This window comes from Astatotilapia calliptera, chromosome 6 (genome assembly GCF_964374335.1).
Source record: "Astatotilapia calliptera chromosome 6, fAstCal68.1, whole genome shotgun sequence".
In the NCBI taxonomy this organism is placed as follows: domain Eukaryota; kingdom Metazoa; phylum Chordata; class Actinopteri; order Cichliformes; family Cichlidae; genus Astatotilapia; species Astatotilapia calliptera.
This window is the reverse complement of record NC_137427.1, coordinates 5743393-6003410: the sequence shown is the minus strand read 5'-3', so window position 1 is coordinate 6003410 and position 260018 is coordinate 5743393. Positions and strand designations below refer to the sequence as shown.

The 260018-nt window shown below is 40.1% G+C and overlaps 16 protein-coding genes across 34 annotated transcripts; 7 read left to right on the top strand and 9 right to left on the bottom strand.

Annotated features, from left to right (window-relative positions):
- Positions 1-28939: 28939 nt before the first annotated feature.
- crybb1l2 (crystallin, beta B1, like 2) lies at positions 28940-33346 on the bottom strand. Its single transcript, XM_026169894.2, has 6 exons — positions 33159-33346; positions 32284-32384; positions 31771-31889; positions 31160-31292; positions 30907-31049; positions 28940-29708 (listed from the first exon to the last, which is right to left on the bottom strand). The coding sequence occupies exons 1-6, from the start codon at positions 33331-33333 to the stop codon at positions 29537-29539; spliced, it is 843 nt and encodes a 280-aa protein (XP_026025679.2). The 5' UTR covers positions 33334-33346; the 3' UTR covers positions 28940-29536.
- A 4883-nt stretch (positions 33347-38229) lies between these two features.
- cryba1l2 (crystallin, beta A1, like 2) lies at positions 38230-46865 on the top strand. The gene is made up of 6 exons (XM_026169895.2): positions 38230-38370; positions 38601-38677; positions 38769-38887; positions 43508-43649; positions 43871-44013; positions 46228-46865. The coding sequence occupies exons 2-6, from the start codon at positions 38603-38605 to the stop codon at positions 46373-46375; spliced, it is 627 nt and encodes a 208-aa protein (XP_026025680.1). The 5' UTR covers positions 38230-38370; positions 38601-38602; the 3' UTR covers positions 46376-46865.
- Positions 46866-49921: 3056 nt separating this feature from the next.
- Positions 49922-62334, bottom strand: unc93b1 (unc-93 homolog B1, TLR signaling regulator). The gene is made up of 13 exons (XM_026169892.2): positions 62143-62334; positions 59648-59764; positions 59351-59492; positions 59098-59251; positions 58853-59014; positions 57268-57397; positions 57077-57173; positions 55369-55493; positions 53943-54125; positions 53501-53774; positions 53299-53420; positions 53088-53210; positions 49922-50419 (listed from the first exon to the last, which is right to left on the bottom strand). The coding sequence occupies exons 2-13, from the start codon at positions 59762-59764 to the stop codon at positions 50174-50176; spliced, it is 1875 nt and encodes a 624-aa protein (XP_026025677.2). The 5' UTR covers positions 62143-62334; the 3' UTR covers positions 49922-50173.
- Positions 62335-63784: 1450 nt separating this feature from the next.
- On the bottom strand, positions 63785-67496 carry timm10 (translocase of inner mitochondrial membrane 10 homolog (yeast)). The gene is made up of 2 exons (XM_026169228.2): positions 67258-67496; positions 63785-64895 (listed from the first exon to the last, which is right to left on the bottom strand). The coding sequence occupies exons 1-2, from the start codon at positions 67326-67328 to the stop codon at positions 64700-64702; spliced, it is 267 nt and encodes an 88-aa protein (XP_026025013.1). The 5' UTR covers positions 67329-67496; the 3' UTR covers positions 63785-64699.
- A 942-nt stretch (positions 67497-68438) lies between these two features.
- On the bottom strand, positions 68439-85000 carry LOC113023654 (uncharacterized). Of its 3 annotated transcripts, none has more exons than XM_026169890.2 (8): positions 84264-85000; positions 83838-84011; positions 80794-80912; positions 79764-80695; positions 79489-79581; positions 73612-74077; positions 70682-72460; positions 68439-69185 (listed from the first exon to the last, which is right to left on the bottom strand). In XM_026169890.2, the coding sequence occupies exons 3-8, from the start codon at positions 80894-80896 to the stop codon at positions 68869-68871; spliced, it is 3690 nt and encodes a 1229-aa protein (XP_026025675.2). In that variant the 5' UTR covers positions 80897-80912; positions 83838-84011; positions 84264-85000; the 3' UTR covers positions 68439-68868. The 3 variants fall into 3 exon arrangements, with proteins under 3 accessions (XP_026025675.2, XP_080158807.1, XP_080158808.1); XM_080302682.1 differs by lacking the exon at positions 83838-84011 and adding an exon at positions 69267-69344 and having other exon boundaries at positions 69044-69185; XM_080302681.1 differs by lacking the exon at positions 83838-84011.
- A 147-nt stretch (positions 85001-85147) lies between these two features.
- ctnnd1 (catenin (cadherin-associated protein), delta 1) lies at positions 85148-116983 on the bottom strand. 12 transcript variants are annotated; one of them, XM_080302684.1, is made up of 23 exons: positions 116846-116983; positions 107913-108060; positions 104689-104763; positions 104472-104597; positions 103959-104248; positions 103759-103849; positions 103287-103477; positions 102957-103209; positions 102146-102217; positions 100019-100169; positions 98198-98399; positions 95006-95123; positions 94708-94864; positions 93920-93937; positions 93535-93600; positions 92002-92129; positions 90322-90472; positions 89985-90180; positions 89666-89850; positions 88864-88911; positions 88473-88555; positions 87614-87710; positions 85148-87201 (listed from the first exon to the last, which is right to left on the bottom strand). In XM_080302684.1, exons 2-22 carry the CDS (start codon positions 108051-108053, stop codon positions 87651-87653), a joined length of 2802 nt encoding a protein of 933 aa, XP_080158810.1. In that variant the 5' UTR covers positions 108054-108060; positions 116846-116983; the 3' UTR covers positions 85148-87201; positions 87614-87650. The 12 variants fall into 12 exon arrangements, with proteins under 12 accessions (XP_080158810.1, XP_026025667.1, XP_080158809.1 ...); XM_026169882.2 differs by having other exon boundaries at positions 87656-87710; XM_080302683.1 differs by lacking the exon at positions 116846-116983 and adding an exon at positions 116596-116836 and having other exon boundaries at positions 87656-87710.
- A 3535-nt stretch (positions 116984-120518) lies between these two features.
- card14 (caspase recruitment domain family, member 14) lies at positions 120519-135241 on the bottom strand. 4 transcript variants are annotated; one of them, XM_026169880.2, is made up of 20 exons: positions 134054-134847; positions 133653-133790; positions 133242-133567; positions 131224-131379; positions 131005-131124; positions 130586-130711; positions 128274-128423; positions 128067-128186; positions 127005-127105; positions 126492-126547; positions 126013-126073; positions 125349-125565; positions 125150-125276; positions 123462-123702; positions 123287-123350; positions 122994-123180; positions 122737-122901; positions 122183-122301; positions 121794-121909; positions 120519-121163 (listed from the first exon to the last, which is right to left on the bottom strand). In XM_026169880.2, the coding sequence occupies exons 1-20, from the start codon at positions 134265-134267 to the stop codon at positions 120956-120958; spliced, it is 3012 nt and encodes a 1003-aa protein (XP_026025665.2). In that variant the 5' UTR covers positions 134268-134847; the 3' UTR covers positions 120519-120955. The 4 variants fall into 4 exon arrangements, 3 of the variants coding, with proteins under 3 accessions (XP_026025665.2, XP_026025666.2, XP_026025664.2); XM_026169881.2 differs by having other exon boundaries at positions 123060-123180; positions 134054-134831; XM_026169879.2 differs by having other exon boundaries at positions 123060-123180; positions 125150-125565; positions 134054-134841.
- A 6008-nt stretch (positions 135242-141249) lies between these two features.
- ccdc40 (coiled-coil domain 40 molecular ruler complex subunit) lies at positions 141250-157915 on the bottom strand. Its single transcript, XM_026169878.2, has 19 exons — positions 157860-157915; positions 156145-156284; positions 155654-155747; positions 155422-155537; positions 155161-155244; positions 154198-154417; positions 153416-153573; positions 153182-153304; positions 151082-151203; positions 150573-150816; positions 150289-150471; positions 149445-149690; positions 147101-147314; positions 146829-146998; positions 146648-146739; positions 146080-146194; positions 143373-143561; positions 143132-143290; positions 141250-142735 (listed from the first exon to the last, which is right to left on the bottom strand). The coding sequence occupies exons 2-19, from the start codon at positions 156271-156273 to the stop codon at positions 142496-142498; spliced, it is 2898 nt and encodes a 965-aa protein (XP_026025663.1). The 5' UTR covers positions 156274-156284; positions 157860-157915; the 3' UTR covers positions 141250-142495.
- A 1394-nt stretch (positions 157916-159309) lies between these two features.
- On the bottom strand, positions 159310-192678 carry LOC113023650 (testis-expressed protein 2-like). Of its 3 annotated transcripts, none has more exons than XM_026169875.2 (13): positions 192459-192678; positions 191907-191998; positions 173124-174648; positions 172381-172581; positions 171879-172203; positions 171535-171773; positions 171027-171191; positions 170076-170175; positions 164231-164357; positions 162761-162874; positions 162248-162457; positions 161822-161942; positions 159310-161102 (listed from the first exon to the last, which is right to left on the bottom strand). In XM_026169875.2, exons 3-13 carry the CDS (start codon positions 174633-174635, stop codon positions 160953-160955), a joined length of 3264 nt encoding a protein of 1087 aa, XP_026025660.2. In that variant the 5' UTR covers positions 174636-174648; positions 191907-191998; positions 192459-192678; the 3' UTR covers positions 159310-160952. The 3 variants fall into 3 exon arrangements, with proteins under 3 accessions (XP_026025660.2, XP_026025662.2, XP_080158806.1); XM_026169877.2 differs by having other exon boundaries at positions 162761-162868; XM_080302680.1 differs by lacking the exons at positions 191907-191998; positions 192459-192678 and adding an exon at positions 186955-187275.
- A 577-nt stretch (positions 192679-193255) lies between these two features.
- Positions 193256-194853, bottom strand: LOC113023203 (myeloid-associated differentiation marker-like). Its single transcript, XM_026169227.2, has one exon. The coding sequence runs from the start codon at positions 194347-194349 to the stop codon at positions 193474-193476; it is 876 nt and encodes a 291-aa protein (XP_026025012.1). The 5' UTR covers positions 194350-194853; the 3' UTR covers positions 193256-193473.
- Positions 194854-204886: 10033 nt separating this feature from the next.
- On the top strand, positions 204887-210204 carry LOC113023202 (perforin-1-like). The gene is made up of 2 exons (XM_080302678.1): positions 204887-206642; positions 207723-210204. Exons 1-2 carry the CDS (start codon positions 206107-206109, stop codon positions 208888-208890), a joined length of 1704 nt encoding a protein of 567 aa, XP_080158804.1. The 5' UTR covers positions 204887-206106; the 3' UTR covers positions 208891-210204.
- A 2983-nt stretch (positions 210205-213187) lies between these two features.
- On the top strand, positions 213188-220257 carry LOC113023201 (perforin-1-like). Its single transcript, XM_026169225.2, has 2 exons — positions 213188-214262; positions 218896-220257. Exons 1-2 carry the CDS (start codon positions 213727-213729, stop codon positions 220064-220066), a joined length of 1707 nt encoding a protein of 568 aa, XP_026025010.2. The 5' UTR covers positions 213188-213726; the 3' UTR covers positions 220067-220257.
- Positions 220258-220447: 190 nt separating this feature from the next.
- On the top strand, positions 220448-224799 carry LOC113023200 (perforin-1-like). Its single transcript, XM_026169224.2, has 3 exons — positions 220448-220544; positions 220743-221278; positions 223412-224799. Exons 1-3 carry the CDS (start codon positions 220461-220463, stop codon positions 224580-224582), a joined length of 1791 nt encoding a protein of 596 aa, XP_026025009.2. The 5' UTR covers positions 220448-220460; the 3' UTR covers positions 224583-224799.
- An 8092-nt stretch (positions 224800-232891) lies between these two features.
- Positions 232892-235990, top strand: LOC113023199 (perforin-1-like). The gene is made up of 2 exons (XM_026169223.2): positions 232892-233876; positions 234617-235990. The coding sequence occupies exons 1-2, from the start codon at positions 233341-233343 to the stop codon at positions 235791-235793; spliced, it is 1713 nt and encodes a 570-aa protein (XP_026025008.2). The 5' UTR covers positions 232892-233340; the 3' UTR covers positions 235794-235990.
- Positions 235991-247420: 11430 nt separating this feature from the next.
- Positions 247421-250298, top strand: LOC113023198 (perforin-1-like). Its single transcript, XM_026169222.2, has 3 exons — positions 247421-247531; positions 247666-248201; positions 248416-250298. The coding sequence occupies exons 1-3, from the start codon at positions 247523-247525 to the stop codon at positions 249611-249613; spliced, it is 1743 nt and encodes a 580-aa protein (XP_026025007.1). The 5' UTR covers positions 247421-247522; the 3' UTR covers positions 249614-250298.
- Positions 250299-252777: 2479 nt separating this feature from the next.
- LOC113023197 (perforin-1-like) lies at positions 252778-255152 on the top strand. Its single transcript, XM_026169220.2, has 3 exons — positions 252778-252919; positions 253043-253578; positions 253782-255152. Exons 2-3 carry the CDS (start codon positions 253043-253045, stop codon positions 254959-254961), a joined length of 1716 nt encoding a protein of 571 aa, XP_026025005.1. The 5' UTR covers positions 252778-252919; the 3' UTR covers positions 254962-255152.
- The last annotated feature ends 4866 nt before the right edge of the window (positions 255153-260018 follow it).

The window sequence follows — 260018 nt, the reverse complement described above, 5'->3', positions numbered from 1 at the left end:
AAAATAAATGTTCATTTTGCATGTAGTTCTATAAAAAAAAGCACCTTGGGAAGCTCGATAAACAAGAGACGCAATTTGTTATGCTGAGTTTACAAAAACCTGCAGCCACTCCTCAGATAGCAACATAATCATTCATTTGGAGTCTCTCACCACCTGGCAAATATAAGTCCAATTTACACTATTGTTTGGCTCCGTTTTTAATTTTTACCAACTCCCAAAGAAAATGACTCTTTAGCTGCTCCACCAGCTGTCCTCCAGCTTGTTCCTAAATGAGCAGGGAGTGTATAGTTGGGTTTTGATGGAGATGATGCTCATTGCCAGCTCCATATTTATTCTTGGATTCTAGTCCAAGAATAAAATATGTAAGAGTAGCGCTGCTTGCTTCACAAGTTTAATTAAATTGTATTTAACTTATTTTTGGCATCCATGAAGCTCCTCCAGTATTTTCATTGACTGAAAAAAGGTGTTTTCAATGTTTAACCTTCAATTACACCCTCGCTTTAACCCAACTTTGTTCTGGCTGGCTCATCCTCACAAAAATAGTTTGAACAGCAGGTGTGTGGGGTGAGTGTCTTATGGCTAAAGAAGTATACCCCCTCATATAGAAAACACAGACATAGTACAGAAAACACAAAACTGCCTGAGCATTTGTCTCACAGGGATTACTTATACATACAGTGGCATCATTACTTAAAACTATGGCCATATTTAATATAAATTTCAACCCTTCTAAGAATATATCATTACCAGTGCTGGGTGTAACGAGTTCCAAAGTAATGCATTATTGTAATCTCATAACATTTTTCAGTAAATGTACTGTACTAAATTCAGTAATCGCATTACAGTTACAATTATGTTGCTGTTTGTGTTACAAGACCCACTGTGAATTACAGGCAGATAGAAAAGAAAAAACTTTTTTCCCCACACACGTGTGCTATAATATTGGTGCGGTCTGCAGCTTTTGGAATATGAACACTGGCTTTACTTTTATTGCATGAAAGGGCAACAGTGCAGTAGTAAAGTGCAAACTGTGTCCAGCACAGAAACATTTGCATCATAGTCAAAAGCAGCATCAGCTCTTTGCAAGCATCTGCACAGACAGCATGCTAACACAAAGCTAGCCAAGAACTGATAGCCAGGATAAAGCTAATTGTATACTGATCCCAGCCCAGCAGCCAGAGTCTGATCTTCAACAGGTAACAAAGGCACTTACGAGCAGCACTGTGGCCTCCTTTTTTCCATTTCATTCACTTTGCTTTATGCTGTTTGTTGTTGTTTTTGTTGTTGTTGTTGTTGGGGGGGTCAAACATAAGCACTAAAAGAAGCGTGTATGTGTATGACCTGTGGACTGTAGTGTGAGGTTTAAATAGTTTCTGATAATTGTGTGACAATCCATTTCATGTCTTGTTATGAAGTAACACAAATGTAATGTAACAAGAAGTGTAACAGATAACTTTTTCCAGCTAAATTAATGACTCCAACCCTGTGTATGACAAAAAGGCAAAGAATAATAGGTCCCCTTTAAATGCTTTTCACTGAAAACAGCTGCCTACTGTAGCCAAAAAATGCCACTATAAGATGAAAATAGTGAAGTTGTGCAGCATACAGTCCACCTATGATATATGGTTACCAAATAACAATGTGTTACAATTTCCAAGAATTTAAAACAGTAATTGATAATCCCATCGATGTCTGGCCTTTTAAAATGCCAAACATAAGGTTGAACCCATAGTACAATATAAAAAGATGGATGTAGCCACCTTGATGCTGGCTGATGATATTCTGTTGCGTTAAGCTGAGTATTTTGGCCATCTCCATCTTTATGTTTTGAAACTGGGTGGGAAAACTATTCATGTTCATATGGTAGCAAACCTCTCTTAGGTAAACCCTGCATTTATGTTTCTTCTGAGTAGTAATTGGCACTAATATTATACAAAATGAACATTATGTAAGATATGTTTATTCCTGTGGTTCTTTCTGGAACCAGAAGAGTTGCTGCCTGCTGGGTACAAGAAAGAAAAATAAAGATCTATCAATTTTCTTAAAACACGGGATCGTCACAGGAGTAAGACAGAGAGGCAGCTAACAATTCAGACTCACATCCACAGCCAGATTAAAATCAATGATTGATCTAAAAAGTCCTAAGACTCTTAGAGGAAACAGGAACCCACTTGGTGTAGGGTGACAGCTCTAACTACAGCTTCAACTGCCACCCTTATATATAATATACAGTACACATAAAAAACACTTCTGTTTAAAGAAAGCCAGCTCACACAGAGCGTCTGGGTCTTGGAAGGAATCCCTGCAGAAAATCTATGGCACAGCTTGCATGTGGTGACCCATAAACACTCCACTCTCCTTTTTTCTTTTAAAGCGTGCTTAATCTTCAGGGAGCAGGTGAATGTTAATATGGTTGATTAGGATTTTGCACAAAGAACAGATAGTAATCAGCTGAGGCAGATTTTCTGTGTCCAGTAAAAAGCTATTTTGTTTCACTTTTGTCTGATCTGTATCAGTGTTTAATTTGCTTCACTGTCCCCTCTTGCCTCCATCTGTCCCTGACGTCTGTTTGATTGAATTCACTGAAGCTTTGCTGGCATCATTATAGTCCTGCCGATGGTAGAACTTCTGAGAGTCACAGTTTTATTCTGTTCTCACATTTCTCCCACTTGCCTGACGTCATTGTTTCTTCCAGATATTACCTGTGATTATTTCACCTGTGTTTTTGTGTCTGCCTACGTCTGCACATACATTTTCTTATTAACACTTCTCTCCAGGTGTTAAATCTTCTGGTCTTGTGAAAATGTTTTCACTCCTACTTCAGGATGTTGTGTCTGTTTCAGTTACATTGAAATAAGGCAGCCTTTAATAACTGCTCTCCTGTAATAGTAGTGCCAAATCAAATCTGCGTGGATCAAATCTGTAGTAATGACATTAGGAGGAAAGTAAATTGTAATGTTTTCAAACAGTAGCTTTATAAATTAATATGAGACTGCATTAATGGATGCACTCAAGAATGTAGGAATGTAACCTCTAACAAGGCTGTGAATCTGAGAAAATCTACCAAGGGTTGGATCAGACCAGTTCCAAAAAAATCTTTCACCAGCAAACAGGAAATGGGAAACTCAGACAAGCCACAGCAGCATGACAGGATAAACCAACAGACAATTAACCTCAATCCATATGTGAGGAGCAAGTAGGCTGACGTCAGTGATGTGACGCACAGAGACCAATGTGAATCTCTCAAATCCCAGCAGCTACCCATTGGAGGTCAAAATGAAAAAAATAAGTCAACGAGATGAGTATCAGAATAATGGATTCTTAGCAGAAGTTATTCAGACTACAGTGAAATATTCAGAAGATGAAATCTTTCCACATTTGATGTGTGAACCAGATTCTGACTAATCAGGAAATTTTCTTGTTACTGAGCATCAGGAAATATTAATTACCCCCATTTTCCATCATCTATTTTACACCAGCAATTTCAAATGATAATGTGGCTGAAAAGTAATCCTTTTCGTCAGTGTGTGCCCCCATTCGACGGGTAATGGTGAAGAGGTTGATGAAAAACAAGCAGTGTGAGAGAGGGCGGCAGAACGTTCGGTTCAACAGTGAGAGAAGGAAGGAACAAAATTTTCAGTCCTGTAAAACGACAGAAAATAACGACAGGACCCCCCACTGCCGTACCAATCCTGATGTTGGAGCTGATAGAAGGGCTGAAAGGCAAGGGGAGAGATTAACATGAGATGAAAGAACGTGGAAGATAAATCACTGAATAAGAGTAGTGACGTTAAAACTGAGAAGGGGGTGATTTTGACATCGTGGGAAAATATAAGTGACAAATAAAAGAGAGACTCAGGAAATAGCCACTACCACCAAGAGGAGCCAAGACAGTGTGTGAGAATAGAGCTCCTCCTTATTGAACTTGTGCATAAGCTGCACTGCAAATATTCCTCCGGAAATGCATTATGGTCATGTGGCATGTGCTGGAAGCACTCAGGGTGCTTCTAGTGAACTTTTAACATTAATCTTTAAAGCAAAGGTCATAATAGTACATGAAACTTTGTTACTATACTTAAGTAGAATTTTCAGGTGTCTGTACTTTACTTAAGTAGTTATTTTTCTGACACAGTTTACATCTGTACTTTCTACTCCTTGCATTTTCAAAATGGGCTCGTTACTTTTGGTTTGACACCTAAACAGCAATCCTGTTTGCGTGTCAATCCCATAAAAAGAGATGAAAGAGGAAAAACTGTGTGCACACTGTGTGGCAATGGGGGTGTAAAAGTGGGCACAACTTTATTATCTGGCACAACATCGGAACAACTGCAGGTGTCCATAAGTTGCAGTTTGTCACACAGTGTGTTGCTATAACTAAAGGTCCAGCTGCTGTATTTCACAGAAAGAGATAATTTCACTCGGAGATGGAGAAAGATAAGAAACACAGGACAGGAGGGGAAGAAGAGAGGTTAGATTTAAAGGTAAGGACTGCTCAGGGCTGTTTCATAAACTGTCTGTACATGTGAGATTATGTTTTCTCATATTATGAAACCTGCTGCAAAACAAACTGAGGTAGACTGAGTTATTTAAAGGTTGCATGAAAAATCCTCTGCAGGTTAGTTTACTGTACTGTGATGGATTTAAAGTAAAGAACAGTCTGTGACTGGTGCACAGTGGCCATGGTTTCATGGTCAAAGTAAGGTACAGAAAGGGTAGCAGAGATGATTTTGAATTTAAGCTGATGATCACTGAATTTCACCTTCATACAAACTTTATACCATCAAGAAAAAAGACAGCATAAACAGTATAGAGGATTGAAATCAGCCAGCCCAACTCATGAAACATCTGGTTGAATTCAGGTGTGTACGTCCACAAAGAGCAGCAGGTCAGATGATCACAGCATGTACACTAAGACAATCTACCAGAGTGCTCAATAGAAGTTGAGCCATTACAACTCATTTAGGGTTCCTCACCTGCCGAGTCCCACTTTTAAGTCACCCTCTACAGTGTAGGTTACAGAAAATAGAGCTATTTTTTTAATTTTCCTTCTTTTTCTCCGCTCATGTTCTATTTAACTGATTCAAGCTCAGGGCATTTATTAGAATTCAAATTTAGACTGAAGTTTGTATTTCTATCTATTCATATTATTTTATTATTAATATTATACAGCACACGGTTCAGTTAGCTTTGCATAAAAATAGATGGTAGAAATTTTAAGTACATTTCAGAGCCTATAACTTTTCACTTTTATTTGAGTAAAGAAGTTGGAATATTGGAGTAAATAGTAAATAAGTAAATAAATATTTTTTAACACTAGTATCTGTACTTCCACTCCTGCTAGTTACCATCATATTCATAATTTCATTGGAAAAAGAGAAAGCTCTTTGTACAAACAGCTAACACTGCATTTAAAGGGATAATAATCAACATTTGGCAGCAGCACTCCAGTCCTCACACTGATGATGTGGGGTTCACACATCCTCCAACACTGACCAACAGGAGCTGATGTCTGTAGGATTATTAGCCGCTAAATTTAGTAAGCTAATCAGAATCAGAATCAGAATCAGAATACTTTATTGATCCCTGGGGGAAATTATTTTTTGTTACAGTGCTCCATTATAAACCAACATTAAGACAAGACAGACAATATGCTAACTAAGAATAGTACAATATATACATATATATACATACATACATACATAAGTCACTTATAAATAAATATTTGGAAAAGAAACATGTGTAGTTGTAGCAGCAAACAGTGTGTTAAGTGGATGCGTTGTACAGGGAGATGGCCACAGGCAGGAATGATTTCCTGTGTCGTTCAGTGGTGCTTTTCGGTAATCTCAGTCTCTCACTGAACGAGCTCCTGTGACTGACCAACATGTCATGGAGTGGGTGGGAGGTGTTATCCAACATTGTCTTTATCTTGGACAGCATCCGCCTCTCCGACACCACCTTGAGGGAGTCCAGCTCCATCCCCACAACATTGCTGGCCTTACGGATCAGTTTATTAAGTCTGTTGGCATCTGCGACCCTCAGCCTGCTCCCCCAGCATGCAACAGCATAGAGGATCGCACTGGCCACCACAGACTCATAGAAAATCCTCAGCATTTTCTGACAGATGTTGAAGGACCTCAGTCGCCTCAAAAAATAGAGACGACTCTGGCCCTTCCTGTAAAGTGCTGTGGTGTTTTTAGCCCAGTCCAGTTTATTGTCAATGTGTACTCCAAGGTATTTATAGTCCTCCACAATGTCAACACTGACCCCCTGGATTGAAACAGGGGTCAAGTGTTTCCTGGTCTTCCTGAAGTCCACGATCAGTTCCTTGGTCTTTGCCACGTTGAGCTGCAGATGATTCTGCTCACACCACGTGACAAAGGAGTCGACCACAGCCCGGTACTCTGTCTAACAAACAGTGTGTGGCTCCCTATAACTCCTCTGCTTAGCAGTCTGTCCATGAACACACACACACACACATCAACACATTTTAAATCCAGCCCCAGTTCCAGAAAAGTTGGGCTGAATGCAATGATTTGCAGATCTCATAACCCCATATTTTTATATCTTATAAACACGAAATAAGAAAAGGTTTAAATGCTTAACCTGAGACCCGTGTTGGTCAAGTTACTTAAAAAAAGTAATCAGTAAGAAATTACTGATTACCTCCCCAAAAAAGTAATCCCGTTACTTTACTGATTACTTATTTTCAACAGTAATTAATTACTTAGTTACTTAGTTACTTAGTTACTTTTTAAAAACACAATTTACAACCTGAACAGGTGATAAAGCGATAGATCTTTCAGCCCAATTCTACTTTTTCTGCATAATCCATCATACAAAATGTAATCAAACAGAAAAGTCTCTTTTTAAAACTTGTTTTATTAGTTTTAATCTTTTAACTTTATGCATCAAGCAAAAATGCAACATTCTCTGACTGGAAGAAATTTGTTTAACATTTAAACCTATTTTCTGCACATTCCAGCACATAAAATAAAATATTTTTGTCTGTTTACACTCACTCTTTCAAATAGATGCAAGTGAAACACAGCAGAAAATAAATAAAGTCAAAGACTCAGCGGTCCTGTTGTTCTATTTTCACCTGTAAAGCAGGACTGCGGTAGGCGGAGGTTTACCCTGGTGCAGGTGTGCCGCAGCGGTCAGTTGAAGAATCCGCGAGTTTCTCTGTGAATTTCCCATTACGTCGTTGCGCACTCGGTGCTTGTTTAGGGTTTTTTTTTTCGCTGTAAAAATACGTTTTCTTCCCACGCAGTGAACAGTGGACGCTAATGTTTTTGTCACTTTTTATGGAATCAAACTCAAAGTAAGGTCAGTACTTCCACGTTTTAAACGCTGCACGCTCATACTCTCTCCCGCACTCGATATATGATTCATTGTTGATCTGCACACAGCTGTTGCCACGAATGTTGCACTCGCTTACATCACTGTCATGAGACACTCTCTCAAGAAAATCACGGTTTTAGTAACACAGTAACGCAGCGTGCTTATGTGAAAGTAACAGTAATCTAATTACCGCTTTTGCAATAGTAATCCCTTACTTTACTCATTACTCGAAAAAAGTAATCTGATTACAGTAACGCGTTGCTGCCCATCTCTTCCTGAGACAACAATATGATGATAGCAACACTTCATGGAAAAGTTGGGCTGCGGCCATAGAGAGGAGTATCAGCCATCACACTCTTCCACTACAAAGCCACACTGTTTTAATTGATGCATTGTGCACTTTAGTAATGTCTTGCTGAAATCTGCAAGGCCTTTTCCGAGAAAAATGTAATCTAGATGGGATCATATTTTCCTGAAACCTGTAACATTGATGGCGCATTTCCAGATATGCAAGCTGCCAGTTTATTAGGCACTAATGAGGCACCCTCATCCCATCAGACATGCAGCCTTTTGAACTGAGTATTAATAACAAGTCCCCCTCCTCTTCAATCTAGAGCAGGGGTGGGCAACTCCAGGCCTCGAGGGCCGGTGTCCTGCAGGTTTTAGATCTGTCCTTGATCCAACACAGCTGATTCAAATGTCTAAATGACCTCCTCAACATGTCTTGCAGTTCTCCAGAGGCCTGGTAATGAATTAATTATTGGATTCAGGTGTGCTGACCCAGAGTGATATCTAAAACCTGCAGGATACCGGGCCTCAAGGCCTGGAATTGCCCACCCCTGGTCTAGAGGATGTAGTATAGGAATTTCAGAATTTCTAATTCATTGGTATTTCTGGATCATGTTTATATGTCTTATTTACATACAGCTTATTCTTTGCATGAGAGATTTTAAACTTTGTGTATGGCATGGTGAACTGCGTTCAGAGACAGTGATTTCTGGGAGTGTTCCTGAGCCCATGCAATGATTTCCATTACAGATTCCATTACAGTGCCCTTCTAAAAATCACAAGCTGATTTTTGTGCTGATTTTTGGCCTTGTCCCTTGTGCACAGAGATTTCTTCAGATTTTCTGAATCTTTTGGTGATATTATGTACTGTAAATGAGGATGTATAATTCTTTACTATTTTACATTCATTATTACATACCTTATTCTGAAATAGTTCCACAATTAGTGGAAATATTTTCTTGCAGATTGGTGAACCTTGGCATATCTTTCCTTCGGATAAACTGCATCTCTAATCTTTTTATACTCAGTCATTTTACTAACCTGTTGCCAGTAAAGTTGTGAATAAAATATGGCTTTGTGAGATTTATATATATATGTCAGATGTCAGATGTCTATTCATATTAATGTACAGAATTCACCTGCTTGCTGCTACTACTGCATATATAAGTTTTTACTATTTCTTTTCCGTATGGGATTGTTCGAGTGCAGTGGAGCCTCCAAACACTAACTGGCACTGCAACTGTTGAACAACTTTAACTATCCAATAGCCCAGCTTCTGTCTCTTACAGCACTGTCATCTGAACTTGTTCATTACTTAGACTGATCGTAGTTTAGTTTGCCCTTGTGTTTAGAAGTGCTTGTGGGTGTGAATGAGTGAATGAGGCATGTTGTATACAGCGCTTTGAGTACTCCGGGAGAGTAGAAAAGCGCTATCAATCAGAATCAGTCCATTTATCATTTTACCACCAACATAAACATTGATATTCATCTGGCAGCATAATGTAAAGGCTGGATAAAATGACAGTCTCCACATCACCTGTTGGTTCAAACCAACATGTCAGTATTCTTATGAAGTACAATCCAGAAGTTCTACAGTTCTCCCTAATAAAAATCCAATATCATACCCAAACAGAATTTGCCTTCAACATTGCCACGTTGTGTACCGATGTAATACATCTGTCTTTTTGCTCACTACTTACACGTGTGTCAACATGGGCTTGAAACTTGACAGATCAAACTGGTGCAATATAACCCAAAACAACTTTTAAAGTGTTAGAGTGTAAAGTTTTCAGGCCTGAAGGCAGTGCATCAGGTCAGAACTGCAAACAGAAAGTTGTCCCTAATGATCAGACTGAGTTTCACTGTAACATCCTGGGGCATCTGATGAAGAACATTCAGAACAAACAGTCTGAACTCTGGTGCATGCCATTATGCCACTGTAGATCAGAGAAGCCAAATGCAAATTGTTCCAGACGGGACTTTGAGGGAGCGATGTAAAACAAGCAGCAGTTGGAAGCAGTTCTGCACTGTACGAGGTAAGAACCTTAAAGGGGATTTCAGATAAATTTAATTACGTTTTTTTTTTTTTAATCCAGAACTTTGACTGTACCTCTTAGATAAGGCAAAGAGGGAGCTGTCAGATTGTGTCAAATGGTTTGCATTAACTGCAGATTTCTTTGGTAATATCCACCACTAATGCACAAAACGGGAAAGTAATTTGCATTAACAACATGTATAGATCCAAAGGTTCTATGCATTTTTCCAGCATTGCACACTAGTAAAGGAAGTCGGGGGATGGGAGGGATGTTTTTATTGGGGTTTGTCATGGTTGGCTGTGTGGCAGGCGGGCAAGCAGGAGTGGTGGATCCAAAATGCAGGACTCAGACACAGAAGTTCAACTTAAAGCGCAGCTTTAATGCTGGAAAACCTCTTACTACTAAACTCACCAAAAGACAAACAAAACGGCTGGAACTGGAAACACAACGGCTGGAAACACACACACACAGCTTGTTGAGGGTACGACGCAACACTGACTCAGAGAAACACAGGGACTAAATACACTGGGAAGTAACGAGGAGAATGAGACACAGAAGGAGAGCACAGCTGGGGGAAATTAGAACTGACGAGACAAGCAAAGCAGGACACATTCACATAAGACACGGACCTTCAAAGTAAAACAGGAAGGATCACACAGAGACGCGAACTTGACACAGTGGAGACAGCAACTAAGAAACACAGAGACATAAACCATAAGGCAGAGGACTCTAAGAACCGAGAGACACAGAGGGGAAATCAAACATGCAGACACAGACTTACACAGAACAGAGGGGACATAGAGAAACATGAAGGGCAAGGGATCGAAACTAGAAACTCACACCAAGTACAATAATACAAAAATCACAAAGAACTAAAACGCTGGGTCAGGAGACCCAGGACCCTGACAGTACCCTCCCCCCAAGGGCTGGCTCCCGACAGCCCAACACAAGAAAACGAAAAAAAACCCAAAAACCGCCCAAAACAGAAAACAACCCAACCAGGGCGGGCGGCGGGGGCCCAGGAAGGAGGGCACGAAACAAAAACGCCAAAGCACAAGAAAGCCCCAAAACAAAACACGAGCCCAGAAAAAAGAACAATGCAGGGGGCTGGCCAGGGGGCCGACAGCACAGGAGTCCAAACAGGTCAGGGGGCCAGCCGTGCGGAAGCCAACGGCGGCGACGAAGGAGACGACTGAGCAGTGCAGGGGGCCGACTGCGCGGAAGGCAGCGGCGGCGACGAATGAGACGACGGAGCAGTTCAGGGGGCCGGCCGCGCGGAAGGCAGCGGCGGCGCCCCAGTGTCAAGCGTACTGGCTGAGGCCCGGTGGGCACAGGACCAGGCGGGGCAGGACCAGACGACGGCGGGGCCGGACCAGGCGAAGCACAGGCAGAAGCTGGACCAGGCGTGGATGAAGACACGGAGGCTGGGCCTGGCGAGGCCGAAGGCTCTGATGGAGCCGGGCCTGGGGAGGCCGAAGGCTCTGATGGAGCCGGACCAGGCGACGACGAGGTGGCCGCAGGTGGCCGCAGGTGGCGGCTGGACAGGCTCCTCGGGCCCTCCAGCTGACGCGGCGTGAGGCTGAACGGGCCCCTCGGACCCTCCAGCCGACGAGGCATGAGGCTGGTGTGGTTCTCCGGAACCACCAGCTGACGAGGAGGGCTGCTGGACGGGCTCCTCGGGCCCCCCAGCTGAAACAGGAGACAAAGGCCGGAGCGGTCCGTCGGACCCTCCAGCGGAGACACGAGACGAAGGCTGGACGGGCCCCTTGGACCCTCCAGCAGAAGCCATCACAAAGCCAGCAGGCATGGAGTCCACTGGCAGACATGAAGGAAATGGGTGCTGTGCTGAGCACTGGCCCTGCTCAGACAGCACTGACACGGGGCACTTCCCAGGTGGCTGCTTAAACTCCAGGGGTCCAGCATCAGCTGAGGACTGGGACCTAGCCTCTGGGGAAGCCCTGGAGCGGCAAACAGTGCCAATGGCGGCTGAACCATGCCTGCGCTACGGGCGGCACTGGAGCTACTGGGGCCTGCGCTACGGGCGGCACTGGAGCTACTGGGGCCTGCGCTACGGGCGGCACTGGAGCTAACTGGGCTGAGAGTGGCTGCGGGGGAGCTAACTGGGCTGAGAGTGGCTGCGGGGGAGCTAACTGGGCTGAGAGTGGCTGCGGGGGAGCTAACTGGGCTGAGAGTGGCTGCTGAGCAGGCGACACTGGGAGCTGAGCTGCTGGAGACACAGGTGACACTGGTGTACTGGGGTGAAGGCAACGAGGATGCAGTCCCTCTCTTAAGGGAGGATGGAATGATTTAGTGATAAAGCTTGATGGGAACAGATGCTGATGCTGAGAATACCAGGCAGCGAGGGCTTCCAGGAGGGTAGCTGACTCTACCTTGCCTGGACCGCCCATCCCAAACAGTTCGAAGCAAATCCTGGCTCTCAGAGCTGTTATTAATTGTTTTAATCCGTTAATGTCCAAAAGACCAGCTGTGCAGAGGGTGGAAGACAAAAAGTTGTCAAAAAAGACCACCTGAAGGAGTCTCTTGGGGGTGTCCTCAGCGTGGATTACCTCCCGGCAGTAATTCCACAACTGCGCGAGATACTGAGACCATGAGTCCGCAGGATCCATTTGATGGTTGCGTCGTTCTGTCATGGTTGGCTGTGTGGCAGGCGGGCAAGCAGGAGTGGTGGATCCAAAATGCAGGACTCAGACACAGAAGTTCAACTTAAAGTGCAGCTTTAATGCTGGAAAACCTCTTACTACTAAACTCACCAAAAGACAAACAAAAACGCTGGTGGACTAAAACACTGAAGCACAAAACGGCTGGAAACACAAAAATCACAAAGAACTAAAACGCTGGGTCAGGAGACCCAGGACCCTGACAGGGTTGATTTAAAAACCTGCAACCATGACAAAAAAATCCTGATTCATTACGTGAACAAAGCTAAGAACCAAACAATGAAAAAAAGAAGTCTAGCGAGACTAAACCTCTGCCTGTGTTTATCAATTACAGCATCAAGTTGATAATTTATTAATCACTGTTTTTTAAGTTAGTAGTTCTAAATATTTCTGGATAGAGCCACACAAAGCCAGTTTTGTAAAAATATGGCACGTTATGCATGTTTGAAATATAAAATATTGTAACCATAACTGTTCAGCTTAACCTAGAAGATCATAAAATAACTTCGATTTAAATCTTATTTAATCATTAACCTTTAACCCTAAACCTAAGTGACTAGCAACTTTACTTTGAGTGTGACTCAAACTAAACAAAAACTATACAAGTTTCTTCTTTTATATTTAGAGAGCAGACACCACACACGACGTAAGTCCTCCCATCACTCGGGACCCACATGCTTTCATTCAGATCTTTAATAACCTCAAGCAGACAGGATTCAAGCCCTGTTTAAGCCTGTTTCTGTGCCACCACAGTTGCAGATAATGGCCTTCAGAACAAATATATGAACAATTGATGGATGGGGTGGGTTTTTTTAGTTCTATCCTGCAGGCTGGTGCTTCTAAGGCCAGTCCTCCCTCTCTTCCTTCTCTCGCCTCCTCTCCCCTCCATATCCCTAACCCTAGTCATCAGCCCCCTCACCTCTCTTTTTGCATCCGTCTGTTCCCCTTTCATCTGTTATTTTTAACACTCAGCCATGCCTCATGCGTGACGCAGATGGGCGCGTAATGCGGACACAGTAAACTGAAGAAGGAAAAGGCCTTCGCTGGAGGCATAGAGACTGAGAGAGAGAGACAGAGAGAGTGAGGGAGAGAGAGAGAGAGAGACAAGGGAGGGAGAAAGGTGGGAGAAAGACTGAGCTAAAGACCACTGGAGGCAGATAGGTGGTGAGATATATTAGAGAGAGAGGCAGAAACGCTGTCAAGAATCATTTTACGCATATCGCACAGCTAAACAGGTAGATTTCCCAGAACATGTCAGACATGAGTGAAATACCGCGTCAACAAACTAGAAAACATAATCAACGCTGCATTATTCCCACTTCTTCCCTCTCCTTCACTACCAGATCTTCCTGAAAGCTTAACACACCCACTTGTTTGTCTGAGCAAAAAGAAGAGGAGTTACATATCAATCTTGCATCACTCAACAGTCAGCCTGAGACTTTTCATAGAGGCACTGAATGAGCATCAGCACCACATGACGCACACCAACTGTCAGGCTTGAGTATCTATGCGCTTGCACGTGTCCGCTTATGCGTGTGAGAAGTAGTGCAAATATGTGAATGGTTCATTTGAGTGGCTGCATACAGATCTAGACATCTAGAAAGTAGCTCCACAGAATCATACAGCAGACCAAAGAAAGTTTTACTTCTCCATATGCTCTGCCACCTCACCTCTCCACCCTCCAGTTTATAATAATGAGGTAACATTACTCATAATTGGACAATGAGGCTAAAATCATCAGTAGACTCCTACTCGACATACGTGTTCAAGCTGTTTCCACACTTATACATCACAACTTCTGCACGTAACAATGGCTGCATCCAGACTGTGATTACTAAGGCTGTATGTAGGACTTAATTATTAAAATAGTAAAATTAGTACAGATGACGCATTCTGTTGCAAACAAAATTTTGTATTATAGCAGCTAACAATGCAAAGAATCCTCCAAATGATTATTTTATTTTATCTGCCTGCAAATCTGAAGGGAAAAGCAGTAAACAGTTACTGTGCAGTGAGTGGGAAGCAAAGGTAATTATTTCATACTTAAGTACAGAGGATCAAATGAGACAGAAATTTGCTTGAAAAAGTTGGAGAATACATAACTCCATCCACTTTTTTCTCCTTATTTAGTTTAGGGTCACAAAGGACCAGCGGCCAATCCATGCCATCACAGGGCCAGTGGCGGGGTACGCTCTGGACAGGCTGCCAGTCAAATGCAAGGCTAACACAGAGAGGCAGGCAACATTCACAGTCATGTTCAAGCACAAGCCAGGGGAGAACATGCAAACTCCACACAAAATCGCCCCAGCAGGCCACTATTTCTGAAGCCACAATCTTCCTGCTTTGAGCCAACAGTGCTAATCACTGCCCTGTGTTCAGAATATACAAATATAAAATAAACAAATGCATAAAATTATAAATACAAAATACAAAAGATAAATATATATTATGTGGATATAAAACACACAGGATGCTGAAAATACAGAGAAAGCTGATGATCAGACATGTGTCGGTTCAGGTGGGGGTGCCAGTGGGGGGTTGTCAGTCAGACTTCACTTATCTAATTTCAGGTATTCCTCTCAGGATTCTTCACACATTGGAGGGTCAGGGCAGCCTGAGAGGTGGAATCTGGGACCAAATCCAAAAGCACTCGCTGCTGCTCCTGTAACTTATTATTGCAGAGAGCATCCCTAAGAAGCATGCAATCATTTTTATCCAGTTAGAGCTTTGCTCGTGGCTTCATCATAGTTTAGTAAGGAAAATAAGCCCCTGCAGTCGCGTTTGGTTTTGAAATTGTTAATGAACATTGTGTTTGTTTGTTTTTGTTTTTGTTTTGTTTTATTTTATGTTTTTATTTTTATTTTGCACATTAGAACAAAGTAAATCCCCAAATGTTGATTCTGTTCACCTAGACATAGCATTTTGTCATGACAGTTTGCATATTAATGATCAAGGAACTGACTTCACAGCCCGTTGTTTATTCAGTGTGCTAGTTTCAGTCATTGTGCAAATGTACTGTTTATAAGGCTGGGAAAACCTGCAGTCAGCTGAGACTGAGGAAGTCACTTGGATGAGTGATGAAATGTTTCTCCCACTGAAAACATCACGTCCAGATGAACAGAATCAACTTTTTGGGAGGTTCAGCGTTCTCGGGGAAAGACACGACAAACTGTTGTGGGTTTCTTTCTTCCTCTAATGTGTCTTACTGTTTTTTATTCATTTCTTATTGCATTTATTTATTTATTACCTCAAGTTAATTTAGCATCCTCATAGGCCTCCAAAGTGAAGAAACTACTGTACATTCTCACTTGTGTAAATGAAACTTAATTACTCTTTCAATCTCAGTCTGATCTTGACTACAGTTGAAATCTAATAATAACTATCCTTTCACCAACTCTTGAGACCTTGTGTGAACAAATTCATTCTTTTGACTTCAGCAGGTGCAGTTGTAAATTCCATTGTTTGTCACCTCCAGTTACAGGTACGCTAGAGTCAGAAAATAGATTTAGTCATGTTAATCCACCGCTCAGTTCTTGTGTTCCTGTAAATTGTGACAATTGTCTTGCAGCATGTTTCAGTGGCCTGGATATTAAATTGCCAGCTGTAGAATGTGTCTGAAGTCCTTGAAGAGGAAACTCTCTATGGTTGTTGTTGCTTTGTGAATGTAGCATGTAGCATGACATCACTCACAGCACTGTAGCAATCCTGGAGAGAAGGTCACTGGAAGAAATGGTATCAGTCATAGATAATCCAGACTACACACTGCACCGTTTACTGAACATGTAGAAGAAAACTTTCACACACTTTCTCAGTTCCACTGGCACAAGGACAATATGGGAAATGTTTATTGTTTAAATTGCCTACTTATTTTTTCTTGTGATGATTTTATTAAATATGTTTCTCTATTTAATTGTGTTCCTATCTTTTGGGTAATTTTTGCCTTATTGAGCCACTTGGTCTTTTCATCCACCCATTTTCTCCAGTGTATCCAAATCAGAATTATAGTGCAAACGTCAGGTACGCTGCAGACAGGTCAACAATCCTTCACAAGACTAAAGATACAGAGATGCAACTTATTGTCATTTTAGAATCACTAGTTAACCTAGATAGGATGCACTATATTTTATTTTAACAAGATATATTCTAATTTATTTAAGTAACTTTGTTCTAGGCTATTGTAGCACTTGATTTCACATCTCATCTTTTCTAATCTTATATGGTAGCACTTCTGGGTCTGGGCTATTTTTATATTGTTAGAGAAGACTATCAAAGAAAAACTATATTTATCCCTGTAGTGAAGAATATTTTGAACCCTTGGCTTGTGTCTAAGCCCTACCTTGCAGGTCACACCCAAATTAGTTTTTTCCAGGAAATGTCTCATTTGTCAATGAGATTATTGCTGAGCAGCAGTGGAAGCTGTCTTTTAAATAGCTGTTTTTGACACACTGCTCTGCTTTGCTAGCTTTATCAGTTAAATCTGATTTCCACAGGGCATAGAGGGTGTCTCTATGCCCTGTGGGGCATACGGTAATCAGACCCAGTGGGTCAAAGTGTTCGTTTGTGTTAGATGATGTGAGACAAGGTTGCTTGCACTCAGAGGAAGATTTCAATTTTGATATATGTAACATAAAGAACAAACATGAATAATTGGTTCAGCTGTTATTTAGGATGCTTTTGTTGCTCCTAATTTAGGATGGATTTTAATATGCAGGCATCCATTCATGTGGATGCCTTCATGCGGCTCATCTTTTTGAGCCACATGAGACACATGTTGCAGCCCGTGTATCATGACTTCGTAATTTTCCACACTGGAAACAGCTTTGGCAGCAAAACATTAACCTGCACTTATGATAACAGCAAGTCCTTGATTTCTGGATAAAACAAAGGCTTTAGAAACTAATCTATCCTACAGAGCTGATTTTTAAAACTAGAGTCAGTTCAAAGACACAGATAAAGTTGACCTGTTCATGTTTGTGAGGACTGGCCATGCAATGGAGGCTTGAATAAAAGCCCTTAAAGTAGTTCACCAATACAGTCTTTTTTCTGATTTAGATATTACAGAAGTGGATTATCAACCCTACTGTGGCCTAACCCTGCTATAGATGAGGTGCTGAATCACTTTTAACCCCTATCCTGCGCACAGTCAGGGAAAATGAGTTACTAACCTAGTGTCCAGTTGAGGTATTGAATACCTAAACAGCGCTGGTTTGTTTGTGCCATTCCCCATGCTAATGTTGTGGTTCAGTTGCTGCAGGGATACTCAACCAGAAGTCTGATTATGAGCCCATTTCCAGTTCAGAAGCTGTGTAAAATGTAAATTTAAAAGAAAATGCATTGATTTTCAGATCCCATAAACCCATATTTATCCACGGTAAAACACAGAAAACATGTCAAATGTTAAAATGAAGAAAATGGACATTTTTGGGTACATACATCACAAATAATCTGTAAATGTCTTGGAAGACAGGGATGACAGGAAAGTTGTCTCATTCGTGTCTGATATATGATGCTCACCTGTCATATGTTTTGAGTTGATGAAAGTTCCAGTTCATCATGCGACTCTTATAATAATGTAATAGATGCCTTATGCAGTTTAACATATTTGCAGATGCAGTTCATTGCAGATATTTGCTTCTGAGAAAGTCTGCCTCTCTGAGATGCTCATTTTTATACCCAGTCATGTTACTGAACTGTTGCCACCCACTCAAGCGAAATTATTACTACCAATTATTAAAAAATTCCTTTAGCTGTTTACTTTTAGTACCACTTATTTTTCACTTTCCTGATGCCAGTTCCAAACTCAAAGGTCCAGGTGTGCCTTTGACTTTTGTGAGAACCATACATTGTTACTCCAGTTTACAACTACAGAGAAGATTACAAACATTTACTATATCAGGACTTTGCACATTTTATTTATTATGTATTTATTATTTTTATTCATTAACAAAAAATCCTTAAGGAATGTTTCACAAGGCTTCCAGTTTGTTTGCACAGTTACAAGGCTGAGGCAGTAATTAAAGCATAACTCATGAAAACCCCTAACTGATGCTGTGGAGGTTAACAGCTCTCAGCCCGAGTGTTTCCTCTGCTGAGAGACGTTGCTGAATGCTAACCTGGTGCCAAGCAAACTAAAGATGCAATTGGACACCAATCCTCCCTTTGGAGAGAAACTTGGCAAAACACTGATCCAAACCAAAAGCAGCACCAGAGTTTTTTTGGATTGTGTGAAATTGTCTAATAAAGCAAATGAGGAAAGGTTAGCAGAGTGGGAACACATTCAGGTGTAAAGCTAAGTCAAAACACTGCAAATAGGAAAGGTGGCATGTCAGGTGTCAGGTTTGAAAGTTACTGGCATATTGCATATACATTTGCTAACATTTTATGCAGAAGAAATTACCCAAAGCAACCAGAAAGCTCTGCTATTCTGAGATCTGTTGCCCTATGAGGTTTGAACAATGTAGATTGCTCAGCTCCTTGCATTCCTTTTAGCATGAGTCATCCTATTCACACCACAGTCCCATTCAGGTTTAAGCAGATGAGAAGTTATACATGTAGTTATTCTCCATGAGACCAAAGGAACGACTCTTACAGGGCGAGATGTTCCACCTCCTGAGGTCATGGGCATGAATTTGTTTATATAAGGTCTTGAGAGTAGGTGTATTTATTTATACTTTATACTATCTTTTGGTTGCACGGATTCATTTTGTAGCTTATGTTATTATATGCACTTTAAGGTCGATACCTACGTGACCCTATTCTTATAGAAGAAATGTGATGAGGAACATTCTTGGCTATCAAAGTGTGAGCACCAGTGTTGGGACTAATGCGTTATTAAGTAACGCGTTAGTCGCAACACTGGTGAGCACACATCTTATATTCTACATCAGCTTCTAATGATTTATTCCTTCTTCTTAATTCTTTTTCTTCTTCGTGTTTTGGCTGCTCCCCTTTTAGAGGGTTGCAGCAGTGGATCATCAGCCTCCATCTCACCCTATGCCTAGCATCCTCTTCCGTCACACCAAACCTTTTGCGTGTCTTTAGCTCATAATGAATTTGCCAATGCTTACTGATGCGAGTGATAAGATAAGATAAGATAACCTTTATTAGTACCACACGTGGGAAATTTGTGAAGGACTACCTGTGCAAGCAGCCAGCCAGGCAGTCAACATTAAATCCCAATACGGAGTAAAAGTGGAGCTTTACAAACGGATTGTGGGAAAGATTTGCTGAACATGAGTGTATCTGTGTGTGCATGTTAATCCTTTGCTCTCTTTCACTCTTCCCATTATTTAGCAGCATTGTACCTCAAGGAGTCATTAAGCTCTCATAAGCCTTCCCATAATCCGCTGCTGAGACAGTCCCAATTCACAGAGTGACATCAGAAGCAGGGCTAGAAATAAGAGTAGCCTCATGTGTGTGTGTGTGTGTGTGTGTGTGTGTGTGTGTGTGTGTGTGTGTGTGTGTGTGTGTGTGTGTGTGTGTGTGTAAGACAGAGAGAGGAAGCGAAAGTGTGAGAGTGTGTTAGAGTGTGTGCGTGCATGTTTGTGTGTGTGAGGTCCAGCTTGCGCTCTGGTCTACTCACACGTGAAGGCCCACATGTGTGTGTTAACTTGTGTGTCTGTGCATGTGAGTGCGTGCGTGTCAGTCTGACGTCAATACTCCTCCGATCCATATTTAACTGCATAGTGAGGAATGCTCACAGCACCTTGTAGGTGTCTTTTCTCAGTGTATTTATAGAATGAACTAAACTGGGTGCCAGTGTGACAGGTGAAGTGTGCCTTTCCCTCCATTTTGAATGCTTGAGGACGGCTGAGCTAAAACAAGAGTGTTTATTTCTGGAATGGGTCTGCAAGGAAATGTGTTCTGGTAAAAATGGGTATGACTCTTTTTTACATAGAAGTTTGAGTGAATGTTAAAAATATGAGGAAAGTGCATCATCACTTATTAAAATAACTCTATGAAGCCATTTAGCCACTGCAAGAAAAAACTCATCCATCAGATGAGGATTCACACTTGTCTCCAGTCTTTCATGTTCCCAGGAAAAACAATTTTTCTCAACATTAAACCAAAACGACTCAAAGAGAGCTTATTTATTGAGCTCATTGGATGTGTCTTTACGTGGAGATATATTCACTTTCAGTCAGCTGGAAAACTTCTTCCCATTGCTTTTGCTATTTTTGTTGCTTTTTCCACCTACATGTTAGTGTGGTGATGACTTTGTGCTACATTCATTCATTCTGAGAATTCTCCATTGATTGCACAATATGCATTCATATAATAACATATGATATAATAATTCCTGATGGCCGCTTCAGGAGAGAACTTTATAAAAACAAATGTAATAATGGTAAATGTATATTTTAGAATAACTAGTTCCAAAAATGACTATAAACATAAATTTTTCTCAATGTTTCTTTTAACAAGCAAACCTGCATTTGCAGCATTAGTAAATGTCCAACCTAACCTGCTCCACAGAATGTTAGGTTCAAGATGACATGTACAGAATCACTGCTTACTAATGGATTAGTTCTCAGGGGGAAACCATGTTAGAAGATCCCTCAAACCTTAGTGTGTGGTTAGTAATAAGGTCTACAGTTTTGATAGACTAAAGGTTTAGAAGATATAAGTACTTGCAATCAACTGGTAAACGTGAATGTGCTCATAGCCAACACCGTGGATTGACTAATCAAATAGATGACCACTTTCACTTGACAGCTTAATCCATTTGTGGGGCTAAGGGATGAGTGAAGACAGATAAGGAAAAGACATCCTGATGTCTCTTTGTTATTCATGCCCCAGAGGTCCTTATTTGTAATTGCTTTTTAATCTGCATTATATTAAATTCAGGGAAAGTAAAGCAGCTTTAGGTGCTACTAATGGAGTAACAAAGCAATTAGTTTTTTAATCAGGCACTTAAGGCAAAAAGGAAAGCATCAACTACCAGGTGGGCAGGGCTTGGCAGAGTCGACCATGTCAGTGAGTAGTATTTTCACATAAAGGTATCTGTCCCTAACGTAAGGAAAGGTCATTTGGAAGAACTGAACATATTTTATTGTCATACAGAATATGATCAATCATCTATTTGGTGATCAGACTCTAATGAACCAACATAGCAGGAGTCCCAGCAGTTATAGAAATTAGGACAGGACCCTTTGGAGTCTTGCTAATGGTGGTGAAGATGAAAATGGAGGCTTGAATCAGGCTTTGAATGACCAGGGTGAGGCAGAGCTGGGGAGAAGGCAGGTTGCACTAATAAGAGTCTGAAAGGCAGAATGATAGAAGAGCACTATTTATTTGGAATCACCCAGTGGTGAGCTAAAATATTTTATAATCGATTAAACTTGTTAAGTCATGTTGTTTCCCAGGGAGTAAAAACTGGGGACTTTACTGGAGCAATTTTCCTTCTCTGTTGCAATGTTTGTCTTTGTATTTTGATTTGTGAGCTTTATTTCTCTAGAGCATGCACATGCTATAGCATTGTTTACAATTAGTATGTTGTCAGGTGGTTGCTAGGCAACACAATGACTTCTTAACATCATGCCTAAAGCAGTTTTGTGTTGTGTTGTGTTGACTACACATGGATCAGTTTTGCCCATTGGTAGGTTTTCTTTTAGTTAATATGTTGAAATATCATATCTGATACATATAATAACCTTACACATATCAGATTATGAAAGGAGAATCTTGTGGCTGCCATAAAATCTGGTTTATAAAAGTTAGAAAGCTTTTTTTAAAAATGTGTTTGATAATATTGACACATAAAATTCAGTCCATCTTTCTAAAAAGAAAGATTTGGGCTATGAATTTCTTCACCCATAGTTCCTGTACAGTCCAGATTGTCCACTCATTAAACTTATTCAGCTTTTCAAACTTTTTTTTAATGCATTGGCTGCATTTTAAAAAAAAATTTATACTTTATGCCTTTGTATTAAGGATAAAAAGAGGGTATAAGATAAAAAATTATCTCAAAAGCATTAATTCTGGATAGCAAGGATCAATTTCTTTGAAGCTTTATATGAACTTAGTTATTGTTTTTGTATATTTCATTTCTAAAGTTGGTTTAAAAGTTAGTTGTCCTTGATTAATGTGATTAATGTGTTAAGAATTGCATATTTAAATGTATTTCAAATAAACTGGTACACTGAAGCATGTTGTTGTACAGACTTAACGATTGTGGCTCAAGAGTTTGCAGTTCGTCTTATAACCGGAAGGTTGCCGGTTCGAGCCCTGGCTCAGACAGTCTCGGTCATTGTGTCCTTGGGCAAGACACTTCACCTACCGCCTACTGGTGATGGCCAGAGGGGCCGATGGCGCGATATGGCAGCCTCGCTTCTGTCAGTCTGCGCTACAACTGTAGCTTGCCATCACCAGTGTGTGAATGTGAGAGTGAATGAATAGTGGAATTGTAAAGCACTTTGGGTGAAAAGCACTATATAAATGCAAACCATTCTTATTTTTAACATTTCCCGTTTCTTAATAATAAAGATTATGTTTTAAGGCAGATGCCAGGAAGCCGAAGTGCTGCAGAGTTATTTTGATCTCTCACAGAAAGCTTTGCACATTGAAAATGATGTCAAAATATGTATTTACAGCCACTCTGCAGTTCCGAGAAAAAGAAGTGGAAAAAATGACAACCTTGGTGGGCCTATGTATGAAAAAGGAAAAACTTTGAGTGTTATTTAAAAAAAGAAAACATGATGTTATTGTTAGTGTCTTCGCTAAGATGTGACTTTCAGTATTTTAGAAAACATTTTAATTGAGAACTGATGTGTAGCTGTGAGTCAAATCCCTGAAAAAAAATCCAAAACATTAAAAACTCTGGTTTTACAAATTAATATATTCAATTAAGGCCACTAAGGCCAGGGTATGAGTCTACCCACTAACAGTTGTTTTTTTAGTTAGCAGTTGCAGCCGTTTTACATTTTAATTATTGCAAATATTGCAAATATTCTTCTAGTAAATTCATTAATAATACTGAAAATGTCTGAAATATGGAGAGCATTTAAGGACTCATTCTTTAAAATATAAACAATCTCAGTCATCTTTCAGAAAACGACTTACTGTGTCGTTAGTTTTAGTTTCACTGTCTTTGATATTGTGACCTTGTTTCGTCTCTTTATGTTTTGAATCTAGCAAGAATGAATAACAGCAGCTCCCACTTCAGAAGGCTTTGTTGTTGCAACTAGGATGAAAAACTCAGAAATGAGTAAATTCTTCCAACTCTGACCCAGAATCAGTCAGTGATGACATTTGAAATGCAAAAATGTATGAATTATTAACGAGCGTCTGCAACCCACAACCCTTTAAAATTTAACCTCAGGGATTCTAATTTAAGTTCAGGGACTGAACGTGTCTTAATACTTCATTCAGAGTTACTCTAAATCCCTCTCCAATAAACACACACTGTTTATGTATATGATATTTTAATCAGTGCTCCAGATCATTTCAGCAAAAATGATTACCTAAAGTGATTAGTCAGTAAACAAAAAACATTTCATGGCCAAATAAGTACAAATAAAAATGCAAATATGAAAAAAGGATATAATTATTAAACATACAAGATTAATAAAGCTGAAAGTGTGACGAAATAAGCTAAATGGTTTGTAATGACAAACATAAATTAGGGTGCTTTTAAAAGAGGTTCTAACAGATGAAGCATAAAGAAAAGGAAGCAGTTTTTCCAAGCTCAGTCCACACTTGCAGTGATTGCCAGTCAGTACATTGAGTCTGATATGGCCTGGAGCACCAGCCTAGCACAGAGGTGATGTAAAAAGGCATCTTTGCCACGAGACCTTTGAAGATGAACAGAAACATATCCCTCTGACGACTTTCAGGCACATAAACGAGAAAGATCGACTTGCAGAACTGGGGGAACCTATATAGATGACAGCCGGAAGGAGCGTGTTTGGAGGCATAGTCCCGCTCCTGAAATTCCGAAACATAATCTCCACTTGTTAACTGCAGGAATTCAGAGATGCACATAATCAACTTTAAAAACTTTTCAATGATAGAACACGAGACAAGTCTGATGATGATCAAACTTTGATCAAATGATCAAAATTTAAACTACAAATTAGTTAAACTTTGCTCAGATTAGTTTGTACTGTGTGTCTCAAAGATAAACCTACTGAAACTTTCGTCTTGCACATCTGCCTTGTCATCCAGTCTTCATGGCCAGGCTGATATTTGGGAGGCACCAAAAATCAAAGCAGCCCTGTCCCACACTTTAAGCTTTACTGCCATCCACATACATGAGAACAAATGCACTCACCTGCCAGCTGTTACGAGGAAGAAACAACGTGTGTAAACCTGCTTTTAATCCTGTTTAACATAATAATCTATGGGGACTGATTCACTTTTCAAGTGGTCTTTAGAGGAACTCCAGCCTTTGGCACTTCTGCTCTGCCTTTATTTTTGAACCCCGGAGGTTGCCAGTTGGCTTAGCTCAGACATATTTCGACAGTGATTTCGTGGGCCTGCTAAAGAGGGCATTCCTGTCCACTCTTTGACTGCATCCTATCATTGTTGGTTCAGCCCTCACTTTTGAAATGAAAGCCATGTTATGAATGATATGAAACAGCAAACACTGACTCATTGTGCAGCGCTGCAAAGCATATGCAGCCCTGCACAACAACTGATATAGTCACCTGGGAATGAAACACTGAACCTGACTTGGGCGCTTAACCTAAAATTCACATTTGCAGTTTTAAAGAAAGCAGACACATAAGCATTTGCACAACAAAAAATCCTTGTATATGTTTAATAATAGACAAATCAAACATACAAGACACGACGCCCCAGCCAGACGATTGTCTGACACTTAATCAACCATAAGTGAAAACTGAAGGCCTCAAAGAGTAGGATTGCAGGTGCATCACGCTGGATTTCATCAGAATGTGCAGGTGTTTGAACTTTAAGGACTTCTTGCATGTTTTATGATCATACAACTAGACAGCATTATTTTGACTGCAAAGAAAGGTGAATGGAAACTGTCTCTCTTTTCAACAAGGTAGTGCTGAAGGAGAGAAAAAGAACCCCAATACTATAAATAAGCTTCAAATTACTTCAAAATTCCATTGTGCTATATTAGCTATTGTCCTTTTAGATTGTGTCATTAGTGTCAATAATCAAATTTTGGTGTCTAATAGAAAGTAGAACAATGATCAATGGGCTGGATGTGGTGAAAACTAATGGAGGGAGATATTTCTGTACGATATCTATCATTTCTGGGTTAATAGTGATTGAATAATAGCCTAACGCTGTATACTGAAAGCTGCCTTATTATATTTGCATGATTTCAAACACTCAGCAATACAAAAGCCCTCTTCTATAAAATTGATGTCATTGATGATTCCCTTGATAAACCGCAAAGCATCGATATCGTGTGCAGATTACATCATGAATGATGGAGTTTGGTATCATGAATATTTCATAAGCTTGAGGGGAAGAAGAAAGCATTGCATAATTTATCACATATGGAAAAGGATGTGCTAAAATGCAGTCATATCTGTCTTTGGTGCTGACGTTGGCACAGCTGGCCATTAATGATCTCTTTGGTGAGAAAGACCTAAAGTGCTGCTGTAAACAGAGTGCTGCGGTGGCACAGATTTTGATTTTCTTTTATAGAATAACAAATTGGTCCAAATTGCTTTCCATCAGTACAAATTAAATCTGCATCTTTGGAGCAGGCATTATGCCGGGTGAATACACAGTGGGTGGACTGGGGATAGAAACTGTAAATTGCCTCTAGATGTTCTCTAAAGTAACAGATTTATTGGGATGCTGTATTCTTTGAGTTACTTGGAGTTTATGGAATCAAGAAAAGTTGATTTTCTGAGAAAGGCAGACTCTTTGGTGTGGTGTTTAATAACAGAGCCATCAGCCACAGCATTAAAGTCTCACCCAGTTTTGTGAATGTCTCCCCCGTGATGCCAAAATAGCTCTGATCCATGGGAAGATGGACACAGGGCATTCGTTTCCTCCTGTGGTTTGCAGTGGTCGGGTGCTGGCAGTGTATCGTTTAAGTCTCATGTGCTGTAATGTCACCTGTTTTTCTAGTTTTCTAGTTCAGGATTTTAAAAAGGTGAGTCTGTGGGGAATTTTAACGAATAGCTTTTAAATGGTAAATGGCCTGTATTTATATAGCGCTTTACTAGTCCCTAAGGACCCCAAAGTCATCCACCCATTCACGCACACATTCATACACTGGTGATGGCAAGCTACATTGTAGCCACAGCCACCCTGGGGCGCACTGACAGAGGTGAGGCTGCCAGACACTGGCGCCACCGGGCCCTCTGACCACCACCAGTAGGCAACGGGTGAAGTGTCTTGCCCAAGGACACAACGACCGAGACTGTCCAAGCCGGGGCTCGAACCGGCAACCTTCCGATTACAAGGCGACCTCCCAACTCTTGAGCCACGACCGCCCCATTTAACATTTATTAAGTCCAAGATACTAAATATGTTTAACATTCTAGTTTGCAAGTCACACAAGTGAGCTGTTGAACTTTACAGCGTGCATGAACATTGTTTTAAATAAGTTAGAAGAGGATTTTTTTAATGTTCGGTCCTCTCTCAATGATGTTATGAATACGCAAATGTATCTGTTTTAAATATATTTGCGAATGTTTCTTACGTCATGGAGAGAGCAGCACAGGTTCAACTATCCACGTTACACTTCAGAAAGTTGGTAACTGGGGCAGGATCGACTTCCAATCCCTTGAATGACTCCTGCTCGCATATACTTGTCTTATTATAGGGGAGCTCCGAAAAACTTTCTACTTCCAGCAAATTAATCTGAAAACAGCTTTCATCTGTCAAACTGTGCAGATGCACCACTCTGCACAGTGAAAGCTAAAAATCAAAAAGAAGCACAGAACCGTGTTTCTGATCCGCAACCAAGTTTTTTAGCTCTTAAAATATGAAGGGATTCTTTAATATTGATACGTTGATAACCCTCTCTTGCCAACTCAGATCTAAAGTTTATTTTCCTGTTTTGTTATTTTCCCTCTCAGCTGCATGATCAAACACTTCTGGAGATCTGAGATCAGGTTGTATGTGATGTACAAATGCAGCAACCACCATTTTTTGAAGTTTGTCTTACAACTAGTTATCTAGTTGTCTTTTATGTGGATTGTGTACACCTGATCTCATTTCCTCCCAGTTGTCTAATCCCCATTAGCCCGCAGTGTGTGAGTATATAAAGCAGTCTAATTAAATAGCTTGATTTTTGTTAAATCCTGCATCCCTCCCGATTCCAAACTTGGCTCTTTTTCCTTTAGCCATGTGACAAAAATATACCTCAGGTTTCAAATGACAACAAATTAAACTCCGTCAATTGCCAACATTTCATACTGGCATCACAAAGGTTTCTGAAACAAAGTGGTAATGAAGCTAAAATCTCTGTACATCTGATTCCAATAACCTCTGTAAAGGTTATTCAAAGATTTAGGTGTGCTGGACCAGCAGTTATGTCAAATATAGATGGAAGAACTGAATCACTCAAGAGTCCATCTGGCCATGCTGGATGATGTGTAGAAAGTGAAGAAAGAGAATGACAATTTATTTAGACTTAGTGTGCTGAAAATCACGGTGGACTGTTTTTCCTCTTCTTTCCTTATACGATGGAGCAGATTTCCTTAAAATGATAATATCCCGGGTTCACATCTCTGACTTTGATCACAGAACTTCCACCAACTTGTTCTTCAAACTTTTTGTTTACAAAGGACAACAAGTCAGAACCAACTTTTCTTAAAGAAATAGATGAGCTGCTTTCAGGCACAGAAGAACCGAGAGGCTGCACCAGTGCACATGTGAACAGAATAGTGATTATTTTGAACTGTGAGTGATATAGAGCTACTCTAGCAGAGTCAAAGAGTAAAAACATGTTGATGGACATGACGGATCCATTTTAAGATGAGTCAGATTGTTCTGAAGAAATCTCAGGCAGTATATTTAAATGTGCAGTCAATTAAATGTGGACGTTTTCATAATAGGCTGTATTATGATATTATTAGGCTCATGGACTAAAATTAGTTAGACTCCCTGGACTAACTATTTCTGAAAACCAGCTTTAATTGGCATGCGTACATCCCTTGGGCCACTCGAGGCTAAGAGAAACGAGTCACAATAGCAACAGTAAAGCTGTGTTTAAACCAAATAAAATTAACTTGGTGTGCTTATTACACGCTGAGTTCCCTTGTTATACACACGAGTGGCAAATGCAAATGCACAGGACTTATTTTGGAAACACTCTAATGTATTACAAGTTAGCTGATACTTATTGAGTCTCCCTGTTGTTCTTTTGTGGCTCTTTAGCCATTGAATCCAGCACAGTGTTCATCAGCTATGATAAATAGTTCCATGATAGCCATGAGAGTGCTTTAAGGCTCCACAGAGTTGTAGACAATGACTGACTCAGCTGATTCTGCTGTGGGGTGTTGCTCCCTCTGTAGACGGCGAAAAAATATTGATTGTAGCAGCTTTAATTTGAGGATCTGTTTTTACTAAATATAACAGGGTCTCATGCTGGGTTCAGTTTTTTTGTGCATTTGCTAAATATATATAAAAGTCTGTTGAATAAAATGTCATTCCAAGTAAAGCAGGTAGTGAGATGATTTATTGGGGTTTAAGGCTGGTGTGGTAGCAGGATCTGAGCAAAGAGCAGTCACCGCCATTTGTCTCTGTGGTTGTTTTCTTCTGTCTCAGTGCCCCGTTCACACAAACAAACAGAAATCTACGCTGGTACCCCTTCAGTCAGGCTCTGACAGGTCGAGCGAGCGCTGACGTTGGTGAGATGTGGAATAATATATGTGAGGGGAGAGAGGGAGGGAGGGGAGGAGAGAGAGGAGAGTGGGGAGCCAGAGGCTGACAGATGGAGACAGCGAGAGAGGAAGAACAAAAATGGAGAGAGCATTTATTATGAGAAGCAGTCTCTGTGGTTATCGTAATTATCTCCTCCTAAACTTTGAATAACTTTTCATTGGCCGCTAAATCACAACTATAAATAACAACCTAATGTACTCCCCCCATCCTGCACTCAAACCGTCAAGAGATTTAAGGACAGGGGAAACATTATTACACCCTCTCCCTCCTCCTCTCCTTCTTTGCTCTTCCTCCTCCACCTCCATCTCTGTGCCCGCCTTCGGTCTCCGCCTCTCCTCCAGTCCCTCTCTTCCTCGCCCTCGGTGGGTTTCACTTGGAGGACATGGTGTAGCAGCCGTGTGGGTGCCACTGCATGTCACGAATGCGCCTAATGGACTGCATCTGGGGGCAGCGGGCACCAAACTCATTGAAATGCCTGTAATCACCCTTCTCCAGCAGAAACTGGCTGCCACGGTAGCCGGGGAACTGGTAACCCACCCAACTGAGGAGAGAAAAAGGGAGAAGAGAGGCAAGGATAGGGAATAATAGAGAGGGATTACAAGGTTGGACAGCAACTGTTCAGCAGAGAAAATGTGAGGCAGCAAAAAAGCATGAGGTGAAACAGAAACAGCAGACAAGTGAGAAACATGATGAAAGATGCTAGAAGGACACATGCTAATAATTTAGAGAGAGTAAACATCGAACAAATGATGTCATCGATCTGTTTATCATGCTTCTAGGTGTTAAAGCACAGACTCGTCTGCCTTCCAGCTGCCTGTTTGGAGACTGCGGGTAGCAGTCCAAATAAAGTAATCACAGCAGATAAAACAACAGTGTACGCTGGCTGCCACGCCTCTGGGAGCGCAGACAGAGACATGGAGCTGCTGACGTTCGTGACACCCTCATGTAGCTGCTGATGAAAAAGCCTCTATTCCTGAGCACATTACCAGACAGAGTGCTGTTTCTGTCAGTTTAAGAATGACGCCACCGATGTAGAAATGGTAAAAGGAGCTGGACTTTTTTTGACGCAGCTGTTGCAAAAGCAGAGTGTGGTGTTTGTGGTCAGTGCTGCTGAAAAATGCATGATTTATCAACCAGAAGGCTGGAAAAGGTAGCAGAGTTACAGCTTCACAGTCAGCCTTAAAGAAAAAGCAGGTCTTCTAGATTTCTGTTTCACAAGGCTGATAGCACTCATATTTGGGGCTTGAAACAGTTCAAGTCTTGGTCTTTCACACTTGCAAAAAACACCCCCAGACTGTTAAGGTTCGCCAATTAAGATGTTATACATTGTTTATTGAATTCTAAAAGAATAGGAAGTGTAAAAACTTCATGAAAGCTGAGTTTTATGGGGTGCTTTGCTAGCTTGTTACCTCGTTGACAGCAAGCTTGTTGAAGCTGTTGCACCCAAATCAGGCCCACAACTACAAACTCTTGTTTTATACCAATGTTTCATGGTTTTGTTGGAATCACATAGCATATAGCAAGTTAATTTGTGAGCTTTGCATGTGCTGTTAAGCTGACTATTACTTTCAAAAAAGATCCAGGTTAGCTTAAGCCCTGTTTCCAGTCTTTATGCAAAGTTAAGCTAGCTGGATGTTGGCTTTAGCCTCATATTTAGCACACTACAGAGTGGTATTATTCTACTCATTTAACTCTTTGGAAAAATGCAATAAGATGTTGTAATTTCACAAACTACTCACGTTCCACAGCTGACCATGATGCTGCCCACCCTGTCAGTGAAACCATAGGAAAACAGGCTGGGAACGTCATCATCCATGATTTCCATCTTGCGGCCCTTGAATTCTCCAACCTCATACAGGCATATCTTGTGCTTCTCGGGATCCTGCGAGGTGGCGGGCATGAGGAAGGAGGAAAAGAGAATAAGGATGTAAAGAAGGCAAATAAAAGTAGAGCAAACTTCCACCAGTTGAGTGGCTGGAACATAGGACTCACCATGCGGACAGGCCTGAAGGACAGCAGGTAGTCATTCTTCTGGCAGTTGCTCCAAGAGTCCCAGCGGGGGTACTCGCCCTTCTCCAAGATGAACATTTCTCCACAGAAGTTCATCTGCTCAAAACCCACGAAGCTGAGGACGGGGAAAAGGAGAGGAAGGAGAGTGATCATTGAACGTCCCTCAAGAAGAGTCAGCTCACTGATTAGACTCAAATGAATGAGCTGACTCCTCTTGAGGAGTGTGCAGCTTGTAAAAATCTTATAGGATCTTGGCCTCTGCTGCTTTGATTTTTAAATGTGTCCCTTGTTGCACTACTCCTTATCTCCTTGCTTATATTTTCTTTTATTAACTGACATACTTCCATCACTTGTGCTTTGTGTGCTTTATTATGTTAGCAGCCAAAGTTCTCTGCATTGCTGTACTCTCTGCAAAATCACTCGGGATAAAAGCATCAGCATAATGCCAAATGCAAAGTGGGGAAATGTCACATAATGGTGGAGTGTAGCTGTTAAATCACCTGCTCTTCTCTTAGAGGAGTGTGGGTGCTGCTGGGTACCACACTAGTACATGTGGGTGTATACGTCTCATAGCACGCAATCGGAATACTTACGGCCCACAGTCGACACGCAGGGAGCGCACCTTGTCCATGCCCAAGTCACACACGTTCATGCACTCGGCGTTGATCTCAATACAGCGGCCCTGGAAATTCTCCTGGTCGTAAACCCACATCTGAACGATTGCAGTGGGGAGCAAAGAAAATAGGAGTGGAGGTCACTGAGGTAGGTTCAGATTCAAGGGAAGATATATGAAGCAGGAAGTGTGACACGGGGAGATAAAGATGAAGTGCCAATGTTTTTATGACAGCTACCTCCACAGTGATTTAACACACTGGGGGTTTTTTCTGTCAGTTATAGTTGTCAGCCACCCCCTCAAAGAGCTATAAGAACCAGCAGGTCGCGCTAACAGACGTCCGCTCACAAGGTAAACTGTTACAGTGGTGTGAGGCCAGCTGCTTCCCACTGTGTGAAAAATACTGTATGCTGTATTTGTGATGTTTAATCATCTGTTTTACGTGTGTGTGTGTGTGTGTGTGTGTGTGTGTGTGTGTGTGTGTATACTGTACCTTGTAAGATGTTAAGCCCATCTCAGACGTCTTGGTCTGAGCTGCTTTCCCATCAGTCTGGGAAGCAGACTTGGATTTCTCTCCTCCAGCAGACATGACGACTGGGATAAAAAAAGAAGCTGTTATAGCTCTAGTTTGACTTTTACTGTCACACTAAGAGGTTGTAAAAAAATCTTTACTTAAGAATAGGGTCTAATGATTTGTTATTCAGTAAACAAGACCTTTAGCTTTCACATGTTCATCTGATCCTGATTGAAGTTGAATTAGGAATGACCAAAAATAGCAAAAATGAGGGTCGTTCTTTACAGACTCTTTTCTTTATACATTCGTTATTTTTACCTTCCTGTTAGAAAAAATGAATGCCCTCAGCTCAGAAGGTTCAAAGATTCATACATCCTGAGTCATTTCTGTACAGTTTCTAAGCATGCTGCATTTACAAAGCTGGCACATGTGTGTTAAAGTAATCGGCATTAAAAGAACCAATCAGAAAATGTCCCAAAAACCTTTACACAACTAAGATCTACTTCAGAACAAAAGCTAAAAAAAACACTCATCAAAAGCAGATTTTAGTAGGTTGAAGCTTTTCTTGGCTCTGAATCTGAAATGTTGCACTTTCAATGCTGCATTTGTGAAACCAGCTTGATTCCCAGATCCCCATTGGAATTTAAAATGTAAACATTAGTTTCTAAACTCCAGTGCTTTTTTCTGAATATGCCCAAGTGCATTTACTGACAGCTGCTGGCTGCGTACAAAAGAAAAATCACATTTTTGCCAACATTTGACTTCAGTTATAATTAGCTTCCTAGCTTGTCCTCTGGGTTAGTGAAAAGTTTCTGTCTTTCTGTTCTGTTCTGTATGTTTGTCCACTGTCTTACCTGTGGCTGTGTGTGCGTAAAGGAGTAGACTCAGGCCTGAGACTGGTGGTCTGTGTGAGAGTGCGCGGGGCCCCTCGTCGCTTTTATATGCTGGCGCCCAGAGAGAGGGGATTATAGACACAGAAACAAACTCGCTGAGCTCACAGCCCCCACAGAATAGAAATACCCCCATCATCAAAGAGAGAGAGACGGGCAGAAAGAGAGACAGAGCATATGGTTGAAATAATATGAGGAAGAAAATATGACAAACTCAGATATATCAACATATGGTCGACCTCAGATGACTTAACCGCATCTGGAGTTATAATCAGGATCGACTTTTGTTTTAGCCAAATGCTAAAACAAGCAAATTTTTAGAATTGTGAATTTCAAATGAAATCAAATACATTTTTGTGTAAATTTTTTTTTCTTGTCGTCAGTGATCTGCTACATTTTGATAGGTTAACAAAAGACAAAGTAACCTTATAAAAGCTTGCTCATTGTATGAACTCGTGCACTGAGTGAAAGAAATGACAGTCCAGCTGGAGTAATGTGAGATAATGCACTTTTCTACGCCCTTACAGTTTCAGTGTAATGACAGCCAAGCTGACCAGGTTCACATTAATGAGCCTATTGCAAAATCATTCCCTCCTGTTCCCTTCAGTGCTATAAAAAAAGAGGCGCTGGGAAAAACAATAACAGGAAAAACAATAAGCTGTGAGAAGCAATAACGGTCCAGTGCCTGCACCTCAGGGTGAGCAAAGAGGTTCAAGGTTTGCATGGACAATAATCTGATTCTGTCTCTGTTCATCTCAGTAGGAGAAGGCTTTTATATCAAAGCTTTGCCTTTTTTCCCTGTATGGGTCAGTAAAATATTACAGTGAGTGTTAGCTGGAAAATGTAAAAAGTGTTTGAGATGTTTATTTCAAAGCACTCACAAGAGAACAAGCAAAACAGTCGTAGTTGTAGCATTCGAGGTCGCGTGTTGTGCTTCATCAAGGCTTCAGATGACGACAGGAGGGAAATATGAGGTGCAGCTGAGTGCTACATGAGATTGTGAGCATTCAGGTAAAACCATTCATGTCTTCAATTCAATGTTCAGACTTATTAATTTTGAAACTTGAATTTGCTCAAATCATTATGCTCAATTAAGCATCATTGAAAGGTCAGTAGAGGAAGTGATGCAGGAGTGACTCAGACCCAGTGAAGTGGCTGAGGACTGCAGAGAGTCTCTTGAAGGAGAAAAACAAGGGAAGCAGGAAACAGCACAATAATACACATGAAAATGGATTTAGCAAAGCCGTGGAGGGTCAGCACTTTTACCTCTTTGCTGTTAGCTGGTTCTGGGTTTAAACTGATTGGGGTATTGCTTGTAGGTGTCTTCCCACACTCCAAAGACATGTCGGAGACAGATGGACAGAAAACAATTTCTATAAGCAAAAGTGAAAATAAATGATAGGTCTGGGTGGCGCAGTGGTTAGCAATGTCACCTGAACCAGCCGGAGTCTTTCTGTGTGACGTTTGCATGTTCTCGCTGCACCTTTATAGGTTCTCTCTGGGTGCTACAGGTTCCTCCTAGAGTCTAAAGACATGCATGTTACATTAACTGGCGATTATATTTCACTATAGGTGTGACTGTGAGTGTTATCTGTGTCTCTGAGTTGCTCCTGTGATGGACTGGTGACCTGTCTTTACCTCGCCTTCCCACAGCTGGGAACACATTTAATCTAACCACCTGTTATGCGTCTGTTCCTTAAGCTAAAGATGCAGATTCATTTGTTTTGTTTCTGTTCTGGTTAGAGAAAGCTTTAATGTTTTCTGAACAAAGTTGTACACTCTGTTGTATGATATTTCCTTTTTTAACTTCCTGCATAAAATACCCTTCATAACCTAGATCAAGATTCTTCAAGAATCTTTATTTTATTATATTTAAACCCATAAGATGGTTCATGTAATCCAATAGTCCAATGCATTGTTTTTGTAAATAGATAAACTATTTCCAGCTGTTCTGAAATTATTTGAAAATTTTGTTCTGATGACCAGTTTTTCTTTTAGCATAATAAACTTATTTTAGATAACACAGTGTGCTGTTGGAACACAGAAGTGATGGCTGCTGAAAATATACCTGTGTATGTTTCATTAAATTTAAGTTACAAGCTATGATTATTGATTCCATTAATTATTATTTACAAACCTTCTGAATAGTGACATATTATAATAGATGAAAGCAAACTGACTTCTTTCAAAAACAGAGCCATGTCCAACTGGCTGTAAACATGTAAGCAGTTGTGTATATAATAAAATTCCCGTTACATTTTAAAGCAGGAAATTAATGCATTTTTCAGCATAAATCTCTTTGTAACAACCTAACACAACTTCAAATACTATGCAGAATTATGGAAGAGGCAGTCTTTATACAATATAAAGTCAGATCATATATGCAAGGCATGTGTACTAACATGTTTTAGTAGATCTGGCATCGAATAATGAAATAGCCAACAAAACTGTGACATTTTCCATGTGCTTTGATAAAAGATCCTCTTCAAAGAGCCCATTGATTGATATGTGGAGCACAGTGGATGCATCTCCACAAATGTGAAATACTCTGAATAATGGCTGAATACTGGTTTGATTGGTTTTTCTTACTTGGGGAAAAATATGCTAGATTAGCTTTGCCTTTAATGACATTGTATGCTTTACTTTTCATACATAGGCTTGTTTTTATATCCCGTGTTTAACAAAGACAGCCCATTTTGCTAAATGACTCAAATCCAGTTTCATCCCCTTCACCGGGAGCTTTTACAACAATTTCTACAATGACTGAAAAACCATCTACTGAACCCTCTATGTGTCTATTTTTCATCATATAATTTGTGAAGCTGACATTTACAGCACAGCACTAAAAAACTTCTCATATGTGTATCAGTGAAATGAAAGGTTAGTTAATTATAGTTGTGAGTCAACTTAGTTTGTATAGTTATTTCTATAATTTCACTATTGCCAAATATACCTCATAGGTCTTTACAGTGTGTACAGCAGACAACACCATCGGTCCTTGTTGCCTAAAACATGAAACCTAAACATATTTGTGTTTCAGATGGGTATATATATATATATATATATATATATATATATATATATATATATATATATATATATATATATATATATATATATTAGAAGAGAAAAGACGGTGGAGGCAATGCTATGCCGTGGCCACATATGGCTGCTAGTTGAAGTGGGCCGCTGGTGTTTATTGACGTTGACAGAAGTAGTAGGATGAATTCTGAAGTGTACAGGGGTGATCAGACAGTGCAAATTGATATTGAAAAGTGCAAGATTGTCACTTGATCTCAGCCCAATAAAACGTGCTTTTCAGTCACTGAAGACAAAACTGAAGGGCAGAGAAGCCCACAACACAGCAGCAACTGAGGGCAGCTGTGGCCTGGCAGAGCATCTCACTGGAGGACACGCAAAATTTTGTGATCTAGATGGGTTTTAAATGTCAGGTAGTCGCTGACTGCCTGACATTTAATTAAAAAGAATAATTACATTTAAAATATTTTTGTCCAATTAGTTTTGAGCCTCTGAAAATACGACTATTAAATATTTAATGTGATACTTTTGTAAAACCCCTTCTGCTAACAGTAACAACTATCAGATTTCATGGGTTTTTTCCCCCAAAGATCTGCTTAATGCTTTCTCCCTCCGACACCCAAATGAAACCTCTGTCCAGCCTCATTCATGTCTTTCATGTAAAACAGCAGATCGAAGCACTTTGTCCAAGACAAGTTTCTTCTGGACAAATCCACACAGTGTGAGTACATTTTTTTAGAGCACAGCAGGATAAAAGCTGGGAGTCGTGACTTAGCCACTTAGCCACTGCCTTTTCATGTGTGTGTTTTGTGTGTGTTTGCCTGTGTGATGTTAAACATGTTAAGGAGAATTTGAGGCTCTGTTGATGAAATGTCAAGCAGCAAGGGGCTGACCGAAGGAGGTTTAAAACAACTGAAGGGTCAAAATGATCTGTCAAAGGCTCGCAGTGATGTCAAAACCACTTTCCTTGTATTTTTTCACAACTTTTACGCTTTCTTTTATAGAATCTATATAACATGCATTATTAATTAACAGTTATCAATAACGTATTGAATTTAATTATTCGGTCCCAATTTCCTCCACTTTTGGAAGCCACCATTTAAACAGACTCCCCGGATGACTCTCCAAATCCTCCTCATTCTCTGCCTATAGCCCCGGCCATTGTTGCTCTATACGATGGCACTGCTGACCTATACGAATAGACTAAAAACAGCCACGCATTCATCGCCCGCATCTCTGTGACTGCGCTCTATATGATCTGCTGAGTCGACAGGCCCCATAGGGTTACAAAGAGAGAGAGAGAGAAAGAGAGAGGGAGGTAAGGGGGTGGGCGTGTGGGGGACATGGAACGCGAGCAATGAGCCCGTGCGTAAATTCGCAGTTGCGCGTGCACAAACCGTTTTTACGCACGACGCCAGGAGCGATCATTTTCTCACCTGCGGCAATTTTCCCACACTTACCGGATGTTTTCCTCAAGCTACCTTCAAAATAAATGTTGAGGGGGCTCCACATATTAGGCGTCGATATGATTAATATACAAAATACACTCAATATTTGCGAAGTGATTATTTTATTTATCTTCTGTAAGCAAAATTTACTAATCTCAGAACTTAAAGCTTATGACTTCAGAATGCTTGCTGCTGATGCTGTGAAAGTGATTCAGTAAGTTGTAAATTTGTTTGAATCAGAATAAACAAGCAGGAATAAAAACAACACTAACTTGAGGACTTAAAAATGTAATTGAATATGTCGGCAAGTTAGCTTCTCTGTGACAAGCTGATAGAAGATAATATAAATATATATATATATATATATATATATATATATATATATATATATATATATATATATATATATATATATATATATATATATATATATATATATATATTCTAAGAGTATAAAGAGCTAGTGTTGTACTTTAATTTTGAAGAATTTAGCCGGAAGACATCGGTCATGTTCCTGTCCTGCTTCAAACACTCACCGCTTTCACGTCATTGGAAAAGAAGGGCGCACGCGCACACTAACGAGCATGAGCATCCCGCGTGAACGCCAGTATAAAAAAGAACCTCCAGGTTCAGACCAAAGTCTATGCAAACGGCATTTAGATTGTGAGGAGTGTCAGCTGCGCATCCAGGTAAGATGACCCGGAAATTTCCTGCTTCAAAACTTTCCCACGGGGTGGTTTAATTGATTAAACGGGCCTGATTGGTCCTATTGCAGATATGAGAAGGTGGAGGTTAAATTTATACAGAAAGAAATCTCAAACAGAAACTGTTGCTGTGATTTTAAAAACTACTCCAGACATGCTGCATTTTAATGCCTGTACATATTCTCATTCATGCTCTTTATCTCTCTTTACTCTAGAAATGAATAGAGTCGTTAGAGCCCACATGACCTCACCTATGATGTTCCCTAGAATGGACACTGCTCCTTTCTTTAAGGTGAATTCACACACTTTTTATTTGCACTCATAAATGTAAAGTGTAAACATGCCCAGCTTCACCCATTCTCCGTGTCTCCCCCCGTGCGCAGGTGACTGTGTTTGAGCAGGAGCATTTCCAGGGCAAGTGTCTGGAGTTCACTTCTGAGTGCTGCAACATCCACAACTGTGGTATGGACAACATCCGCTCCATCCGAGTGGAGAGTGGAGCGTGAGTCACACAGCCTGTACGCCTGCAAGTCTCTGTGGACAGCTGACTGTGTGTGTGTGTGTGTGTGTGTGTGTGTGTGTGTGAGTGTGTGTTTATGTAATTGTGTCTCTGTGATACAAGGGTAGAGAATGAGGCACCCACTACCAAACATGCCACCACGAAGGCCACTGCATCCTACATGTAGGGTTCACACACCAAGGCAGTAATGGGGGGTGAAAAGGAGTATTTTATTTTAAAGACATTCAAATTGCTTTCACCATTTCTGGCTTTAAAGGCTGTTATACATTCCTCATCATTTATTCTTTAAGGCCACATGAGTGGTTTTATTTTTATAGCTTGCTGTGCACCTTTTTTTAATTGCTTGTATGTGAAGGTCAGTGTCAGGATCTCTCAGATAAAGATGATGCTTTTAGAAAGAACTATCTGTTTAGAGTAGCTTTAAAAAATGATATCCATTATGTACTACCAGTGCTGTTATAATAACCTTTCGTGAAGCTTTACTGGACTGGAAACACTTTGTGCTACTCAGATATTTCAATTTCTTAATGAGTTTAGATATTTTAGAGCAGGGATGTCAAACATAAGCCCTGGGGGCCCTAATCAACCCAGCAAGGACGAGTCCACTGGACAGCTTTGTGAAGGACTGTGCAGATTTTAAACTTTTTACTGTATTTTCATAGGTTTTACAGCTTCTTCTATTCATAAAGACCTCCTCTGTTGTCCTTCGTACTACAAAGTAGTGAATTAACAGGCAATAAACTATTATCTACTGTAAAACTTCATTAAAAGTGTGAATTAATAAAAACTTTATGTTTTATAAATATGGGGCAGTCTAGTTAATGAGCTACCAGAACTTTTACAGTAATTTTACACATTGATTATGGAAGAACTGAGACGTACTGTTGGAATTGCAATTTTATTTCTTTAATTCTACATTAGTTCATCTCAGGGATTAAATATTTAGTTCAGTGTCCTTCACTAGTCCGGCCCACTTCAGATCAAAGTGTATGTAAAACAAGTTTGACATCCCTGTTGTAGAGTTTGGAGTTATCCGTGGTGAGAAGTAAGTTGAGTACCTGCTTTGAAGTACTTGAGCAGAGTATTTCTATTTATGTGAGTTTATATTTCTACTCCTTTTGGTATCAAAATATCGTGCTAATTTTCAGCAACAAATAGATGAACGTGCTGACTACCCAACCATCATAAACCATTAAATAACCAAGTACAGCAGTTGTAAAGGAATCGTCTATTTAAGAGACAAAAATCTGAATTACATTTTAAAATTATCCTCTTGCCTGTGATGCTCCGTGTGTATGTACATGATTTTGCTTTTGATTATAATGAAATGAGTTGCTTGCTTTGTCCAAAGCTCCAGAAAATGCACTGGACTGTTCTCCGGACAGGAGCAATGGGCCCTTCCAGAAATCATGACCCAAACACAAACAAAACAAAAGCCACAAGCAATTTTGTTCTGAAAGATTTTATGTAGGACATATTTCTTTCATTCACCAGCCAAGAGTGGGTGCAGCTAGCTAACATTAACACAGCTGAAGGGGGACACCCTCCTTTCACACTGTCAGGTTAGAGACTCTTTCTTCTGCGCTGTGAGGTTAGCGGTGGAAGTGGACAGACAAGAAAACTGTTCACAACAAGGTTTGTGGATATTTTGGGCTTTTTTTTAAGACTTCATTTGATTTTTGGGTGAACTGTTCACTTATAATTGTGATTAATAACTTTTTCCCCCTCCATCTGGAGAAAAGAGTGATGTATTTCAAATCTTTCAAATTCCTTGTAGCTGTTTTTCGTCTTACCTAGCTCTCACTTTCTGACTTTTTAGTTCACTAGCTAACTGCTAACAGGTGTTTTTAAAGCCTTTATTGCAAAAGAAAATCTTGATAGTTAAGCACAAATGTACATTTGCAACATGTTGTTGAATACTGGGCTAAACTTTGCTGTAAAGTTCTGAAAAACTGAGCAGAGCCACACATTCAATCAGTAGCTCCTGCTGTTTTATCATTAAAAGGACTGCTCCACTTTTCATTTTCCACTTTAAAGGACACTTTACAGGTTTAAATAGTTTTACACTGTCATGATACATTTATCTTAGGTTTAAACTCAGCCAGCCCAGGAGTAATCAGTAGCCCTCACCATCCTGACTCGTGGATTCAAATATTATGTTCTTGGTTGAGCATGAACGTGTGTGACATTTCCGTCATTTGCAGATTTGTTTGTGTTTATGTAAAACATAACAAGAAGCTCATTTTGATCATATATTCTTAAGGACTTTAATGTGACCCACATATTTGTTCCTAAAATGTATAGAAATGTGTCAGTTTTATCAGTGTCAGAAATGTGTCAGAAAGTTTTATCAGACTCACAACTTGAACTGTGAGGCTCAAGTTGTGATTCCTAAAGGAAAATGTAGTCCCTTCCTCTGTAAATAATGCAGCTGTCTGCTGGTGATGTCTCACAGGATCAGAAAGTCTTTGGACTTCTCTTAATTTAGGAGCAGAGCACTAGATGTAACGCTCTGGGACATTTATGCATGTATTTATTCTTAACGCTGAGTGTAAGAGCAAACTTGTGTCTGACGCACTTAGGACCAAATCGTTGCTGCTTGTATCTTCATACGTAACCGCCCAGGCCTTAGTCATGGTGTGTAAAGCCTGCCAGAGTAGTGATTCTCCAAACACATGCTGCTTTCGCCAGTTCTATCTTATCAGTGGAAAAACACACTGAAAAGTAAAAGATGGTGAGCTCTGCTTTTCACTAACAGCGCAGTGTCAGCTATTTGTACTCCCTTCCTCTGTGCAAATGTGTTACTATTTTGTGGGAACAAAAGTGGGGACTTAAAACTATATACCAGTTTTTAAATTGCGTTGATAGGCCACGTAAAACCAGAGTCATGATAAAAAAAAATATACGCAATGTTTTTTCCTGAATACTATCACTATGTTTACTGCAGGAAGAAACACTAAAACTGCGTTTTCTAAGGAAAGCACCCAGAAGCACTCTCTGCTTGCGAACAAAAACAAAGAAACCCTTTCCTATTGATGGAAAATTTACCATGTCGACCAATCAGAAAATGATTCTATTAATTCAAGTCACATGCACAATAGTCCCCGTTGGTCACTTTTATCAAAAGGCACAGACTATTGAAAAATGGGCAATGTGACAGCGCCTCAAAAAACTCTCTCAGTTGGCCTGGGGAGGGTCAAGTAAAGTTCACTTAAGTGTTTCTATCAAAAATACTCCTCAAAAATTTTTTGGCAGTTTTATTGTGTGGACACAACTCAGATTTTGGTTGCAATTTTTATCTAAGACTAATTTAATTACAAATAGATACTTTTTAAAAACATTGTGTTGCAGTGGTGCAGTAAGCACAGAAAAGAACTTTATCTGCCTGAGCTGGAGGCGGCAGAGCTGAAGATGCTTAGATTTTTGTTGGGAGTGACCAGGAGGGACAGGATCTGAAATGAATATAACCGAGGATGTAGAGAGCCAAGGCTGAGGCCATGTTGGCATGTGCAGAGGAGGGCTAGAGGATATACTGGACAAAGGATGTTAAAAATGGAACTGCCAGGCAGGAGAAACGAGGAAGACCACAGAGAAAGTTTGTAGATGTATTGAAGGAGGACATATGGGGTCGGTGTAACAGAAGAGGATGCTAGGTTCAGGGGGAGACGGAGGCAGATGATCCGCTGTCCCTAGCATCCTCTAAAAGGAATAGCTGAAAGAAGAAGATTGTAGAGTAGTGATCCAAATTTTTAGACTATTTAAAATGAACTACAGGAGAGTAAAAATACCATCAAACATTGTAGCTTGATTACTTCCCCTTTTATCTGTGTTGATATACATTCTTTCAGATACATTTACACAACATTATCTGAACACTGGGGGGGAAAGTTGAGCTGAAACTTCTTTTAGTTTGTTGATACATTTTTTATGAAGTATTGATTTGGGTACAAAATCCCATTTCAGAGCAGGTAGGAAAAAACATTGACAGCTGTTTGGTCAATAAAAAAAACAGAAGTTGCAGTGCATTGTTCTCTCCATTGTCTTTAAAAAATGTATGTTAGTCAGACTCAAGACAGGCAGTCTTTTATTCACAACTTTTTCTTTCTCAGACATCATTTGGTGGGGAAAAAACACTTTCAGGATTGTTTTTCACTTTTTGGTCCTTTGTCTTGTAGGAATAGGATGACATGTGGGACTGCACAACAATTTTATCCCTGGTGTTTTTGAAGTTCAAACATATCAAACATTCAGATCTCTCTGAATTAGTACGTATTAACGCATTCTTGCTCCACATTAAGTCTTGTTAATGGCTGATAACTCATTGTGGGAAAGTTACATAAGATGATGGCTGACCTGTTGGTTGTAAATATGAGTTCGAGAATTCTGTTTTTAATTTTGCGTGTGTGCAAAAAAACAGAAAAAAAAATCCAAAATAGGACACTCACAGCTTACGACATGATGCATCAGCACTCGTGAGGCTGACGAGCAGGCCCTCTCATCCTGTCTGATGTCACTTGTCTGATTTATGTTCAGACTAATTTCAAACTGTGCTGATTACCATTTTTGCTCTGATATTTTTACCTCTGCCACTCTTTTTTCCAGCTGGGTGGGTTTTGAGCACCATGATTTCCAAGGCCAGCAGTTCATCCTGGAGAGGGGCGAGTACCCCAACTGGGAAGCCTACAGCGGCTCTCTGTCCTACCACACTGAACGCTTCATGTCATTCCGCCCCATCTACTGTGCTGTGAGTAGCAGCAGAGGGAGGAAAGGGTTGGGGGATACAAAAATGAAAGGGTATAAAATAAGCGGGAGTGAGAGAGATGATGATAGTGAGTGACAGAAGGTGCAGTGAGCCACACAGCGGGTGACTGAGACAGCTCAAAAATAGAAATCAGACAGCTCACAGCTAAATCTGTGCTCCCTCTGCGCTAACATTAGTCTGTTTCTTTTTCTCTATTTCCAAAGTCTCACCACAGCAGCCGTATGATGATCTTTGAGAGGGAAAACTTCATGGGGCGTTGCACCGAGCTGTGTGACGACTACCCCTCCCTGGAGGCCATGGGCTGGTTCATGCCCGAGGTGGGCTCCATGCATGTGCAGTGTGGCGCGTAAGTTAGACACGTTCCTCCTTAATTCTTCAAGTTTAAGTAAAAGCCAACATGAGTGGCTTCAAAGATGCTTGCTCTCCAAGTGCTTGCACATTGGGGATCATTGGGCATCTCTTCATAATGTTTCCATTACAATATAAAATACTTTGGGGAGTAAATAAAACTGATTTGAAAGCAGCTGCATAGATAGAGGAGAACAAAATCCATTAAGAACTGAGACTAAAGACACACCCTGATTTACATGCTCAAGTCACTTTCACACTCCTGAAACGTCTAGAGTCGTTCTTTCTTACATGACTTTTCTTGTGTGGTATTTTCTCTCAACTCGAAAGGCTCAATTTGTTTTGATGAGGAAGTTTTGAGGTATGCAGGAGGTAGGTCACATGATCCACCATGTCACCAGATTATCTGCTAAACTCTCAAATGGGCCTGACTGTACATTATATCTTTAATTTGTGCCTCCTCGTCTCGTCTCCACCTTCTGACTGTGACCTAGAAATGATCTGAGATGTCAGTACTGAAAATTGTGTCAGTTACTAAAATGCACCGGAGAGGAGAGAGAGGAGGCTGCAGGTCTTACAAAGACCAAGTGTTTTTACCTCGGATTTTTTTTAAAAAGAATATTTTGTTTTAATAGGTTGTTTCAGTGATTTAAGGTGGTCAGCTATGTGACCAAAGCTTCTGTCCTTCAACTTTTCTGTGTAATTTAAAAAACAAAGTTTTCTTTTGATAGAGTAGATCACAGTTACATCTGAGATCATGAACTACAGCACTATTCCAATTGTAGCTAATAAATTCATGATCGTGTTGTGTCACATCATGTTGAATTGACATTACTTTAAAATAAGCCCCAATTGCAAATATGTCTTAAATGCATGTGTGAAAAAGGGCTTCACTGTCAACATTCCGAGCAAGACTTTATTCCCTTCCAGGAGACATATTTTTATTTTAAAATACACGCTTAGTGCTCTACATTTCACACATGAGCTTCAACAAAAGGTTGAGAGAATAAAACTGAGGCTCTGTTCCAAGTTATCTTTTTGAAACGTGGATCGCAGAGCAGGAGATGCTTTGCGTCAGCAGTGCTGTCAGTGATGTTTAGGTGAAGATGCTCGCCGATGCACACTCTGTGCAGTGTATTAGGGAGTTAACAGTGCAACAACTCAGAAGAGAGGAGACTGTAGAGTAAATATATAATCCAAGCTTAGATCGTACAGTAGCCGGAAGTCAGTCAACAAAGCAACAAACGGGCAAAAACAAAGAAGAAAAAGTGAGAAATACTAGCTGCAGAACGCTGCAAAGTCTGAGTGCGCAGAAGTAAGTAATTAGCTGATGAGAAGCAGGTTCGACTAGGTAAACACAGATGATGCTAATGTGGGCGGGGCAGATCATTACAAATGTGGAGGAAGTAAAACTTTCTGAACACAAAAATATCCCTAACCGCGACGGGCAGGTGATAAACTCTCTAGCATCTGGTCTGATTGTGTCAAACATTTGCGCTGTCACGTGTATGTATGGCATGTGACGTATAGAAAGGTTCAGAGAGCTACTTTTGTGTTTTTTAGCAGCTTTAAAAGGATGACACAGTTATTTTTAACACAGTTAACAGAGACGGTCGTGTGAATCAGGCAACTGCTTTGGCCAACTGGGAAATATCTCAGCCTGTAGCGTGACATTCAGTCTTTTCTAGATGTCCATGTTTCCCCTGGGGTGAAGTGCAATATCTTTTTATTATCCTCTTCAGCCTGGCCTCTGCTCTTTTCTTTATGACTGAATGTCTGCAAAATAAAAAAACATTTTAATGAGCATGCTAAAATATGAAGGGTCTACACGGTCTGCTTATCAGGGTAGCGGCTCGTGTGCCGATGTGACAACCTCTCACATTTCTGGTGTGTCCTGTCATATCAACTGCCGGACTTTGGTGTTATTTATTATGAGTGTCACAGCCTCAAAGAGCAGCTAACATGACATATTTTTGTTTACACATTTCCACTGAATTCGTCATGACACATTTGTTATTTACGACGATTTTTCACCAAAACAAGCCCTCAAATAAAATTGGCATACGGTTATGTGCCTGTCACAGATTTGTTGACTAATCACTAAAATCATATAGTTGTGCAGTAATATCAAAGATATGTTTGCATTCATTTAGTCATCCACATAGTGACTGTTCTTAATGAATCTCCTCCTCCTGCCTCTGCGTTTCCACAGCTTTGTGTGCTATGAGTACCCCGGCTACAGAGGCCAGCAGTACATCATGGAGTGTGAGAGGCACAGCGGAGATTACCAGCACTGGAGGAACTGGGGCTCTCACTGTCAGACTCCAAAGATCCAGTCCATCAGACGCATCAGGCACTGAGAGGCGGCAGATCAGGACAGCAGCAGCAGAACAACCTGGGCTCTGGCTAACACCTGTGTGTTCAAATTTAGGGGCCCAAATCATTAACCTACAGTTCTGTGACACAAACCATTAGTGATGTAGCAGCTACCTCTTTATTCCAGCACGTGTATTTGTTGCTCTCAAAAATGAAGTGTGTTGTTTTCCATCCATCCGTTTACACAATACAGGCTCACGGGACGGTTGGAGCCTATCCCAGCTTACATGCGACAAGAGGCTGGGTACACAGAAAGACAAACATTCAGCTAACTTCACAAATATGTCTTTGGATCACGGTACAAACCAGAGAACCTGAAGAAAACCTCATAGGCACAGGAAAAACATGCACACTCCATGCAGAAGGGACCCAGCCGGGCGGTGGATTCAACCCCTGGACTACCTGCTCCACTGCTACCACTATGCCAGCTACGGTTTTCTTTTGGTACATGTAAAATAAAGATCAGAGTGAGAATGTGTGATGTTATTCCTGTGTTGTGTGTGAATGCAAGACAGTGTTCGGTGTCGAATCAGCTGATCTCCAAAGTGAGCGAGGTGACAGGACAGTAACAAAAGTCAGTGAATAATAATGACTTGATCACATACTAGACTGTGCAAAACTATTAAGGTGTCAGTCGTACCTGAGCTGAAGAATCAGCTCTACGTGTGTGCACGCCTACAAAGTGTACCAAGTGTACCTCGTGGCGCAGTAGCTCATCCAGATCAAGGGCCACTAAAATTCACAGGTTATTGTAACGTGTGAAGTACAGAAAGAAAGTGGTACGATTTCTTATTTGTTTTCACTCATGCACAAACAAAAAAAAAATCCAATCCACTGAGAAGTCAAAGAGGTCCACAAACAGCCATATTTGTCATATTACTGTTGTTACAATAGAAGCGCCAGAAAGGCCCCAACCACACCTCCCTCATGTGGGAGTCAGCTAATGGAACCAGTCCCTCCATGATCACAAACACTAAGCTCAATATCATCACAAAATAACAGGATAAAAGTGTTACACGGCATGTGTGGCAGTGAGATTTCAAGCTATTGCATCATTTTGTATTTTTAATATTTTTTATTATTTTATATTTGGAGTTCAATATGAAGAATCGTATGTTATGGCCCAGGTTCATGAACACTCCTAACCTAACTCAAGACATAATTTTGCCATAAATAAACCTAATTACAAGATTTGTGTATAGATGGTACAGAGGCACATACAAACACTTATATGAACATTATAATCCAGACAAATACTCTAGGATGAGTAGTGATACTAGTGCCCAGTCAACAAATAAACTTAAGATGACAATTGTGTTTAGGTTTGATTCAATTCTGCCCAATACTGTAGGAGGAGCAGTGATTTTGTGAACTGTGAACAGACTGACAAGTGATAAATACCTCGTGTGGCACTGAAGTAGCCTATTATTTATAAAAAAAAATATGCTGTGTGACAATAATTGCAAGCCAATTTACTTCAGTCTTGCTGTTCCTTGTACTGGTTACACTCTGGTTGCATTTTCAGGTTTCCATGGCAATGACTAGCTGTCACCACTACCTTAATATAAAGTCAGTGACTTTGACAACACACCACCCACTTGTCAGACGTAAACATCACAGTCAACAATAGTTTGATTCAGCACATCTTTTTACTTAAAACTGCATGTTTATACTGGAGAAAAGCACAAAATACATTCTCAGGGTCAGAAATTAAAAACTGAACAACATCAGCACGGCGATAATGCAGCTAAGCCCTCTAAAACACTTGCAATACCATATAAAGTTGAATTAAATGTTATACATCCACCGTAGGATGTTGATTACATTCCTTCCTCCTACAGTTGGTTAAAATAGAAATCTGTACATAAAAACAGAGTAAAACAAAAGACATTTAAGTAAAAGAGGCACAGTAAGAAGAAGTTTTGGTATATATACACAGCAAAGGCTGCACAGTGATGTGCAGAATTCCCTCACGTTTACAAGGCAAATAGCTGACTTGATGCAGGTGAAATTTATGATGGTGAAGTTACAGCAAGTGTTTCTGCATGCCATGACGGCAAACCAGCCATAGATTGAATAACAGTTTAACTTAGACGTAAGTTTCCAGTCCAGAGGAACCGCAGTGCCTTAAACTCGTATTCTTTCTTATGGCCAGCAGAGGGTGACTCCTCTGGCTCCAAAGTATTGTCCAATATATTAACATTTGAAAGAAATTGACTGTAATGCTCACTCCATTTGTGACCACAGCAAACACTTTCAAGCATGATGATCCGTTTTTAAAAATACTTAAACTAAAATAGACTGAGTAAGCTTTAGGGTATGGAGACATTGTGTCAAGTCCCTACTTTACGACCAGTGTTTCTTTGTCAGATCTACCTCTTGCTTGTTACATCACGATTTCTTTTTTTCTTTTTTTTTTCAGAAAACATAAAAACATGATAATGCCTATGATTATAATATTGAGTTCAGGGCTCTAAAGGGGACTCCACTAACAAAGGATGTCTTCAAGGCACTCACATCCATCTTTTAAATAGCCTACACTTTAACATCTTTGGGAGTTTAGCCGTCATTAGAAATAATCATTCAGCACAGAAAAGCAGTTACTGCATGAGCAAAGAGGTTTCTATGTTAGACCCTTTGATACTATATTGAAATGATACTGTATGTATATGCAGGTTCAAAAAGCATATTTGGCCCTTTACTGTTTTGACATGTACAAAACACTAAGTTATGTATGAGTGTTTCTTCATCTAATGTCCCTTTGAGAATGGAATTAGTGGGTTTGCATTTGTAGCACTTTATTTTAGAGTGCATGAACCTCATCTGGACTTAGCATCGTCTTCGGCTAATCGGCAACTTCTAGCAATTATTAGCAGAGCAGAGTTCACAGACACAATGCTAATGTACTCTCAGCTTTAACATGCACTGTGCAACTAGTGTCTGGAATGCCCACCGTATCACCTGCTACAAACCAAGATGGAGCAAGTAATGTTGCAGGGCTACATGCTAATGTTAGCATATAGCTCGTGTGGCTGTAGTCCTTTCAGTTTGTTTGTTTCTGAATATTATTTTAGATTTCTAAAATCTATACCTTACTGGGATTAGTCAGAAAAGACTGAACTACGCACATGCTGAATGCTGCACTTCATCAAACATATATTCAAGCTCATCTTCTGCATCTCACAGCAGACAGCTTCTGACAATGCCTTGTGTGATTCCAGATTCTCTGACTAATGTGCAAACACTATTAAATGAAATACTGAAATTATAAGGAATTAAAACAACAAATATGGGGCTTTTTTATGTTGCTTACAAGAGGCAGGCTTGTTTTTCTATCAAAACACGCTTCACCTTGTGATTAAACTCAGAAAATCAATTCCTTCATTTTGTCGCTTGCTTTCAACTCTTTCTATGCAGATTTTTTTTCAATAATAAACAACAAATTCTGATGAAGAAGAAGCACAAAAGCAAGTGAAATGCTCTCTGCACTTATCATTTGGTTAGCCAGTCTACATAGAAAGAAAAAGGACTCAATTTTTTGGTTTTATCCAGAATATGCTGATGTGTTATAACAATATAGCCGTTAAAGCTGGTGTACTTTTCTTATTGATGATTGTAATTTCACTTAAGCAGTTACCTATAGCTTTCCTTCAAAGTTAGAAAACTATAAACTATCGGGCTTTTTCTTAATTTTTATATTTTCCACTGAAAAACAAAAATTTACAGAAATATTAATGAATAAAAGAGCGTCCAGTGCTATTTTAACTCTTCCTCTCCTCTTCTCATATCTCTCCGTCCCTCTCGTTCACACGGGCGTCGTCCTGTCCACGGCCCTCGGCTCCTCTTCTCCTGGCTCTGGGTGAGTTAGCTCCCTGATACCAACCCTCTTGGTCCCTTTCCTCCCCGTCCAAATTTTGCACTACATCACAGTCGTCTTCCTCCCTCTCATCTTCTCTGTCGTCCTCCTCGCTCCTCTCCGAGTCGGACTCATCGGAGTTGTCCTCTTCCAGGTAGCGGTAACCTTTGACCTGAGGACAAAAAGAATTAGTTGAATTAGTTGCTCTGATGTCAAAACCCGTTTCTAGCTTAGTATGCAGTAGCATTTTTCACAATAAAATGCACTGATCCTTGGATTACCTTCTTCCAGAAGAAGGACAAATCAGTTTTTAGCAATTCTAATCTAACCACATAACAAAACGCTATATTCTACTTATATAAAACGCTTATGTAAGCAGACAATCTCTCAACAGCCTGTTCTATCTACTTCTTTTGGTCTGCCATCACTCAGAAACCTCAAAATAAAACTTCCATTTACTTTAATGTAAAACAAATAAGATCCTTCAAAGCTTGATTGAAGCGCCTTTTTATATTTTTGCGTGAAAGGCTAAAATCTAAAATCAACAGAGAAGGAGTCAGCAAAATAAATCAGACTGAATCCACAAAAATGCCATCTCAAGGATTTTCTGTGTGCAAATACTTGTTTCTGATAGGTCACTGTTATACACAGCAAAATCCATGCATAGAATATAATACAAATATAACAACAACCATGTGTATTCAGTGACTTCGCACATGTTTAAATAGTGGCACGGACTTGATAGACATGTAATATTATTTTCAGACATTGTCCTAAAGGACACCTTCATGGGTAATACTGCTCATACATTTGCAGATAACTGTAAACTATGTTTGAAAAACTAATTTGCCTTTGGTGTGAGTTTTTTTTCTACAAAAGATAATGAAGGAAAAAAAGGGAAAAATAATGAGCTTATATCTACTCATTCCTCTTCAAAGAAAAAGTTTTTACAGACTGCATGGGGGAGTTTTTGGCATGCCCCAAAGTAATTTCAGCCAGAGCATAAGAAAAATAATCAGCTGCCTCTTAATTAGGGTTTCATTTTTGTCAGATGATCAGAAATACAGGAATATGCATGGATGTCTGTCAACTACGGTAACATGCACTAATTGCCTGTATTGTCTGCTTACAAACACAGCCACCTCCCAAAGGCCCACAGAGACCTTTATGATATGTTCAGTTCCATATCACAGAAAGACTCTGATTGTTGTTGAAATCTAAAGAAATGATGACAGCTCGTGCAGAAAATGCGTCACTTCTCAGTTTGTGGTGTAGTTGATAAACAACACTGTATTTAATCTTCTTTAAACAGACTATTTTTTGCCTGCTGCCTTATTGCAAAACCAAAAATTCAGATCAATCAGAATATTTTTATTCTGATTTATGTATAATATCTAAGTATATCTTAAATCTAAACTAATATATCTTAAAGCCACTATAATATGTCCACAGAAAAGTCGACATACTCGACTCCACTCACGTTGATGAGATGACGAAGGAACATGAGAAGTTGGAGTCAGGTAGCAAAATGAGATCCTCGCTGCGTAGCTTCAGTTTACAGTCAATTAGATGTGAATTAAACATGAAGTTGGTCACAGCTGCATAATAAATTGCTACAGCTGTATTTTATTACGTGAGGTTTAACAGTGCTCAGAACGTTTCATATTTAGGGACACTTTTAATTAAATTGATAACATGGCACAATGTGACAAGATTTTGAATTATCTTTTAACCACACACACAGAATCTATGACAAGCAGAGAGTCTGGTGAAATTAAATGACTGAAACAACATATGAATACAAGGTTTTAAAGAGTGCCCCTGTGGCCATGGTTTGCATATTCCAGCTGCGTGCCGGTGCCTGTTTTATAAATTGACAGTGAAAACACTTCACGTGTGCATCTTCAATTATAGCCTCTGCCCTTCAGGTGGATTTTAGGAATTGAGGCATCCTCCAGCGTGATGTACTGAGACTGATTTCAAGGGGACAAGGAGGCGGATGGAGGACAGAGGAGATGAAATTAGAGAAATGAGAAAAGCATGCCACACCTGAGTGCAGCAGCTGATCAGCATTCTGCTCATTAATGAAACTGCACTTCAATCCAGCACTACTAAACCACTCCTTACTGGCCACTGTGATCTGTGTTTTCGGGATGAGCTCAGTAAAATTCAAAACGTGACCTAGGGTAACCTAGGGTAACTTCTCTGTCTTGTTATGTTTGAGTAATTTTGCCTGTAAGAATGTGGAAGCTTGGTAGGGATTCTCTGCCATGTTCTAAACTGTTTTCCTGTGTTTGTGAGTAGCAGCAGAGCCTAATTAGTTTATAGTCTTCAATGTTTTTATGTTTTTAACACAGAGCTCCGATTTCTTTTTTTCTTTTGGAGCAGAGGTCCAGGGGTCAAACCTTGGAGACCCTGAAGTCTAGCTTCCTCCTTATTTTATTCCCCTTTTTCCTTCTTTAATTATATAACTTGTTGACGTATAATGATTTATAGCAGAGGAGAGGCCTGTCCATTAGTTCTGACTTAAAGTTTTCTAGTGCCCACTATTCATGTTACACCTTGTGTCACCTTATACTTCAGGTAAAGACTATAACACACTGTGTGCGCAAAGAAACCTCTCAAGGTTCCCACTGAGTTTATCATGTCCCCAGCGCCCTGCATGCTCTAATCAGGTTTTTTTTTTTTCGGAGAGAAAACATGTCGGACAAACTCTCCTGCTGTGTGGAACGTGACAAAACAACTTTGATTTTCCTGAAAACATGCAGAGATCATGTTTGAAAAGGGCTCATTACAAAGACCAGATTCATGTATTGATCCTCGATGGACTGACTAGTTACCTTGTGTCGTGGCCGAGGGATGCGAGGCAGTCTGAATGGCACTCTCTTGGCCAGGCGACGCTCCATCACCCAATAGCAACAGCAAGCCAGCAACAAAGTGACTAGTAGTATGGAAAGTTTTGCCTTAAAGGAAAGTGAAGAAAAAAATAGGTTAGACTAGGAACAAAAAAATGGAGGGAAAAACTAACGACATAAACACCGAGTCACATACCCTCATAGGAAGACCATACCAAAGGTATACTATAAAGATGGCGATTGCCTGCCACCAGTGATAGATGGTGTAGACAAAGTCCAGGCGTTCCTTTTCTTCAGCGTACAGCATTCCAAGTAGGGCTGGAACACACAGAGGAACTCATGTTGTCACGTGTCATAGCTGAAGACATGCAAACACAGAGACCATGGATGATACTCACTGCTGACGCCTGTCTTGTTCAGGGCGGTGCCGAGTCCCCATAGCGCAGAGATCACTAGTAGAGGGCCCTCATACTTGAGGCATTTCGGCTCTGGAGAAAATGCCATGAGAACCACCACAAGTACTCCATGCACAAAAGCACCACTGATGAGACACACCCAGCGTGGAAGCCGTAAGAGGGAAAGGCTAAGGGAGGAAAAGATGGAGGCGGAGAGGCCGTAGACGACGATGAGAAGCCACAGTTTATTTAGACCCAAAGCACATACACCGTAAGACTGTTGAGAAAGAAGGGGGGGAGACACATTCTTTCAACATTTTATGACCTGATTCACAACTCTGCTTTCTCTCATGACATCCTTAAATCCTACATCTTTACATCTGTATTTCCGTTTCTCTTTAACAAACTTAAACTACTGTACAGACAATCTGCATGAGTTTAGTACCAGGGTGAATCCAGAGATGGCAAACAGTGTCTCGAATCCACTGTAGATGAAGAAGGGGCAGAGCAGCCGCAGGCGGTAGTCCCTCAGGTGTTTGAAAGGCAGCTGAAAGATGTTTCCCCAGCCTATACTGCGAAGGTCGATCTCTTCTGTTGGGCGGTAGGCGGCCCCACACAGCCCGAGGAACTGTGAGTAGCAGCACACAGAGATCACTTTATTCAGAATCATTTTCAATGGAGCTTGTGCTTCAGTTTGTTTTTGTCCCATGGTGAGGTTTTAAAAAATGTCTAAGAATAGAACAAACACAACAGATGCCTGAGAGCAACATTAGCTCTTAAACTAGCAGCTGGTACCCAGTTGGTACAGACTAAAGCCAGTGAAAAAGTGTTTTAGCATCTATTAGCTTGTTTTAGTTTACAGTCTCATCACTTTCATCGTTTCCAGCAATTCCTCGAACAAATTGTAAGCCAAATGGATGCTAGCTTCCCAGCAAGAATCCCAATTCACTGACTTTAAATACCAGAGGTCTGAGGTGTTTTCCAGTGCTTTGTTCATATCTTGCAAGTAGCCACAAGAACGGTTATAAAACGTCTGATTGGATCACCCTACATGGTATAATGTGAGCCTAACAATAATAGAATACTGTAAAACAACTAATATAGAACTTTCAAGCACAAAAATTACAGCTAATGAATGTCGTAATCAACTCTGTTACAAGACCACCACAGACCTTATCTTTGGGGATGCCTGGAGTTGCGGCGCTCTGCTGCTTCTCTGTTTACGCTTTATAGTTTGCAGCTTTAGCTTTACAGTAGCTCTCCTGTGATTTCTTTTATAACATCAATCTGAACGTCTTGTTTATTGAATATTTATAGCTTCTTGTGGGTTACACATGCTAACTGTGAGAGAGGTTCTCAGCTGCACACAACATGCCATATTTTAGACATCAATACAGGTTTGAAAAAGGCTTAATTGTTTTCCTTTCTTTATAAAGATTTGATATTATCTAAGGATTAATTTCTCTTCTCTGTAAATCCAAACATTCTTAAGAAAACTTTTATCACATGTAATTCCATCTGAAATGGTTTCCTCAGAGCATTTTTACATTTATCTTTTAATGAGAAAGTGATGTACACAGGGATTTATAAGAATAAGATTACCGTTTCAGCTCGGTGTTAATTCCATCAGAGCATTTTTGGGTACCCAATTCAATTTTCTCTCAGTAATTTGCTCTTTGTTTTGGTTTTATATGCTTGTCTAGTGACTACTTAATGCTGATGTTTTATTGTTGTTTTGCAAGAACGTCACAACAGGAAACAGCGACACAGATTATACAAAGCCTGTCTAGATAATTAGAAAACAAACACCTAAACAAACTGAATGACCTCGAGTCTACGTGTTTATGTGCCTGTGTAGGAAGAGAACTTACAATGATCATCGAGAGGAAGGCGAAGCCCATGAGCACGCTCTCCACTTGGATGAGCAGCATGGAGCTTGGCAGTTTTTTCAGCACGGTGTTGTTGAAGCCGGGGATCAATCCGGTGACTTTAGCACCTGGTTTAGGGACAGGAAAGAAATTAGAAAATAACTGATGTCAGCCAAACAGCCTGTGTTAATCCTACAGACTGTTAAAGTGTCTGTCTGTACATTTAAGCAACAAACTGTACTTTACAGATTTTTATTGCAGCCGTACTTTATAAAATTACAAAAATGCTTTAAAAGTCTCTGAGTGGATGAAAGGCAGATAGGAATGCTGATTTAATAAAACCTAACAGAGCTGCAGACTGAAGAAAACAAAGTTCTTTATGCAGTTGTGATGTAAATCGAAGAGGTCAGCTACAGTCATGTGATCCTCTACCTCAGGTCTGTTTCCTCCTACTGTTAAAATGTGTGTTTTTTAGCCAGTAAACCTACTTCCACTTAATGAAAACATCTGAATGGGGAAACTGTGACACAGCCTGTCAGTTGGTGATGTTTCTCTTTAAGTTTCATTTTGAATAATACCAATGTTACCAACTATTTTTATTTTTTACCACCTGTTTAGTTTTGCACTGCTGATTTTAAAAAAGCAGCTGTGATCATGGTGCTTAACTAGTACTGAAAGTACTGTGCAAAAATCTTAGAGGCATGCAGCAATTTATTGAACCTGCAAAAACAGCTTGAACAGTTCTAGCCTGTAGGCTTTTTGAAGGACATTCAAAGCTCTACTGTTTCTGCCTTTTGTTCATTTCTCTGTCAACATGATCCCCACTGCTTTAATAATGTTGAGGTTCAGGCTCTGGGGAGACCAACCCATGATGTGTTTTTCTATCCAGTTTTTTTTCTGCACTGGCAGTGCAGGGATCATTGACATGTGGAATAATTAGGTTGAATCATTACATCACTAGCAGTCTTTGTAGATAAGATTGAGTACTGAACATCAGATTTCAAATTTGCGCTGAAAGTTGAAAATACAAATTGACATTTTATTGCTTTTTGAAATTCACAAATCCAGCAGACACAGAACAATGTGTGGATATTTCAACCTGTTTCCAGCACCTGGTGAGATAACGAGCCTCCAGGTTTAGCTGTGGTTTGGTCTCTGAGAGAAGTGTGTGGCTCTTTTACAAGCCTCTTGCTAATTTTACTTTTAGTACTTGGATTAAACCAGGTAACAAAGTGGCTGTGTCAGCTTTTTCTTTTCTTTCTTTTTTTAATAATTACGTTCTGCCTAGTCAATATTAACACTCGGGCAACAAAGTGTTTGTCTATGATTACTCTGAATCCTCCAAACACTCCACAAGGCACTAGGGGAACTAATAAAGAGTAAGACGGGAAGACTGATGGACTTCCTTGTGTGTTTTTACAAAATAAAAAGCAGGGATGGGAGTTAAAATCTCTAAAATATAATTTATTATAAATAGAAAAAGTTACATGAATTAACTGGTTTTAAATGACAGCCTCACAATTAACAGGATAGATTGTTTTCTTTTTTTGGAATGATGATGGATTTAGTTGAAAAGTTGATAAACATTCCTATTTCCCATACTCTTCCTCTTAATATTAACATGGAAGTAAATTTAACTTTTATTGTCCCGAGCTTATTATGGTGTATCTGTACAAGTCGCTACTGGAAGTGAGGAGGCAAGTTTCTTTACCGCAGTGTTTCACTTGGGCGAGGACGTGGGAGTTATCATGGAGGTAAACGCTGTTGAGGACGAAGGCCATGGGGAACTCGGCGAAGACAAAACTCAGCTGATGCAGAAGAAAAGAAAAAGGTTTGCCCATTTGTCCAGCAAACAGTATGATATTAATAACATCATTAATGAGGGAAAGCTGAAAGACTCACATTGAAAATGATGTTAAAGACCGACTGGAAGACGATGATATAGCTGTGGCACGCTCCCTTTGGGAGCTTCTTCTGCTCCTGCACGTGCTCCTCCTTATAGTTGACGCATTCATAGTACTGCTGTGCCATCCTGCGCATATGTGAGAGTGTTTATGGTGTTAGAAAACAAATTTAGAGGCATTTATTTTGTACTTATCTTCAATTAATCACACGAGCCCCTTGTCTCTGTGTATGAAGTGTTTAAATTGATCAAAACCACATAGGCTGTCTCTGTTTCACACTAACAACTACGCTTTGCCCTATAAATGCTCTATATTCAGGAGGTGTAAAGAACCCGAGAACAAGCTTTACATTCACATTTCCTCTTTTAGGATTTAGCGACTTCATAAAAGGCAAAAACACATCAGAGCATTAAAAAAAAGTATTCTGCCAGCAGCATTTATAATAAAAAGAAAGATCAATACAAACTGAACAGGCGGTGACAGAAAAAAAGATCTCAGCTTGTAGTCAGCGCAGCACGGCTCAAAGGAAATACAACAAAGAGCCCGGTAAATTGTTCTTTCAGTCTGCCGTTGATTAAACTGATACAAGGTTTTGTTACATCTGTTGATGAAAAGACATTTTAAATAATGCTCACTCGATGATGCTTTCTGAGAGCTTTGTTGTGCCGGAGGGACACGTGAAGTAGGGACAGGTATTCAGTGTCTTCATAAAGCAGCAGCTCTTATCATCCACATGAAACATGTAAACATTAGACCTTACATCTAGCAGAAATATGGAGCATTGCTCGATTAGCTACTAGGAAAATTGTGCCAGGCTCTAAAACTCCAGGAGTCCCATTTTTGCTTGAAGAGCTACAATAGCAAAATGTTCTTTACAGAGCTCTACTACTGCCTACACTTGAGATCTTCTTCTGTCACTCTGTTAAATCCTGTAGCTACTCATGATAAACACTTAGTTTCAAGTAATGATGTCTGCATATAAACAAACAATTCCTGTGAGCCAAAAGTGTTTAGGGCTTCAGACTGCTCTAAACACTTTTACTGTAGTCTTGGCTGTTTGATGTCACTGTGGCACATGGATCTGGCTGTGACCACAGAGGCCTCCATTTGCTGTTCAAACCTTCTGCTCATGAGCAACTCAGACAAAAGCTGGGATAGAGACTAGAGAGAGGAGCTGAAACGGCGTGTTTCTCACAGAGGATGAACTGAAGAGCCGCACTAAAGCCTTTTTATAAGGTATTGTTTGTTTGTTTTTTCAAGATTTCAACCGTCCTCTCTCATCTAAAAGTCTGCTGACAAAGCCCACTACACCACTGTATTGTGCCTCCCATGGAGACTTTCTTGCTCTTTCTGCTAGTTTGTTTTACCTGATCGGCCCGTGATTGGCTCGCTTTTAAAAGAATGAATGAGGCAAGAGGAACAGCCGCTTTCTACTTCCTTCACTGGAATAGAATATCCTGAAAGGTTACTATAGTTTTAGGGGATTTTTTGTTTGTTTGTTTTTTATTTCTATAAATCTTAAGACGCAGCAAGGGTTAAGGAAGCACTTCCACCCACCCAAACTTCTACTTCTTCTTTCTCACCGTGTGATATAATTTCCCAAGGAGGCCCACAGGGGCACAATGGCCACACCGATGGCCACAGCCGATGGAACGAGGGTGTAGTAACGCTCCCAATAATTTGTAGAGACGAAGAGAGCGTAGATCCCCGAAGCCAGGAACATCATCCACTTGGTACCTAGAAACCTGGATGTGAGACAGGGTGTTTAAAGGAAGAGCAGGAACATTTATATAAAGACATGTTTTAAAACTTGGGTTTATGTTGCTACCTGATGAGGAGAGGCGTGTACAGGAGGCCTATGATCGGTGTGACATTAATCCCCATCAGCATCTTCTGGTCGATGTCCTGCAGGCCGAGGTTGCTGTACTTTACCTCACGGTAGGTCGTATCATAGTGGAGGATCAACTGCATCTGCAGGAGGCCTGTTGCACACATGTACAGGTACAGTAAATGTTCACGAATATTCAAGCTACCCTGTCTGTGTTTGCCAGTTTCAGTACCCCATCTTCAGGGAAACTCACCCATGTACACACTGTACACAATCATGGCTCCAATACTGGCTGCAACAACATTCTTGATGATTCCCAGCCTCTTCCTTCGATAGTATTTCTTCTCCTCCTCCTCCTCGTTGTAATCAGCCTGTGGGCCCAAAAACTCCTCCATCTAAAGAAAGAAGGACAAAAAGTTATGCAACACTTAAGCAGAGGCAGAGACGTGTTTATCAAATTAAAATCGGATTGTTCTGATCCGTAGTACACCAAAACTGATAACCAGAGAAGCTGGATTTATGAAGGTTCTCTGAAATCAGCTGAGCTCACCTGGCCCTGCACGTTGTCTTCGTGGTCCACATTGAGCATTTCGTTCACGTTGCCATTTGGAGGCACAACAAACTGATCATCATGAGGGATCAAAGCTTCATCGCCAGTTGCCTCCATCTGGTGACCAGAAGAAGCAGCACGCTATATTAATACTTCACTGCACCTTCTGCCATCATCGAAACCAATCGGCCACCTGCAGCCACCGTGGTTTTCAAGCTGCTGCACATGAACGAAACTCTAATTATAGATGCTTAAAGTTTTCAGAATCAAATTAACTGCAGACGTAAATATCATTAGTGTAATTACTATAATGTTGTATCAAACACACCTGACTCCAAATCACTTTAGATGCATTTTCAGATTTATTTTTAAGTATTTTGTTCATTTATTTTTGTTTTGAGTACTCTGAGACAAAACATAACTGGCTAATTTTAGCACATGTATTTATAGCTTTAAAACTGAACACGTTATAAAGTGAGATTGTGTTAAAATTCACAAAAATGCATACAGAAGCAGCATTACAGAAGCCATACTTCCTCTTAATTGTTTCTCAACACAATGTGCCAAAACGTTTTAAAGCTTGAAAAGCTATTTTAATACAAATATTAAGAAATCATAGAATAGGGGGTGGCAGTTATATAGAGGATATGTTCAGATAAGGGACTACTCACATTCACATCAGGATATGATATTTTCATTTATTTTAAAAACTAGCTGAATGAGTACTTTAACACGCGACTGTTTAACTTATTTTATCCAAGTTTTTATTTCAAGTGAAATTATTATACGTAAAAGTCCAACAAAATATTCACATTTAATGAAACATAAAAAAGACGAGCAGTGTGTGATGTTGTTTAAAGAAATTCAGTTTCAGTTGTGTGTCCAGAGCAGTATGGCAGGTTGACCTTCCCGTGCACCGTGAGCTGCACGTTTATTACGCGTGCCGATCACGGTGCAGCTACAAAAGTCCAAAACCTTCACATGTGTTTTTGGAGCTAAACGACTGCAGCGTTTCTAAACAACTAAAACTAACTAAAACTTGCAACTCTTCTTACATTTGTATGCCTCTGTAATAATACTGGAATCACCACAAGCTGCAGTGCATTTTATAAAAAGCTGGTGACATTTATGACATCACTGCATTTTTTCCGCTTGTAAAGCCGTCCACTGTTCTATGCTGGACCTTTTGAACCAGTTCTGGTGTTGTGCCAACGACTGATTTCCAATGTTTCCAATGTGTTTTGATGTCTAATGTCTTTACGTATGTTGGCAGACTTTGGTGAACAGGATTCACACAGAGGTTATATATGAAATTAAGAAATGGCCTGTTTTGCAAGTATCTTTATGAGTCTGCATTATTGTACCTACATCATAACCAACTCGGTCTTTTTGGCCACTGTGCTTTTTTGTTGTTTTGTATAGATTCCTCTGGACTGTACATCTCTGCTGTTTACTCTTACTATTTATATCCTCCTGCATAGTTCGTGTGGAGTACCCATAATTTAATTGTGCATGTACAGTGAGGATTAAAGTCCTGTTTTATTGAACTCTCTTTATACAACTGTTATGTTAAATTGTTGCAGTTTCTGCTGCCCTCTTGGCCAGATCACTTTTTAAAAGAACATGTTTCCTTTCAGTGAGGCTTTTCAACCGAATAAATAAAGGATATAAAAAAGTCGCTTTGACAGCAGCTTCTACATTGTGACAGGAATGTTGTTTGTAGCTCAAAATAACTTGATGTCATTCATGAGGGATACATTTGACATATGTTTCACATATTAAAGGCCAACAAGTCAGTAACAGAAGTTTAAATACATGCAATCACTTTGTGGCCTCGCTCAGTCCCTGTGTTTAAGTTGTTAAGTGATAAAGTTTTCTGTTTTTGAATTAAAAACCTGCCGAATCAGTGGTGAGTACCATACTTGGTGATTCAAACCCCCAACAAGAGAAAATGAACTTGCATAGGATACAAGAAGTGTTCCTTTGTTTCTTTTAAATTGTATTTACATCACATTCCTTTGCATAATTAATATTATTCTTACTATTATAGGTTACCATTCACAGTTCATGGACTCCCCCTTCTCCTGTAATAATTACTGAAGTGTCTTTTGTTTCTTTTATGACTTTTTATGACCAGATTTATAAACTGCATTTTTATAAAAGCAGATGTGATCCATCAAAACACCTTTATCGACAGAAAAGCGTGTCTGTCTTAACAAACCAGCCTCATTCACAAGCCTTTTGTTTGCCTGACTTCTCTTTTCCTTCCCAGTATGGAAACTATGAAAGTTAAAGCCGTGCGGGATGGTGTAACTGCGTTTAACCCCTTATTTCAGATTTCTTTGACAGCGTCATATTATGACCCTTGTTATTACTTTCATGACAGTTTGCATCCGGGTCTTGTTGACGTTTCAGCGTTTCAAAGTTATTAGTCAAACCCACGTTCATAAAACAATCACCACCGTGTTTTGCCATCTACCCTGAAATTCACTTACCGTGTCAGTGGAGCGGGGCTGAAGCAGAATGAAGACGAGGACAGAGACACACGGACATCCCCGCCCCTGTGTCCCTTTCAGACCCTGTTGTCGTTACTTCTCCTTTCTTATATTAGGTGCAGTATAAATAAAAAGTTTCGTGGAGGAAACGAAAGTTAGCTATCTTCACTTCCTCACTTGTGCCTGCTTCTCTTAAAGCCACAGACGCACTTTTAGGAAACACGCCCCCTTCACGCTCTATGTGTGTGTGTGTGTGTGTGTGTGTGTGTGTGTGTGTGTGTGTATACATGTTTAGACGTCTTTGTGAGGACTTATGAGGGACAAAATGTTCGTCCCCACGAGTTGAAGGCATTTTTGAGGCTCAAAATGTGAGTTTAGGGTTAGAGTTACAATTAGTTTATGGTTAGGTTTAGGCTTATGATTAGGATTAGACATTCATTTTTGATGGTTAGGGTTAGGGTAAGCGGCTTGGGAAAGCATTATGTCAATGGGATGTCCCCACGAGGATAGCAAACCAGACATGTGTGTGTGTGTCGGAACTTTTAAAGAATTATTAATAATTATTAAGCGCGGTATCACAGGCTGTGGATGGAGGGGGCATGGGATATATAAAATTAATACTGAAGCAAACCGCTTGAAATCCACCGGTTATTATAATTCCGTCTCAGTTGCGCAGTTTGCAGTTCTGTTATAACATCACACGTGTTGTTCTGTTGAGCGGTGGGAGCAACAATGTCTCACACTTGCTCGGTTTGGTTGATTCAGAGCGACCCACCAGATGGCTTTGCAGAGTGCGAGAGCTGCAGTGAACTCATTAATTATACATTTAATAAAAAATAACACGCATTGCTGTTCCTGCTCTGGTGACGTCATGCTGGTACACAGGAGTAAAAATGCACAAACTTTACTTATTCTAGAGAAAGATCTTTAGATCCAGACACTGCCTGCATTATGGATAGAAAGCTGAAAGCCGGTTTCAGTTGCTGCTTGTTTGTGGCTCTCTCTGCCTTCAGTAACTGAAAAGCATGCTCTATTGGTCACAAATAAACACTAGTGGCACGGTTCCACTGCCAGCCATACATGCTCAAACTATAACACTGTCTCTACCATGTCTGACAGATGGTGCCGTGTTTGAGATCTTAAGGTGTCTCTCCTTCGACGCTCAGGTTTTCACTTGTCCATAATGACTTTTAGTTTTAGCCAAGCAGGATCTTTGACATGCTTTTTTGCAAAGTTTAATCTAGCCTTCTTCTTCTTGTGTAACCAGTGGTTTGCTTCATGTTTTAAACCCTCTATATCTGCATCTCTTGATTGTAGATATGGTTAATCAGCCTCCCTCCTTGAGCGCGGTCGTCCCTGGCCTGAGGTTGTAAAGCAGTTTTTCTTAAACCAGGAAAGAGTTCTGTGATCATGTTTCAGAATTCTTCACAGAAAATTTCATATCAACAAAACTTTTAGAACCTTTTTTTTTCAAAATGTAGAAAAACACTATGTTGTATCTGTAATAATCACTCGAGATTTCATTGTATTTCATCTTATAGTTACTGTATATTCATTCACACACTCTGCACGAGAGTGAAGTCGAACCATACCACAAACCTCGTGTGAGGGCCAGAATAAATACTTCCAACACTCATGAAGCTAGGCTACACGATGACAGCGCTTTATTAGAGTTAACAGCACACTGTGCAGCTTCTCTGCAGTGCAGATGAAAAGCTGTGTCACTGTGGTTTAAACATGAAGAAAAAGAGACACGCACACTAAAACATGGTCCACTGACACACAGCACAACACAGTCTACACAAGCATGACAAAATGAGCAAAGTTCAGGCATTGGTTTTTTTTGTTTTTATCTGAGCTGTTAAAGACAAAGAACCAACCAGGGTCAAAAGAGTAAACTATGAATAGTACAAAAAAGACATTTTGGCTCAGCCCATAATGAATTCTGTGCATGCCCTGACCCATGATTCGCTGTTTCTGAGGTGTTGCACAGGACTGACATGTCTGCATGACAGACAACTGTAAATAAACTAGTTCCACGGGTTGAACTGCAGCTTTGCAAAGAGTCTATATTTACTTTCAGTGCCTTCCAAAACCAAACAAGAAAAATCTGACCCCAGTTCAAAGGGTGAATTGAGATAAAGATTAAAGTTGAATCATTCTTTGCATTTGTCTGGACCTGTCACATGTAACCAGGTTTCTAGCTTTCTAGCTTTCTGGTGTTACGCATCAGAGGCCTTTCTCCTTTTCAGTCAGATTTTCAAGTGACTTCGAGAGTCCAGGCTCAACGTACAGAAAGTGGAAAAGATCCAGAGTGTCTGGTCCACTGTGAGTAGTTTCAACATGTCCTTATGCTGCTGATCCACCAAGTTTCTGAGGAAGAGGCAGTTTCTCTCAGCGGGCCCTCGACAGCATTAACTCCACACTTTTTTTTATTTTATTTCCCACCCTTTAATTAAAATACAAGTCTCTCATTGTTTGAAGCCACACATGCTAACCCCATCCCCATGACCTTTTGATCCCACATCATTCTCCATTTTGTTTTCTTCATCCACGTCTATCCGCTCCCCACAGCCGCCTTCCTCATCATTTCCTCGTCCTGGACTGAGAGCTCCGTCAGCTTGCGTCCTAGCCGCTCGTGAAGGTCCAGATATTTGGCCACGCAGCGGTCCAGGCAGACCGACTCACCCTTGGTCAGCTCTGCCTCCTTATAATGTGGCGGTACGCACTTCCTGTGGCAGGCATTAGTCATTCTGAGAGGAAAGGAAGGAAACAGTCAAGATTCTTCAGTATTAAGAGTGATGATAAAAATACATTTTTAAAACATAACAAACGTGTTACTACATGATATATTCACGCATAAGCACCTTATTGTGGGGTCCCCATTATGACTTGCTTACAACAGTCACTTAGTAAAACAGAACAGCGCCATCTGCTGGAGTTATTTTGTGAACCTAAAGTTGGCTCTGAATACTCTCCTTTTAAAATTCATAGTTTCATATGACCTGATATAATAGTTATTTAATTTCATAAAGATGTTAAATTAACCAACTTTTAGGTCAAGAAAAGGTGCATTTAAGAAGAGTATTTAGAATTTCTGCAAATAAAATGTATTCTGGCTCATGTCACAGCAGAAATGTGCTTCCCGGTGTTGACACAGATCCTTCATCAGAGCAGGGAGAGACACAGATTCAGTTTAATTATATACTTCAAAGAAGAACTAGCAAAAAGTTAAATGGCAACTAATTACTTCCTTTGTCCTCAAAGTCTTCACAGGGATAAGCCCCGAGGACAGAATTTCATACATCCTTGCCCAACAAACACCACATGACCACCGACGGACATTAAACCCAGTTCCTCTTCACTGCAGGAGATTCACAAAGAGACCAAACTCAAAACACATGAAAGTCATCAATCTCTCATTTCATGTTGCTGAATGAGTCTATCCAACAGCACTTCATCTAGCCAAATGTCTTTTAATACAACACCATGCTCATCAGAAGAAGCCTTAAGTTCCTTCTGCAGGTCACCATCACCGTTTGCCTTAGGAGACACAGTGATGGTGACCTGATAAATCACATTTCAGTGGATTATTTCTTTAACCCGATTAAAATTATTGGTTAGGTTCTTCACATCCAGCCCCAGGATTCAAAAAACTGCAACAAGGTAGACGATAAGCCACGAACGCCTCTAACTGCCTGAAAGGCCCAGTTACTGTCACTGTTCTGGTGAACTACAAGAAACAGTTAAACTGTTAAAAACAGGCATTTTACACTATGTACTTCTAAAAGTACTGCCAGCATTGGGATACCAATAAAATCCCCTAAATCTGAAACATCAACTTACTGACGTGTCAAAATGCTTCCTGTCAAAAGATACTAAACATAACAAACAAACATGACATGCCTCGCCTACCACCAGACCCAACTAAACAGAACAGCCCATCTGACAACGTCCAACAACTGTGTGACGCCATCACGTCAATACAGACCAAAATCTCTGAGGAATGTTTCCACCATTTTTTTTTTATATCTATGCTAAAGGCAAAAGGGGAATTATCACGTATGAGCAAGCACTAATCAGGTGGCCAGTAACATATCTTTAATGGCTCTAAGATGTTGCCAGGTATCATATGAATGTAGAGAACTAGTTAACTAGAATTTGATAGAATTATTGCTCACTTCCATCCACAAAATGTAAACAAACATTAGTATTTGGTTTATGGAGTGATGTCAATAACTGGGCGCCATCAAATTACTGCAGAAGAAAATCCCAGTAAGCTGATAGAGAGCCAAGAGCCAATCAAACCTCAGTCAAAAAAGTAAAGCAAGCAAACTGCTTGTTTCTTGATCTGAATGGTTGAACAAACCCATAACTCATGTATATTTATTCGTCTCTTTCAAGCCAAAAACACCTGCATAAAAGTACATAAACTATTTTCTTTGGCAACTGACTGAATCTGACTCAGTGGATTTTAACTGCAAGACTTTATTAAAAGCACATGAATGTATAATTTGTGCAAGGTCATGAAAGGATAAATATTAACCAGGCTCGTCTTTTCTTCATTCAGAGATGCAGGTCTGTGCTGCTTCTTCCAAGTATAAAAATACTTGTGATCAAAACCACTTAACTTAATATGAATGAATGTACTCTTACACAAGTGACGGCATTTAAGTAGATTACTGTGTTATGACACAAGGACACATCTTTATATTATGAGAAAAAGCCGTACTGTGCTTATACTGTAAAATTGTGACATGTGAAGTAAATTCAGTGAGTTAAGCACTAAACTCAGGCCTTTAAATTTTAGTCACTATAGCTCTTTTTAAAATAAATGCTATCCCACACTGGATTTAACCCTTGCCAGCCTTTAGTAGAAGCCACCCTTTGCCTTAAACATGCCGGCTGGTGGGCCTTTATAATAATGAGCTTCACTAGCAGGACACTTGCTCGCATTAACGATGAGCTGTACAGGCTCAGCTTCACTAAACAGTAATTATCTTTGCACATTATTCTGGCACACTGTAAATACATGTAAGTTTGACACATAAAAGCCGCGACACTTCACAGCAGACTGCTGTGGCTAGCTGAGAGGTTAGCTTGTTTGGGCTTTACCGGTTGTACATGTCAGCCATCATCTCCACCTCCAGCTCCGCCGCCAGCTGCTGCGCCTTCACAGGATCCATGGCTCCGCTTCAGTTCTGCTCACACCGGGTCTCGAACCACAAACACGCCGTCCCGCTGAGCCTCTCCTCCGGACAGCAAGCAAGGAGCAGTACCCGCTGCTTCTGTAACCTTCAAACCTGCACGAAAACACGTGTGTGCCGTTTCCCTCACACACTTCCGGTGACAATAAAGTTGGATTCAAAAAGCAGAAAGCGGAGGGAGCAGGAAGCGCGCCCTCTACAGGTGTGTGTGTGTATTTCTATTTGTCCAAAGTAAGATAAGAGCCTCACAGGGAAGTGAAGGACAAAAAACCTGCTTAAGTTCAAACTGAACATCAGAATGAGGAAGAAAGTTGGTTTGTTCTGTATTTCTGAAACTTCTGTCTCCATTTATTTATTCATGCTATTTGTATTTTATCTATTAGTACATATTAACCGGCATATGTGTGTGGACACCAGAGGAAGAATCTCATTGTACAGAGAAATGCTTTTCTTTGTACACATGACAATAAATGCTTTGAATCTTCTGAGATGTTCCAATGCAGAGAGATCAGAAAAAGATCAAATGTCCAGTGAGCACCAGCTCTCTGGGTAAAAATTAATTGTAGATGGCAGAGGACAAAGGAAAATGGGCAGACTGCTGCAAGCTGATGAGCAGGCAACAGTAACTCAACTAACCACCCGATGCTTGGTTTTGGGGTTGGAAAAAACTGCTTCGTAATTTGACGTCTCGGTTTCTTCTGCAGTATTTGGATGGTTCTGGTGTAAACATAAAAGCATAGATTTACCTTGCTTTGTGTGTCAAGTCCATCCCTTTATGACCACAGTGTACAAATCTTCATATGTCTGCTTCCAGCAAGACACTCAAAGGACCTCCATAGATACCAGAGCTCAATCCAAAGTATTGCATTATAAATGTGTAGCGCATAAATCTGGGGAGCAAACCAGCTGTAACATGTGATGCTGTCATGTCAATATGGACCAAAATGGAAAAGGAATATTTCCAGCACTTTGTTAAATCTATGCCAATTAGAATTCAAGCAAAATGTAACTAATAATGTGGCCAGTGAGTGTATATTCTGTAGTGCCCTCTTGTGTTCAGCTATGGTGCTTTTTAAAGAAAGCAAGCGGTCACATGAAAACGTTTAATAAACCATAATTATATTATGTACTGATGTACATAAAACAGTTTTACAAATATAGACTTAAAACAACAGAGCTTTTCCACAATGGAAACATACAGAGGGACATCACTGAAGGCCACTCAAGTGCCTTTTCCTCTATTCATCAGACAATTTCGCTGAAAATGTAAAATTTATAAAATTGACAAAAGAAACTTTTTCTTTAGAATATTATTAAAGGAAATGAAACATCTTTTTGAACCGTATACAGAAGGAACTAAACGAAAACCCAAAGCGGTGAAAACATGAAGTGAAGAATGTAAAAATGAATCTTTAAACGCAACTTCATGTGACATGTGAACATAAACAACCAGAACAGAGACAGCATTAGAGTGAGAGCCGACCACTGGACGGGGTAGAAAATACACACGTACATGACGTTACTCTGCCTCGTCTCCAGTCACGTCAATCTCATTCACATCATCTTCCTCATCTTCATTCGGAGTCATGTCTATGTTGTTGAGGAACCCCTCACACTCTCTGGTCTGAGATGCTTTTTCTGGGGAGCAAACCAGAACATCCACCTCTTCTTCTTCCTCCTCCTCCTCCTCTTTTCCCTTTTTGTCTGTACTGGTTATCTTCGCGGTCAAGGGCTGCAACATGAAGTCCAAAGCTGTGTTTTCTTCAGGCAGGAGGGTGTCACTGTGAGAGGAGCAGTCATCATTGAGGAATGGAGACCCCGTTGTATCAGATTTCCCTGTGCCACAGAAGGAGACTGTGAGGGTAGCAGGAGCATGTGCGTGCATGTTTGTGTGCAAGCAGAAAGAGGCATACTCACACTTTCCGATGATAAATAACTGATCAATAGTCAGCTGCCTCTATAGCCAGCAGTGAGCTTTTGACGTTAGTGTCTCATCTGCAAACACCGTCAGCAAATAAAACACAAGATCAGCTGCCTTTCAAGTGATTCTGTTCTTGTTCTGCTCTGCAGCCCTCGAGAGCTCAGCGCACCAGCATGGACCAGCATCATCTCAATCGAGTGGCCACTGAGCTCACAGTGCATCTCCAGACCAAACAAGAACTTTAATCACCAGCTGAAGTCAAAGACAGTAGAGCAGAAGTCCATCCACCTAGACCAGGGGTGTGGAACTCCAGGCCTCAGGTTTTAGATGTGTCCTTGATCCATCACAGCTGATTTAAATGGCTAAATTACCTCCTTAACATCTCTTTACGTTCTCCAGAGGCCTGGAAATGAACTAATCATTTGATTCAGGTGCGTTGACCCAGAGCGATATCTAAAACCTGCAGGACACCTGCCCGTGAGGCCTGGAGTTGGACGGTGACCGCCACAAGAGCAACCTGGTCAGGCTGCCACCTAGTCTTGGTCCTCCACAGGAAGGAGCAGGGTTAGGTGGTTAGTTTGAAAATAACAGCTAGTAGATGACAGGAACCTTCACAGCCAAATGGAAAGAAAGCTTTATGGCATGCTTTAAATGCTCGAGTGCCATCCCACTGTTGTGACATAACTGAGGACATAAAAAAGGAAGAAACTAAATAGCAAAAGCAAACATGGACACATGCCTACAGAGAGAATTTTACAGTGTTTCCTACACAAAACACTGCATTCTCCTTCCAAGGTAGATTTTTTTTTAATGTAGTAGATCCACTGAGAAATGAAGGTGCCGTCCAACCAGACTGCAGGACAAACAGCACTTAAGTACATGTTGATCATGCACTGGATTGTGCAACAGCACGTTTAAAAAAAAATGGCCGTATTGAAGCTGATGTCTGAACAGATACTGAAATTCTGAGCAGACTTAAAAAGACAAAAAATATTAAAATGTAAATTTGCTCTATTGCAAGGTTTAACCTGAAATGATATTCAGTTTTTTTATTAGTTTTTTCTCTTTTTTTATGTCTAAATCTGCATCTACTTTAAGAAAAGTTTTTTGGTCTCTTGAAGTGAAACTATGCGGCTTTGCGTCAGCCCACATGGGGGCGACACAAACACCGTGCCTTAGCTCCAACGTGACAGTTTATGGTCTGTGTTTTTACAGTTTACTCCCATCTGCAAGAGACAAATGGCCTGAAGCCACAGCACACTATGCCAACCCATCCTCGGAGGTGCCTGTGTGATTGGCATAGAGCAGAAAAATCAATACTACCAATGTAATCATTCATTCTGAATAACAACCTTCAAAACAAAATCCAATTAATTTACCATGGCAACAGAAACAGCAAAATTCAAAGTACCTTCATAAGGACTTCCCAGTGGTCGCTCTCTCTCCGGTGTCACCTTGGCTTCATCTTCTTCCACAACGTCTAAGGACACTGGGTGGTCTTCATCACCATCCAAACTCCTCTTCTCGCTCATACGACTGTTTGTCTCTGCAGACGGGCTCAAAAGAAGATTGGGATTTTTATCAACTGCGATGTTTGAACCTTTGTGATGTTCTTCAGAGTTTGTCCCGTCTTTAATGTCCACTCCTTTCTCCAATATGCCATCTGTGCCTGTTGCAGGCTCATGTGTTTCCTGGGTCTGTTTGGACTTCATTCTTCGTGCTTGTTGCCATTTAATAAGCTTCTGAATGTCCTTCAGAGTGACCACGTGCCGCTGATTCACTGTCCCGGGTTTTACGTTACAGTCATTATTGGTTTCTTCAGCCTTTTCAGTGTGCTCGACACTCGCAGTCTTCTTCACTGCGCTGACCTCCACCTCGCTCTCATTCCTCCTCCGTTTCCTGCACGTCCTCTCCATTTTTTTCTCCTCCTGCTCCTTTGGCAAGTCCCTGTCGACCTGCGCATTGTCGACATTTTCATTGTTTTCAACAACGGCAGGAACACTTTGTGTAGAGTCCTCTACAGGTCTTATTTTTCGGGGTCTACCACGTTTCCTTTTCGCGAGCGAGACGCCATCCTGACTCACAAGCTGAGCTCTGCTGACGACAGGCTTGAAAATGCAAGGCGTTTCAGGTGGGGTTGTGTTATTTGCTGCCTCTTGAGATTTTTTTATAAAGCCCCTGGTCCTGATCCGAGACGGCTTGGTGCCAAAGGGTTTTTCTTCCCCAATGTCAATGACGGGCAACATTTTGCTGGGTTTCCCTGGAAGTCCAGATGGTGCATTTGAAGACCTGATAGCCACTTCTCTTTCCTTCAATAGCACATTGTTACTTGACAAACTCACTGAACAATTCTTTGTTCCATCACTGACTTTTAAATCTTTGTACGCAGAACAAGAACCGGTGGAGTCTTGTTGATCATTTGTGCGCCTTCTCTTCCTCCCGTCTCCTGTAGAGTCATCATGTCTATATTTGAAACTCTCCTTCAGCCTCCTGGAGTACGATTTTACTTCTGCTGCTGATTTTTTTCCTCTCTTTTTCAAGCTATTCCCTTTGCAACCTTCTGCACTGGTTCCTCTATTTGTTAAATGCAAATCCTTCTCCTGCTGCTCTTGCTTTGACTGGCAGCTGTGATCTGGATCTGGTGATGGAGATGTACTTTTATGACCTGTGCAAATGATGCTGCTAAAGGGAAACTGCAGTGAACCAGCGTTGTCCGAGAGCCAGGGTCTCCTACGTAAGGATGGCTGCTGCTGGACATCGTGTTCAGGGTTTGCTGAGTTGTTGAGTAGAGGCTGACCTTTAGCTGCAGATGAACTTGGGTCTAATGGGGAGAGACGCTGAGGAAGCCGCAAGTCATCCATGCAAGGTGAGGAAAAAGTGGGTTTAGACTGTGTCCCATCTCCATTTGGCAGAGGCAAAAACTCGAGACTCTGTTGATCATCTTGTGAGGATGGTGGCTGAAATGCTGGGTAATGGAGTTTCTGGCCTCTGGTGGAGAAAGCTGAAGACAGGGCTGAGCCTGTGGTTGTTTCCGGATACAGAGAATTTTGACTTTTGAATGGGGGCAAACCCTGGCAGCTCAATCCATCGATTTGCCATAAAGATCTGACAGCTGGGTTGCACTGGGGAGTCGGCTGCTGCTGCTGGATCAACTTGGGCTGGTTTGGAGCTGCAAAGCAACAATGGATACCTAACGAGCAAGCGGAAGGATGACTATCAATTCATCTTAAATACGTGAATTGTAAGCCCTGTATTTTTATAGACATTTTCTGTGACAATCAAAAAATCCAATTAAAAGTACCAATTAATAAGCTCCTAAAAACTGAGGAGGAAGGGCAGCAGGACGGGTAGCAGTGAGAGCACTTGAACTGAGACTTAAGTCAGGTTCAACTCAGTCTGCTTCTGTAATAACATGTAATGTGCTTTAAAAAAAAAAAAGAAAGAAAAAGGTCCTACTGTGTTACTCTCTGAAAATACACCTCTGCCTTTTTAAAATCAGTATAAAAAGGACAGAAGTCTAAAACAGTCGTCTACAAACTGCTCAGCCTCAGCTGTCCCTCCTACTCACATCCAGATCAAATCTGAGCATCTTCAACTGTGCAACATCCAGCTCCTGCACTTTTTTGCCCATCTCCAAACCACAAACCTGCTTTACTCCCAGTACCTCTACTATTTGCAGATTCACTGTTACACCTGTCTCCCTCTCATTCATACACATGTATTCTTTTTTTGCTTCTACTTATTTATTTATTTTTATTTCTCTTCTGTCCAGGCTCTCTTCCACCTGCTCTCAGTTAATTCTTCAAATTCATTTTCTTTGCAGAAACACTGAAGTTTAATCCAAGGAACGAAGAACTGTTTGAGGTTTTAGACAAAACAAGGTATAAAAAATAATAAAGACAAACTGTAAGGCTTTACATGTTGTTAAAATGTAACTAAACAAACACAAAAATCACCAATAAATGTTAAATGCTGAACAGTAAACTTCAGTACATTCGCAGTGAGGGGTGGTCAGGATTTTTGAGTCCTTATTCTAAAATTGATCAATGTCTTGTCTCAAAAAACAAACAAACAAACAATCAACCCCAATACTGTTAAGATGTAATACACTACTGCATGCAGAAGGTGGCAGTAATGGACCTAAAAACTGTTTGCTAGCCACAAACAATAACAGGCCAGTAATGAGACCCTGGAGCCTGTGGAGCAGTGAGGAGAGATGCTAAGGAGTCTTTAACAAAAGAATAAAAATACAGAAAACAAAAAAAACTTACTACGGGTCTGTACAACTATTTCATAATGTGATATTAAAAATATGTGTGTATTTACAAAGAAAGCTTCTACCTGTCTCCACTGATGTCTGGTTGCTTTGCGACTCCAAATCCTGAAAGAAAGCAACCTCTGCTGCACTGGCAACAGGATCCATCCGACCCTGGGCTGCGTCACCCTGCGAAACTGGGACTTGGCAAACATTGTGGCTCGACTCCAACTTCTTACAGTTACTCTCCAAGTTGGGCAGGATGTTCAGGCTCATCATGACGTCCTCTAACAGCTTCTCTATCTGCTCGTCACACTCGTCCGCAGAGCCCTGCGGCTGAGGCGCCGGCGCTGATTCAAGCTCAGTGTCGGGGTTTGAGGTGAAGCTGCTGCTGGAGAAAGACTGGGATTCAGAGGTGGTGCTGTGGTGTTGCTCTGGTTGTGTGGGAGAGCTGGTTACAGCAGGTGGAAGGTTCTGGATCTCTGGTTTCTGAACAGGGCATGGGGGGACAGGGGAGGGAGGAGGCTCGAGTTCCTCAGCATCTGTCTGTGGCTTTTTGAAAGATGAATAAGAAACCATTAAAACCATTACAAAATATCACCTTTCATTCAAACTTTAAAACAAAGGTGAATTCATCTGTCTGCAGATAAACTGGACTAACAAACTATTTTATTGAGGTGCTTCTCTGAAAATGAGTCCCCAACAGTTGCCTCTAAGTGCTTTATAATGTAGGCGAGGTAATAATAATACAGAGAAAACAACGACGGTTGAAACGTGATTGTCGGATTAGGGGCGACGGGACAAAGACTTTATTTTACCACTGAAATCTAAGTTTCATATCAAAGTTTGGATTTTCATTCCTCCAGTTGAAGTTATTTGATGAGAGCTGGAAAGGAAGACTGAAACCAGCTAAAATATTTAACACTCACTTCTCTGATCACCACAGTTTGAATAAAAAACGACTTCACTGTTTGCAGCACTCACAGGAAACAAGTGAAGAAAAAGAAATTAACTGGTGATCATGTCATTTTATAAACACTTTTTTCCAATTCCTGTTTTTCATATTCACATTAAACAATTGACAAATTTCTCGACACGTAAATAAAAACAGATACTGCTTTACCATCAAGACATCAGAGATTCTTGTGGTAATCTTTTACCCTTTACCAGGTAAAAGGATGGCAAAGTTTCCACAGAGCAAGTATGTCTGCTGTGCTGCTGATCTCAGGGGGAGAACATGATGAAACGCACCTTCTTTCTGGTCGAGCCTGAGGCAACAGCCGAGCTAAACCTGCCCAGCTAAGGTTTTACACCACATTTACATCATACCGCTGCTGCTTACTTCTCACAGAGCACGGAGTGAGCCTTTAACGTCTCACCAAACCATCGGCCGGGCCACGTGCACCTCCTCCTCCTCTTCTTCTTCAGCCTACTCTATTCTGCAGAAATGCACCTTCCCTCCTGCGGTCTCTATTCTTGTTGACAAATGGATATTTCTTGTTTCTTGCTTACCAGCGTGAGCTTAAGTTATATAAATGTTTAGTTGTCATGCTTTCATAGGTAATATTTCAAAACATTGCAAAACATCTGGCATCAAAAATAAGCCCCAATGCCAAGCAACAGTCTTCAAGCACATTTCAAAGTATAACAGGTATGATTACTCGTTTCTCAGGTCTCCAGCTGCCTGAGTCTATAACACAGTATAAACAAAGATTAAGAAGAAGAAGCTGGTTATTGTAAGGTTTTGAAAGGGCATCCTATTTTTTAATCAAAATAAAAGTTTTTATCACAGGGAATTCTTCCACTTCATGTTTCTTGATGTTCACTCGATTATGCCGTCTGTCAGACTCAGAACTGGGAATTTAAGTGATACTGAAATGTACTTTCCTAAATACTTCAAATCTCCCACTAGCTCATGACAAACCTCATGACACTGTCACACGTGTAAAGCCTGAAACCATAAAAAAAAAAATCCATCCATCCGCTTCTTCTCATCCTTTTCAGGGGCGCTGGAGCCTATCCCAGCTGTCATAGGGCGAGAGGCGGGGTACACCCTGGGCAGGTCGCCAGTCTGTCGCAGGGCCAACACACAGGGACAGACAACCATTCGCGCTCACATTCACTTGCACATTCACACCTATGGGCAATTTGGATTATCTAATTAACCTATCCCCACAAGCCATAAAAAATTGCCAGAAAATTAAAAAAAAAAAAAACATTTTTTAAGCGTTTAGTGTAGCTTCAAAAAATGTACCGTACTTTCTGGACTATAAGCCGCTACTTTTTCCCTTAGGTTTTGAGCCATGAGGCTTATACAAAGGTGCGGCTATTCTGTGGATTTTTCTTCCACCACTAGGGGGACTCTAACCAGAATTAGAATAAAAAACAAGATAGATTGATGAAAAATCAATGCAAAGAAGAATACACTACTTTTTCTTTAGCAGATAGAACACCATCCATCCATCCATTTTAATCCGCTTTGTCCGGGGCCGGGTCGCGGGGGCAGCAGCCTAAACAAAGAGGCCCAGACCTCCCTCTCCCCAGCCACCTCCTCCAGCTTATCCGGGGGAATACCAAGGCGTTCCCAGGCCAGCCGAGAGATATAATCTCTCCAGCGTGTCCTGGGTCTGCCCCGGGGCCTCCTCCCGGTGGGACATGCCTGGAACACCTCACCCAGGAGGCGCCCAGGGGGCATCCTTGTCAGATGCCCGAACCACCTCAGCTGGCTCCTTTCGATGTGGAGCAGCAGCTGCTCTACTCTGAGCCCCTCCCGGATGGCCGAACTTCTCACCCTATCTCTAAGGGAGAGGCCAGCCACCCTTCGGAGGAAGCTCATTTCTGCCGCTTGTATCCGCGATCTCGTTCTTTCGGTCACTACCCACAGCTCGTGGCCATAGGTGAGGGTAGGGACGTAGATCGACCGGTAAATTGAGAGCTTCGCTTTTACACTCAGCTCCCTCTTCACCACGACGGACCGGTGCAGCGTCCGCATTACTGCAGCTGCAGCCCCAATCCGTCTGTCGATCTCCGGCTCCCTTCTCCCATCACTCGCGAACAAGACCCCGAGATACTTGAACTCCTCCACTTGGGGCAGGAACTCATCCCCAACCCAGAGTGGGCACTCCACCCTTTTCCGGCTGAGAACCATGGCCTCAGCGTGTTCAGATAGAACACGCACAACAAATTACCAACTGGTAATTATTTTTAAATCCTCGCCCCTTCATCATGGAAACCACACGAAGAAGTTCGTATGATGCAAGTTTTAAGTTGAAGGCCATCGATCTTGCTATCCAGGAGGGAAACCGCGCTGCTGCACGCAAGCTTAGCGTCAATGAGTCTATGGTGAGACGTTGGAGGCGACAGCGGGAAGAGCTCATGCAATGCCAAAAGTCGAGAAAAGCTTTCAGAGGACATAAAAGCAGGTGGCCTGAACTTGAAAATGTCCTGGAGGAATGGGTGAACACACAGAGAGCAGGTGGCCGAGGTGTATCCACTGTACAGATCCGACTGAAAGCCGAAACAATCACCCGCGAAATGAATATTAAAGATTTCAAAGGTGGGCCGTCATGGTGTTTCAGATTTATGAAACGTAAAAACCACGGACCACTCTCTGTCAGCAACTCCCCCCTGACTATCAGGAAAAAGTTGAAAACTTCCACAAATTCGTTGAAAAAAAGATACAAGAAAACTCCATCGGACCAGAGGACATAATCAATATGGATGAAGTACCTTTAACATTTGATCTGCCTCTGACCAGGACCGTTAACAAGACAGGTGCATCATCCGTGTTGTTGAAAACAACAGGCCATGAGAGGACGCACTTCACCTGCGTTCTGGCATGCACGGCATCCGGACAAAAACTTCCACCAGTGGTGATTTTTAAGCGCATAACTATGCCGAAAGAACAACTCCCGAAAAGGCATAGTGGTCAAAGTTAACACCAAAGGGTGGATGATAGAAGGTCTAATGAAGGAATGGTTAACGGAGTGCTATGGGAAGCGCCCGGGAGGATTTTTTCACCGGAAAAAAGCACTGCTTGTTTTGGATAGCATGAGGGCCCATATCACAGATTCTGTGAAAGCAGCGATCAAGAAAACAAACTCCATTCCAGCTGTGATTCCTGGAGGTACAACAAAGTTTTTGCAGCCACTTGACATCAGTGTAAATTGGGCATTTAAAGCTGCACTACGGGTTGAGCGGGAGACTTGGATGACAAGCGGTGAAAAGTCATTCACAAAAACTGGCCGCATGCGAAAAGCATCCTTTTCTGATGTCTGTCAGTGGATCCTAACAGCGTGGAGTGCTGTGAAAGAATCCACCATCACCAATGGGTTCCGAAAGGCTGGACTGCTGCGCGAAGAGAGCGGCGCACCTTCAGAGCCAACTTCACCGGAGGATGACAGTGACACGGAGAGCGAGACTGATGGAGACAGATGTGATGAAGCTCTTCTGAGCCTGTTCAACTCCGACACTGAAGAAGACGACTTCATGGGTTTCAGCGAAGATGATTAAAGTGACTTGTGGTTTCAAATACAGGAAAAACGGAGGTAAATAAATACTGTTCCGTTTTAATCAGCAAAGTTGCTGCCGTGTTAAAAGGCATTGTTCGGAAAGAATCTGTTCAGGTACATACTTGTACATTTGCAGTACAAGATTGTTCTGTACATGCAGTAAATATCTATTTTTTCATCATAGATATCTGCGGCTTGTATATCTTTTTTTTTTTTTTTAAATAGAGCTGATGCGGCTTATATACAGGTGCGCTCTATTGTCCAGAAAGTATGGTAATTAAATATTAAGTTATTTTGCAATTTATTCCTTAACCCAGGGTCCAGGGTATAATTGGCCGTTTTTGACTACTTTTTGATTTTACCTCTATATTTCACCTTTAAAATATGTTTTTCTTGCCTTTTTTGGTATCATTATTTTCAGCACAACCTCAAATATCTGAAATTTGAGTTATTTTTTCATTTTGGTATACTATATTAGCACAGTTGATCTAAATTCAGACAAAAAATTCAAAATCCGAGTAGAAAAAAGTTATATTTTTTACTGTAAAACCCACAAACATGTTTAACGAATAATTTTCATAACTTGAAATGCAAATAGAAATTGTACATTTCTAAAAATTATGCACAAGTTTTGCAAACAACAAAGTTATATGGTACCATTTACCTAAAAATGCAGCCAAGGCCTCAGGCGTTTTTTATATAACCATTTAAATCTATTTACAGAACAATCAGGTGTTCTGCATCAAATAAGAAGGCACACAAATTATTTGTGCCAGTCCAAAAAATGTAGTTTGTGTTCAGTATAAGACAGAGGAGAACAGCACAGGCCTAAACCCTGCAGGTCTGACAGCAGGAGGTGCATCAGTCCAGTTTTCCATGTGGGAACAGCGTTTACACTGAAATCTGCCTTTGACGGCTTTTTTAGAGCAAATATGAAATTCAGCGGTCTAACTGACACACAATACAAGACAATAACTACACAACAAACTAACTACAGCCTCCAAACACGCTAAACGTCACTAATGTCTCACATATGAAAACTCGCTCACTCTCTCTGTCTTTCGCTCGCCCGCTTTCCATCGCGGGTGTCACTCCACTCATCAGTTTTTTGATTGGCTGACATGGTAAACTCTAACACCAATAGGGAAGGGATGTTCGCAAAGGGAGAGTGTTTGCTAGCGCTGTCTGTAGAAAACGCTGTTTTTACCGTTCTTCACACTGTAAACGCCACTGTTTTGTTCAGAAAAAAACATCGCGTGTATTTTTTATCATAACTCTGGTTTTACGTGGCCCATCGACACAATTCAAAAACTGGTATATAGTGAAGTTCGCACTTTCGACCCAAGTTGAAATGGGGACTCTGACCTGCCGCATCTTGTAGCTGTGTCGTCTTAAATTGGTCATGTGATTTTGATGCGCCGCCGCGTCCGGCGACCCCAGAGGGTTAAATACCTGAGTCGGTGATGTCAGGATGGACGTCTCATTTGGGCTTTGTACCGTCACCACCTCCCACATCTCTCCTGTCGTTCTTCTCCTCAGCTTCACCTGCACACACATAAGACAAATACAGTTCTGACAAAAACACACAAAGTGAGAAAGGTGTCCAACACATGTGGTGTGACATATAACAAACTAATCCAGAGACAACGAACATACATGATGCCTACACTCAATCCATGAAACGGAACTCCTGCTCACAACACGAAAAGAATACAATTTCTTTTCACCTTGATGGATATCTGTGCGTCTTCCATCATCTCCTTCATCTTGGTTAGATCTTTCACCGCTGCGCTGCATGGTGAAGGACTCTTTTCACTCGAGTTTTCTTTTTCGTTCATCTCATCTCTGCAGACCTGTCGTGGCTGCTCTGCATTTACGCTCTCAGCTGCCGTGCCGTTTGATTTTCCATCCTCCAATCCTGCCCTTTCTCTGGACAACCAGGTGATGCTGTCCCCAGACTCAGATGACTCTTGGTAACAGTCGCCCTGAGCTTCCGAGGAACTGGAATCATTACGGATGGTAGGAAAAGGCACAGTGTCAATGGAAAAAGATGAAGTGGATGTGGGATTCGTTACACTGTCACAAGTTTGGCCAAATGTAGACTCTGCATCACTGGCAACGGCGGGGCGAGGGGTGAGATGTGGAACAGTGATACAAACATCCGGGCTTTGAGCTACAGAGGAGGCAGGCTCCGGATTTCCAAAATCCACTGAATTTTCAGCAATGGTTGCTGTCTGTGTGCCAACAGACACACTGATTGTCTTTCTGACTGGTGAATTTTCCTCTCCCGTGCCCGTCACCTCAGCCTCAACATGTGTCTCCTGTATTTTTAGGCTTCCCCGTCTCTCTCTGCAATTCCCAAGACTCTGCCTCCTTTCCTGGACTTCTTTCGGCCCTCCACCCTTCTGTCCTCGTACAAGGTCTGTGATTCCAAACTGGTGGGCTGCAGCCAGCACATCACTCTTCTCATTGTTTCCTTTTACCTCCAGCACACCAGAGTAAAGCAGACCAACCAGCTTGAGCAGAGTCTGGGCCTTCACGGTCTGGAGCTGGAGCTGACGCTTCTGTCCAGATGGAGGTGAGGGGGAGGCTGAAAGCTTCTGAGACAAGTACGGGCTGAGAGCTGCAAGGATGCAGCTGTGGGTTGGGATTGAGATACCTTTACATAAAGAATAAGTCAGGAGAGAATGACTCAATTGTGCATTTTGTACATTGTCTTACATCACAAAGAACTTTGTAATTTTCCTTCTTTCTCACCCTCAGTTTGGAGCAGGGTGTCACAGAACTGGGCACTGTTCTGTTGTCTCTGCAGCCCCCCGAGAAGCTGCAGCTCATAACCAGGCCACAGGTACCTCTGCATGTCCACATGAGCACTTCTGTTTGAAGTACAAACAGAAGCCGTCTTGAAGCAAAATCAAACAGGCACAAGAGCATTCGCAGGCAGAGGGAGTTTGCAATTCACATCCAAAGATACGTTTTTAATTTAAAAAAAGTAATATGGTTAACATTCCAGGGCATGTGTGTGCAAAATTTATGTTTCCCTGCACAACATCAGAGGCAGAAGAAAGACATGGAGAAGAATCCTTAAGTGAGAATTCTGTAACAGCAAACACGGTGGCTGAAGCCCAACCTTCAGATAGAAAAAAGCATTTCAAAGTCTTATTTTTTTTAAGCGTTTTAAATCAGATTTAACAGGTGATTGTAAATGTGCAGCTTTTATTCTTTGGTTACCACTCAGATAATGATAACGATTAGATAGTCCTTCAAAGTAACTGCCCAAATAAGGGACTACAAGGATTTTTATCTCTGTCAAATGAACATGTGCCTGCATGACTTCCTGACTTATCTGACTGTGTGTGTGCTTGTCTTCATCTTCTCATCTGGAAGCTCATAAACCAGCTGCCATTTGGAATTTGTCTCAGACCTTTATGAGTCATTTCATTGAGCTTACGAAATGTCACAACATTTATTTATATGCAGACACGCACATTCCAAAGATTCTCAGTGAGACCCAAACCACTTTGCCACAATTTGATCCGAATGAATGCGGCCATCTTGGAATATGTCCATGCCATCAGGGAAGAAAAAAAATCCATGGCTGGAAAAAGCTGCTCATTCAGTAAATTCAGGTAGCTGACCTCATTCAACAATGCTGAACCTAGATATGAGCAACTAAACCAACCACAGGACTGCCCCCATGGGCTCGTGTTGGTGCATCAATTTATCTGTATCCCTCAGTATGACGTGCTAATCATTCTTAAGCAGGATAAATCTGGGCTCAGACCATCTTTAAGCACCTAAGCAAACTGAAGTCTTCTTTCCACCCTTACAGCCTCATTGAGAAGTGGTTTTCTTAGGGCTATGATAGCATTTAGTGCCAGTGTCTTGAGTTTGCTACAATGTAAGATAAGGAAATGCCATGACTCTGTTTTTTTGGAGATTTCTTCCTGTTAAAAGGGAGTTTTTCCTTTCCACTATTGCCAAGTGCTTGCTCATAGATGGTTTTCTGATTGTTGTTGGTTTTCTCTGTATTATCGTAGGGTTGTTCTGTTACAATATAAAGCACTTCGACAAGACTGTTGCTGTGATTTGGTGTTATATAAATTAAATTGAAGTTTTTACAAACTAAATATTTCAGTAATCTCCGATCAGGATCATTCAAGATTTTGTCCATTTCTTCATCAAAGATGATGGTTCACCACAACTCTTACAGATTTCAATAATGCAATAATACACTGGGCAGTTATTAACCCAGTTTTCGTCATTTTAGGAATCTCCTGAGTTTTTCCCCTGCTCAGGCCAATAATGTCACCCTTCTAAAATAGAGTAAGATCTTTTCCACAACCCCCAGGATACGTCTCCAGACATATCCTGGGGGTTAAATAACCTGCTGCCAGCTAAAACATTAAATCACTGTGATAATTATTTAGTGGAATGGGTGGACAATAGTCACAACCTATTTCTTTGGGTGGTGACTACTTTTTTTTTTCCAGCCTGGCTATAACATATGGTTCATTAAAGGGCATGTGAATTTAATTTCAGCAAAAACTGAGACACAAAAACTGCTTGTATAGAAACCTTGTCCTTCTTCCGGCTACAATTTTAAGGAGGTCGCCACAAATCATCTGCCTCCAAACAAATCTGTTAAACACTTAAATAGCTTAAATAACGGGGGGGGGGCTCACTATCCTATTGAATAAGAGCACAGTCATAAGGTAGTCAGTATTAGCAGACATGGAAAACGTTGTATAGAAATTACCAGTCGAATTAAATTAAAAATTGCTTTCAAAGTTTGGCTGATTTGCACAAAAATGAATTATTTGACCAACTTTGCTTAGAATGGCAGGAAACAGATCTTTTGATGATGATTAAAAAAAACCCAAATCAGATTCAAGGTAGGGTATTCCTTTGAAAGTACCAAAATATTCCAATTGCTATTTTTTTTTTTTTTGCTTTTATTATTGTATTATTGCTTTTATTGTAATTTAAGATACCATTTCGAGCTTTTCTGAATATATGGACGCTAGATAATGGTTTCATTTATTTTCTATTAATCTGAATAATACAGTTTATTTATACCTTTTATCTTTTGAGTTGAAGAGCTTTTTCCCCTAAAATCGAAATGAACATTTCTGAGTAAATTGCTCAATTGCTGCATTCATGGTTTGGGGGAAAGCCTCACTTTTGACCTCTTCTTATAATTTAATGCAGGTTTAAATTCTTGGTACAACTTGAGATCCTTAATTTAAGTACTAGGTACACCTCTAGATACCCGTTTCCTTCTGACAGTGTAATGAGTCACGGCTAGTTTCCTGTGTGCGGTGTGTACAGAGGTGGTCTCTCTGGCAGGATCACAGCTAACACCGACTCTGGGAGCATGTGGACCACGTGGAGGAGCCCTACAAATTAATTAGCATTAGTGAACTTCACTATCGGCTTGTTACCAATCAGACAACATTTTTATTTGTTTGTCTGTTTCATTTATTCCATTAATCGCAATTTTCTAGACACCTAAGCCGACTTTTTTTTTTTTTTTAAACAAAATGCGTTGGTTAATCGTCGCTGTCTAGACTTATCCTAGCTAGCTTAAGAGGTAGCTACATGTTAGCACAAAAATGCAAAAAACCAAAACGCCCTTCATTTCGCATAAAATTTTGCCACTTTATTCATAGACTACAACTTAATAATCCTTCCATTCCTTAGAATGAAGGTTTAATTGGCTTAACCTTATTAAGATGGCTAATTCTGGAGTGATTTCCGACACTGTGGCTAATGTAGGTTAGCTTTAAAGTTACACTTACCAAAATCTTCCTGTAGCAGGAGCAGAGGGTTCATGGAGGATTATGTTTATTTTACCCACTGGAGTTAAAGCCAGAAATTAAAGTCGCACAGCCATATGCAACACATCGACGCCCATCACGAGTTTTTGCATCCGAGATGGTGTTGCAACGTGATAGCGACACCTACTGACCGCCCTGTGAAATGACACCGAGCGCTGAGTTATTAGTAAGTTTGGTGTCAGCTCAGAGTGGATTCACTTTTAGTTTCATTGGTTTAAAAATTTTAGTTCCAATTTGTTTTGTGATAGTGAAAAAATAAATTTATGAATTAAATATGCAAGCTGAAAATCTTTACTGACATATGTGTAGTTTGTTGATAACAAAACGGCGTTAAACAGAATCAGCGGAAACCAAAATGTGTATATATAAGAGGGAGAGTCCTTTTACTTGTGTTTGTGTTCCTGTTCCTTCTTCCTGATGTCGGCATCCATTGGTCATCACCATAACTATCACAACTACGGTCTTCTCCTTGTCAGCCACCACTATGTGTGGTTGGTTGGCCAGTAGCAGATTCTCTGTCTGGAACTTGAAGTCTCACAGGACCAGTCCTGTTGTTCCCAACCACCTTAAAGGTTAAAGGTTGTCGTCGTGGTTATTCTGCCAATGCTTTACAGCAGAAGGTGAAAAAACATTTCAAGTCACAAAATATGCAGCATTATGTCGAATATGGCAAATACTACCACCAAAAAAAGCAAACGCAACAAAAAAACAAAACAAAAACAATTTTGGATTAAAAACAAAAAAAAGAAATAAAATGATGGATGTTTCCCCTCAGACGCCAAAGGTTTTGTAGATGAAACAGCAGCAGAAACATGTACAAAGGAGACTACATGAGTAAAGGGAGACCTACATAAGGAATAATGCTGGCTGTAATGTATGCTCTTTAAGTTTACGCAGTGAGGGCGTCAGGAATGTTGCTTTCAAATGGAATTTATCCTTCACATTATAAATGGCTCAGAATTAGTGTCCCAATTTTAATTGGCTGGAATTTGGTCACCTGACTCGCAGCCATGTGGAAATCCTACAGTGTCACTAAAAGTCTGGACCATTTCCTTCTCATGCTTAAATTACTGCTACTTAATTTCCTCAATATGTTTTTAAAAGTAGAAAATACTTTTTTTTGTAGTCTAGTTTTTATTACCCCCACTTTCAACTATAATAACCACAAGTAAATGATACTGAGTGACTACAAAAATCATAAACATCTCCTTGTTCCCATTTAAAAATAAATAAATAAATAAATAGAATCTGAAAAAAGAAAACACGGGCACTGAGAAATAATTTTCTTTTTTATTAAAAACATTATTGCTAGTTACATAATTCATTCATAAATGAGAATGTGCAACTTTAAGAGCCAAGGCAAAGAGATTACATTAGTCAACAATCTGGTTTTTTCCTTCCCATTAGTGTATCTGATGATGGCGTTGGAGGATTTCTGTTCAGCTAACTTGGTTTTGCTTTCAATTAAGACAAACTGTTTTCAATCAAACAAAAAAAGAAAAAAAAAAAAAAGATTGCATATGCATTCACCCAGAGCACCCAAAACAATTGAACCCAAATCAATATATATATAAAAAATAATAATACATAAAACCATTAAAATTAACAAATATTCTCTTGTATATATAGTTTAAATGTGCTTTTACTTTTTTCTTGATTTTATCTAATAGATTCTGGTCTATGCCTCTCTTTCTAACACTAGCCCTCGCTCGCTATCATTTTCATCTTTCAGTCAGTCCAATCTTGAAGACAGCTCGTTAATTTGAGAAAAGGAGGCTGTCATATTTCAACTGGCATGAAAAAAGGAGGTTAAAAAAAGAAAAGAAAAATCACACTTTACAACCCCGTAGTGCTTCTTTTAATCATCCACGCAGTAAGTATCTACATCTCACTCGGCACTAAGAATAAGCATTCCTCTTCAGAACAAACATCGTACTAAAGAAATGTGGGCAAAAAAAAACAAAAACAGACAGCACTGTGTCGATCTGTAGTCTTAAAGCCAGGCAGGTTATGGATTTGTGAAGCAGTGAGTTATACAGAACTCAAGAGTTTAATTTAAAAAAAGAAAAAAAAAAAGAAATATCCAATAACATACAAGATCGCATATTCTTGCAGAATAAAAACTTCTGAGTTCTATATACAGTACTCCCAAATTGTACACTGCTGTGAAAAAACAAAACAAAAAAAAACAACTTGACCAGTTACCCAGGTCACGCTGGACACACCCATGAGACCCATCCTGAATAAGCGAGGCACTCCAGTTAGCCCACGATTAAAGACAATCTTGCATATGTACACATTCATAAGATTATGGACCTGCAGATAAGGAAATGCGCCCACCGGATCCTTGAGATATCCACTAAGAATTACCAAGAAAAAGGGGGGTGCATTTAACAGAAAGATCACTTTAGAAATTGCCGTCTGTTCCAACAAGGAGGAGGAGGAGAATCATTCGTCTGCTTTATTTCTGGCTGTATAACTAACCTTGTACAGTTGTGGATCATCACAATCAAATGCAGAAAAAAGCAGCACGCCCGTGCATCTTTGGGCTGTCACCAACACAAGATGCCAACAGAACAAAGCGGATGACAAGTTTTCAGTGTGGCTGCTGGAGAAAAGTCTGAGTGTGCCATGTTGCGCGTTAGCAGTGGCAGTCACAGCAGTAGCAGTGTCATTTGGCACGCGTACGTAACTAAAAGTACACAGCAAAGCGAGTAGAGGAACAACCGCTACCAAAACAGAAGCAGAAGCTGTACACATATCTAATTAGACAGATAAATACAAGATCCCAGCGGTAGGAAATTACTCATATTTTGTAGTGTGTGACCATTAAGGAAAGAGAGAGAGAGAAAACCTTGATTTCTTCAAAACAGAGTGTGTTAGCCATTTATGGAAAATCTCACCATAAAGTGTCCTGATATGATTCCAACAGTTCCTTTTTAATTTGTTTAATTAGTCTTTGCTCTGACCTCCGAGAAAATACCAAAGAAGCCACAGTCTCAAAGAAAGAGAGCATTAGTGTTGTCCAAGCAAGCTGTAGTGCTGATGGAGTGGTTTTGGAGTCAAGTGGTCGTAGTGTCACATCCGGCTGTCAACAGGGAATGCAGAGCATCGTCAGTTTTCCATATGGTTTCATTCGAGTGTTTGAACTGCAATGGAGGAATGTAACAGAGAGACAGAGGGAAGAAGAGAAGCTGCAAGAGAGTGAGTGTAAGGGATGAAGTTTAGTCATGTCGGTAGTGTAGCGGTAGTCCCCCATTGTCAGTTCAGCAAGGGCAGTAAGTGGGAGGAGGCTGTCGTCTTGTGATGCACACAATCAGTTTTTCTGCAAGAGAAGAAGAGGTACAAGTGTGTGAACGGATCACATGGAGCGGCTAAGGGCGAGGCAGCCATGCCTGGGTGGAAAGAATCACACTTTTAAAGAAAAATTTATTATTTAAAAAATACAATACAGTGAGTAAAAACGTTACTTAACATTGGACAAAACGAAAAATTACAAACTGTGCAAAGCAGAGGTAACAAAAAATATGTGTATATAAGATCCAAGGAACCACAAAAAATAAAGATTTGACACTTTTCACCAGCAGGGGGAGCAAAACAGTCTAAAAATAGTAAAATGGAAGCTCATTAAAAATCCAAATCACAATTAGAAACACACAAATATTCACAAATCTTACTACAAAACTAATATTAGGCCATGCGGTGAGTTGTGAGAGCAGCCAGTGGGACACACATACCATGCGGTGACATGCAGTGTGACACAGTGGGTGTAGCCTAACCATCGTAAGAATCCATTAGAGGCAAGGAGGCCTGCCTCTCCCCATACATCCCTCCCTGGGAGAGAGAAACAAAAAGAAAGAGGAGAGAAGGACAGATAAAGATGAGGAGAGATAAGAGTCCAAAGGAGTGGGTGAATAAAGAGGGTTTAGTGTGAAAATCCAAAGAGGAGGTGAGTAGACACAGAAGGGGGAAAAGTGGAGGGAGTTCAGGATGACGAAAGACAGAAGAGTTGCGACATGTTAGTGCAATGTTAGGTCCTGTTTTAAGGTTGGAAAAAAGGGACAAGGGTGAGAAATAACGCACAAGATAAAGATCAACTCCTGTGCTGTACCGAGACATGCATCAACATGCTGCCTGTGGGTGTGTGTGAGAACATGTCCATTCACACGGTAACTTTCTGGGAAACCAGTGTGTGAAATTAACACCATTAATAGTTTTTGCCCTTTACATTCATTGAACAACAACTTTAGCAGCTTGTGAGAGCGCAGACTGAACTCAGATGGCGCCTAAAGTCAGGTGAAGCACTGCAGCTATAGCACAGCTCGGTGATTTTGGCTTCTCGGATCAGCAATCCTCAACCCCAAAATATTCCATTTATAATCAAAAACAACAACAACAAGGTGTGAACTGGCTAGATAACTTTAAAAATTAAGTGAGCATTACGTTACATTGGGGTCAGGAGAGAGATGTAGCAAAGAGCAAAGTGCATGTTAGGAGTGAGGCAGTAAATTCTCAGTAAAGGTGCAGACATGCGGGCTTATGTCTCTAGGCAAAGGTGTGAGGAGTGTCAGTGTGTGTCATGAGGTTGGCCGATACCTGATCTAAATCTTTGTCAGTAGGTCCGAGTGTGTTATCCAGAGTGTTCCTTCTCCCCGTCTGGTCCAGTGTGGAGTAGGCATCTGAAGAGGAGAAGCACGTGTTTAATTGGTACTTCCGATAAATACACAAAGGGCGTAGAATATGGAGCTGGCAGGAAAGAGAAAAAGAAGAAGACCGCAGAGGAGATTTATGATGTAGTGAAGGAAGACATGCAGTGGGTTAGTGTGACAGAGGAGGATCCTAGGGACAGAGGCAGATGGTCCGCTGTGCTGACTCAAAGGCAGCAGCTGGAAGTCAGTGATGACTTGATGCCAATGAAAGCAAAGGCATGTCGGACAGCTCTTCTGTCAGTTGTATCTGTTTGTGTGTTTTGTGTTTGCACACTTGCCTGGTCCCATGTCATTCATTGGAATCATTTCCCGGTCACTTTTGCCACCTGTGTGTCAGAGAAATATTAAAACAGTCAGAAATACATGTATTGCTCTGTAATTCTAAAGAATTAAGTCGAGACAAATACATTTTTTAATGCAACCAAAGTGCTCAACAGGTAAAAAATAAATAAACAACTAAATAAATCACCACAACTAAAACAAAAGTAAAAGCAAATGTCCACATTCAGTCTACTTTGAAATTCAAAGAATGAAACGGTTTTTAAATCAGTACTAAAAATGTCCTGTGTTGACATTTCAACAAAAATTGCCACACACTTCCGGAGGCCCGGTCCCTTCTATACCTTAAACCTGACCTCAGTACTCAGGGAGGAGTCAGGCAGGTCCCACACACACAGTAAAAAACAAAAACATGCAAAAATCACTTAGAATACTGACTGGGAGGCAGTGCAGATCAAATATGCTTTCACTATTCTTGAAAATTCCCCATGTGGCAAAGCTGTAAATGTAATGAATCGAAAGTTGGCTGAGATGAGTAACTCCATATCAGCAAACAGCCCGTTATCATTCTGCACAATCAACTTCCGAGTTGCATTCATGCAGAGGAATCATTCAGACTCAAGTTTAGAGAGATCTAAGACGGAAATTATGTGAAACTCTGAATAGATACTTAAAAGGCCAATTTGAATAACAACTGACACCCCTACATAATTTATTTTATAAAAACAAGAAGACTGGTAACAATCATTACACTGAAACCTTTTAAGCAAAGTGGCGGCTATTTTGACTCCTACCACTGACCTTTGTCTATAAGCGGCAGCGTGCTTTCCTCATATCCGTTGGGTTTGTTGGTGGGAGGGTTTAAGTTGACCATGAAATCTGTCTTCTTCCAGCCATCCTTTTCCAAAGTGCGCCGCAGGTCCTTGTAGCCCCAAACTGTCTGCAGCACTAGGCCGGCTCCACGCACCTCCCGATCTGAACGATTACTAAAGACGAGAGGGACAGAGAGGGAGAAAGGTGCAATTTATGAAAATAACCCGTTATAGCAATTTCAAGATGCTCTAAAACGTGGACAGAAAAAAATTATCCAAATGATCTGTATCCATCTGTCACTGCGTACCCATCCTTGTTGATGAGCACCAGTCTCTCGATGCCATTAGCAGCCCTGAGAGTCTTGGCTGCTTCCACACTGGAGCCCAGCACCTCATGGAGCGTGCTCAGTATAGACACCACCGTCTCTTCTGACACTGCTCGCACTGGCTGACTCTGACCAGCACCAGGCAGGTTATTTACCAGGTTAGGCACCGCATGTTTACCTGACAACACAGGGAAGATTAAGATTGCAGCATACTTACAACTGCTAACACTGGTATGTAATAAAGCTGGGGATTTTTTTTTAAACTCTGGTTAAAACCTTTTTACTGAAGCTCAGTTAGACAAAGAGTTAAATGTGTCACCTAGTAGCTCTTTGTTTCGTCCATCAATGGCCAGGTTGCGAAGGGCTCCGGACATGGCTCGGACTACGCGGTCGTTGTTATGAGCCAGCTGCTCCGTCATCATGGATAAACCTTTCTCCCTGCGCACCAAGGCACGGATGCATCTGCCATACTACAGACACACAAAGTGCTTTTATTGATTTAGAAGACCATCTTAACGACCATTGCTGCTAAATCTCGTGCTTGGTTTTTAACAGACTTTTCACTCAGTGGGTTACCGTTACCTGTCAAACGCTACTTACACAGGGTAAAATAAGTATTGGATACATCACCAATTTTCTAAGTAAATATATTTCTAAAGCTGTCACTGATATGAAATTATCACCAGATGTTGATAACAACACATCCACTCCACACATGCAAAGAAGTCAAAGATAGATGTTCGTGAACACACCGACTGAAATTCATTTAATACTTGCTACAAAAGTGGTTGGGGATGACCGCTTCGAGATGTCTCCTGTGGGGAGAAACTAGTTGCAGGTGTGATTTTGCGCCAGTCTTCCACACAAGCGGTCTTTCGAAATCCAAGCTTTAGTTCTTTCTAAAGGTTTTTAGTTAGATTCAGGTCAGGCGATTGGCTGGGCCATTCTAGCAGCGTTATTTTTCCTTCTCTGAAACCAACCATGAGTTTCCTTGGCTGTGTTTGGGAATATTGTGTTGCTGAAACCCCCCCCCCCTCGTTTCATCTTCATCATCCTGGTAGATGGCAGCAGATTTTCATAAAGAATATCTCAGTTTCCATCGATCCTTTCTTCAATCATATGAAGCGTGCCAGTACCATTTGCTGAAAAACAGCCCCATACCATGTTGTTCCCACCTCCAAACTTCACTGCTGTTGTGGTGTTTTTGGGATGAGTTGCGGTGCCTTTTGACCTCTAAACATGGTGTTTATTATGGTACCAAAAGAGTTCCATTTTAGTCACATCTGACCAGACTATATTTTCCAAGTATTTCACAGGCTTCTCTAAATGCTGTCCACTTCTGTATTATGGCTCCATTACTGATAGATTTCAGGCGTGTCATGATGTTCCACACCTCCCTTTCTTCAGGAGTTCAATACCTTTTCCCTCTGTCATTTCTAATTATTGCACATACGGTAATAATTTAGGGACACCTACGGTTTGATTTTTTGCATGTGTGGACTGGATGAGTTGTTACCATCCAGTGAGTTGTTGCTTTTGATGTAAGAGAACTAGCAGCTCGGAGACCCTCTCAAATAACTGAGTTTATCACCCTCTCTCTAAAGCTGAACCCAACCTTCAGAGGAAGCTTGTTTCTGCTGCTTTGACCTGTAGCTCTAGGCCATATGTAAGCATAGGAATGTAGATCAACCAGTAAACCAATACTTCAGCTCTTTAGGTGGAGTGTTGACTAAACAAATACCACTGTGATTTTTCTCATGTGCACAAAGTCAAAATAATAATTGTGTGTTACATTACAGATAACCTCTAAGAACAGACAAATCTAATACAAATCCTCACATAGAGTGTTCACTAATGTTCCTGAAATAACCTTTGATTGCAATGACTAATGTTAAAACAGCACCATTTATTCAGACTTCCCAATCTGGTTTATTTACTTAGCACATAAAGTTCTGGTACTGTAAAATCGAAAAAGATCAGTATAGATGGCAGTTCTTACAGTCCAGTGTCCAGCGCACAGGTTCTGAATAGCTCCAGCTGAAGCTTCCAACACTGTGGCGTTTTGGGACTCCTTCACCAGAGACATGTAGATGCGAACCACCTCCGGCTGATACAAGAGCTCATAGCCTACAGGAAACAGGCAGAGAGTGGACACGTGTGTGATGGGAACATTGATAATGTAACAGGTCCTTCATAAAGAAATAATCTTTCAGGAGTATAAAATACAGACATATTAATTATTGAACAATATGTGCAGGGATATGTTAAGTAGTAATTCTTGAAAATCAAACAGGATAAGTGTTCCTGAATGCGGTATCAAGATGGAGTGATATCTATTCTTTATCCAAGTACACAGACAGTTTTCTTTATGCCACCCTCCAGATAAGAACACAGCAAACGTCTATACTATCATCAAGCCGATAGGCACTCTGTAAGGGCTTCAGTAGAGACAAAACAAATGGTGCCCAACTGTCTGCTCATTAAGCTCCAAAAGCCTTGGACAGAAGATCTTCCTCCAAATATTAACTCTTAAAACAGCAGAGACGATTGACGGAGAAGCAGAAGACTCACCAGCGCAGGAGGAGCCTGACCACTATCACACCTACATTTGTCATAGTATAATAAATCTTCCTTTACATCAAACCCTGCGATAGAGAGAACGTCTCTGTTGTGGTGTCCTGAAAGCCTCTTAAAGCACAGCGAGTCCAATCAGAGAAAAGGGCAGAGATCCCGTGTGTGTCTGTCTGTGAGATTGTTTCCACATGAATGCAAACAACATCCACTACTCCTAATCTCCCATGAAGAAGTGCACAACAACAACAGCTCATTCCAGAAGCACGTTATGATGACGTATGAAGTCGAAAACGACAAGAGAGGCAGAAATCTGCAAAACTTTCAAAAAGCAAAGGCTGTAACTCATTTCCTTTACTGTCCACATCCACTTCCTGTCTTTCTTTTAGCGCTCACATTGGTTGCCCTTACATGACCCCTCTGCTCAACAGGACATCATCTCATGAGTATTCATGGTCCAGATTTAGATTTTTGTCCTGTAGATTATTCTAAGCTGTATTGCAATAACGGTCGTGTGTCACAAAATTCTGTTTCCAAATTCTAATTACAGAAAGTATACTATAATCAATGCATCACCAATTGCTGATGCATTATTGCCATTTGCAATCAAAAAGCGAGGTACAGCTTACATCAAACTGCGCGTGCAGTAGCAAAGCCAGAGCAAACTACATTTTCAGAAGTCCGAGCGCTTTATCAGTTGACAACATATTTGGTGTCAAAAAAAACCCAAAAAAAACCCCACCAAGTTTACCTGGCATTTGTAACAAATAAGAGATATCTCAGGTGTACTATGACATCCTCTCTACATGGCTGCCTGTGAATGGAGCTGTGGCAAACAGTCATCTAAAGGTGGATTACGTCTGAATGAGAGACCGCTGTCACCACAACACGTTCAGTGTTTTGAACCCCATTTCTATAAAGGCTTAATTCAATAAAAGTTGTTCATAGAGCCTTTGCTTACCTTGAGCAGGTGAGGTCCTTTTTGGAATGTCTATTGTATCATCAGCTGTATCCTCATCTTTCCTTCCTGGAAGCAACATTAAACATTAACATCAACAAAAATGCCAAAACAATCTGCTGTTGACACCGAGTGTGATGGCTGTTTCAGACTGACACATGCGCTGTTAGTACATGTGTTCTGATTTGGTTAGACACGTGCTCGTCAGGGCAAACATGAAGATTTAAAAACTACAGTGCACTTTCTACAAGTGTTCCGCTATTAAGAAATAGGCCATGTTAGTGCTAGTAAAACATTTCTGTTATCTAAGCCATGATCCTACTGCACCCACTCCAAGACAAAAGTACAAAGCAGAAGTAAAGTGCATAGCCAGGTAAAGAAAGCTTACCTTTGGAAAACCACTCATCTGCAGCCAGGCCGAAGGAAGATGTAGGGCAGGGAGGGGAAAGAGAAGAGCAGCAGAACAGGAGGAAGAGAGAGCATTTAAGTAAAAAGGAAAGCAGCCGTAATTGAGTCACTCAGTAAACACCTGTTTACACCCCAAAAGCAGCACTGCCACCACACAGAATCAGCATGTGACATGCCATGTATGAAGGCCAGATAAAGCAAATGCAGGGAAACGCCCAAACCAAACAATTTCATATTCACATAAAATTGTACATCAAATGTATTAATAACGTACAAGTGTGGAGTAGCTACAAACACATAATAACTACCTGCAGCAGTCTGAGTTTAGTTGTGCCCTACCACCTCACCACTCACTCTTATATCATCAGTCACTATCTTCTAAAAATAAAGAGTCAAATCAGAAATAAAGGGAAAAAAATAAAACTAAAAAACTAAACATTTGACATATTTATACCAGCATTAACACATGGTTGTTGCAATTGACTTTGTAATACAAAGCCAGCAAATTGTAGTGGGGGCTGTAGTCTGACAAAAACAAATCAATACTCTCGGTGAAACACAAACAGAGCAGCTGAAGAGAGGATAAGATTTCTCTAAGGGGGGGAGGGGTTAACATTCCTGTGCTGATGACTGGCTTTGTTTGTGTAATGTGTTTGTCTAAGATTGTGTGTATGTGCAAGTATCAGCTCAGTGAGATGATGTGACCTCACCAAATGCTCTCGATACTGAATGAAAACTACGCTATCTCTGTCTGTCTAAGGCACACACCTTTGCTCTTGCGGGAACCGAAGCAACTGCCCTTATTGCTGGAGTAGGCGGGGCCTTGGTGGTTTGGTGTGGCCTCCAGGTAGCGCTCAGGGTTGGGGATTTCACGGTGCACTTGGTAGGACAGGTTCCTCAGCAGACACACACAGTTCTCTGTCAACTGCAGAGATGGAGAGAAAGTTAAGAATCAAAACGCCGCCTTTCTCATTGTAAATTCACAGGTAAATGTTACTGAACACACAAAAGCAACAAGGATCAAACAAAGGTGTCAAAGGATTTAATCAATCAGAAATCCACATACCTTGTTGTCCACATCTTTACAGTCAATCTGGGACTTGACAATGTACATGAGCGAGTCGACCAATCCCGTGCACTCCCTGAGCTTCCTCCTCGCCTCACTTCGCTCTGAACTCACATTTCTTTAATCGAGAGGAAAGTTAAAAAGAGGAGAAAGAAGAACGCAGATTAGAAGAGGTTAAAGGGGAGCGGAAGGAGTCTGCTATAGTGACTACAAAAGGATTCCAGCACATAATGCCCGAGCACACCCCCATTAAGTTTGAATGAAACTCCTGTTAAATGTACTAGTTTACAAAGAGAGTACAGTTTGACAAGATCGAGTTACATCTCTGGGCCAATTTTCTCAACTGCTCTCTGACTCAGCCGCACTTAAAAGATTCAAGAGAGCTGGAAAACTGAGTGTCGTGGCCTTTTGTCTTTTATGTTTCCCGTCGGCAGACACACCCTTTCACATAATACCAGGACACATTCTCTTTCACTGCACAGGGCACTCATCTGACTTCACTACATAGTTTGAGAAGTTTATTTACATGCTGCGGTAGGCACACATTTAAAATAAAAAATGCTGACCGAATCAAATCAGGACAGCGGCAGGAAAAAGAAAAAGAGTGTCCCGGTTTTCAAAAAACAACGCTTGAAATTTGCTAAACTCATTTCAAACAAACGGAAAAAAGCAAGACAATATCTATTTACATATGTAAATAAAATAGTGTTTGACCCTAATCCTCTTCACTAACCTTAGCTATAAAAGAAGCCACATAAGCAGACATTAAACATGTGTGCCACTGTTCACGATATGCCTGCATGACTTCTGGAGCCATAAAAGTTTAACTCTGCCTTCCATCTGTCGTTTACAGTTCGACAGTGAAGTGACACGAAATCATAAAGTGAAACTAAAGGTTAGGTTTACAGTCACAGAGATGAATATTTTCAGGAAAATCCACTAAGTATTAAAACTTAAAGAGGAATTTCCTGAGTAAATATAGTCATTAAATACTCTGCAGAAAACAAGTTCTCTGTCAAAGATCTCCTACAAGTCTTGAATTGGAAAAAAAAAAAATAGCTTTAAACAGAAATGACACACTCATCGTTTCAATGACCCATATGTAGATAGTGGCTACCACATGCCCAAAACTGGCTATAATTTATACTATAATTAAGGCACTCATATTGCTGCGTGTATACATATCCATTAAGGCAAAACAAACTGCACTCATAATGACCTTAAATTAACCACTAAACCCAGCAGTGCAACTGAAGCTTCACTGACACAAAATCTCTGCACAACACTCCCCGTCTATTTGGCAACAATGAAGAGAGCGTTCTTGTTTGTCTGAATATTGTTAAGTGGAATTAGAAATGGACAAAAGCTTGTAGGAGCTTGGCATTCCCACTCCGTGTGAGCTCTACTCTTCAACTGGTCTGAACAACGTGAGCTGAGAAATTGCAGAGTTTGGCTGCAGGAAGGCCAATTACAACGTGCTACAATTGTCTGGGTCAAAAGGCGTAGTGACCCAGCACTAACTATGTCACAAACATGCTAGTACAACCGCCCAATTTTTAAGAGATTGTTTAGCTCTGGCATCTCCTGCGTAATGTCAGGCTGAAATTTTGAATTTATTCATTTAAAAGGGACAGTGCGGTTTAACATAGTTCAAGTGCAAGACATGAAACTGATGTACCGCACATAGGTTTATAGCTGCTGCTAATTTTCAACAATTGTCTCTTGTTGGGCTTACAATCTAAATAGATACATTTTTCAATAAAACATACATTTTCATAAAACCATATTACATCATGAATACAATTACAATTAATAGACAATAATTTAAAATAAAATTAAAATCATTAGTTAAAATGACTACAGCTTTGATTTCCCTTTAACCACACTTTAACCTTCAGTGTAAAGGATCTAATGTCTGTAATCAATTTGATATCGGTTGGAAGTGTGTTCCACAGGTGGCAAGCCTTTATAGAAAAAGCTGACTGACCGAATGTAGACCTGCGATATAATATCTTGCAGTTGCCGTTCACCTTACTCCTAGTAATACGATTACTATCTTGTCTCTGGATGTATCTATTGAGACACTCTGGGGCCACCCTATTTATACATTTAAAAACTAATTTAAGAAAACACAGATGATTAAAACTCTTAAAACTAAGTAGATTATATTTCTTTAAAATGTGACAGCGATGCCACCGAACAGATTTTTTTTATCCATTATTTTTAAAGATTGGTTATATAAGGATACCACAGGCTGAATTGTAGATGGTGCTGCTTGGGTCCAAACTGTCATACAATATGAAAAATGAGAAAATATCATAGAATGCATAAATAACTGAGCTGCTGAAGTGGGTATATAGTGCCAAGTTAACTTAAAACAATTCAGATGCTGTCCAGACCATTTCTGTAAATACTGAACTTTCTAAATCCTCAAGATAAGATGCGTTTCCACACCTGCAAGTAACCCTTTTATAATTAGACTTATGGCTGAGGGAAATCACAGATAACAGAGACAGGCCTGAACATACTGTTTATACTAGAAAAGTCAATGCCCCACTGTCCTCTGCTTGCCCCCCTCCCAGTAATCTCTGAAATTCCCTTCCTGTCACCCCACCCTCCCCTCCTGATAGCTCAGTTACTGGGCAATTTTTCTTTTCTTTGATATATAACTGACATTTAACCCAGAAGTGTTTATATGTACTAGTAATTAGAGTAAGAGTCTTTAACATGAAAAATATCTTTGATGCATCACTCCAATATACTCACTTTTTTAAGTCTGAATTTTTGAATCTGCTTGGAGTTTTTGTTCCTTCTACAGAAAAGATTGTTTTAATTAAAACATGCTTCTCCTACACATGTATGTATTTACACATAGCATCTTATAAAGACCAAGTAAATAGAGCTCTGATTTTTTTTTTTTTAAAGAAAAAAAGTTTTGAGTTTAATCTGACTGAAGACATTTGTCTTCAGTATTTTTTTTTATTATGACTCTACCATCATTCTCCATCTTCACTATGCCTACTCCATGATGCATTTCCTGCTCTTCTGCTCTGTTAGCTCATCATTGCTTCCATCCTCCCTCACACATCCCACTGCTCTGTCAGTCTGTTGACCTGGCAACTTTCCACTTTCTTTTCCCAGCTACATATCTTGCTTCTCTAATGTTGCTTCCATCCTTCCTTTGCTCCATACCTCAGGCAGCCTGCTGTGTTGGTGAGGGCAGTCTCCCATTCAAGATGTCTGGGCTTGCAGTTTTCCTCCCCACCACCTGCTCCGTTGCTCCCTCGCTCCCAGCCTGAATGGGGAACCATCACCTCGTCGGAGAGGGCGTGCAATGCATGGTCCACAATCTCCATTTTCACAGAATCATGAGACGACAAGTTCCACAGCGTTCCTTCAGGGGAGAAGAAGAAAAAAAATGTTTGTTTTTTTTAAAACATACAAAAAAAAAAAAAAAAAAAACCCAAACCAGACGAGAAGATTCAGTGAGAATTTTGCACTTTTCCTGCAACTGATATCACTGAGAAATTCTTAAAACTTTGTAAATATTGTTTTCTAATAAAGCACAAATATATTATTACTATAATGGACTGAGCCTTTGTGTGGTGGCTACACATGCAAGTGTGACTGGTCCCAAAGGAACGAGGAAGAGTCTGTGCTGCCTGACTCAACTGAAATGATTGGAATCACCCAATGACTGATTTTTGCACATTAGCATAACAGTTGTCATCAATATTGGAGTACTGTAACACCTCGGTGTGTGACAGAAAATAAGAAAATATGCAATACACCCACTTTATTTCCACACAAGTTTACATACATCCTACAGTCAGTTCAGGGTTTTTCTTGGCTCAAGCAGGCCTTTGTGGGGTGACTACGCTGGCTTACTCAAAAGAAATGTAAGTGTTTTTCTTTTACATCATAAAAAGTTGAGTTTAAGCCTGAGTAAATTAAACATTAAAAACACTGGTTAAAGATTTATCACAGCCTTCGTAACATTTTCTTTGGGGGAGGGCCAATGTCGTCCATGAGTGCCAACATTTTTTATATGCAGGATATACCCTGTGGACTATATTTTGATCATCATCAAGTCTTCTTGTGTTTTAAACTTAAAAGTACTGAAGGTTTCTGCAAACTCAGGAATCCTATAGCAAATGAATAAACCGAGCCCTTCCAAAAAATATTTTAAAAACGCTGGGCTGGCTAATAAGTAAGCAGGAGCTACATTATTTCTTTTTGGCACAATGCCAACTTGATGTGGCTTTTGATCCCTCTTAGGTTCAAGACATTGGCTGTCCAAGGTTCATTTGCTTTACTTTTGGTTGCATCACTCCCTCCCTTTTTCTGCCTCCTGCAACAGAAGACTTTTTCCCCCCCCGATAGTTTTTCCATATTTAGCTACCAGGAGTTTCCATGGAAAACAAAAGCCCTACCGACTTACTATTTTGGTTGTGCAATGTGGAGATTTGGTCCCAGAGGCAGACAGAGCTGCACTGTGAAAGCGAAGCTAACATCATTGTCACATTAAACCTTGGCAGTGTCATCAATTCTACAGCCATAACATTATGAAATAAATGTTGATTGCACAATGAAAAGCAACAATGTAGCCTATTGCCCATTTAAAATGCACAGTTTAAATAAGGTTGTATGACAGTTCTATGTATTAGTACAAACGTTAAATAGACAATCTGTTTTAAATCCTGACCTGACAAAATTTCTCTTTCCTTTGTGTACATTTTATATTAAAGTTTATCTTGGTGTAGGATTGTGGAGCTTTTGCAGGGAGCTGCATGGTTCTTGGTGGGATTGCTGCCAGTTGGCTAAATTACTTCTGTTGGGTTGCAAAGTCATGTCCAATAGCTGTCCAACTGGTGGCAATTGTCAGCTTTATCTAGTATGAAAAAGCTAAATTGGCACACATTAACTAAATTAATAATAGCCACCTTAACAAAAGTAAACAACCACACTGAACAAGACTGAAAACAGAGCCCAGGATCTCTATGCACCGTGTACCTGTGATAACGTCTGTCAGATCCTGGTCATGAGTCTTCCTCAGCAGCCTGATCAGAGCCGGGACGCCATCGCAGTTCTTGATGGCAATCTTATTGTCTTGATCTTTGCCATATGAGATGTTCTTTAGTGCGCCACAGGCTGCGTAGTGAACCTGTAACATACACAAGCACAGCTTAATGGGCCATCAGCCACGATGGAGTGGTACTTGAAGGCATCGATTTCAAATGCATGGAGAGTGCTAGCAAGAAACAGTCATGACCTCGAAACTGTACTACACGCATTAAATAGGTCTTGGCAGAGCTCCTCATACGAGTAATTACTACAATTAGTGGTAAATTAGCAGGCTGCATTTTGTACACATTTACACATTAAAGAAATGTTAAAGGGGAGCTATTATGCTCATTTCAAGACTCATAGTTTTGTTCTTGGTCTCCACTGGCGTAGCTTTTCATAATGCACAGTTTAATTAATTATATATAAGGAAACTTTTTTTTTTTTTTCATCCAGTTGCTCAATTTTACTGGATCCTTATATATTAATATTTTTCAGAGTTAGGGAAAAACAAACAAACAACCAAAAACCTATACATGCTGCCGGTGTTCTGGGAATCCATCCTACCTCACAAAGTAGGGTAGGATCGGGTAGGAAACAACTACCCATTGTTTCTGCATGCAGACAACACAAAACCCAAATTTACTTCATTTTTAAAGCCATTGTGAATATTTGTTATGGTTAGGGTTAGTCAGAAGTCACCATCACATTATCATACGGGTAGGACGATTTGCCAAAGTAGGACAGTTTCTCAGAACACCGGTATTACAACAACAGAAGGTGTGGCTGATGTATTTAGCCTTAAGTAAAAAATATAAGGTATGTCTAAAGCTGCTAAAGTAATAGATGGTAGCAAACTAAGCTAACAGTTTATCTGCATAAAGACTATTTGTAACTGCGTTATATTTCCATTTCTAAATGTGTTTCTATTGTGGTTGAAATGCAAACAGCCTCTTAATTTCACTTTAATGTGGCTACAATTCTTTCTGACAACAAGAAAGCATCATCATTGGGGATGACCACAAGCTAGCTTGTGGGATGCTAGCTTGTCCAAGAGAAGTAGCCTAAATTTCAAACTTGGCATCTTTAATTTGAGCAACCACCTTTATCACAGTACATATTTGGTTAGAATATCAGATATTTACAACATGGTAATTATGGCCCACGAATATACAATACTTCAATAATAGTATTTATTAGTGCCATTATACCTCAACTATTACTTTGTTTTGTGCATTTTGTCTGTATTAAAACTTGTATGTATTATATAATAATAAATGTATGGCTAATAATGTGAAAACCTACAGAAAAAGAAGAATTGCACAATGGTTTGCAACATTAGAACATTTGTATCTGATTTATAATCAATGGTGGTGAACTCTGGTGTTTATGACAGAAAAAAATAAAAATGAAAAATGCAATACTTCCACTTTATTTCCACTAAGTTAACAAACGTCCTAGAATTTTTTCTCCGCTGTTGCTTTGAAAGTTGTAATAGTCTGCATTCCTGGACCATTTTTTCATTATATTATACTTAATGTGGACTCGTTTTTCCATACACACAAACTTATTGGATGGACTCTTTAAAACCACTTTCAAATGTTTAGAAGATGCATTTGCAGTGTGACCCATTTCCTCAGTCAGCAAGTTATCGCACACACACACACCAGACTTCAAACCTGTCACTGGCCACGGAGCACGAAATGTGAAATTAAGATGCTTCTTTGCCTCGGGACTGGAATGCATGATGTGGTTTCCTTGGTAGTGCCCTTACAAACATCAGCAAAATTTTGCCACAACTAGACCGAAATGAAAGGGAACTGGAGAAAAACCACTGAATGTTTCGGCCAAAACCGGATTTAGAACAAATGTCGCCCTCCAGGATTTGAAGTCCAATACATGCAGCTTGTTTATAGCTCACATTCATTCGGTATTACAGGTAAATCTACAGTTCACCTTGTCCTCACAGTTTAAAATACACTTCATCCCTTAAGCTTCGCTTTTAGCCCAATCATAACAACCTTCCAGAACAGCAAAGAGCGAACAGAAAGCCTTGGAGAAAAACAACAAACTGACCTCTCTGTGTGGGTTGTCGAGCATAGAAACCAGTGCTGGAATGCCTTTCAGACGACGCACATCGGACTTCACCTGCAAATCAAAAGGAGGGATACAGTGTGAATGGGCATTTGTTATATTATTAAATAGAAACCATGCAAAACAATTATTAAATCAAGAATGAATAGACAAGCAAGGGCCCAAAACAAGGATACAGAGTAACAAGTGAGAAACACTGAAAATCATTGAAAAGACAATAAAAACCTCAAGTATTTTAATCTGTGAGGGAATTTCCCATCAACATTGAGGGGAAAAAGCATGCACACAAAATACAAAACAAAATACTTCTTAAGCCCTTGAAACAATCAAAAATGGCTCTGTCAGCTCGTGCTATTTTACAAGTTATTATCTCTGATTTTGCCGTTGCTTATATTTATAAAGCTTAGTGACATGCTCAAAGTTTAGCTCTGGTCTGTTCTATTTGTTTTAATTCACGTCTCAATCATTCCTGCACTGTGCAAACTACCACGAATTAAAATTAAGTGAGGGAAAAAACATTTTAGTTAGAAATAGAAATAAAAACGACACTTTTATAAAAGATGAAAACCAGCTGAAAAGATATCATGTGCTTACAAGATGTGCTTTCAACATGACTTAAAGTCCACTACTTAAAAATCAGCCCTGTACATATCCAGCTGACATTATAATGAGAAAAATTAAACATTAAATCTAGTGAAAAAAATAATATATAAACATATAAAACCTTACAAACTTTATAACGGTGAAAAAAAAAAAAAAAAGAGAGAGCTTGCATTGTTTTCGGATCCTTTACCTTATCATTCTTAAAGGTGAGATGCTGCAGATAAGCAGCTGCGTTGCTCCTGACGGGATCCAGCCTATAGTTGAGCATGGCGATGACCTCAGGCAACTCTGGCTGACGCCAGCCACCGGGGCCAGAGCCTTTCCTTAGAGTGCTGTCCAATGAAGCCATGCTCCCTCTTTCACCCTGAGCCAGTGGCGCACCACCACCCCAGTAGTAATCTCCTGCACCGCTCATGTCACCATCCAAGAGGCCCTCATAGCTCCTGAGAGGAAAAAGGAAGAGATCGGTAAAGGCTGACACTAAAATATATTATGGAAAATCAAAGATCACACAACTTACCCAGTCCTGCGAGGCGGAGCACGAGGGTAAGCATGGGGGTTGCGGGGCACAGTGCTGTAATGCATTGGAGGTGCCATGCCATAGTCGGGCTCATCAAAGCCCATACTGCGTTGGTCATCCTCCAGACCGTATGGCTCTGGAACAAACCTTGGAATGGAGGAAAGCTCCATACCACTTCCCATAGGCCCAACCTACACAGAGACAAAGACTGTGATCCAAAAACAACTGAAACTATGGCTGCACTCTAAAATACATTTTCAGTGGCTTGTGTCTGAGCTTGGAAACTCAGACATACACATTATGATAACAGTACAATTAATTGGTGGGAAGGGAGTGTTGGAGACAGTTTGAATTCCTTCTTATGTTCTCGCTGTCTCGCCAGAAAAATGTGTCGTGTGTAAAATTCCCGCAAAGTAAAATTCTGCCAAGAGAAAAGTGCCAGAGTAAATTGGGCAATGATTGCTTAACACACCTGTGGCTGAGCAGCATAGGGGTCCAACTGGTTCCTGCTGGGGGCTCTGTAGTTGGGATCTAGAGTCCTATACCCATCTGGATGAACCGGTCTGGAAAGGAGGAGGTTGACAATGAGACAAAACATTATCATGGAAAAGTTTAAAAACAATCTGCATGCCTTGAAGCCTAGATAAACAGGAATTTCATTGAACATGTTACCTGTAGCGATCATCCATGTGAGCTCCCCTGTTGAGGCTTGTATAGACCTCAGATGGAGGTCCAGCGCGGTAGTCGTCATAAGGTCCCACTGGAGGTCCGTAGTGGTAGTTTCGGGGCACAGTTTGAGTGGGGTAGTCCATTGGCACAGCAACTCCAGGGCCCTGCCTGTAGACTCGGTCCGCAGGTGTAGTGTATCCACCTGTCACGGAGCCTCCACCATCCATTGACAGTGTGTCTGACACAGAAGGGATGACTGTGCGTGTGGTGGTAGTCTTTACTACTTTCTTTACCTTAAAAGGGGATGACAAGACAGTAAAGAGATGAGATATCAACGCTGACTAATTACAAGTATGAACTTTTCTGCTTTACAGAGATAGCATCCAAAGCAAACCTTGCAATAAACCAGAACAAAAACAAGAATGAACCAGTTTGGCCAGAATGCCACTCTTCCCCTTGTGTTACAGCTGGAAACTCCTTCGCAAGAAGTGACTACTATTAGCATCTAGCTCTTACTGTGGTTTCTGTACGCTTCGTTGTCCCATCTTCACTGGTCTCCACAGACACAATAGGTGGCATCTGCTGGGGTTGTTCCTCCACCGTGAATGTCTCCTGCACCACCTGACCAGGCTCCATCCTGAACTGCATACATTTGGATACATTTCAGAGTAAGATACAAATGTAGGTTACACACTCAGTAACCTTGGATCAACACTATCTGAAAGGTGCTTACGTGATGTGTCCCGTTGATGTAACCCTCGTTCAATGTCAGCCTTTCTATGTCTGCATCACAAGGAATGCGGCCGTTCTGTAGAAATAGAGGAAGAAGAAAAAAGTACACATGACATGGCCCAACACACAAACTAAATGAAAGAGTATGTAGCCATGAGCAAATATGGACAACAGTACTGACAGAGCAGGTTTTCCACATATATTGAGCAATGTGCAATACATATATACATGCTTCCAACTTTTAAAAAAAGAATAAACAAACAAAAGCGAAAGAGTCGCAACCATCGCCAACTTTCATTTTAACTTATACCATCAATCGAGATCAAATAAAGTCATATATATATATATATATATATATATATATATATATATATATATATATATATATATATATATATATATATATATATATATATATATGTGTGTGTGTGTGTGTGTGTGTGTGTGTGTGTGTGTGTGTGTGTGTGTAGGTGATGGTAGAGAGAATAGGTGAAGAAAGCTAGACTTGTAGTAATCAGACTTCCTCATGCAAGTCACCACCATCTACATTGCCTGTCCAGGAGTGGCAATGGGTGTGGTGTACTTTCTATTCCAGCCACAGATGGAGCCCTGTCTCTGTTACTACAGCAGGTAGTCACTACAAGGACACAACCAGGAGGGTAATTGCTCAACTCTGATTTAGAAATATGCGTCATACTGACAGAAAAGCCGTAGTCTCAAATTTACACAAGAAAAGATGTGAACACCATGCTGAAAAATGTGCTGGTTAGAGGTGCAATAAAACTGCAGCCAAGCTCTTACAGGCAACACGTAGATAAGCAAAACAGCCTTGTGATGAAGGCTCAGACAGAGAGAAGATCAGAAAGTACCGAGCAGAGGCGAGCGTGTGGGAACTTGTCAGTAAAGACTGAGGTTGTAGTGCGCTGCCTTGAGAAAGTGGCAGAGGCATGTTGAAAGCCTCTGGGCTATAGAAACACAGAGCAGCGATAAGAACTAGAACAGACTACAGTTCTCTTCTGCTGTCACTGCTCTTTATTAGCCTGGGACTGAGAAGCGTCCCACTGAAGGCATGCCACACATGCTACAGTGACAAAAGACAGAAGGAAAATAAGGAAGAGACCAAGTTTAATTGGTATGTTGCAAAGGCCTCCTCAGGGCCAAAAAGTGTGAGCAAGGACACACCTGCTCTTTCAGGCATGCTAAAGGCTGTACAATCAGAAAGCGAAAGAATGAGTGAGCGTAGGCATCTGTGAGGTAAACTCAGAGCATGAAGTCACTCTGAAACAGGTAACTGACTCAAGGTGTGTGAGTGCATCATTCTCGGAAATCAACAGTTTTACAGAGAATTTCTGACTCAAAGTCTGACTGCGGCCCAGGCAGGGCATTGGTCTCATATGAAATCTGCTGGTTGTTACTGCAAAGGTGAAGTCTTGTTTCTGGCATAACAAAATGAAATATTCATTTAAACAGAAAACACATCTGCATACTAAGTAAGACATATTTTTTGGTACAGGAAGCGTTCTGCTCTCTTTATTTTTGAGCAGAGTCTGGGTGCATGCAGGTAAACAGGGGTTTTCCTGGATCACAATAAGCTTCTGTATAAGCATGATTAGCCCGTCTACTTTTAAGGAAAAAGGTCAAAGTTACCTGAAGTGAGAAAATAAATAATTTTCCTGTTATTTTGGACCATTTATTTTTAGTTTGAGTAAAGTAGACCTCAGATAGTTTAAAGAAAAATCTCATCCTGGTAATTTTCCTTTGGTGGAACCCAAAACTTCTTTGGAGGGACAGCAGAGTATTTTAATATTCAGAAAAAATGCTCTAAACTGCAGGTTTTAGATATCACCCAGAATCAAATGACTAGTTCATTACCAGGCCTCTGAATAACTTCAAGACACGTTGAGGTCATTTTGCCATTTAAATCAGCTGTGTTGAATCAAGGACACCTCTAAAACCTGCGGGACACCGGCCCTTCAGGCCTGGAGTTGGACACGTAAAGGCTAATGGACTAGCTAAAACACAATCTTGAAAGCAAAGGCTGTTGTCAGTTTAGCTTGCATTTGCAAACATTAACTGATAACTGATATCCACAGGCTACTCTGGAAATCCCCTCTCTTACAAATTTCCACTGTTCTCTAAAGGCTAAATAAGCACACTATCCAATTTTTATATTTATATGTCTTTCTATTAGAAACCCAGAATGGGCTTCTAATAGAAAAATCTGGTCCGGGCTTTGCTGCTTAGGCTGCTGCCCCCATGACCTGCCCCCGGATAAGCAGAAGATGGATGGATGTTTTTCTATTTTTTTTTTATTTTTATTTTTAATATAAATCAGAACAACAGAGAGATGCCTTTATATTGTAAGGTAAAGGCCCTAGAGTAATACAGAGAAAACCCCTACAATCACTTGGCCCCCTATGAGCAAATGCTTTGGCGACAGTTTGAAGGAAAAACTCCCTTTTAACAGGAAGAAGCCTCTGGCAACTCTGGAAACAAGTTGCAGTTATTTTGTAAAACATTGCAACAACTTATAATTTGTATTTATTTTTTTCTTTTATCTTCCCCCTGAGATGTCTGATAGATGTAATAATGCATTAGTCTCACTGGCATAGTTACTTTGGCCAATAATGGGATGAACAATATTTAAAATGATTACGCAAGCTGTTAAAAAAAATAGTGGATTTATAAAGATGTTTTTGTTTGTTTGTCTTCTCAGACTTTAATTGTAATTCAACCCAAAATAAATCAAGAAAAAAAACAAAGACAAAATATCAAATAAGACTGTTCTGCATGCAAACACATTGGGTTTGTAAGGTGGATGGAAGGATATGATGATGAGGATGATTAGACTTATGCTGAATGAGGAATGGGTGGTTTACTGAGGAAATGGAGAACAGGACAGATGGATGATAGGAGGAAATGTGTGAGTAAAAACTGCGAGGAGAAACAGCAGGTGTAAAATACCCCCTCGGAAGACTTTACTGAAAGGTGTCTTCGCTTGACTTAGCTTAAGTTCGAAAACTCAAGCAGAATTCAAGCAGTTATCAAGAGTCCAGTTAGATTAAACCCAGAGAGGAGGTATGTTTAACCCCAGTCCACACAGAGAGGATGGGGGTGACCGTGAGGATGAAACTCGCTCGGATTACAGATGAATCCAAGGGGTGTTTCGATGGAAAACAATGCGTGAGGGATGGTGGTGGTAGGGCGGGGTTTGTTTGGTGTTACCTGCATGTTGGGGAGGGGGCGGGGCAAGGTGCCAGCACACGACCTCCGCTCCTCCTCCAGAGCTCGGCTCAGCATCTCAAACTGCCTCTCCTGCTCCCGCACCGAGGCCAGCAGGGAGGCCGTACTCGCACACTGCTCCATTCACACGCTGAGAGCAGAGCACAGGACAGGAAAGGATAGGACAGAGTCAACACCAGAGAGCAAGATGAGATACAACCAACACCAGGATTTAACAAAGAACAGACAGAATCACCCAAGTACAAAACATATAAAAAGAAGAGCTGGCACAGTGTGCCTGGAAAGTGCTAATGAAGTTGATATTTAGAGGCTAAAAAGCAGCTGGAGCTGACGCAGGGAGGCAAAGCGAGGCGAGATCAACGAGGGAACAGGAGCGAGAAAACGTGATTAGGTTAGAGCATGTGTGAGAAATGCTGCAAGGATGAGCAGTAAAAAGAAAGCATATTTATTTCATTAAAAAAAGATTATTCAATTCAAACTCAAGGTGGAACCAGCAAAGCAGCCATGGATGAAAGCTCCCATCACCTTTTTTTTTTTTTTTTTTCCTTTTTCCCCTCCACCTACTCCTGTGCTGGGTTAAAAATAATAAGCGCGATGCATGATGAGAGAGAAAATTACAGCGTGTTTTCAGCTGCAGCGTGTGGAGCTTGTTAGCACTTCCTCACTCCAAAAATGCAGATGAAGTGAGAAAGGAAGAGGGAGATGAGTGCGAGAGCAGAGAGGAGATATCATGAGACAAGAGTCATGCCAGCAAGTTAAACTAAATTTAAAAAGCCTGAGGTGTTTAAAACTCTCAGGGTGTGACCTCCACAGCAAGGAGATGACAGAAAGTCCTGCATCCCTGACGAGGGAAAAAGTCAACATGTGTGAAAGCACTGTTCAATACTGCCATGACAATGATGAATACATGCAAATTACCTAGACAAGTCCTCTGTATTTAACCTCATTAATTTACCTGTTAAATTATTGTATGGATTGTGGGACAAGACCCTGCCACTTTTCCAATTCTGACTGACCACCTTTGTGTCTATTACACAGTTACTCTAAAGGGAGTCTGGGCTAATATTGCTATAGGAAAGCAAACTATGCTTTGCCAGTTTGCTGATGTGTTAAACAAGGGGGGCTCCAAATCGTTTTAGTTAATGCCCCACATGCAGCTTTACCAGTAAAACAATGATTTCATAACAAACAATTTAAAATAGCAACCCTCAAAGGGCATGTATACTCTAAAAGGTTATTAAAAAGCTGAAACTGTAAGCCCAAGTGTAACACACCCGCCTCTCCACTTACTTGTAACTAAAATAAAGCATCATCTTTGCTAAAATATGTCTCATTTAAAGCGTGAGTCGTAAAAAAGAAAGAAAGAGAGATGACATGACAATATATTGAGACATGAAAAACACTTTTTACAACAGTAAGTGTGATTTTAAAATCATCTAATTTTTTCCACATTCATTGCATCTGCCCTCATTACATGTGCATTTACAGTGGAAAGGCATAAAAACCCTCACTCCGAAGTAACCACTCCAATGCAGGTATTTGCTACTCTTACCAAAGACATCCTGAAGGAAGTCCTAAAGGGATGCTTCCCATACACAAATTACCTAATAAAAAACTGCCTTTAGTTCTTGCTCGAGTCTCTAGCTCAGTTTAAGATGTTTGCTTCTTTAGTGCTATTGATTCACTATCCTGCTTCATTAAAAAAAAAAAAAAAAAAGTTCCAATGTTAAAGTCTATTTCTGCCACAATCTGATTAATAGTCACACTATAAGAATCTCAGAGAAACACAAGCTTGAATGGCTTTCAGACTTTAAATGTAAATAATCTTTTTAACTAGAACTTCCTGCTGCTCCTACTGTGCTTTTAACTTTGCAACCATGGTGGGTTTACCAGTTACTTGAATATAAATAATATTGTCTGACAAAGTAAAGATGAAACCTGCAACATGCTCATACAATTCAAAATAACCAACAGATTTATATAAAACTTTTACTTATGTAAGCAATAAATCCTGAGCAACAGAGAAAAGTGCTAGCAAAGAAAAAAGCTGTAGCTGCAAAGGAAAGTAAGTACAAAACTTGTTGAGGGGGTTTTAAACATAAACTTGGATTTTATGAAGGAAATGCATCATGAAAAACCACAGATGACCTAAGCCTAAATTACAGAGGCAAGATAAAAAGGAAAGGTCCTTCTAGCCCAAATTAGGACAATGACAAAGTCCTTTTTCTGAGACGCTGACCCTCAGCAGGGACACTGGTGAGGAAGGAATGAGGAATTTAGGAGATGATTGCTTCAGCAGTGTCTGTCTAATAACGAGATGACAGGAGTGTGGCTCTTCTCCAACCCAGAGCAAAAACTGTTTTGTACCTCAAAGTTCACTGAGTCATGTAGATCAAATCTGCTCTCCATCCAAATATACAAGACGCTTGGAGCAAACAAAGACTCCAGTCAAAAGCCCGAGCGCACACTTACACCAGCACAAGTGTGTGTTCACATCTGTGTGAGGGCGAGTGTGTGAGTGTATGTGGGTCAGAGACTAAATAAAGGTGGCAAGTGAGTCCGGCTGACACCGCTTTTATCCTTGAATACTCAAACAGATACGCAGCTGCTTTAGGCAAATTTAATGCTGTTTAATTTTGTTCCCTGGAAAAGTAAATAGACACATTTCTGAACAAACGCATATGAGCCGCACAAAAAAAACACATGCACACACACACGTCCTGCCATTGTCATACATTCCACAGTAAGATTTAGCGTGTCATATCCTGTCTCAGCTGTTGGAAGCTGTCCTAAAAAGGGAGCCCTTCATTCTTTCTTTTGTGCGCTCTCATCTGTCTTCGACAACAATGTTTTCCCCCCCAGACAAACATTTAAATCTTGGAAACGGAGCATAGGCACTGTTTTTTTTCTACAACCCAATCAGGGCGTCCGGGGCTCACAAACTAACAGATGTTTTAGTGTCAGAGTTTCTGCCAGAGGTACCTGATACATTTACCTGGTACATTAGTTTACTTCACAGTTTTTTATCCCAACTGTTCAATGTTCCTCAAAATAAATTTAGATGTTTAAACCTTAGAAATACAAAGGAAATCAAGTCGACTTGTTTGAAAGTAAGAGAACAGTCAACACTAAGCGACATTAAACATCTGCCATACATGCATTGTGCATATAGTCAAGACCCATTCCAAAAGTTCTGATTATCATACTTTAACCTGTGCGTAAGACTGTAAACTAATGTGATATTGTGTGTGCAGTGTGTGACACAAAGTGCTAGCACCAGAACCCTTCCTTGCAGGTTAACATAACGTGCATCAACGATGCTCCAGTCGAGTTGTTTTCTTCTCAGTCTACTCTCATTCAGCCTAAATACAAGTGTCCATTTTCTAAATTTCTAGAAACCCACAACCAAGCTTCTGTCCTCAGTTCTACTTTCCACCTTGCTTCTTTACAACTTTGTATCACAGAGAGACAGGTGTGCAACGTCTTAGAACTTCGTACATTGATAAAATAAGCAAATAATTAATTTAACAAACTGGTATTTCTAGTGCTAACCAAGCAGCAACATTCAACCACTAATGGTAACAGGAGACTAGGCGAGCCAACGGGCATGGAAAATATTGATGGTAATGCTGTATGGTCTCGAGGGTAACAACATCCTTGTCAGAAAGCCATTTCTGTTTCTCTAAGCCTCAACAGTTTTAGTGTAGGGATCTTTTTGCACCACTCCGCTGAACTTTATAGATGAGCTGTGGTTCACCTCATATATCAGCTTTTAGAATCTGAATTTGCCTCATATCTTACTTTTCCCTAGAGGCAATAATAACAAGAGCTGTGTTAGCCCTGTGACAGCCTGGCAACCTGGTCAGGGTGTGTCCTGCTGTTCACCCTATGACAGCAGCAATAGGCTCCAGCACTCCTGAACCAGGAAAGTGAAAGAAAATGGATAAATGAATGGATGGTTAAAGGCCTCATCATGTGATCATAATTTGATCTGAACCATAACGAACGGAAAGTTGCTGTTGTCCCTCGGTGGGACTGTAAAATGGTACAACACACCACTGTGGTTGCTACATCCTCCTTCCTGATGTTTATTTTCAGGGAGCAGTCTGTCATGTCTTACAGACACAAAAAAGCGTCATATTATATATTATTACTATGTACTTGCCTAAACTCTGACAATTATCTGAACCCGGCATTACAGAAAATGGAAATCAACTAACATCACAAAAACCAGATAACGCCATGGTTTAGGATGTTCTTTGAGGCTTTGTCAAAAACATCTACACTTTTTGTTAGCACTGATGAAGATTGAGCTTCAGTGTAATGGACTTTCAGATGCACACGGCCTCTACAGCCATGAGAGCCACACCACTAACATTCTTGTGGCAGGAAGTAGTTCCTTCTTAAAGTTTAATGGCTTTTGCCACTTAAAGTCTGGCCATTATGCTTTTGTAATCTACTGTAAGGCCATTAGCAGCAACGCTAAATTGTATCTGCTAATGGGATAGACTTGGAATTACACTGCTAAACCACTTACTACTCAGCCAGAGCTACCACACAACACTCACACACGCGCGCACACAGTTTGTGTCCACTACTCACTGCAAACTTGCTAACAGTTTGTTAGTCTGGAGAATTGCCTTATTATCATATGCTATCACGGCTATTTGAGGGAGTTAGTCACTGGTGGTTGTGGCATGCTGAAATACACCCTGTCCCTGTCTATGCGCGCACACACAGCTGAGGTGAAACTTTGGTAAAATGCTGTTGTGGCTTGGCCAAATGCTCTGCTGACTCAGCCTCATTTGAATGGTCACTCAGAGATTTGGCCCGTGTGTGTTAGTTTAGTTTTTCCTTTTTTTGTGTAGCCTTGGCTCACATCCAGCTACTACCACCTTTCCCATCAAAGTAAAACCATGTACCACCCCCTCTCCACACACACACACACACGCGTATACACAGCCCACCATGTGGTGTACAGCGTGGGCACGCTGTGGAGAGCACACATTCACACACACACACCCACACACTTTGCAGGGACCACCACAAGGCCAGCTGCCCAATCTGCACAATACCAGTGTACTATTCTTGGTGAGAAGGAAACGTGCAGCCCCATTTGAGCGGAGGGCCATTTAACTGCAGCTCGAGTCTAAAAATGAGCAAATAAGTTCAAATATGTGGACGTGAAGCTGGAGCTAGGACTACAGATATGATACCACCAGTTCTTGGGAGTTATTGGCCTTGCCCCAAAAGAAAAAAACAAAAACTCAGTACTGACTTTTTTGGCAGGTGGGGTTTCATTTAATCACGCATAAAATAATATTTTGTTTACCAAATGGCTAAAAATGACAGGAAAAAGCACAGACGTCTGTTAAATCGGGTAACAGACTCTTTGTGTTAACTACATGCAGACCAACTGCGGTTGCATGTGTAGCTGCCCTTCAAAGACTCATTTTGAACCAGGAAAAACCCTGATACTGATAGGATGCCATTAGTCACTGTAATACATTTTTGTTGTACTGCTTAGTCTCAAAAGCAGCATTACTTTAATAACTACATATCACTTACCTCTACGTATAATATAAGGTGGTATCAACAAATACAATATTTATTTTTGTCATATTTGTTATTCATTAAGTCAAAGTCAAGAAATTTTCTAACAACTCCAAGAACGCACTTTGAGTCCAACACATTAACTTTATATCATATAAAACAGATGGAGGAGTGACCTCTACCTGCTTGGTTTAATACAAAGCCAGTAGAGGTCAGTTAATTAATTAGTAATTAACTGAACAACAACATACTCTACAACTAGTGCAGCCTGCATGCCAATTCCAGAAAAGACAAGAAACCCGTGGAAAAAAATACTTTAAACTTCTTTTAGCTCTAGTTTATGTCACAGAACAGAATCATTTCCATCTGCGTTAGCTCGTCTTTCCATCTCACCAAAGCTGACTAAACCTTCCTGAAATTAATAAATAGAGCTGGTAACTAGAAAAGAAACCAAATCAATCAATCAAAAGGCCACTCTCTGAACAAACTGAGGCTGCTCGATTATGGCAAAAGTCCTAAGTACAGCAATTTTCATTGATACTGGCATTTAACACAATTACTCAGAGACCTTAGAGTGATTTATTAAACTTAAAAAAGAACGCACTTTCCTTTTTAATTAAGTGACTATCCCTGAACTTTAATTAGAACTGGAATAAAAAAAAAAAAACGACATAAATAAATAACTGAACTGAAATAAACCTGCCACAGAGGAGTGGCAAAAGTACAGAAGAGAGAGATATGCTGAAGGGCAAAACAGAACTTCTTTTGTCTTGTTTAATTAATCTGTGGAATCCAAAATGGGATGGAAATTAAATTCAACAACAAACATTTATAAATTAAATTAGATTTTATCGTGAGTCAACTAAATGTCATCAACTCATATTCTGCTGTGTGCTCTGTGATAGTGCTAGATTTAATTAAGCCTCTGGATACCCCGACATATCGAGCTTTTTGAATCCAGAAAAGACATTTGCCCATCTCAAGTGGCCGATATTTATCTGTTGTGTCGCATTACTTCACATTGGCTAAAGGTTCAAATGTTAACAATTGAGAATTTTTGTTTCTCTCACAAAAACAGGGGTGGGAAAGATTACAAAGATACAAAACTGTCAGCCAAATGCTGTTAAAGAGTTGTACCGTTAGGACCACAATTTTCCAATCAGTGCATCCCTGAACCTACCTGTAAAGGTTGCTCAAGATTCACCCACATAATTTTAGCTTTGATCAATATCACTACCAGAAAACACAGAAATCATGCATGGGGCAAAATATTCCCTCTTAACTGCTTCACTAAAAAATGGTCACACAAACTAAAATCCAATATTCAGCCATTGGTAAAGATTTGCCACAAGTGAACCGCAAACAAGCACGCAATCACTTCTAAATTGCTGTCATGAGGTTCATAAACGTGCAAACCAAACTCAACCTTTCCAAGAAAATAACCACCAGCACAGAGGGAGGGTGCTGTACGGCTGTTTTGCTTCACAGCTTCATACCCTGTACACTCTGATTTAACCCATTATCACACATCTCCCATGCACACCCAGCTGAAGTTTAAATAAAAACAGACTGCAGGTGTGACTGCTGGAAATAGACTGAGGAAGAGAGACATGTGGGGAGACATGGAGGAGGAGCAAATATAAGAAAACCCCAGCTTGTGTGTGTGTGTGTGTGTCAGTCAAAGGGACACACCCATGGTATTTCTCTGAAAGCCCGTCATTACAGAGACTCACAAATGATAGCCCTGGCTAAAACAACTGGCTGAGCAGCAAGACTTCAGCCTCCATAGACAACATGGTTAGGAGCAAGAGAAGTGCCCAACTTCAGATTTTACTTTTTTCCTGTCCCTCATTTCTAAATCTTTCGGAGAAGGCAAATCACAGCAAACAACTTGTTCAAACTTGTCCACAATCTCCTCCATCTCTGCCCCAACAAACTCAAACAGATATGCCCGCAGGGTATGAACAGGAATATGTCAGGCATGTCCAATCAGCTGACTGTATCAAACTAAATCAACAATCCAGTTACTTTAGATCAACTCTGAAAACACTAACTTATGCTGGTCTGTGTGATATTAATGTTTTTCTTAACATCACAACGAAGCCACATGAAGCAAACTGAAAGCTCAAAGCTCACTCTAAACAGGGACACACACACCTGCTCCCTCTGGCAATTTACTGTTTTACCTCTGTAAATAAGTTGTAAAACAGTAAATTGAGAAGACGTCTATGTTGTAAGCGTCTGCACAAGGGGCAGAATAACTAAGGAACCAGCACACCTTCCCGCCTGCCTTTCCAGCCAGCCACCTTACCACACCCCGTCCAGACCTACACAACAGGTTCTTGCTTTTGTCCTTGGCTGCCGTTGATCCGCCACCACAACAACCAGCACCACAAATCCCGTCTCTCTCCTCCTCTACCTGGCAAACCACATCAAAAGACAGCTGCAGAAACGATAAACAGTGACTAAAATGAACGAAATTAAAAGCACAAGCACACACCGTAGGCGCTGGAACACCTGGAAGCGCCAAGAGTCCACCGAGAATGGGCGTTTCAGGTGTAACATAATAGGAAATTGATAAGCCGAGATTGGACTTTGACTCCACTAAAAGCTACGATGCGGTCAGCCAGGTGCCTGGCCACTTCCTTGTTCTCTCTCACCTGCTCTGGATAGCCCCCTAGCTAGCTCGGGGAAAAACGGCAATACGAAGCTGTTCATTAAAACCTCGCCGTTTTCGTAAACAGAAGATTCGACGTGTAATGTAATAGCACTGCACACCTTCCAGCTCACCAAAACCACAAACCATTCAAACCACAAAGTCCCGTGTTTACGGAGTGCATAGTACGTTTATACCCTTGCCTCTCCAGTTCAAACCTTCATGTTATGAGTTTTCTTAAACTTTCCCCGAGCCTCACTCTACAAGAGTTATTCATCAAGCCAGTGCTAACGTAATTAGCTTCTACTGCGCCTCACTAGCCTGCTAGCGCGGTGTCTACAACAATCAAGTTCACTAAGAAAAACAAAACCTGCCTTCAACAAATCCTAAACACTTGCATCGAGCAAAAGGTAAAACAAAATAAAATAAAATAAACACCATAAGGCAAACCATTACCGATCCTGGAGACTGTTAGGTTTGTTTTGCAAAGTCCATAAGTATTTGAGATGGGAGATTCAGGCCTAGCCTAGCTTAGCCTCTGCCGCTGTCGCCGCTGCTGCGCTGACACGATCCAAATATCAGAAAGAGTTGGGATGAAACAACAAAAAACACCTCTACGTTATCGAAGGTACGCCCTAAAAGAGAGCACACGAACTGAGCGCCGCGGAGCGAGAGCACTCAACATAAAAAAGGGGAAAACACCCACCTATACAGTCTCCTGTCTGCCTGGCTTTGGCTTGTTGTTCACTTGTCTCAGCTCTTCCTCCTCTGCTGGGGGGAGAGGTGGGGGCGAGCTCCCGAGAAAAAGAGAGCAGCATCGAGGAGAACAGACAACAGCAGGATAGCTTCATGTAATAGACACAAAAAAACGGTGTAGTAATATTTGTTGACAGTATGTCTGACTCCAAATCAATACTAATGATTTATTTTATTCATGTAATAATATAAAAAAGCTTCTGTTTGTCTCCATTTAATTTGCTCTCTTCCATTATAAAGGAACAAAAAAATGAATTTCCATGGGAACTCGCTCCAGCAGGTGAACTTTCAATCAATCTGTCAACTTTCAATCTGTGGAAATTTTTGGAGGATAAAATTCTATGATATTTTATCCTCCAAAACTGCAGGTGACATTTTTGGAGATCTCCTGTTGCCCTCATGTGGTCATAATGTTATAGTGCTGAACTTTATTTACTCTTAGGTCCCTAAATATTTGGAAGATTTTTGTAATTTTTCCCCTTTAATTACATTTCCCTTATACTTGAAGGGGTTTAACAAAACGATTGCGTTAACTTCTTAGGAATTAGCGATTTTTTTACGCATTCACAAGATTTTCAGAAACCTTCACCTCCAGCCTTGACGTTTCCACTTTTATGAGACTTTTATGAAATACTTATGGTGTTAATTTGGAAATCCTAGATCAGATCTTTCTTGAGTTGTTGTGCTCACAAAATATTCAGAAAGCTTTACCTCTGAACTTGACAGATTCAACCTCATCTGAGATTCTTAGTTGACGCACCTCTGGTATCAGCGTAAAACTCTACATTGCCTTGTTGTGTTCACAAAGCTGGGTGACCACGGTACCCATCTGGCTGGCAGGGTGATGGCAGTATCCCATCAACTTTTCAGGCCTGAAAAAAAAAACAAAATAAACCTTTAGAAAAGGTAAAGCTGCTACATCATCATACTCATCCTACTTTGCAAGAAAACAGTGCCTGTAAAGTGATGGGGGGAAAAGGACGTAGGTATTTTAAATTCACTAAATTTATTTATTTATTTCTAAGTTATGTTTGCATTTGACCTCATTACATAAGTATTTGTGGGTCTTTCTGGTTCAGAGCACCACAGGGGACCCACAGTGCAAAACACATGTCGGCAATCAAGCTCCTTTTTTTTTTTAAGTGAGCCAATTCATTTACAGCTTTTAAGATTTTAGTCAAATGATAGATATTAGTTCATAATGAAAACATGTGCAGTCATACATTTCTGCAACACCACAAATCATTTTCAGCTTGTTTTTTTTCCTTCTCTCAGATCTGTAATGTACAATATTGAAATGTCCTTCTAAATGCAACAATTAATGCAACAAAAGATCAAATCTGTCTTAATGTTTGAATCTTACAGTATGTAATACTGATTTAGATAAATATTAAGCATAAATGGCAAACATTCAAAAATGTCCAGAGTTAGTGACAGTATGTAAATTCGATCCGCTGATTATTCGGGATCTAATGGTAAATGATATTCTGTGTTCTTCTGCCCACACAGGTCAGCTGTAAGACCGTTTTCAGATTTACGAAGTGGAATAGTTTAATACTTTTTGTTTAATACTTGTGTTTTTTTCCTTTGCAGCATCCCAGCATCCCTTTATCAGTACTGAAAATATAGTGAAACAGTGAAACTGGCCATATGGAACAATGGTTATAGGTTTTCCAGTTTTTTGAGCGAATGAAGACCTCCCTACAGGGGCATTCACACTACACTACCGTAACTAAATAACTGAAAAGTTCCTGATTTTTCACTATTGATTATAGAAATTTGCTTATTTGTTTTTTATAAATTTTCTACAAAAAAGGACTTTTTCTGTGAGTTCAGTTTTATAATTACAGGACAGTCTATTGAATATTTACTGAATATTTACTGTAATTTTACACATTTATTTCTTACAGTTTAAGCCCAAACAGTCATGGTGACAAATTTCTTATTCTGTAGAAAGTCTGACTTACTGCTCTTCTGTTACTTATATTTAGATATCTCAGGAATTAAATGCGTAGTTAAGAAAGCAGAGTTGCGCTGGTCCGGCCCACTCAGGATCAAAGTGGGCTCCATGAGTCCCGTGATATAAAATGAGTTTGACTTTCTTGTTCTACAGGGTTCGGTGTTCCTTTGTGTCAGATATCATGTCGGAATTTAAATTTAATCTGCAATCACACAACCTGTCATGCACAATAAAAAAAAACCTGGGCAAAAACAGGAATACAGGAGTAAAAGTTAGACTGAGTTGTTTGCAAGCAGAGCAGTGAAAACAGTCATTTCCAGACTGGGCTTCACTGCTTGGCTAAAGCAGTAAATATGATCTTATGAAACTTATGAAACTTTAGTAGCAGAATTTTCGTTTAATTTTTCAACTTTATACAATCATTTCTATATTTGTTCTTTCATTTCTTCCTTTCGTCCACTAGGTGGCAGTACCACATCAAAATAACTCAAAAATAAATCCTTGGAGCGCCACCTGCCCTGTTCCGGTTTCCTCCCACAGTCCAACGTCATCCTTCAGGGTTCACTGGCGATTTTTCACCCGCGGTGTGAATGTGAGAGTGGAATAAGAGGTTGTGTGTCTGTGCTGCTCCTGTGCTGAACTGGCACATGAGTGGGTCCCAGTGTCAGAGCAGGAGACCTGTCACCCGAGGAAAACTTTTTCAGAATTACATTCCAAAAACATGTGATGAAACATAGTCTGGAATCTGGAGCACATGTTCTCCTCACATCCCAAAGCTTAGTCTTTAAAAGAACGGGTTAAAGAAAACGACGGCAAACAAAGCATAGTTCACACGTATTTTTCCTAAATTTCCATGATAATAAACTTGTTGGATTAACATCTGGTTTGTTGTCCATGTTTCCATTAGATCAATAAATAATACAAGTTTATAGGCAGACACCAAATTCTCACATTTGAATGTATAAATGCTGTGTGTCTCTGCTTGAAAAGGCTTTCAGTTGATTAATGAATGTGACCAATGAACATTTAAATACACTGCTCACTAATAATAACAAAAATCATACTATAATTATTCTAGTGCGTCTATACATGTTTATATGTTCCCCTCCTCTTAGACAAGTGGACCAATCTGGATGAAAATTTCTGAGAGTTTCTGTGACAAACAGTGTGGCTGGCACCAGTGAGGGGCTTTAGGGACGGATACAAGGAATAAGACTTCTTTACATCTGCTCCACAGAAACGTATTACTGTGCAAAAGTTTCTTCTTGTGTTTTTCCTTCCTTTTTTCGATATTTGCAGGAGGATTTATTTTGCGCTGATATTCTCTGAAGATCCACACCCTGGAGAGATTTTTCTTCACTTCCTCTACAAGTCAGCAATGTCTTTTGATATTGTTTAGATTTACTGCTAACACAGGTAATACACTGCTCAAAAAATTAAAGGAACAGGCTGTTTGTGACAAGCTAAACCAATCACATGATGCTCTGCAGCTGTGCTTAATTTCAAAAAAACAAACAAAACACCTGTAATAGTGCCCGGCGTGCGCTGTCTCGACAAACAACATTCACTTATCTGTACTTACAGCACTTCATTTCACACTCGCACCAAAGAATGCACCATCTCCAATGAAATCTCACTTTGAAACTCCACGTGACACAACAGCTCAGATTATTATTATTTTATTCTAAATCAAGGGTGTGACTTACAAAACACAGCATGTAAGCAAGAAAACATAGAAAATGAAAAATTATCTACATTTTGTACAGATGCAGTAAATGCAAACGTGTGTTTCATGACAAAACCTGTGTCTTTAGAGGACACTACACATGTTTGTTTTAAACAAATAAGTCAAAAAAAGGAGGCAGCGTAAAACACGTTTCTCAGTAAGTAATGCAGCTACATGCACACTAAACGGTCCTCCAGTTACTCATAAAGTATCACAGATACATACTCGTGTTTACAAAAAGTTTTCTTGTAAAGCTTATTTATCCATTTAATATTAATGTGTTTTTTCATGATCCAGTAAACAAAAAGCCCTTAAAGAAATTTCCATTATTTACATAAATGCTCTGAGTTTTTCTTCTGTTGCCTTTTCTTGCCCTACCACAGGTCAGGCTCCACCCACACAATCTTCTTTTGCTCCTCCCAGATGATGGTGCGCAGGCTGGTCAGCAGGGAGGTCTGGTCACACCAGGATTCTGGATCCACGCTGTGATACAGACACGGCAGCTTGTCCAGCAGCGGCTCCTCGCTCCTCGAACACGCCAGCAGCTGCTCCTCTGTCTGACTGTGACGGTGCAGCTTTGACCTAACGTAAAAGTTAGATAAATAAACTATAACCTCCTGCTTTTATGAACTTTTGTATTAACATGAAGTAATATCAACACATTTCTTTACACTTATTTATTTTTCTAAAAGTCGCTCACATAGAATAGGAAGGAAATGTTTTTGCTTTAGACTTGCTGATATTGTTTGTACATACAGTTGAAGTAACTGATCTGTAAGTATGGAAGAATGTGTTTACTTAGTAGGCATAATTGCACAACTGGCCTGGGCTCTTTATTCAACAATAAAAAAAATCTGGAGCTCAGTGGTTGAGCAGCTGATCCCTGATTTCCTGTCTCTGCTATTGCTGCACTAATAAAGGTGAGATTAGTTAAAAAAGGAATTTTACCATTAAACTCTATACATGAATACATCAGTCCCTTTTGTATTTTGTTTTACTTGTCTGAAAATATGAAGTTAAATTACAACTCTAAGATATTTGTGAATGAATCTGTGTGCCATGGAGTCTAACTGGAAAAACAAGGAAGGTTTTCTGGGAAAAATGTTGACTCATTATTTTTGCCCAGCATTCTCTCGCTGCTTACAATCGGAAGAAAAATGTAATATCAGAAGCATGAGGTGGCATTGCGTGAGATGAAGAAGACGAATCTACCTCAGTTTACGTGCGCTACGTGCAGACTGGCCAATGAAGATGATAATGGGGAAGATCTCAGAGCGCTGCAGCCGGCGCACGCAGTCGAGGCCTAAAGGCAGCACGCAGTGGATGCCCTGCAGGTTATGAAGAAATAAATAAAATTAGCTTAAGTGTGACTTAAGCGCAGTGCTGTTACATGAAATACATTTTAAAGAATCTCTGGCACTGTGATAAAGTAAAATACTGGTTTAAACCTGATGATGGTGCTAAAGTCATCAGATAACCAAAATGTAAGTTTTACAACATAAATCTCATTCATATTTGTACAAAAGTTGCGGCTCAACTGGCCATCATCTGTTTAGCATTGCACACAGTTTGTTGACCACAGCTTCCTTCTTTGCTCTGACCTTCTTCATGACCTTCTCGACACTCTGCAGGGTGTAGCAGCGGCTCCCACCCTGCTCAACCTCCTCCAGGATCTCAGACCTCTGGAGCTGGGCTGCATGCTCACTGGAGCTCAGCACCTCTGAAGCAGAGAGGAAAGAGATTATAACACACAAGATAATGCTGTGTATTATTGGAAACACACATTAAATGATTTCGTTTGGTGTAGCCTGTTATTTCCTCTAAATATTCTACGCCTATGTTTCTGTAATGATGGTAAAGATTTACACTTTATGGCTGCTGTCCTCCTTTTATTGATATTTATTTCCTTCCTGGTTTACAGTAACACACAAACTCCATTGTACAGTATGAGACCGGTTATTTACTATGCTTCCATTACAGCATGAAATCGTAAATAGAGTGGGAGGTGTATGAGCAATCTCGCCCATAAAACATGAGTCAGCTCAGGAAACCGTGTCCCTCCCGCTTATCTAACAATTTGTCTTCAGCTGTTTATTCTGTAGCCGAGATTCACATAAGATTTCATGTCAGCTTATATCGACAGAGCATTTCTTACCAGGCTCACAGAGCTGAAAGCCCTGCCAGCTGGCCAGCTTCTTGTCCAGGATGCGTCCCAGCACCGAGGGCAGCAGCAGGACAGGCCTGCAGACAGGCGGATAGCGTGGCGTCACCAGGGTGTAGGGCATGAGAGTTACACAACTTTTGGGTGCAGATGTTGCATCTGCAGTGGAAAGAATAGACAGTGCAAATGTTTATATCTCACTAATATTTCCATAGATCTCTTTTTTAAGTGCAGTTAAAGCTGAGATTCACTGGCTGTTTGTAGAATATGAGGCCCCGAGTAATTCTGCTGTTTTGTGACCACTGGGGTTACTGTACTTGATTCTGCACTCGCGCTCTTCTCCTCCTCCACGCTGACCCACAGTGGGTTCCTGCCCTGGCGCCCAGTGCTGACAATCCTCACAGTCTTCTGTGTATTCTGGGTCATCACACGCTCACCCTGACGAAGCAGAAGAATATTCCCAGGAGTTAATTAGGGGAAAGATGTAACTTGTGAAAAAAACTAAACTAAGCAACAAAAACCCAGTGCTTTAGTTTATTCTTACCTTTTCAGACTTCTTTGCTTCAAAGCTCATATCCTCAATAGCTCGAATCAGAAGCCGCTGTGCCCTGTGACATCAAGAAATCAGTGAGTAGTGATCTGACTCCATTCTCGAATAATCTGAAGAGCGCACAGTTGCCTTTTGTGAACCTGAACTTTTCATTCATCAGTGCACCAACCTGTAATAATTGGGAACAGTTCCGCTCTGGAGGTCCAGCTGCTGACACGGGTGAACGTGACTGGCGTGCCACGAGTCCTCGGTGCCGGCGGGCCGCGTGTTCGTCACATGCAGGATGTCGTTACAGGACACAGCCAGGGTTCCTCCGGGGCCGGCAGGGAGGGACATGTTGACACGTACGTAGAAGGAGTCTCCTGATGATGTCTCACTGCTCTGCAGCTGTTGCAGCAGCGCCTCGTAGTCTGAGCAGACAGAAGAGGACGTTAAACCACTGGACTGACACTCTGCAGTACACACCATGTGGATGATATTCAGAACTGATGTCAGTTGCTGTACATGCTCTACATTTCATCCCAGAACTAACATAATGTCAAGTTTAAAGAACAATATACTTTCATGGTAACTGTACTTTATTACCTCCTGTGCTTAATCCTCACACCCAACATAAGCACAAGCCTTACCTGTAAAGATGCGTTTATAAAATTCACAGATAAAAACTAAACCTATACTAGACCTTATTTTATCAGATCCCTTTCAAAGCTCGTCCCGTTTTGATCACTTACACCTGTGTGTCTGTGATGAGGGCTGGAGCTTCTCCAGAGTAGCAAAAACAGCACTCCTTCAAACTGAACTTCCTTGAACACTCTGCTCTCCTCGCGAGCAATGATCCACGCAATAAAAATTAAGATTTTACTCGATAGTTTGAGGGTCATGGTGAAAATGCAGAAGTGGTCAGAAGTGGACTGCCAGGGTGCAGTCACTAAGTAGCATCCAAGCCAGAGCGGGCCAGATGTGCACAAGAAGACGGGGAAATCAAATCAGGTGTGGTTTCTGAATACATGAGAACTTTGAGTTCATGTACATGCATAAAAAATCTGCTGAGAACATTTAAAAGACCAGTTTGTGATGCAACGCGTGAAGGAGAGGGAATAGCAAACAAACAATCATTTTATTATGTCAACCATGCAGGCCCTGCTTTTTTATTATGTTCTGTCTTCGGATACGTGCCAAAAAATGTGGTTTACTTTTTCAAAATGACAGGTTTCAGAGCTGAATTCTTTGCTTGACGCAAAAACAAAAACACCCTCATGAATGCAGCATGTTCACCATATCCAGTTTCTACTTCCTCATGTCAGGCATCCTTTTAATGTCAACCAAAGCTGCCTCCTTCCTGAAGTCAGCTGTAACCATAAAGTCTTATTTCACGGCTACGCGTGTAAAACAAACACAAAGTATAATACAGTACTGCCAATACTCTTACATGTTTATGGGCATTTTTACAGCTTCAGTAAGTTTAGATAATAGTGTGGAAGAAAAAAATAACATAGAACAATTTGGCTTCAAGACTGCAGACAAGTCATAGAGCGAGATCTAACATCTCCACTAAAACGGCATATAAGTGATTCAAGATGAGACTAAAACTTCATTTAGGCTTTGCGGGAAATTTACTTCCTAACTTGCGTAGCAACTGGAAACTCTTTTTATCCCTATACCGCAGCCTTTAAGTGGTTGTGGTATGCGCTGACCCGACATGTAGTCACATTTCTCAGGAGGCACGCCAAGCTACATAGAAGGCTGCGATGCAGGGTTACAGTAAAATGGTGTTCCGGTTATGGTGCAAGTTATATGGAAATCTGACGCAATTCGTGTGTAAGTTCTCGATGAATCAGTACAAGAAATATGACGTACCATCTTGCCTGGGGCGGAGGGAGAGATGACAGATGCCTGCAACCTGGCCAAGAGCCCACATGGCTTCCTCTAAAGTGGAATCTTCCAGCACCATCCTCAGAGCCTTCTGATTCTTCTCGTACTTCACCTGCAGACCAACAGCGTTTTCACAACAGGTGATAAGGAGAAAAACTGCTTTTACGCACACATTTGCACCTACCTCCACTATCTGAGCCCCGGGGCTGATGCCAACAGTGTGAGCTGCGCTGCCTTCAGTCACCTGATGCACAAACACTCCCGTCTTATTGCCCCCCACTACTGCCAGCTGGCTGAGGAGCGCCTCACCCTGGAAGGAGATGCTGAGAACTCTGCCACTGACACGGATCGCTTTTGGACGAGAACGCATCAGGAAGGGAGGGACTGAGGATCTTGACAGGCTGACGATGAAAAATTAGGGAAGTTATTCAAGCTATTTAGCAAATATTGATCACTAATAATTACAAATAATTCCTGCACACTGGGATTAGTAGAAAGTGGACCTGCTCTCCTGGACTGATTTTGCTACAGCAGTGCACACTAACAATATCCGGTTATTTATAGAGCACTTTTTTTTTTTTATACATGGACATATGATCCCAAGTTACTAAGTGTAAGAAGTAAGTGTGGAAGAATGTGATCTGAGACACTGAGGAGGTTTTTTATTGTGGTGTAAAATTCTCAACTGTTGAAGAGTTGTTTTCACTTCACCAGCTAGTGATCAACAATGTCCTGTATGCCCTGTGATTAATAGCCTGCATTAGATTTATGATTGGCCTTAAAAGTGTCCATACCCTTTGGGCAGAGTAGAATCTAATTCTATTTAAAAATTCGTGTCACTGTCTCACCTGTGAGAGCTGGACCTCCTACGAGAGGAAAGCCCGAATGTCTGCATGCTCTTGTTCACCACTGGACAAAAGAGAGAATGTTTAATGATTGGACATCACGGTTGTTTCCCAGGAAATAATGTGTTGGGGTTAATGTGTCACTCTACGTTGGCAAAGATACAACAGGGGACAAAAGCAAATGAAACTCCCCTCAAACAACAGCTATAAGGTAAAGAATGTACTACAATAATAGAGAGAAAACACCAGTGATCAGATGATCCCCTATGAGAAATATGGAGAATAGAGAAAGCACTTGGTGACAGTGGGAAAGAAAAACTCCTTTGTAACAGGAAGAAAAATCTGGCAGAACTAGGCTCAGGAACGGGCAGCTATCTGCCGTTCCAGTTGTGGGTGAGAGCAAGAAGGAAAGAAGGTCTCGTTCTGATATCTCTGCACACATATACAGTAATTTAAAGAAGAATAATGCTTTCAATACACACCGCTGGGGAGCAACACAAAGTCGTCCAATAGACTGTCAGTCTCTGCTGCCTCTGAGCTACAAGAAAAAAAATACAGACAAGTGCCCTTATCAGATCCAACAAATATGGATGCACACAACAATGACGGTATGCATTTTACACTGAGTTTACTTCGCAAAGAAGCGTGTGATAAATGGAGATAATGTCTACAGACTGGTTTGGTGGGTTGCTATGACAACAGCAAGACACTGTGACAAGTATATAAAGTCTACTCAATTTGTGATTTCAATAGAACTTCTGTGGCTCCTCAACAAACTTGTGTTCTTTAATTAGCTCTCGATTGCACTTTCTTTCTTTTTGTGTTGTAAATCAATAATCAACCTGAAACTGTGCCATGATATGAACACAGAAAGGAATGCAGAGTTCAGCAACACTGCTCATTCATCTGTTCTGGTGAAATGTTTCCCAAAATCTCATAATGTCAGTAAGAAATTATGAGATTTTGATATGCACTTCTAGGAAACACAGGCATACCTGCTCTCTGCATACAGAATTTCCTTCCTTCGGCGGAGAGAGTCTGGACTGGGAGGCTCAGCGTTTCGGGACCGCATGCTACACGTAGCACCATCTTCACACTACACACACAAGCCAATATACACGGCCAACACAGACACAGAACATAAAATCATGACTGCAGGAAAAGCGACAGTATGTCACAAGTGTGTAGTTTGAATGAGAAAGCAGGAACATACCACTCTGTGCACTGCGGTTAACTGATATGTCAGGGTTTTTCATTATTAATCTCAAGAGCAGTGCTATCAGGCTTTGATCACACATGATGGTATTTGAACTCTGGTGGTTGTCACTAGTGACTGGTTTTGTCTCCATCTCACCTTTTTTCCCACTGATAATGTGCCAGCACCCAATTTAATATTGGTTGCATGCAGTTGAACGCCATAAATAAATAACTTTTTACTCATGGCGAAGAGTTGCCACTATAAAACTGTTGGGTGCATTGTTGGAAGCACTAACAGAGACTGGTAGGTGCATCCTACAGATTTTGTCCATTTTAGAAATGAATCTAACCACCCTCTGCTGGCAGTGAGTGGAAGAAAAGAGGGATTTGTGTTGATGTGCTCAGGTGTGGTTCTTTAGTCACTCTTACTGTTTGCCTGACCGGCCACACCTACTCTTTGTCTATTCAGCTTGGCAGCTGTAGATTTCATCCATTACTCACTGCATTACTGAGTCTACCAAAGTGGCCACAGTGTTCATCAGGCCGCTAGACAAGAAGCCCTAGTTTCTCTTGTTGCTTTTTGTCTGCACTGTTTTCTTTGTGCCTGAGATGACTCCTTAGAATCATTCCAGGCTACAAAGCAAAAACTCCTCAGCCACTCCACACGTCAGCCAGCCACAGCCTTGCCTCCACCTCATCTAACTTCTACGAGTTGACCCTAATCCTCGTGACTGTATTAACTCTATTCTTTGAAACTGGAGAGCTGTACAAAAACATCAGATTTAAAATACGTGATTATATTATTACATGTGGGGAAAAATTAACAGAGCATTTCACAGCTATTTCACACACTCACACACCTCTGAACTGCAGGAAACCATTGAAGGATTAATTGCATCCATGCGGCAGAGTCTGCGTCGAGATGATACGGGGCATTCATCACTGCTGGAACTCAGACTATCCCAGCCGCCCTCCGTCTCCTTAGGGTAGACATGAAATTAGTCAGTAATAGCATTTTCCTCTAAGTGTTGTGCATACGTGAGCATGTGTGTGTTTAAAAAATTTACTTCGGAGCTCTGGTGCAGTTCTGTAGAGCTGCACTTGGTCTGTAAGCTGAACACCTTCTCCTGTAGCTCCACCAGCTGGCACCGCAGGGTGTCCTTCTCAGCCAGGACATGTGCGATCATGGCCTGGGCCTCATCCCTGGACTGATAAGCCTAGAAGCACATGAATGATTAATAATAATAATAATGGATTGCATTTATATAGCGCTTTTCAAGGCACCCAAAGCGCTGATTGACAGTTATTTAAAACCGTTTAGCTGACTGTGCATGAAACTACTTTGATTCTTAGTCAGACACACAGACCCAGCTGAGCCAAGTTTAGGCCTCTGTTTGCTGAGATACAAAAGTACATACTGGCTTGGATACAAGCATGTGGTATGCAGTCGATTGTCAAAGCGGCGCCAACAGCAGACAACGATCTATTTTTCAGCACCTTTCAGCAAACACACCTCTGGAACAATACTTGATGGAAGCTTAAAAATAGAAGTACTGTGTTTCCAAGTCATTGTGAGTAATACATCACTCACTTGAAAAACCTCATATAGATATAAATACCAAAACACAACACTTAGAAATGTTCTTTATGACATCAAGTTGATCGGTTTTAAATGAATGATTAATATAATTATATTAAATTATTTATAGTTTTTAATGAAATATACGGTATAATTCAATTTAATTCAATTTTATTTATACAGCACCAAATCAGAACAACAGTTGCCTCAAGGCGCTTTATATTGTAAGATAGACCCTACAATAATACATACAGAGGAAAACCTAACAATCAAATGACCCCCTATGAGCAAGCACTTTGGCGACAGTGGGAAGGAAAAACTCCCTTTTAACAGGAAGAAACTTCCAGCAGAACCAGGCTCAGGGAGGGGCGGGGCCATCTGCTGCGACCGGTTAGGGTGAGAGAAGGAAGACAGGATAAAAGACATGCTGTGGAAAGCATCTCTGTGGTGTTCCAATGGCACACTGAGTTACTAATTGATTATTAGGAAAGCTATTGTCCAATTATGTTTTAAATCACCACCAGAAAACAGGAAGTGAAACAGGAAGTGGGAGACTTTAAGGCACAACCGGGCGAGACAAGAGTATCAGAAGCTCTAGTTTGGGAAACAGCTTTGTTAAATAGTTAATGCGTCAGTTATATTTTTCAGGTGTGTAAGATATACTTTGATCACGCTCTGATAATTTACATGAAAAAAAAGTTCTTATGTTTTGGCATTTTCAGACAGTATTCAAAAACTGGGGAAAAAAGGGAGAAAAATCAGTGATTTAAAGAGTTTCCATCTGGGCTAACCTGAACATAGAGACTTTTAATGTGATAAACCTGCATTTGGTGACAGAGTTTCTTACTGAAACACTGAAATGGACATCTGTATGCCTAACATGATTCTCCAAGGAAATACTCGTAGGAATAGGAGCATTTTTTTATCCTCTTTGCTTGAGAATACTTGAGATACTTGTTATTAAAACTCAGAGGAAATGTTGTGCGCAGCGTCAAATAAATACAAATATACATATACATGTAGAAAACAAAGCACAGTGAGGTAAAGTAAGTATTTTTTGTCATTAGTTGATTGTCTTTTAATTTTTTTAAACAATTTCAAATTACACTAGATTAAAGTTTTTCTTTAAACAACAAGCAAAGCCAAACTATAAGCAGTGTAAGTCTGAATATGTTATGCCTACAGAAGTAGTTATATAATTGAAGGTACTGTCTTGATCTTAATTATTCTGTGCTGTGGAACTCCAACACCTGCATTCCTCGAGCTTGTGTGTGCGTCACACCATCCGCTCGAGACTTGTCTAACAAATCAAATTCCTCTGCTTCAGTGAAGCAGTTAAATGCTGTTAAATGCAATCTGACAGTTTTTAGGGTGTGGTAGAATTTTTTAATTCATTGTTTTCAGAGGAAAGGGTTCAAGTTAATGACAGCTGATGTAAAATGACTTTAAAGTGGATCATTTCTTCATGATGTTTTCATGTGAAGGTAAGAACATGTTAGAAAAAAACAGAATACCGCTCCTTTAAAAGAAAGGTATTATTTAAAACAGAGAGGCGCGTACACTGTGTCCTTTATCAAAGACACATAAACACACACCTACGCACACAACAGACAAGTACAGAAGAACGGCGTATTATCTGACACTTAAAGCACTGAAACAACGCAACAATGAACCAGAGCAAAACCGATGCTCTCCGTAAAAGTAAAGTCTAAAACAGAAAAATGCAGCTTGAAAATGTTAATTAATTTGTTTATCAAATTCAGGAAAGATTGATTAGAGGCACCGTCGTCAATTCCTTACCTGGTCTCTCTCGGCCTGGAGAGCTTTCATCTGGTTCTGGATCACAGCGCTCTTCTGCTGGTGCATTTTGCAGTCCAGAGTCAGCTGTTGCACCTGGAGGCTCAGAGACTCGTTCTGATCCAAGAGCTGACAAGTACACGCATATTTTGCCAATTTAGCTTCAATTTTAAGTCTATGTTACATTAGAAAGTCAATTATTATATAAAGAAGTATGTGGTATTCATGGTTTCATGGTTTATTTATATTAGTGTTAGGTAACAATAACTCTCCAAGTAGCAGCTGAATACTTTTGCCCATCATGGTGCTGAGTGGGAGTCTGAAAAGCTCACTTTCCATCAGAGATAACTGGTTGAATTTGTGTGACATTTCCTGATCTGGTTACTGTAACCACTGAAGGAAAAAAACCAAAACAAACACACCTTTTTTTTGTCTCTGAGCAACTGTTCGTTCTCCTCCCTGTATGATCGGAGCTGCTCTGCTAGCTCCACCTGACTGTCTATGGCCTCTGCCAGGTCTTGAGCCAGGATGTCCTGACGAGCCTGATGCAACAGGAGCAGCAAATAAGATCTCACCTTCTAAAGAATATGAGTGAAAAAAATGGTCTATATTAAAAAACAAAAAAGAACAATTGCGCTCACGGGGTCTAGTTTTTCTGCCTTCGCCAGCTGGCAGCGCAGGCTCCTGACTTCATCTTGCAGCTGTGGTGACTCAGGACAAACAGACTTGAGTGACCGCTGCCTCTGGAATTCATTCTCTGCTTGGGCATTTTGTAGCTCAGTCTGCAGCTGATACACCTGCCACCACACATGACAAACAAGACTTGAGACACTGTACATCTAATTAGGTGTTTTATGTTTTTTTATAGTCTGTGGTAAGAAACAAAGAGTGTAAATCAGTAAATCTGAGACACTGGAGACAATTCAATTAAATTCAGGAATTAGATGACCCCCATTCCCAGATGAGCAAGCACTTGGTGGCAGTGGGAAGCAACCAGGTTCAGAGTTTACTAGAAACAAAACAAGGAGAGAGAGAAGCAGTGAAGGGAAAAGAAAAGCTCAGGGCATTATAAGAAGCCCACAGCAGCCTGAGACTACAGCAGCAGAACTAAGGGAAGGTTCACAGTCGTCTGATCCAGTGCTAACTACAAGCTTTTTGAAAAATGAATGTGTTAGGCGTAATCTTAAAGGTAGAGAAACCCAAATTTGGAACTTGATTCGCAGGAGAGAGGCCAGGCTTTGCCTCCTATTCTACTTTTAAATACCCTCGGCTTGACTATGTGAGGACAAGGATTTTAGATTCAATGATAGAGATGCTAGTAAAGGAGAAATATATTCAATTCATCAAATGACTTTGACCAGCTGGAAAACAACAGAGGTGAAATGACTTTGACAAAACAGTTCTGATGATCTGAAGTCAGTTCTGATATGCTTGCATGATTGAAGTAAACAGGACTCTTTTCACCAAGTTCTCTGTTACCCATCAGCTCAATTCAGTTTAATTCAATGTTATTTATCCAAATCAAAACAACAGTCTCCTCAAGGTGCTTTATATTGTAAGGTAGACCCTACAATAATACATACAGAGAAAAACCCAACTATCAAATTATCCCCTACAAGCAAGCACTTTGGCGACAGTGGAAAGGAAAAACTCCCTTTTGACAGGAAGAAACCTGCGGTAGAACCAGGCTCAGGGAGGGGCGGGGCGTTGTTTTTTTAAACAAAAGTCTTTTCAAACATGAATATCTACTGTCATAAAAAAAGTTCTCTCACCCAACTAAACAATGTTTCTGGGAAATATAATAGAAATAACAATTTTGTTATTTAGAAAAAAAGACTTTTATGACCACATTCAAAATGACCTTTCATCATGCCTACGTACTGTCTCACACAAAAACAGCAGCAATTTAGCGCTATACTTCTCCAAGATTTGGAGACTTGTGGGAGGAATAACTGCAGATACTGAAGTAGCTTTACAACACCTCATATGTGCAGTTTAGAGCTTTTGCTGTGCCTTTAGAGGAAACCAGTGAAAAGTCTTTTGCAATATCCTTTTGTTTTGAATCTGTAGAGGTCAAATCTGAAGTTTAAAGGTTTAAAGAAAAAAAAAGATAAATGCATTCATGACAGTGTAACCAAATGCAGCATATAAGAACTGTGGAGCCTGCTTGTTATCTTTGCTTGAGGATAAATATGGCAGCCCTTTCTGCAGGGAGGACAGAAGGACTTTGATTTTGAGTGGATGGGTCAATCATTAGAGTACAATTTAAAAAAGGAAAGTGTGACATGTTACAGAAGGAAAGATCCTGAACACTTCCCACTTTTGCCTTTCATTTGTTCTGCCTGGTAACTTAAACCCCATAGCTCCTGTATATAGCAAAGACTTTTTGCTAAATACCTATCTCAGATTACTTGTGAGGTGTCACTTGAGTCTGAGTCTCAAGCGGGAGAACATTTACCACAGCAAAATACACAACTTTTTTTCAGGCTGTGAACACAAAACAAAAAAAGCATCCCTTGGCACTGTCTAATCCTTTCAAGCTTTAATTTCACTTCTTTAACATCAGCCTTTTGAGGATTTTCCCCAGGGATGACAGCTTTGAGACTCAGACAGAAGGTCTCCTGCAGTGAACAAACAGACTCTAATGACATCCGCTGACCTGAAGGTTTAGCTCGTGGAGCCGCCCGTTCACAGCTGATTTCTCCTCGATTGCTGCTGTGTAGCGAATATACAAGTCACACTTCTCATCCTTCAGCTTGGTGACTTCACGTTGCAAAGAGCACAAGTGTCTCTGGATCCGTTCGTTGTCGGTGCGCAGGGTTCTGGACTTCATCTCCTGCTCCATCATCTGACTGATGTCTGCCTCCAGAGAGGCGCAGTGTGCTCTCAATTTGCTGGCCTCGTTACGGGCCTCCTGCAGCTCTTTCTGCATCCCTGTGACGGCTCTGACCAGATACTCAGTCAGCTCTGAGTATTTTATCAGGCCTGAAAGAGAGTGCAAGGATTGCAGTCAGCAGAACAAAGAGAACAAACACATCCATAAGACATACTAAGACTTTGAGCCACTCACCACTGAATCTTGAGGGCTCAGTGCTGGGTTTGCGTCCAGTCACCTGGGTGTAGAGTGCTGGGTAGTGAATCATTAAGCTCTCCAGCAAGGCCATACCACCATTCTTTCCCTGGGTTCTCAGCAGATCCAGCATGTGGCCTAGAAATAGTAGATTACAATGAGACTTCCAAATTAACCTTTGAGTTAATGTCATCAAGCAACAGCAGCGATGCAAATAATCACAATTCTAAATCTGAAGAATTTTGTTTTTACAGATACACCTAAACTCTGTCAGTGTGACATGATGATTTTATATGTTGCTGCTACACTTTTCTAAGTGGTTAACTCAGCAGTCTACTGTATCATCTCATGGACAGAGTTTCAACTGACTTTAAAATCCATGAAAACAATGAAAATCTCACTCGTTCTCATGCAGCGGTTTGTGAGGTTGTGGCAGGAAAGGATCTCGTCCTCGTCCATCTCACTGAGAACCCTGGCCTGCCTCAGGTACGGGATCAAGATGCACGGCCGCACTCCTAGCGAGATCCGATGGCGGTTGTCATTAATCAGCTCCCACAGCTCCTCCTCACCCATCCCTTTCAGGTCTAAATCCTCGGGGACACATTCCTCTGCCATGCTGGGTCTACTGAGTGTGTTTTAAAGCGTAATGATGTTGGCTGCCACAAAGATGACAGCTCTCAGTGGAGCAGGTGGACTGAGCACACACCTTTTGCAGCCAGAGCAGCGGACTGACTCTAAAAGGAAAAAACTGTTCTATAAACGTGTCAGGCATTTTCCACGCCCTGTGGGTGTTTATGTCCAAGTGCTGGCGTGTGGGCGTGCAGGAAAACCTGAAAGACAAGCTCTCAAGGATTCGACTCACAGGCTGATGCAAACTGAGTTAAAGGACACAAAACACCCACACACATAGTCACTAACACCCACACAAACACACACTCAAAAACAATCAGTCAGTAAAGCCATGATTAATGCCCATCTCTTATATTTACCCTCTGGGTGTTAGTAATGTTTGTTTACCCTGAACAGCTAGCTCGGTGTGTACTCGCGCCACACACAGGAGCCCCTCTCTCTGTTAATGAGTGAGGCAGAGATTTGTTTACTGAAGAGCGCCTATGGCACTGATGAACAGAGCCTATCGCTTACAGAGAAACGCTGGATGCCATTTGAGCTCACCTTAATAATTTCTAATCACATAAAAGCAAACACACACCACACACACCGCAGTGCTGACAGGAGCAAACACTAAGCGGCAAAGTGCAAAGTCCTGTGTTAAAGAAGGAAATAAGCTCAGCTGTGGTCATCACAAGGATAATGCCTTCCTCGTAATAATAGCTAGCTTACAGTTCTTGTGTGTGAACTTACTGTCAGCTGTATTGTAAACTGTCTATGCAAACAATTGGAAGACATCAGGGCAATCTACTGTATATATATACAAGCATTAAGACAATGGAGGATGTCATAACCAGTGAACTCACCAGGTTCAAACAGGATAAATGGGCATGTAGGCGTTTTCTAAGAATGTATTTTAACTGCAAAAGACATTAGATTTAAAAAAAAAATTATAACAACAGCTGAAACATAATGTCAGCTTAGAAAGGGACCGACAAACATCTGCCAGTAAACTGTATTTTTTTTAAATTTATTATTAGTCCTTTATTTATCCAGGTAAAAATCTCACTGAGATTAAAAATCTCATTTCCAAGCGAGACCTGGCATCATGGCAACAAAAGTCAAAATACATGTACTACCTAAGTATATAACATTTAAAACAAATACAATATCCCGTATGAACATGTGAATACAATAACAGATCAATTGAGAGCGACATCAAAAACAGTCACACTGAGTAAAAGAGTTATTCTCTCATTCCTTTAAGATGAACGTAATCTCTAATTGATGTAACCAATTCGGATAATTTCAGTTCCTTCTGCAGATTATTCCAGGAAGCAGGGGCAGCGTATTTAAAAGCTTTCCCCCCAGTCCTTTTCTGATTTTTGGGACAATCAATTGTATGAAATTGTGAGAATGAAGGCTGTGGTTGGTTGTGGTTTTTACACATGTAAATACATAAATAAGACCAACCAATGGGAGAGTCTGCAAATATGCAAAGATGGACATTTAGCAGCAGCATACAAAGAACGATGATGTACACGATTTCTATAGCCAGTAATAAAACGTAAAGCACAATGGTAGACAGTATCCAACCTCTTTAGGTAGTGGGCAGGTGCATTCATAAAAAGCAGGTCACCATAATCCAATAAAGGTAAAAAAACTTGCACGAAGCAAGTGTTTTCTCACTTGGAAGGAGAAACAGGATTGATTTCTAAAAAAGTAACTTAATTTTAGTTTTAACTTCGACACAAGCCTTTGAATGTGAGTTTTAAATGACAAATTCTGATCTATACTGATCCCTAGATCATTATAGTTTTAATCTTAGGAGACATAGCGAACAAGTCTTTGCCATTTGAGAATAACATGAGCTTGGTTTTCCCTTGATTTAACCAGATGCAATTTTAAACGGCAAAAGTCTTCTTATTGTGAGCGAGAAATAAGTGTGTCGCAGATGTCCAGTCCACAAGTTCACTACCCCTTGACAAGACAGTTAACAAAATATCCTCTTGCCTGTCTTTCTGCAAAACTCAAAAGCCCTGCTCTCTACAGTACACGATCCAGTGCTCAGTAACCCAACCGGCTTCTGTCAACAATGCACAGTTTGTTTATCTCGCACATCACGTAACACCATGGGGACGGCTCAATACTAGGAATTTCCCCTTAGAAGATGCATAATAATATACAAGACAAACAAAAGTATAATAAAAGAAGATGTGGAGGAAAAAAACCTCTGTCCAACTCCCACATTTCGAACTGTAAGAAGGAAAAGAAAAAAATGGGCTATGTGGTTGTCCATAAAGACCATTTGTAATTTTGAAACTAATCATTAATAAAGTGGGATGCAAAAGTTTGGGCAATCTTGTTAATAGTCATTATTTTCCTGTATAAATCGTTGGTTGTTACAACGTTGTACTTGTTCCTCTGCACGAATGCCTTAGTGGATTTTGAGCAGTGTTTTGGGTCGTTGTCTTGTTGAAAGATCCAGCCCCGGTGCAGCTTCAGCTTTGTCACTGATTCCTGGACATTGGGTTCCAGAATCTGCTGATACTGAGTGGAATCCATGTGTACCTCAACTTTGACAAGATTCCCAGTCCCAGCACTGGCCACACAGCCCCACAGCATGATGGAACCACCACCATATTTTACTGTAGGTAGCAGGTGTTTTTCTTGGAATGCTGTGTTCTTTTTCCTCCATGCATAACGCCCCTTGTTATGCTCAAATAGCTCAATTTTAGTTTCATCAGTCCACAGCACCTTATTCCAGAATGAAGCTGGCTTGTCCAAATGTGCTTTAGCAAACCTCAAGCGGCTCTGTTTGTGCTGTGGGTGGAAAAGGCTTCCTCTGCATCACTCTCGCATGCAGCATCTCCTTGTGTAAAGTGCGCCAAACGATGGTTGAACGATGCACAGTGACTCCATCTGCTGCAAGATGATGTTGTAGGTCTTTGGTGCTGGTCTGTGGGTTGACTGACTGTTCTCACCATTCGTCGCTTCTGTCTATCCGAGATTTCTTGGTCTGCCACTTCGAGCCTTAACTTGAACTGAGCCTGTGGTCTTCCATTTTCTCAACATGTTCCTAACTGTGGAAACAGATGGCTTAAATTTCTGAGACAGCTTTCTGTATCCTTCCCCTAAACAATCTTTGTCTTCAGCTCATTTGAGAGTTGTTTTGAGACCCCCATGTTGCTACTCTTCAGAGAAAATTAAAAGAGGAGAGAAACTTACAATTGACACCATTAAATACTCTTCCACATTATTGGATTCACCTGTGTATGTAGGTCAGGGGTCACTGAGCTTACCAAGCCAATTTGAGTTCCAATAATTAGTTCTAAAGGTTTTGGAATCAATAAAATGACAACAGTGCCCAAATTTATGCACCTGCCTGATTTTGTTTAAACAATTATTGCACACTTTCTGTAAATCCAATAAACTTCATTTCACTTCTCAAATATCACTGTGTGTGTCTCCTATATGATATATTTAACTGACACTTTTTATTGTAACAACCAACGATTTATACAGGAAGATAATGACTATTATTACCAACAAAGCCTCCTAAAGCACGGCCAGCTTCGAGGTGTAAAAGGATGGTAGTGAGATCATTTCAGATTAGGAATTTTTCATGGTGTTTTGATGTTTATCTATTATTGTAGGGTCTTTACATAAAATTGAATTGATTTGGTGGTATACAAATAAAACTGAATTGAATTCAGCTGAGTGATTATGGGTGTTAATTTTACATTAACTCTAATTTTAGACCAATAAAAAATTGATAGTCCTTGATGTGTGTCAGTCAGAATCATTATTGTATTTGTTCCCTGATTCGCAAGAGAACAATCTGAAAGAAGCGGTATTCTGATTCCCTGGGATAGAGTTAAGGTTAGAGTTGGGATTGGGGTTAATAACTATACACATTAACAGTAAAAGCTCAACAAGTAATTGCAGTTTACATATTAACAAAGGTTTTCTGGAGAAAAAGAAGTTCCAGTGAGGTTTGCAAGTGTGATGAGCAGTAGCTATGCAGCACTATCTTTCTAAGTCTGTGAAGGTTCTCAGTCATCCAGGTCATCGTAGTCAAAGGAGCTTGCAAAGAAAAGTGTCTGGACTTCTTTAAGTTGCTTGAAAACATTGCAGCTAACTGTTGGCACACACTGGCTGCTGAAATGTGACAATCATGAAAATATCTTTGATCAGTGGCATCAATCCAATCAGTCTGGTGTTACCAACGTGAAAGTTTCCATAAATAGTAATCATCAAAATATGATCTTTTTATACATTTTGAAAATTTTGCATAATACTTGGAAAAGTTGTATCAAACTGGATGCATGTGCATGTGGATGTTTGCATGTTCTGTGCTTTAGGTCATTCATTGCCCGTCAGGTTGTGGCATGTGGATAAATAATGCCCCATCTCTTCCTCCTGGAAGTATTTTTAGAGGTGATTTGCCTTTTTGAAATCCAGAGTTACAGAAATGACCTTCAAATTAAGCTTCCTCATTTCAGTTCTTCACTTTTTTTTGCCATGAATATTTTGTGTTCTTTCTTTGTCTTGATTTGTGGTCTTTGAGGTTGTTCTTTGTTAGGACTGGTCTCTGATTTTGTTTTATTTTAGGTTTTTTTTTTACCTTTGACAGTAGAGAGATAATCTACCAAACACTCCAATCAGGGTTGGTAACAGTTATAGTACACCGAATGTAATCTGGTCCTTAGCACGCCTTAAAATTCGGCAAATGCAACCTCAGATGAAGTATACACCATGAAATATCACACCGTGATGCAGAAGCAGGCCTGTGAAAAACTAATCATACTCTACTGCTTCTATAAGAATTAAGGATTAGTAGCAGTCAGGAGCTATTAATAAAATTGACATGATGGACTGATCATTATTAATGTGAACTGTTAGGTGTTAAAGTTAATGACAGTACAATTAGAGCTAGAATGATCAAGTAAAGACTGTCTGGAAAGGTTGCCAGGAGAAAGCCTCTTCTCAAAATACATAGCAGCATGGCTTGGGTTTGCAAAGTTGCATTTGAAAAAACCACAAGACTTCTGAAACAATGTCCTTTGGACAGACCAAAACCAAGTGGAATAATGCACAGAATCACATTTGCCAGAAACTAAACACAGCATATCAGAACAAACACCTTATATACCAACCGTCAGGGCTCATGATATGGGCTTTTTCTGCAGCCATAAGACCTGAGCGCTTTGCAGACACTGAAGTCCTCTGTATACTCAAACCCATGCTGAAGTTTTTATACTGTGTATAACCCTCAGTTTTAACTTGATTTACAAAGTCTGAGTGCCACAAAGTAAAAGCACATCATTGCACAGCAGTGGTTTGTATTATGGCTCGATACAAAGCTCAGTTTTTCCGTGACTAATAATAGTGACCATGGTAATTTTTCTGAAATAAATCTATTATTGTGATGAAAATCTGAACAGGTCCAATCTGCATTTCTAAAGAAAACTAGCATGTTTAGAAATGCTATGTTGAAAATGTCTTGCTCTATTAAAAAAGCACTTAGGAAAGATTCGACAAAAATGTTATTGGGGGGCGTGCTAGTAATTTTGTCCTCATTGGTAGCTCAGTACGTAAAGTGGCAAAATAAAATGAAGCTGCCAGAAGATAAAACAGAATAAAATAAATTTCTGCATTAAAACCTAAATAACAAAACTGCTTGAAATTGTCATGAGGAGACTCGTGTACTTGCTTTAAACATTCATGGATAAAATCACCACTTATACTGCAGGTCATGTAAAAGCTTTCTCCCTTTTAGTTTAGCTAGTGTCATTTGGGTGTGTCTGAGCGGACACATCATTTACAAGGAAATTGAATTCTCTGTATCAGCTGCATGTTTTGCTAAGCCTGTGCTATAACAGTGTGATGGTGAAATACTATAAGGTTTTCCATGTGCTTTGCAAGAGTCTGCTATTTGAGCAGCAGGTTTCACAGCATTGCAACATTACAAGGCTGGTGCTAACCTGACTTTAGGTTCTTTTCTCTGCTCTGTCACTCCAGATGGTACGTGACAGTTCTGTCCCTACTACGGTTTTGTGCCATCTTCAACTGATCTTTGACATCAACTGATAAGGAATGAGAAAAAAAACAAAGCATGTGTACTACTGACAATAGAAAACCAAAATAAGCTTGCGTCATGTCGCACCAAGTACTGATAATATAGCGTTTTGTGTACTTTAGGGCATGTGTACCGTGTAAAGTGGCACGTTTTCCATTTGATCAACACATTACCACGGCAGTATGAAAAATATTATATAAAAAGGTGTGACTGTGGAATATCAGGCTATTTTAAAATAAATATTTTTAAGTGAAATCCAATCTAATAGTTATGCAATGTTTTATGATACATAGTGTTTAGTTATAAAGCACTTTTTTAAAAAACACAATTTTGACAAAGTGCTATACAAATCACCAAAACACTACACAAAAAATCAGCAACAACAACAGTGATAAAAATACTACTGTAAATAAAAGCTAAGAGTACACCACTCTCATTCGGATTTAAAAGCCAAAGAATAAAAAAGAGTTTTAAGATATATTTTAAAAAGAGGTAACAAGGGGGCTGGGCAGGAGATCATTCCACAATTTGCGAGTGAAAAGGCTCGATCACTGGTTTTTCAGAATTGTGTTAAAGATTCCACTTTACCGTCGCTGAAAGCATTAACGTGGCTGCCTTAGCCTGATGAAGTTGACTGCTACAACAAAATGCAAGAATTTCTTCCAGGACTGAGCTGAACAAAGGCAGTTCACTCCCTGGTGATGAGTGTACTTTTACTGTTTCTTGGTTTTGAGTTACTGAACACTGTTTGAAGTATATAACATTTTTATAATTTCTCCAGTATGAAAGCAAGCAGAACTGAAGAATGAAAAAAAAAAATACACAACAGAGATTTATATATTCAGATTAATATTATTATGTAATGTGGAACACATGTTTGACAAAATATCTGCAAAACTGTAAATGTAAAGTTAAAGGTTTAATGAAGAAGAGAAGGAAATGAGCTAAATACAACTGTTATGACACAGTGAACGGAAGCTGTTTCCAAGGTTGCTCAATCAGAATTCTTTGTGGGTTTTAGAGGTCAAAGACTTCAGAAATAGTTAGAAATCCTCGATCCATCAATTTCAACAATAGAAGATGAAACTATGAATACAGGAAACAACAGAGAGCTATTACTGTAAGTCTATAAGTGATGTAAGATTGCTTTCAAACCAGTTTGTCTGTAATCAAAAGTTTAGATTTGTGACCAGGACAGCCTGGAGAACAATACTGAAGTCTACTTAAAAGAAATCTCATCTAAGAGAGTTCAAGCTGAGCTGAAGAATAAAACTGGTCACACCAAATATTGTGTTTCAACAACATCAGAACTCTATAAACTTTGACTTTGCCTTATATACTTAGATTTACTTATGTATCTTTTAACAATATACCTGCACCTATTTTTCATAGCAAAACATAAAGAACTAATTGGTGGCTTTAAGATATTTGCACATTACTGTATATTTGTGACACACTGGTGAATGCTAATGTTAAACATGGCTGAGGATGGTGTATGTAAAACTAATCACTGCCAGGCTTCAGTTTTTGTGTGTGAGTAGATATCTCCAATATGGAAGTTTGTGAGCATAGACACTTCACTCATCTGCTGTTCAAACCTTCTGTTTGTAAGTTACTGCTGTACGATGCTGCAAATGTTGCCAATACCAATGCAGACACTTTGAACCTATAAAGGCAGCTTATGTAGGGCAGAGCAGTGTGTCATGGATTATCAGATGAATCGTCATCAATTTGTAAATTCAGGACATATTTTAATGATCACCAAAGTACTGTGATTTTTACTTTCCACAATAATTAGTTAATACAACAAAAAACATCTTTTTGATTTTCAGGTATTTTGTAACTGGCTTTTTGGAGACCCGGAATTTAAATGTGCCAGTCTAAAAAGCCCTTGGGGTCAACTTTAACACAATTCAGTGGGCCACATAATTAACTTTGAGATTAGAAACTTCATTACCTTTTATTTCTTAAATTTTTTCACAAACAACATTTCAATGCATCAACGAAACCACACATCAATGTGAACAAGTTGTCATCCTTCCCTGGCTGTTACTTATCTAAGCTTTCCCTTTTTTCACTCACATGTCATTCCTGTGCATTGTCCTTCCAGCGCGCACTGTCACGTCATCTTTTCCTGACTTTGGGATGTTTCCTATTCCACAGCCTGTGCATGTTCAGACAGTGCTCGTGACAGCCTGCGGAGCGCCCCCTGATGTTGGGGGAACTCCTCACATACGCGGTGCAAGATGGTGCTGATGGCATGCAAGCGGTCCGTCTGCCTCTGCAGGGCGGCTTCCACGGATTCGGGGGTGGACAGTGCTCGATAGCTGCCTTCACACACTGTACGCAACCTCTTGGCCCGACTCTGCAGAGCCACTAGGTGTCCTAGGTTCTAGAGAGAGGGAGCGATAATGACAGAGTAATGACATATTAATCAAACAATGAGTAGTTATATTTTATTCCTGATAGGTCGGATAAGTGTGAGTATTTTCCAAGAGTGGAAACTGTGATGAGCAAGTTCTGTGTACGTGACCCAAAAAAAAACAAGTTAAACATTCTCACCACACCTTCATTAAGTTGTGCAATGGTAACAGTTTCACTTCCCATTAGACATTTGTATTGACACATACCGGGTATCATTGTTCCTTTAACAATGAAGAGTGCATCGGATTAGAAGCCAATGAAAAGTGGATCACACCCTCACTGTACATGCAACCCAGTGCAATTCAGAAGAATAACAATTTTAAAGTACAATCACATATTCACATTCACAGTCTGTGACCCTTACCCTTTCTTTGGTATCCTGAAGATTAACAAAGTCAGAGTCGAGGATGTAACTGGTGCTGCACAGTTCTGTGAGATGAGTCTTCCTCTGTGTGATCCTGTCTCTCAAACTCTCCTTCTGTTTTTGTAGCTCCCCAGTCACCTGCTCATACTCTACCACTTGCTGAAGACAAATCCTGCATGTAAGATAAATGCTCAACCTGCTCCAAGCACAAATGAATTAATGTTCCGTCAGTCTCTTTTACCTTGTGTGCTTCCCGGATCTTGCGCTGTAGGCCCTGTATAGAGAGGCTCAGGTCACCCTGTGTAGCCTGTTTGAGGGAGTTCCTCATCATGGCCTCCTTGCGCAAGACGATGGTTTCCCTTCTCGCCACTGTTGCTTCGCTTTCCCTCAGCAGGCATTCCCGTTGCCTCATTAGCTGGCTGAGTCGCACCTGCACAGACACAAACACACTTTGGGTAGAATTCACAAACATTAATCACCCTAAGAGCAAATTGTTATCCAGCATTCTTACAACTTAGTTTTACGACTTTCAAGACAATTTTAAAAATATCTATAAATCTAAACCAAAGAGTAAAACAGTGAAATGTGGATTATTAAATATTAAGTCTCTCTCCTCCAAGTCTCTGTTAGTACATGACTTAATAATTGATCAACAAATCGATTTACTCTGCCTTACAGAAACCTGGTTGCAGCAGGATGATTATGTTAGTTTTAATGAATCAGCACCCCTGAGTCATTCTAACTACCAGAAATCTCGAAGCACAGGCCGAAGGGGCGGTGTGGCAGCAATTTATCACAACAGCCTATTAATCAACGAAAGACCTAGACAGACTTTTAATTCATTTGAAAGCCTGATGCTTTCAAATGAATTAGGACCAATTCTGTTTACATTATACATGCTTCCCCTAGGCAGTATCATTAGAAGACATAGCATACATTTTTACTGCTATGCAGATGACACACAGCTCTATCTGTCCATGAAGCCAGATAACACACACCAATTAGTTAAGACCTGGATGGGCGCACATATTAAACAAATATGTAAGAATGCTTTTTTCCAGTTGCGCAACATCTCTAAAGTTAGAAATATCCTGTCTCAGAGTGACGCTGAAAAACTAGTTCATGCATTTATTACTTCTAGGCTGGACTACTGCAATTCATTATTATCAGAAGTCCTAAAAACTCACTGAAAAGCCTTCAGCTAATCCAAAATGCTGCAGCAAGAGTACTGACAGGGACAAGAAAGAGTGAGCATATTTATCCTGTATTGGCTTCCCTTCATTGGCTTCCTGTTAAATCCAGAATTGAATTCGTTGTTTGTTGGGTTTTTCTCTGTATCTAGTATTGTACGATCTACTGTACAATATAAAGCGCCTTGAGGCGACTGTTGTTGTGATTTGGCGCTATATAAGTAAAATTGAATTGAATTGAAGTCCAAATCAAGCATCAGAATGGGAAAGAAATGTGATTTAAATGACTTTGAACACAACAGTGAGTTCACTACCCTCAAACAGCATCTACAGATTTAATCTAAAAGAGCACCTTTGGGTTGTGGTAGAACGGGATCATAGATGTGCAGCTGGCAAATCTGCAGCACCTGTGTGATCCTATCATGTTGATGTGAACCAAAGACTCTGACAAATGTTTCTAGATTCAAAAAATTGAAGCAGTTCTGAAGGCAAAAAGGAGCAATACAATCAAAAATATTTGTATTTGTTGGGTCTATTAAAAATATTTGAACAAATCTGCCTCCTAATGTGATCCCAGTGTTAGTCCTTTCAAAACTGAGTTTGCACTGAGTTAAAGTGTCTATACTTTAATTTTGCAGTTATACGTTGTATGCATCAGTAGTTCATAATGAGAAAGCAAATGAGCCATAAGATCTAACACATTTACAAAAAGCTTCAATAAGATGTATTTTTGCGGCTTTCATATTTTCCGTCACCTTGTCTCTTACAAGCAGGCACTGATTTATATTCTGAATATAATCTGAATATATCAGTATTATGTGCTGTAATCAGACACCAAGCTGACAGATTTATCTGCTTCTATAGAGAAAATAACATGACTGTGAGTTTGGAAGAGCTTGAGATAATTTTTTCCCCGAGGAGGTACGAGAAATAAAAAGACTGAGCTGTTAGTTTTCACATCCAATTGGACCTGGAGCCCTTTTTTGTCTCAGATACCTTTTTTTGATGGAAACTCCTTATATATAAAATTACCCTTGCTTAGAGGTTTAACAGCCTTGAAACTATGACTGATAAAAGTGTCCACAATATAGTTCAATCTTCCTTTACAGTGATACCCATGTTGAGCAGTTAATGCTTAATTAGATCCTGCTGATGAAATCATTTTAATGTTAAAGATTGTTCAGGTAATGAGTAAACTGGAAACGAATAAGACTATGTTTACTATTCATTCATTATTCATTTCTGATCATATAATTGAGCTTTTAATATTTATTCCATCTAAAGAAGAACTGAGACTGAATTGTGGGTTAGGAGAATCGTTACACCACTACTGATGCTGTAAAGTCATATCCACATGTTGTTTCTATTCTTTAAGTTGTAAATTGGAAAATTTGCTGAACTTCATGCCTGATACATGAACTTTTGAGGCTTTTTCCCTTGAAAACTAAAAAAACATTGCACAATACATTTGTAAGCAATAAATTATAAAAAAAAATTGCTGGATGCAAATTAAAACTTATATTAGCAAACTTATATTTATTTAATAAAATAAATTGTCAAAAGGTTCAATAAACAGTGAATTTTCCCAAAAAATTAATTCAAGGGTCAAAGTGATCGAATGCATTTCAAATAAAGCATATCCCACTCTTATGTGTTTATGCATTGTACATAAACAGCACATTTGCACATGGCAGGCTAAGGCTAAAATGTAGATGGCAAATCAGCCTTATAGTCTGTCTGTAATCGTACTGTGTTTACCTCCATACGATGTATTTCAGCTTTCATTGTGTGGCTTTCTCCCTGCCCCACATCCATAGCTGAACGCATCTCTTTTACAAGCTGTGTCTTCTTCTCCCACAGCATGATTTGCCGCCTGTATGCCACACGTGCCAAAGAAAAAGAGAAAATACACACACATGCAGAACAAAGTACACTATTCCATTAAAAATCAAAGTGTTTCTCTGAGTATGTGATTCTTCCGGAAATAACTCTGCATATTTAATGAAGCCCTGCAAAATTTTACCTTCATACTATGAATATGTTTCGAGTTAGAGGCATTTGAGTTACATGGAGCTGGGTTGAAATTTAAAAGATTAGTCGACTAGTCACGATTACGTCGACTATCAAAATCACCGACAACTAATTTAATAGTCAATGGGTTGTTTGAAGCTTTGTAAGATCCTGAAAGATGCATGAATAAGTAGTAGGACTTAAGAGTTGAGAGAGAGATTTAAGAGATTTAAGCAAATTAGCAAATCAACTCAATAATAAATAAATTGAATATGTTTAAGTCAGAAGAAACAAGGACAAAAAGAAAGTGACTGACTCAGCTTCCACCAGACTGTTGAGGAGCCTCTCCTTTTCCTCCTGCGTCTTCTCGACTTTCATCTGCATCTTAACGGCCTCCCTCTCTGCATCCTGGTCACATAATTTTACATAAAGTTATATATTAATATAAAACAGAAGAAAAGAAGAAAATATAAAATGACGAAACCCGCCTGTCATGCCTTAAGTCTGTGAATGAAATCTGTCTCCATCACGGCGTTTTCCTGCTGCAGAGCCTGGCTCAGTTGTCCTTTCTTGCTGAGCAGCATGTTGAGCTTCAGCTGATCACGCTTCAGCATCTTTGAGCTCTTCTCCAGCTCAGCCTCCTCACGGTGCTCTGATTCTATCTGACCTGAAAGGGTTAGAGTTGGTGTGAGAATGAAGTGGAGATAGTAGCATAGTAGCATACAGGTTGTGACTTGGACGGAGTATGCAGCATGTGCGTCCTGCATACTCTCAAAGTAGAGTTTCGTCTGTTGCCATCCTGTGTACTCTGCCTGCAGTTTGAGCAGCTCCTTGCTGTTGGCTTCTATCATTTGGGTCAGTCCCATCAGAATCCCCTGTCGCTTCATCCAAAGCTGCTGGTCGCTCTTTATATTTGCCGCCAGCTCCTCAATCTGAGCTATTATTGACTGTATCTTGATGTGCAGAGGACCGAGGTCATCATGCTGCAAATGCAGGAAAAATAAATTAAAGCTGGCAGCCTCGTTTTTGAAAAGAATTCAAAATGACACTAAATTATTTTCATTCACTTTCTACTTTTAAAAGCATAATTGATCAATTGAGAAGTTTGAACTTGGCTCACGATTTCCTTCCATCCCGGATTTTAAAGGATGGGTTCGATGTTATTGGCACTGAAACCACAGCACAGAAACGGCATTGCTGAGGGTTTTCAATGATCTTCTAGAACATGTTATAGGCATCAAGGATTCTGCCCTTAATTGGTTAAAAAACTGATACATGCCTTTGTGACCTCCAGATTAGATTATTGTAACTCGCTCTACTCTGGACTCCAACTCGCTCACCTACAACGATTACAGCTCGTTCAGAATGCTGCGGCTCGTCTCGCAACCGGAACTAGAAAGTTTGCCTCTATTATTCCAGTGCTCTCTGACTTACACTGGCTGCTTATTAAATTTCGTATTGATTTTAAAGTTCTGCTGCTTACTTGCCTCACACTCCTCATCCTCCCTGGGAGAGTCTATGCCAGGGTGCTGGAGAGGAGAGTCTGTCCGTTAGTCGAACCTTGGATACAGGAGGAACAATGCGGTTTTCGTGCTGGTCGTGGAACAGCTCTTTATCCTCTCGAGAATACTTGAGGGTGCATGGGAGTTTGCCCAACCAGTCTGCATGTGTTTTGTGGACTTGGAGAAGGCATTCGACCACGTCCCTCGAGGGGTCCTGTGGGCGGTGTCTGGCCCATTGCTACGGGTCATTCAGTCCTTATACAACCGATGCAACAGCTTGGTCCGCATAGCCGGCAATAAGTCGGACTCGTTCCTGGTGGGTGATGGGCTCCGACAGGGCTGCCCTTTGTCACTGATTCTGTTCATAATTTTTATGGACAGAATTTCTAGGCATAGCCAAGTGCTGGAAGGCTTTCACTTGGGTGGTCTCAGGATTTCATCTCTGCTTTTTGCAGATGATGTGGTCCTGTTGGCTTCATCGGGTGATGGCCTCCAGCTCACCTTGGAATGGAGTGTGAGATCGACAGACAATTGGTGCAGCGGCTGAAGCGATACGCACGCTGTACCGGTCTGTTGTGGTGAAGAGAGAGCTGAGTGTAAAAGCAAAGCTCTCAATTTATCGGTTGATCTACGCCCCTACCCTCACAAGGTGAGGAGTAGTGACCGAAAGAACGAGATCGCGAATACAAGCGGCAGAAATGGGCTTCCTCCGAAGGGTGGCTGGCCTCTCCCTTAGAGATAGGGTGAGAAGTTTAGCATTTGAGAGGGGCTCAGAGTAGAGCCGCTGCTCCTCCACATCGAAAGGAGCCAGTTGAGGTGGTTCGGGCATCTGACAAGGATGCCTCCTGGGCGCCTCCTGGGTGAGGTTTTCCAGGCATGTCCCACGGGGAGGAGGTCCGGGGGCAGACCCAGGACACGCTGGAGATATTATATCTCTCGGCTGGCCTGGGAATGCCTTGGTGTTGGCCTTGGAGGGAGGTCTGGGTTTCTCTGCTTGGGCTGCTGCCCCCGTGACCCGGCTCCGGATAAGTGGAAGAAAATGGATGGATGCTTACTTTGAAATGCCTAAACAACCTTGCACATGACTATCTCATCGACCTTCTCAGTCTCTATGCTCTCAGCCATTCTTTACGATCATCTGGTCAGTTACTTCTGGCCCAGCCCAGGCACCGTCTGAAGACTAGGAGTGACCGTGCTTTTGCCTCTGTAGCATCAAACCTCTGGAATAGTCTTCCTGCTAGCATTCATGCCTCTGACTCCATCCAATACTTTAAAGCATGCTTGAAAACTTACCTATTCAACCTGGCTTTTCCAACTCACTAATTCTCACCGCTCCTTAATTGCTGTATCGCTACTCATTTCTCTGGATAATCATGATTTCTCCCTATCTCTACTTACTAATGTGTTTGTTTGTTTCTCTGTTTTCTCTATTTGACCTTGTTTTAATCACTTACTGTTCAGTGCAATTATTTACCGTTATTCCTTACTGTGAAGCACTTTGGTGTACCCCCTGGTTTTCAATGTGCTATATATATAAAATTGCATTGTATTCTATTGTATTTATTTATGATCTTAGTAACAAGAAACCACAGCTTCCCCACAGCCACTCACCCCAGTGGTGGCCGCTATTTGAGAAATCTTCGTGTTGTATCCGATGATCGTTGACTGCTTCTGCTCGATGACTCTAACAGATGAAGTAAGCTTAGCCTCAATGGCTGTGATTAACTTGTTGTACTTTGTGATCTCCTGATCAAGGGCCTCCTGAGTCAGGGCCAGGCTGTCCACTCGCTGGCTGACCAGCTGGCTCTCCAGCTTCACCACCAACACCTCCTCCTCTGACTGCTTCAACTGGTACATCTAAAGGGGGGAAAGGAATGATGAGAAGCACATAAATCTAATATCTTCACATATTTGTTTTATTCTCTACACATTTTACAAAGAAAAAAAGCTAGGAATCAAAATGAAAAATGTAATCCTGTCACGTAAAAGCATGAACAAAAAATGTTAAAACTAGTAAAATAATAATACTGAAATTGAATAAAGCTAATTTGACAATATGAATAAATTGCATTCAAATCTCTATGGCTCTATAGTGTACATTAACCTTTATACATGTACTTATTTAACACCTGTTACTACTACTACTACTGTTACTAATCCTGTAGAGCTGTTGTTATTTGCATTATTCTGTCATTTCAAACCAAAAGACTTCATCAGTTGCTTGTGAATTCTCTCTCTTTCTTTATCTATAACGTGATACTGCTGGAGTGTGTCTTTCACTAAAACAAGCCCAAGCCAAAGACCTGGACAATATGTAGGGTATAGTGAATAACACTCTTATGATAATACTAGAGATATCAAAGAAAGGGGATTTAGTGTGAATGGTCTGAAGAGTGTTATCATAAGAGTGTTATGACAGTCTAAGCATTTTCAATACTTTCCTGCTTTTAGTTACCTTCTCTTTTTTGAGTCTGGATATCTTCTCAGTGAGCAGTTGGGAGTACTTGGCAGCGTTGTTGTGGAGGAGCTTATGCTGCATGGAGCTCATGATGTTGTTTTCCAGCTCCAGCCGTGCAGAACTCTCTTTCTCCAGCTGCTTACTCTGATCGTTCACTTGAGCCTGGAGTGACCCAAATTCCTGGAGAAATTAAGGGTGAGATTAAAAAAAGACAAAAACAAAATCAGGCAATGTAATGTTTCTAACCTTGTACCACGACTGCTCTCTGGCCAAACACTGACCTTTGAGAGTCTAGCGAGGGTTCGCTCTGTCTCCTGCAGAGTGAGGAGGAATGTGCTGTAGTGGGCCTGCAGGGCCTCTTGCTGAGCCTGCTTGTCACTGATGAGCTTTCTGGTAGTGGTGCAGTCCATTTGAGACCAATTCAGCTGCAGTGTCAGTATCTCATTTTGCTCCTGCTCTGCATTGATGGACTTCTTGTAGCCATCAATGTCCTTGTCCAGCAAGATCACCTGGTGCTTGGTTTCACTGAGAAGAACAGAAAAAAATGAATGGCTGCTCACTTTTTGTTCTGTGTTACTTTTGAATAAAAAATCAAATAAGGGTTAATATTATCATTGAGTGTTCTAAAAAAAATTTTTTTATAGACATCTGTCATTTTCTATAGACTATGTTTCTATGTTTAGAGCACTGTCATCATTTGTTACATGTACACTTGAAGCGCATTAGCACCTTTAACGTTTACTCAGTAGGACATGAATCAGAAACAGCTTCCCACATCCATCAGTCTCACCGGATGACTTCCTGCATCGCACCGAAGGCCTCGTCTCGTCTCCTCAACCCCATGAGGCAGCTGCTCCACTGCTGCAGCAGCTGTTTACGGGCCACCAACAGTGACTCCATCTCCATCTCAGCCTGCACAAAGATGTAAAAATGAATGACTGATGTTGTTTGACGACTGCCATAATCAGAGAATTCTTATTTCATTCATGAGTTAGTAAACTTAGACAAAAACATAACCTGTTTGTCTTTTTCTCTCATCCAAATATTTTTGTGTTGACTGTATCCATTTACATCATTAAATCAACTAGTAAGATACACCCACCAGCCACTTCATCAGTTACAGGTAGTTCAGGTTGGACAAACTTGCCTTCAAAACAGCCTTTTTTAAAATTGTGGCACAGATTCACAGATGCTCTGTTGGACGGAGATGTGGTGACTGCTGGCTATAGTGAACTCATTGTCATGGTCAAGAGTCCAGTTTGAGATGTTCTGAGTTTTGTGACATGGTTCAACATCCTGTTGGAAGTAGCCGTTAGAAGATGGGTAATATGTGGTTGTGGTCATAAAGGAATGAGCACCAACAAGAGTCAGGTAGGTGTGGTATTTCATCAGTGCTCAGTCGATACTGAAGGATCAAAGGTGTGCCAATAAAATATCCCCCACACCATTACACCAGCACCATCCTGAACAGCTGATACTGTGTGAATTGCCTCCACTTCCTGTTCTTATCTGAAGGGAGATTCACCCTTAGTGATTTTCTGCAGTTGTATCCCATCTGCTTCAAATCATGCATTCAGAGGTGCTCTTTCTGCATACTTTGGTTCTAGCAAGTGTTTATTTGGCTTACTGTTGTCTTCCTATCAGCTCAAAGAAGTCTGTGTCATGATCCTGGGTCTTATGACCCAGCGGTTTGAATTTTTGTGTTTTGTTATTTTGTATTATGGTTTGAGTCCACCTTGTTAGTTTAACGTTTTAGTCCCTAGGTTGTTATGTTTAGCTATTGGTTGTCAGATTTCCTTGTGTAATTGCTCCTACGTCTCCCTCTGTATATTTGTGTTTATATAATTCTGAGCTCCTGTGCGTTGTTTCCCCTCGTGTTTTGTCCCATGTTTCCCCTGCCCATGATGTCAGTCCTCTCTCCGTGCTCTCTCTCCCCTCCTGTCTGTGTCTCTGTGTTCTTCCTGTGTTACGTTTAAGGTCTGCACCTTGGGTTAGTATTTTCAGTTCCGTATCCTCCCTGTCTTGTTATGCGTAATTGTCCTCAGCTGTGCTCCCATATGTTCCCACCTCACTCATTACCTTCTGTATATTTATGTCAGAATCACCCTCTGTTCCATGTCGCATCGTCCCTCATAGCTGTGTGTGATTCTCGCTGTGTCTTCTTGTGCATATTATAATTAGTTTTTCCCAGTTTAGTTTCGTATTGTCGTATCGCCTGTTTCCCAGCAATAAAGCTGTGCTTTCGAGTTTACTCCCCGTGAGTTTGCATTTGGGTCGTCTCCTGCCTGCACACAGCCGAAACATGACAGTCTGGCCATTATCCTCTGATCTGTGGCATCAAACAATTTGTCTCAGACAACTGCTGCTCAAAGAATATTTTCTCCTGGTTGTGCAGTATATCAGCAGTTTAAAAAAAAGACTGTCTCATGTGCTCCAACAACCATGCCACGTTCAAGGTCACTTAAATCACCTTTAAGAGACCTGTTCTGATGCACAGTTTGAACTCCAGCAGGTTGTCTTGTCCATGTCTAGATACCTAAATGCAAGTACTTGAATGTGAATCCATATATCAAGGAAAATTTTCACTCAATCAATCACTGGATAAATGAACTGGGCTATTGTTTTAATGTTTTCAGTTTTACTAATCGATATAAAAGCAATATTCACATCAATGAAATATTTATTTGCTATGGGTAATATGAAAGTTGACACTTTTAATAGTGAAATCACCCAATACTAACTAGCACCTTATCTCACTAGCTCACTATTTTGCTTTTATGTCCAAAAAAAGGTCTGGTGGGCAACTAATTCTTGTTCAAGCTGCAGGGATAAAGTGCTCATCTCTTCATGTAAAGATGCAGCATATAACCTTTTACGGCACAGCAGTTACCTCTGAGAGAGCCTCTTTGGCTGTCTGTGTCTCCTCTGCATGAGCACTGGTTTTGGACTCATACATGGCTATCTGCTGCGTCAGCCTGTCCAACTCCTTTGTTAGTCGCTCCACATATAAATCCTGATGTAACAGATGAGTATTTTCGCTTAGTTAAAATTATGTTGATATACCAGATAGTGTATATATTGACAAATACAATCAAATCGTAATAATTTACATGTGAGTGTCTACCTGCTTTAATTTCTGGTCTTCTGCCTGGGTCTTCTCAGCTCTCGCTTTGCGTCTAGCGTTATTCATGGTTTTGACTTCAGAGCGCAGTCCTTCACTGACTCCTTGGATGAAGATGAGATACTGTGTCATGCTGTCTAACTGCGCCTGTAGCTGGGACTCTGAGGGAGGACAGAGGAGAGAGCATAAACATAATGGCTCGAATCACAATTTCAGAAACATGAACAGATACAGATGTTGCCTTTCTGTTGCTCAAACAGTATTACATAGGCCCAACAAAGGCTGCTTTTAAAAGGGAAAGATTAAAAAATTATAAAATCTGTTTACATTTATTTTAACTTCTTAACTTGCACCATTGAACTTTTAGGGTTTCACATCCATCAGATTCTCACTTATACTAACATAAAGCCAAATGCATAAAAAATAGTTGATCTTAAAGCTCCAGCTTTCTGGCTGAAACGTGTAAACCTAAGGGGTGAATATAAAGAAGTTGCATAAAGTGGAATCCTAATGTAATTGAATTTTACAGCATTTTATTTTATTTTACTGCAGGCTGAGTAACAATCATAAGTAGTACGAGTGAACTCACAGTGGAAAACAACCCCAAACAGAGAATGAAGCTTGATTCGGATGGAGGATAATAGTAGCAATAAAGTTCTCTTTAAAAAAAAACAAAAACATAATTGTAATGTGGTCATTGGGACAGACATCAAGAGTCATATAAAATCAAAACTAATCCTGGATCAGCACAAAGACACAACCTCTAAATGACAGTCCAGGCTCACCATTGGCTCTGGCTTCGCAGACCTTTCTGGTCATGCTCGAATGTTGACTCTTTATCTCCTCCAGCTGGTTCAGAACCTGCTGGTGTTTGGTTTCGGCTTGTGTCTTGGTCTCATGGAGGTCATGCAGCCTGTTCTGCTGTCTGACCAGATGCTCCTGAATCCTGAAGACCTCCACACCTAATTCCTGATTGTGGCTAGCATCATCCTTCGCAACTGCATGCTGATGGAGGAGGAGAGCAGTTAGAAATCACAGAAAAATCAATAATTCTAGACGATAACCGACTTTATACATGCTTTTATGTTGGGTACTAAAATGGCTTTCCTTCATCCAGGACAAAGCCTGGTATAAAAGTACTGGTTCTACTTATTAGTGGTTGCCGGTTGGAACTGGAACTGAAAAAGATTTTATTGTATTTGTAACTTATTTCCAACATTGTAACCCTTTTGGGGACATTTTAAAAATAAATCTGTGACCTTCAAACATTAGTCATTATGTGAACATTATGTGAACCCATTATGTGAACATATTCAGATAATGAGGGGAACTCTTAAAATGTTTTATACAAAGTGCTTTAAATTTCAACTCATTACATATGAAATATACTGTACTATAAATCAATATTCGCTATATATACCATACATGACATTTAATATATTGTGTTTGTCATCATTACCCATTTGAGTGATGAAGGCCTCATACCTTAACCCTGCAACAAGTGTTTTTCTTGGAAAGGTAAACAGTTTGTGGGTGTTGCATCTTTCCTAAACACCTGTCGTATGTAATACAGAAGATGTGAAGTGTTCTGCAGTTGCCATACAGTTCTACACCACCATCTTCTGGGCATTTAAATAGAAAAGTTGCATTTGTTTGTATAGAAACTAGCTTGTTTGCTCCTGCATGTGTGAATCAGTGTATTAACTGAGCAAAGATGGAGAGAGTTTTTGGTCAGAGAAGTGGCCGACCTTTTCCCTCAGTGTATGGTTAATCCTCTCCAGCTGTTTTCTAAGCTGGATTGTCAGAGCAGCTTGTTGTCTTCTGACCACGGGCTGCCAACAGATTAAATATAGTATCAGTAACGTCCCAGTGGAAGACAAAGATATGTAGTATTAATGCTTCACATCCATCATAATTCAATTTTCTTTCTGATGAGCACTAAGACAAAAATCGATTCATTATTTAGTAAACACACTGGTCGTGTAAAGATTAAAGGTGAAGCTACAAACATGCTCAGGATCAAGAATGATCAACTCCTCTTCCTCATCTTCTGGCAGTGGCTCATGATCCTCCATCTCCTCCGATGTGTGTGAACGGTGAGCCATCTGAGCAATATCCTCTTGCACTGAAATACAGTGAAAGGCATCATTTAACCAAAAAATAAATAATCATGTAAAAAGGGTACATATTGCTATAGAATATATAGAAGTAAATCCCACAGAGGATTAATGTGGGACTTACTTAAATTTGTGGCCGCAGGGAAGTTTTCATCCACTACAGTGAGGTCATGGTAACGCTGGGCAGCAGGGCTCTCTGGCTGTGGCAGTGACTGAGCCTGTGAGTCCGGAGACAAACATGAAGCATGAATAGAGCTCCTTAATAGCTGCTGTGATTTAAACATTGAGAACTGTTAGACTGAAGATGTCAAACATGAACCTGCCCACCAAAGGGGCCAAACTGGCTGAGTGAGTGGTTTTGCAAAATGTAAATTTGCAAAGAAGGAGGACACACTTCTTTAAGAATGGATCCTGTCATGAGAGTCCAAACTGCTGATTCCATTTGAGCCAAATGACTAACACTACTGCAATATTTTGTGCATCCAACAGTTAAGACTGTGAGTGCAGCAGCACAGCACCTGACCAAACATCCAAACTGCATCAGTGTTCAATGACCTGTTGCTAAAATAGCAACAAAGTAAGGAAACAAAACCACAGCAGATACACATATCAAACCTCTTTGTAATGTGAGGCAGTCGCTCCAATGTCTTCTTCAGCGTCGTCACTTCCATGATGCAGGTTGGGATCTGTCTCATTTCGGGGGGAGCTTTCCTCCCTTCCATCATCATCTCCTCGGTTCTCCATTGGACCTAAAACTTCACATGAAGATTTATATTTTCTCCAGGTGACTAATATGTGTATTTGCCCCAAAGGTCAAAGGCTAATGGTGAGAGAGAGAGGGCTTTTGAGAAATTTTCCGACTTTTTTCTTAGCAATGCTGAAAATATAAGAGCAAATATTTTAACTTGTGGCGCTAATCCCTTTTTTATTAGTCAGCTATTGCCACGTTTGAAGATTCTGAACATGTTTTCTTTTCTCATATGACATGTTTCACTTCTATAACAGATGTCCTGCCTGCCATCTTGGGTTTTGATTTAATGGGCTGTGGTGTTCTCTCAATTATAAATGCAAAACTGCCAAACAGTAGTCCAGTCATTCTTAAAGAAACAAAATTTGGAAGTGGATGTCTGGAGTCTTTTGGCTAAACAATATCTATGAAATCTTTTAATCAGGTTTCAGGGTTTTTCCACAGTGTTAAATCTTCTCTCTTGAAACTGAAAAATTATATTCTAGTTGATACCTGTTCAGGTGGTTGTTCAGTTTTAGTTCTGCTGAACTTGAGTGCTGCTTTCGACACCCCATGACTTACACACTCATGACTTACTCTTTGAGGGCTGTGTTGGAGTCAAGTTTTGACTCTTAAATGGTTTAATCTAATATTAAACTCAGAAATTTCTAGTTAGCATTGGATAATACACTTCTGCACCAGCATTATCACATCTACAGGTACACAGGGGTCGAGTTTTTTCTATGTCCACGCTCCCTCATGGTCAAATTATTTGTCAAAATAGCATCAGTCTAGATTTTGCAGCCTATTTTACCTTTGAATCGTGGAAATGTTATATAAGACTGCTCAATGAGTTTTGGATATAAAAAATACAGTGTCCTACGGTTTCTTACACTTAAATGAGTGCAAAACAGAGGTCATATTGTTGTGTGTTGCCCTTCCACTAAGGTCCATATAGGTCTGCTTCCCTAACCTATGGAATCAGGGTGGGTCCTTCGTAATTAATAAATAATAATGATCAGAAACAATCATGATCTCTTTCAGTGCGCCCCAGGGCAGCTGTGGCTACAATGTAGCTTGCCATCACCAGTGTGTGTATGTGTGTGTGTGAATGGGTGGATGACTGAATGTAGTGTAAAGCGCTTTGGGGTCCTTAGGGACTAAGTAAAAGCGCTATACAAATACAGGCCATTTGCCGTTTTTCATTATACACAATGAAATTAAATTAGTAAATACATTGCACTCATTATTGATTTTTACAATTTCATGTGTTGACCAGAACTCACCTTATATATTCAAGTTTTTCTGAGCCTACTTGAAAATGAATAAAATATCAAGTGGAAATCTGAAGATTTCCGGGCTGGGCTTATGGGTAACAAATACCTTCCTTGTATTTAAAATTAGCTATGTTTCTGTATTCTTGCTAGCTTCGCGCTAAGTCCTCAACAATAGAGAGGGTTTGTGAGGATCACAGTATAATAACTGTCAACCTGACTTTGGCGCTTTAATAGTCAAAAGAACAATTTAGAGTTTGCGTACCAATACCATCGTACTATATCGTACCAATGATATAATTTAATTTTGCATTTAGGATACAACTTACCACGGTAGCGTTACGGGTACAGTCGATAAAGGTTACTAGGCAACCGTAAACTTCCGTAGCTGGCGTCTGCGCAGTCTCAGTCAGACATCAGTCGCTGTGGCGTTTTAACACACAGGTAGCACGTAGGATGTACGCGTTATTTACGACCGCTTACAGAATAAAAGTCATTTCTAGGAGTTACTGACATGTTCAAAGCTAATTTCTTAATGCTGTGGTAACATTTTATCTCCAGCCAACAACTGTGAGAGGGCTGGAGGAGCCTGTAAGAGAGTAGACAAATATTTAGATGCAATTTATGGCCTCATTTTGGGCAGTGATCTTTGTTTTGATAATCACATAAATACGGTTTAAATACTGCTTTCTATCACTTAAAGGTTATATCTAGGACTATAAAATTCCTGTCTCAAACTGACTATGAGATGCATTCATCTCATTCATGGGTTTAAGTTGGTTATATTATTGCAGCACTCTATTTGAAGGACCAAATCATCAGCACAACATCTCTGGCTTATTCAAAATGCAGCAGGCAGAATCCGTACAGGTAGATGGAAATTTGACCTCATTAACTTAGTTTTGAAGTTACTTCACTGGCTCCCAGTGCTATATATACACATTCTTCTATTAGTTCACAAATCTCTCAATGGTTTGGCCACCCAGTATGTCTCTGACTTGCTGACTGTCAAAAACCCAGACTGGGTCTTTTAACTGTTCTCAGAATCAAATCTCAGTCTGTTGAGGGTGCTTTCAGTTTTCTGGAACAAGCAGCCTGCTGACTTGAGATCAAAAACAGACTCAAAACCTTTTTGTTCACACAGGTCAATAAGTGTTGTTGTTTTGCTTTGTTCTGTCTTTAATGCCTTCAGTTTCCGTACACATTCAGTCTCATGTATAAAATGTCTTGTATAAATAAAATTGCCAGAAGGAGAAAAGAAAGGAATAGGGAAGAAGTGTTCAGTGAATCAATTCCACTTCCTGTCAGTTATGATCATAACGAATTACAGTAGTCCAGCCTAGAAGTAATAAATGCATGAACTAGTTTTTCAGCATCACTCTAAAACAGAATATTTCTAAATTTAGTGATGCTGTGCAAATGGAAGAAAACAGTCCTACATATTTGTTTAATATGTGCATTGAAACATATCCGTCTCTTGATGGCAAGTTATAAAACAGTATGTAAGGACTGGAAAAAGTTACATCACAACTAAAACTTCCAGACGTGAAAGAAAACGATGAAGTTCTTGAGTTCTTTACCTATAATACCTTTAGGTACAATAAAGAGATGGTTACAGCTCCAACTATAAGCTTTAATAAAAATCAACGTGATTTAAGTGATGAACTGAGCCCAACATCAAATTATTATTAATCTATTATGAAAACAAGACCCACTGCTAGAGAAGATAAACTAAGCATTTGCAACCCAAATTGTGAGAAAGCAAAAAACAACAATAAAAAGCTTTGACAAGATTTATTTTGCTCTATAAATAAGGCAGATACACATAATCACTGGATTTGGCTTTGAAATTAAAATGTAAATTTTAAAAAGTCATGAATAATTCACAGATACAAATAACTTCATGAGCTTTACATATATCATCAAAAAATTCTCTTTTAATTCTCTTTATACCAAAAACATTGACACAAAACCTGAAACCATAACCCACTTAGACTTCCAAAATACAAGGAAAAAAAACCCCCTCAACATTAACGCATGTACTGTAGTACATCTGTAAATGTCACTTCACAATGCTTTGTCAATACAAGATGTGTACCTGTGAGCAGAAAGAGCAGTCCAACTCTGGGCCTAATTAAAGGACTTTGGTTAAGATTAGAAACAAAGTTAACGAGCTTTTTTTTCTTTTTTCCCCCAGAAGGGTGCACATTCTTGGCAATAGGTTTATGAACCAGTCTGTACCTTAGCTTCACTGAAGTGTCCTTCTACATACAGCGTGGAGGTTAAAGTCGTTTTAAAGCACTGTCACATATCTTAATTAAAACTGTTAAGTGCATCGATAAATAAGCCACTCAGCTCTCCGTAAGCCCGATTATCGAATAGGACATGTCTAAAATGATATGCAAGGAGAGCTAGTGTTTATCATAAGAAAACCTTCATTAGTATTTGTGCAATAATTTGCATATCCCAGTCAAATGTTTGCCGGGAGAAAAGACGTTTCCATTCAAAAACAACTGAAGCCACAAACACCCGTACGTACATTCAGCAGACGTGTTACAGGGCTCTTACTTCTCAGACATACACTTATAGTCTCTATCATTTTAAATTCTATGTAGCATTTCTAACATTGCACTTATTTGTTGCGTACTTGTCATAAGCATTAAATTTACGCTGTGAACGACAGTTCCTACATGACGCATGTTTGCTCTTGAGCATTTCTTCCATGTTAACACGGATAATGGCATCAGTGGCATTAATAAAAAAAAACAAGGAAAAAAAAAAAAAAAAAAAAAAAGAACAGGGTTTGGCAAGTGAACGGGGTGTTCAAGATCTGGTCACAGCACAAATCAATACTGTAAGTTAACACCTGATTAAAAGTCGCTGACACAAAGCCACTTAAAGGTTTAATCTTTTTCGGTAAATAAACATCAAGTATCTGATTTATTTCGCCTGTTTCTCTAGAAAAATCTACATACATCACGCTGTGAGCACCACTTGCTCAGTCTCTAAACTAAAAAGGCCTACCATGCGCCGTCTCACTGTCTCATCACGTGCAGGCTGTAAGGTATGTGGTGAATGCTTTCACATTGACATGTTCATAGCACATTATATACTTATATGTTCTCCTCTTATTAGCTTAACCCCCTCCCGGTTTTGAGCCAAACGTGACTCCCTTCATATGTCCATCCTTAAACTCTAAAAGACAAATCAATCTATCCTCTGATAAATACCACTTAAGGGAGCAGCAAGCAACAGTTTGTTTGTCATTAGTGTTTATTTGGTCGACTCTACCTTGTTCTTGTAGAATTCATAGTCTATTCTATGGGAATGTGTTCGTGTTACAGTAGCGTCAGACCTATCGACTTTGGCTCCGGTTTCCATTCTAAGACCCTGTAATAGTTAGGAAATACTGTAAACAATCATCATGGCTGGCTGGTGCTCTCCCTCTCTGGCTGGGAAGGCTCTGGGTCCACTGGGGGGCCAACTAAAGGGCCACCAGCTGTGCGTGGGTCCATGGCAGAATGCATGATCGGCAGCCACACGTCATCCATGTTTGGCATTACAAGGATTTTCTAAAAGATGGAGAGATAATGGACAGGCAGTATTTAATATGCTTGATTCAGCGTGAAACCTAAAGTGAAGTGGTTAATTTGCCCAGTTTATTAATAAAATGCACTCATGTTCCTAGTGCATTAATTGACTAGACTGAAAATGGGTGGAAAATTTGAATAATTTCTAGGGATTTCTGTGTGTCTTGGGTCTGAGTGAAACATCTCCATTGGTAGGTGTTCAGGAAGCATCCTAGTCAGATGCTTGAACCCACTCAACTGAATCCCTTTGATGTGAAGTAGCAGCAGCTCCCTAACTAACATGCCAGATGAGTAAAAACTGCCAAAAAGGTAATTAAGGAGCTGAAATGTTGACTGTGTAACAATCTACAGCTAATGATGTTAACACTTGTTTTTAACCTTCACTCCATTACAAAAGTGCATGCACCCAAAAATGCGTCTCAAGTGCATCAAATCCTCTAAACACCATCTGCTGTTGTCATAATTGTGCGCATGGTTGAGGACTACAACTGCTGGCATCACTGCCTTGCTCTACACTTTACCCTACATACTAATATGCATACATAAATCCATACATAGACGAAGACCATAAGCACATCAGCAAAGTGTGTCTTTTTAGCTCTACCTTCTGTACGGAACCATAAATAAATGTTGCTGTGCTCCGAAGTATGACTGTGTCAGTGACTTACAAAAATTAAAGAGAAATGTTGTGTTTACGATACCTCGAATTCCTGCTTCAGTTTTTTCTCTATCCAGTCTGTGACATGAGCCAGAGTGACTTCTCTTTCTCCCAGTTTAGGTCGTGCCTTCAGTTCCAGGTGAGGTGGTGTCCTGAAGCCATACCTGCACCAGAAAACAATCAACACCCTCACCATCACGGCTAACGACTGACATATGGCCACCACTAGAGGGCAGTAAGAGACTGTATAAAGAAATACACATTTATTTAGCTGAGTAATTCCACCAGTTCTGGGTATCCTCACAGTTTACTTAATAAACAAAGGTAGTTGGATTTAAGTTTAGGGTAAAGGTATCTGGAGTCTAAAAAACTGTTTACAACAAACGTGTTGTTGTCATTCTGGTAAACCTGCACCTTCACTCTGTGCATTCCACAGGTTACACAGCAGGACAAGACTTTCTTCACATACCATATCCTGTCAGTAGGAGGAGGGGGAATGTTGACTGCCAGTGTTCCTTGGAGCTCCTGCACCTCCACCGTGAGCAGCAGCGGTGTGTTGGACACTTCTTCCATTTTCTTTTTGATGAACTCCGTCTCTGTGGCCTTCTGGAAGTATTTGGACTTTGTGATCTTGTCCACAAAGCGCATGATCTTGCTCGATTTATGTCCTCCAACAAAGCTGTATTTATTAAAAGGAAGATTTGGGTTAAACAATGCAAACTTTCCTGTAATCCAATAATTCTATTTTTTCATTTTGATTTCTTCTATTATTTAGTTTTATTAGTGAAATAAATACAGATGTGACAGGTGAAATTATTTTAGAATTAGTGATCAGAAATGAATTACACATACATTTTTTTAGACAGTCCCAGTTCCAATTAAATTTAACCAGTACTTTTGTAACCTGAAGTAATCATAACACTCATTTCCTGTTTACATTTACAGTCCTTTGATTACAAAAAGCACGCCCCTTTACACTCACCCCTCTGCTCCAGTCAAATCATTGGAAACATCTGAGGAGTCTTCCTCATCTGATGAACCTGCGCTGGATGACTCTTCATCACTGTCAGCCAAGCAGTAAGTTCGTGGCCTGTATCTAGAAACACATGAACAAATAAATGAGGATTGTAATGTGCTGGCTTCTATGCATTTATTAACAAATGCAAACGGTTTTGCTTTGTGTTTTTTATCGTTTTTAATATGCCATCTATGATTACTCACATGCACACATGCTTATAACGCTGTTTTAATAAACAACTTAGTAAGTTACTAAAAAAGAAAAGAAAAACAAAGCTTCACGAGAATTATTTTCACAATTTTTCAGGTGGTGTACACCTTGTTTCCTCATGAGACCTTGAAAAAAAAAAAAAAAAGCCCCCTTTCCCATTATTTTTGGGAATCCCCAAACATTCATATTGTAGACCAGTGGTTTTAATTTGCACCTTTTACACCAAAAAGCAATGGAAGAATTGACAGGACACCTGTATCTGTATCTGTCATGTGACATGTTCTCAGTTCTTCTTTTGATTGTACTGTGAGACAGAGGAATTTTTGACAGCCGACTTTGGTTCAGGCCCAGTGGTCTAATCACTTTCAGACGTGATGTTTAGTTTCCAAATGCCTCTTTGGCATGCTTAGCAGAATGGCCAATGTCTCCTGACAGTTGCTGAAATCCCCGAGCTGACTGAAGCCAGAAGATAGAAAGATTATTATTTTTTCTCTTGTCTTTAGACGGTGGGTTATCTGTATGGTTAGCTGACGTTTGCTCAACACAAGAAAAGTGATCCTTTGACAGGAGTGACTGGATGAGAAATGGATGGATGGCACAGATGACTGTCAATACATGACCTTATCCTTATTTAATGTCAGAAAATCAATGCTGTCAGATACTTTTTACTCTTTCAGAGCTTTCTAATAACTCTTGACAGTAGTACAGAGTGTCACAACATACCAGGACTTGAAAAAAGTGGAATCTGTGCCTCCTGATCTGTATTTACATTAACATACTAACATGTTACTGCTCTGTAGTGCAAAGACGTAATCCGAGGGATGAAAATGGAGAGAGATGAAGTAAAAGCTAATGAGATTATAGCTGGTATTAGGAAATGACGACTCCCAAACTAAAGAAACTGTAACTGGAAAATGAAAGCTGATGCTGATTAAAGCACTCACCGAGGGAAGAAATGCATCCGATTAACAACCCCATATAGGCAGAATCCAAAGTTAACAGCAGGGAAAAAGAGGGGGGGGGGGGGAGGTATAGGAGACAGAAAAGACAAAACACTGAGAGAAACAGGTGAGGTACCGGACAGTGTACTAGATACTAAAGACCACACGCGTTGTTTAAGTCCCAGGAGAACCCCCCCCACCCCCCACAAAACTCTGCATTAAATCCAACAAAGGCTGTTCCAACAGGTGCACACAGTATTGTGGTGGAGATAGACTGTCTTACCCATCTTTGCCAAATTCGCCAGGGCGCAGGCTTTCTCCCTCCTTGCCCAGGCGAATGAGGTTCATCTTGGTTTCCAGGGTCATCAGGAAGGAGCCACTGTAGGTCATCTCTAGGTCAAACCACAGACCTGAGGGGGAAAAAAAAAAAAAAAAAAAAAAAAAAGATTACTAGGAAGGTCGATATGAGGAAAAAAAAAAAAGTAAGATATGAAACTGCAAAATGTAAGATTAGCAGATCACTGTTATATTGTAAAAAATGGCTTCCCAATCTGAGTCTATTAGTGACAGTGGAAAGAAACATAATTACTAATTTTGAAGCTAAAACATTGAGAATCTTCCATTTCACAGTCATCCTCACCACCTCTCGTCTCAGACTTACTCTCACTATTCTCATAAAGCTGTGCTGCTCTTTCTGTGGCACCTCTCATTCCCCTCCAAGCATCACTAAAGCAGGGAACCCAACTGATTTTATTTTCTTGATCTCTCTGCTTAGATGAGAAAGACACACTGAAGCACCCCGAGAAGGAAGGGAAAAACTGGAAGACATCCTTTAAACGTAGGCGGAACAGTTGGAGAGCACACAGCTTTTCCCTAAGCCTCTGTTTGATAACAGCAGGGAGATCTGGCTGCAAAAAACAGGGCTCTCCTTTCCCTCCTCTTTTCTTGTTACCTCTGTACTACCAAATTTGCTGTAATCTGATAGTAGAAACTTGTTAAAAATCTCCATAGAAAGCTTGGCTTGACTGGGGCAGGCTGTGTATGCCCCCCCCCCCCCCCCATGTTTCCCCATTTTCTTCCACCCCCAATTCTCTCCTTATAAAATAGTCACATGGTCTTTGTGTGCAAAGACTTACTATAAACTTGTTAGTGTGTTTCTCTTGGCACCACTAGAGGGCAGCAAAGTTTGAGAGATGAGGAACTGATGAACAGCAGTAGGGAGCCAAAAAGTCCACAACCTGGGTAGTTATTTAACAGCTTCGTGACAACAGCCCATCGAGAACAGGCTTTTAAATCTGAACAGGATGAATTAAGGGTCTAATCTGAAACCTTTTTCCCTACAGTGGGCTCAGGTGGGCGAGACAGCTATTGTGGGTCAACTTGTTCCCCATCAAACAAAAGTGATCTTTTTTTATCCTTGACGAAACATTTTTGGGATTGAAAAAAAAAAAGTGCAATATAATTTGCATGATATATGACCTTCATAGTCATCAGTTCTATACGTGAGGAAGATTCTTGACTAATGTGTTAGACCACACTGTCCAACATCATCATTAAAAACACCAAAAAAGGAAATATCTTTTGAAAGAATAGTCTTTAATACCTGCAACAGAGATACAGAGACTTGGAGAATCAATGTCCTGGAGCAGATAATGGCCCCACACCTTTACAAGTGTTCTAATAACTGGAATGTTGGTGGTTTGGTTCCTGGCTGCTCAAGTTTATGCCTTTGGCAAGATACTGACCCCTAAAGGTCCTGTAACATTGTGATGTAGGAGAATGCTCTTTTTGGTTGATGCTGGATCTGACTTTAGCACATTTCAAGCACTTTTTCTTATCACTGCAATGCAGATAACAATCAGTTATATCTCTCCTTTAAGGACTAAGTTGCAGATCTTGCACAGGTGCTCAGACGTTGGGATGGCTGACAGTTGTCTCCACATTAATGATGGGAAAACAGAAGTCCTTGTTTGTGCTCCCGACACTTTTGTGGTAGGTAAGGTAATGGAAACTTTGTATCCTTGGTGTGCCAAGTGAAGTTCCATTGTGTCATGCTGAACTGGAGCTTGATGATCATGCCTTTATATCCATCACATTTGGATTATTGCAATTCACTGTTAATTTGTCTTAACAAAGCTTCCCTAAGTTATTCAAAATGCCAGTGGGAGGTTTCTGACTAAATCTTCTAAGTACTTATGCGTCACACTGTTGCTAATTTGGCTGCAATGGATCCCCATTAGCTTCAGGGTTCACATTATGATCCTGGTTTTGACTGTTAGAGCCTCTGAAGTGCTATGATTGGTCAAAAGACCAAACATGCTGGGATGTTAATATAGGTTGTTACTTAACAAATCATCTGTAATACAGATATTTCGGCTTTGGATACTTGTTGTTGCTGTTTAAGTATTAGTACTATCAAAATGGAAAGGTTATGATGGAAACTTGTTCAGATATTAACAAGAGCTGACATGTGGGGAAAGTACACTGAAGGACTGAAACTGCATGCTTTGTTTTCACTGTTTTGCTGCCTTGATACCGTTGGTTTGTGTTAAATGACTAGATAATGCCATAAGTTTGCTGTGCCAGACAGAAACACAGAGTTAAAGCCGTTAAAGACAAAACCAAAAGTCGAGGGGGTGAAAAAAAAAGGACCTGGAACAAATGAAAGTACAGAAAGTACAGAGAGTTAGTAATGTCTGACAAAACAGCTGGTTAAAAATAGACAGGAAGTCAGAAAGACTGTGGGGCTGAAAGAACAGCTTCGATCAGCTGAGCCTACAGGGCATTGATGGGCCCACCAATTTGGAGAGGTGTGAGCTGAGGCAGGTTGGGTTAGGAGCACAGAGTTTTTGTAAGTCTGGACAAAGAAGATGACCTCGGTGCAAGCAGCTGGATCAGAGCAGTGCTTCCCTAATTAGGGTGAAGCCCCACCAAACAAACTGCAAAGAAATACCTTCACATATACAGGGAGGGTACTTGTTTTCTTGTGTCCATCAGAAACTGACATTAAGAGAAAAAAAAAAAAAAAGCATGTAACAACAAACATGCATGAATACAAATGTGCAGGCACGTAGATACAATTGCTTGCCAAGACATGCACACATGCACAGCTGAAAAGATTCATCGATCCATTGCACTCAGCAGGATTGTTACAGGAAGGAGCGGCATGAGACGAGATAAAGGAGGACCTGAGCTGCCTGAAGGATTCAGCCCCTACAACACCAGTGGAAATTTCCAAAGGAAACCTAAACTGACCATTTTGATTGCAAGTTTCCTAAAACCTGAAATACCTGGCATAAAAATAAGATAAAACACTTGCCCCCGACCTCCAAGAAATATGGCTAAAACAAAAATCAAAATCACAAATTTTAATTGAATGTAAGTGATATCTGTCAATTCACTTACTGTCTGTGATAAAGAAAAGAAACCTCTGGCAACCTTAGCTGTTTGGGGAGTAAGTGCGATAAAAACTGACAAAATATCAACATCATCAGTGAAAACGAGCTCCATGCGAACTGATTATGTTTAGAGAGACTTCTGATGGGTTTTTTGTCTGGAACTGAACCAAGAACTACTGTTGCCATCTCAGCTGGAGACACAATCAATTCCTGCCCTTATTATAGAGTTATGTGAGTGCTGCTGCAGTGATGAAAATGAAGCAGTGACTCATAGCGTTGGGATGAGAAAAGAGTGAGTAGAGGCACAAAGAGGAAGATGAAATGAAAGGGAAAGCAAGGGGAAGAGAAAACCAGGAAGAGAAATAGAAGATTGTGCATGCGAAACAGATGAAAAGAGAGATCAGTTACAGAATGTAGAATGACAAAGGTTACGTTGTACAAGCGAAAGGAAAGCTCAGTGCGCCTGCATTACTGAATAGTCACAGAAGTATTCATGTAAAAGCTGCTTGTGCTCTAGAACATGCATAGTTATGCAGAGCTAAGACCTCACATAGCTAAGCCTCGATTTATCTGGAGCACATAAAACCATAAAACCTGCTAAAGAGCCGTGAAGTACAACCTACCTGTATGGACTGTGCTGTATACGAGAACACAATTAAATTTCTTTAGACTTCTAAACAAAGCCTTACACTTTAAATAAGTTGTATTCTGTACAACAGTCTGTAGCATGTCTGCTAAAGGGTTTTTTGTCGTTTTTGTTTTTTGCATGAATCAAATGTTACTGTACACCAGTTCCACTCATACATCCATACAGTTAGCCAAACTCAAGACAACAATACAGGAGCTCAGGGTTATGAGCTTTACTGAACAGACTCCTGCCCCTGCCTGACAGACTGAGTGAATAAACGGCTGTTACTGCCCAGTACAAAAATTTCTATTTTGCATGTTCTTGAATGGAGCAGTTTTTCTTTTTATAGGTGTTAGCAAAGACTTGTGTTATCTCCTTTGGGTTATTTTTTTTTTTAAATTATAATTAGCAGCAACCACATCCAACCACAACCACAGAAGTTATACCAGGTAATGATGTGGCCCTAACTTTCATATGTTGCTGTTTCTACTGCTGCTATAAAATACTTTTAAAAAGACCTGTACTATACTACATATTATATCATTTCCTGCTCCAAATTTTTATTGTTGGACTCTAGCGCAGCAGTCAAAAATAATCCTTATTTATTTGTTCTGGGTCTTGTTGCAGCCCCTCGTTTTTGCCCTCGATCTGGGCCAACATTCTTCTGATTGGCTCGCCTCACAACTAGAAGGACTAAACAGCAGTCGTGCTTGGATATTCCAACTCACTTGAGGCAACTCTTGTGAACTGATGCAACAAAAATTTAAATAAAGATGAAAAAGCTGAGTCGTTCCAGTTTAACTAGTTCTTTTTTGTTGTCAGTGTGGACAGGGTTGCTTTCAGTAAAGTTAGCACAGCGATCGCCGGTGTTGTTGTTGTTTGGATGGAGAGCGCAGTCTCAGAATTGTGAACTTATTAGTCACAGCAAAAAGTCTGGGAAAGAGACCCACGGCCAGTCATGAGGCAAAATGTCATTTCTGAGTTTTTTTGTCCACCAAGCTTTAAAAATGACATTATCTAAAGTTTTGACAGTTTAAAGTCTGGAAGTCTGGACTGCAGAGGCGTCTGCCACCAAATATAAAAAGCAAAGTCATAGCAAAAAAATCTGAGTAGGATTTTTTGTAGAAAGAAAGCTTTGACATATAGTGTCATGTTTGCTTATGAAAAACTTGTCTATGTGACCTAGAAAACTACAGTAAATAAAACTAGGCTACAGTCCGTTTGAGGTTAGTCACATTCATGTTTGACAAGAGATTACAGTGACATTTATAGTAGAGCTGATGTTCAGACAATATCAGCTATAGATAACAGCTACTCTAAGTGGTACAGAACTGTCTATATTTATAAATGGTCAAAAACGCTGAATATGTCTTAATTCAAGTTGTGTTTCCATAAGTGAGATTTCCAAAAGGGAGCAATTTTGCAAAAGTAAAGTTAAATTATTTTTCAGTTTGTACCATGGAGACATCTCCAGAACTAAGAAATGAAACCAGTGTTTGAGTGCCAAACCCTGCAGTTCCTTAAATGGCCACTAGAGGAAGACCCCGACAGCGAGACTCAATGGTAAAATGCCCAACAGATCACAGACATGTTCACAGCATGCTACAAAATATGATTTTGCTCACCAACAGTCAACTGTCATCCTATCATGGTTAGTAAAATTGCAATATCTAATCTGTATTTTGCTTAGCGCTAATTAGCACTGTATCTTGATAACAAAGCTCACCATTAGCCATTAAGTGTTAACAAAAGAAAAATCCCCTGAAAGCTGGAACCCAGATCTGTGACAGCTTTATACAAGCAACACCAAACCACTAGTAACTTTATAGATAACAAAGATTAGAATTTTACCCCTTATCTTTGTTATCTCTACCATGGGCATAGCTATCTGACTATGAATGGCCTGTGTGGAGGTGCTGTGTTTTTAAAAACACGAGATACTCGAATGTTCTCCGTGGCAAATATTGCACAATAACTAGAGTCTTCTGAGAGAGAAAAAAAAATAAAGTGCACAGAGCTCATGTTTGCCAGTGCATCTTTTAGTTGTTCACTGTGTGTGTGTGTGTAAGTGTATTATGGTTCCAAATTGATTTGTCTCTTGCCTCGATAGTTAATGCAGGGTTTAGATGCCCTGAGGATTCTGGGAGTGGTCGAGCCCATGTCCAGTTCTGTCAGGGTGAGCTCATTCATGAAGTAAGGCAACTGAAAGACACAAGCATACAATTTGGCTGAAGATACTCTCCGAGTATACTTAGTAAGCAATAACAAAACAACAAACAAAAAACCTTGACAACAGCAGATATAGAAGTTAGAGTATCATTTTTCAAAATCTAAATCAGTATCAAAATATTTTTCATGAAGTGAAATAGGTTTTGCCTGGGGGGGGGGGGGGACAGGATTAGAGTGAAACTGAGGGGCCGAGCAGCTTCTTCTACTGCACTAAACTGCATGTGGCGCTGTAGAGGGGGGTCAGGATCGAGACGGCTGGGAGGGGGTCTCCAACTTCTGTTTTGATTTCGACATATTCACACAAGCCAGTTTGCTGCATGGTGCAGCTGCAAGTTGTGGTTAGAGTGGGCGTCTAGTTCACGGAAGACGCTAGCCGGTAAACAACAATTGAACTTTCAAAATATGAGTGGATGGATGTTTGGAGGCGGGGAGGGTTTGAAAAAAAAAAAAAAATACAAAACAAAAACATGACTCGCAAAATATACCGAGGAGGCCTGCCCAATAAAGTCTACATGTGCAAAATGCTGGTTAAGGGATAGAATAAATGATGCAGTGCCTCTTTCTCTCTCCCTCTCCTTGTAAACCCGGTATGGAGCTTCTGCACTGCACCACACACACACACACACACACACACACACACACACACACACACACACACACACACACACACACACACACACACACTGACATTTAGAGTTTGTTTGTCTCTTCTCTGTGTGTGGCCAGACACCTGTTATCAACAGGAAGCTGATCATGACTCCTTTTTCTCTTGTATGCCTGTCTCGGTCCTAAAGGGAAAAGGTTATGTGCTTTGTTCCACACACCCGTATTTTGCTGAGCTTCATCTGAATCTTCTTGGAGACCTGTTCAATCCAATAGGGCTCAGTCAGGAAGTCCCAGAAGAGCCGGCCTACAGTGGCATTCACCCAGGCAACCGAATCGTCCTCTTCTCCGTCGGGCTGCACCTGAGCCGATGTGGTGCTCTGAAGCTTAAAGACAGAGCAGATGAGTTACTGTAAACACCACATAAACCTTTTATCCCAAAAGGGATTCCAAAATATCACCCAATCCCCAAACAACACAACATATTGTGCCCCTCTTATTAGGAATACAAATAACTTTATTGATCTCAAAGGGGAATTCCTATGGGTACAATGTTGCAAGGATATGTGCAAATGTAAAATGTATTATTATATGTCACAGAATGATCTTTTTATTGCGTATAGTCACTGTTTAGTCCAACGAGGTTACACCGCAAATGAGACAACACCTCAAAAAGGAAATTAGAGAGAAATGTGTTACGAGTATGAATGTGAAATGAGTATGTGCTACCTTCTTATCAGCTCCAGGGCTGCTCTGTGGACTCTGAAGAACAGGGCTGGCAGCTGTAGGGCTGACTGCAGACTCTTTAGGCATTAAGGAACCCATGTAGACACTGTAGTCCAGCAGAGGCTTGGTTTTGGCACTGCCCACTGTTGTGGAAGAGACTGATGAGTCTTTTGACTTGGTCTGAGATGTCAGGGCTTCATCCAGACTGCTGCGGCTGCTGTTGCGACTGTGACAGCTCAAAGCTGTGGGTCACAGCAAAAGTAACAAAGAGTTGATGAATTCCTGCTATAAGAGCATAACTATATTGTAAGAATAAATGACTTCTGGCCCTTTTAGCCCTTACTCACCCTTCTTAAGTCCTACAACACTGGAACTTTTCTTCAAGCCCACCTTTAGCTTAGAGGCTGACAGAAACCGCTGGAACCACTCCTCCTTATCCCTGCCAGTCCTTCCAAATAGGTAGAGTGTCAGAATGGAAGAAGATGATGATGATGATCTCCGCTCTTGGAATGCCCCCGTTCCCTCTCCTCGCTCCCGTGTGCCCTCACTGGCCTCCATTCTTTCACCTTCTGCCTTTGACATGAAGTCATCCTGCCTGCCAAGTTCAATGCAGATAGGGTATTTTTTGTTCCAGACTCGCTTCCTGGCGAGACCCTGAGGCACGAGATACACCTGAGGGAAGAGTTTGGTTAACAAAAAAAGATAATAGCCAAACTGAAAAGTTTAACTTCTTTAAATTTCTTTTGGTAACAATTTCAAAATTTATAAAAGACTTATGATACATTAAAAAAAAAGTTAAGCTGGAAGAATGTATAAATTCTGTTCTAATGTATGCATGTAACTACTTACTTTGCTGTATGTAAGATCATAAATCTTCTGACTGATGTAGTTAACATCAGGTTTTGGTTCATTGTGCGAGGCACGGCGGGCGATGTTGTGGTTGGGTTTAGACAGTCGAATGATGGATCCCTCCAATCGGACAAAGACGGACTGCGTCAGTGTGGCATGATACGTCTCTGGGTCGTAGTTCTGTATCTCATTCATCCAACCCTGCAAAGATATACTGATTTTATGTGGAGTTGATTATGTTTAAGGAATGTGTTGCAAAATAGTTTTACTAGAAAAGCTATTGCTATCCTCACACACTGTATATTCTTTCCAGAATTCAAACAAGAAAAACCTTTTTGGAAGAGCCACAAACACAGAGACAAAATCAATCACTGTACCTGGAAAATGGAGTAAACTCTACACTTATGTAACATATTTCTACAGTGATTGAAAAGGTCACCCAAGTATCTCCATGAACCATGTGTTCTAACCACCAACTGAAAGTACAAAAGGCTTGTTGTATTCAAAGGCTTTTAAATTGATCTGGATATAGTTCTCCTAGGATCCTTCTCTACGTTTATTTGCTGCTTTTTTGCTTTGTTGTTGAGAAGAAAAAAAAAGATTTTAAATCGCACAGCTGTTGTAACTATGTACAAATCTTTCCTGAAGGAAAGAAAATGTGTTGATAAATGTAGATTATGTGATTTGAAGTTTGTCTGAAACAAGCCATGTTGGCTCCTCTCTGTTAAAAGCGTTTCACTGACCTTGTAGATATCTGGTTCCTTAATGTCCAACTTGGTCACATTGAGCAGCTTTCCATGCCGTCTAGGTCCCATGTTGTTCCCTCCAGAACGTTTTGGTCCTGCCAGCCACACAAAACCAATGGCTAAAAGGAATCCCAGCTCAATCCCAAGCAGCACTCCTCCAATATAACTAGGCAGAGGCAATATAAAACACCCATAGAGGAGTAGAGTAAGGATGATGAGAGTATAGTATGGAACACTAGGTAGGGGCTCAATATATTCAGATTCATCCTCGCTGCAGGGTTCAGTACTACCACTTAGTGGCACTTTAGTTAGACTACCGGTTCCAGTATTATCAGTTTTATCAACACTTTCACCTTCTGTGTCTGTAAAAGTCTCAAATTCCTCATTGGACAGAATGCAATAGTCCTCTTCTGCCTGCTTTGCTAGAGCAGACATGTAAAGCAAAGATGATTTGCTGGGACTTTTAGTGGCAAAGGCAGTGCTCAGCGGGGATTCTGCTGAAGCAGAGGCCTGTCTGCTCGGGCTTTCACCCTCCCATTCAGTTCCTTCTTCCTCCTTAATGCAGTAATTATTGTTAGTCTCCATTGGACCATTGATAGAACCAAGACTTGACAGTTCTGTGGCACTGGCAGAAAGTACCTTGGGCCGGTAAATGCTGCTTCCAACTAAGTTGCCACTCTTTTCATCCATGATCTTACTCAACAGCTGAAGCGGTTCAGAAATTGCCTCCGATAGACGACGCTTGGTGTCTTCGATTCGTGCCTCCACTTCTGAGACTTTGAAGAAGCTGCGGTTATCTGGTGATGTCAACGGTGAGGAGGGGGCAGTTTTAGAATCACTAGCTGATGACATGGCAGCAGATGATAACCGGGACTGAGCAAATTGCTTAAAGAGTTGCAGGTTAAGGCGGGATTCTGGAAGACGGTAGGATGCTGACGAAGAGGACAAATCCTGGGATGTGTCTGAAGACAAAGATTTAACGAGAGTCTTCATGAGATGCGTGTGCCTTAGTGATGGTGCGGGAATAGAGGAAACCCCATCACGTGACTCGGCATCAGAGGAGATGGACTTCGCTAGGCTTAGAAAAGGTTTGTCACTGGAGGGAAAGCTCAAAGATTTTGTAGGAGAGGAGTTTGAAGTTGAGGCTGAGGACAGAGTCTGAGTGGTAGAATTGATAGTGTGATGTCTTGAAGGGGAAGAAAGTCTGGATGTTTCAGGAATAACACCAGCTCCAGCTGCAGAGCCTGATGGCACCCCATCAAACATCTCCTCACTTGCTTCTAAGGCTGTCACGATATCTGAGTCATACATGGCAGCTGAGGGAGTGGAGACAGTTGTACAGTATAGCTCTTCTTCCTCCTCCTCTTCCTCCTTCCCAAGGGCTGAGAAGTGGATGGCAATGTTCTCCTTTGACAGAGGCCGCTGGACATGGAGCCTGGGTGTGAAGGCAGGTGGCTGTTTATCCGTGGAGTGAGTACTCTCTCCATGGCCAGGATGCCGGCTGGTCATCTCAATACTCCCACTGAAAAGAAGGTAGAGAGATTTCACTACACTACAGCAGGAACGGTCAGTCCATTAAACAGATAAATCAGCAAAGACTGTCTTGATACAAACGCTCATTAAGTATCAAGCTGTTTTAGCTCTTCTTTCTTTAAGCACAGCTTCTTTAATTTGATTGACACTTAAACTCAAAAACAGAAGGCTTAAAAAGTGGGTGGGTGGAGAATCCATGCTTACAGTCAGAGCTGTCTGCATGAGATGACCATTTTAAAGATATGCAATATGACAATACAAATCTTCAAATCCATGCAAAAGCTATTTAAAAGGACATGCACAAACATAGGGGGTATTATTCCACAGTAGGAAGTCAGTAAGGGAGCACTTCCTTGTCAGTGCATCAGCAAATCCCACTGAGCAGTCTGAACACCAGCACAGATGGGGACTAAGAGCCGGGAGACTATGTGAACAACCAGTCAGTCCTGATCAAGCTTCTTGCGATCAGCATCGGAAGCATAGATATAGAAAATGTGCGTCTATATCTATTACTGTGTGGGTGCTCAAAGAAAAAGGAAAGAAAGAAAAGGTTTTTTACGGCTCAATCAGTTTTGTTATGTCAGACTTAAGAGGCAATCAGGCATCTTAAATTACCACCAAAACACATTTAGGGATTAGAACCCGACGTCTGATGCATTACCTGCTACCACTAACACTTCTTTCAAATACTTAGCAAATGACTCAGCAAAAATCAAGGAGCATCCTTAGAAGTAATCACTGCCAAAGTCTGATAGACTGAAGAAGCTTTTCCAAACCGTATATGTAACATGACTGACACTTTTAATGAAATATTCAATTTTATTAATGCAGCGCCAAATCACAACAACAGTCGCCTCAAGGCACTTTATATTGTAAGGTAGACACTACAATAATACATGCAGAGAAAAACCTAACAATCAAATGATCCCCTATGAGCAAGCACTTAGGCGACAGTGGGAAGGAGAAACTCCCTTTTAACAGGACGAAACCTCCGGCCGAACCAGGCTCAGGGAGGGGCGGGGCCATCTGCTGTGACCGGTTGGGAGAGAGAAGGAAGACAGAATAAAAGGTATGCTGTGGAAGAGAGCCATAACACAGGACTTCAAATTGACCCTATTTGGCTTTTTCTTATTTTCATATGTACCATTGTATTGGTGGTTGCTCATATCAAACAGTTTCAAATACTGAAGTCAGGGTATGTACAAGTAATCCTTTTGGACAAAAGGTTTATGCTTCAGAGTCTTTTCTTCCCTACTTTTAAACCTGCATGATATCCTATCCCTAATATCCCGAATTTGACTTTTGTAGACTTACAGGTTTGGTCTTCACCCATCGACTGTTCTAACCCTCCGTTTGTAAGGGCTAACCAATAAGAAGAAAGCTCGTTTGAAGGCAGAGGAGTCAAAATGGCTAATTTATGAGAGTAAATGAAACAAGGGTCTATACCGAGACTTCATATCTGGATGACCAAATTACCACTACCACCAATTCAGCCCTGAGATCCTCGCAGTTTTGCCTGTACTGGACAGAGAGAGCAGTGAAAATAGACAGGAAAGTGGGGAGAGAAGGGGAAGACACATAGCAAAGGGCAGTGGATCAGACTTGAACCCAAGATGCTGCAATGTGGCATATGGTCAAAAGCTCTCAAAGAAGGTGGAAACTCAGTGGAGGAGGGTCGTGTTCATCAAAGGACAGCTGGTGTTGAAACAGTGTTTTGATATGTAACCGAATAAGAATAAGTGAAACGATATTGGAGCTTACTTTGCTGGATTTTATATAGAATTTCTTTTTTTTTCCTAAAATGACCTTCCGAATACATGATCGGAATAAACTGAACAAAAACAAATAAGTATATGCAACTGCAGCATTGTATTGCCTTGCTACCAAATAGCCTACCAAGGGAAATTACCAGTTTAACTGTATTTGTCCTTGGAAGTTTCAGGATGGCAGCTTTATCGAAGTCATGGATCAATTTTCAGGTTTCCATATGTCAGAACTTATGGATTTAGGCCTAGTGTAACATAAAACAAGGTTGTTACAGTAAAAAGAATCCACTGTAGAGATGCTTTTTTTTTTTTTTTTTTTATTACCAACACACTTCCTTGTTGCTATTCAACACTTTGTATGTGGCTTATGATAAAAGTCAAATGACAACCACTGACACACAATTTGCAATTACTAACACTGTAACTAATGATTAAAAGTTGATACAGTGACTTGTCAGTCTAACTGCTGGCTCTTTGCTTACATCCTCTGGTAGTCAAAACAGAATTATGGTAATATCCTGTTGACATTTGGCACTGGCGTCCTTGTGCTTTGTCTGGATGACAGAGGTGGAATGAATGTTGGCTCACTCATTTACAGACTCAACTTGACCACTCATTGTCACATGGGTCACGAGTGAGCTTGTTACCCAGTCAGGCAGTCTGCCAGCCACCTCTGCCCCCAGTTAGACAGCCTTCAGTCAGCAGCAACACAATGAGGCCATTTCAGTGGACTGCCAGCTGGACATGAATTTCATTTTACCATACAAGACTCTAAGGACCTGGAAGTTTTTGCCAGCAACACATTAGGATTATTGATAGTGGGTAACTATGTACTTGTTTGGGTCAGATTTGAAAGCTGGTTCTATCTCCTAATTGAGCACTATGGAAACGCAACAAACAAACAGCTCAAAAAAAAAAAAAAAAAAAAAAAAAAAAAAGTGGGCATGTGCTGTATATTTACATATTTATGATTGGCCTGTCCATCAGAGGCTGTATCTGTACACACAAACCATGGAGATTCCTGTTTGTCTTGCGTCTCCAGAGTTTTTCCTTGAGCCAATGTCCAGACTTGGTGGACAGAGAAGAATGAATAATGCCACTGATGCTGATAAAGCTAATCAGTGAAGCAAGCCAGCCTCATTAACCCTCATGTTTTGCACTCATTAAGGACATGTTCACAGTTCACTTCTTTGTAAAGCAAGCATACACTGGCAAGGAGAAAAGCTCCACAGAGCTATTGCATGCACTGAATGGCTATTCATAGCATTGCTTGTTTAGTGTTGTTAAAATGAACTGGAGAAAAATGACGTCACCTTAGTTCCTGTGCTGTAGCTTCATTCATATAATACCATACAAAAATCTGTACCAATAAAGTAAAATAAACCACGCCAACATGAAAACAGACACAAAAATACATACAATAAAAATAAGATTTGTATCCTTATTTATGTAAAAATGTCACACAGTACTGACTATAATACTGAGAGGCAACTGACTGTAGTTTATAATCCTTGTCATAATCTTAACTATTAGTGTCATTTTTCTTATTTATTTGGATGCTGCAACAAGGAGCTTAATAAAGATAAGCCTACACTCTACAATAGTAAGCATAATTCCTTTAATGCATTATTTAAGATTCATCAGAAACTATTATCACAAATCAGTTAACCATTAAAAAGTGTATAAACAACTACTGTTTTTATACAGTTTTTGTGAAAATGGACAAAAAGATGTGAATAACTGCTGTGTTTATTCTATCATGAACTAACATTAAACTGACTGGTGAACTGAGGGAAATAAAGACACCTGAATAGGTGATGTGTCAGGCAGACCTAAATGATACAGTGTGGACAATAAGATGAAGAAAGTGAAATTATGGTGAATGAATATATTTTATAAGGGAATATAAACAAGCGCAGTTAAAACTCTGAGGGCTGCTATCAGACTACCTGACTTCTGACCACTGAGTTCAATGAAAGTTCACAACCAGAACTTTCACAATGTCAAAATAATAAATGTGGGAAGTCCCCAAGTGAAGCAGTAAATGCAGTCACATGATGAAAAAAAAAAAATTGGTGCCATAAAATCTTTCTTCTTCTTTTTTGGGGTTAAATGGCATAACTAATTCATCAATGATCCAACATGAGGGCTATAAAAGCGAGAATATGCCTTTCCACATTATGTATACGCCATCATGCTTGAGGAACTTTAGTTCTCTTAATGGGGACAGTTATCATAGTAGCATGACTCAGTGTGTCCAAGCACAGGACCGCCTCCAACATGACCTCACCAAAAACTTCTAATCACGCTTCATCAGCATGTCTGGAACTGCTAATGTGACTGTAAGGAAGTGGAGAAACGCCTCCCTGGTACATGTCATGTGTCACTTACTTCACCTCTTTCTTACAACACATTCACAGTTCGATTTGCTAATTTGTTATACTCACAAGACTGTGGTTTTATCAGCTTTAGAATTTATTTTACAGCTAATAATTTAATACACTAACTTCTGGGTTTCCAGAAAGAAAAAGACTGTCCAACGTAAAGTATTACCCAGGTGAATCCAGAACAAAAGAAGTCATACTTGGCACTCGGGGAACAAAAATTATATTTCAACCGATATATACGTATTATAATCTTGTGAAGTGTGATTATTCCAAATAAAGATCAGCCAAAACAGAAGGAAAGAAAGTATAAAACCTTTTTAATGCCAAACACCCACTGTTTAAAGGTCACAGTGGATACCAACACAGTGGAAAACACTGGCTTATGGGTCTTCAAGTGCCTTAACTCTGTGTGTGTGTGTGTCTGTTACCTCGCTTTATGAGTTTATGATCTCAGCTGCTAGTTTTAAGTCTTACTGTGAACACTCTGACGTTACATTATAGTGACTATTAGGATCCACAAGAACAATAAAGCAGGATACGCTTTAGGGCAGTCCTACAAGTGTGCAATGTCTCTTGATCAGCTCTACACTTCTTAAAAAACTAAACAATGTTTAATGACATGTACAGAGAGATAGCCACTAAAACATTACAGCACAAAAATAATAAATTAATAAAACTGACTAGTAGAATGTACAAGTATACAGAATTCTGTAGCTTTAGTGTGCTGCACAAAATCTGATTATTGTTCTCACTTCTACACACTGCAGGGTGTTTGTGTTTGTTGCAACGTCACCTTCACCCTATTTTTCCAGTGTGAATAAATAAATATTTAGCAAACAACAAACCATCAAGGAATGACTTGTGCATGAGTGACTAGGTTTTGAATTTTGACCTAAAGTTCCCTTTTTTCATTTTTCAGTCACTTCTTTAATTATGTGCCTGACACCCAAAATACGGTGGAAACACCCGTGACCCTCATGTTTTCTTCCCCCCGATGATCAGTATGATCCGGCACGTGATGGACATCATTTTCTCATACAATGTTTTCCCAAGACATGGTCACCTGTTCACTTTTCTCAAAACCACTAATTTGTAACTGAGTTATAATTAAATGTTCAATTTACATTGATTAAGTAAATTGCCTCTATGGTATATGAGAAAAAAAACAAGACCGAAAATGATTTTTCTGAGCATTTGAGCCTAAAATAATCTTAAATTGGGCTAACAGCATTTCCACTGATTGCAGCTCAGTAACTTCACTACAAGAGTATTTTTGCAAGTCACCGTGCTTGATGCTCTCTGCCAGAACAGCACCACAAGCCAACCCCCTCAGAGAATCTCAAATGTCATGCTCCACTGTTTCAGATAATCAGCAGCATTAAGATGACGCTTGCTAAGGGATGGAGATGAAACTACAACGGCAAAACACACCAGTAGGAGGTATAATGAAATCCCAGAACACTTTCAAGTTGCCAGGGAAGGGATTAGAAGCAGTCCCGCTTTAAATCCAGCTGTTTATTTGCAGAGTTAATAGCTTTCCCAGTGCCGACACTCACGGATAAGGAAAGTGTCACACCCCATAAACACTAATGTCAACATTGCAGAAACAATAAGTAATGGGTACAGACATCTAATAGCTGCACACAACATTTTATGCCTAATTTTTTGTGGCAGATAATAAAAACTAATGTTGAAGTGGGAGAAATGACTCAACTCATTTCTAGAGAATGGCTCCCTGTACCTCTATAAGCCTTCTCTCACCACAGCAATATGTGAAGGTGTAAGTCTGCTCAATAACTTGCCTTTACGGTTCTGATTCTTGTGCCCTGATTTTGTACATATTTCCACAGACAAAGCAGAAGAGCACACATCAAACAGAGCAGTATGGCACTGATGTGGCTCAAGTTAAAACAAAAGCTTTCGGAATATTGCAGTGCGAGTATAACAATAGAAAACTACTGAGGCACCGTGTCTTCTGCTAAGATCATACCTCATGTTTCTTAGACCAATATGTAGAAAAATCAGTTTAATCTTCATCAGCCTTCAATAAACACAAAATCAGACAGAATCAAATACCAGCCCCAACACATCTGGCATGGTATATAACTCATAGATGGCACTAAAAAAAAAAAAAAAAAAAAAAATACTGGTCGTAGCAAGTGGTACCCCTAGGCCTCAAGGGCTGGTGTTCTGCAAGTTTTAGATGTGTGCTTGATCCAGCACAGCTGATGTAAATGGCTAAATTACCTCCTCAACATGTCTTGAAGTTCCCCAGAGGCCTGGTAATGAACCAATCATTTGACTCATCATTCGATGCTGACCCAGGGTGATATCTAAAACCTGCAGGACACTGGCCCTTGAGGCCTGGAGTTCCCCATCCCTGACCAAAGGTTTCAATTACAAAATCCTAAGTGACTTCCTTCTTCTTTATCGCATTCAAAAGATTTTATGGAAACTTGACCTCCGACCTTGACGTCTCTGAGATTTGAACTAGTCTGATATTTTTAGCAGACGCAGCTATGGTGTCGATTTGAAAGTCCTAAGTCACTTCATTCTCGAGCTCTCCCATTCACAAACCTTGGTTTTCAGGCTGCCCGCCCACTTGGCAGAGTGTTATCAACACTCCGTGAACCTTTTATGGGTCAGGGGTAAAAAAAAAAAAAAAAGCAGAAGCCACACACCAGTTAAAATAGTACAAGTAACAAATACTGAAGGATCATTATAAATTCAAGAGAAAAGAAAAACATGCCAAATTTATAACATTGCATTAGCATATATAAAACAGTAGCCCAGCAAATCCACATTGACATATCAAAAGTTTAAAACTTAAGGCGATGAAAGAAAAAGGCAAAAAGTCTACCTCGCCGCTCTGTCCTGGAAACTCATTAGTGATCAGCGACGTTACAATCCAAAATGTTTCAGTTGAAGAAACCTGTTACATGGTTCAGTGTCACTTTTAGAGTGACTGCTTTAAAAGAGGTTGGGGTCCAATGATCAGCTTGATTGTAATGTATAAGAAATACATTTCTTCATTTTGTATGAATATTTGAGTGATAGGCTGAGATTTTACTCAATTTCTGACACAGAAAAGGACAGCTGCAGAAACCACAGACTGTTCTTATCTGTGACTGTGCGGTCGTGTCAACAAGCTGAAGGTTACATGGGTATCCACACTGGGCTTTAGGTTTAACTTTCAATGACAAAATTGACATAATTCGGACTCTTAAAGGACGCCTAAATATTCACAGAAGCACATACTATCACATTGGTGTGGGAGGATCAGGAGGGCCTGCATTTGAATATAACCTGCATTTGAATATAACCTGCATTTGTATAGCGCTTTACTTAGTCCCTAAGGACCCCAAAACGCTTTACACTACATTCAGTCATTCACCCATTCACACACACATTCACACACTGGTGATGGCAAGCTACATTGTAGCCACACCTGCCCTGGGGCGCACTGACAGAGGTGAGGCTGCTGGACACTAGTCCAACTTTATTCAGCAAAGCATCTCGAACAGTGGGTGGGTGGGGTTTCTGTGCACGTCTACCTGAGATGCACTAATCAGGGACATGTGCTGTCACTGACATCATACAGATTTGAGAGTAAAAACAAACCAATAAGTCTTTAAAATGGTGCGTTTGGAGCACTCTAAAGCCTGAGCTCTTGGTTTCCACAAACACCTTTTTGTTTCAAAACATTGGCTTGTTTAATATGGGCTTTTACAAAAGTTATTTCTCTAAAATGAGGCCATCTTTGTTTCCAAAGCACAAAAGTGGGGCATGGGAATAACAACACAAATAGCAAAAATCTTTCTCTAAACATCAACATGGAGTCATTCCAAGTGCTGGAGACAAACAATAGCAGCCCAACAAAACAGAAACTGTTCTGAAGAATGTTGAGGAACTGGTGCGACAGGCACGGACTGAAATGTTAGGCACTGGTATCACTGCAGGTACCAGCCCTCTCCGAGCACTCCTCGGCCAGCTAAAGCCACTGAAATCACACAACCAGCATAAAGCAATGAGAAAATACGATTATGCCATTGATATCTGAAGGTCAGTGTGCTCTTTTATCCTGCACAGTCGGGATAAACACAAACTACCAACCGTGATCATATTCTGCTCAGGCCTCACTCGTCACTGCTGTAAAACTGGTGATGAGCGAGGCTCCTTTAAATTCTAATGCTACAGTCGGAAAGGTGAACGAGCCTCACTCATTGGCCCTGATTAAAACCGAGAAATCAGTAGTGTGTGAAATATGACGTCCATAAATTATATCTGATTTCACCCTCTGCTAAACTCCTTCCAGGTGCAAAGTTTCTGATGCCACTTTATCAGAGAGTAAGTGCCATGCTTTGAAAATATATACCATAAACACTATAAAGGTTAGTATGACTGTGGTTGTGATTACTACTCATGCAGTGTGCAATCATAATGCATGATGAAACTGAAGAGGCAAGTTTCTGATCCCCAAATTAAAAGTATATTAACTACAGTTTTAATTTGGTTATTTATATATTCCATCAGACACTTGGGAATTTACATAGCACCTCTAAGTGACCCATTCACACAGAATTTGTGTGCACATTAAGGGCTTTAGTCATTTCACCATTAACCCAACATGCAAATCTGTAGAAACCACACATGTACAGGAAGAACAATGTTTGAAGCCTAAACCTTTTTTTCTGAGGCAGTATTGCTAAGCAGTGCACATTTAATGTTAACTTATCCTGCACACCAGCTCCACAGGACGTCAGGTTTAGACTGGCTAATAAAAGGGTCCCATTTAAACAGTTTGTTTTACGATTATATTTTTAAGCAGGTAGAATCAAATGCTCCAAAGGTCTAAGCTTTATAACGACGGTATAATAAAACTTCAGTATATAGCGTCAATATATATCAGTTAAGCTGTGCACACAAGACTGCCAAGCTTTTAATATGTGAGTAACAACCTTTTATAACTACAGAAAGTACAACTAGCTTACATTTTCCCATCTTTCTTTGCAAATATGCAGGCATTTTTATGACAGTTGGCACGCAATAGTTTGGTGTTATGGATCAATAGAGTGAAAGAGCACGAAGACTCATGAAGAGCATGTGACGTTCCGTCTATCGAGACTAGGAAGTTAAAAAAAAGAAAGAAAAAAAAGCCTGTTTTCAGCAACAAACAGAGAGAAAGGCAAAGAACAAGGCCAACAGCAGGTTTTCAGAGCACAGTGACCCCGGCGTTACACAACCACATCTACCCAGACAAATCACTATTCTCATGATTCACAAACAAAGCACTTCAAATCCAATTTATACTTGCTCCTATGCATTTCAAACCCTGCCAGTTGTTCCTGCTAAATAATGCACTCCTCACTTAACTGCTTAAGCTCATCAACAAGCCCTCATTATTTTTTGAATGAGCTTCTTGGCAGCAGCGGTGACAAAACGGTAACAGATCCGCCTCTCTGCTCCAGTCACAGAGACTCGTTCAACTACAGCCCCAACTCCCAGGAGACATGTCACCTTTTATTCTTTCAGAATAAACTAAACAACATTTGTGACCTACAGCACTTTAAGTAGTTTTAAAGCTTTTGCTGCTCTTAACCTTTTTTAGCTACTAAGCAATAGCCCTGAAGCAGCGAGTCACACAGGCAGTTCTTCCTGTAAAAAGCGAGACACTTATTAGAGTAGGAGGATTACCGTTTTATTGCTGAAGAAGAAAACCACATCATGTTTTGTGCAAATGCCATTAAGGCAAAGGACTCTTTTCATAAGGCCCTGACCTAGTGCTTAGTTTCTGAGAAAACTGATTAAGTAATAATGGCATAGGTCTCCTCAGGATTCAGCACAAACTCTTGTCAAATGTCAACATAATATTTTAATAAATTTTGTCAAATTATGACTGAAAAACTGATCATTTCTCAGAGTTTAAGATCATTTTAAAGCTTAAAAAGCATCCCTGAGGAGTCCCCCCCCCATCTGTAAACTGGGACTGTGGGTTTTTCCTGCTTCTGATTCCATCCACCACAACTGTAAAAGGCAGCTAATCTGTCTGCAGTAATGACATTTCATGCTACTCAATGCAGTTCCATAACAGTGAGCTTCTGAGGCCCACGTGAGACATCAAACGTTGCTGAGAAGCCACTTCACAAGTATTACAGATTGCACAGCTGCACATTTAATCAATAAAACACTGATGATTTTAAATGATTTCCAACATTTGATGCAATTAATAGAAAATGTAAAATAATGTGGTAAAAAAGAAGAACATTTTCCCTCTGAGCAGACACTTTAATTGTTGCCCACTTGCACAGTGAACAGAAATAAAAACTTTAGCAAAAGCCGGGAATGCTGTAATCGTATATTTTTCAGTGCTGTTCAAAGCAATAGGAATTAGGCAAAGCAGGTCCCAGCCAAACTGTGATGACAAAAGACCACATTGTGAAACTGTGAGAGAAGCTCATTGGAGACTGAAATAGCAAATGACTGCTTGAAACTGCAAAGGAGTGGCTTTAATCTTATGAAGCTGTGCTGCTCCTCTGGGCTGACATTAAAACTGTAAATAAATTCACAGATTCTCAGAAATCTCTCTGATTTTTGCTTTCATACAATCTGTTGCCTGCAGCTTTGTGAATTTGCCTCAGTTCCAAGAGAGAAATATTTTTAGAAAAGCTATATTTAAACACCTCCCCGCCCCCTACCTTGCCCGTGTCTCTCTCCTCTGGTAACAGAGGTGATTATTATGATGGCAACAGTGAACTGAGTGTTCAGTACTGTGCAAGCAGAGCACAAGTGAGGCAGAGCCTGAAATCACAGATGGCTGATAGTGTGACACATTCTCCTGATGTCCCAGTAATGGCCATTATTCCTGTTTAAGGCGTCTGCTGGCACCTGCATCAAAGATGACGGAGCTTACAAAAGGTTCCTGGCTTTACTACAGGAAAGAGCTAGTTTATCTTTTTTTTTGTAAAGTATTAGGGCTACATTAAGAAAAAACTATTATCGATCACTTCAAGAATCAAGTCATATTTTTGAGATTAAATTTGTAATTCTAATTCATTGTGGTGATGAGTATGTGGATGTTGAACACATGATGCAGAAAGCCGAGTCTGGTCAAAAAACAAACAACAAAAAATAAATAAAAAACAAACAAAAAAAAAAAACCCACTCACAAACTCAGAGGAGTGGATTCGTACAAAATGAAATGGCTGGCAGTGCACAGATGCAAGGTTATCAGTGGTTAAACCCTCATACAATAAAGAGGGTGTATGTTGCATCACAAGACGGCCAATCATGTTTCACTAACTCGTCAAAACAAGGCATTTTGCAGGGGGTATTGCAAATGTGGCATTTTGTCTTGAAACAACAACGGTAATCTCCACACTCCCCATTTCAACCTTTTTTCCCCAGAATAATATTTTGACTTTTCTTTAACTTTGAATCTCAAAGTTTTGACTTTGTTCCCAAAATAATCAACTTTATGTTTATGTTAATGTGGCCCTAATACTCTGTCATACAGTATGGTTGCCCTGCCATGGAAACTACTGATCACTCTTATCTACTGAAGTCTCAATGGACTTGTATAAAAATCAACAAATCACACCCCTATCTGGAATTCTTTAAGCTCAACAAAGCCTTGGAAATTGATCTGATAACAGAAAAAAAAATAAGTTGCCTGTAACAGCACACTCACATGTGACAATGGGCTCGGCTTATTGCCTTTTACATTGTTGTAAAGATTACAAACTATTACAAATCTGGGCCACGGTTCATGGAGAAACACTGGTTTCCTTTAACAGAGGCCTTCACTCACTCATTGTTTAACTGAGCAAGCTGTAAATCACAATGAGAGAGTGTACCCTGTGTAAAACTGGCCCACGTAGCCTAAGTACAATAATTTCATGTCAATATTTTGTCATGTTAAGTCCAAATCATCTGTCTTCTTCAAGGCTTTGTAGATACAAATGCCACCAATAAACTTCCTGCCACTTGGCAGCTGTCTTGGAGCACATCGGGGTAGTTATTTTGTGTATGATACATAAATTATTTTTAATTCTGGTGAGGGCCATGACATAAACATGTATGAAGAAAAATCAATCACAAGCCAAACACAGAAAACCAAAACAAAAAATGATAAGGTTTGCTTACCTTTCTGCCAAAAAAACTTTTTTTCTTCCTAAAACTTTATTTCATTTCATTCAGAGAGTGTCTGCTTCTTTTTACCTTTTAAATTTTTTTTTTTTTTTTTTTAAATAAAACTAAGTGTGTCTACATCTCAGCTGAAGAAAAATCTGATGTAAGAAAAATAAAAAAACAAATATTCCTGATGATCGAAAAATAGATTTGGTCTGCTGAGAACCTGGAAGACAAGAAAGTGTCTCAAAGCTATGAACAGGTGTCGAGTCACCAGGGTGCAGGTACATATGAGCAGCACATGCTCTTTGTCTCACAGTGAAAAATGAATAAGTCAAACTCTATTAGAGGAGCAACACTAAGGAGGTGATAAAGACACACAGCCACTACCTGTTCTACTGCATTACAACAGCATCAGAACATGTTTGGCTCGGAAAGTAAAACATCCACAACACAAACTAGTTGGTGTGTGTTTTACCAGTCGGTACAGAATTCTGTTTGGGCATACATGTGGAAAAGGCTTCCATTTTGAACGGCTTTCATTCGGCAGTTTTATTTGTGACATGCTTTCTGAGACAGGAAATGAAAACGTGATCCAAATCATTTAGATATGCTGCAGACACACTCAAACCCTAAGCCTCGTTCTGTCGCTCACAGGTGTTACGGCAGCTTTTACTTCTCCTTTGGTTGCCAAAATGACACCTTTCTCTCTGCATCCTTTCAACCACATCCTGTCCTTTAGTTTCAGCACTTTCAGCATGAATTCTTCCTACAGGTGCTGTCTGTGCAGCCGAGGTCTGAGTGGCTTTTAATGTGTTTGCTGACATATGCCAAATCAGGCTTAGGATACAAAGTACCTTACTTCATACCATGTAGGCTTCAAAAACAAACAAAAAACAAAACGCCACAGGTTGTGGCTCTGGATGCTTCTCTCAGGTTTACGTTCGACATGTCTGCTATTCAGGCCACCGTTATTACTTATTCAGTAATTCACTCATCCAAGTGATTTATTGAAGAAGTCACTTGGACGAGTAGCCAGATGTTTCCCCCACAGGAAACGCTACGTTCAGATGAACCGAATAAACTTTTTGAGTTATTAAATTTAGCTAAAATTAAACTAAAACTAAAAGGCAGAGTGAAAAGAAACAAAAAATAGAGTTTAGAGAGATGAAAAGTAACCAAACAATTAATCTGTAGTCACAAAATGAATGAAAATAAAGAAAAAATGTCTTTAGTTTTAATCTTTTACATAAAGCATTAAGAGGCTTTGATGCACATATTTATTGAGAACATAAGCATGAATGACCTAACTGACTGCCTTGACAAAATACTTTATAATACTTACATTCTGAAATTCTTCTTAAATCATACAAGTACATCCCATACCAACTACCAATAAAATAAAAAAGCTTCAATTACATAAAATTTTCTAATAAAAAAAACTAAAATGAAATTAGAAATACCAATTTTGAAAATTAACTGAAATTAATTTAATCAGAAAAAAACCCCTATATTAATTCTGATTCAGACACGACCATATCCGTTACATATATCCTTACCAGAAACAAATACAATAAAAAACATTTCTGAGAATGACAGCCTACATCAGACCAAACTTTTCGTGTGTTAAAACCAAAATGTTTTACATCTATCTTATTCTTTAGCTACATCTAGAATGGGTTCACTTTCTTATACAGACATATGAACATTATAACATGACCACAAAAATCAACATAAACATTACGACTACAGAGTTAACTGATTTGCATAAATGCCTAAATACCCGACCAGGAAGAGAGACCATAACGTTCACTTTTTTTGCCACCTTGAAACAGGCTTAACTGAAGTCAGCAGGAGTCTGGCTGCATTACTCGAGCTCTTTTAGAACAGCCTCATGCAAATCTTAAAGTCAAATTCCTCTGTGAATTACCGTGAATAACTGGCTCAACAACACAGCTAACTGCTACGCTTTATTTAAGATCTACTATGAGACAATGTGGCAGTTAAGGAACAACCTGCAAAAGAGAACAATGCAAGTTTAAAGAAGTGGAAGCCTAAAGAAGATAGCATTATTGGATTACTTGCATTAAACCTGAAACTGAACATGTGTTTAAAGGAAAAGAAACGTGTTCTGGTGTGCGGGCTTTTACCACAGCCTGTGGGTATTGCTTTGAATAGAATTTCACGAAGCAGCAGCTTTAGTCATCTAAAAATAATGACTACATGACTTGAAGCTTCTTGAGCACCAAAACAATAAGCTCCATGAAGCGGTTTGGATGACAACAAGTGAATTCTTATTCCTTATAACACTATGCAGCACTAGTGTTTCTTTTAGTATGAGCAATGGCTACTTGACAAAAGTAGTATTGTTCAATATAACCTATAGAGACCACTGAGAGGAGCATAGACTTTATACAAAAGATGGAAGTAAGTTTCTTGTCTAAAAAGTGAAGTCAATGCATTTTTGCACTCTTCAGGTTGCATAAAGTAGTTAATTTGAACAGAAGTTTACAGCCTTTTTGTCTACTTTACCATGTGACTGGGAAGTTACTGTGGTATCACTCAGTTTCTGAACCTGAGCCACCTCGCCTTGTCAAAACGCTAAAATCAAGGCAAGAAAATGGTCATATTGAGGCTAACCAAGGAGTGACATAACGATGAGCTACATACGTTTTTATATACAGTGGGGCAAAAAAGTATTTAGTCAGCCACCGATTGTGCAAGTTCCCCCACCTAAAATGATGACAGAGGTCAGTAATTTGCACCAGAGGTACACTTCAACTGTGAGAGACAGAATGTGAAAAAAAAAAAAAAATCCATGAATTCACATGGTAGGATTTGTAAAGAGTTTATTCGTAAATCAGGGTGGAAAATAAGTATTTGGTCAATAACAAAAATACAACTCAATACTTTGTAACATAACCTTTGTTGGCAATAACAGAGGTCAAACGTTTACTATAGGTCTTTACCAGGTTTGCACACACAGTAGCTGGTATTTTGGCCCATTCCTCCATGCAGATCTTCTCGAGAGCAGTGATGTTTTGGGGCTGTCGCCGAGCAACACGGACTTTCAACTCCCGCCACAGATTTTCTATGGGGTTGAGGTCTGGAGACTGGCTAGGCCACTCCAGGACTTTCAAATGCTTCTTACGGAGCCACTCCTTTGTTGCCCGGGCGGTGTGTTTTGGATCATTGTCATGTTGGAAGACCCAGCCTCGTTTCATCTTCAAAGTTCTCACTGATGGAAGGAGGTTTTGGCTCAAAATCTCACGATACATGGCCCCATTCATTCTGTCCTTAACACGGATCAGTCGTCCTGTCCCCTTGGCAGAAAAACAGCCCCATAGCATGATGTTTCCACCCCCATGCTTCACAGTAGGTATGGTGTTCTTGGGATGCAACTCAGTATTCTTCTTCCTCCAAACACGACGAGTTGAGTTTATACCACAAAGTTCTACTTTGGTTTCATCTGACCACATGACATTCTCCCAATCCTCTGCTGTATCATCCATGTGCTCTCTGGCAAACTTCAGACGGGCCTGGACATGCACTGGCTTCAGCAGCGGAACACGTCTGGCACTGCGGGATTTGATTCCCTGCCGTTGTAGTGTGTTACTGATGGTGACCTTTGTTACTTTGGTCCCAGCTCTCTGCAGGTCATTCACCAGGTCCCCCCGTGTGGTTCTGGGATCTTTGCTCACCGTTCTCATGATCATTTTGACCCCACGGGATGAGATCTCGCGTGGAGCCCCAGATCGAGGGAGATTATCAGTGGTCTTGTATGTCTTCCATTTTCTGATGATTGCTCCCACAGTTGATTTTTTCACACCAAGCTGCTTGCCTATTGTAGATTCACTCTTCCCAGTCTGGTGCAGGTCTACAATACTTTTCCTGGTGTCCTTCGAAAGCTCTTTGGTCTTGGCCATGGCGGAGTTTGGAGTCTGACTGTTTGAGGCTGTGGACAGGTGTCTTTTATACAGATGATGAGTTCAAACAGGTGCCATTCATACAGGTAACGAGTGGGGGACAGAAAAGCTTCTTACAGAAGACGTTACAGGTCTGTGAGAGCCAGAGATTTTCCTTGTTTGAGGTGACCAAATACTTATTTTCCACCCTAATTTACGAATAAATTCTTTACAAATCCTACCATGTGAATTCATGGATTTTTTTTTTTCACATTCTGTCTCTCACAGTTGAAGTGTACCTCTGGTGCAAATTACTGACCTCTGTCATCATTTTAAGTGGGGGAACTTGCACAATCAGTGGCTGACTAAATACTTTTTTGCCCCACTGTAGTGTCTATGGTGATGAGTAAACCAGTTAAATGAGAAGAAAAGATGCACTGCAAGTCTAAGAAATTATTTTTAAATATAACCTTAAGTCAGTATGTGCAAAACAAAAATAAATAAATAAATAAATCAAACCAAACAAAATAAAACCCAAGAAAAATGGTAAAACTCAACTTTAACTATCTGCGTTTAAAAGCATTTGCTGAAATGTAAATTTAAAGTCAGAGCTTCAGAAGGGAGCCTTGGGCTCATCTCTTTTATTTGTATGTTTGAATATAAGACTCCATGCTTGTGCAAGGCTTTTAAGGACCACGGTGCTACCAATCATCTGGTTTTGTGACAACATGTTCAGTTTTGTGAATGACAAAGCTGGGAATCCCGGCACTTTAATCCTATGTGGTAAGACAAACACACGTTTCCACTTTATCTTCAGGTCACCAATACCTGAGGCCTGCTTCTAACTCAGAGGTTTTATCTGATCCCTATTCTGTGAATGCCAGCTGTTCTGTAGTACTACTCAGTTCTTCACCACTCAGAGCTATGTTTGTCCTTCCTATCCTCCACACGCACTCTCTCTTAAGCTTTCCTCTTTCCATCTAGACTTTGGCCCCACTGAGGTCATTTGTAGCTCAGGAAACCGATCAATAATCAGTCCAAATTTACTGGCTAAGTGCTTACCTTGTATCCTCAGTGCCATTCAATCCAGCCTGGGACTTGCATCTGCCTAGAGCAGAGTCAAGTATCACATGTCCATGGTGCTCATGGGGCTTCTGAGAAACACAAGAATTAAAGGGCCAAAGATAATTATGGCTGTAAAAAATATAAACACAGAGACCTAAAATATAAAGGGAGTGTGTTCTTCGTAGCTCAGCGTTTAGCTGGTAGCCATTTGTGGATGGAATATAACCATATGGCAAAATATAGGCTTTGACAGTAGGAGTTAGCATGAGGATGATACTGGGAGGTGCTATATGGACTAATATGGGTACTAACGTGGTCATAATATTAATTATGATCTTACACGGACCAGTGAAACACGACAGCATTAACTAACACTTATTTTCACTGCCATTAGCCCAAACATGACTTAATATCAAACCATAAACAATGAGTGGACGGAAAAGAATAGTTTTCCTGTTTAAAACTGAATCCCGAATTTGTTCCCAAGTCTGTTTTTAGACGAGCTTATTTCACCAAACTGGAAAAATGTGTTTCGTAATGATAGCTTACCGTTTGTGGGAGTCTCCATGTTCGCCTGGACACACACGAAAAAAGCAAAACTTCCAAACGGGCTCCAAAGATTCACGCACAGTAATGTGTGTGTATTCAGTTCCACGTACCAACTTATTTCGACCCGTCTTCTACCTCACCCTGTTGACAACGACTAAACTGCACTTAGTTCCTTAAAGAAGAATGGGAAAAAAACGCTGGAGTCACGGGAGGCCAGAGTAATCGAAACCGAGCAGTCGGATAACTCCATTGCAATGCGGTTTGGGATAGCCAATCGATGTTTTGACAGAGCTGCTTTGCAGGCCTGAGCTGGTGAGGCAGATGTGTAAGGTAAACAGTGTAAAATGTAAATAAGTCGGGAACACTAGTGTACAGTTTTTTTTCTGGCTTATCTTGGGGACACAAAATTTACTAAATTAAAATAAACTCCTTTTGTAGATTATCATAAAAGAAAAAGAAAGCAAATCCATCTTTTATTTTGCTTGTGTGCAGGCTAATCAGTTAAAAAGTGTGTGAATAACAGTCACATCTAATTAGTATTTAAGAGCTAAATGCATTACAGAAGGATGTTATTTACAGCAGTTTTTATCTTCACAAAAAGGCGCAGCTGACACCTGCTGAAAATAAACATTGAGTGTAATGTACAGTTAAAAGTTCCCTCCTGTGATTTAAATAGTGGTACTGCTAATGTCGTGTTGCCATCTAGTGTTAGTAACTGGCAACTGGCCCCATTAAACTGATGGTACTGCAGGTTGTGTTAAGGTATGTAATAAAAAGAAAATAATTAGTCTTTCATGTATCAGTTACATTGGAAACAATTTTATTATTAGTCTGAATGCCTTTGGGTTAATTTTCTTTTTTAGACTCTTTATTCTGAATAACTAATTTACAGTTTGATTTGTTAAGCATCATGAGTAACTGTTTAGGAAGTTAATTATAGTTATCATACATTCAACATGTTATTTTCCCCATATTACACCCTTCAGAACACTTTTCACACAATATATGAGGACCTTCACATACGACCCCTGTCACACAACAGTTTGATGGAGAAAGCGAGATCCACTGTGTAAGCTAATAGTGTAATACTGGATATAACGGTTTCCATAATAACCAGCTGTTGTGTTATGGCGTTTTTGTTTTCATTCAGCTGCAGTATCTTGGTAAAACAAATCACTGTGGCCAACATGTAGAGCAGTACTCCAATTAGGGAGAAGCCAGCCAAAAATCTGTCAAAAGGCAGAAGACATCGCCCAGCAAAGTCACCTACTATAACCACCAGTGTAATTAGAGACATGAGGATGCAGACACCATATGACACACCAGAGACCGATAGCTGCCATGCTACTCCATTAAGGAGTTCATGGACCATCTCCACAACCAGAGGTATGATCATACAGCCCCCCCATAGCTGGATGATCTTGAGGAGACCCGGCATGGTGCTCATGTAGCCTCTTTGCTCGTGCGCTTGGGTGCGGAGCACAATTGACTCTGAGGTGTAGGCCAGGAAGGTGAGACCTGAGGCCACTGCAGCCGCCACAGGACGTGGTAGTTCCCCCTTATGATCCATCACCATCCAAGGGAAAATCACAGATGTACTGAAAGTCATCAGTGCCCCCAACACTGCCACCGTCATAGTTAGGTTCTTCCAGGATACTCGGATAAGACTGTGAAACTGGATGATGCTCAGGATGTGGATGAGCAGGGTAATGGTGAAGAAGAAGCACCAGATGAACATACAGAAGATCCTAAAGGTTCTGTTCCAAGTTGTGTTACTATGTTCCACAGAGGCCACAAGACTGAATGCTGTGCAGGTTGTTAGGACTTCCAATGTGCGCACCAGGAAAAGGGGACTGGTGAAGTCTCTGGCCTCTAGTACAATCACAGGCATTGTCACACCGTGCACTCTGAGCGATCTAGCATCCAGCAGTATATTTAGGCGTCTTGAACAATACCTCAGTCTCAGTTCCTCAAGGTTTATTTTTTTTATATCTTGTAGTTCAAAAGTTCAGCCAGCTTGTATAAATCCACAAATATCCGTTTAATCAGGGTTTTGGAGAATAGTCCAGTAGTGTCCATGGAAGCAGTTAACTCAACAAGATCATAATAATACAAAAAAACCTAATAAATCTTGAAATTATTTCAGTGTCTTCCTTCCGTTCTCCAGCACCTAAATATGTGTAAAATGAAACTTCAAAACAGCACCTCTTGGAATATATTTCGAAGCACGGTTGGTGTCAAAATAGACCTCGCCTACTTCCTTTTTGAGGTTGCAGCCGTGCACTTTCAGTCTCAGTGGAGGTAGGTGCAAATGGCCACAATAAAAAGCAAATGCAAACAGAGCAATCTTCCTCCTACCTTCAGTTCTCATGAAGCGTTGTTCCTTTTTTTTCTTCTGAAGTAGCAGTAATAAGATAGAGCGGGGTTTTTTTTTATTGTTTGAAGATGTATGTCGTGCATTTGTTTTAGGACAATATTCACTGATCTGCGGAGTGCTGCAGATCATTTAGAGTTGCTTGGTGGATCTGTTTGTGGGTGTGCCCTGCTGTACTCTCAGGGGAGAATAGGCTGATATTGTAAAGAGCATCTGTTACCCCCCTGCCACTACCACCCCCACCCCTCACTTTTTTGTAACATTTGGAAATAAGTTGTGTTGAGAGCTAGAAGAAAGCTGTAAACATTTTACTGCTTGATTGCATCCATGGGTGTGACTTTGTCTAGCATACACTGTAAATAGATTTACGATGTAGAATCTATTTACAGTGCATAATTATCTGCATGCATGTTTTCACAGGGAAGATATAAAAGTGTTCCCGTGTGTACATGTATTTATACAAGCACAAGATAATCTCTGTGGAAATAACCAGTCTCTTTGCCTCTGTGTTTTGCCACATGTCCTGTTTGTGTTATATATAGATGCTGTATACACCATTTCCCCAGTTACCGCAGTCTCAAGGCAAAAACTTTGACAGAAAGCTAAAGACACATCTGATAAGCAGCTGAGGTAATGGCTGTGATGCGTGTATCAGGGTTTTGAACACATCTGTATATAGCTTAACAAGAACCCAGATCTAAGACCAAGGCTTGTCTCAGTTTCAAAGATAAGTTTCAGAAGTTCCTTTTTAAAAAATCTCTTTTTACAAGATGTTACTGTAAAAACCCACATGATGAATGGCTTACATTTCTGATTCCTTATAGTGCCCTCATGTGGTAACAAAATGAAATGCAACTTTTTAAACTTACCACAGAATTTCAGTAATGATGGAAGGCTGTCTGTAGTTATGGATAAGCAGCAGCAGAGGGTGAACTTGTTTATAATATGAACAAAGAAAATCCACCTTAAAATTCTGAGTAATTGCACATATACACTAGTTTATACCTTAGTAGTTTTCCATTCAATTACAAGAATCTAATAGATGGTTTTAAGACAGGGAAAATTAAAAACAGTTCAAGTTCTTACAATTTACTTGGGAAATGTGGCAGGTTTTCATCTGAAACCCTTTCGTCATGTCATCTTTTATATACTGAATTCCCCTTTCTGTAAACTCCTGGTCATTGTGCTATCCTCAATGATGCTTGATTCATAGTGTAAGATCATTTATTAATATTAATATGTGAATGAAAACTTACAAAGAAGACTGGAAACATTAAGCTTGCTTGTTTTAAAAATGGTTGAGCCATATGAGTCTAGTGTGAAAAGTGTGACATTTTGGTTCATGTGTTGCAGCAGCTTTGCTGTTACAAAGTAGGTATATGGCAACAAAGAGAAGAACTGTGCTATTTTTATTCTGCTTAAATATGTCAGCTGATGCATTTATTTGTTGCATTAACTGACTTATAAACTTTGCAAAGCAGAATATATGTATACCAGTCTTTATATGCTGTTATACCATTTTAGGGATGCATCTGCAAACCTGCAGCACTGACAGTGCACGGTTCCACCACATCACAGGAAGTGATGTCTTTCTTGCGATGACTGTGAGAGTCATTTTTACTCTGAATGTTATTAGCACGATTCTCTGAAATGCCTTCACATGCCATGTAGCCTACTGAGTTTAAATAAAACCTTTACCCTCCGATCGACATTGTGATGATAACCTGAAAATTACAAATAGTACGACAATAAAAAAAGGCTTAACGTACATTTCACTTCATATGTTTTTACCACGTACTTAGTACAGTATTGAGTAGTCAATCGCTAATGGCTTGTACCATTTCCTGGTGATTTTTTTTCCTCAAATTTTGATGCCTTTTGTTTTTATGATTTCATGGTTGCGTTTAGTTTTGAGCCTTGAAAGCTGTAAGTGGTTGTACAGCTAATTATTTTATTACTGAGAGGTTCTTTGATGCTTGATGAATCATGAGAGATATTCTAGCAGCCTGAGTCCATGGTAGCATAACTCAGCGGCAGTTTAAGCTCCAACTTTAGCAAAAAGGAAATTTTAAACTCTGACAAGTAGAGCTTTATCTGACAACCAAACTGCTTCCATTCTACTTGTAAAAACTCTGGGAGACACAAGTAATCAGTTATGGAAAAAGTAGATTCTGTAGGTCTCAAACTAAGTGCATCTTCCCTGTATGTGTTCAGACGTATTGGGCATTTGGCTAACAATTCACTGCAAAGCAAACTAATAAGATGCAGTGTTGTGACCTTTGAGTGCCTTTCTTTTTTACAATAAATAGTATTGTGTGCTTTTATTCCGTTGAAATCCTGAAAGTAAGTCGACATTAACATACTAAAAACTTTTACATATTGTGAACTTTGCAGTATGTTTGATCATGTGTCAGATCAGTCTTTATATTTCTTTTAATAAACTGTACTGTACTGTTTAGTCAGAAAAGTTGCAGCAACAACAAAGCACAGTTCACACTGTTAACACTGTGTAATTTTAACACTGACTGCCTAATAATTCTGTGAAATGTTTTCCAACACCATGTACTGACAGTGTAAACACCCCCACCTACCCACCCCACAGACACGCACATGCTCACTCTAACCCTCAATCATAGTTTAGACAATTTGAACTTCATCATACTATTAAACCAATAATAGACATGAACTTTTTTTCATGATACCCTTTATTAAAATCTAGTCTGATGGATGTAGGTGGTAGTGTGTAACAAACAGCGTTCAAACGAAAAACACGAAACAAACCATAAAAGCAGACTTCATATGCACTTTTATTGTTAACTGGATGGAAATTTTCGGTACAATTCATGGCAAAAATATACACATACTGCAGTGTGCCAAGAAATCAATAAACTCACAAGGACAATGATAATATCTCTTGATTGAATTCCTCTTCTCAATGACAAGATTATTAAAGAGCACGAGCTTTCTTTTTTGCTAAAGGGTGGATTTAACTCTAAATAAGCTTTAAGCTGGAATTGTGTTAATGTTTACTGACTTCTTACCAGGAACTGCATTAGAAATGTCAAGTTGGCTTCAGTGGTTTTACTGCAGAAGAACTTAATCTTGAATTCTTAATGTGCAATAAAAAACAGTTATAACTAAAATGGTGGTTATTGATGAGACACATTTATAAGACAAATATGTGCTATAATTGATATAAATCTAATGCAAGCTTAATAAGGTTTCCCTATTCAGCTAAATTAGTCAGATTACATCAGACCACAAAGTATTGAAAACAAGATAAGCTAAAAAATAAACTAAAGAAAGATAAGCTGCATTTGAATAAAGGAAAATGGTGTAAGTACTTGGTTTATGTGGTATGAGAATAACACAGTCTGTGTTGGTTGAATACTACGGGTTGGTTGTGTATTGTTTAAGACCCTGAAATGTGTGTTACTGTTAGGGCATCTTATATATTCTAACTCAAATCGTGATGTTCTCTGTAGTCTAATCAAATAGTTTTTGAGCCTAATTCTAACCAGGCAGTGATTAAAAATGAAACTAAACAGTGGGTGAAACAGAAAACAAACTGCGGTCTCCAGCTTCACACTTTGGCCACTGTAACTGGTCACCTATGGGTATTTTAGGCCTTTGTTGGGTACTTGGTGGCTCCGGGGTGTCTGACTGAGTGTTTAGGTGTGATTGGTGAGCTGTTTCCTTGGGGGATGTGGCCAGGGGTGGCTTGGGCCTCTTTGTCGTGTGGTGGGGGCTCTGCTAGGTGTTGGGTGGTACTCGGGGTCTGGGACCCCATCCTCAGCTCGTGCTGAGGTGGCCGTTCTCTGGCGGGGGTTGGCTGGGATGGACACACGGTTGTCATCGGGAAGTGTGGCCTCAGATCTTCAGCTCTCTTGACTGTCCTCGGTCTCCTCTCTTTGTTTCGGCCTTTAGGTGCTGCGTATCGTTTGAGTGTGCTTTGTTACCGATGCAGCAGTTGGAGTCCTAGCATATCTGTTTGCTTCATCCTTGACCCCCCCCCCCCCCCCCCACACACACACACATACTGTTTTCTCTCTTTTTTCCTGGTCCTTTTCTTCGTCCATTCCTCCACTCCAGCAATATTATGAATTACAGTGGGGCAAAAAAGTATTTAGTCAGCCACCGATTGTGCAAGTTCCCCCACTTAAAATGATGACAGAGGTCAGTAATTTGCACCAGAGGTACACTTCAACTGTGAGAGACAGAATGTGAAAAAAAAATCCATGAATTCACATGGTAGGATTTGTAAAGAATTTATTCGTAAATTAGGGTGGAAAATAAGTATTTGGTCACCTCAAACAAGGAAAATCTCTGGCTCTCACAGACCTGTAACGTCTTCTGTAAGAAGCTTTTCTGTCCCCCACTCGTTACCTGTATGAATGGCACCTGTTTGAACTCATCATCTGTATAAAAGACACCTGTCCACAGCCTCAAACAGTCAGACTCCAAACTCCGCCATGGCCAAGACCAAAGAGCTTTCGAAGGACACCAGGAAATGTATTGTAGACCTGCACCAGACTGGGAAGAGTGAATCTACAATAGGCAAGCAGCTTGGTGTGAAAAATCAACTGTGGGAGCAACCATCAGAAAATGGAAGACCTACAAGACCACTGATAATCTCCCTCGATCTGGGGCTCCACGCAAGATCTCATCCCGTGGGGTCAAAATGATCATGAGAACGGTGAGCAAAGATCCCAGAACCACACGGGGGGACCTGGTGAATGACCTGCAGAGAGCTGGGACCAAAGTAACAAAGGTCACCATCAGTAACACACTACAACGGCAGGGAATCAAATCCCGCAGTGCCAGACGTGTTCCGCTGCTGAAGCCAGTGCATGTCCAGGCCCGTCTGAAGTTTGCCAGAGAGCACATGGATGATACAGCAGAGGATTGGGAGAATGTCATGTGGTCAGATGAAACCAAAGTAGAACTTTTTGTTATAAACTCAACTCGTTGTGTTTGGAGGAAGAAGAATACTGAGTTGCATCCCAAGAACACCATACCTACTGTGAAGCATGGGGGTGGAAACATCATGCTATGGGGCTGTTTTTCTGCCAAGGGGACAGGACGACTGATCCGTGTTAAGGACAGAATGAATGGGGCCATGTATCGTGAGATTTTGAGCCAAAACCTCCTTCCATCAGTGAGAACTTTGAAGATGAAACGAGGCTGGGTCTTCCAACATGACAATGATCCAAAACACACCGCCCGGGCAACAAAGGAGTGGCTCCGTAAGAAGCATTTGAAAGTCCTGGAGTGGCCTAGCCAGTCTCCAGACCTCAACCCCATAGAAAATCTGTGGCGGGAGTTGAAAGTCCGTGTTGCTCGGCGACAGCCCCAAAACATCACTGCTCTCGAGAAGATCTGCATGGAGGAATGGGCCAAAATACCAGCTACTGTGTGTGCAAACCTGGTAAAGACCTATAGTAAACGTTTGACCTCTGTTATTGCCAACAAAGGTTATGTTACAAAGTATTGAGTTGTATTTTTGTTATTGACCAAATACTTATTTTCCACCCTGATTTACGAATAAATTCTTTACAAATCCTACCATGTGGATTCATGGATTTTTTTTTCACATTCTGTCTCTCACAGTTGAAGTGTACCTCTGGTGCAAATTACTGACCTCTGTCATCATTTTAGGTGGGGGAACTTGCACAATCGGTGGCTGACTAAATACTTTTTTGCCCCACTGTATAAAATGAAATAAATGAATGAAGCAAAAACATCAACAAGAAGAGTCTACTGTGCTCCTCTTGGGAAAGCAAACATGTTTGGCACAACAAAGCATTCGGACCATTATTCTGCTTGCTTCTGAGCAAGACAGGTTTAAAAAAAGAAAAAAAAAACAAGGGTAGCTAGGAATAATAAAATAATAAATGGGCAACCTGGGCGAGATGAAGACAAACGTTTAGAGATGCTGACAAGAACACAGGCTCCTGGTTTGATGCTAGCATCTCTCAGATGACTCTTGGATCACTGACAAAAATAAGCATGAATAAACTCATATTTAAAAAAACAAGTTGTTCCTGTATTATGGTTTCTACGGAAACTGCGAAAAACAACAGCTACAACAGCAATCAAAAATTGCACATTTATTTAGTACAGCAGCATGCATAAGACTCTCTAGTCCAATCATCATATAAATCTCTGGGAGTAACAATCAAGGCAACCTCACTAATCAAGGTGTGATGTGGCTGACTGGCACACACAAGGTCACACACACAACAAAAAAAAACCCAAAACTTTTTTTAAAAAGTGAGAGGCAAGTTGGCGCAATAGTCCAGCTGACTACCTTCACTTTCTGCTGTCATGCAAAAGCGCTACTGGCTGAAACTGAACACGGGTTACCTCATGTAAAGAGGCTACATTTGTGTGTATAGTCGTTTCGCCTGATCTAGAATTAAGCTGCATATCTGAGCCCTAGTCTTTTAAATGTCCCAATTCCTAATTAATGTAGCAGAGAAGTAGGTAGACGTTTCACAGCTTGCCGAGAGAGGGTGCATGCGCAGACGTTTTATGTTGGAGACTCGGAGAGGTCCGTCAGTAACGTGATTCCCGGAACGGTGCTCCTCACGGACAGTCAGTTTACTTTACTGTTTAGACCTTACCGGTGTAAAGTATTTACTAAAACGCGCACGAAAGAGTTTACGTGTAAATACGCGCGTCACTTCAGTCGTTAGATAATGAGTCCATTTTAATGCTGTTAGGTTGCTCATTTAGTGGAGTCCTACGGTAAAATACATTAAAACAGCAGAATATTTTACATTACAGTTTAAAAACCCTACGCAGATCTAATTAAAAAGTTAATCCACGCACACACAGGCGGGCTCTCGATCAGCGCCCTCACCCTGCAGCCAGTCAGAAATAAGGTAAACGAAAACAAATGCAGCGAAAAATTCAAATCGCAAAAATTGTTACAAGCGTGATACCGGTGTTGTGCCAAAAAGTGATTGCCTGCCAAAAAGTGATTTCCAATGTTTCCGTGTATTTTTTATGTGTAATATCTTTACGTATGTTGGTAAATAGACTTCGGTGAACAGCGTTTACAAAGGGGTTATATATAGAATTAAAAGATTATCTGTTTTTTTCAAGTATCTTTATAACTCTGTGTTATTGTACTCACATTATAACCAATCCGGTCCTTTTCCCCCACTTACAATATTTTTACTGAACTATTGTAATATTTGCTGCCATTTCTGCTGTCTTACTTTTACAAAAGACATTTTTAATGTTAATGAGATTTTTTTTAACTGCATAAATAAAGGTTCTATAAAAGTCACTGCCAAAAACTGATTGCGGCTTCTACCTTGTTACACGAATGTTGTTTGTGGCTCAATATGACTTTGTGTCATCCATGAGGGATGCATTTGACATATGTTTCACATATTATAGGCCATCAAGTTACTTATAGCAGTTTAAATACGAGCAATCAGTTTTTGGCAAATACCGGAAATCAGTTTTTGGCAGACAATCACTTTTTGGCACAACACCGGAATTACAGATATTTTTAAGAACACGTGAGTGTTGGTTTTTATGAGCAGCGACTTTATGAGCAGTTACTTGCTCTTCCCAGCTGAAAATTCCTGCGCGCTCCCAGAGACACCGCCGTATGCTCATTTGGAATTAATCAAAGGGATGTGCTTCTTTATGCCACTAGCAAATGTGGGGCGATCGTGGCTCAAGAGTTGGGAGTTCGCCTTGTAATCGGAAGGTTGCCGGTTCGAGCCCCGGCTCGGACAGTCTCGGTCGTTGTGTCCTTGGGCAAGACACTTCACCCGTTGCTTACTGGTGGTGGTCAGAGGTCCCGGTGGCGCCAGTGTTCGGCAGCCTCGCCTCTGTCAGTGCGCCCCAGGGTGGCTGTGGCTACAATGTAGCTGCCATCACCAGTGTGTGAATGTGTGGATGACAGGTTGTGTAAAGCGCTTTGGGGTCCTTAGGGACTAGAAAAGCGCTATACAAATACAGACCATTTAGTAAAAAGACAGCATACTGTCAGTGTGGAGGATGGAAATTAGCTGGGACAATTCACGTGCTGACATCTGGTTATATTCAGGAGTGTGGTTCTTAACACAACCTGTCGACAAAACAATGTCAAATAACACAGACTTATGATCTGAAAACACTGCATCTAAAATCATCAAGTTTAAAACAAGCAGGCTATAGGATGAGACAAGGTTCACTGTATGCCCACATGCATGTGCAGGCCCAGCCACCCACTGTGTGAGATTAAGCTAAGGCTTTTTAAAAAGTCATATAAGAAGTCCTTATTGTATTTAGGTGGACAGTAAATCACAACACATAACACTGGGTTAGAGCAGTCCTGCTCAAATAAGGTCAATTAAACACTGGAGGAAAATGAGGGAGAAAGCTGCTTACAGTCGTATATACTCCAAAAAACAATTTCTATTCCCCCACCTTGGCCTGAAGTCTGGGGAGAATTAAATTAAGCACAGTTAGGTAGTGCCCAGTAGTATTCACTTGTCTGTAGTCATACACAAATAACCTTAAGTAACATTCCAATCTTAATCCATAGGGTTTAATATGGTGTTGACCCACACTTTGCTAATATAACAGCATCAGCTCTTATATTCAGGCAAGAAGACCTGGCTTACTCTATTTCATCCCAAAGGTGTCCTATGAGATTGAGGTCAGGATTCTGCGTAGGCCCGTCAAGTTCTTCCACACCAAACATGCTCATCCATGTTTTTATGGAACTTGCTTTGTGCAGTGGGGTGGAGTTACGTTGGAATAGGTGTGAATAGACTGCACAATAGACTGGAGGGTGTTCGCTCTGTGTTGTAGCGTCCTGATGACACCCAGTTTGTGCTCCAGTGGATGATGAGAGTCAAACCTTAAATACTGTTCTGAATATGTTGGTTTACAGTACACATAAACTCTTACATGTCCCCCGTTACTGATAGAAATCTCAGAGTCTAAGAAGGCTAACATGTCATTTTTCATATCCTTCCTAGTGAAGTTGATGTGTTGGTCCACCGAATTAATGTTATCTGTGAATTTTTACCCAGGTGTCATCCACATACCTGAACCAATGACTTGATGGTGTTCCAGGGTAGGATAACAAAGCCCTCTTTTCCACTTCTTCCATGTACAAGTTGGCCACAATAGGTGAAACCGAGGAACCCATGGCACACCCATGTTTCTGCCTGTAGTACTGACCCTTGTATGTGACATTGGAGGGATTCGGACACAGTTCCAAGAGCAAACACACTTGGTTGGTGCTGAAGGTGGTCGTGTTTCTGTAATCTCTTACAAACTACCTCCACTGCTTCAGTGACTGGAACACAAGTGAACAGACATGTAACATCATACAAGACCAATATTTCATCTGCCTCCATAATGATTTCACTTCCCTTCTCAACAAAATCCAAGGTGTTCTGGTTGTGGTGTTTAGAGCTGCCTGCCAGCAGGTTGAAGATCGAAGACAGAAACTTGGGTGACCAAGTTGATCACGAAGACAATTTGTCTTAAAGGTACACCCTGTTTATGTATCTTCGGTAAACCATATTGACTTGGTGTAGCTTCCCCTGGGTATAGCCTGTGGTATGAGGTCTGGTCCATAGTATTGTCTTCGTCTAACTGCTATCACCTTCTTCAAGTTCTCATATTTTGGCTAAAAATTTTTCTGCTAATTATTGTTGCCCCATAACTGACTAGACCTAGATTCTAGTACAGATGAAGAAGTGGCGTTTTGATTGTGCCTTGTTATTGTTGCACATTTAATAAATAAATGTTTCTTCTTAGTAAGATTTTATTATCTAAAATTTGTAATTCTATATAATAAATTTTATATAATATATTCTTAAAATAGTTTGTAAGAAATTATTATATAATTTTGCTGACAAAAGCAAAGCTGTCATGGGACTCTGCAGGCCGGTCAAAAACGACACCCTTACTACTTCCATAGGAATGCAAGGTAAGTAACGGCCAGGTGCTGATAATCCAGTGCACTTGATTAACTGATTATCAGCATGTCTGGCCACGTGTATAGAAGCAGAGGATTTGGCAGTTTGGGCTGGTCTGCAGTATTCAGGTGTATATTAACACAATGTCGCAATCTTCCTAGGAGTGGATGTTCTAGCAAATTTGTTTGGGTGTTGTTTTGTGCTTGTTTTGCATCCACAGCATTCAGCATTCATTCTTGCAATCACTGAATCGACCATGAACCTTTTTGTATACCAAAGTTAGTCTGACACCTAAATCCACCGAAACTTGGTCTTGCAGCAGGACAATAATCCAAAGCACAGTTTGGCTGGAAAAAAAAAGAATCAAGGCCCAGTTCAGAACTCAGGGGACTGAAATGCTGTTGAGTGCTGCAATATCTGCATAACTGCAAGATATTGCTGGTAAGGAGGATTTCACAATGGGTGTACTTAACCTTTGTTTTATTTCAATAATGTGTAAAGAGCAATAGTTTCCACACACATTAAATATGTGTGAAGGAAGTAAAACTGGTGCGCATATGACATTGACTTTTTATATGTTCAGTATAAAAACTCAACGTCTTCATCTGTACAACAGTCTAGATCAGATCATAGACTGTACTAACCAAAGCCTGCGGTCAACTGTCAAAGTAAGACCACCAAGTCCTTTGTTTCTTTAAGAATGATTACATGCAGGGTTAACAAGTTTAATAGCCTTTTATCTATAAATTGTTGTTTGCATGCCCACACTTTATGAATGTGGAGAAATTCGATTTTTTTTTTAAAGATATCTTAGCAGCATTTGTTTTCTGGAATTTTTTTAGGACAGTAAAGTCTGTCTAAATGTTTTCAAAGTGTACTCAACTTCTCACCAGATTAAAAAAAGCAAGCAATTTTTGTCTTTTTTTCCTTTTATATTACATTGTTTTGCAGTGGTCTACTTTAACATTTCTCTTCGTCTCTTTTTGTATCTTTACTGTGCTAAATAAGAACTGGTACTTCACTTTAGTATGCACAGGTACAATAGAAAATCACAGTAAACACAACTTTACCACTGTTTGGTTTAATTTAAAAAGCTGCCAGGGTAGAGTGAGGTAGGTACTGAGGCAGGATATAGGTTGACCACTCATACTCATACCACTACATAGACACAAAAGTTTAACTGTGTGATTTCTGGTTTCACATACATCTCCACTGGGAAATGACAAATTATTTGGGGGTGAAGTGAACATTTGAAAAATACTCTATTATATTGGTCATTTTTTTATATTTAAAGTTTAATCATCATTTAATCTCTTCTCATTGTTCCATTCAGATGGCAAAGCTGTGGCACGTCCTGCTCCTGTGTTGGGCATGGAGTCCCCTGTGCCTTCCTTCCAGTGTGAGCTTCATTGGTACACCACAGGAGTGTGAAAAGGCTCACTTTGTCCCTGGTTACAACTTGGGTGGTGAAGGCTTTGACATTGTGACGATGGAGAGAAAAGGTGCCTATGTGATCGACACTGAAACATGGAAGATTGGAAATGGTAACTGTAGGATGTACTGTAACCGTTACATGAATGGCGAGAAACAGAAGGTCCCTGTTGCTGTGGTGGACTGGAGAACCCTGCCCAAGTGCAGTTTGAAGGTCTCCAGTGTGGTCTATGATTCTGTTGAAACTCTTGTCAGTGACTCGACATCATCTGTATCCAACAACTGGACAATTGGCCTTGACGTCCCGGTAGATCCTTCAGCAAAGGTTGGGGTTGGCTTAGGAGGTTCTCACTCAAGAGATTCCACCTTTGCCATGAAAAAGTCAAAACAAGACCGCTACACCTTCTTACACCATTCGATCAACTGTAAATTCTATGGGTGAGTATGTCAGGGAATATTTATGGAAGCCCGTTTCCGAAACTCGAAATTTTGAGAAATGTAACTCGAAATTTCGAGTTAGCTCTGCCAATCAGTAATCTACGTGGAATGCGCACTCAAAACTGGATCGCAACAAATCGGCGCTTTCGAGAGTATGTTTGCTGATAGTAACACCATGTGATTCAGCTAATAACACAAGGATTTCATATTTTGTGAAGCCACACTGAAAATAATCAGCAATTTGTGCATTCAGGACTGACTGTAATAGTGGTAGCTTAGCTGTAGCATTTGTAGCTGAGGGCTTCAGCTTCTGGGTAACAAAGAAATGACGTAATTCACATAGATTACTGATTGGCAGTGCTAGCTCAAAATTTGGAGTTAATAACTCCAAATTTTGAGAAAAGTAAGTCAAAATTTCGAGCTACTTTTATTCTAAATTTCGATAAAATAACTCTAAATTTTGTGTTATGGATACATTTTTTTAGTGACAGAAATGCACTTTTTTTTATAATAACAAATTTTATTTCATTTGAATTTATGTGACGTCAAACAGATTTTCAATTATGTGTCACATATAGCCTATTTTAATTTTAAGTATGTAAAACATTACAGAAAAAAACGTCAGTGTAAAAAAGCCCTATCATATATAGAAAATGTTCACAGTTATTGAAGCACATTGTTAAGTTTGAGTTTTCCTTGTTTCTGTGTTTGGATTAATTATTGTTCCTCAATATGGCTGGCAATGGTTAATGTATTTGGCAGATATAATGTAAAACGGATGACGAACATCTAGTTGACATGAACTCAATATGCAAACTTATTATAATGATTTTTAAGACAATGCTCCCTGGTGCAATATACTGTGAAAAGCTAAAAATGATGCCCTCCTGCTCCCAGTCTGTATACTTTGCTAAGCCATCCACTGGATCAGATTGGCCAGTGAGTCATATGTTTGACAACACTGTTTCTTAATAGTTTGCTGCCATTTCCTCTGTGATTAATAAAGTATTATGATTTGACTTAAAGGAAACAAAATCTAAGGTGATTCACTTTTCTGTGATATGCTTTTCTGTTCCACAGCTACAGACTGGCAACAAGTCCTCCTTTGAGTCAAGAATTTAAGTCGGCTTTGGATATTCCCCCTTATTCCTCTAAAACTGCGCCATTATATCACAATCTGATTGACACTTATGGAACACATTACATCACACAAGTGTCTCTTGGAGGTGAAATTAAAGCAACCACTGCTGTCAGGACCTGCATGGCTACAATGAATGGACTAACAGATACTGATGTTAGTGACTGTTTGTCAGTTGAAGCTTCAGCTTCTTTTGCAAATTCTGCCAGTATTAATGCCACAATTGACCACTGTCAGAGAAAGAAAAACAAGTTGGGGTCTAATCAAAGTTTCAGCAGTTCATTTAATGAGCGGCGCACAGAGGTCATTGGTGGAGATATTGATGGAGGTGATATCCTCTTTGCAGGCCAATCTGACCCCTCGGCCTATAAAAACTGGCTCATTTCTCTTAAAAGTATCCCTGATGTGGTCCAATACAACTTAAAACCCCTACACACCATACTGCCATTAAATCATCCTGCCAGGGCGGGACTGAAGCAACAAGTGGAGCAGTACATTAAGAAAAATGCAGTGCTGAAGAAATGTTCAGAAACCTGTAAGATTGGGCACCGATCAAACGCAAGAGATCCTTGTGCTTGTGTCTGCAACAGTAACCAGAACATCAAGTCAAACTGCTGTCCTGCTGGGAAAGGTCTGGCAACCTTAAAGGTGTTCAAACTTTATGCAAAGGGTCTGTATGGTGACAAGTGGACTGAGACAGATGGTTCAGTGGAGGTGACATATGGTGATCAGAAAAAGCGCACTGATATTATAAGTAATGATGACAACCCTAGATGGAGAGAAACATTTGAGTTTGGAACCATCACCATCAACATGAAAAACAAACTTAAATTTGCTGTGTATGATGAGGACACTTACTGGAACAGTGATCTGTTAGGCGAGTGTTCATTTGATCTGCGAGCAGGGAAGGTGAGCGACAGCTGCATGCTGAATCATGGGACCTTCTTCTTTTCCTACATCGTAGAGTGTGCACCAAGTCTTAGTGGGAACCAGTGTCAGGAGTATATCCCCTCGGCCATGAGTCCGTCTTTGGCTGAGGTTTTCCACACCAGAAATGGGGTTCTTCTTGGAAAGATGTGGAATAAGTATGAGGAGTCAGTAAATGAGTGATTTTAAACCAAATGTCATTGTTAGGAAATGAGTCAGGGGGAGATGATTATGTACTGGATATCTGTTTGCTTATGTTTTTGCTTTTTATTGCAGCTAAAATATTTACATTTATTTGTTCAGTGGGTGTAATGCATGAAGAAGTCATGACAAAGAACAGTTGCCCCAGTTTGTTTTAGGTGTGAAGGAAGTAAAACTAGCACACGCCTTTGTGGGTTTTAAAGTAGTTAAAAACAAAATCTGTGACAACAGCAGACTCAAATCTCCACTTCTAGATCAGTTAGTAAAGCATAGGCCGAATAATAGATCTATGCTGCTCTATCGATCAGAGCCTGCTGTTCACCGTCAGTGTAATACTACAAAATGCTTTGTCATTTTTAAAACATTCTTGAGTAGCACAATTGTTCACATGTGCGTCTCCAGTGAGTAATGTGTGAAAAGGTTTAGAGCTGCAGTGCATGTGTGAAAACTGTTTTAATGTATTGGGAAAAAGTTGAGAATGTTTAACTTTTGTTATTTTTGTTTTTTTATCCATGTCATTTCATATCTTCTCATTCTTAAATGGTTCCATACAGATGGCAAAGCTGCGGCACCTCCTGCTTCTGTGCAGGGCTGTCTGGTTAGAATGTAAACTGCATCTGTCATGTTCATGTCTATTCAAGTTTCAGACATTGCATTTTATATCCAGACTGCGCTGCTTCTTCTGTATTACACTTTCACGTACTGCAAATTTGTAACTGTGCAGCTCATATAAGTTACAACTGTCCACTTCATTTGTGTCTTGCAGAGTACGGTATAAACTCAGGACATGGCTGATCAATACAAGCATCATTCCATACTTTCTGTGTTGGAGTTTACTGCAGACTAACCATACAGTTTAAGTTTGTATTTAGAATTTGTATCTTTTTACTTATTCTCTATGTCAGAGTACAGTATCCTGCCATTTGCACTATGTGTAAACCTGGAGCTTTATAATTTGTCTCTTTGCATACATTTACATGGCTGAGATGACAATAAAGTTCACTTTGACTTTTACTTCATGGGTCACATACAACCCAGTGTGAATTTAAGTGGGATCAAACTGTTGAATTACAACAAAAAACTATTTTAATAAAAGTACTATTGCTGAAAACTTTGACATTTAATAAATGATACTTTATAAAGAAAATTAATATATTTGAGTTCTTCCTGTTTCATTTTGGATAATGTGTTTGTCAGTAAGAAGGATGTAAAGCTGATGATGAGATTCACTCATGATGTGATCTTATGACTTGCAAGATCATTCTTCCTGGTTTCAAAACAATGAGAAGCAGAAATTGTTGCCCTCCTTCTCTGAAACTGTCCACTTTAAAAAGCCAGCAGTTGGCCTGTGGGTCAAATGTTTAAAGCTTATTTTGGAAATATGAAGTAAATCCATACATATGTGAACTAGTTGTGTTTGTGAGGTTTTAATTAGCCTTTGTAAAGGGGCCAAACAATAATACAGAGTACAACAGCAGTCTGCATGGCTTTTTACAAAGGTAAATAACAATCATAAAATCATTTAGAAACACAATTTATCTACATGGTCACAGAATACAGTCAGAACATTCAGTGCAAAATGTAACTTATACATTTAAGTATATTTTGTGTTAAAGGGCTTCTGTGGCCTTTGTTGCTCAGCTTTAACTATATGAGTCCTTCCCATCAACTCAGTTGCACCAGACTGTTATCTGTGTAGGCTAAACCTATTTCATGCAGAGGGCCTCACAATATCCGATTTTCACTGCACATTAATTCATTTGTAGTTGAAAGGTGAACTTACTGTAACATCAACAGAAAAGTATAGTAAAGAAGTAATTTAAAAATAATAACTATACAAGAATATGCCATATTGTGAGTGAATGGAATCTGGTAGGAAAGTTATCCAAACCACATAACACACACATCTGGGAATATCAGCAAGATCCCCGAAACACACGCACACACTGGTGTCAGGTTGAGGTGAGCAACAGCCTTTTTATTTGTGACAACATGGACTGCGGTTTCTTAGCCTTTCAGTTCAGCACGCAGACACACTGGATGGCTGCCACCGACTTCTTTCCTGCACACCTGTTCTTCCCGCCCTGTGACCTCACTGCGTCACCCCTCCTCTGCAGCAGGCCAGAGACTACACCTCCGCCACACCAGCAAAACTAATCTTTGATTATCTAAATATTATATGTTATGTTATATAGTAGAAGAGCAGGTAGACGTGTTATGACCTGCTGCAACCAGAGACATGTTTATGACAGAGATTCGGAGAGATCCGTCAGTTATTTCATTGCTGTTCACGGCAGGTTAATGTGATTCTCAGACCGTTACGGACAGTCGGCTGCTGGCCGTTGAGGTTACCTCAGTCTAGATTTTAATGGTAGTAAATTCTAAACCAGTTTACGTTTAAATACACGTATCACGTCACAGATTAAAAAGAAGAAGAAGAAGTAAAAAAGTGTTCGATAGATAATCATTCAATTATAACGCGGTTAGGTCATGACTAATCTAATTTTAAAAGCCTCTTGTCACCTCTCGAGGCACTGACCTACTTTAAAGACCCACAAAGTTCTGAGCAAGTTGCAGTGGTGATGGTGGGAGGACCTGCGGACACTTTCAGATAGGAAACTTGGTTGAGCTTTACACTTACGTGAGGCTCGGATTAACAATTATTTTTAAAAGATGAAACTTAGATGTTTCAAAGTCTGATATTCTATGTTTGTAAAAGGGTATCATGTCTCTATTTCCTGTCAATCTTTCTTGTTCTTTGCCTATATGGATAACTGTTTGTGGATTGCTAAGAATGTGCAGTGCTGAGTTTGAGGTACTTTGATGAGCAATTCTCATATGTTGGCTAAAAGCTTTTCTGCTAATCACTGTTTCCCCAAGACTCACAAAACGTTTTTTTCTGAGACTAACAAAGAACTTCAGTTTTGATTGTGCCCTACTGTTGTTGCAGACTTCATACCTAACCATAGCTAATAATTATATAAATATGCATGAGCCACAACTCCTCCACAATGGTGTTAAGGACCATTAAAGCCATATACGAAACGATTACTGAAAGAATTTGCTGCTCAAAGTGGTTTTACAAGGGGTGTACATATTCTTTTCCACAGGATTTTGTTACTCCTGAGAACATTTTCTTTCTCATATGACTGTCTTCACTTACTGGAACATATTAACAAGCCACAACAAAACAGTTCCCCCATGTGTGATATTGGTGTGAACCAGGTAAAACACGTCTTTGTGGGATTGTGGGTTTTAAATTTCTGAGGTATAAAGGAGCGTGGTGCAATCTAAACTTCACTCTTTCATCTTTACTACCCTCTAGGTAAGATAATAGAAGGTACTGACCAAAGCTTTCAGTCAGTTGTCAAGGTAAGACCACCAAGTCCTTTGTTCCGTATGATTTTCTTTTTGCCGTTTGGTTAATACTTTAGTGTAGTGGCTCTGAAAACATTGGTCATGCTCCAGTGGAGCTGCACGAAGTCACTGCATGACCAGTAGAAACTAGATAAGATGGTTAATGTAACAAAACTATGCAAAACAAGAGTTTTTTTTAAATTCAACTCCGTACAGTTTATTTTGTTATCGTGAAATATTATATGTTCTTAGTTGTTTACAAGGAGTAACATGTTTAGCCAAATATTCTATTTATATTGCTGGCTGCCTGAGTGGTGTCCAAAAAATGACACGGGCTTTATAGATAACTGCAAAACTTTTTATGTTTTGTTATTAGACACAGCATCCATCCCACTTGGAGGGAGCAACTATTATTTCTAGAAATGTGGCTTATCTGGGGGACACCAAAGTGTTCTGAGGCCGGCCGAGAGATATAATCTCCCTCACAGTCCCTGTTAGTAAATTATTTACTAGTTGATCATCATATTTATTTACTTATAATTTACATCATATTTAGCTCCTCAGAATTTGAAAGCCTTGAATCAGAAGTACTTGGCTTGCTGGTGTAACTCTTGTACTCACATCTTAAAGCAGATAACCCATTAGCTGGAGAGGAGATGGTGTCTGAGTAATTTAGAAGGTCTACAACAAATTTGGGTCTAATAAAGGTTATCTTATCTTATCTTATGTTATTTATGCTGGAAAAAGAGTTTCTTGCTTTATAAAATAAAACCCCCTGTAAAGCTACACCTTGCCATTCATCACTGATTAAAGAAAATAAGAACAACCCCAGGCTTCTCTTCAGCACTGTCGCCAGGCTGACATGGTGACTGCTTCTTCACTCTTGAGGATTCATGTACATTAGAATATCAAAGTAGACAAAGCTGCCTGGATAGAGTGAGGAAGAAGCAGGATATATGTTGACAGCTCGCTAGCTATGAATTCAAATGTTACCTGCACATACTTCACATGAGCAAAATCAAATGTAGTCAGAAAAGATAGGATCTTTGGGTGAGGTATAGTGGATATTTTTGGTGTTTAAGTTTACACTGGGGGGCAGCATGGCGGTTAGCACTGTTGCCTCATAGCAAGAAGGTCCATCAGTCCAGGGTCTGTGTGGTGTTTGCATGTTCTCCCTGTGTTTGCTTGGGTTCTTTCTGGGTACTCCGGCTTCCTCCTACAGTCCAAAGACATGCAGTTAGTGGGGATAAGTTAATTGGTAGCTCTAAATTACTTATGGGTTTGAATATGAGTGTGAATGGTTGTCTGTGTCTGTGTGTTAGCCCTGTGACAGACTGGCGACCTGTCCAGGGTGTACCCTGCCTCTTGCCCTAAGAAAGCTGGAATGGAATTTTGCACTGTTTAACTTCCCCTTTGTTCATGTAATTTAATCTCCTCTCATTGTTAAATGATTCCATTCAGATGGCAAAGCTGTGGCACGTCCTGCTCCTGTGTTGGGCATGGAGTCCCCTGTGCCTTCCATCCAGTGTGAGCTTCATTGGTACACCACAGGAGTGTGAAAAGGCTCACTTTGTCCCTGGTTACAACTTGGGTGGTGAAGGCTTTGACATTGTGACGATGGAGAGAAAAGGTGCCTATGTGATCGACACTGAAACATGGAAGATTGGAAATGGTAGCTGTAGGATGTACTGTAACCGTTACATGAATGGCGAGAAACAGAAGGTCCCTGTTGCTGTGGTGGACTGGAGAACCCTGCCCAAGTGCAGTTTGAAGGTCTCCAGTGTGGTCTATGATTCTGTTGAAACTCTTGTCAATGACTCGACATCATCTGTATCCAACAACTGGAAAATTGGCCTTGACATCCCGGTAGATCCTTCAGTAACAGTTGGGGTTGGCTTTGGAGGTTCTCACTCAAGAGATTCCACCTTTGCTATGAAAAAGTCAAAACAAGACCGCTACACCTTCTTACACCATTCGATCAACTGTCATTACTATGGGTGAGTATGTCAGTGGATATTTTTCTTATTTGAGTAATTTTTATTTATTTATTTTTTAATGTATTTCTTCTTTAGTTTAGCATCAAGAGTGATTTAAAATGTTACTGAAGTATTTATTACAATTACTGCAGTGGTGTCAAACATCCCCCCCCCCCCCCCCCCCCACACACACACACACACACACACACACACACACAGGGTCAGGGAGTGTTCTGGAATAATCAAATCATTATATATATATATATATATATATATATATATATATATATATATATATATATATATATATATATATATATATATATATATATTTATTATTTTTTTTACATGTTTTTATTGTATGATGTGAAAAGTAAGGGTAATTTTTAAAAATTGATTTTCACCCTTCAAATTGATTTTAGTTTGAATAATGCGATATCGATTTATTAAACCCCGAATCGACTTTTAAATATTAATGTATTTTGCCAGAAACGCCAGAATCTCAGGTTAAAGCTCACAAAACTGGTTTAACAACTGCCAAATAGCTAAAACAGGTGAAACATCTTCAAGCAACTTAAAGAAGTGCGGTGTTTTTCTTTCCAAGCTCCTTAGACTTCAGAAAGTTACACACACATAACAGGGGCGATAGCTTGTATAGCACACTGTATATTTCATACATAACATCTTCTCCCCACTAAGGTAAGCGACCGCAGCACTGCCCGCAGAAATATTTCACTTAACCTAAATGGTACTTTTTTCTTTTCTTTTTTCTTCTTTTCTTTTCTTTCTTTCTTTCTTTTTTTTACAACACGGTAACAAGTGGGTGGCTTAGTGACCCTCACTAGATAATGTCTAACAATTTCTGTAACCTGTATACACTCAGTGTTTCAATAGACTGGTGTGTTTCTGGAGGTATTGTGGTCCGCAGAACTTGTTCAACAGTCTTTTCCTGATGAGATGTACCAGGGTGGAGCAAGGTGTCACTATCACTCTGGGCTGGTGACATTTAGAATAGAATAGAATAGAAAATTTATTGTCATTGCACATGTCACAAGTACAAGGCAACAAAATGCAGTTTGCATCTATCGAGAAAGTGCTTTAGCAATAATATAGATATATTACAAAATATATATTAGCAATAAAAAATGGATCTATTATAGGTATGAGGGTACAAAATATGGGTCTATTATGGTATGTTACAATGTACACGGTATGAAGGTAAGTTATGAATATGCTATAACTGCAAGTATGTACAGGCAGTAGTGAGTGTACAAGCTATGTACAGGCTATGAACAGGGTATAAATATGAAAACTATACAAAAATATGAAACTATACAGAAATATGAACTATACAAGTTATAAACAGTTGTAGAACTATAATTATTATTGTACAGAATGATTGTCTGTACAGAATTTACAGTAGTGCAGTTTAGATCAGTGAGATATGTGGCTAATTTCCACAGAGGTTATATAAAGTGCTAGTGTTTGTGAGTGGTGGTTCAGTCCATGTTATTATTGTGTGTATGATGGTACAGTTGGCCATTTGTTTGTTTTTGTCCATTGTGTGTTCAGTAATGGGTGGTTGTGGGTGTGTGTATTGTTCAGTCCATGAGTTTAATGTGGGTCAGATGTCAGGAGGCAGAGTTCAGGAGTCTGACAGCTGTAGGGAAGAAGCTGTACTGGTACCTGGTGGTCTTAGTCCGGTGACTCCTGTTGCACCTCGCAGAGGGCAGGAGGGTGAAGAGTGCCTGTCAGAGGATCCAGTGCAACCTGCTGAGATACTGGCTCAGGACATGTCAGCATCTGATCCACATGACGTTTCCACACTCCTTGTGCTCCCACATTCACTTTGTATGACACTGGCCCAATCTTTTCCAATATGAAACAACACTGGTGATGCCACCAAAATGTAAATGATTGATACGGAACAGCCCTTTTTGAGTCAAAATAGTCTGCAGCTTCTTAGACTCCTCTTCTACCTCCATCTGTAGATAGGCATTTGCTAAGCCCAGCTTACTGAAATGCTGACCCCCTGCCAGAGAAGCAAACAGGTCCTCAATGCGTGGAAGTAGGTACTTATCCACACAGAGCTGTGAATTGAGAGTGACCTTGAAAGCCCCACACAGTCTCACTGAGCCATCCTTCTTGTTGACAGGCACTATGCCCCACTGGTGTGAAGACCCCAAGTTCAGTCAGGCGTTTCAGTTCAGCCTACACTCGAGGTCAGAGAGCATAAGGCATGTTACATGGTGGACAGAATTTGGCTACATTATTAGGCCTAAGAATCAATCTGGCTTTAATTCCTTTCATTGACCCAAACTCCTTAGAGAAAACAGCTGAGTGTTTTGTTAGCACAGCCCCCAGATTGTCATTTCCACTTTGCTCTCTGGCATGAATGTCTTTCAAGTTCAGTTTAATAATTCTCAACCACTCTGGTGCCAGCGGTTCCCCAGTGTATGTCTTCAGCATGATGTCAGTGGGTTGCAGCAGCAACTGACTCAGCATACTTTTGTACTGTTCTCATGGGAGCAAAGACACGCCACCCCCTGTATCCAGCTCCATCTTCATTTTCTTCCCGTTAACTACAGGCATCAGGGAGATAAGTGAATCCCTCTCTTTTCGAGACAATGAATACAGTTCCAACTCACTATCAGTGTCAGATCTGATTCATTCACTTTCACTTTCCTCACCAGCAACATGATGAATTCTTCTCTTTTTGTCCTTAACTCTGTGTTTAACTGCATTACCTTTCAGTTCAGGTTTTCCGTCTTTCTCTTTCCTGTTCCAATCTTGGCTGCTTCTGGCTCTACCTTTACGCATGCGTTTCGTGTGGCCTTTCCTCCCCAACTGGTGACAGTCACGGTCCTTGTACCAGCAGTCATCATCAGTATGATTCATTTTCCCACAGCGATGGCATCCATCACCTTTTTGCGACAGCACCGTGTTCACTTTAAGAGAGCCACTTAACTGCTGAATTCACGTGTTGCTGTCTCTGCCAACATGGCATAGTCAACTGCTTTGCAGAACATGAGATCCTTTTCTGTCAAAAGATGCTTCTCCACAGTTTCACACTTTAATCCACAAACAAATCTGTCCTGTAGAGCATCTTCCAGATACACACCAAACTCACAATGTTCTGACAGTCTTTTCAACACCACCACATACTGTGCGACTGTTTCCTGTTCCCCCTGATTCCTCTTGTGGAACCGGAACCTTTGCAAAACTCCCACAATATTGTCATACTGCAGGCTTGTTTGGAGCTACCAGGTTACGCAGCAGACCATACGTTTTGGGACCCATCACACAGCAGCACTGGCACTCGTTTCTCAGACTGAATGTCATTAGCCAGGATGCAATGCTCAAAACGTTCAATATATGTTGCCCACTGCTTACCAGCATCATCAAAGGGATCCATCTGCCCAATCATTCCAGCCATGATGCATCTACAGCCAACACTGTCGTTTCTGACTCGTTGTAGAAAAAGCAGCTCACCGAATCCACAGCTCGGAAGTCCTTTCACCATGCTATTGTTTGTTTTCCATCCACACTTGGCCACGCAGTCAGTACATGCACAGTAGACGGCCAAGTCTTCCAGACTTCACAGCACATAACAGGGCGTGGTGCCCACTACTGGTGATAGCTTGTATAGCACACAATATATTTTGGCTTATACATAACAAATTCCCTCTTGCTGTTTTGCTTGCACCAGGAAAAAAAATCACACTTCCTGCATGGCTTTCTCTCACTCTGTACTTCAAGACCAGTTTGCCATTAAAAATCTCTGTTTTCTGCATTACTCTGTTATGCACCAGTCTACTGTCTATTCAGTGCTTTCAGCCAAGAAAGCCGAATTTCTGCTGTTCAATAGCGAAGAAATATAAGCTTTTGCAATAATAATGACAAAACCGAATAAAACCTCTGTAACTTTGCTCTGCTTGACTTCAGCAGCATCAGATAATGTTCATATGTTGCACATTACCTGATCTACTGGAGAATATTTTTAAGGTGCGTATCTGCAATAAAAAGTCAGGATAGGAAAAACTCATTCATATTTTTCTGTTTTATCTTCACTTACTTTGACACAAAGGTATCTGCTGTGATGATTACACCACTGATGTGGTCTCACAAGTGTCAGCTTTGTTTTTATACATAGATATAAAAATATGGATATGTACTGATAAATGGTCAGAAATGAAATATTTATGAATGTTTGAGTCAAAATCGAATTGAATTGGAATCGAATCAGTTATAGAAATCGAAAGTGATAACCAGCCCTAGTGAAAAGCATTCACCATGTTACAAAACAGCTGATAATGTTACAGTTTTTCATTCTATGGCTAAACCATTATTAATTGGTGTAGATAGTCATGAGTAATGTGTTTGTCAGCAGGATTTAAAATGGATGACGAGTTTCCTGTTCAGTTGAAAGTATTATTTTCATCACTTGCAAGACAGTGCTTCCTGGTGCAAAATAATGTGAAAAGTCTAAAGCTTATTCTTAGCAGTTTTCCATTTTGAAAAGCCATCCAGTGGACCAGATTTTTGGTGGGCCAGATCTGGCCCGTGAGTCAAATGTTTGACATCTCTCTGATGTTGATAGTTGGAATCAATTTGAATTAAGTTAAACTTATCTATATGCTTTTCTGTTCCACAGCTACAGACTGGCAACAAGTCCTCCTTTGAGTCAGGAATTCCAGCCGGCAGTTGACTCCATTCCCCCTTATTCCTCTAAAACTGCGCCATTATATCACAATCTGATTGACACTTATGGAACACATTACATCACACAAGTGTCTCTTGGAGGTGAAATTAAAGCATCCACTGCTGTCAGGACCTGCATGGCTACAATGAATGGACTAACAGATACTGATGTTAGTGACTGTTTGTCAGTTGAAGCTTCAGCTACTTTTGCAAATTCTGCCCGTATTAAAGCAGAGTATGAACACTGTCAGAGAAAGAAAAACAAGTTGGGGTCTAATCAAAGTTTCAGCAGTTCATTTAATGAGCGGCACACAGAAGCCATTGGTGGAGATATTGATGGAGGTGATATCCTCTTTGCAGGCCAATCTGACCCCTCGGCCTATAAAAACTGGCTCATTTCTCTTAAAAGTATCCCTGATGTGGTCCAATACAACTTAAAACCCCTACACACCATACTGCCATTAAATCATCCTGCCAGGGCGGGACTGAAGCGAGAAGTGGAGCAGTACATTAAGAAAAATGCAGTGCTGAAGAAATGTTCAGAAACCTGTAAGATTGGGCACCGATCAAACGCAAGAGATCCTTGTGCTTGTGTCTGCAACAGTAACCAGAACATCAAGTCAAACTGCTGTCCTGCTGGGAAAGGTCTGGCAACCTTAAAGGTGTTCAAACTTTATGCAAAGGGTCTGTATGGTGACAAGTGGACTCAGACAGATGGTTCAGTGGAGGTGACATATGGTGATCAGAAAAAGCGCACTGATATTATAAGTAATGATGACAACCCTAGATGGAGAGAAACATTTGAGTTTGGAACCATCACCATCAACATGAAAAACAAACTTAAATTTGCTGTGTATGATGAGGACACTTACTGGAACAGTGATCTGTTAGGCGAGTGTTCATTTGATCTGCGAGCAGGGAAGGTGAGCGACAGCTGCATGCTGAATCATGGGACCTTCTTCTTTTCCTACACCGTAGAGTGTGCACCAAGTCTTAGTGGGAACCAGTGTCAGGAGTATATCCCCTCGGCCATGAGTCCGTCTTTGGCTGAGGTTTTCCACACCAGAAATGGGGTTCTTCTTGGAAAGATTGGGAATAAGTATGAGGAGTCAGTAAATGTGTGAGTTCAATGCTAAATGTCACTGATGAGAGATGAGTCAATAAGAGAATAAGGATTTGACCATCTGCTGAATATCTATGTGCTTGTATTTCATGGCATTCTGTGTTTCTGTGTGCAAAAATATTTTTTGAACTCAAACATGCTTGTGAGAACTCAAAACTGTAATGCACTTAGTTCAAAAATCTAGCAATAAAGAATCAGCAAAGACAACATGTGTGTTTCATGTAATTATTCAAAAAATAATGTGTTACTGTTTATTAGGTTTCTGTAATGCATCAAGAGGTTATCACAAGCTACAGTTGCCCCATGTGCTTGAGGTGTGAGGGGAAACAAAACTAGTGCACATTGTTTCTGTGGGTGTGAGAGCAGTTAAAAATAAAATCTGTGAAAAGAGCACAATGAAGTCTCCACTTCTACATCAGTACTTTAGCATACTTCAGATGACAGAAGCTATTGATCTGAGCTGGCTGTCAACTGTCAGGGTAAGACGACAGAATTATTTCTTGTTTAAAGAAATTTCTTGACTTGAGCATTTGTTGTACGTTTCTGGTTCATTTCTGGTCTCACTGCTGTTCATGTGTGAAAACTACTTTTCTGTATTAGAAAAAATGAAATATTCAAACTTATACATATAAAAAAAGTCATTTATTCTCCTCTCATTGTTAAATGATTCCATTCAGATGGCAAAGCTGTGGCACGTCCTGCTCCTGTGTTGGGCATGGAGTCCCCTGTGCCTTCCTTCCAGTGTGAGCTTCATTGGTACACCACAGGAGTGTGAAAAGGCTCACTTTGTCCCTGGTTACAACTTGGGTGGTGAAGGCTTTGACATTGTGACGATGGAGAGAAAAGGTGCCTATGTGATCGACACTGAAACATGGAAGATTGGAAATGGTAGCTGTAGGATGTACTGTAACCGTTACATGAATGGCGAGAAACAGAAGGTCCCTGTTGCTGTGGTGGACTGGAGAACCCTGCCCAAGTGCAGTTTGAAGGTCTCCAGTGTGGTCTATGATTCTGTTGAAACTCTTGTCAATGACTCGACATCATCTGTATCCAACAACTGGAAAATTGGCCTTGACATCCCGGTAGATCCTTCAGTAACAGTTGGGGTTGGCTTTGGAGGTTCTCACTCAAGAGATTCCACCTTTGCTATGAAAAAGTCAAAACAAGACCGCTACACCTTCTTACACCATTCGATCAACTGTAAATTCTACAGGTGAGTATGTCAGGGGATATTTGTCTTCTTTTTTTAAAATTTACTGAGACTTTTTATTTTATTTTATTTTACAGCAGTGGTGTCAAACAATTCGTAATTATATGCCCAGTGATGGGGAGTAACGGAATACATGTACCGCCGTTACATATTTAAAATACAAAATATGAGTAACTGTATTCCGTTCCAGTTACCGTTTAAAAGGTGGTATTCAGAATACAGTTACTTTGTTGAATTAAATGGAGTACACGGTGGTCTTTTCCTGTTTCATGTGTTAGACTGTTCCCTATTTTTGGTAATTCCACGCTGGTGGAAACCCAAACAAAACACGCATTAAGAGGCTCTATTGCTTGTGTGTTGAATCAGGCCCCCCCCCCCCATCATCTTTAAGTGACTGAGACAGGACTCATCACCACATTCTCATATCATCCTGACCCTTCTGGCCTCGCTAAAGCACAAGACACTTTAACGCCCTTCCCACGCAATGTACACAAGCTGTAAATTTCCACATTGTTTTATTTTATTTTATTTCTATTTATATAATTTGCATAACTCACCCATTTGCTGCACATAATGTCATCTTTGTATATACTCATTCACTGTATATAAAGTTCTGTCTGTCCCTCTCTCTTTTTTTCTTTGCACGGTCGAGGAGCGTATCACATCACATTTCCCTGCGTGTTATACCTGTATAACCATGCACGTGACAAATAAAGAATCTTGAATCTTGAAAATCTTGTGTCTCAACCCCGCGCCCCATGTCACCCCTACTTGCAGCCCGCATAATGTCGTGAAGACATATTTTTAAAAATCATTATTCAAAAAAGTATTTAATATGAAGGCAATAGGCAGAGTGTTACAGGCATAGCCCTAAAGAATGTAGCCTTATGGGCAGTGTAGTCCGCGCTGCAGGGAGAATGGACTGCCATTCCCGTTATGTGTCTGTGAGCGCGAGGGAGAGAGGAAAAAGGAGAGTCAAAAAGTACGAGCTGTGACAAACCAGAAACGGGAGATGGAAGCATGTAAATATAATAATAACCACTGCAGCCAAAAAGAGTGCCCGACGAGCGCAGTTGTAAGTAAGCTATTAAGACTCGACTGTACACTGTGTTCGTCTTTTCCTCCGAAACAATAAGTTCCGTTGAAGCAGCCTTTCAACGCCTCTCTCTGTCTCTCGCTAGCAAAGTTGACCCAGACAAGAAAGTAAAGCTAGTTTTCGGTTACGAGCCGACACAGAACCCGACGTATTAGTCAGAGGTCCCTTTACTACGGTTCGGAGTCGTGGACCTGTTTTATATAGGTTTTATATACGCGCGGAATAGTTTTCTATACGAGCTGCAAAAAGTGCAGCCTTACCTAATGTCCCCCCTACTGTTACTCATTTATATTAAGATTTAAAAATCTAGTTGGTATTGATATGGCGAGTAACCTGCAGTAATAGTAATAAATCACACAGCAATAGTACATTCATGTAGTTGTAAAAAGCATGATAATATATTAAGTAATCCAAAGTATTCAGAATATGTTACTCTGATTGAGTAAGGTAAAGGAATATGTTACAAAATATACTTTGGGGCATGTATTCTGTGGAATACATTTTAAAGGTGACCTTCCCAGTACTGTATATGCCATGTATAACCCAATTGCACTTTATGTGGCGTGGAGCAGCCAAACCATCGCATAAAAAACTATTAAAAACATTGTCAAATGTAAAGAAATGATATACTGAAAATTTTTATATTCATTGTATCATACTTTTACTAATCAGATCATTAAGTCTGAGTTTTTCCTGTTTCTGTCTGTAGCTTAATTATTGTTCCTCAGTATTGCTGGCCATGGTTAAAATGCATTTTTCAGTAAGACGATGTAAAACTGATGATGTACCTCTAGTTAAGACTGAGTAAAGATGCAATCATTTCATAATGATTTTTAAAAAAAAAAAAAAAGCTTCCTGGTGCAAAACACTGGATCAGATTCACTTGTGGGTCATATGTTTGACACACCTGTTTCTCAACAGTTTGAGGCAGTTTCCTTAGTATTGTGATTCTGTTTTGAATTAATAGAAAGAAAAATCTAAAGTGATTCAAATAAAATGGTTCAGACATTAATGCATTTATATGCTTTTCTGTTCCACAGCTACAGACTGGCAACAAGTCCTCCTTTGAGTCAGGAATTCAAGCCAGCAGTTGACTCCATTCCCCCTTATTCCTCTAAAACTGCGCCATTATATCACAATCTGATTGACACTTATGGAACACATTACATCACACAAGTGTCTCTTGGAGGTGAAATTAAAGCAACCACTGCTGTCAAGACCTGCATGGCTACAATGAATGGACTAACAGATACTGATGTTAGTGACTGTTTGTCAGTTGAAGCTTCAGCTACTTTTGCAAATTCTGCCCGTATTAAAGCAGAGTATGAACACTGTCAGAGAAAGAAAAACAAGTTGGGGTCTAATCAAAGTTTCAGCAGTTCATTTAATGAGCGGCACACAGAAGCCATTGGTGGAGATATTGATGGAGGTGATATCCTCTTTGCAGGCCAATCTGACCCCTCGGCCTATAAAAACTGGCTCATTTCTCTTAAAAGTATCCCTGATGTGGTCCAATACAACTTAAAACCCCTACACACCATACTGCCATTAAATCATCCTGCCAGGGCGGGACTGAAGCAACAAGTGGAGCAGTACATTAAGAAAAATGCAGTGCTGAAGAAATGTTCAGAAACCTGTAAGATTGGGCACCGATCAAACGCAAGAGATCCTTGTGCTTGTGTCTGCAACAGTAACCAGAACATCAAGTCAAACTGCTGTCCTGCTGGGAAAGGTCTGGCAACCTTAAAGGTGTTCAAACTTTATGCAAAGGGTCTGTATGGTGATGACTGGAGTCAAACAGATGGTTCAGTGGAGGTGACATATGGTGATCAGAAAAAGCGCACTGATATTATAAGTAATGATGACAACCCTAGATGGAGAGAAACATTTGAGTTTGGAACCATCACCATCAACATGAAAAACAAACTTAAATTTGCTGTGTATGATGAGGACACTTACTGGAACAGTGATCTGTTAGGCGAGTGTTCATTTGATCTGCGAGCAGGGAAGGTGAGCGACAGCTGCATGCTGAATCATGGGACCTTCTTCTTTTCCTACATCGTAGAGTGTGCACCAAGTCTTAGTGGGAACCAGTGTCAGGAGTATATCCCCTCGGCCATGAGTCCGTCTTTGGCTGAGGTTTTCCACACCAGAAATGGGGTTCTTCTTGGAAAGATTGGGAATAAGTATGAGGAGTCAGTAAATGAGTGAGTTCAATGCTAAATGTCACTGATGAGAGATGAGTCAATAAGAGAATAAGGATTTGACCATCTGCTGAATATCTATGTGCTTGTACTTCATGGCATTCTGTCTTTGACTTTTATATGCAAAAATATTTCAGCCATGCTTGTGGGCAATGTAAGCCACTCTCTATGCTTCTTTTCCATAGTCGTTCAAAAATCTAGCAATAAAGCATCAGCAAAGACAATGCGTGTGTTTCATTTGAGTAATTAAAAAAATTGCCATGGTCTAAGGTGTTTTTGGCTGCCTGTTTTTGTGTTTTTGGACTTTTGGACGGTCATTTTTTGTTATTGTGTAGTTCCTGGTTTCTTTGTCTTGAGCTTTGCTTCCTAATTTAATCTTTTATATTTCTAGTTCCTAATTAGTTGTTCATTTAGTCTTTTACCTTTTGTGCTCTGTCTTCGTCACTGGCCTCCTGGTTGCCTTCCAGATCCCCATTGCCTGCACCGCCAGCATGAGGTCGTCCTGCAGAGCTCCTTCGTCTGCATGGCTGTCCACACTGTTGGCTCCGTCTCCTTTGGCCACTAATAAAGGAACTAATAAAGGTTAATAAGAGAGGACTATAAACTACTGGCATACATGAAACAACTATCTGAAGTAATCATTTATTAAAAATGTACAAAATTTCATAGTAATATTTAAATTAAATTTACATTATAAGAATTATGTGTTGAGGAGTAAGGGAATTCCAATATACATGGACTGGTTCTTATATAGTGCTTTACTACTCTTCTGAGCACTCAAAGTGCTTCACACAACTTGTGCATTCACCCATTTGCACAATTTTCTTAGTGCTTTCTAACTAACATTCACACTCCAGATGGATGCATCAGAGAGCAATTTGGGGTTAGTATCTTAACCAAGACTAGGGGAAGCCAGGAATTGAACCACCAACCTTCTGATCAGTAGATGACCTGCTCTATTGCCCGAGCTACACCGTATATAACAAAGACATCCAAACAACCTCCCTGAGCGAGATCGTTTTCACATAAAAATAAAACTAATGGACTTACATACTTTTTATTGCAAGTTTATATTGGTAACTGTTTATTCAGTTTCTGCAATGCATCAACAGGTTATCACAAATTACAGTGGCTCTATGTGTTTTATGTGTGAGGGGAAATTAACTAGTGCACATTGTTTCTGTGGGTGTTAGAGCAGTTAAAAATACAATCTGTGAAAAGAGCCCAAGGAAGTCTCCACTTCTACATCAGTACTAGAGCATACTTCAGACGATGGCAGGTACTGATCTGAGCTGGCTGTCAGGGTAAGACGACAGAGTTATTTCTTGTTTAAAGACATTCCTTGACTTGAGCATTTTTTGTATATTAATAGTCTCACATGTATTTTCAGTAAGTAATGCCTGAAAAGGTTTAGGGCTGCAGTGTGAGATGTGTAAGAATGTTTAACTTTCGTTTTTTTTATCCATGTCATTTCATATCTTCTCATTGCCATACAGATGGCAAAGCTGTGGCAGCTCCTGCTTCTGTGCAGGGCTGTCTGGTTAGAATGTAAACTGCATCTGTAATGTTCATATCATTTCATATCTATTCAAGTTTCAGACATTGTATTTTATATCCAGACTATGACTTTCACGTACTGCAAATTTGTAACTGTGTAGCTCATATAAGTTACAACTGTCCACTTCATTTGTGTCTTGCAGAGTACGGTATATAAACTCAGGACATGGCTGATCAATACAAGCATCATTCCACACTTTCTGTGTTGGAGTTTACTGCAGACTAACCATACAGTTTAAGTTTGTATTGATATTTTGTATCTTTGTCTGTGTGAACTTATTCTCTATGTCAGAGTACAGTATCCTACCATTTGCACTATGTGTAAACCTGGAGCTTTATAATTTGTCTCTTTGCATACATTTACATGGCAGAGATGACAATAAAGTTCACTTTGACTTTTACTTCATGGGTCACATACAACCCAGTGTGAATTTATGCGGGATCAAACTGTTGAATTACAACAAAAAACTATTTTAATAAAAGTACTATTGCTGAAAACTTTGACATTTAATAAATGATACTTTATAAAGAAAATTAATATATTTGAGTTCTTCCTGTTTCATTTTGGATAATGTGTTTGTCAGTAAGAAGGATGTAAAGCTGATGATGAGATTCACTCATGATGTGATCTTATAATGACTTGCAAGATCATTCTTCCTGGTTTCAAAACAATGAGAAGCAGAAATTGTTGCCCTCCTTCTCTGAAACTGTCCACTCTACAAAGCCAGCAGTTGGCCTGTGGGTCGAATGTTTGAAGCTTATTTTGGAAATGTGAAATAAATCCATTCATAGGTGAACTAGTTGTGTTTGTGAGGTTTTAATTAGCCTTTGTAAAGGGGCCAAACAATAATACAGAGTACAACAGCAGTCTGCATGGCTTTTTACAAAGATAAATAAAAATCATAAAATCATTTAGAAACACAATTTATCTACATGGTCACATAATACAGTCAGAACATTCAGTGCAAAATGTAACTTATACATTTAAGTATATTTTGTGTTAAAGGGCTTCTGTGGCCTTTGTTGCTCAGCTTTAACAATATGAGTCCTTCCCATCAACTCAGTAGCACCACACTGTTATCTGTGTAGGCTAAACCTATTTCATGCAGAGGGCCTCACAATATCCGATTTTCACTGCACATCAAAACATTAGTAGTTGAAAGGTGAACTTACTGTAACACCAACAGAAAAAAGTAAATGAAAAATAATAACGATAAAAAAAATGTTCCAAAAGCTATGTACATGTTAAACTAAGATTTATTTAAAAATATATATATTATATTTTAAAAATTGCGAGTGAATGCTCGTTTTCCCACTATGTTCATCTTGTAGGAAAGTTATCCAAATGAGATAACACACATCTGAGAACATCCAGCAAACCAATCTCTGGTTATCTGAATATTTCAATGTTATATTATATAGTAGAGAAACAGGGAAACGTTTCATGACTTGCTACAACCAGAGACATGTTTAATGGTGGAGACACGGAGAGGTCCATCAGTTTATTCCTGCTTGTTATATTATGGTTAACGTGACTCTCAGCCCGTTACAGACAGTCGGCTGCTGAGTTTACCCTGGTTTAGATTTTAGTGGTAGTAAAATCTAAACTAGTTTACGTGTAAATACACGTATCATGTCAGGGGCTAAATAAAAAAAGAGAAGAAGACAAAAAAGTGTGAGATAGATAATCAGAGCATCTTAACGCAGTTAGGTTGCTATTTTAGCGCAGTCCTACGAACAAAGTACAGAAGACTATTTATATAACAGTTTAAAACATGATGAAAATCTAATTTAAAAGCCTCTTGTCAGACCTCCCGCAAAGTACAGACAGGAAACCTTGGTTGTACTTCACACTTACGTGAGGCGATGATTAATAATTATTTTTAAAAGATGAGACTTAGATCAGATGTTTCCTGTCTATATATTTTGGCTGAATGCTTTTTCACTAATCACTGTTAAAGAACTTGAGTTTTGATTGTGCCCCACTCTTGTTGCAGATTGTTGCAGACCTAACCCTAGCTAATAATTATATAAATATGCAGTCACATGCATGCAGCCTTCAGAGCTGGGGATGAGGTGAGCCTAAGAACAGCAAGGGCAAAACTGTCACGTGGCATCATAGAGGCAAAATGGCAGTACTCCAGGAGGATTTCTCAAAGCTTCAGTGACAGCAGAGACACTCGGAGGCTGTGGCAAGGGATATAGACCATCAAAGGTTACAAGCCCACTTGGCTACAAGCAGACTGTGGACAGAAGACGCCACCCCCCCTAACGATCGAGTGGTGACACTTTCCCATGAAAGTGTGTTCCTTGCCAGGATCAATACACACAAAGCCCCAGTACCTGACAACATCCCGGGACGAGCACTGAGGGACTGTGCTGCGGAACTCACAGATATCTTCACAGACATCTTTAATACGTCACTGAGTCAGGCTGTCGTTCCCACGTTCCTCAAAGTCTCCACCATCACTCCTGTAGCAAAGAAGTTATCTCCCTCCTGCTTTAATGACGGCCATCCGGTCGCACTCACCTCCATCATTATGAAGTGCTTTGAAAGGTTAGTCATGCTTCAAATAAAGACATCTCTTCCCCCCAACCATTTCGCATACCTGTCAAATCACTCAACCGATGATGCAATTTCAACTGCCCTTCACTCAGCCCTCACACATCTGGACACTAGAGACTCATACCTTAGAATGCTGTTCATAGACTTCAGTTCAGCATTCAACACCATCATTTCCCAGCAACTCATTCACAAACTGGATCTGCTGGGGATCAGTACCTCGCTGTGTAACTGGCTGCTGGATTTCCTGACAGAAAGACACCTCCAGCACAAGAACACTGAATACAGGGGCTCCCGAAGGATGTGTGTTTAGCCCCCTGCTCTTCACTCTCCTGACCCATGACTGCACACCATCACACAGCTCCAACCTTTTCATCAGGTTTGCAGATGACACAACTGTGGTAAGTCACATCAGCAACAACGATGAGACCTGCTACAGGAGTGAAGTTAACCATCTGGCAGCAACAACAACCTGTCCCTGAATGTGGAGAAGACTAAGGAGATCCTCATAGACTTCAGGAGATCTCACACCCTGCACACCCCACTAACCATCAATGGTGCTGCTGTGGAGAGGATAAGCAGCACCACGTTCCTGAAGTCCTCCTCTTGCTGTTTAGATGTCCTGCCAACAAGTTTTTTCAAAAAGTCTCAAAGACTTTGGAGTCAGACCTGTTACAAATCGTCAACCTTTCTTTAATGTCAGGTGTGTTTCCAGAACCACTAAAACCTGCTGTAATTAAACCTATACTGAAAAAGGACAATCTTGACAGCTAACAGGCCGATCTCAAACCTCCCATTTCTAAGTAAGATAATTGAAAAAGCAGTTTCTCAACAGCTCAATTACTTCTTAAAACAGAATAATTGCTACGATGCCTTCCAGTCAGGTTTTAGACAGAATCACAGCACTGAAACTGCTCTGACCAAAGTGTTTAATGACATATGTCTGAATACAGACAGTGGAAAAATGTCAGTCTTAGTTTTACTGGATCTCAGTGCAGCATTTGATACAGTTGACCACAACATATTACTCAAACGACTGGAGAACTGGACAGGTCTTTCAGGAACTGTACTAAACTGGTTCAAAACATACTTAGAAAACAGGAAATACTTTGTATCAATAGGTAACTTCACATCTGAGCAGACAAGTATCACATGTGGAGTTCCCCAAGGTTCCATCTTGGAACCTCTTCTGTTTAACATTTACATGCTCCCACTGGCACAGATTATAAAGAACAACAAAATAAACTATCACAGCTATGCAGATGACACACAAATATATATCACAATGTCACCAGGAGACCAAGGCCCTGTACAGGCTCTTGGTAAATGCACTGAGGAAATTAATGACTGGTTGTGCCACAATCGTCTCCAACTAAACAAAAAAACCAAATAAATAAAAGGAAGTAATAGTCTTTGGCGCCAAAGAAAAACGATTACAGGTCACTAGAAAACTTCAATCTATACACCTAAAAACCACCAACCAGCGAGAAATTTGGGTGTAGTGATGGATGCAGACGTAAACTTAGAAAAACACATTAGGACAATAACAAAATCATCTTACTATCACCTCAAGAATATTTCAAGGGTAAAAGATCTGATGTCTCAACAGGACCTGGAAAAACTAGTCCATGCATTCATCTTTAGTAGGCTTGATTACTGTAACAGCATCTTTACAGGTCTACCTAAAAAATCAGTCAGACAACTACAGCTCATTCAGAACTCTGCTGCTCGAGTCCTCACTAAGACCAAAAAAGTGGACCACATCAGTCCAGCTCTGAGGTCTTTACACTGGCTGCCTGTCCGTCAGAGGATAGACTTTAAAGTTCTGATGCTGGTCTATAAAGCTCTGAATGGTTTAGGACCAAAATACATCAGTGACCTCCTGACCCAGTATGAACCTTCCAGATCCCTCAGGTCATCTGGATCTGGTCTTTTATCAGTTCCCAGAGTCAGAACCAGACACGGAGAAGCTGCATTCAGCTTTTATGCTCCTTATATCTGGAACAAACTCCCAGAAAGCCTCAGATCAGCTGAAATACTCAGTTTATTTAAATGCAGGTTGAAGACTCACCTGTTCTGCATTTGAATAAAGCACCAAATCCACACTGTTTTACTTTTAAGCTTAAAATTTAAAACGTACTCTTTTTTTTTAAATCATGCTTTTTATTTGTTTCTGTTTTTTAATGTCTCTGTAAAGCACTTTGAATCACCTTGCTGTTGAATTGTGCTATATAAATAAACTTGCCTTGCCTTACCTGGGTGCACACATCTCAGAAGATCTCTCCTGGTCAAAAAATACTGCATCACTGGTCAGTAAAGTTCAACAGCAACTCTACTTCCTCCGCAAACTGAGGAGAGCAAGAGCCTCAACCCCTACAACCTTCTACAGAGGCACCATTGAGAGCATCCTAACCAGCTGCATCACTGTGTGGTATGGCTCCTGCACTGGGTCCTGCTGAAAAAAAGTTACAACGGGTAGTGAGAGCAGCGGAGAGGATCCCTCCCTCCAGGACATCTACTGCACCCGCCTCATATTAGGAAGGAGACTGAAGAGCCTCCGGGCCAAAACAAGTAGACTGAAAGACAGAGCTTCCTCCATCAGTCAGGATGCTGAATTCACTCCCCTGCTCTCACCCTCATGATCTCCAGACCTGCATTCACTTGTTTCCTCTGAACCCCCCCCCCCCCCCCCCCCCCATCCCCCCAAACATTCGACTCTGACCCACCACCATTGCCCCTTCACTGACTGGCCCACTCCCACTGCACATGCACTTGCCCACATTTACTATGATTGCTTTGGACACTACTGCTTAAATAATTAAGTATTGTATTGTATTGTACATAAGACTTTTATTTTATTTTATTTTTTTACTTTTTTATCTTTATATTTTTAGTGTACACTCAGGGCCATGGGAGCATTGCTATTTCAAATTCCTGTGTATGACTGTACATATGGTCTTTGACAATAAAGCTGACTTTGACTTTTGACCCTGACTATATGTGTGTGTGGGCATATACATGATAAAAAATTTTCAAGGCTCCAACGTGAGCTAGAATTCTTTCAAAATGATGTGAAGGACCATTAAGCCATATATGAAACAATTATTGCAAGAATTTGCTGCTAAATGTGGTTTTACAAGGGGTGTACATATTTCTTTCCACAGAATTTTGTACACTTCTCAGAACATTTTCTTTCTCAAATGACTGTATGTATATTTTTACTTCGCTTACTATTATGTATTAACAAGCCATAAAAAGACAGCTTCCCCATGTGTGAAATAGGTGTGAAAGAAGTAAAACACATCATTGCTGGATTGTGGGTGTTAAAATCGTGAGGTATAAAAGAGCGTGGTGCATCTAAAACTTCACTCTTTCATCTTCACTACCCTCTAGGTAAGATAATAGAAGGTACTGACCAAAGCTTTCTGACAGCTGTCAAGGTAAGACCAACAAGTCCTTTGTTCCATATGATTGTCTTTTTGTCCTTTGGTTAATACTTTAGTGTAGTGGCTCTGAAAAAAGTGGTCATGCTCCCGTGGAGGTGCATGAAATCACTGCATGACCAGTAGAAACTAGATAAGATGGTTAATGTAACAAAACTATGCAAAACAAGAGTTATTTCAAAATTCAACTGCTTACAGTTTATTTTGTAATCGTGAAATATTATATATTCTTAGTTGTTTAAAAGTAGAGTAACATGTTTAGCCAAATATTCTAACTAAATTGCTGGCTGCCTGAGTGGTGTCCAAAAATATGATGTGGGCTTTAAAGATAAATGCAAAACGTTTTACGTTTTGTTATTAGATTCCCCCACCTGAGCTGTATTTGTACTGACATTAGATTACACACAGGTGCACTCTATTTAGTCATTAACACTCATCAGGCAATGTCTATGGGCAACTGACTGCACTCAGACTAAAGGGGGCTGAATAATTACGCACACCCCACTTTTCAGTTATTTATTTGTAAAAAATGTTTGGAATCATGTATGATTTTCGTTCCACTTCTCACGTGTACACCACTCTGTGTTGGTCTTTCACCTGGAATTCCAATAAAATTGATTCATGTTTGTGGCTGTAATGTGACAAAATGTGAAAAAGTTCAAGGGGGCCGAATACTTTTGCAAGCCACTGTATATGTTGACAGCTTGCTAGCTATAAATTCACCAAAGTGTTACCTGCACATACTTCATCAGAAATGATAAGAACTTTGGGTGAGGTATATTGGATATTTTGGGTATTAAGTTTACACTGGGGTGCAACACGGTGACATGGTGGTTAACACCGTTGCTTCACAGCAATAAGGTCCCGAGTTGAATTCCACCATCAGTCCAGGGTCTTTCTGTGTGGTGTTTGCATGTTCTGCCCATGTTTGCGTAGGTTCTTTCTGGGTACTTCCTCCTACAGTCCAAACACATGCAGCTAGTGGGGATAAGTTAATTGGTAACTCTAAATGGTGCATAGGTTTTAATATGAGTGCGAATGGTTGTCTGTGTCTGTGTGTTAGCCCTGTGACAGACTGGTGACCTGTCCAGGGTGTACCCTGCCTCTCGCCCTAAGAAAGCTGGAATGGAATTTTGCACTGTTTAACTTCCCCTTTGTTCATGTAATTTAATCTCCTCTCATTGTTAAATGGTTCCATTCAGATGGCAAAGCTGTGGCACGTCCTGCTCCTGTGTTGGGCATGGAGTCCCCTGTGCCTTCCTTCCAGTGTGAGCTTCATTGGTACACCACAGGAGTGTGAAAAGGCTCACTTTGTCCCTGGTTACAACTTGGGTGGTGAAGGCTTTGACATTGTGACGATGGAGAGAAAAGGTGCCTATGTGATCGACACTGAAACATGGAAGATTGGAAATGGTAGCTGTAGGATGTACTGTAACCGTTACATGAATGGCGAGAAACAGAAGGTCCCTGTTGCTGTGGTGGACTGGAGAACCCTGCCCAAGTGCAGTTTGAAGGTCTCCAGTGTGGTCTATGATTCTGTTGAAACTCTTGTCAATGACTCGACATCATCTGTATCCAACAACTGGAAAATTGGCCTTGACATCCCGGTAGATCCTTCAGTAACAGTTGGGGTTGGCTTTGGAGGTTCTCACTCAAGAGATTCCACCTTTGCTATGAAAAAGTCAAAACAAGACCGCTACACCTTCTTACACCATTCGATCAACTGTCATTACTATGGGTGAGTATGTCAGTGGATATTTTTCTTATTTGAGTAATTTGCTGATAATTTTTAATTTATTTATTTTTTAATGTATTTATTTATTTTTTAGTTTAGCATCAAGCGTGATTCAAAATCAAATGGTTTCTGTGTCACTGAAGTATTTATTGCATGTACTGCATTGATGTTAAACACTTTTCCCCCCATAGGGTCACCCAGAACACATACATACAGATCTGGAGTGTACTGGAATATCATATCATTTTATAAGCTGTGTATTAACATTTTGTACGATGTGAAAAGAGTGCGTTTAAAAAATTGATTTTCCCGATTCAAGATTTTAGTTTAAATAATGCAATATCGATTTATTAAATCCTGAATTTTGCCAGAGACGCAAGTATCTCAGGTTAAGGCTCACAACACTATTTCAGCAACCACCAAACAGCTAAAACAGCAAATGAGAACAGGTAAACGGATTCCCCCAAAAATTTAAACACAAAGCGCAGCTCATTCACATATGCAGACATGCCTTTGGGTGCTGAAAGTCAACATCGCACAGACTCTGGAGCTGCAGTTGGGAGTTTGCCTTGTAATCGGAAGGTTGCCGGTTCGAGCCCTGGCTTGGACAATTTAGCTTGCCATCACCTGTGTGTGTGTATGTACATGAGCTTTGGGTCCTTAGGGACTAGTAAAGCGCTATACAAATACTGGCCATCTTCACAATTAAGTTAAACTTATCTATATGCTTTTCTGTTCCACAGCTACAGACTGGCAACAAGTCCTCCTTTGAGTCAGGAATTCAAGCCGGCAGTTGACTCCATTCCCCCTTATTCCTCTAAAACTGCGCCATTATATCACAATCTGATTGACACTTATGGAACACATTACATCACACAAGTGTCTCTTGGAGGTGAAATTAAAGCATCCACTGCTGTCAAGACCTGCATGGCTACAATGAATGGACTAACAGATACTGATGTTAGTGACTGTTTGTCAGTTGAAGCTTCAGCTTCTTTTGCAAATTCTGCCAGTATTAATGCCACAATTGACCACTGTCAGAGAAAGAAAAAGATGTTAGGGTCTAATCAAACTTTCAGCAGTTCATTTAATGAGCGGCGCACAGAGGTCATTGGTGGAGATATTGATGGAGGTGATATCCTCTTTGTAGGTCAATCTGACCCCTCGGTCTATAAAAACTGGCTCATTTCTCTTAAAAGTATCCCTGATGTGGTCCAATACAACTTAAAACCCCTACACACCATACTGCCATTAAATCATCCTGCCAGGGCAGGACTGAAGCAACAAGTGGAGCAGTACATTAAGAAAAATGCAGTGCTGAAGAAATGTTCAGAAACCTGTAAGATTGGGCACCGATCAAACGCAAGAGATCCTTGTGCTTGTGTCTGCAACAGTAACCAGAACATCAAGTCAAACTGCTGTCCTGCTGGGAAAGGTCTGGCAACCTTAAAGGTGTTCAAACTTTATGCAAAGGGTCTGTATGGTGATGACTGGAGTCAAACAGATGGTTCAGTGGAGGTGACATATGGTGATCAGAAAAAGCGCACTGATATTATAAGTAATGATGACAACCCTAGATGGAGAGAAACATTTGAGTTTGGAACCATCACCATCAACATGAAAAACAAACTTAAATTTGCTGTGTATGATGAGGACACTTACTGGAACAGTGATCTGTTAGGCGAGTGTTCATTTGATCTGCGAGCAGGGAAGGTGAGCGACAGCTGCATGCTGAATCATGGGACCTTCTTCTTTTCCTACATCGTAGAGTGTGCACCAAGTCTTAGTGGGAACCAGTGTCAGGAGTATATCCCCTCGGCCATGAGTCCGTCTTTGGCTGAGGTTTTTCATACCAGAAATGGGGTTCTTCTTGGAAAGATGTGGAATAAGTATGAGAAGCCAGCCAATGAGAGACTTTAAAGCCACATGTTGTTGTTAGGAAAGAAGCCGGTATGGATTTGACGACATGCTGAATATCTATGTGCTTGTACTTCATGGCATTCTGTCTTTAACTTTTATGTGAAAAAATATTTTTTTGAACTCAGAACTGTAATGCACTTCCTATGCTTCTTTTTCCATATTGTTTCAACTATCTAGCAATAAAGCATCAGCAACGACAACGCCTGTGTTTCTTTTAAGTATTCAAAAAAATATTGCGTTATTTTTTTGGTTTTGATATAACACGGCAATGAAGGGTGTTCTATCCATTTTTTGCATAGAGAGTGCAAAAGTGTGTTATCTATATAAAAAGATTAGAATACTGAATTGAATCTAACATTCACCTTAAACACAAGTAAATGTTTCTGCCAGAAGCAGAAACATCCAATTTAGCATCTTATCGAAACAACCCATCATTAACTCTAATACTAGGAGACTCATAGATAACCTCGTGGCCATCAGGAGTTTAAACAGAAACAGTAATGAATCTACAAGGGTTTCACCAGTTTGGAATTATTAAAGTTTCAAAGGAAAGGACTATGAAGTATTTTTTTCTTATACTTTATCTCCTGTTGGGAAATTATTCTCAGCATTTAACCCATTCACTCAGGGAAGCAGTGGGCAGCCACCAATTCAGCACCAGAGGAGATGTGTGTAGGGAGGGTAAATTACTCAGTGGTACCTCAGGTTAGCCGTTCGGTGGATTTGAACCCTCAATCTTCCAATCATGGGGCAAATGCTCTACCTACTGAGCTATTGACATAGATGAAACAAAGACATAAAGTAATCATGTATTAAAAATATACAAAATTTCATAGTGGTATTTAAACTAAATGTACATGATAATTAGAATGATCAAAAATGTGTCACAGAATTAGTGAATTCCAATATAAAGACAAACAAAGACATCAAAACAAGCCCCCTGAATAAGATCCTTTTTACATAAAAATCAAACTAATCGACTTACAAACTTTTTATTGCAAGTTTATATTGGTAACTGTTTGTTCAGTTTCTTCTTTAAAAAAAAAAAAAAAATCCTGACCTTTGGGTCAGGAATTAAAATGCCGGTAGAGGAGACAATTTTATGTTTGGTCCATTGGGCTTGGACATCTTTTAATTGTCTGGCAAGTAATTTATGGGGTTTATCTCCTAATTCAAAGTTAAGAATATCGCTTTTGACTTGGATCCCAAATCTGATTGTATTGAAGTTTTAGTTTTAGAATAGAATTAGAGATATCCTCAGTATTAGTTTGGAGAAGTGACTCCTTTAATGTTGATAATTCTGACTCGATTTGGGACAGACGAGTTAATCTCGATCTACGAGCAGGGAAGTTGAGTGACAGCTGCATGCTGAATCATGGAACTTTCTTCTTTTCCTACATTTTAGCGTGTGCACCAAGTCTTAGTGATAACCAGTGTCAAGAGCAGACATGGGCAGTAACGTGTTACAAGTAACACATTACTGTAATCCAATTACTTTTTTCAAGTAACAAGTAAAGTAAGAGATTACTATTGCAATAAAGTAATTAGATTACTACTACTAGAGAGTATGACCATGTAGCGTTTAATGTGTGGAAGTACTGACCTTACTTTGAGCCTGATTCCGTAAAAAGTGACAAAAACATTAGCATCCTGTACACTCTACTTGGGAGGAAAACTTCTTTCTACACAGAAAAATTTAACTGCAAATGTGAGCAAAAACATAGCACGCTGCCACGAGAATGTGAAATTCCGCGAGAAACCCCCGGATCCCCCCCCGGGCAAATCTCCGACTGCTCCACTTCTTCTAAACAGGTGAAAATAGATTTAAGAACAACAGGACTTAGTGCCGCCGACTCTTTGATTTTATCTATTTTTTGCTGTGTTTTACTTGCATCTATTTGAAAGAGTGAGTGTAAACATAAAAAAATATTATATTTTAAATAGGTTTAAATGTTAAATAAATTTCTTCAAGTCAAAGACTATCCATCCATCCATCTTCTTCCGCTAATCTGGGGTCAGGTTGTGGGGACCAGCAGCCTAAGTAGAGAAGCCCAGACCTCCCTCTGCCCAGACACCTCCTCCAGCTTGTACGGGGGAACACCAAGGCATTCCCAGGCAAGCCAAGAGATAAAATCTCTCCAGTGTGTCCTGGGCCTACCCCGGGGCCTCCTCCTGGTGGGACATGCCCAGAACACCTCACCCAGGAGGTGCCCAGGAGGTATCCTATTCCAGCTGAGGAACATGGCCTCCAATTTGGAGGTGCTGATTCTTGTTCCCACCGCTTCACACTCGACTGCACTCGACTTCATCGGGTGAAGCCATCACCCGATGAAGCCAACAGAGGCACATCATCCACGAAAAGCAGAGATGAGATTCTGAGACCACCCAAGTGAAAGCCTTCCGCCACTTGGCTATGCCTAAAAATCCTGTCCATAAAGGAAACCCGAGGGACACGATTGAATGCTTTCTCCTGTACACCGTACACTGGTTGGGCAAAACTCCCATGAAACTCAATTATCTTTCAGAGGATAAAGAGCTGATAAAGTTTTGACTCAACAGTTTCAGTATTAACAGAGAAGATAGGGCGTTCCCTTGAGATGACTGTCATGGGCCTTTTTACTTTTAACTCTGAATGCTATTAGCACTTCATTGCAATAATGTATACTATGTATACTTTATTAATCCCCATAGGGAAATTAGTCATCTGCATTTAACCCATTCACTCAGTGAAGCAATGGGCATCCACCAGTCCAGCGCCCGGGGAGCAGTGTGTAGGGACGGTACCTTGCTCGGGGTACCTCAGGGTAGCCGTTCAGTGGATTCGAACCCCTGACCTTCCGATCATAGGGTGACCACTGCCCTGGATGATATACTCTGAATGACTACATACTTACTGCTAAATAGTGTCATATGCAAATCATCAATAGGGATTTGCTGGAGAATCTCATGCTCAAAGCACTGATAGATGTAAATTTGAAAAGTCCTTTTTCTATTATCAAGACTCAAACCAGTGCGGTGTTAACAGTAGAAAAGAAAGCAGACTTCATTCACTTTTATTGCCTACTCAATAAAAATAACAATGATTCTGTACACTTAACAGCAAAAATGTATGCAAAGTGAAGTGAAATAAATTTACAGAGGAAGTGGTACGAACCTTTAAAAGAGTGACACATTTATTTAAATGTGAGCTGTTTTATATAGTGCACAGCTGAAATTCAGTTCAATTTAATTTTATTTATATAGTGCTAAATCATAACAGCTGCCTCAAAGCAAAACACATGCACAACGGCCTTACAGACAAGAACGCATTAGTCTGGAATCAGAATCAGAAAGAATGTCAGGTTACTGAAGGTTGCTTCCTTATCAGGAACTGGTTTCAGTAGTTTTATTGTAGAAGGACATATAGTTAAAACCTTAATATGCAACATAAAGAATAAATATAAATAAAATGATGTTTTTAATATCGTCACACATAAAAGCATTTTATTAGAAAACTGATAAGATCTCCTGCAAAATGAAGCTTCCTCATTCAAGTAAATGAGTCAGGCATGAGTCTCAGTGTGAAGTACTTAAACATGTGAGAGATAAACTAAAACAGACAGTTTGGTTAATGTGGTGTGAGAGCAAGGAGTCGTGGTCACTGAATCATGTTACAAGTATGTGTGCTAAGTTTTCTATGTGCCGCAATGAGCTACTTCTGCTTTTTATTTTTTACTGTTCAGTTACCTTTCAGTGTTTACTGGTTTCAGTATTAGTTTTAGTTTTTATTATTTTTATTAAGTTTTATAATATAGTGAGCATTTGTCTGGTGCAAAAAAGTGATTACCGGCAACACATTGGGATATCTACAAGATGACAGCCTTTACAATCAGAATTTGCACCAAACTGACCACAATTAAAACTAAGAACATTTCTTGTCTGTTTTATTCCTGTTATTTATATATTTATCAAGTTTAATGAGTAAATTTAATGAGAAACACACAGAGGTCATTAGTGGAGACAATAATGGAGCTGATATCCAATTAGAATCATCTCTATTCAAAAATGGGCTCAGCTCATTTAAACCCACAACTGGTGTGGTCTGATACATCTCAAAGTCCCTGCACACTACAGCACATTAAGAAATATGTAAGATTGGATGTAGATAAAAATTTAAGAGATCCTTGTGCTTGTGTCTGCAACAGAAGGTGCAGGTGACATATGGTGATCAGAAAAAAACAAACTAAACCAAAACAATGGTCCTTAAGGCCCAGCCAGCTTTAAGACACACTTGTATTTAGTATTTACAGATTCTGCCTGTTCGCCATTTATAATGAGAGGGCAATGCACCTGTCTGTGCCTCCTGAGCACCAGTGGGACAAGATCTCTACCTTGGCCCTGTACGCTGTCTCATCACCATCATGACCCCAACCATGGTGACTGAGGCCACGAGGAAATCTTTGATCCAGATGCAGGTGTCAGGGAGGGATTTGAAGGTGGCGAAGATGTCTGAGATCATGGTGTTGAATGCTGAGCTGTAGTCCACGAAGAGAATCGCCACATTGCTCTTCCTGTTCTCCAGATGGGTCAGTGCTCCGTGCAGGGAGACGGTGATGGCATCCTCTGTGGACTAATTTGCTCTGTAAGCAAACTGGTGGTGGTCAAGGGAGCGGGGTAGACAATGTCTGATGTGCTGAGAGACTATCCGCTCGAAACACTTAATGACTACAGATATGAGGGCTATAGGTGAGTAGTCACTGAGGCTGTCTGTACCAGTCTTTTGGGGGACGGGAATGATGGTGGAGGCCTTCAGACAGGTGGGAACGATGGCACAAGTCACTCTCAGTCTCCACCTCCTTGCTATAGACGTGTGCTTCAAGGGGACTTCCACTGATTTATTAGCATCAGTTTCTTCTGCAATCACCACTTTTTGCTCATAATGTGTGTATATGAGACTACTTCATGTCATTAGCTTGTATCTAAACTTTGCCATAGTTTGTGGGATTTTTTTTAAATTCTTTTAAAATTTCCAGCAGGAAAAATCTATTTTTGTTTATGTAGTTTGCAATCGTCACTTTGTGTTGCAAAGCCTTAGCCTTTAGCCTTGAAATATGGTTTTATGGAGCAGTCACATTATTAATTTTATATATTTAACATTTTAAGACAGAAATACTTTTTTGGTTCTTTAACTGAAGACAGTTAAGAAAATTTATCAAATTATTTTCAATTCGTTGAATCAGCCTTGCAATGGATATCCCATAATTGAGAAACAAGAGCCGCAGAAAGTCCCATTTATGTCTACAGCACCATCCACTGGGCATCCATTAAAATATGAAGATGATACTCTCTGTGTGTGAGGTAGGAAGGAAGTAAAATTCACACATTGTTATCTTGGATGTTCTTAAGTTAATATTTGGGAGATTAGCGATCAGGTCTCCACCCCTACATTAAAACTATAAAATAGGTCAGAAGCTGCTGATCAGAGCAGAGTCAACATTGAAGGTAAGACTGCTAAGTCCTGCCTTGCACTATTTTTTTTAAGTTGTGCACATTCTCATTTTAGTGCACTTGTTCTGATTCTTTATTTGTGCTTGATTTGTCCTTGATGTTATTAATACTGATTTGCGATGCTCTCTTATTTGTTGTGACACTTTCATGACTTCTGTAATGCGAATGTGAACCTGTGAAGTCTGACAATCATTGCTTTAGTGTACTGATTAATCTTTGTTTATCTCCATCATTTTTTTTCTTCTCTTATTGTTTGACTCTTTCATATAGATGGCAAAGCTTTGGCACGTCCTGCTCCTGTGTTGGGCATGGAGTCCCCTGTGCCTTCCTTCCAGTGTGAGCTTCATTGGTACACCACAGGAGTTTGAAAAAGCTCCCTTTGGTTACAACTTGGGTGGCGAAGGCTTTGACATTGTGACGATGGAGAGAAAAGGTGCCTATGTGATCGACACTGAAACATGGAAGATTGGAAATGGCACTAAGATGTACCAGAACAGCTACATGAATGGAGAGAAGCAGAAGGTCCCTGCTGCTGTGGTGGACTGGAGAACCCTCCCCCAATGCAATCTGAAAGTCTCCAGCACGGTCTATGAGTCGGTTGAAAGTCTTGTCAATGATTCTACAGCATCGGTGTAGGAGCACATCCCTTCTCCTATGACAGTGGTTCTTAACCTGGGTTCGATCAAACCCTAGAGGTTCGGTGAGTCAGTCTCAGGGGTTCGGCAGAACCTCCGCCATGACATGCATGGCTCATTTTGTGCACCAGTAAAAAACATATCTATGTCTTGAATTTGAAAAAAAAAATCCTATTTTATTTTTCACTAAAGAGGGGTTCAGTGAATGTGCATATGAAACTGGTGGGGTTCGCTACCTCCAACAAGATTAAGAACCACTGTCCTATGAGCTCCTCTTTGGCTTACGTTTTCTACTCCAGAAACGGAGTCCTTCTTGGAACGTCAGGGGAGAAGTATGGTGAGTCAGTCAGTGTAAGAGCAGCTGTTGATGTGAAATGAGTTGATGACTAAATAACAATCTGATTTTATGCTGAATATCTTAGGTTAATATGCTGGTTTGATATGTAAGATGACCTGATGTGCAAAAATTATTATTACTTTTAAAATAGGTCAGCTGTTCAAGAGTCTGATAGCAGTGGGGAAGACGGAGTTGTTGAGTCAAGATGTTCTAGATTTCACACTTCTAAACCTTCGTCCCGAGGGCAGAAGTGTGAATAGTCTGTGTTGGGGGTGTGTGGGGTCTTTGAACCCGCAGAGGATCTTGGCCGACATACTAAATTTCCTCAGCCTCCTCAGGAAATACAGCCGCTGCTGAGAACTATAAACTTATTTCACTAAAACTATTATTTATTTACATAGTGCCAACTTACAGATGAAGTCCCTGCAAGAGAAAACGCCTATGAGCAGCACTTGGTGATAGCGGAGAGTGAATAAGTCCATTTCAGCATGGGGAGAGCTCCAGCAGAACAAGAGTCAGGGACGTGTTCGAGTGAGGAAATGGTAAATGGTAAATGGCCTGTATTTATATAGCGCTTTACATATCCAGTCATCCACCCATTCACACACACATTCGCACACTGGTGATGGCAAGCTACATTGTAACCACAGCCACCCTGGGGCGCACTGACAGAGGCGAGGCTGCCGGACACTGGCGCCACCGGGCCCTCTAAGCTAAGAGAAAGAAATGATGAAAAAAGAAAAATGACACACAGCAAATGTGACAAACCACAAACAGTATAGCTACAGAGATAAAGGCCTGGTGAGAAAAGCACCAGAGGGGGTGGAGGGGTGAATAGCACCTTACAACCAGAAAAACAACCAGAGCGCTATTTTGTTGATCCCGTTGCCAGTTTGGGTTCAAACCATCCTTTGTCATTCAGCTCACCCTCAAACATATCTTAGTCATGTTGCTATAGACTCAGGCTGCTGGAGGACTTCCATTGATCTATTAGCATTATATTCTTCTGCATTCACCACTTTTTGTCCTGCTGTGTTTACATGCTACTACTGCACGCCATTAACTTGTATCTAAACGTTACCACAGTTTGTGTTTTCCTTTCTTTTCCGTTGGTTGTTTGTGCTTTCTATTTCCTGGCCTTCTGCACCATTCATAGCAAATCTTCCTGTTAAAAGGATGTAAACACCAGTAAAGACTCGAGTGTTGCCAGCACTAAAATTTGTAACATCACTTAGCATTGCAAGCCACGTGGTTTATTTACAAATCTTGTTCCACTGCCCTGTGTCCTCCACCTGTTCTCCCGCTCATCGAGGTCCCGGCATAACTGAAATAGAGAGACCACAATTACTGGTTTTCAGTTGCCCTGCCAGCCTTCTTGGCTCGGTCCCTCGAGCCCGCAAACCACACCTCCATCACAGAGGGATTTCTTCTTTCTTACTATCGCCAAGTGATTGACTCATAGGGAATCATCTGATCACTGTGATTCTCTCTATCTAATATGCTATGTGTGTTTTTTAACCTTATAATATAAAAAACCCTTAAGATGACTCATGTCAATTAGTTGTATGGCTTCAGTCAAATTGATTCATATATTAAGTCTGCACATATTACTGTGTTTGGTGTCCCATTGTGGTCATATTATAAAAGAAAATGTGGCAGTTCAAATGAACTGTAATTTTAATAATGTTTTTAGAAAATGAAGCAGAATCTTTTACCCTCACATGGCAGCAGGAAAAATCCAATTTTGCTGATGCAGTTGGCAGTCATCACTTTGTCTCGCAAAGTTTGCACAAACAGATATATAAAATATACGGTATGTGTCATATCATTTAGTTAACATACGGTTGTGATCAAATACTCGCCTATTTCTTTTTAATTTTTATTTTTTTTACATTTGGAAAAAATAATAACTTTATTTAACTAAAAACAAAGTTACTATTCTTAAAAAGTCAGGAAAAGTTATATTTGTCAATTCTTTGCACTAGGCTTGTAATGCATGTGCCATAACTGAGAAATAAGATCAGCATAAAGTGCAAATTTATATCAACAGCGCCACCTGCTGGACACTCATTAAAGTAACAAGATGAGAAGATGATTTTCCCTTTACGTGCACTGCATTGACAAAAATACTCACTCGTCTGCCTTCACACACATATGAACTTGGGTGACATCCTGTTCTTAATCCATAGGGTTTAATATGATGTCACCCTTTCCACCTGTAACAGATTCAACTTTTCTGGAGAGATTTAGGAGGAATTTATGTGTTTATGGGAATTTTTCACCATTCTAAACTAAAAATGCTCCCGATAGAACTCTCAGGTCAGCTGATAAGTTGCTTCTAGTTGTTCCTAGAAGCAGGCTAAAAAACAGAGGAGATCGGGCCTTTGCGATTTCTGCGCCCGAACTTTGGAAAAGTCTGCCTCTTGAAATTAGGATCTCTCCAAGCCTTGACATTTTTAAAACCACATTTTTGATCTCTAGCTTTTAATTGTGACTGAGTTTTTTTTTGTTCTTTGTGTGTGTTTGATCTACTTTTTACTTGTTTACTATGTACAGCACTTTGGTCAACCTGTGTTGTTTTTAAATGTGCTCATAAATAAATTGATTGATTGATTCTTCAATAAGTGCATTTGTGAGGTCACACACTGATGTTACAGAAGGCCTGGCTTGCAGTCTCCACTCTAATTCCACTCAAAGGTGTTCTGTTGGGTTGAGGTCAGGACTCTTTGCAGGTCAGTCAGTTTCTTCCAAACCAACCATCATCCATGTCTTTATGGACCTTGTTTGGTCCACTGGTGCTCAATCATGTTGGAACAGGAAAGGGCCAACCCCAACTGTTCCCACAAAGTTGGGATCATGAATTTGTCCAAAATGTCTTGGTATGCTGGAGAATTAAGAGTTTCTTTCACTGGAACTAATGAACTAAGCCAACCTGTAAATAAACACAATTTGGTCAAATTATTTTACATTTACTCATATTTGAAAAACAAAAACAAAACTCATAGGAGTCTTTAATCTCCTAAAACATCCAAAGTCAAAACAAGATACAAAACAAGTACATCCTCACATAGTGACAGTGGGGTTTTTAACAGCATAACAAAATTTAGTCCCCATTGTTTAAAAGTATTAAACATTCTATTAAACAAAACAATATATAAGATTCAGAAACACAAAGTTGTAAATTTCCCAACATCAGGATACAGGATCTAAAAGGTTAAAACCTTTTAGTTGGTTATTGCCATTTACATATTCTTCATACTCATATCAGCCTGCAGCATGCAAGAGCCTATAGCAATGAGTTTTTCTATTACAGCAGAGAAATATTGTAATAATACTAATATTATTGAAGTTTTCACAAAATGTTTGTAAAGCCTTTACTTTTTAGACAATTCTTATTAAGTCACTAGTTATATAAGAGTTTCTTAATTTAATTCTTAATTATTTTCAAGAAGTAAAAAGCCAAAGAGCTGAAAATAGACACGTACATGTAACTCAGTAAAGAGTATTTTTCCTCCTTATATTTTTTGATAAGTAAGTATGAAGTGACTTGAAGGTAAAATACTCAAGTATTTTGAACTGTTCTGGAGTCATTCTGCCTAGTGACGCTCCACCACTTCCCAGGACAACATGCTTAACATTTTTGAAACTGCGATTTTATTACATTGTTTTCAATTATATGCCCCTCGTTAATGCACATTCTAGAAGCATTGTTTCCTGTCTTGAAATTTTGCACATGGAAAAACAAACAAACAAATAAACAAGTGTGTTCCTGATGTGGGACTCCTGTGAAGTCCACACTGTCTGATGAGTATCGGAAACTGTCATTTTTGCATAAACAAGAAAACACAGATGAAAACCTTTGCAAAAGACTTTAACTGTGCAACACATTTGCAAAGCGTCAACTAAATGCAGGACTAATTTTCAACTGAACGGCGCTCTGTGAACATAAACAGCGTGTTTAAGAACTTGTAAGGGTGAGGTGTGAAGTGTTGGTGTGAATTCTTGCTCTTGCATCTGTTTATTTAATATTCAATGTTATAATAACATCTGCTCAGCCCAGTTACCTCTGGACAGAAGTCCTGAGTGTCTCTCCGTTCAAAGGGTCCGAGTCTCTGATTCGAGGGCTATTACTACAATACGTTAACAGAAACTTATTTAAGCTGATTACGGCACTAACTACCTCCATCTGAAAGCCTAACCAACTGTGAGCTAGCTGACGCACCCCACAAAACACCAATGTTTCTTTTATCCGGGATATATAAAAATATGCTTTCCTATTGTACTTCATAAACATGACAAGCAGGTTTATATTTCAAAATTCTTTGTACGTATCCTGGTAGGCATGTTGGAATTTCCTTGTGCCTGAATGTGTCTGTATTTTTTATCAAACATTAGGTACAGTAAGAAAAGGAATGATAACACTCATCTGTGTGTAAGCTATTAATATCCTTTCAAAATCACATTATAAGAAATTGTATCAAATTGCAACAGAGTTCTGGCAGCTGGGCTTGCCAGCAATAAACTCTGTTTTCATGGTTTGCACAACAGGTTTGCAAGAGCAAAGCTTTTTACTGGGTTATGATGCTGTGTTGTCAAGAAAATATAAGTTTTATGCTGTTAGCCATTGAATTTCAGTGAGTCTTTGCATTAACCACAGGGGGAAAACCATTTACAATACAGTACTGTTCAGAATTCAAAATAGAACAATTACAATTAGATTTACAACTTAACATTCACTTTTGCTTCCAGGATGATAAATTGCTTGAATCCTTGTTTCTAGATATAAAGTAGATATAAAAAATTAATGTTATAAAACATTTAGGTTAAATGTAATAAATATTTTACAGAATATATAACCAAAAAATATTGACAGCAACTTAAAAGGAGGAGGTCAAACATGAAGATCAAATACACAAAACATAATCATCAACATCACCATAATTTGCTTTACACTTTACACTTCAGGTATTGCGTGATAATGTTCCAACCTCTCATTCTGGTCTCTGTTTGACCCTCTGGCTATTTATTTATTTGTCTTTAACAAGTCGCCTTCTTTCTTCTTCTAGTTCTTAGCAGAAGTTTAATTAATTATCGTCAACGCCTAATGGAGGGTGTGGGGTGTGTAAAAATGTGTGAACAAAACTGATTCAAGATAAAACTTGTGAGAAATTTGTTGGAACCTAGTTTTAAATACCCTTTCAAGACTCCACCTCCTGGACACTAATATCTTAAGCTGTCCATTTTGAGGCATCAAACAGAACTTCCTGTTAATGCTGATGGTAAGACACCCAAAACCTTCATTCTGTGAAACTCTGAGATTTTCCAGTTTTCATGGCTTTAAATTTCCTAAGATTTTAACTTGTATTGCCTTTTATTATATTTCCTTCTATTGTTCTTTATTTCCTTCATATAGATGGGAAGGCTGTGGCATGTCCTGCTCCTGTGCTGGGCATGGAGCCCTCTGTGTCTTTCATCCAGTGTGAGCTTCATTGGTACACCAGAGGAGTGCAAAAAGGCTCACTTTGTCCCTGGTTACAACTTGGCTGGAGAAGGCTTTGACATTGTGACGATGGAAAGAAAAGGCGCCTATGTCATCGACACTGAAACGTGGAAACTTCAAGATGGCACTTGCAGAATGTACAGAAACAGCTACATGAATCAGGTAAAACAGAAGGTCCCTGTTGCCGTGCTGGACTGGAGAATGTTCCCCAAGTGCAGTTTATCAGTCTCCAGTACACTCTATGATTCTGCTGAAACGCTTGCTAATGATTCCACATCATCTGTGTCCAATGACTGGAAAGTTGGCCTTGATATTCCTGTTTCTGGTAGCGTTGGACTTGGGCTTGGTTTTGGAGGCTCCCACTCCAAAGAATCTACCTTCGCCATGCAAAAGTCAAAACAAGATCGCTACACTTTCTTTCGCCATTCTGTCAAGTGTAACTTCTACAGGTGAGTATTTGAACAGAATTAATTCAATTCCTAAAAACTACAAATAGTAAACAGTCCTATATATGCAAATCTTTCTATGTTATTCCAGTAGTTATGTTATTTGCAGACAGACAAACTCATCCACAGTATTTTATCATATGGGTAAAATTTTATTACCTTTATTATATTATTGCTTACATTTTTTAATTTTTTGTTTTATTTCTGTCCTTTACAGTTACAGACTAAAAGCAAATCCTCCACTGAGTCATGATTTTGAATCGGTTGTGAAGGCCCTTCCTTATTACTCATCTGCAACCAAGCATTTATACCGGAATTTGGTTGAGACATATGGCACACATTACATCACACAAGTGTATCTAGGAGGAGAAATGAAGGCCGTCACTTCCATCAAGACCTGTCAGGCGGCCATGAATGGCCTGTCAGCTACAGATGTCAACGACTGTCTCACAGTGGAGGCCTCAGTTAATTTCATGAGCTCTGCCAGCATTAAAACCATGAACAAAAATTGCGAGGCAATGAAAAGGAAGTTAAACCATGGGCAAAGTTTCAGCAGTACATTTAGTGAGCGATTCACAGAGATCATTGGTGGACACATTAACGGAGCTGATATCCTCTTTCAAGGGCAATCAACATCCGTAATGACGGACTGGGTCAAGTCTCTTAAATCCATACCTGATGTGGTCCGATACAATATAAAGCCCATGCACATGATTCTGCCAAGCAGCCATTATGCCATTGCGGGACTGAAGCTAGAGGTGGAAAAGTACATTAAGAAAAACGCATTGATGAAAAAATGTTCGGAAACATGTAAGATTGGATCCAGATCCAGCAGAAGAGATCCTTGCGCTTGTGTCTGTAATGGTAATAAAAATATCAAGTCGAACTGCTGTCCTGCTGGGAAAGGTCGTGCAACATTGAAGGTGTTCAATCTTTATGCAAAGGGTCTGTATGGAGACCAGTGTACTCAGACAGATGGTTCAGTAGAGCTTAAATATGGTTACCAGATAGGGCGCACTGCTATTATACCAAACAATGATAACCCCAGTTGGTCGGAGGTATTTGAGTTTGGACCAATCACTATTAACACGAAAGACAAATTGGTGTTAAATGTATACGACGAGGATAGATACTGGAACAGTGATCATCTTGGGCAGTGTCAGGTTAAACCACGCAAAGGCTGGTTTAATTACAGCTGCATGCTTAATCATGGTACATTATTCTTTTCCTGCAAAGTAGAGTGTGCACCAAGCCTAGGTGGTGACTACTGTGACGAGTATATCCCCTCACCCATGAGTCCCTCTTTGGCCAAAGTCTTTCATACCAGAAATGGTATCCTCATTGGAGAAACTGGTGAGCAGCATGGCAAATTAGTCAAGCCGGGACTTGAAGTAGGACAAAGGGAGAATATGTGATGCATACATTACTTTTATATTGTTGCTTCTCATTTCTGCTTAACTGCTTATCATGTGGAACCATTCCTGCCTCATATAGTAATCGCAAATATATTGCAATATTACTGCATTCATGTATTCTTATTAAAAACGTGCCAGTAAAGCAGTCACAAAAACAACATCGGTGTCTGTGCGTTTGCTTCATTTGTGGTGATGTTCATTGACTTGAAAACATTGTGAAAAGATAAATAATAGAAAGAAGATCCAGGACTGTTGAGCAGCTAGAATCTTGTATGAGAAGTTCAAAAGACTCTGAGCTGGTCTCCTGAGTTCCCAGACATTTACGGGCCGATGTTAAAAAAGGGGGGTAAACGTGACCCTGTCTCAACTCTTTTTGCGATATGTTGCATCAAATTCAAAATACCCTTGAAATTTTTGTTTATGTTTTCTGTTTTATTATGAACAAAATATGGGTTCATGAGATTTCAGATGATAACACTTTATTTTTATTTAGATTTTACACAGCATCACTTTTTTTTTTTTTTTAGAATTGGGGTTTTATTTTTGCTTAATTTATTAATGACAAACATATTTGTGACACTTTCAAAACCCAGCATTCTTGTACTCTGTAAAACAACATCATTGCGTGCATTTGCATGTGTCTCTTGCATTGTTTGTCCAATAAAATCTACATTATCTATCTGAATTATTGTGTCAGTAGATGTCAGACTAAAAGCTATCCATGAGCCAGTTTTAAGGCATTAAAGGTCTGTGGGTAGTGATTTGACATGTGCCACTTTTCACTCTTAAATGAAAGAAAACCGAGGCAGTTCTCTCCGTGAGTATCTGTTAACGTGAAGTTTAAAGCTTCACGTGGGAAACTTATATTAGGTATGATATACACATTCACAGACATCATTGGTGGATATGATATGTGTGTATTTGTTGAGCTTCTTTGAACCTTTAAGGAAGAAAAAGCTCATTTTGTGCAGAACATCTTGAAAATACGTACATATGCTTCAATAATGTGGGAGTGCCAGCAGCAAACTGTAACTCTTTCATTGTGAAAGTGTATAGGCATTAAAGCATACATGTGAATTTGTTTGCCTTCTTGTATGCATATAGGGCATGCATGAACACATCTGCAATCTCCAAAGAATTCATTTCGGTAGATCAATGCGTGGATGGTTGCATGCATACATGTTTTCACAGAGCAGATGCAACTATGTTCCCCATGTGTATTGCGTATTTACAGAAGCACAAAGAGTCCTCTGAGGATCCCGACCAATCACTTTGCCTCTGTGTGATGGCACACCTCCTGTCTGTGTTATAAATAGAGAATAGATGCATCAATTCCCTCGGGTCAAACAGCTCAAGTTCAAAAACTTCATCTGGCTGTTTTGACAGAAGGGAAAAGGCACACTCCACAAAGACAGACGGTAGCTGGTAAACAGTGTAACCCTGCTATTACAGAGTCACGTTATAATGTGTTAACTGCATAATGAAGGGTAAAATGCATGTTTATAGTTCTGACTGTTATGCAGCCAGCAGCATCCTGACCAATCATCGATTTCACATTGAAATATTAATAGCATTATTTATTCCTGCACAGAGAAACATGGAAGGTTTATAAATTATACAGAAAATCTAAAAAAAAAAAAAAAGCTATGGGAAAGTTTGAAGTCTGTTATGTGTGTTTCCATCATTTCTACATGAAACTAGCGCCGCTTTGTGGTACATATGTGAACTGCAACTACTTACAGCACTGAAGCAGAAATCCAGTATGGATGTGTGCAGTAACACTGCAGCACAGGATGGACAGCAGCAGAAGAAGCCGAACATCTTTATGCAAACCAAACAGCCACATTTATGCAAATAAAGGAAACCTTTGTTCTAAATGCACATGTGCAAAATTCCAGATATTTCCCTGTACAAACCCCACCAGTCATGATCTGAACATACACACTGTCTTTGCAACTATTATGTCAACATATGTATTTAAATACAGAGAGATTCCTCCAATCCACAATTTTTTCAAAAAAAAATAAGATGAAGGAAAATGAATAAATGGATGGATGAATGAAGAAATGTAAAAAAACAAACAAACAAAAAAACAACCAAAAAAATCAACCAAAAAAAAACAAACACATCAGAAGTAGTGGAATATAGCTGGTCTAGGTACTGGTAATTTGATAAAATCTTTGGGGCTTTTTGGCTTCTTCAGCCAGAGCAAAGACACACATGCTTGAGCGACTGGTGATTTTAAATTTGTTATAGGTGTGAAAACCCGCCTTATGACACCTGAGGCTCCAGCACACCTGTAACTCCAAACTGGAGAAACAAAAGAAAATGGATGGGCAGATGGATGGTTTTATTGTTTGTTTTTTTGATGGAAGGAATTTGTTTGGACTCATTTCTGTTTTTTATTGTGAAAATATTTTACAAAAAGGTCAAAGTAAAGGTGGAGTGGAAATAGTTTAACTCTCAGACGTTCAAGGATGTCAAAAGCTTACTTGATCTCACCAGCTTTAAAAAAAAAAATATATATATATACACAGGATTAGGATTCCGTAAGCTTATGTACAAACATGTTACATTGATGGGAAGTTTTTCCTCTAACATTGTGCAACACATTTAAAGAACACAGTATCACATTACTTTCTCAGAAACAGAACTACGCCCTGTGATCGCAAACAGGCTGTTTGTGTACGTGTAAGGGCGAGGCGAGCCATAGTGGTGTTAACTCAGCCCGTTTTCAACTTTTCACCCTCACATTTTTAGGTTCTTGTGTATAGTAGTTTTTATACGACCAACTCCTTTAAAAATGCGGAATCCAGTAGCGAGAAGTTCCACACATACGATTTATTTTATTCTGCACGCCCACAATCAATACTCTTCACATTTTTTATTTATTAAATACTTCTCTGGACTTCACATTTGTTCATTTTGGGTTGGGATACAGGACATATTAAAGGACACCTTTAAACAAAAGATGTCTTGAAAGATGCATTTTGCTTCTGTTTTGCATTCGTATTTATTTTCTAAACGAATCCATTTATTTGGGACTCAGTCTGACAAGTAAACATTTTCTTTTTGTTTTTGTTCAGATTGATAATTTCAGAAAATTCTTCATGTGAAACAAAAAACAAAAAAAACTGTTTTAAAAAAGTCTCTGTGAGACTTTTTGAACATGGTGAAGTGCACATAATGTGTGAATGCTGATAATTAGATGAGACAGTATTGACTCCACCTCCTGCATATTAATGTTACAGTATACAGTCAGTCGGACTTTGACAGCACGATCACAGTTTGCAGTTCACAGTCAAGGTAAGGTCTTCTTCATAGTCATTATGAAACTATTGCACTGGGCTGAAAGTGTCAATTTAAAGATTGCTTTGTTTAACCATTTTATTTTTGTTCTTCTGTTATTTTTTTATTTCATCTACACAGATGTTTATGCTGTGGCACTTCCTGCTCCTGTGCTGGGCTTGGAGTCCTCCGTGCCTTCCTTCCAGCGTGAGCTTCATTGGTACACCAGACGAGTGTAAAAAGGCTAATTTCATCCCCGGCTACAATCTGGGTGGAGAAGGTTTTGACATTGTCAAAATGGAGAGGAAAGGAGCCTCCATCATCGACACTGAAACGTGGAAGACTGGGAATGGCTCTTGTAAGCTGCAGAGAAACCCCTTCATGAAAAAAGAAAAGCAGAAGGTGCCTGTTGCTGTGGTGGACTGGAGAATCATCCCCAGGTGTGATTTGAAGGTCTACAGCATAGTCTACGACTCCGTTGAAAAGTTTGCCAATGATTCTGTGTCAGCTGTCTCCAATGACTGGGAAAGCGGCCTTAATTTCTCTGTAGACGCCACTCTGCCTTTTCAGCCAATTTATGGAGGTTCCCGGTCAAAAGAATGCACCTTTGCCATGCAAAAGTCAAAGAAAGACCGTTACACCTTCTTCCGTCATTCTCTCTCTTGTAATGTTTACCGGTGAGTGTGGTTTGCTCTTTACCAAATGTGTATGTTGCTTAACTTGGAAATCCTTAGCTTGAATTTTTCCATTTTTTTTAAACCTATAGCAAAAGCAGTTAAAAAGCAAATTGGTTAAAAAAAGACAAAGAATTAACTTTTTCTTTGATTGAGATTTAAATTAAGAAGTTATAACCACTGTTTGTGATCCATGTCTTTTACAGCTACAGACTGGCAGCAAAACCTCCACTGACGCATGAATTTGAATCAGCTGTGAACTCCCTTCCTGCTTATTCACAAAAAACAGAGGAATCATATCGCATTTTGATCGATACCTATGGCACGCATTACATAACACAAGTTCTTCTCGGAGGAGACATGAAGGCCATCACTGCTGTCAGGACATGCGAAGCGACCATGAACGGCCTGTCAGCAACAGTAATCAATGATTGTTTGTTAGTCGAGGCTTCGAGACGCTTTGCTCATTCTAGTAGCATTAAGTCAATGATGCAGTACTGTAACTCAATAAAGAAAAAGCTGTCCATGCCAAGCTTTAGTGGTAAATTTCATGAGCGGTTCACAGAGGTCACTGGTGGAAACATCGATGGAGCTGATGTACTCTTTCAAGCGCAGTCAGATGCTTCTGTTTATAAGAAATGGCTCAACTCACTAAAAACTACACCTGATGTGGTCCAATACAACTTAAAGCCACTGCACACCATACTGCCAACTAATCATTCTGCCATTGCTGGACTGAAGTTGGAGGTGGAGAAGTACATTAAGAGAAATGCTCTGCTGAAAAAGTGCTCAGAAACTTGTAAGATTGGCCACAGAGTGAACAAAAGAGATCCTTGTGCTTGTGTCTGCAACAGTAACCAGAATGTCCAGGCGAACTGCTGCCCTGCTGGGAAAGGCCTCGCAACATTGAAGGTGTTCAAACTTTATGCAAAGGGCCTGTATGGTGACTGCTGTTCTAAGACAGATGGTTCAGTGATGGTTAAATATGGTAAACAGGTAAAGCGCACTGCCATTATACGGAACAATGATAATCCCAAATGGTCAGAGGTATTTGAGTTTGGACCCATCAAGCTCAACAGTAAAAATAAACTAAGTTTTGTGGTTTATGATGAAGACACATACTGGAACAGTGATCTGCTTGGCAAGTGTTCAATTGACCTGCGTAGCGGAAACGTGACCGAAAGCTGCATGTTTAAGCATGGCACCTTCTTCTTTTCATACAAAGTGGAGTGTGCGCCAAATCTTGCTGGTAGGCTTTGTCAAGATTATGTGCCGATACCTTCTAGTCCCTTTTTGACGGAGGCCTTCGCCAACAGCTATGAGATGCTTGTTGTAGAGCCAGGAAAGATTTATGCTAAAAGACTGAATGATGATACCGAAATCTGATTTTTCATTAACCTTTGATGTTATTTCTTTGCTTTTTCATTTTGCTTTGTCTTTTATGTAAAAACATATCTTTGCAATTCATCAAATGCATTCAGAGGCAGCTTTATGAAAAGAATTGTTGATTCTTTTTCAGGCTTTTCTTTGTACTATCAATGTTACAAAATCTGCAAATTAAAGCACCGGCAAAGACAGCGCTGCTTTTGTGTGATTTTCTTATTCAGTGCAATTATTTCAATAATATTGCCAAATCACAGCTAAATGTTTTTATTAATAATAGCACACTAACGTAATAGCCTGCAGATAGGTCTTGTTTTAACTGCTTAAGCTCAGTGTTAGGTTACAGTGTTAGGTTAGTTAGTGTTAGTGTTACCAACTAACTAACTAGTGTTAGTTAGTTAGTGTTACCAGTGTTAGGTTACAGGTTTATTTTTCTTACTGCATTCAGAATGTCTTACTGCGTGTGAAATAAACAAAGACTTAGTTAATAAATAAAGACATGTTTACAACAAAGACTGTGTTAAAATATTCAGTAAGATTCTGACAGGCTTCATGGCATTCGGCTTTTTTACACAATGACAACAAAACATTTAACAAGTAAATCTAAACAGGTTCATATTAGAGTTAGTTCTCATACTGTGCTCAGCTTCTTGGGTGTTTGTGTGTGTGTGTGTTATGTAGTTGAATAACACCTTTCTCTATACGTTTGGCCACCATCGTTAAAATGACGTCTACGGTATTTGTACATTTTTGCAGCCTGCTATGAGATGAACTGCAGTTTTGACACTTCCATGTTGGCTTCATTTTTCAGTCTTGTGGATGCTTGATAACTACCAATATAACTGTCCCTCAATCCTAACAAACAGGCTTGAAAAAGAATCAAGAAAAAATTAAATAGTAAAAATAAAATAAAATAAAAATAAAATACCAGCTTTGTGGTGCATTAACTTTTAAATATAAACCATCCTTTAATGTTAATATGTAACATCAAAGACCCTTTTAAGCCTTCTTTAAAAGAACTAATAAAGCTTTTTTGAGCTTTCTTTTCCTTTACAGTGCATCGTCTCTACCAAGGGATCTCATCTTTAAATACTTTAAAATAAATAAATACAAAAATGTGTGAATGCAATTTATTAAGTATAGACAGATTACACTTGCAGACGTGACTCCTACTTGCACATATAAATAGCCCAGATACCAGCAGCTTTAGCCTGTTACCATTAAGCAGTCAGGGCAGGCAGTAACTTCTGTGCTGCAGGCTTTGAAAAAGACTGGGTTTCAAGGGCTACAATTGTGTGTATTCAAGGTCCATCAAAGCTTTTGCACCGTATAGAGTAGCAGCATGCATCAAGCGTGCACACTCTGTGTTGTCCTCGGTGCTGACAGTCATAACTTCAGAATCTAAAACATGAGGCGATGTGTTGCCACTGAAGCAACCTCCCCCATGGGAAGTCCCTGCAGGGACCAAGAAGCTTTTGAAGAATTCAAATTGTCTTCCTGTTTCAACCAGAGGGACCAGGGTCCAAATGAAGCTCTAGGGACATTGTTTTACCCCAAGAAAGTCCCTGATCATGTGGCAGTATTTGAAGGATCAGGAACCTTTCCCGCTAGGGCTTGTAATGTTGAATATTTCTAGGCAACTTCCCACTACATGATTTTGGAGCTAGCGTGAGATGGCACAGTACACAACAGATGCCTAAAGGACCGTTTCAGCATTGGTGTTTGCGCTGTGGTGCAGGAGTCAGCTAAACTGGGATGGACTGTTATCTCAGCCTACTGCAGATTTTATATTTCAAAGGTGGTGTGTTTCCATGTTTTAGGAACTGTTGGTGGCTATACAGACATGTATACCATTACATAGATTTACTTTGGTACATTTTAATTTATGGCTATATTTAGACTTCACAACACAAGTACTGCTTGCCCTGCTTGTCTTAAAGGAGTGCCACAGGAATATGTAGAATAAGTACCTTTTAAAAATATATTTGCATTGCTGAACAATAACGAGCAGACCAATAAATGAAGAGGTAAAACCAGAAGCCCGAAGAGTCTGCCAGTGCACTTCCAGATTCATACAACATTACCATATGTTTTGGTTTTGATAAATCTGTGGAATTAAAATCCCTATTCCAGACTCTTAAGTGGATGGTTACACAAATCAAAGAGTCAGTAATAAATAATCGAATTATTTTATGCAATCTGATCAGGGATGCAAGACAATACAGAAGAAAAAAAAATAAGAAAACAGGAATTTATTTACAAAAGCAGTTCTCACAGAATGCAACATTTAAATGTTAAACTTTATGGAATTAAATGGATATTTAGAGAATGGTACAAATGATGAATTTGACCTGCATAGTTTGCCTCTTCATAACAGTGGGGGTGAGTTTTGTAATCTACCTGGTGAGCTACCTGGAAAGCATCTGCTTGACACAATTCTGCTTCATGCCATTGAAGTGGACGTCTTTCCACTGTTGGACCCTTTTTCATGGAATACGTGACAAAGATTATTGCTCGTACAAACCATCCAAGAAGTATGGTGAAATTCTCATATTTTCATAATACATTATTTAGTAAATAGTAATGTAATTAGTGCTAACTACATCTGATATGTAACTTCATAACCAACCTAAGTGGTATTAGCTGATAAAAATAAGCACACTCACAGCAACATGTAGGTTGTCCACTGAAAATTTCATTGGTTCAGATTAAATCCATTTTAAATCAGTAAACAGTGTGTATTATTAAGAGTAACTATACTCATGTTTCTTTGAAACGGGTGATGGTCTAATATCATTTATAAAATCTCTTTGTTTGCCCACAAACTCCTCCTACAATCAGAAACAAGCACATGAGCTCTTTGGTGGAGGTAAGATGAGGAGCTGAGCAAATAAAATTGGCACACAGGTATATTTTAGGACTGTGAAGGGTCCAACCTGTATCAGAGGTGATGGTGGTGATGATATGTATTGTATTGTATATGGTTGTGTTGCCTAGTAACAAGTTATTAATCCAAATCTAAAACTTAATATGATACAATGCTTTTTGAAGCATTTTTTCATTTTCATTTCATAACAATAGCATTTACCTAAAATTTAAATGGCACACGATACATCATCATGTTTACTGGTAACCAACCACAATGGACTAAAATCACAGACCAAATGATACTGTCGAATGGGTATATTAGTATACGTAACTGACCATACATAAACGATGACGGGTTTACTCCTTATCTTTGTCAGAATCAGCGGATTTACTAGAGTGATACACTCCTTCCTCTCAGACTGTGCAGATATATAAAAAAAAAACACACAGTAAAGAAAATGAGTCCAGTCCAGACAAATACTTTGACACAGAGTTCATTACACAGTACAGTACTGTTATGTATAATAAAGGAAAGTACATCAAAGTGCTGAGATCTATACCTTTATCCTCAATTTCTTGCTATCAAACAATGACCCCTTTACCAGCAGCCATTATTCAGACTCACTCCCATTTCCAAAACAGGTCATCTTAGTTCTTCAACTTGACAGTCTCCTGCTGGTCTGGCTTATCCACACCCCATTCCTTCCTCCTTCCTTTGCTCTTAGAAGAAAAGAGACAGAGACGAGGGGATTTGCCTCACGGTAGGTAGCTGTTTTATGTGTAGCATATGAAAAAAGAGGTTTTTTGGTGAGGCTTGGCAAAGAGAGCCAGGAGCCCACTTGACGAGCAGCGGGTCTTAGAGCTGGATGATTTGTTTGGAGAAGCCCTCTCCAACCAAAAGGGGGATTAACTGCACACAGGTTCCCATGGAACCACAGCGAGATGGAGAGGGTTTGTAGAGGTCGCCACACCCCCACTTGACTAGATATGCATGCATGCATGTACACACACGTGAACAAAAACATAGATATGAACAGCATGCAAGACTTTGCACCTGTCCTCAAAGTACATTCCCATGGGCACAGAAACAGTAAGTAAGTAGGTGGGTCTTGTCTAGGCTGGTTTGCTGTTTACGTCACAACCTCTGGTCCTTCTTAACTCGCAGCGCAGGATTTAATATCTGGTCGATCTATAGTTAACCACAGTTAAACTTAGGATGGTAAAATAAAGATCCTGAAATGCACAAGTAAATATAATCAATTTCTCTTTATAGCTAAAATAAATCATCTTGCTTCTGAAGCCTGTTGTATTCGCCTCTTGTGTGAGATACTCTAAACTGACTAAACAGTAGCAAACATACTTTAGGTCCCAGTAGGAATTCATCAGGGAAAATAGAGATAGAATTACCTCAACTAAAGAGGTTATGTACCTAGTTTGATTTATGTGTTTGTTAGTTTGTTTCACACAGTAAAAAAAAAATTGTGAGAAAATTCTAAAAGAATTGGAGTTTTTGGTTTTCTGTATTTGTATCCTGTATCAGAAATTTTGAAGAGAGATTTTGCTTCATATTTTCACAAATACATCTCAAATTACAGTACAAAAAATTGGGAGAAGTTGTCTCCATGTTCTCTAGAAAATACCACAAATCATTCTGGAGCCAGGGAATCAGTTCATGGACAGTGTGAATGGATGTTTTATGCAATATAAAGCTGCTCTTGCTGATAAGCTGCTTCAGGCTTTATCATTATCCATCAATTTTTTTAACTGCTTCTTCAACATAGGCGTCGAGGCCTATTCCAGCTATTCCAGCTAGAAGGTAGACCATAGACAAACTGCCTTTTCCACTGCAGGGGAACTGACAACCATCACATCCACACTTATAGTCAGCTTTTGAATCACATGCATGTATTTGTAATGTGGGAGCACTCGGGAAGTGCAAGCAGGCCAAAGAAGACAAGTTAACTTTACACAGAAAGACCCTAACCAACCAGGAAGTTTGAAACAAGAAATCTCGTCACTGTGCTGCTGCATGGTGCTTTGGTGAATTCATCCTCAGACTGTAGTGGCTTACTGGTCCTCTCAGGTTTTACTTAGTACATCAGTGATGCATCACACTATGGTATGATAAGTCAAAATGCCTGGTGTGGTTTTTGTTTGTTTGGTTTTCTTTTTAGAAAAAAGCAAAATGTTTC

Bases quoted from the DNA above. Each gene is read 5' to 3' on its own strand.
- LOC113023650 (XM_026169875.2), bottom strand. From the start codon at position 174,635: ATGACCAGCCGGCATCCTGGCCATGGAGAGAGTACTCACTCCACGGAT. The intron at 162,875-164,230 runs GTAAGACAGTCT...ATGTGTTTCTAG, and splicing joins GGCGAATTTGGCAAAGATGG to ATACAGGCCACGAACTTACT. The intron at 161,943-162,247 runs GTATGTGAAGAA...TTTCTGGTGCAG, and splicing joins CCTCCTACTGACAGGATATG to GTATGGCTTCAGGACACCAC.
- card14 (XM_026169879.2), bottom strand. From the start codon at position 134,267: ATGGCAGAGGAATGTGTCCCCGAGGATTTAGACCTGAAAGGGATGGGT. The intron at 128,187-128,273 runs GTAAATTTTTTA...GTCTACCCTAAG, and splicing joins AACTGCACCAGAGCTCCGAA to GAGACGGAGGGCGGCTGGGA. The intron at 127,106-128,066 runs GTGTGTGAGTGT...TTGTGTGTGTAG, and splicing joins TGGTTTCCTGCAGTTCAGAG to TGTGAAGATGGTGCTACGTG.
- LOC113023200 (XM_026169224.2), top strand. From the start codon at position 220,461: ATGAAGTCTCCACTTCTACATCAGTACTTTAGCATACTTCAGATGACA. The intron at 220,545-220,742 runs GTAAGACGACAG...GATTCCATTCAG, and splicing joins GCTGGCTGTCAACTGTCAGG to ATGGCAAAGCTGTGGCACGT. The intron at 221,279-223,411 runs GTGAGTATGTCA...TCTGTTCCACAG, and splicing joins ATCAACTGTAAATTCTACAG to CTACAGACTGGCAACAAGTC.
- LOC113023201 (XM_026169225.2), top strand. From the start codon at position 213,727: ATGGCAAAGCTGTGGCACGTCCTGCTCCTGTGTTGGGCATGGAGTCCC. The intron at 214,263-218,895 runs GTGAGTATGTCA...TCTGTTCCACAG, and splicing joins ATCAACTGTCATTACTATGG to CTACAGACTGGCAACAAGTC.
- unc93b1 (XM_026169892.2), bottom strand. From the start codon at position 59,764: ATGGAGGCAACTGGCGATGAAGCTTTGATCCCTCATGATGATCAGTTT. The intron at 54,126-55,368 runs GTAAGTTCTCTT...TGCTACTCACAG, and splicing joins CCTTCCTCTCGATGATCATT to TTCCTCGGGCTGTGTGGGGC. The intron at 53,775-53,942 runs GTACTAAACTCA...CTTTCTCAACAG, and splicing joins CCATCTCTGGATTCACCCTG to TCTTACGGTGTATGTGCTTT.
- LOC113023202 (XM_080302678.1), top strand. From the start codon at position 206,107: ATGGCAAAGCTGTGGCACGTCCTGCTCCTGTGTTGGGCATGGAGTCCC. The intron at 206,643-207,722 runs GTGAGTATGTCA...TCTGTTCCACAG, and splicing joins ATCAACTGTAAATTCTATGG to CTACAGACTGGCAACAAGTC.
- LOC113023203 (XM_026169227.2), bottom strand. From the start codon at position 194,349: ATGCCTGTGATTGTACTAGAGGCCAGAGACTTCACCAGTCCCCTTTTC.
- LOC113023198 (XM_026169222.2), top strand. The intron at 248,202-248,415 runs GTGAGTATTTGA...TGTCCTTTACAG, and splicing joins GTCAAGTGTAACTTCTACAG to TTACAGACTAAAAGCAAATC.
- LOC113023654 (XM_080302681.1), bottom strand. From the start codon at position 84,307: ATGGATGCCGACATCAGGAAGAAGGAACAGGAACACAAACACAA. The intron at 80,913-84,263 runs GTAAAAGGACTC...TACTTCAAACAG, and splicing joins GAACAGGAACACAAACACAA to AAGTGCTCATGTGGACATGC. The intron at 69,186-70,681 runs GTACTTTGAATT...TCTGTGGCACAG, and splicing joins ACTGGGAAGTCCTTATGAAG to GGAAATCTGATACAACGGGG.
- ccdc40 (XM_026169878.2), bottom strand. From the start codon at position 156,273: ATGGAGAACCGAGGAGATGATGATGGAAGGGAGGAAAGCTCCCCCCGA. The intron at 155,245-155,421 runs GTTTGTAGCTTC...ATCTGTTGGCAG, and splicing joins TCATTCTTGATCCTGAGCAT to CCCGTGGTCAGAAGACAACA. The intron at 146,195-146,647 runs GTCAGTCACTTT...TGTGGCATACAG, and splicing joins AACAGTCTGGTGGAAGCTGA to GCGGCAAATCATGCTGTGGG.
- cryba1l2 (XM_026169895.2), top strand. From the start codon at position 38,603: ATGAATAGAGTCGTTAGAGCCCACATGACCTCACCTATGATGTTCCCT. The intron at 38,678-38,768 runs GTGAATTCACAC...CCCCGTGCGCAG, and splicing joins ACACTGCTCCTTTCTTTAAG to GTGACTGTGTTTGAGCAGGA. The intron at 38,888-43,507 runs GTGAGTCACACA...TCTTTTTTCCAG, and splicing joins ATCCGAGTGGAGAGTGGAGC to CTGGGTGGGTTTTGAGCACC.
- timm10 (XM_026169228.2), bottom strand. From the start codon at position 67,328: ATGGATCCTGTGAAGGCGCAGCAGCTGGCGGCGGAGCTGGAGGTGGAG. The intron at 64,896-67,257 runs GTAAAGCCCAAA...CTTTCCTCTCAG, and splicing joins ATGGCTGACATGTACAACCG to AATGACTAATGCCTGCCACA.
- LOC113023199 (XM_026169223.2), top strand. From the start codon at position 233,341: ATGGCAAAGCTGTGGCACGTCCTGCTCCTGTGTTGGGCATGGAGTCCC. The intron at 233,877-234,616 runs GTGAGTATGTCA...TCTGTTCCACAG, and splicing joins ATCAACTGTCATTACTATGG to CTACAGACTGGCAACAAGTC.
- ctnnd1 (XM_026169882.2), bottom strand. From the start codon at position 108,053: ATGGAGCAGTGTGCGAGTACGGCCTCCCTGCTGGCCTCGGTGCGGGAG. The intron at 89,851-89,984 runs GTACGCAGTGAC...TCTCGTCTTTAG, and splicing joins GTGCTCATCAACAAGGATGG to TAATCGTTCAGATCGGGAGG. The intron at 87,202-87,655 runs GTTAGGCTACAC...CTTCTCTTGCAG, and splicing joins TCTAATGGATTCTTACGATG to AAAAACTGATTGTGTGCATC.
- LOC113023197 (XM_026169220.2), top strand. From the start codon at position 253,043: ATGTTTATGCTGTGGCACTTCCTGCTCCTGTGCTGGGCTTGGAGTCCT. The intron at 253,579-253,781 runs GTGAGTGTGGTT...TGTCTTTTACAG, and splicing joins CTCTCTTGTAATGTTTACCG to CTACAGACTGGCAGCAAAAC.
- crybb1l2 (XM_026169894.2), bottom strand. From the start codon at position 33,333: ATGATGGGGGTATTTCTATTCTGTGGGGGCTGTGAGCTCAGCGAGTTT. The intron at 31,890-32,283 runs GTACAGTATACA...GCAATCGTTCAG, and splicing joins TGGGCTTAACATCTTACAAG to ATGTGGGTTTACGACCAGGA. The intron at 29,709-30,906 runs GTGAGTAGTTTG...TTCTCTCCTCAG, and splicing joins ATCATGGTCAGCTGTGGAAC to TTGGGTGGGTTACCAGTTCC.